Source organism: Acipenser ruthenus, chromosome 40 (genome assembly GCF_902713425.1).
Source record: "Acipenser ruthenus chromosome 40, fAciRut3.2 maternal haplotype, whole genome shotgun sequence".
NCBI lineage: Eukaryota > Metazoa > Chordata > Actinopteri > Acipenseriformes > Acipenseridae > Acipenser > Acipenser ruthenus.
In genome coordinates, this window is record NC_081228.1 from 7,776,479 (window position 1) to 8,056,398 (window position 279,920).

The following is a 279,920-nucleotide window of genomic DNA, read 5'->3' on the forward strand; positions in this document are numbered from 1 at the left end:
GTAGTGATAAGAAGATTAAAACCTGGAGCAGTATTCGATTTACTTAAATGGGAAAATGGTACAAGTTTATTCTTCTTTCTATTGAACAATAAGACTGCTAGACATTATGATATCCATTGAATTATAGAAGTTAAAAGGTGTTGTGTTATGTTTTTGTGTTAAGTTTGTAATAATATACTATAATGTACCTTGTTATTAATCCACTATGGTAGATGGATGGTAGATGGATTCCTTATAATGTGGTGATTTGAAACTGCTACAGTGAAACCAGGGCCTCTCTTCTTATCTAGAAAGAAGGAATGTCCTTGGGTTCCACTTCAGCAGAGCTGCAAGCCTCATAGAGATGGAGTGTTAAGGTTTATGGAGTTAGTGGTTTAGTACTGATAAGTAAATGTCTTGAAATAATATGCACAAATCATGGCTTAATGGACAGGTCATATATCTAATAAAGTGCTTTGCACAGACTCTGACCTTGGAAAAAAACAAGAGACTGTGGAAACTGCTAGCAGTAACATATTCCCAGAGAGGTACAGGTCAGAGCCTGGTCAGTGCATCTCTTAATGGATAAATAATTGTAATGAAAACTATTACCACTTAAACTTAGTGAAACTAAATGACTTGAATATTGTATGAGACAAACTTGTGTCAAATACTCTGTTAGACAATGGTATATGGAATCAAAACTGACTCATTAACAAAATGATGAAACAATATGAAGTTAAAAGAAACACATACCTTTAATTTAGCATAATATAATCACTTAGAAGATGATGTCACATATTAAGAACATCTCTCATATATAACACATATAAAATTAGTGTTTTGCATGCAGTAGTGTTTTTATATTATATTATAAACCAAGATCCTGGGAACCTTGGTTCACTTAACTTTTCAGATAAAGGAGGGGCTCGGAGGAAAGCAAAGAAATGAGATCATAAGAGTTGAAACAAATGTGAAGTTTTGAATTTATTGAAGTCCATGACACCTATTAATTCTGAAAAGTTAGTTCGGATCTTTTGAAAACTATTATTTGTAAAATGGATAAGAGCTGTCTCACCAGATTAATGATTGGATTTAATTGAGGCATCCCATGTATTCCAATGAGACGAAAAACCTATAAAACTCCAGAGTAATTTCAATGGAGTACCACACTCATCCCAGACAGGGCAAGGTGGTCCATCTTTTGCAAACCGACACAGTTGAGCTGATTGAATTCAGTTTCATTTGCCTGGTGAAGACAGCCATGTCCGTTTACGATTTATATTAAAGGGTAAGCATTAATCAATTATTATTATTATTTTATCTCACATGTATTGCATGTATTGCTATAAGGGACTCACGCTATGTTTTAGAAATGAGAGAGTTTTGTTGAATGTGCTGAAATAGACCATTGGGTACTTTAGGTGACGTGTTCTTGGCCTGCTTGTCGGCCTTGATTAACACATATATACATGTATTAAAGTGTTAACGTTGATATCTGTTAAGACACTGGACTGCCCAGTGTGTCTTTCAGCTGGGGATACGACGTAGCCTGTAGCTACTCTATCCAATATTTAACCGTTAATAAACCGAACGAGTACTGATCATACTCCGATTCGTAAAAAACTTTAAATACATGAGTCTGTCAATTTCTTGAGTTCTATATTAGTCATCTGGATATACTGCGGGTCCAGAGCACGAACTATATCCCACTAGGAGTAATAACATCTCTGTCCTCCTAACGTCTCCCGAGATAAGAGTGTGTGCTGAGCAGTTCTTAAGAGTACGTAAAGAAATCTGACCACACGGATTTCGTGGCAGCAGAACCCTGAGAATAGAGCCCTAAATGTTCCAAGACGTTCCACCCAGTCTCATAGTTAGGAACACACGTCTCTTTAGGAAAGTTGTTTAAACTGTTACATTCCTGTTGAGTTCAGCAGTACAATACGAAGAAAGCTCCATTCATGTACACTGTTACCTCCTGCCTCAAGGTATTATTTCAAAGGCTTGGAAATGTTTTATTGAATATTGAAATCTATTAGTGCTTTCCACAGGCTTAAGCAGCTCCCATGCTCAGCATCTTGTAAAGCGTGTTTAATAAATAATGATTATCTTTAGATACACATTTGTATGTTGTTGTTTTTGATGGGTTTCATCTTGTATTGCTGACTGTACAATAAAGACTGTGACAGCCATGTGGTGACGTCAGGCCAGACGCAGGAAGAAACACAAAGGAGAAATACTGCAGTGCACAAAGACGCTGCAGCGCCGTTTATTTAAATAACAAGAATAAACACACACAGTAAAAATAAATCAAACAAAACAACATCACCAACACTGAGGAAGACAAGTCAGGCTGGGCAGCAGCCTTCACTGATCCTTGGTTTCTTAGTTTCTTTTGTTTTCAGACACCTTCTCTCGCTCGCGTTCTCCCCACTACTCTCCACCCCCAACTGAGAGCGCTGCAGGTTTATATACCGTGCCGAGGGGTTTAACTAGCTAGTAATGATTCTATTACCCCTCGGCCACAATCTGCACCAGTTTATTAATTACGTGTGACTGCCGGCTAGTTTAACAACGCACTAGCGACAGCCACACATTACCACGAGGTCGTAAAATTGTGGATGGGGCTTCCCATCCACGCTGCCAAACAAAACCTACGACTCTTCATCGTCACATTTACAAATAAAAATAATAATAATAATAATAATAATAATAATAACTCACCACAATAATAATAATAATAATAATAATAATAATAACAACAACTCACCATAATAATAATAATAATAATAATAATAATAATAATAACACCACAAAATAAATACAAAATGATAAATTGCACAGGGGCGGAGGGGTACCCCATTCTAAAAATAAACAAATAATACATTTAAAGCAAAATACAAAACAAGTACATTTTACACAGGGCTCTGCCCTGCCCTCTTCATGTGCAGGGCTCCCAGCCTTCACAAACACATTTATGCTTCACATGATACTCTTGATCACATTTCAAGATGCTCCTCAAAAAGCTTCACTTGAGTTATTTAAAGAATGTTTTTTCAGAGAGTTTGACTCATTATTTTAGACTGAAAGAAGTTAAAGAAGTGACACTAATATATATATATATATATATATATATATATATATATATATATATATATATATATATATATATATATATATATATATATAGATTTACTATTTACAGAAATATTACAGGTACACTGAAAAGTGAACATCTTCTGTACATCTCAAAACTTCAGTAAAATAATAATACATGACATAAAATAATTCTACAAATGACTTCACATTCTTAATTTGACACAGACGGCTGCCACACAGCTTCCTTGTCTATTGGTTTGTGCGATCGCTCTGTGTGGTAACATCAGGCACAATGAAGTGTAAAAGATGAAGCCTCAGCTGAGTCGTTTATTCTGTCTGTTTCATCAGCTTCTCTGCAATGGGGTCACACCTGGAACAATACAGACATGGAACAAAGAGACTGTGGTTAGTAAAGCACATGGGTGAGAAAAGCACAATGGAGCCAGTCTGTGTTTGTGTTTGCACCCTCAAAACTAGCAAGAAACAACTCAAAATCCTAACTGCTGCTCCCTGCACCTCTGTTACAGTCACACCGTTTCATCCTTACAGAAGATGGAGGCTCATTTTACTCTGCTGTGAACAGAATGAAAATTATACCCAATAATGTATAAACTGTGATGGGATTAAAACAGATCAGATCAATCAGAAGAGTCCGATATAGATTTTAGTCTCAATAACACAGAAATGTGTGACACATCCTTGTCTCAAATTAGTAGGTCCTGCCTCTTCAAACATCATGACTGATGAGATGGGTAGAAAAGAGTCGGCGCTCTGAACTAGCCCTACAAGCATCAGGCTCTTTACTGACTGTCCTATCAAGACCATGCTGGAGTATCAGTGAGAAGCAGGAGCGCTCTCAGGCTCTCCTCTGAACTCTACCCTCCTTGTTGGTGTGCTGTGCTCTGTCCTATCAAGACAATGCTGGAGTATCAGTGAGAAGCAGGAGCGCTCTCAGGCTCTCCTCTGAACTCTACCCTCCTTGTTGGTGTGCTGTGCTCTGTCCTATCAAGACAATGCTGGAGTATCAGTGAGAAGCAGGAGTGCTCTCAGGCTCTCCTCTGAACTCTACCCTCCTTGTTGGTGTACTGTGCTCTGTCCTATCAAGACAATGCTGGAGTATCAGTGAGAAGCAGGAGCGCTCTCAGGCTCTCCTCTGAACTCTACCCTCCTTGTTGGTGTGCTGTGCTCTGTCCTATCAAGACAATGCTGGAGTATCAGTGAGACGCAGGAGCGCTCTCAGGCTCTCCTCTGAACTCTACCCTCCTTGTTGGTGTGCTGTGCTCTGTCCTATCAAGACAATGCTGGAGTATCAGTGAGAAGCAGGAGCGCTCTCAGGCTCTCCTCTGAACTCTACCCTCCTTGTTGGTGTGCTGTGCTGTGTCCTATCAAGACAATGCTGGAGTATCAGTGAGAAGCAGGAGCGCTCTCAGGCTCTCCTCTGAACTCTACCCTCCTTGTTGGTGTGCTGTGCTCTGTCCTATCAAGACAATGCTGGAGTATCAGTGAGAAGCAGGAGCGCTCTCAGGCTCTCCTCTGAACTCTACCCTCCTTGTTGGTGTGCTGTGCTCTGTCCTATCAAGACAATGCTGGAGTATCAGTGAGAAGCAGGAGCGCTCTCAGGCTCTCCTCTGAACTCTACCCTCCTTGTTGGTGTGCTGTGCTCTGTCCTATCAAGACAATGCTGGAGTATCAGTGAGAAGCAGGAGTGCTCTCAGGCTCTCCTCTGAACTCTACCCTCCTTGTTGGTGTGCTGTGCTCTGTCCTATCACGTCCATGCTGGAGTATCAGTGAGAAGCAGGAGCGCTCTCAGGCTCTCCTCTGAACTCTACCCTCCTTGTTGGTGTGCTGTGCTCTGTCCTATCAAGACAATGCTGGAGTATCAGTGAGAAGCAGGAGCGCTCTCAGGCTCTCCTCTGAACTCTACCCTCCTTGTTGGTGTGCTGTGCTCTGTCCTATCAAGACAATGCTGGAGTATCAGTGAGAAGCAGGAGCGCTCTCAGGCTCTCCTCTGATCTCTACCCTCCTTGTTGGTGTGCTGTGCTCTGTCCTATCAAGACAATGCTGGAGTATCAGTGAGAAGCAGGAGCGCTCTCAGGCTCTCCTCTGAACTCTACCCTCCTTGTTGGTGTGCTGTGCTCTGTCCTATCAAGACAATGCTGGAGTATCAGTGAGAAGCAGGAGTGCTCTCAGGCTCTCCTCTGAACTCTACCCTCCCTGTTGGTGTGCTGTGCTCTGTCCTATCAAGACAATGCTGGAGTATCAGTGAGAAGCAGGAGTGCTCTCAGGCTCTCCTCTGAACTCTACCCTCCTTGTTGGTGTGCTGTGCTCTGTCCTATCAAGACAATGCTGGAGTATCAGTGAGAAGCAGGAGCGCTCTCAGGCTCTCCTCTGAACTCTACCCTCCTTGTTGGTGTGCTGTGCTCTGTCCTATCAAGTCCATGCTGGAGTATCAGTGCACGTCACTGGCCAGGTTTACATGCAGTTCCAATTTTCACAAGCTGTTATCATCTTTCTCCAGTTTAGCAGGAAGATGACATATGAAACATGAGAATAGATTTGCAATCATCACATTTGATTAAGAAGGAGACACACAAGCGTACTTTTGACACTGGCGTCCGTTACTCATGTGAGACTCACAGGAAACACAAAATCTCATGTAGCTCAGAATAGTCAGGCAGCTGTCAACTTAAATAGCAAACCACAGGCCACAGTACCAATCTCAAACCATAGGCTACAGCTGGTTCTCAAGAGAATACTGTGAGTTCAAGTACAGAACTTAATTCAACTTAACAAAAACAGTACATATATTGAAATGTAAGCAGTGCTGTTTAATACATCTTTTGGGGTGATGATTGATTTAGAAAAAGAACAGAACAAATAGTAATTAAAAGTGCATGAAAATGTATCTTCACCTGTCATCGTTGGTGGAGTTGGATGAGTTGGATGAAGCATCACTTTGTTCCTTTGCTGAAATAATAATAATAATAATAAAATCAATAGAAGCAGACACCAGGAATGAGGAGATCTTTCATAGAAGAGCCTGTAAAGCCCTTCTCACTTGGGTTTATATTTGAATGTTACTGTAGTTTAGTATCTAGCAGGTGTGGCATTAGAAAACAATGAGCTCCTAAAAGCACAGCAAACCAGGTAGAGACAGCTCTGCAGAAACACATAGATTACAACTCTGAACCATCGAAAACAATGAGCTCCTAAAAGCAGAGCAAACCAGGTAGAGACAGCTCTGCAGAAACACATAGATTACAACTCTGAACCATAGAAAACAATGAGCTCCTAAAAGCAGAGCAAACCAGGTAGAGACAGCTCTGCAGAAACACATAGATTACAACTCTGAACCATAGAAAACAATGAGCTCCTAAAAGCAGAGCAAACCAGGTAGAGACAGCTCTGCAGAAACACATATATTACAACTCTGAACCATAGAAAACAATGAGCTCCTAAAAGCAGAGCAAACCAGGTAAAGACAGCGCTGCAGAAACACATAGATTACAACTCTGAACCATAGAAAAGATATTAAGAAGGTACAGGCAGTTTCTACAGATCGGTTTTCCGGTAGCGCAAGTTAAATTGTTCACAAGAACAGTATTTAAAGAACTGCATTCTAACCCCTATAACAAATTCAGAGTCGTCTTTTAAATTGTAATTATTGAATTCAATTCTGTTTGTTTTTCTCCAGCCTTGATCTGCAAAAAAGTGTTTTTGATTTTGAAAAATAAGTTTTATTTCTTCTTAAATCTATACAATTAAAACACATCTAACTCTGCGCTGGTGTGTAGTCAGGGCTGAGATTCATTGCTAAAAGCACTCCCTAAAATCACCCAGAAACTCTGACCTAGTGCACTAAAACCACCGCAGATACTTTTCTGAAGATTCTGCCAGTTACTCTCCTTCATGTGCAATTTTTATTTTTCACGCATTAAAAGAACAAAAATAGTAGCCCAAGTAAAGTAATGACTGGGAGCTCGAGTCATTTCTGCTTTAGTGACCAGGGTGACCCATCCAGCTTTGGACAGGACTGCCCTGAAATTGTGGGTCAGTGTCCCTGTCCAGGGCCGCCCAAAATATCCCGGTTTCCTTGAGTTCCACCGACTGCAATGAGATAAAGACTGAGAGAAGGTACAGCAGGTCTAGCTATATGCTGCATTCAGCCTCTGTGTCACTGATGTGTGGGTTCTTCTTGTAAAGCATTTCTAAAATGCTAGATTCATGTCCTTATTGGCACCTGGAAGAGTCCCGTTCAGCTTATAAGCACACATTATCATCATGTTTTCCAAGAGCATAGCATGTGTGTTAAACTCATGTTGGGTAACGTTTTCAGTACTCTGCAAATCTGGAGTGCCATCAGGGGTTCAAATCCTTGGTTAGCTGTTTCAGGAGTTAGGGCTCTATCCATCATCACTGACCCAGTGCTGGCAGCAGTTTATTCAGAACCTAAACTTTAAGGCCAGCTGAAAGCTGAGTCCAGAGAGGACTGTGGAAGACATCTCTTCAGATTCCTACATGGAGGAATCAGCAGCCCAGTGCAAAGACTAGTACAGGTACCTTTTACACATTTACTGCAGGAGAGACCAGGCCATTAAAAGACTGGGATAATCTAGAAATGGGAGTTTGTTCAGTTAATCTCATAAATATGTATATTTCATGTCTCCATCATGTCTGTTCTGTACATACAGAACACAATTCATAAAGGAATTAGAAATGCATCATTAATAAAGCAGCTCTTAACCCCGCCTCCCTCTCTCTCACCTGATGCTCTTTTCTTCCAGATGAGAGCTCCTATGATCACTGCGATGATCAGACCCAGAGCAGCCAGCACACCACCAGCAACAAACCCCATGTTGAGAGCAGCCTCTGGAACTGCAAACACACAGGAGACTGTTTAGCAAAAGCAATCAGTGAAGATAATGACCCACATCCCTGCAGCGGGAATCAGACTCTATTTAAAGCACAGTAATACCAGTGCTGTGAAAGTTTACCACAGTCATGTAGCATTTCCAGTAAAACCAGTCTAATCCGGCCCCTCTACAAACCGGCATTCTGGGTAATTCAGCATGATTTACGGGCCCCTCTACAATCCCTATTGAAATGAATGGTGTGCTCCCCTCTACAATCCCTATTGAAATGAATGGTGTGCTCCCCTCTACAATCCCTATTGAAATGAATGGTGTGCTCCCCTCTACAATCCCTATTGAAATGAATGGTGTGCTCCCCTCTACAATCCCTATTGAAATGAATGGTGTGCTCCCCTCTACAATCCCTATTGAAATGAATGGTGTGCTCCCCTCTACAATCCCTATTGAAATGAATGGTGTGCTCCCCTCTACAATCCCTATTGAAATGAATGGTGTGCTCCCCTCTACAATCCCTATTGAAATGAATGGTGTGCTCCCCTCTACAATCCCTATTGAAATGAATGGTGTGCTCCCCTCTACAATCCCTATTGAAATGAATGGTGTGCTCCCCTCTACAATCTGTCTATTCTGGAATCCGGCATGATTTTTAAGTCTCTTCTTTCATAAGGGTGCATCCATGAGATAAACTAATCTAGCACCAACTGTTCTTAAAGCAGACCCCTTTGTGAAGTGCTATCAGGAGGGAACTTCAGCTGGGAAATCCCTGTTGCAATAAAAAGCTTTTGAATTGAAGAGAGTGGCTGTAGTGTTTGTGATTTCTCATTGTATGCTTCAGGTACAGCCTCCCTCCCTCCCTTCCTGCTCACACAGTCTATTTCAGTACCAGGGTCTCAGGTACAGCATCCCTCCCTCCCTCCTGGCTCACAGTCTATTTCAGTACCAGGGTCTCAGGTACAGCCTCCCTCCCTCCCTCCCTGCTCACACAGTCTATTTCAGTACCAGGGTCTCAGGTACAGCCTCCCTCCCTCCCTCACTGCTCACACAGTCTATTTCAGTAGCAGGGTCTCTCTCTCTCTTACCCCATTTCACATCCATCTTCTCATCCAGACTGGCGTGGTCCACCTGGCAGGAGTAGCTGTGTTTCTTCTGGTCCTCAGGACTCACTGTCAGGATCTTTCTCAGCTGGTAGGTTCTGTCCTCATTGGGTAGCACCTCTCCACTCCACACCCCCTCCTCCAGCAGAGCCTCACCGTCTCTGATCCAGTTCACCTCAACCTCTCGGGGGTAGAACCCCGTCACGTGGCAAATGACGTCCGTTCCTGCAGATTCCTGCGCTTTCCTCTGTATCAGCGTCACTTCAGGGCGGACTGGGGAAGGAGAACATCAGTACTGTTACAGTTACACCCCAGGATTGTTTCATGCAGTATTCAATCACACTGCAGAAACATCCTGCACTCTGATTGGCTGAGAGGGTATATGTAAATGGAGCTAATGTATGGCTGATCTGAGTGTATCTCTAGCCCTGGCATGCTGGTCAGTTTGAATTGGAACTGATCTCATCAAAACAGATCAGCTCAGCAGTTTCTTAGTTAACAGCAGAACAAACAGGCATTGTGTTTTTACAGGTACCTTTGTGTTTATAGTAACTGAATAGCACAGTCTGTGCATTATCAGTGATCTTAGCATAGCAACACATTTTTTTACTGTTTCTATCGAGGGTTTGTTCTCATGTTTCAGAATGCTCTCTGACCAGGGTGGGCCAAATCACTTTGTATGCTGGTGCCCATTTGGCCACTAGCTTTAAAAACCTGGTGGCCAAATTAACTTATATTATTTGTTGTTTATTTAGCAGACACATTTATCCAAGGTGACTTACAGAGACTAGGGTGTGTGAACTATGCATCAGCTGCAGAGTCACTTACAATTACGTCTCACCCGAAAGACGGAGCACAAGGAGGTTAAGTGACTTGCTCAGGGTCACACAATGAGTCAGTGGCTGAGGTGGGATTTGAACCGGGGCCCTTCTGGTTACAAGCCCGTTTCTTTAACCACTGGACCACACAGCCTTCATTTTCAAACGAGGACAAGATGAGGAGACATGTATAATTTGCACACACATTGCTTTTGCATGCCTTGTTTTCTTGTAAACGGATGTATTTTTTTTTATTATCTCTAAATTGTGGGAGGGGAACTCTATACAATCGATGTGCCAGGGAACTATATACATAAAATGGCAGGGAACTATATGCACTAAACACCAGTGAAACATTTGCTTTTGTTTTAACTCCAAAAATGCATGCTAAGCAAAATCTGATTCCTAAAAAAAGCAATACAATTGATAGTGAATTTTACTTCAGTAGCTTGAAATTTAAATTGACCTTATTGTTAAACAGGTGTTCTGAAAATCTGTGCTCCATTGGAAATCTGAGCTCCACTGGAATTCTGAGCTACCTGGAAATCTGGAAATCTGAGCTCCACTGGAAATCTGAGCTCCACTGGAAATCTGAGCTACCTGGAAATCTGAGCTCCACTGGAAATCTGAGCTCCATTGGAAATCTGAGCTACCTGGAAATCTGAGCTCCACTGGAAATCTGAGCTCCATTGGAAATCTGAGCTACCTGGAAATCTGAGCTCCACTGGAAATCTGAGCTCCATTGGAAATCTGAGCTACCTGGAAATCTGAGCTCCATTGGAAATCTGAGCTCACCTGGAAATCTGAGCTACCTGGAAATCTGAGCTCCACTGGAAATCTGAGCTCCACTGGAAATCTGAGCTACCAAAAAATCTGAGCTCCACTGGAAATCTGAGCTACCTGGAAATCTGAGCTCCATTGGAAATCTGAGCTCCACTGGAAATCTGAGCTCCACTGGAAATCTGAGCTATCTGGAAATCTGAGCTCCACTGGAAATCTGAGCTCCATTGGAAATCTGAGCTACCTGGAAATCTGAGCTCCACTGGAAATCGGAGCTACCTGGAAATCTGAGCTCCACTGGAAATCTGAGCTCCATTGGAAATCTGAGCTACCTGGAAATCTGAGCTCCACTGGAAATCTGAGCTCCACTGGAAATCTGAGCTACCTGGAAATCTGAGCTCCATTGGAAATCTGAGCTCCACTGGAAATCTGAGCTCCACTGGAAATCTGAGCTATCTGGAAATCTGAGCTCCACTGGAAATCTGAGCTCCATTGGAAATCTGAGCTACCTGGAAATCTGAGCTCCACTGGAAATCGGAGCTACCTGGAAATCTGAGCTCCACTGGAAATCTGAGCTACCTGGAAAACTGAGCTACCTGGAAATTAACTGCTCATTTCAGGTCCTGCCACAACATCTCAATGGGGTTTAGGTCTGGACTTTGACTAGGCCATTCCAAAACTTAAAATTTCTTGTTCTTCAACCATTCTGATGTAGACTTGCTTGTGTGTTTTGGATCATTGTCTTGCTGCATGACCCAGCTACGCTTCAGCTTCAGCTCACGGACGGATGGCCTGACATTCTCCTGTAGAATTCTCTGATACAGAGCAGAATTCAGGGTTCCTTCAATGATGGCAAGGCGTCCAGGTCCTGATGCAGCAAAGCATCCCCAAACCATGACACTACCACCACCATGCATTCATGTTCTTCTTAGTGAGCAATGGTTTCCGCCTTGCTACTCTGCCATGAATCCCATTTTTGCCCAGTGTCTTTCTGATGGTGGAGTCATGAACACTGACCTTAGTCGAGGCGAGAGAGGCCTGCTGATCCCAGGATGTTGTTCTAGGGTTCTTTGTGACTTCCTGGACGATTTTACGCCTTGTTTTTGGAGAGATTTTGGCAGGACGGCTACTCCTGGGAAGATTCACTACTGTCCCAAACTGTCTCCATTTGGACAATATGGCTCTGACTGTGGTTCGGTGGAGCCCCAGAGCCCTAGAAATGGCTTTGTAACCCTTTCCAGACTGATAGGCATCAACAACTTTTTTTTCCAGAGGTCTTCAGCAATTTCTTTTGTTCGTGGCATGATGTGCCTCTAGAACCTGTGTCCTGACAACTTCACTCTGATGGTAAGGGCCAAAGTTAGTCACATTTATATTGGGCAGGGCTGGCCCAAATCAGGCCTAGTTGTTAACCAAAGTATTCAAACAGCTGACCCTAATTATCCCTTTAATTGGGTTGAGTTAACTGGGGGGGGGGGCAACAACTTTTTCACCCCTGAAGATTGCATGTTTGATTACCTTGCACATGTACATCATTCAGTTTAATAAACTACATCATGAATATGAAGGAACATTCAAAGCAAATCCGGCATAAGGTTCTTCAAAAGCACCAATCAGGGGTAGGATATAAGAACATTTCCAAGGCACTGAATATCCCCTGGAGCACAGTAAAGTCCATTATTAAAAAATGGAGAGAATATGGCACAACTGTGAATCTGTCTAGAACAGGCCGTCCTCAAAAACTGAGCATCCAGGCGAGAAGGGCACTAGTCAGGGGGCGGCCTCCAAGAGGCCTATGGCAACTCTAAAGGAGTTACAGTGTTCCACGGCTGAGCTGGGAGACACTGTGCATACGGCAACAACAGCCCGGGTGCTTCACAAAACTGGCCTTGGAGAGTGGCAAAAAGAAAGCCATTGTTAAAAAAAACTCAAATTGCGTCTAGAGTTTGCCAGAAGGCATGTGGGAGACTCTGAGACCAAGTGGAAGAAGATTCTATGGTCTGATGAGACCAAAATTTAGCTTTTTGGCCTCAACGCTAAGCACTATGTTTGGCGCAAGCCTAACACCGCACATCATCCTGAGAACACCATCCCTACCGTGAAGCATGGTGGTGGCAGCATCATGCTATGGGGATGCTTCTCTGTGTCAGGGTCTGGAAAGCTCGCGAAGATAGAGGGAAAAATGGATGCAGCAAAGTACAGAGAAATCCTGGAGGAAAACCTGCTGAAGTCTGCAAGAGACCTGGGACTTGGGAGAAGATTCATCTTCCAGCAGGACAATGACCCCAAACATACAGCCAAAGCCACACTGGAGTGGCTTAAAAACAAAAAGGTCAATGTCCTGGTGTGGCCCAGTCAAAGCCCGGACCTCAATCCAATTGAGAATATGTGGAAAGAGTTGAAAATTGCTGTTCACCAAAGGTCCCCATCCAACTTGATGGAGCTTGAGCAATTTAGAAATGAAGAATGGGCAAAAATTGCAGTGTCCAGATGTGCAAAGCTGGTAGAGACTTATCCAAATAGACTCATGGCTGTAATTGCTGCCAAAGATGCCTCTACTAAATATTGACTCAAGAGGGTGAATACTTATGCAATCAATTATTTTCTGTTTTGTATTTGTAATTAATTTAGAACAATTTGTACATTTTATTTTTCACTTTGACATTATGGACTTTTTTGTGTTGATCAGTGGCAAAAACTCAACTTAAATCAATTTGATTCCATGTTGTAACACAATAAAATGTGGGAAAGTCCAAGGGGGGTGAATACTTTTGAGAGCCACTGTATATAAATGTGTACGATTTTATTGTATTGTTTTTAACCCCGATACCTCCTTATGTCAGACAAACATCTCCGGTTTAGCGAGGGGCTACTGTGTGATTCTGACAAGCTTTCTGATAGAAACACATTTTATATTTGTGGGTGAAGGTGGGGGCCCCACTATAGAATCTGATGTGATTAAACTGCCTTTCATTATTTATTTGAAAAAATGTCACACAGCCTTTACAATGTTAGAGATCTTGCTAAGATGATACAACAAAATGTATTATTATTATTATTATTATTTATTTCTTAGCAGACGCCCTTATCCAGGGCGACTTACAATCGTAAGCAAAAACATTTCAAGCGTTACAATACAAGTAATACAATAAGAGCAAGAAATACAATAACTTTAGTTCAAGTAAAGTACAAGTTTGCCAAACCACAATTCAATAATACAGCAGGTACTAGTGATAGTTACATCATGATATGTTTAAATAGTGATAGTTACATCAGGATGTGATTAAATACAAAGTACTACAGGTTAAAAACTTGGCAGATTACAGTATTCTGAAGTACAGGATTAAATGCAGTAAAATAGGGGCTGATAAGAGCAAAATAAAGCACATTTACATGAAGGGTGATAGTGTCCCAGGATACAAACAGAGGAGTTCTACAGGTGCTCTTTGAAGAGGTGAGTCTTAAGGAGGCGCCGGAATGTGGTCAGGGACTGGGCAGTCCTGACATCTGTAGGAAGGTCATTCCACCACTGCGGAGCAAGGGTGGAGAAGGAGCGGGCTTTGGAGGCAGGGGAGCGTAGCGGAGGTAGAGCTAGTCTTCTAGTGCAGGCGGAGCGGAGAGGTCGAGTGGGGGTGTAGGGAGAGATGAGGGTCTGGAGGTAGCTGGGTGCAGACTGGTCAAGGCATCTGTAGGCTAGTACAAGAGTCTTGAACTGGATGCGAGCGGTGATCGGGAGCCAGTGGAGCGAGCGGAGTAGTGGAGTAGCGTGGGCGAAGCGAGGCAGAGAGAACACTAGGCGGGCAGCAGAGTTCTGGATGAGCTGGAGCGGACGGGTGGCGGACGCAGGGAGGCCAGCCAGGAGGGAGTTGCAGTAGTCTAGGCGGGAGAGTACCAGGGCCTGGACCAGGAGCTGGGTAGCATAGTTGGTGAGGAAGGGTCGGATTCTTCGGATGTTGCTCAGGAAGAATCTGCAAGTGCGTGCCAGAGTGGAGATGTGCTGGGAATAAGAGAGGCAGGGGTCCAGGGTGACTCCAAGGTTCTTAGCTGAGGAAGAGGGAGAGAGTGTGGTAGATTCCAGAGGAACAGAGATGGAGAGATCAGAGGAGGGGGAGGAGGAGGGAAAGAAAAGGAGGTCAGATTTAGAGAGGTTGAGTTTGAGGTGATGCGAGTGCATCCAGGAGGAAATAGCAGACAGACAGGTAGAGATACGGGAGGAGATGGTGGAGTCAGAGGTGGGGAAGAAGAGGAAAATCTGAGCATCATCAGCATAGAAATGGTATGAGAAACCATAGGATGCGATGAGGGGGCCCAGGGAGCGGGTGTAGAGAGAGAACAGGAGAGGACCCAAGACTGACCCTTGGGGGACTCCAGTTAAGAGAGGGTGAGGTGTGGATGTTGCTCCACGCCAGGTTACCTGGTAAGTGCGGTTGGAGAGGTAGGAGGAGAACCAGGCCAGAGCAGTGCCAGAGATCCCCAGGTCAGCAAGAGAAGATAGTAGAATAGAGTGATCAACAGTGTCAAAGGCAGCAGAGAGGTCGAGGAGAATTAGGACAGAGGAGAGAGAGGCAGCTCGGGCACATTTAAGTGAGTTGGTGACAGACAGGAGGGCGGTTTCAGTAGAGTGAGCAGAGCGGAAGCCAGATTGGAGAGGGTCAAGCAGAGAGTGGTTGGACAGGAAAGCAGAGAGCTGGCGGTGTACAGTCCGCTCGAGGGTTTTGGAGAGGAAGGGTAGGAGGGAGACAGGACGGTAGCTCTGGAGGGAGGTGGGGTCGAGGGTAGGTTTTTTGAGGAGGGGAGTGATAGAGGCTTTTTTGAAGGCAGAGGGGAAGATACCAGAAAGTAGAGAGGTGTTGAGGAGGGAGGAGATGAAGGGGAGTAGAGCAGGAGCAGCAGCTTGAAAGAGGTGAGTGGGGAGGGGGTCCAAGGCACACGTGGTGGGTTTGTGACCCTGGAGCAGGGAGGAGAGGTCAGAGTCTGAGAGGGGCAAGAAGGTGGAGAAGGAGGGTGAGTTAGTAGGGGTTGCAGTGGGTGTAGGAGTTGGAGCGGGAGGGGGTGCGGGGGAGGGAGAGGTGTTAAAGAGTTTGCGGATATCTGAAATTTTAGAAGAGAAGAAGGAGGCAAAGTCATCAGGGGAGATAGAGGAGGGAGGAGGAGGGGGAATTGTATACTTTGTGAATTGTTGCAATGAAAGTGCAAATGCGGTATGTTTGCACTGCAACTGGCCCATCTTAGTACATCTATCCCTAAGTAATTCAGTCATGTGTGAAGATCTGTACCTGCACATTATAAACATATAGTATCTGATGAGTTAAACACATGGAATACTGCATGAGATTGTTACTTTACCTTTAAACTATAAACACTCAGTTAGTATCTGATGAGTTAAACACAAGGAATACTGTATGAGATTGTTACTTTACCTTTAAACTATAAACACTCAGTTAGTCTCTGATGAGTTAAACACAAGGAATACTGTATGAGATTGTTACTTTACCTTTCCTCTGCAGTGTCTTCATCCCATACTGGAGGTACCACTCCAGCAAGTGGTAACAGCCCTGTGTATGATAGTCCAAATTGATCTGTTGCCAGGCTGTGTCAGCTTCCAGCTTGTTTTTATAGAAGACAGCCTGCGGCACAGCAGCGATCCAGTTCTTGGTCTCCACATCAAAACTAATAAAATCCTTCCCATCATACATGTGATACAAATATGACCGCCTGGTCCCGTCATCATCCAGCTCACAGCCACCCGCGTCCTGGTAAGTGTGAACTGAAATAAACACACAAAGACAAAAGACTAACTAGACATTAGTGTCTGTTCAAAGTAAAGCTTTCTGATTTTGTAATTAGAACACTTATAGAATATATTATTGATTATTAAAGACATGTATTAACAGACTCCTTATAGAATATGCTCTGCAATGTGGTCAGTCTCTGGTGTATGCATGCAGTTGCAATATATGATAATATTGTAACATTTTGTCAGGTTTTTATGAAGCAGGACTCAGGGAGACAGTGTTAAATTCTCAAATTCACGGTTTATTGAGGTACTGAGCAGAAAATTCCTGTTTGGGGCCAAGACTGGTCAAAGTGTGCATGTGACAACAATATCCCAAGCACTCCACAAATCTGGCCTATATGGTAGGGTGGCAAGAAGGAAGCCATTACTCAAGAAAGCCCACCTTGAATCCTGTTTGAAGTATGCAAAAAAAACACTCAGGAGATTCTGTAGCCATGTGGCAAAAAGTTTTGTGGTCTGATGAAACTAAAATGGAACTTTTTGGCCTAAATGCAAAGCGTTATGTTTGGTGCAAACCCAACACAGCGCATCACCCAAAGAACACCATCCCTACTGTGAAGCACGGTGGTGGCAGCATCATGTTATGGGGATGTTTCTCATCGGCTGGGACTGGGGCACTGTGACAGTCTGGCTCGCAGTGGTGTGGTGGATGACGTCACGGACCAGGAAGTAACTGACTCCAAAACAGTGGATGGGTGGGTGAAACCGAGTGCAAAAGCACTCAGCGTATTTAATAATAAACAAACAAAAGATTTAAACAAAATACAAACAAAAGGGCACGAGGGCCAAACGAATAAATAAACAAACAAGTAAGTGCCGTGCTGGATAATCCAGCACGTATTAGCAATTGTTTTTTAAATGTTATTCCTTCTCTCCGCTCCCCGTACTCTCTACTCCAACACCCCAACCCCCAACACCCCAAGTGCAGAGAGCTGCTGGTTTATATACTCTGGCCGAGGGATTTAACTAGTTGGTAATTATCTTATTATCCCCCGGCCAGAGTCTGCACGCGTTTGGTAAGGATGCATGACTGTCAGCTAGTTAAATAATCAGTAGCTGATCAGCCATGCATCCTCACGGGGTTTTTAAATATAATAATAAAAGACGCGGCGCTTTTACCCGCGCCGCAAACAAAAATACAAATAATAATAAATAGGGGCGGGACACTCCGCCACACATGCCCCCCCTTGTGCGCAGCACACATGGCCCCAACGGCCACCTCCCCCCTCAGTCTCAATGTCCTGGAAGAGGGGGAAGCAAGTTGCATCTGGGGGGTGGCCATGGTGGAATTTCTGGCACCCCCCAATTCTTCGTGGCCGGCAGCTCCCTCTTCCGGGGCTCCCTCCACACTCTATCCTGCCGCGAAAGTGCGGCTGGGGGAGCTGGTCTCCTGACCTTCCCCCTCCTCTTCACGGCCAGCAGTTCCCCTCCGTGGGGCTCTGACCACACAATCTCCTGCCGCGAAAGTGCGGCTGGGGGAGCTGGTCTCCTGACCTCCCCCCCCTTCTTCAAGGCCGGCAGTTCCCCTCCGTGGGGCTCCGACCACATGATCTCCGGCCGCGAAAGTGCGGCTGGGGGAGCTGGTCTCCTGACCTCCCCCCCGTTCTTCATTGCCGGCAGCTCCCCTCCGTGGGGCTCCAACCACATGATCTCCGGCCGCGAAAGTGCGGCTGGGGGAGCTGGTCTCCGGACCTCTCCCCCTTTCTTCATGGCCGGCAGCTCCCCTCCGTGGGGCTCCAACCACATGATCTCCGGCCGCGAAAGTGCGGCTGGGGGAGCTGGTCTCCGGACCTCTCCCCCTTTCTTCATGGCCGTCCGTTCCCCTCCGTAGGGCTCCGGCCATAGTGTAGTGACCCCAGGCGAAGCAGGATCCCTGGCGACCCCAGGCGAAGCAGGATCCCTGGCGACCCCAGGCGACGGCAGCGAACCCTCGGGAGGCGACGGCAGCGGCAGCGGACCCTCGGGAGGCGACGGCAGCGGCAGCGGACCCTCGGGAGGCGACGGCAGCGGCAGCGGACCCTCGGGAGGCGACGGCAGCGGACCCTCGGGAGGCGACGGCAGCGGCAGCGGACCCTCGGGAGGCGACGGCAGCGGACCCTCGGGAGGCGACGGCAGCGGCAGCGGACCCTCGGGAGGTGAACTCGGGAGGGGAGCCCCTGGCCATGGAGGCGGCAGCGGGAGCTCCACTTCTCCCTCGTTCCCTGTAGCTGGTGGCTCTCCAGGCGATGTGGAGCAACAGGCAGCCCCAGGCGATGCGAGGCAGGCATCCCTGGGTGGTGCGAGGCAGGGCAGGAGCAGTCCTTCCCATGACGGTGGATGTGGAACCAGCAGGTATTCACCCTCTGCTGGTGGAGGTGGGAGGGGAAAGCAGTCCTCCCACAGCGGCTGAGACGGAACCAGCAGGTATTCACCCTCTGCTGGTGGAGCTGGGAGTGGCAAGCAGTCCTCCCACGGCGGCTGAGGCGGAACCAGCAGGTATTCACCCTCTGCTGGTGGAGGTGGGAGGGGCAAGCAGTCCTCCCACGACGGTGGAGGCGGAACCAGCAGGCATTCACCCTCTGCTGGTGGAGGTGGGAGGGGCAAGCAGTCCTCCCACGACGGTGGATGTGGAACCAGCAGGCATTCACCCTCTGCTGGTGGAGGTGGGAGGGGCAAGCAGTCCTCCCACGACGGTGGAGGCGGAACCAGCAGGCATTCACCCTCTGCTGGTGGAGGTGGCGGAGGCAGAGGCAGCTCTTGCTGCTCTGCTCCTGGTGATGGTGGAGACAGAAGCGATGGGGCGGATGCTGGCCACTCAGAGGGAGGCTGTGGCGGTGCTGGCTCCCTCTGCTGTGGCGGCTGGGCTGGTGTGTGCCGTGCTCCCTTCAGCAGCATAAATAGAGGCTGCTGGGGAACACCAGCATCCTGCCCTTCTCCCCCCCAGAAAAATTCAGGGGGTTGAGCCTGTAACTCCTCCCCTTCTGGCTCTTGGGACTGCAGCTTGGGTCCTAAGGCTGTGGAAGCGCAGACTTCTACCTCTTGGGCTATGGACGCACCGACTCCCCCCTCTTTGGGCTGTGGACGCACCGACTCCTCCCTCTTGGGCTGTGGACGCACCGACTCCTCCCTCTTGGGCTGTGGACGCACCGACTCCCCCCTCTTGGGCGTAGGACGTTCGGGCTCCCCCCACTCGGGCGTAGGACGTTCGGGCTCCTCCCACTCGGGCGTAGGACGTTCGGGCTCCTCCCACTCGGGCGTAGGACGTTCGGGCTCCTCCCACTCGGGCGTAGGACGTTCGGGCTCCTCCCACTCGGGCGTAGGACGTTCGGGCTCCTCCTCCTCAGGCTGTGGAGGCGAAACCAGCAGGCATTCTCCCTCTGCTGGTGGAGACGGTAGCGATGGCTCCTCTCCCTCTGATGCTGGAGACGGTAGCGATGGCTCCTCTCCCTCTGATGCTGGAGACGGTAGCGATGGCTCCTCTCCCTCTGCTGGTGGAGACGGTAGCGATGGCTCCTCTCCCTCTGGCGCTGGAGACGGCAGCGATGGCTCCTCTCCCTCTGGCGCTGGAGACGGCAGCGATGGCTCCTCTCCCTCTGGCGCTGGAGACGGCAGCGATGGCTCCTCTCCCTCTGGCGCTGGAGACGGCAGCGATGGCTCCTCTCCCTCTGGCGCTGGAGACGGCAGCGATGGCTCCTCTCCCTCTGGCGCTGGAGACGGCAGCGATGGCTCCTCTCCCTCTGGCGCTGGAGACGGCAGCGATGGCTCCTCTCCCTCTGCTGGTGGAGACGGTAGCGATGGCTCCTCTCCCTTTGGTGCTGGAGATGGCAGCAGCAGGGTCTCTCCCATATCCGCAGCCAGGTAGTTGAGCACCATGGCTGCGATGTCTGGGAGGGATGCTGGGTGGTGTTGCTGTTCCCAGGCCTCCCAGCGCTCCCCATCTCTTGCCCACAGGAGGTTGATCACTGCAGGGAGGGCTTCCTCATAATCCCTCCCCGGCTCCACCAGCCAGTCCCAGACTCCCTCAGAGGAGAGTGCATTCGTCCTCTTTGGAGGATGCAGGTCCTCCCTCACTGGACGCTCTGGCTCCTCTTTCTCCTGCCATGGAGGGGGTTGGTCGGGTGCTATGTGACCCACCTCCCCAACAGCGAAGCACCACTCCTCACCTTTCAAGCAGGTGGGGCAGACGTCCAGCATGGTTGAGCTACAGTGGGACCTGCGACCGGCCCCACGCTGCTGTAGCTGCTGCTTCCTCCGTCCGCTTCTTCCCATATTTTTTTTTTTTTTTTTTTTTCCCCCAAAAAACACACAAAAAACACTTTGAAAAAAAAACGAACAAAAAAAACGAGCTTTTCTTTCCTGGTCCGGCTATTGGAGGCGTTTGTTTTGTCCCACGCAGGACACCATATGTGACAGTCTGGCTCGCAGTGGTGTGGTGGATGACGTCACGGACCAGGAAGTAACTGACTCCAAAACAGTGGATGGGCGGGTGAAACCGAGTGCAAAAGCACTCAGCGTATTTAATAATAAACAAACAAAAGATTTAAACAAAATACAAACAAAAGGGCACGAGGGCCAAACGAATAAATAAACAAACAAGTAAGTGCCGTGCTGGATAATCCAGCACGTATTAGCAATTGTTTTTTAAATGTTATTCCTTCTCTCCGCTCCCCGTACTCTCTACTCCAACACCCCAACCCCCAACACCCCAAGTGCAGAGAGCTGCTGGTTTATATACTCTGGCCGAGGGATTTAACTAGTTGGTAATTATCTTATTATCCCCCGGCCAGAGTCTGCACGCGTTTGGTAAGGATGCATGACTGTCAGCTAGTTAAATAATCAGTAGCTGATCAGCCATGCATCCTCACGGGGTTTTTAAATATAATAATAAAAGACGCGGCGCTTTTACCCGCGCCGCAAACAAAAATACAAATAATAATAAATAGGGGCGGGACACTCCGCCACAGGCACTTGTCAGGATAGAAGGGAAAATGAATGGAGCAAAGTACAGAGAAGTCCTTGAGGAAAACCTGCTGCCCTCTGCAAGAAAGCTGAAACTGGGACGGAAGTTCACCTTTCAGCATGACAACGACCCAAAGCACACAGCCAAAGCTTCACTGGAGTGGCTATGGAACAAAAAGGTAAATGTCCTTCAGTGGCCCAGTCAGAGCCCCGACCTAAATCCAATTGAAAATCTATGGCATGACTTGAAGATTGCTGTCCACCAACGCTACCCAAGGAACTTGAAAGAGCTTGAACAGTTTTGTAAATAAGAATGGTGAAATATTGCCAAATCTAGGTGTGTAAAGTTGGTAGAGACCTATCCCAACAGACTCACAGCTGTAATTGCTGCTTCCAACAAGTATTGATCTTTCAGTTTTGTATTTTTAACCCTTTGCAGTCCATTTATTAAGTGCGTGTCAGGCACGTCAGGTCCAATTTATTTTCACACACGCAGTTAATTTTAAACACGCTGTTTAAAAGTATTTTTTTTCCACAGTCAAACGGGTTTAAAAGGCCCTGCATAACAACAAAGCACTCACTAGGCATCTCCAGCCCCGCCCCACCCTTTCGTTCGCTGTCGCTTTCACATATGCTAAGAAATAAATAATAATAATAATAATAGTCGTACATACCGATCAATCATCTCCTGATCACTCGTTTTATCATCAAACTCCTCAATAATACAATCCAAGTCATTATTTTATTACTATAACATCTCAAAAAAGCTCTGCAAATGTCCGTGATATTTTCTGTGCGCTGATTCAGTACCATCCAGCTTGTTTCCTTATGACCGCCCCGTTATCTGATGCCAGGGGCAAGTATGACTATTCATGAGATACTTTTTTTTTTTTTTTTTATCGGCTTGTCTCGGCTCCTGTCGCTCCCACTCGGCCATTGAATGGTTTTCTCGGCTTTTTCCAGAGAAAAAACGACCAGAAACCAGTTTTTTGCATTTTTTGATGATGTCGGACAGGGTCCGTGTAACAGGGGAGATCTGGACTGACTGTCTGGCACATCAGTATTACTGCAGGTAGAGGGCAGCAGTCTCGTGGGATCCGCCTGTCGGTCATGGCGATGACACGGAGAGGTGGGGAAGAGGTGTGTGTGCTTTCCCTCTCTCTGAGTGGCTGAGGGGCAGGCCTTGGGAGTCCAATTAAGTAATTTAGGGCAAAGTTGGAACATAAGCCAGGAGGGACACCGGCCCTCCAGGACCGGAATTGCCCACCCCTGGTGTAGAGGTACGGGGAACCCTGGCCAACCCCAGTGTATAGGCACAGCTGAGTGTAGGACGGAGACCCGTGCTGACCGGCTTAGCGGCAGTGGGGGCACTGCATAAGCAGCACTTTTGTTTGTAGTTTTATTACTGTGTTTTATTTTCCTATTTTTTTTTTGCCTTCTGTTTTCATTATTATTTTTGAGCACTTGAAGGTGCACGGACTGGGATACCTGTGTTGGTAACCCCGTGGTCCTGGTTTACTGTCGGCAGTATCCAGACCACGGACAACAGTGCCCTCTGCGGGCTAAACTAAATAAAGAAATAAATAAGTAAAATAAATAAACCTGGGCACCTGTGTGGTGTTTGCAAATAAAATCTTCTGTCTCCCGTGTCAGTGAATACCCCCACCCTTCCACAGTCCGACATTGGACCGGATAGAATCCCTAATTATAAGGCTTATTCTTACTTGAAAACTTCAAATTGGTAAGGTCAAATGTTGTGCTCCTTTCAAAAAGTGCTTTACAAACACTAGAACATGTTATACCTGTTCAAAGCTCTTCTTCCTCTAAAGGGCCGAATATTGAGGTTAACCAAACAAAAAACAAAATGCAAAATCACAAAACTTATATACTCCCAATGTTGTGCCACAAAAGCTAGATACATGAACTGCAAATGTGGATTTCAATGTTCTGCAGGTTGTAAGGTTTGCAGGGATACCAAACGTGTTCACTTTTACCCGAGGTGCCCGACTGCAATAAGCCTCAAACATGTTTACTTTTACCCGAGGTGCCCGACTGCAATAAGCCTCAAACGTGTTCACTTTTACCCGAGGTGCCCGACTGCAATAAGCCTCAAACGTGTTCACTTTTACCCGAGGTGCCCGACTGCAATAAGCCTCAAACATGTTTACTTTTACCCGAGGTGCCAGACTGCAATAAGCCTCAAACGTGTTCACTTTTACCCGAGGTGCCCGACTGCAATACTCCTCAAACGTGTTCACTTTTACCCGAGGTGCCCGACTGCAATAAGCCTCAAACGTGTTCACTTTTACCCGAGGTGCCCGACTGCAATAAGCCTCAAACGTGTTCACTTTTACCCGAGGTGCCCGACTGCAATAAGCCTCAAACATGTTTACTTTTACCCGAGGTGCCAGACTGCAATAAGCCTCAAACGTGTTCACTTTTACCCGAGGTGCCCGACTGCAATAAGCCTCAAACGTGTTCACTTTTACCCGAGGTGCCCGACTGCAATAAGCCTCAAACATGTTTACTTTTACCCGAGGTGCCCGACTGCAATAAGCCTCAAACATGTTTACTTTTACCCGAGGTGCCAGACTGCAATAAGCCTCAAACGTGTTCACTTTTACCCGAGGTTCCTGGCTGCAATAAGCCTCAAACGTGTTCACTTTTACCCGAGGTTCCTGGCTGCAATAAGCCTCAAACGTGTTCACTTTTACCCGAGGTGCCAGACTGCAATAAGCCTCAAACGTGTTTACTTTTACCCGAGGTTCCTGGCTGCAATAAGCCTCAAACGTGTTCACTTTTACCCGAGGTGCCAGACTGCAATAAGCCTCAAACGTGTTTACTTTTACCCGAGGTTCCTGGCTGCAATAAGCCTCAAACGTGTTCACTTTTACCCGAGGTTCCTGGCTGCAATAAGCCTCAAACGTGTTCACTTTTACCCGAGGTTCCTGGCTGCAATAAGCCTCAAACGTGTTCACTTTTACCCGAGGTGCCAGACTGCAATAAGCCTCAAACGTGTTCACTTTTACCCGAGGTTCCTGGCTGCAATAAGCCTCAAACGTGTTCACTTTTACCCGAGGTGCCCGACTGCAATAAGCCTCAAACGTGTTCACTTTTACCCGAGGTGCCAGACTGCAATAAGCCTCAAACGTGTTCACTTTTACCCGAGGTTCCTGGCTGCAATAAGCCTCAAACGTGTTCACTTTTACCCGAGGTGCCTGACTGCAATACGCCTCAAACGTGTTCACTTTTACCCGAGGTGCCCGACTGCAATAAGCCTCAAACGTGTTCACTTTTACCCGAGGTGCCAGACTGCAATAAGCCTCAAACGTGTTCACTTTTACCCGAGGTGCCCGACTGCAATAAGCCTCAAACGTGTTCACTTTTACCCGAGGTGCCCGACTGCAATAAGCCTCAAACGTGTTCACTTTTACCCGAGGTGCCCGACTGCAATAAGCCTCAAACATGTTTACTTTTACCCGAGGTGCCCGACTGCAATAAGCCTCAAACATGTTTACTTTTACCCGAGGTGCCAGACTGCAATAAGCCTCAAACGTGTTCACTTTTACCCGAGGTTCCTGGCTGCAATAAGCCTCAAACGTGTTCACTTTTACCCGAGGTTCCTGGCTGCAATAAGCCTCAAACGTGTTCACTTTTACCCGAGGTGCCAGACTGCAATAAGCCTCAAACGTGTTCACTTTTACCCGAGGTTCCTGGCTGCAATAAGCCTCAAACGTGTTCACTTTTACCCGAGGTGCCCGACTGCAATAAGCCTCAAACGTGTTCACTTTTACCCGAGGTGCCAGACTGCAATAAGCCTCAAACGTGTTCACTTTTACCCGAGGTTCCTGGCTGCAATAAGCCTCAAACGTGTTCACTTTTACCCGAGGTGCCAGACTGCAATAAGCCTCAAACGTGTTCACTTTTACCCGAGGTTCCTGGCTGCAATAAGCCTCAAACGTGTTCACTTTTACCCGAGGTGCCCGACTGCAATAAGCCTCAAACGTGTTCACTTTTACCCGAGGTGCCAGACTGCAATAAGCCTCAAACGTGTTCACTTTTACCCGAGGTTCCTGGCTGCAATAAGCCTCAAACGTGTTCACTTTTACCCGAGGTGCCAGACTGCAATAAGCCTCAAACGTGTTCACTTTTACCCGAGGTTCCTGACTGCAATACGCCTCAAACGTGTTCACTTTTACCCGAGGTTCCTGGCTGCAATAAGCCTCAAACGTGTTCACTTTTACCCGAGGTGCCTGACTGCAATACGCCTCAAACGTGTTCACTTTTACCCGAGGTGCCAGACTGCAATAAGCCTCAAACGTGTTCACTTTTACCCGAGGTGCCCGACTGCAATAAGCCTCAAACGTGTTCACTTTTACCCGAGGTGCCCGACTGCAATAAGCCTCAAACGTGTTCACTTTTACCCGAGGTGCCAGACTGCAATAAGCCTCAAACGTGTTCACTTTTACCCGAGGTGCCTGACTGCAATAAGCCTCAAACGTGTTTACTTTTACCCGAGGTGCCAGACTGCAATAAGCCTCAAACGTGTTCACTTTTACCCGAGGTGCCCGACTGCAATACTCCTCAAACGTGTTTACTTTTACCCGAGGTGCCCGACTGCAATAAGCCTCAAACGTGTTCACTTTTACCCGAGGTGCCTGACTGCAATAAGCCTCAAACGTGTTTACTTTTACCCGAGGTGCCTGACTGCAATAAGCCTCAAACGTGTTTACTTTTACCCGAGGTGCCCGACTGCAATAAGCCTCAAACGTGTTTACTTTTACCCGAGGTTCCGGACTGCAATAAGCCTCAAACGTGTTTACTTTTGCCCGAGGTTCCTGACTGCAATAAGCCTCAAAACAAGACACACCCTGGCAGGCAGTTTCCATGATAATTCTGCCGATGTTGGCGTGTGGCACCTCCCCACATTTAGCATGGCAAAACTCCCAGTGGCAGCAAGGTAACCAGGGACAACCATGTATTTTCTTAATCCCCACAGATTATAGAATTCAGGGATGGGTAACACAACCCCCACCCCTAAAATCTGTTACCCAGAACCCCCTCCGATATTAGGCAAAACTATTTAAAAAGTGGTAAAAATGACACAGGTTTATATTTAGTTCCACAATTGTGCCCCAAAGGATGCATACATGAACTGCAAATGTGGATTTCCACGTTCTGCAGGTCCTAAGGTTTGCAGGGATACCAAACCTGTATATTTAGTATACTGGGTTCTTGCCTGTCACACACCCCCCAAAAACCCATTGACACCCCTGGAAGGACATTTCCATGCAGTACCAGATGTTATTCAAGCCTCTTGTGGTATAAGTGAGGGGGAGATTAACTGTGGGACAGGCCAGATAGAAATCCAGACAGTGAGTCTGAGGAACAGCGGCTTGAATAACATCGGTACAATATAGGGCACCCTGCAGCAATCAATAGCGATCGATTAGTTCTGAAAATAACATCAAGTTTGCCAAAAATAGCTCTTCAGGTCTGCTAAATGTTGAAGCCATCACGACTTAATCAGATCAAAGCACAATCCTTTATAAATACAGACTTGACTTCCTGGATTCCAGACTGGATTAACTCCTATAGGCTAGTTTAGACGTCAATCATCCACTGTTTAAATGACGTAACCGATACACCATTCACATACTTCTAGAGATTAAACCCTCCCACACACTCGGTGCAATTTTTGAAACAATCGTTTACTCACAGCCTGCGGGACAGTGTGATATATGGGAGGACGTCCCCGAGCACTGAAGGGGTTAAACCAGCAGAACCATAACAAAACACAGAATAATAGTGTGTTTACACAGAGCAAAAAAAGTAGAGGGGCATAATATATAGTTTGCCTCTCCTGTGCCCCATGGGATAGGTGCCTAAGGGCTCAAACACGTTACAGTTTAACCCCCGCACCCCCACCAGATTTCTTTAACATTTCTACACGAATCACGGGAATGGACCTGGGAGAGGCCCAGTGTTTTGTTATTTTTGTATGTATTGTAGAAATATATGTGACGGCGTAGCCGTGTGTTTTATTTTGGTTAGTAACGTGGATGGGAAGCCCCATCCACAGCAGTTTAAAAACCTCGTGCAGAAGGTGGCCGTCTCCCAAATTAATTAAGTGATTAATTTGTTGCTAATCGGGAGATGGTCACCTGCATAAAAGCCTGCAGCTCTCTCAGTTCGGGGTGGGTGTATGAGGAGCGAGAGTGGCGAGAGCGAGAGAGAAAACAAAACGAAACTTAAAAATTAAAAGTATACAGGAACAGTGACAGCGACTGCCCAGCCTGACCTGGATTTATTATTTTGTGTTCGAGACTTGTTTTGTTTGAACCTTTTATTTTGCTCTGAGAGCACTGTGTTTTCTGTTTAAATATTTTGTTTATTTTCTGTATTATTTAAATAAAACGGCGCACGCCGCGTCTCTTTTTGAATCTGCAGTACTGGTGTCAGTATTTAGTTTCTGCTTCTGGCCTGACGTCAGACGACTCAGCTACCCTGTCACACAGTATGGTTTTAATACATGTTATGATGCTCTCCGGATAGAATTGCCACCACAATTCACACCCACTTTACTTGTTCAATAAAATCAATTCATTTGCGGTTAGAGAGGCGAGTTAAAAAACCTGACCTGTCTTTAAAGTGTCTGTAAATTCTGGAGCCAGCTGGCACCCCAGGCCACAGGGAAGCTTTTGTGTATCTTGAAGAATTCAGTGAACTCATCAAGCTACAAGGCCAGACCCGCCCCTGTTAATCACTGATTGATTGATTGAGTTCACTGTTAAATAAAACCAAAATCCTACAAGTTAGATTCTGCTTTCTTGTGTGTGTTTTGAGCGACGGGGAGGGGGCAAGTAGATTTTTAAGAAGGATAAGTAGATTTTTCTAGCACTTTGTCCCTTGGATAGCAAGATTTTTTCAGAAATTGCACACCCCTGTAAAGTGTTATGGGGAAACTTTCTTGAAGAAACTAACTTTTTTCTGCCAGTTTTGTACCTTTTTACATGTTGCCATGGTCTGGATTTTTATGCATCCAGCCCTATGTTTCTGTACTCACCTCCAGTATGGTTGAAGTGCTGGACTGTATTTCTCAAACTCCACTGTATCATATCATGATCGTACAGAATATATGGGGTAAGTGTTTCCCAGAACTTACGACCCATAGTCTCATTGATCCAGTCTGATCGGGAGATAGGTTTCTTCATGGTGCTGTCAAAGTATGAGATTTGCACATCATCCAACATATCCACAGTTACATACTCTGGTGTCTCAGTCCCTTCTGAGGTCGCCACTCCAAAGAAATGCAGTGAATGAGTTCCTGGAAGAGGAATACAAATGAGGATTAGTGACACTGTAGCAGGGCGGTAGAAAGCCCTGCTGTTTAAATATATTATTTATTTATAGAACGGGGTCCCCCCCTCCACCCCTGTGCAGTTTATTATTTTGTATTTGTTTTGTTGTATTGGTGTAGTATTATTATTATTTTTATTATTATTATGATTATTGTTGTATTATTATCGTTGTGTATTTAGGTGTAAATATGATGGTGAAAGCCGTGTTATTGTTTATTTGTATTTATTTCTAAATGGTGGTGGAGTCGTGTTTTGTTTTTGTTTAAAATGTGTGCTGGCAGAGGCAAGGTTGGTAGCTTGTCCTCTGCCAGGAGCAATTAAAAACCTTGTGCAGAAGGTGGCCATCTCCCGAATTAATTAAGTGATTAATTTGTTGTTAAATCGGGAGATGATCACCTGCATATAAACCTGCAGCTCTCTCAGTTCTGGCTGGGTGTTCGGAGGAGGAACGGGAGAGCGAGAGGAGAGAAACTAAACGAAACTAAAAATATATAGGATCAGTGAAGGCGATAGCCCGGCCTGACCTATTCGGTGTTGTGTTTGTGATTTGTTTTATTTACACTTTTTCTTTTGTGCTCTCTGAGTGTTTTTTGGTTAAACCTTTTATTTTATTTTTGTATTATTGTTTTTGAATAAACAGCACACCACGCATCTTTTCACTGCCTTTGTTTTTCTGTTTCTGCATCTGGCCTGATGTCACCACTCGCCATCCCTGTCACAGACACATTTCAATAATCCCAGAGTAAAACACTGCAGAGCCAGTGAGCTGCTGACATGTACCAGTCTCTCCAGAAATCAATGCAGAATTCAGATGGCCACAGAAAACCTTTAATCAGTGCAGATATTTGCAGATTTGTTGTTAGTTATCACATAAAATGGTTTTGTCTGTGTATTTTCTTTAACTAGGACGGTAATAGGGTTAAAACGTTCGGTTATTTCATAACCCTGGTTCCCTGAAATAAAAATGTACCCATTACCGCATAGGTATTTACCTCCTAAAGACCCTGAAACCTGAATACAGCTTGATTGTAACTAGGGATGGGTATTTTAAATGTTTAAACGTATAAACTCTAGACGTGGTAAAACGTTTAATAATATGCTAGACGTATAACCGGTCACGTGACAAACGTCACCAAACGCAGATTGTTTTTATGCATTCATTTCAGTCATTTATCATCAGCAGTCCGTCGCGTATCAGACTGCTCTAGTGCCACAGGAAGGGTGGATATTATAAAAAGGAAGGGGTTTGGAAATTGCCTCCAAGTAGCTTTTCTAATTGGTGCAACAGAAAGATTGACAGTGGGGCGGGTTTTATTCTCGGTTGATCTGGCGCTTCATTGGTGCTCTGTGTGTGTGTTCATGCCTGCAGGAGGCGTGGTATGGTATCAATTCTATGTCGGGGTTAAATAATGTTAATGACAAGCGTTTTTTCAGAGTTTGTTCTATAATTAAAATGGTATCTCTAAACAAAGGAAGCCAAGTTTGGAAGTATTTTGAGGAACGGGCGAGAAGACCGTGGTATGTAAATTATTATGTCAAACAAAATTGCTGTACTACAAAAACACAAGTTCAATGCTTCACAGTTTGAAATGAAAACATTCAGAATTATTGTGGATGGAGTTACTGATGGCAATAAAAAGCAGACACCCATAACAACATTTGCTATAGATTTGTCCGAACAGGGCGTGATCACGTTATCCCCTATGAGGACAGTGTGTGTGAATCGTGAATGCAGCAGTTTTGAAATCGATGTAAGATTATCCCAATACTGTGCAGACCCATAAAACAATAACAGCGAGGCTGGAAAAACTTAAAGAAATAAGAAGAATTACAGTGACCCTGGCGAGCTGCCTTTCTTTACTTTATCTAGATACAGGCGGTTCAGTCACAATCTCAAAAAGGGTCCCGGTGTAAGTCAGGTGCTCACAATGTTTTTACTGGTTTTTGTGTTCAGGTACCCAGAATAACTTGTTTACCTATTTTGTTTAAGGGCCGAGCGTGTTTCAGGAACAGGGCTTTTTTTGGCTGTATTTGACAAATCACTACAAATCGATTTTGTACAGCAGCATCTTGAAATGGGTGTCCTTTTTCATAACACTCTGGAAGACATTATAAAGTACTACAGAAACCATAAAAACGTAACTATTTTTTGTCGACACTATATTTATTTTTGTATTATTATTATTATGTATTCTGCTTAGTGTTTTCGGAGACCTGAGGGACCTTACAATGCTTCCTGAAGGTTTTGTTGTAGAATAATATTTTTAGAGAGTAAATGTTCCTCTTCAGTATTTGCAGTACGTGTCTTATTGCTGACAGGGTAATTGGTTGCTTCTTGGTTGTGCAGTAATTGGTGTAAATGGGTGCAATACAAGTATAAGCAATGCTAGGCGTGTGGGTTTCTATCATTGTTAGCTTCAGTATGAAGGAATGCAGCATCCACTGTTTTAGTGGCACTGAAGCAGAACATACGTCAGTTTGTCAGACATTTCTACTCCAGATGTGCCTTGTTAGCAGCAGCTGGACAGTAATTCAGAACGGCCTCAGGTCCGTTTCACTAACCCTGTTACAGCAAATTCACTTTTATCAGCTGCAACAAAGTACCAGCCCCGCCGCCAGCCCCCCTAAAAACACACCGTTGTGTTCAGTATGCTGGTATATTAAAGCGCGTTACTATAATACATATGACTCCATGGATAAGCCTCTTACACTTGAATTAAATCAATGTACCGACAAGCAGCAACACGCAACACAAAAACTGATTTCAATACATGCACAGCAAACGAAACTACCGTGCTTAACAGAATAAACGGACGTGCTCACAGAAGCATTTCATTTAAAGCAGCTTCCACATAGATATTTGCACTCGGCTGTCAGCTACACCGCGTCTTGAATCCTGGTGCTGATTTCTCTAATGATGGGACCGGGTAGTAAGCTCGGTCTCCATCAAAATACTATCTAACTGGTCCATGGACGCAGCTTCCCTTTCGCTTGTTTTGCAGCTTCGCCCGGTTCACTGCTTATTCCAGTTTCACGCGAGTTCAGGACCTCAATTAACACTTGATTTTCTTTCAATACTTTTGCATTTAGCTGTTTAGTCCGTTTGGCATCGTTGTTGTTTTGTTATTTGGTCTACACGCACACACAGTAACTCAAATAACAGCCGCAACAGACTCGTCAGAAGGGACGCCTTGTTAACATTCACACAAAATACGATTTAGTTTCAGAGTGGCGACTGCCAGTTTCAAACTATTTGTTTTTACTTAAAGCAGGCACGTCCTGCGAGGAAGCCCCGTAGTATTTGAAATGTATATTTATTGAAGACAGTAAATATTTCTAGTGTAAAAACTGACCTGCAGCAGCTGCATGAACCCAGCAGAGAATCCCGAGTACAGTCACCCGGATCATCTCCGATAGTCTTCACAAAGCAATATATTTAAATACCATACTCGCTTATAAACAATGGATTTGTTTGTGATATGTATATTTAATATTGAATATGTTTAATAGAAATCTTCTACCTTTTGTCAAACAGAAAACTTTCAGTCTGGAATTTTGTGATTGGCTACACAAACGCGGTTCAGCCAATAGGAAGCGAGCGTCAGGAGTATCTGGGTGAAACAGTGTTTTTCAGGTGTGTGTCTCTGAAGTGAAACAGAATCGTGTTGTAAAGAAAGCAAACATGCCTGTGTGTATGACAGCAGAGCGGGGGGGGGGAGCTAGGAATGGACATTTGGGAGGGGCCTCTGTGACGTCACAGGAAACAGTTCACATTACAAACACGATTTAAATCAATTAAAACTCTGAACACATCAAATATCTCCCGGGGTTTGAGCTGAGCAAAGTAGCCAAGACTGAACATGTATGGTGCCGAGTGAAGCCAGGCGAACATGTTTTGCAGTTTATAACAGTGGTTGTACGTATACACTACAAATACAAAACACATAAGCATGCATACAACCTACAGAAACAAACACACTGCGCACAATAACTGCAAAAACCGTTTCATTGGAGAAAAAGTGCAAACAAACAAGAAAAATCCCCAAACAAAAAGCTCTATTGCTTTTTTTCTTAGCTGTATTGTAATCTCTTAGCTATATTGTAATAACGTGTTACCTCTGTGTAAGTCGTCCTGCATAACAGCGTCTGTCAAGCCAACATTTAAAATTATGCAAAGCTCCTGCTGCCTTCAAACCAAAACTAAAATCTTAGCTGTGCTGAGAATACCTCGTTTCCAGCTAAATACTAGGGCTGCTTTCGTTTTCACGGCATTCTCAGGTACAGCTAAACAAAGATATTGCGTTAGCTGCAGAAAACACAGAGCAGCCAAAAATAGATTTTTTTTTTAAACTACCTTGTGACAAATTCAGCAACATTTTTTCAGGTTTTGTGAATCTTTTTAAATTATGTTGACACGCTAATGAAAAGGAACGCGCAATTCCCATATTCTGCTGCCTTAAATCTTATATACGGGAGAAAAGCTAACGGCGAACCTTTAAGACAAAACCCAAGTGTTTTGTATTTCTTTACATTTCTAATATTACGTAGAAATAATTATTCACACAGCTGTCTTATCCTGTTCAGTCGATCCTTTCTTCTAAACTCTTAAAAGTGTGTGCAGATCTGTTTTGCCATGGTGACCGCGGCACTACCACTAACTTACTTTAAAAATGCAAATTAAAATAACCGTCTCGGACTTTCAACAGATCCCCGCCAACTGCCTCACAACTGTCAATCAAACCTGGCTTGCACATGATTCGTTGTGTGAGAGGAAGATCCCACCCAAATATTGCATCACAATTACTACTTTGATTTGATTGGCTAAAACCTGTGGCACTTAAAAACTTGCCTCTTTGAGGTAAACTTAAACATCTGCCTTTGGAGCGCACAGTTGACATTTATTTATTATTATGTAGCCCCTGCCCGCCGAGACAGAGTGGGGCAAGGGCCACAGAATGCACAAAAAGTAGAGCCTGACTACAACACCGAGGGAATTAAAACAAACTGTAGTTGAAAACATACTTAAACTTGGCATTCACATAGGCAGAGATTTGGATCATTCGGTACATAACAGATCGCATTCCCGAAAGGCTCCTTGCCCTGGTAGATTGTGAATCTCCAGCTGGGGAATACGTGTTTCAATTGCTAATGCGTGTTCTCAAGTCATAAGAACATAAGCAGAACATAAGAAAGTTTACAAACGAGAGGAGGCCATTCAGCCCATCTTGCTCGTTTGGTTGTTAGTAGCTTATTGATTCCAGAATCTCATCAAGCAGCTTCTTGAAGGATCCCAGGGTGTCAGCTTCAACAACATTACTGGGGAGTTGGTTCCAGACCCTCACAATTCTCTGTGTAAAAAAGTGCCTCCTATTTTCTGTTCTGAATGCCCCTTTATCTAATCTCCATTTATGACCCATGGTCCTTGTTTCTTTTTTCAGGTCAAAGAAGTCCCCCGGGTTGACATTGTCTATACCTTTTAGGATTGTGAATGTTTGAATCAGATCGCCGTGTAGTCTTCTTTGTTCAAGACTGAATAGATTCAATTCTTTTAGCCTGTCTGCATACGACATGCCTTTTAAACCCGGGATAATTCTGGTTGCTCTTCTTTGCACTCTTTCTAGAACAGCAATATCCTTTTTGTAACGAGGTGACCAGAACTGAACACAATATTCTAGGTGAGGTCTTACTAATGCATTGTAGAGTTTTAACATTACTTCCCTTGATTTAAATTCAACACTTCTCACAATATATCCGAGCATCTTGTTGGCCTTTTTTATAGCTTCCCCACATTGTCTAGATGAAGACATTTCTGAGTCAACATAAACTCCTAGGTCTTTTTCATAGTTCCCTTCTTCAATTTCACTATCTCCCATATGATATTTATAATGCACATTTTTATTGCCACTCCTCCTATTTTTGTGTCGTCTGCAAATTTAATGAGTTTGCTTGCTATACCAGAATCTAAATCATTAATGTAGATTAGGAATAGCAGAGTCCTGCAAAACTGACATACGAAAATGCAGTGGCAACTCAACTGATGGAGCAGCAAACATGCAAGGACAATATGAAGGCTTCTCTGCGCGGCTATCAGCTGCCGGTTGCATAAACATAGACTAAGTCTTTGTCAATATAATTATAAGCCATATTAACAATAGACACTCAGTTAAAACGGTTGCATTAAGCAGTCTTTCGTTAGACTGGTCTTACTTAGTAAATTACGCAACGCATTCTGGGAATTAAGACACTGGGGTGGGGGGGGGGGGGGAACATGGCTGACGCTTTTCTCAAACAGCGATGTTCACAGTTCACAGTAACTGGAAATCTGTGCTTGTTAGAGGAGTATAACGCAGAAAAAGAAATACTTTTGGGGAAAAATACAAAAACTGAAACACCTATTGAAATAAATAGTAAGTAATTTTTATTTTTTTTATTTTTACTCCACCTATCTCAGTTGAGCAAGTAAATTTTAAATTCTCTGGGGGATTTCATGTGACTTTGTAAATACTAAAACATTAATTGGAGAAACAATTCTCCACAATCATTTAGCGAATGTATCTTCCTGAGCCATCTTCAGGCACTTCCTCCTCTTCATATACAGCTGCAATATTTGGTCCCTCCGGGTCTGGCAGTGCAAGTTCCCTGTCATTATATAAACAATAATTTAATTGCATCAAGTAAATATTTTATTTTCCACAATGTATTTTAATTATATCTTTATATTTATTTTAGTATCTATAAAAGATTAACTTAAGATAAACATAAATATAAAAGTGTCACCTTTTGCGCAAGACTGTCAAGTTTTTAGGTCATGTCATTGACCACAGCGGTGTTGGGGTTGATCAAGACAAGATAAAGGGCATTTCGGACATAAGGAAAGAGGATCTTATGAATGATGACGGCTGTACACCATCTCAAAAGAAGGTCCGGTCGTTCCTCCGCATGGTCCTCTATTATCAGCACTTCATACCAGGCTGTTCTTCTATTGCCAAGCCCCTCTTCAGTCTCACTGCAGGTCAGAAGCGGAAATGCAAGACGGCCAAAGGCCTGGGAAAGCCTGGTGCTTTTCGAAAACTGTCCCCACAGGATTGGACCACCTCTTGTGACGTTGCCTTTGCGAAATTGAAGGATGCTCTTCTAAACAGTGCTATTTTAGTGCTATTTTTACACTTGATGGTCTTGGAGCTGTGCTGTGACAAATCCCAGTCGGAGAGGACAAAGCAAGACCAGTTGCTTTTGCAAGCAAATCATTGAGCCGCAGTCCCTTATACTTTCGATATTAAGCACATTCCAGGCAGGTCGAACATTGTGGCTTTGATTAGGGAGCCTTTCGTGAAGCCTCTCGATCAGAGATTGCTGTCTGTGCCTTATACTAAGTTGATGGATGAAGCTCAAGAAGTTGCAGCTATTGAAATACAGGATGTGTTTCAGTGGAGTTGCCAGCAACAGGAGGTACTAAACCCCAGTTTTCCCCATCTATCAGGTGGTGCTTCCACTCAGCCACTGCATTCAGTACAAGGGTCACTGTCGATGGAAGAAGTGTCTGCAGTTCTAGATATGTATGTGGAATGGGACGTTGCTTCCAAGCTCAGAGCTGTCGGCCTTGCACAACATGTTCAGCAGCTGGTGCCTTCAGGTCAAGATACACTACCCACCTTGTCCCTACATGACCTACAAATTCACCAAAGAAAGGACGCTACTATCTCTAGGATCATCACGTATGTGGAGAGGAGAAGACGGCCTTCCAGGAGAAAGCGGTTTGGAATACCAAACCATGCCTTGAAACTTGTTAAACAGTGGGAGAAACTTGTGCTGCAGAATGGCATCCTATATAGGGTTTCCAAGGACCCACTCACAAAGAAGAAAAGGTTCCAATACATCGTCCCTGAGGTCTTGCGAAATGAGGCTTTAACTGGAGTACATGACCTGGCAGATCATCAGGGGCAAGCTCGAACATTATATCTCGCTCATCAACGATTCTTTTGGCCTGACATGGAGAAAGACATTCAAGAACATGTGCGATGCTGTCAAAGATGTGTCTTTGCCAAGATGCCCGAACCTGCTGCAAGAGCCCCCTTAGAAAACATTAGGACCACTGCTGCACTTGAGCTCGTATGCATCGACTTCTGGTCAGCTGAAGACAATAAAAACAAGTCAGTAACAGACCACTTCACAAAGCTGGCTCATACCTTTCCTTGCAAAGACCAGACTGCCAAGCAAGTTGCAAAGAAACTATGGGACAATTTCTTTTGTGTGTACGGCTTTCCTGAGCGGATTCACTCCGATTTCGAAAGCAACTTAATAGCCGAACCACTTGAGTTAACTGGAGTTAACAAATCCCATACCACCGCATACCATCCAATGGGTAATGGCGGTACTGAAAGATTCAATAGAACGTTGGGGAACATGCTCAGATCGTTGCCAACTAAAGCAAAGCACCAATGGCCTCAACTGATCCAGTCAATGACATTTGTATATAATTGCACGGCCCATGAGACAACTGGATTTGTGCCTTTCTTTCTCATGTTTGGTAGGGTACCCAGGTTGTCAGTTGATTTGATGTTCAAAATTGTCTTGAATGACAGTGCAGTGTGTGATTACAATTCTTATGTCCTGTCTCTCATCAGTGGTCTCAAAGACACCAAGTCTCTAGCTCAGCAACACTCTGCTAAAGGACAGACCCATCAAGCCAAGGAGTATAACAAGAAATTAAAAGGTTCGCCTCTCTCCGTGGGAGACAGAGTCCTCTCAGCCAATAAAGGGGAACGAAAACTGGCAGATAAATGGGAACCAACAGTGTACACTGTGTTAGACACGAATCCTTCAATCCACATTTATAAGATCCAAGATCAGTCTGGGAACACCAGAGTAGTGCACAGAAATCTGCTGCTCCAAGCCAACTTCTTGCCTCTCCATATGCCTGACGATAACCCTTCCACAGATTTCCTTAGTGAGATGGAAGACAGTTCATTACAAGATTCGCTGCCTTCAGAGTCTGTTGCCCTTGTCGAGGAAGCAAGTGCTGGTGATCGCGTCCGCCCTGGGTTTTTGACAACTCGACTTGCAACAATACTGGCGGATCTCAAACATTACAAGACTTGGATTCTAATTCTGTTTCTGCCTTAACTACTGAGAACCTGGCACAATTAGATGAGAGCTCAAATGCATGTAGCAATCCAGGCACTGATGTCTCATCTGCTCCTCCCACTTTCCCTCACAGCACTAGCTCCCCCACTTGTCACACTAGTATTCAGGGCTCTGTCTCTGGCCTTGAACCTGTCCGAACTAGATTTGGTAGAATTGTTCGATCAGTGAATAGGTTAATTGAGCACATGACTTTGCAACACGATCAGAATCTGCTCTCTAGTGTGTAATCCTTCACTTCGTTTTAATGACTGACGGGAGATGTTGGTAATTTTCTTGTATCAGATGTATCTATATTATTATATATACATGTTTTGTTCTTTACCACCCTGATGTTAAGCTTAGATGCTATGGAATTCCTGTTTTATTTACTGCATGTCTATTGGCCAAGGTGTTTGTGGTGTACTAGGCATCACATTAGTCTAGGAGAGATTTGAGACTTGATCAACCTCAATTTTTTTCTCCAAGCCTTTTGTTAGGTAGCAAAATGCTGACTTAAGATGTATGTGTATTTTCATATGTGTCTGACTTGGGCCTGATGATTCTTGAGTGTTTGAATTCTAATGGGTGGCTACTTTTTTTTTTCCTTCCAATGTCGTATATTGATTTTGGTGTAATTTAAGGGGGGTGAGTGTAACAGGTTTAATACAGAGTTTAATTCTACCAGTTTAATTTCACCAAAAGTCAACTGTGATAATGAGGTTAACTGTTCTGACACCTTGTGGTGAGACAAAGGGAGTGCACAATGCCCTTTTAAATAGTTCCGGTTTCGGGTTACCTCTTCCCAGTCACTGCTTGAATGGAAAGAGGGTAAGCATCATGACGTTTCCTCCAATCATAATCTTTAGTTTTATCGAGATAAAAGTACTCCAATAGTTTTGTAATTTTAACAAACTGAAAATAACTTCTACCTGTAACATTTTATTCCCATATAAGCGCGCTATATGTTTTTAATACATCTGTTTTTGTTGCATTTGTGATTACTGTAGTTACACGTGGTTGCTTGTATACTGTACGCTGTCCCCCGGGGATCTGACCTAACCTGAATTGCATATCGGGTGAATCTATTTTATTTTGTTTTAGGGATTTAAGGAAACATACATTGCTGCCTGAAACTGAAATCTGTTTTTATTTTAACAGGTATGTTGTCCTCCCTTTTATCAGTTGTACATAATTGTTTTGAATGTTTTTATATTAGGGTTTAACGGTAGGATCTAGTAGACTACACAGCGATAGCATGTAAGCAGGGTTTTGTTCAATTTTGTTTTTCTGCAAATGCATGTTATAATTGTACTGTCTACTGTGCCCAGTCACTGCTTGAATGGAAAGAGGGGATTTAAGGAAACGTACATTGCTGCCTGAAACTGAAATCTGTTTCTTTTAACAGCAATAACCACAATAAACTGCCTGCCGTGCCTGAATTGTGTCGTCCGTGTATGATAAGGATAGGGGGACAGAGTAGCAGAAGCGAGAATAATAAATGAAACACAACGCAGACATTCACATTACCAGAGCAAAAGTGAACCAGTTACAGACGCGTCACAAGACTAGCAGAATGGAGGCGTCACAAGACTAGCAGAATGGACGTGTCACAAGACTAGCAGAATGGACGTGTCACAAGACTACCAGAATGGACATGTCACAAGACTACCAGAATGGACGTGTCACAAGACTACCAGAATGGACTTGTCACAAGACTACCAGAATGGACATGTCACAAGACTACCAGAATGGACATGTCACAAGACTACCAGAATGGACATGTCACAAGACTACCAGAATGGACGTGTCACAAGACTAGCAGAATGGACATGTCACAAGACTACCAGAATGGACGTGTCACAAGACTAGCAGAATGGACATGTCACAAGACTACCAGAATGGACGTGTCACAAGACTACCAGAATGGACGTGTCACAAGACTAGCAGAATGGACGTGTCACAAGACTAGCAGAATGGACGTGTCACAAGACTACCAGAATGGACGTGTCACAAGACTACCAGAATGGACGTGTCACAAGACTACCAGAATGGACGTGTCACAAGACTACCAGAATGGACATGTCACAAGACTACCAGAATGGACATGTCACAAGACTACCAGAATGGACATGTCACAAGACTAGCAGAATGGACGTGTCACAAGACTAGCAGAATGGACGTGTCACAAGACTACCAGAATGGACGTGTCACAAGACTAGCAGAATGGACATGTCACAAGACTACCAGAATGGACATGTCACAAGACTACCAGAATGGACGTGTCACAAGACTACCAGAATGGACATGTCACAAGACTAGCAGAATGGACATGTCACAAGCTCATCACGTGGTGTCTGGGACACAGGGGGAGCTCAAAAAGTTTGAAAGAGATTTCGACGTTAAGAAAACTGCAGATCATTTTGTAGAGTTGTCAAATCACAAGCTGCAAGAACTGGAAGACTGTGAACTTGAACCTGAAAAAAGGTTCCGGACAAAGAAAGCCATGGCAGGCGAGTCCGCTCCTGATGAAATCATATCAGATGCTATTACAGCCTATAGGATTCAAGTCCACAAACCATTGTTTTATTTCGTTCTATTGCAGATAGGCGTTCTTATTAATAAAACAAATAAAATATAAAAAATAGACAGGTGCGTTCCTCTGATGTGTATAGGCTACTTCATGTTTTAATTATATACATATTTTTTATTAAACATACTCCTACGCTTTTAAAACACAAAATCGTTTTGACGCAACAGACCTAGCACAGATAAATAATTTGGCATAGAGCCCTCCGCCTAGTCGTGCGCTAGTGTGGTTTAAATGCCAGCGTCGATGTTTAGTGCCAGTCTGTCCCAATGATCTCCAGCCACATAAAAACCGAGTATTCACTGCACAGGAGAATATGACCGGGGAGAATGGACAGGGCTGTGCTCAACACTTGTTTGCTTTTTTGAAACCTTTATTTATTCACTTTCCTTCATACCGCGTTCGGGTAGCCTACAATGTATAGAAATATTGTAAAATTGCATTTCAGCAAATTATATATATATATATATATATATATATATATATATATATATATATATATATATGTATATATATATATGTATATATATATATATATATATATATATATTAGAGGCATGGTACAAGGAAGCAGCACCCAAGAAAAAGGGAATATTGTGAGGAGGAGTTAGAAAATTAAACAGTGGTTCTCAAACCTGATTCTGGGGACCCCCTCTGTCAGTTTAAAATGAATGAATCCTGTGCACCTAGGCTGTGTATCACAGAATATATACTGTGTGTGTGTGTGTGCTTCAGTGACACACCCCACCACGCTGACATGTTCATTAATGGATGCATATGCTTATTAATGTTGTAATAAAACGTTTTAAAAACATTCTTATAACCTTGTTATATAATGTTGTGTGATAACATTTTAAAATGTTTCTGAACCTCTACATTTTCACATCATTACAACATTGTAAACAACATTTTTGTGATGTTTGGAAAAATGTTTTTATAAAATGATACTGTTTTAGAAATGTTTTAAAAACGTTATTATAATGTTTTAGAAATGTTTTAAAAACGTTATTATAATGTTTTAGAAATGTTTTAAAAACGTTATTATAATGTTTTAGAAATGTTTTAAAAACGTTATTATAATGATTTAGAAATGTTTTAAAAACGTTATTATAATGATTTAGAAATGTTTTAAAAACGTCATTATAATGATTTAGAAATGTTTTAAAAACGTCATTATAATGATTTAGAAATGTTTTAAAAACGTTATATTAATGTTGTGTGATCACATTTTAAAATGTTTCTGAACCTACATTTTCACATCATTAATACATTATGAAAAACATTTTCGTGATGTTTGGAAAAATGTTTATATAACGTTTTTATGATAGAATTGTGTTTGCTGGGTGGTTTGTAATGAATTCAGATGACTGAAAAAAGAAAGGCATTTTATCTTTAATTTGAAAACATTTGTATGCATTTTTTTAAAAATAAGGAATCCCAATAGATGTCTAAATTGCAGTAAACCTAATGACTAACTTCATTCTGCACATTAAGTGCTTTTCACATTACCAGCAGTTCACATTACAATGTGTTCACATTACCAGCAGTTCACATTACAATGTGTTCACATTACCAGCAGTTCACATTACAATGTGTTCACATTACCAGCAGTTCACATTACAATGTGTTCACATTACCAGCAGTCCACATTACAATGTGTTCACATTACCAGCAGTTCACATTACAATGTGTTCACATTACCAGCAGTTCACATTACAATGTGTTCACATTACCAACAGTTCACATTGCCAGCAGTTCACATTACAATGTGTTCACATTACCAGCAGTTCACATTACCAGCAGTTCACATTACAATGTGTTCACATTACCAGCAGTTCACATTACAATGTGTTCACATTACCAGCAGTTCACATTACCAGCAGTTCACATTACAATGTGTTCACATTACCAGCAGTTCACATTACAATGTGTTCACATTACCAGCAGTTCACATTGCCAGCAGTTCACATTACAATGTGTTCACATTACCAGCAGTTCACATTACCAGCAGTTCACATTACCAGCAGTTCACATTAGAATGTGTTCACATTACCTGCAGTTCACATTACCAGCAGTTCACATTGCCAGCAGTTCACATTGCCAGCAGTTCACATTACCAGCAGTTCACATTACTAGCAGTTCACATTACAATGTGTTCACATTACCAACAGTTCACATTACCAGCAGTTCACATTGCCAGCAGTTCACATTACCAGCAGTTCACATTACTAGCAGTTCACATTACAATGTGTTCACATAGCCAGCAGTTCATATTACAATGTGTTCACATTACCAGCAGTTCACATTACAATGTGTTCACATTACCAGCAGTTCACATTACAATGTGTTCACATTACCAGCAGTCCACATTACAATGTGTTCACATTGCCAGCAGTTCACATTACAATGTGTTCACATTACCAGCAGTTCACATTGCCAGCAGTTCACATTACCAGCAGTTCACATTACAATGTGTTCACATTACCAGCAGTTCACATTACCAGCAGTTCACATTACCAGCAGTTCACATTACAATGTGTTCACATTACCAGCAGTTCACATTGCCAGCAGTTCACATTGCCAGCAGTTCACATTACCAGCAGTTCACATTGCCAGCAGTTCACATTACAATGTGTTCACATTACCAGCAGTTCACATTAGAATGTGTTCACATTACCAGCAGTTCACATTGCCAGCAGTTCACATTGCCAGCAGTTCACATTACCAGCAGTTCACATTACCAGCAGTTTACATTAGAATGTGTTCACATTACCAGCAGTTCACATTAGAATGTGTTCACATTACCAGCAGTTCACATTACCAGCAGTTCACATTACCAGCAGTTCACATTGCCAGCAGTTCACATTACAATGTGTTCACATTACCAGCAGTTCACATTACCAGCAGTTCACATTACAATGTGTTCACATTACCGCAGTTCACATTACCAGCAGTTCACATTACCAGCAGTTCACATTACAATGTGTTCACATTACCAGAAGTTCACATTACCAGCAGTTCACATTAGAATGTGTTCACATTACCAGCAGTTCACATTACCAGCAGTTCACATTACCAGCAGTTCACATTACAATGTGTTCACATTACCAGCAGTTCACATTACCAGCAGTTCAAATTACCAGCAGTTCACATTACCAGAAGTTCACATTACCAGCAGTTCACATTACAATGTGTTCACATTACAATGTGTTCACATTACCAGCAGTTCACATTAGAATGTGTTCACATTACCAGCAGTTCACATTACCAGCAGTTCACATTAGAATGTGTTCACATTACCAGCAGTTCACATTACCAGCAGTTCACATTACAATGTGTTCACATTACCAGCAGTTCACATTACAATGTGTTCACATTACCAGCAGTTCACATTAGAATGTGTTCACATTACCAGCAGTTCACATTACCAGCAGTTCACATTAGAATGTGTTCACATTACCAGCAGTTCACATTACCAGCAGTTCACATTACCAGCAGTTCACATTACCAGCAGTTCACATTACCAGCAGTTCACATTACAATGTGTTCACATTACCAGCAGTTCACATTACCAGCAGTTCAAATTACCAGCAGTTCACATTACCAGAAGTTCACATTACCAGCAGTTCACATTACAATGTGTTCACATTACAATGTGTTCACATTACCAGCAGTTCACATTAGAATGTGTTCACATTACCAGCAGTTCACATTACCAGCAGTTCACATTAGAATGTGTTCACATTACCAGCAGTTCACATTACCAGCAGTTCACATTACAATGTGTTCACATTACCAGCAGTTCACATTACAATGTGTTCACATTACCAGCAGTTCACATTAGAATGTGTTCACATTACCAGCAGTTCACATTACCAGCAGTTCACATTAGAATGTGTTCACATTACCAGCAGTTCACATTACCAGCAGTTCACATTACCAGCAGTTCACATTACAATGTGTTCACATTGCCAGCAGTTCACATTACCAGCAGTTCACATTACAATGTGTTCACATTACCAGCAGTTCACATTACCATCAGTCCACATTGCCAGCAGTTCACATTACCAGCAGTTCACATTACAATGTGTTCACATTACCAGCAGTTCACATTACAATGTGTTCACATTACCAGCAGTTCACATTAGAATGTGTTCACATTACCAGCAGTTCACATTACCAGCAGTTCACATTAGAATGTGTTCACATTACCAGCAGTTCACATTACCAGCAGTTCACATTACCAGCAGTTCACATTACCATCAGTCCACATTGCCAGCAGTTCACATTACCAGCAGTTCACATTACAATGTGTTCACATTACCAGCAGTTCACATTACAATGTGTTCACATTACCAGCAGTTCACATTACAATGTGTTCACATTACCAGCAGTTCACATTACCAGCAGTTCACATTACCAGCAGTTCACATTAGAATGTGTTCACATTACCTGCAGTTCACATTACCAGCAGTTCACATTGCCATCAGTTCACATTACCAGCAGTTCACATTGCCAGCAGTTCACATTACAATGTGTTCACATTACCAGCAGTTCACATTACCAGCAGTTCACATTACCAGCAGTTCACATTACCAGCAGTTCACATTAGAATGTGTTCACATTACCAGCAGTTCACATTACCAGCAGTTCACATTACTAGCAGTTCACATTACAATGTGTTCACATTACCAACAGTTCACATTACCAGCAGTTCACATTGCCAGCAGTTCACATTACCAGCAGTTCACATTACTAGCAGTTCACATTACAATGTGTTCACATTGCCAGCAGTTCATATTACAATGTGTTCACATTACCAGCAGTTCACATTACAATGTGTTCACATTACCAGCAGTTCACATTACAATGTGTTCACATTACCAGCAGTTCACATTACAATGTGTTCACATTACCAGCAGTCATCATTACAATGTGTTCACATTACCAGCAGTTCACATTACCAGCAGTTCACATTAGAATGTGTTCACATTAACAGCAGTTCACATTACCAGCAGTTCACATTACCAGCAGTTCACATTACAATGTGTTCACATTACCAGCAGTTCACATTACAATGTGTTCACATTACCAGCAGTTCACATTAGAATGTGTTCACATTACCAGCAGTTCACATTACAATGTGTTCACATTACCAACAGTTCACATTACAATGTGTTCACATTACCAGCAGTTCACATTACAATGTGTTCACATTACCAGCAGTCCACATTACAATGTGTTCACATTACCAGCAGTTCACATTACCAGCAGTTCACATTAGAATGTGTTCACATTGCCAGCAGTTCACATTACCAGCAGTTCACATTAGAATGTGTTCACATTACCAGCAGTTCACATTACCAGCAGTTCACATTACCAGCAGTTCACATTACCAGCAGTTCACATTACAATGTGTTCACATTACCAGCAGTTCACATTACAATGTGTTCACATTACCAACAGTTCACATTACAATGTGTTCACATTACCAGCAGTTCACATTAGAATGTGTTCACATTACCAGCAGTTCACATTACCAGCAGTTCACATTACCAGCAGTTCACATTACCAGCAGTTCACATTACAATGTGTTCACATTGCCAGCAGTTCACATTACCAGCAGTTCACATTACAATGTGTTCACATTACCAGCAGTTCACATTACCATCAGTCCACATTGCCAGCAGTTCACATTACCAGCAGTTCACATTACAATGTGTTCACATTACCAGCAGATCACATTACCATCAGTCCACATTGCCAGCAGTTCACATTACCAGCAGTTCACATTACAATGTGTTCACATTACCAGCAGTTCACATTACAATGTGTTCACATTACCAGCAGTTCACATTACAATGTGTTCACATTACCAGCAGTTCACATTACCAGCAGTTCACATTACCAGCAGTTCACATTAGAATGTGTTCACATTACCTGCAGTTCACATTACCAGCAGTTCACATTGCCATCAGTTCACATTACCAGCAGTTCACATTGCCAGCAGTTCACATTACAATGTGTTCACATTACCAGCAGTTCACATTACCAGCAGTTCACATTACCAGCAGTTCACATTAGAATGTGTTCACATTACCTGCAGTTCACATTACCAGCAGTTCACATTGCCAGCAGTTCACATTGCCAGCAGTTCACATTACAATGTGTTCACATTACCAGAAGTTCACATTACCAGCAGTTCACATTACAATGTGTTCACATTACCAGAAGTTCACATTACCAGCAGTTCACATTAGAATGTGTTCACATTACCAGCAGTTCACATTACCAGCAGTTCACATTACCAGCAGTTCACATTACAATGTGTTCACATTACCAGCAGTTCACATTACCAGCAGTTCAAATTACCAGCAGTTCACATTACCAGAAGTTCACATTACCAGCAGTTCACATTACAATGTGTTCACATTACAATGTGTTCACATTACCAGCAGTTCACATTAGAATGTGTTCACATTACCAGCAGTTCACATTACCAGCAGTTCACATTAGAATGTGTTCACATTACCAGCAGTTCACATTACCAGCAGTTCACATTACAATGTGTTCACATTACCAGCAGTTCACATTACAATGTGTTCACATTACCAGCAGTTCACATTAGAATGTGTTCACATTACCAGCAGTTCACATTACCAGCAGTTCACATTAGAATGTGTTCACATTACCAGCAGTTCACATTACCAGCAGTTCACATTACCAGCAGTTCACATTACCAGCAGTTCACATTACCAGCAGTTCACATTACAATGTGTTCACATTACCAGCAGTTCACATTACCAGCAGTTCAAATTACCAGCAGTTCACATTACCAGAAGTTCACATTACCAGCAGTTCACATTACAATGTGTTCACATTACAATGTGTTCACATTACCAGCAGTTCACATTAGAATGTGTTCACATTACCAGCAGTTCACATTACCAGCAGTTCACATTAGAATGTGTTCACATTACCAGCAGTTCACATTACCAGCAGTTCACATTACAATGTGTTCACATTACCAGCAGTTCACATTACAATGTGTTCACATTACCAGCAGTTCACATTAGAATGTGTTCACATTACCAGCAGTTCACATTACCAGCAGTTCACATTAGAATGTGTTCACATTACCAGCAGTTCACATTACCAGCAGTTCACATTACCAGCAGTTCACATTACAATGTGTTCACATTGCCAGCAGTTCACATTACCAGCAGTTCACATTACAATGTGTTCACATTACCAGCAGTTCACATTACCATCAGTCCACATTGCCAGCAGTTCACATTACCAGCAGTTCACATTACAATGTGTTCACATTACCAGCAGTTCACATTACAATGTGTTCACATTACCAGCAGTTCACATTAGAATGTGTTCACATTACCAGCAGTTCACATTACCAGCAGTTCACATTAGAATGTGTTCACATTACCAGCAGTTCACATTACCAGCAGTTCACATTACCAGCAGTTCACATTACCATCAGTCCACATTGCCAGCAGTTCACATTACCAGCAGTTCACATTACAATGTGTTCACATTACCAGCAGTTCACATTACAATGTGTTCACATTACCAGCAGTTCACATTACAATGTGTTCACATTACCAGCAGTTCACATTACCAGCAGTTCACATTACCAGCAGTTCACATTAGAATGTGTTCACATTACCTGCAGTTCACATTACCAGCAGTTCACATTGCCATCAGTTCACATTACCAGCAGTTCACATTGCCAGCAGTTCACATTACAATGTGTTCACATTACCAGCAGTTCACATTACCAGCAGTTCACATTACCAGCAGTTCACATTACCAGCAGTTCACATTAGAATGTGTTCACATTACCAGCAGTTCACATTACCAGCAGTTCACATTACTAGCAGTTCACATTACAATGTGTTCACATTACCAACAGTTCACATTACCAGCAGTTCACATTGCCAGCAGTTCACATTACCAGCAGTTCACATTACTAGCAGTTCACATTACAATGTGTTCACATTGCCAGCAGTTCATATTACAATGTGTTCACATTACCAGCAGTTCACATTACAATGTGTTCACATTACCAGCAGTTCACATTACAATGTGTTCACATTACCAGCAGTTCACATTACAATGTGTTCACATTACCAGCAGTCATCATTACAATGTGTTCACATTACCAGCAGTTCACATTACCAGCAGTTCACATTAGAATGTGTTCACATTAACAGCAGTTCACATTACCAGCAGTTCACATTACCAGCAGTTCACATTACAATGTGTTCACATTACCAGCAGTTCACATTACAATGTGTTCACATTACCAGCAGTTCACATTAGAATGTGTTCACATTACCAGCAGTTCACATTACAATGTGTTCACATTACCAACAGTTCACATTACAATGTGTTCACATTACCAGCAGTTCACATTACAATGTGTTCACATTACCAGCAGTCCACATTACAATGTGTTCACATTACCAGCAGTTCACATTACCAGCAGTTCACATTAGAATGTGTTCACATTGCCAGCAGTTCACATTACCAGCAGTTCACATTAGAATGTGTTCACATTACCAGCAGTTCACATTACCAGCAGTTCACATTACCAGCAGTTCACATTACCAGCAGTTCACATTACAATGTGTTCACATTACCAGCAGTTCACATTACAATGTGTTCACATTACCAACAGTTCACATTACAATGTGTTCACATTACCAGCAGTTCACATTAGAATGTGTTCACATTACCAGCAGTTCACATTACCAGCAGTTCACATTACCAGCAGTTCACATTACCAGCAGTTCACATTACAATGTGTTCACATTGCCAGCAGTTCACATTACCAGCAGTTCACATTACAATGTGTTCACATTACCAGCAGTTCACATTACCATCAGTCCACATTGCCAGCAGTTCACATTACCAGCAGTTCACATTACAATGTGTTCACATTACCAGCAGATCACATTACCATCAGTCCACATTGCCAGCAGTTCACATTACCAGCAGTTCACATTACAATGTGTTCACATTACCAGCAGTTCACATTACAATGTGTTCACATTACCAGCAGTTCACATTACAATGTGTTCACATTACCAGCAGTTCACATTACCAGCAGTTCACATTACCAGCAGTTCACATTAGAATGTGTTCACATTACCTGCAGTTCACATTACCAGCAGTTCACATTGCCATCAGTTCACATTACCAGCAGTTCACATTGCCAGCAGTTCACATTACAATGTGTTCACATTACCAGCAGTTCACATTACCAGCAGTTCACATTACCAGCAGTTCACATTAGAATGTGTTCACATTACCTGCAGTTCACATTACCAGCAGTTCACATTGCCAGCAGTTCACATTGCCAGCAGTTCACATTACCAGCAGTTCACATTACTAGCAGTTCACATTACAATGTGTTCACATTACCAACAGTTCACATTACCAGCAGTTCACATTGCCAGCAGTTCACATTACCAGCAGTTCACATTACTAGCAGTTCACATTACAATGTGTTCACATTGCCAGCAGTTCATATTACAATGTGTTCACATTACCAGCAGTTCACATTACAATGTGTTCACATTACCAGCAGTTCACATTACAATGTGTTCACATTACCAGCAGTTCACATTACAATGTGTTCACATTACCAGCAGTTCACGTTAGAATGTGTTCACATTACCTGCAGTTCACATTACCAGCAGTTCACATTGCCAGCAGTTCACATTGCCAGCAGTTCACATTACCAGCAGTTCACATTACTAGCAGTTCACATTACAATGTGTTCACATTAACAGCAGTTCACATTACCAGCAGTTCACATTACCAGCAGTTCACATTACAATGTGTTCACATTACCAGCAGTTCACATTAGAATGTGTTCACATTACCAGCAGTTCACATTACAATGTGTTCACATTACCAACAGTTCACATTACAATGTGTTCACATTACCAGCAGTTCACATTACAATGTGTTCACATTACCAGCAGTCCACATTACAATGTGTTCACATTACCAGCAGTTCACATTACCAGCAGTTCACATTAGAATGTGTTCACATTGCCAGCAGTTCACATTACCAGCAGTTCACATTAGAATGTGTTCACATTACCAGCAGTTCACATTACCAGCAGTTCACATTACCAGCAGTTCACATTACCAGCAGTTCACATTACAATGTGTTCACATTACCAGCAGTTCACATTACAATGTGTTCACATTACCAACAGTTCACATTACAATGTGTTCACATTACCAGCAGTTCACATTACCATCAGTCCACATTGCCAGCAGTTCACATTACCAGCAGTTCACATTACAATGTGTTCACATTACCAGCAGTTCACATTACCATCAGTCCACATTGCCAGCAGTTCACATTACCAGCAGTTCACATTACAATGTGTTCACATTACCAGCAGTTCACATTACAATGTGTTCACATTACCAGCAGTTCACATTACAATGTGTTCACATTACCAGCAGTTCACATTACCAGCAGTTCACATTACCAGCAGTTCACATTACCAGCAGTTCACATTAGAATGTGTTCACATTACCTGCAGTTCACATTACCAGCAGTTCACATTAGAATGTGTTCACATTACCAGCAGTTCACATTACCAGCAGTTCACATTAGAATGTGTTCACATTACCAGCAGTTCACATTACCAGCAGTTCACATTACAATGTGTTCACATTACCAGCAGTTCACATTACAATGTGTTCACATTACCAGCAGTTCACATTAGAATGTGTTCACATTACCAGCAGTTCACATTACCAGCAGTTCACATTAGAATGTGTTCACATTACCAGCAGTTCACATTACCAGCAGTTCACATTACCAGCAGTTCACATTACCAGCAGTTCACATTACCAGCAGTTCACATTACAATGTGTTCACATTACCAGCAGTTCACATTACCAGCAGTTCAAATTACCAGCAGTTCACATTACCAGAAGTTCACATTACCAGCAGTTCACATTACAATGTGTTCACATTACAATGTGTTCACATTACCAGCAGTTCACATTAGAATGTGTTCACATTACCAGCAGTTCACATTACCAGCAGTTCACATTAGAATGTGTTCACATTACCAGCAGTTCACATTACCAGCAGTTCACATTACAATGTGTTCACATTACCAGCAGTTCACATTACAATGTGTTCACATTACCAGCAGTTCACATTAGAATGTGTTCACATTACCAGCAGTTCACATTACCAGCAGTTCACATTAGAATGTGTTCACATTACCAGCAGTTCACATTACCAGCAGTTCACATTACCAGCAGTTCACATTACAATGTGTTCACATTGCCAGCAGTTCACATTACCAGCAGTTCACATTACAATGTGTTCACATTACCAGCAGTTAACATTACCATCAGTCCACATTGCCAGCAGTTCACATTACCAGCAGTTCACATTACAATGTGTTCACATTACCAGCAGTTCACATTACAATGTGTTCACATTACCAGCAGTTCACATTAGAATGTGTTCACATTACCAGCAGTTCACATTACCAGCAGTTCACATTAGAATGTGTTCACATTACCAGCAGTTCACATTACCAGCAGTTCACATTACCAGCAGTTCACATTACCATCAGTCCACATTGCCAGCAGTTCACATTACCAGCAGTTCACATTACAATGTGTTCACATTACCAGCAGTTCACATTACAATGTGTTCACATTACCAGCAGTTCACATTACAATGTGTTCACATTACCAGCAGTTCACATTACCAGCAGTTCACATTACCAGCAGTTCACATTAGAATGTGTTCACATTACCTGCAGTTCACATTACCAGCAGTTCACATTGCCATCAGTTCACATTACCAGCAGTTCACATTGCCAGCAGTTCACATTACAATGTGTTCACATTACCAGCAGTTCACATTACCAGCAGTTCACATTACCAGCAGTTCACATTACCAGCAGTTCACATTAGAATGTGTTCACATTACCAGCAGTTCACATTACCAGCAGTTCACATTACTAGCAGTTCACATTACAATGTGTTCACATTACCAACAGTTCACATTACCAGCAGTTCACATTGCCAGCAGTTCACATTACCAGCAGTTCACATTACTAGCAGTTCACATTACAATGTGTTCACATTGCCAGCAGTTCATATTACAATGTGTTCACATTACCAGCAGTTCACATTACAATGTGTTCACATTACCAGCAGTTCACATTACAATGTGTTCACATTACCAGCAGTTCACATTACAATGTGTTCACATTACCAGCAGTCATCATTACAATGTGTTCACATTACCAGCAGTTCACATTACCAGCAGTTCACATTAGAATGTGTTCACATTAACAGCAGTTCACATTACCAGCAGTTCACATTACCAGCAGTTCACATTACAATGTGTTCACATTACCAGCAGTTCACATTACAATGTGTTCACATTACCAGCAGTTCACATTAGAATGTGTTCACATTACCAGCAGTTCACATTACAATGTGTTCACATTACCAACAGTTCACATTACAATGTGTTCACATTACCAGCAGTTCACATTACAATGTGTTCACATTACCAGCAGTCCACATTACAATGTGTTCACATTACCAGCAGTTCACATTACCAGCAGTTCACATTAGAATGTGTTCACATTGCCAGCAGTTCACATTACCAGCAGTTCACATTAGAATGTGTTCACATTACCAGCAGTTCACATTACCAGCAGTTCACATTACCAGCAGTTCACATTACCAGCAGTTCACATTACAATGTGTTCACATTACCAGCAGTTCACATTACAATGTGTTCACATTACCAACAGTTCACATTACAATGTGTTCACATTACCAGCAGTTCACATTAGAATGTGTTCACATTACCAGCAGTTCACATTACCAGCAGTTCACATTACCAGCAGTTCACATTACCAGCAGTTCACATTACAATGTGTTCACATTGCCAGCAGTTCACATTACCAGCAGTTCACATTACAATGTGTTCACATTACCAGCAGTTCACATTACCATCAGTCCACATTGCCAGCAGTTCACATTACCAGCAGTTCACATTACAATGTGTTCACATTACCAGCAGATCACATTACCATCAGTCCACATTGCCAGCAGTTCACATTACCAGCAGTTCACATTACAATGTGTTCACATTACCAGCAGTTCACATTACAATGTGTTCACATTACCAGCAGTTCACATTACAATGTGTTCACATTACCAGCAGTTCACATTACCAGCAGTTCACATTACCAGCAGTTCACATTAGAATGTGTTCACATTACCTGCAGTTCACATTACCAGCAGTTCACATTGCCATCAGTTCACATTACCAGCAGTTCACATTGCCAGCAGTTCACATTACAATGTGTTCACATTACCAGCAGTTCACATTACCAGCAGTTCACATTACCAGCAGTTCACATTAGAATGTGTTCACATTACCTGCAGTTCACATTACCAGCAGTTCACATTGCCAGCAGTTCACATTGCCAGCAGTTCACATTACCAGCAGTTCACATTACTAGCAGTTCACATTACAATGTGTTCACATTACCAACAGTTCACATTACCAGCAGTTCACATTGCCAGCAGTTCACATTACCAGCAGTTCACATTACTAGCAGTTCACATTACAATGTGTTCACATTGCCAGCAGTTCATATTACAATGTGTTCACATTACCAGCAGTTCACATTACAATGTGTTCACATTACCAGCAGTTCACATTACAATGTGTTCACATTACCAGCAGTTCACATTACAATGTGTTCACATTACCAGCAGTTCACATTAGAATGTGTTCACATTACCTGCAGTTCACATTACCAGCAGTTCACATTGCCAGCAGTTCACATTGCCAGCAGTTCACATTACCAGCAGTTCACATTACTAGCAGTTCACATTACAATGTGTTCACATTAACAGCAGTTCACATTACCAGCAGTTCACATTACCAGCAGTTCACATTACAATGTGTTCACATTACCAGCAGTTCACATTAGAATGTGTTCACATTACCAGCAGTTCACATTACAATGTGTTCACATTACCAACAGTTCACATTACAATGTGTTCACATTACCAGCAGTTCACATTACAATGTGTTCACATTACCAGCAGTCCACATTACAATGTGTTCACATTACCAGCAGTTCACATTACCAGCAGTTCACATTAGAATGTGTTCACATTGCCAGCAGTTCACATTACCAGCAGTTCACATTAGAATGTGTTCACATTACCAGCAGTTCACATTACCAGCAGTTCACATTACCAGCAGTTCACATTACCAGCAGTTCACATTACAATGTGTTCACATTACCAGCAGTTCACATTACAATGTGTTCACATTACCAACAGTTCACATTACAATGTGTTCACATTACCAGCAGTTCACATTACCATCAGTCCACATTGCCAGCAGTTCACATTACCAGCAGTTCACATTACAATGTGTTCACATTACCAGCAGTTCACATTACCATCAGTCCACATTGCCAGCAGTTCACATTACCAGCAGTTCACATTACAATGTGTTCACATTACCAGCAGTTCACATTACAATGTGTTCACATTACCAGCAGTTCACATTACAATGTGTTCACATTACCAGCAGTTCACATTACCAGCAGTTCACATTACCAGCAGTTCACATTACCAGCAGTTCACATTAGAATGTGTTCACATTACCTGCAGTTCACATTACCAGCAGTTCACATTAGAATGTGTTCACATTACCAGCAGTTCACATTACCAGCAGTTCACATTAGAATGTGTTCACATTACCAGCAGTTCACATTACCAGCAGTTCACATTACAATGTGTTCACATTACCAGCAGTTCACATTACAATGTGTTCACATTACCAGCAGTTCACATTAGAATGTGTTCACATTACCAGCAGTTCACATTACCAGCAGTTCACATTAGAATGTGTTCACATTACCAGCAGTTCACAATACCAGCAGTTCACATTACCAGCAGTTCACATTACCAGCAGTTCACATTACCAGCAGTTCACATTACAATGTGTTCACATTACCAGCAGTTCACATTACCAGCAGTTCAAATTACCAGCAGTTCACATTACCAGAAGTTCACATTACCAGCAGTTCACATTACAATGTGTTCACATTACAATGTGTTCACATTACCAGCAGTTCACATTAGAATGTGTTCACATTACCAGCAGTTCACATTACCAGCAGTTCACATTAGAATGTGTTCACATTACCAGCAGTTCACATTACCAGCAGTTCACATTACAATGTGTTCACATTACCAGCAGTTCACATTACAATGTGTTCACATTACCAGCAGTTCACATTAGAATGTGTTCACATTACCAGCAGTTCACATTACCAGCAGTTCACATTAGAATGTGTTCACATTACCAGCAGTTCACATTACCAGCAGTTCACATTACCAGCAGTTCACATTACAATGTGTTCACATTGCCAGCAGTTCACATTACCAGCAGTTCACATTACAATGTGTTCACATTACCAGCAGTTCACATTACCATCAGTCCACATTGCCAGCAGTTCACATTACCAGCAGTTCACATTACAATGTGTTCACATTACCAGCAGTTCACATTACAATGTGTTCACATTACCAGCAGTTCACATTAGAATGTGTTCACATTACCAGCAGTTCACATTACCAGCAGTTCACATTAGAATGTGTTCACATTACCAGCAGTTCACATTACCAGCAGTTCACATTACCAGCAGTTCACATTACCATCAGTCCACATTGCCAGCAGTTCACATTACCAGCAGTTCACATTACAATGTGTTCACATTACCAGCAGTTCACATTACAATGTGTTCACATTACCAGCAGTTCACATTACAATGTGTTCACATTACCAGCAGTTCACATTACCAGCAGTTCACATTACCAGCAGTTCACATTAGAATGTGTTCACATTACCTGCAGTTCACATTACCAGCAGTTCACATTGCCATCAGTTCACATTACCAGCAGTTCACATTGCCAGCAGTTCACATTACAATGTGTTCACATTACCAGCAGTTCACATTACCAGCAGTTCACATTACCAGCAGTTCACATTACCAGCAGTTCACATTAGAATGTGTTCACATTACCTGCAGATCACATTACCAGCAGTTCACATTGCCAGCAGTTCACATTGCCAGCAGTTCACATTACCAGCAGTTCACATTACTAGCAGTTCACATTACAATGTGTTCACATTACCAACAGTTCACATTACCAGCAGTTCACATTGCCAGCAGTTCACATTACCAGCAGTTCACATTACTAGCAGTTCACATTACAATGTGTTCACATTGCCAGCAGTTCATATTACAATGTGTTCACATTACCAGCAGTTCACATTACAATGTGTTCACATTACCAGCAGTTCACATTACAATGTGTTCACATTACCAGCAGTTCACATTACAATGTGTTCACATTACCAGCAGTCATCATTACAATGTGTTCACATTACCAGCAGTTCACATTACCAGCAGTTCACATTAGAATGTGTTCACATTAACAGCAGTTCACATTACCAGCAGTTCACATTACCAGCAGTTCACATTACAATGTGTTCACATTACCAGCAGTTCACATTACAATGTGTTCACATTACCAGCAGTTCACATTAGAATGTGTTCACATTACCAGCAGTTCACATTACAATGTGTTCACATTACCAACAGTTCACATTACAATGTGTTCACATTACCAGCAGTTCACATTACAATGTGTTCACATTACCAGCAGTCCACATTACAATGTGTTCACATTACCAGCAGTTCACATTACCAGCAGTTCACATTAGAATGTGTTCACATTGCCAGCAGTTCACATTACCAGCAGTTCACATTAGAATGTGTTCACATTACCTGCAGTTCACATTACCAGCAGTTCACATTACCAGCAGTTCACATTACCAGCAGTTCACATTACAATGTGTTCACATTGCCAGCAGTTCACATTACCAGCAGTTCACATTACAATGTGTTCACATTACCAGCAGTTCACATTACCATCAGTCCACATTGCCAGCAGTTCACATTACCAGCAGTTCACATTACAATGTGTTCACATTACCAGCAGATCACATTACCATCAGTCCACATTGCCAGCAGTTCACATTACCAGCAGTTCACATTACAATGTGTTCACATTACCAGCAGTTCACATTACAATGTGTTCACATTACCAGCAGTTCACATTACAATGTGTTCACATTACCAGCAGTTCACATTACCAGCAGTTCACATTACCAGCAGTTCACATTAGAATGTGTTCACATTACCTGCAGTTCACATTACCAGCAGTTCACATTGCCATCAGTTCACATTACCAGCAGTTCACATTGCCAGCAGTTCACATTACAATGTGTTCACATTACCAGCAGTTCACATTACCAGCAGTTCACATTACCAGCAGTTCACATTAGAATGTGTTCACATTACCTGCAGTTCACATTACCAGCAGTTCACATTGCCAGCAGTTCACATTGCCAGCAGTTCACATTACCAGCAGTTCACATTACTAGCAGTTCACATTACAATGTGTTCACATTACCAACAGTTCACATTACCAGCAGTTCACATTGCCAGCAGTTCACATTACCAGCAGTTCACATTACTAGCAGTTCACATTACAATGTGTTCACATTGCCAGCAGTTCATATTACAATGTGTTCACATTACCAGCAGTTCACATTACAATGTGTTCACATTACCAGCAGTTCACATTACAATGTGTTCACATTACCAGCAGTTCACATTACAATGTGTTCACATTACCAGCAGTTCACATTAGAATGTGTTCACATTACCTGCAGTTCACATTACCAGCAGTTCACATTGCCAGCAGTTCACATTGCCAGCAGTTCACATTACCAGCAGTTCACATTACTAGCAGTTCACATTACAATGTGTTCACATTAACAGCAGTTCACATTACCAGCAGTTCACATTACCAGCAGTTCACATTACAATGTGTTCACATTACCAGCAGTTCACATTAGAATGTGTTCACATTACCAGCAGTTCACATTACAATGTGTTCACATTACCAACAGTTCACATTACAATGTGTTCACATTACCAGCAGTTCACATTACAATGTGTTCACATTACCAGCAGTCCACATTACAATGTGTTCACATTACCAGCAGTTCACATTACCAGCAGTTCACATTAGAATGTGTTCACATTGCCAGCAGTTCACATTACCAGCAGTTCACATTAGAATGTGTTCACATTACCAGCAGTTCACATTACCAGCAGTTCACATTACCAGCAGTTCACATTACCAGCAGTTCACATTACAATGTGTTCACATTACCAGCAGTTCACATTACAATGTGTTCACATTACCAACAGTTCACATTACAATGTGTTCACATTACCAGCAGTTCACATTACCATCAGTCCACATTGCCAGCAGTTCACATTACCAGCAGTTCACATTACAATGTGTTCACATTACCAGCAGTTCACATTACCATCAGTCCACATTGCCAGCAGTTCACATTACCAGCAGTTCACATTACAATGTGTTCACATTACCAGCAGTTCACATTACAATGTGTTCACATTACCAGCAGTTCACATTACAATGTGTTCACATTACCAGCAGTTCACATTACCAGCAGTTCACATTACCAGCAGTTCACATTACCAGCAGTTCACATTAGAATGTGTTCACATTACCTGCAGTTCACATTACCAGCAGTTCACATTGCCATCAGTTCACATTACCAGCAGTTCACATTGCCAGCAGTTCACATTACAAGTGTTCACATTACCAGCAGTTCACATTACCAGCAGTTCACATTACCAGCAGTTCACATTAGAATGTGTTCACATTACCTGCAGTTCACATTACCAGCAGTTCACATTGCCAGCAGTTCACATTGCCAGCAGTTCACATTACCAGCAGTTCACATTACTAGCAGTTCACATTACAATGTGTTCACATTACCAACAGTTCACATTACCAGCAGTTCACATTGCCAGCAGTTCACATTACCAGCAGTTCACATTACTAGCAGTTCACATTACAATGTGTTCACATTACCAGCAGTTCACATTACAATGTGTTCACATTACCAGCAGTTCACATTACAATGTGTTCACATTACCAGCAGTTCACATTACAATGTGTTCACATTACCAGCAGTCCACATTACAATGTGTTCACATTACCAGCAGTTCACATTACCAGCAGTTCACATTACAATGTGTTCACATTACCAGCAGTTCACATTACAATGTGTTCACATTACCAGCAGTTCACATTGCCAGCAGTTCACATTACAATGTGTTCACATTACCAGCAGTTCACATTACCAGCAGTTCACATTACCAGCAGTTCACATTAGAATGTGTTCACATTACCTGCAGTTCACATTACCAGCAGTTCACATTGCCAGCAGTTCACATTGCCAGCAGTTCACATTACCAGCAGTTCACATTACTAGCAGTTCACATTACAATGTGTTCACATTACCAACAGTTCACATTACCAGCAGTTCACATTGCCAGCAGTTCACATTACCAGCAGTTCACATTACTAGCAGTTCACATTACAATGTGTTCACATTGCCAGCAGTTCATATTACAATGTGTTCACATTACCAGCAGTTCACATTACAATGTGTTCACATTACCAGCAGTTCACATTACAATGTGTTCACATTACCAGCAGTCCACATTACAATGTGTTCACATTGCCAGCAGTTCACATTACAATGTGTTCACATTACCAGCAGTTCACATTGCCAGCAGTTCACATTACCAGCAGTTCACATTACAATGTGTTCACATTACCAGCAGTTCACATTACCAGCAGTTCACATTACCAGCAGTTCACATTACAATGTGTTCACATTACCAGCAGTTCACATTGCCAGCAGTTCACATTGCCAGCAGTTCACATTACCAGCAGTTCACATTGCCAGCAGTTCACATTACAATGTGTTCACATTACCAGCAGTTCACATTAGAATGTGTTCACATTACCAGCAGTTCACATTGCCAGCAGTTCACATTACCAGCAGTTCACATTACCAGCAGTTTACATTAGAATGTGTTCACATTACCAGCAGTTCACATTAGAATGTGTTCACATTACCAGCAGTTCACATTACCAGCAGTTCACATTACCAGCAGTTCACATTGCCAGCAGTTCACATTACAATGTGTTCACATTACCAGCAGTTCACATTACCAGCAGTTCACATTACAATGTGTTCACATTACCAGCAGTTCACATTACCAGCAGTTCACATTACCAGCAGTTCACATTACAATGTGTTCACATTACCAGCAGTTCACATTACCAGCAGTTCACATTAGAATGTGTTCACATTACCAGCAGTTCACATTACCAGCAGTTCACATTACCAGCAGTTCACATTACAATGTGTTCACATTACCAGCAGTTCACATTACCAGCAGTTCAAATTACCAGCAGTTCACATTACCAGAAGTTCACATTACCAGCAGTTCACATTACAATGTGTTCACATTACAATGTGTTCACATTACCAGCAGTTCACATTAGAATGTGTTCACATTACCAGCAGTTCACATTACCAGCAGTTCACATTAGAATGTGTTCACATTACCAGCAGTTCACATTACCAGCAGTTCACATTACAATGTGTTCACATTACCAGCAGTTCACATTACAATGTGTTCACATTACCAGCAGTTCACATTAGAATGTGTTCACATTACCAGCAGTTCACATTACCAGCAGTTCACATTAGAATGTGTTCACATTACCAGCAGTTCACATTACCAGCAGTTCACATTACCAGCAGTTCACATTACAATGTGTTCACATTGCCAGCAGTTCACATTACCAGCAGTTCACATTACAATGTGTTCACATTACCAGCAGTTCACATTACCATCAGTCCACATTGCCAGCAGTTCACATTACCAGCAGTTCACATTACAATGTGTTCACATTACCAGCAGTTCACATTACAATGTGTTCACATTACCAGCAGTTCACATTAGAATGTGTTCACATTACCAGCAGTTCACATTACCAGCAGTTCACATTAGAATGTGTTCACATTACCAGCAGTTCACATTACCAGCAGTTCACATTACCAGCAGTTCACATTACCATCAGTCCACATTGCCAGCAGTTCACATTACCAGCAGTTCACATTACAATGTGTTCACATTACCAGCAGTTCACATTACAATGTGTTCACATTACCAGCAGTTCACATTACAATGTGTTCACATTACCAGCAGTTCACATTACCAGCAGTTCACATTACCAGCAGTTCACATTAGAATGTGTTCACATTACCTGCAGTTCACATTACCAGCAGTTCACATTGCCATCAGTTCACATTACCAGCAGTTCACATTGCCAGCAGTTCACATTACAATGTGTTCACATTACCAGCAGTTCACATTACCAGCAGTTCACATTACCAGCAGTTCACATTACCAGCAGTTCACATTAGAATGTGTTCACATTACCTGCAGATCACATTACCAGCAGTTCACATTGCCAGCAGTTCACATTGCCAGCAGTTCACATTACCAGCAGTTCACATTACTAGCAGTTCACATTACAATGTGTTCACATTACCAACAGTTCACATTACCAGCAGTTCACATTGCCAGCAGTTCACATTACCAGCAGTTCACATTACTAGCAGTTCACATTACAATGTGTTCACATTGCCAGCAGTTCATATTACAATGTGTTCACATTACCAGCAGTTCACATTACAATGTGTTCACATTACCAGCAGTTCACATTACAATGTGTTCACATTACCAGCAGTTCACATTACAATGTGTTCACATTACCAGCAGTCATCATTACAATGTGTTCACATTACCAGCAGTTCACATTACCAGCAGTTCACATTAGAATGTGTTCACATTAACAGCAGTTCACATTACCAGCAGTTCACATTACCAGCAGTTCACATTACAATGTGTTCACATTACCAGCAGTTCACATTACAATGTGTTCACATTACCAGCAGTTCACATTAGAATGTGTTCACATTACCAGCAGTTCACATTACAATGTGTTCACATTACCAACAGTTCACATTACAATGTGTTCACATTACCAGCAGTTCACATTACAATGTGTTCACATTACCAGCAGTCCACATTACAATGTGTTCACATTACCAGCAGTTCACATTACCAGCAGTTCACATTAGAATGTGTTCACATTGCCAGCAGTTCACATTACCAGCAGTTCACATTAGAATGTGTTCACATTACCAGCAGTTCACATTACCAGCAGTTCACATTACCAGCAGTTCACATTACCAGCAGTTCACATTACAATGTGTTCACATTACCAGCAGTTCACATTACAATGTGTTCACATTACCAACAGTTCACATTACAATGTGTTCACATTACCAGCAGTTCACATTAGAATGTGTTCACATTACCAGCAGTTCACATTACCAGCAGTTCACATTACCAGCAGTTCACATTACCAGCAGTTCACATTACAATGTGTTCACATTGCCAGCAGTTCACATTACCAGCAGTTCACATTACAATGTGTTCACATTACCAGCAGTTCACATTACCATCAGTCCACATTGCCAGCAGTTCACATTACCAGCAGTTCACATTACAATGTGTTCACATTACCAGCAGTTCACATTACAATGTGTTCACATTACCAACAGTTCACATTACAATGTGTTCACATTACCAGCAGTTCACATTACCATCAGTCCACATTGCCAGCAGTTCACATTACCAGCAGTTCACATTACAATGTGTTCACATTACCAGCAGTTCACATTACCATCAGTCCACATTGCCAGCAGTTCACATTACCAGCAGTTCACATTACAATGTGTTCACATTACCAGCAGTTCACATTACAATGTGTTCACATTACCAGCAGTTCACATTACAATGTGTTCACATTACCAGCAGTTCACATTACCAGCAGTTCACATTACCAGCAGTTCACATTACCAGCAGTTCACATTAGAATGTGTTCACATTACCTGCAGTTCACATTACCAGCAGTTCACATTGCCATCAGTTCACATTACCAGCAGTTCACATTGCCAGCAGTTCACATTACAAGTGTTCACATTACCAGCAGTTCACATTACCAGCAGTTCACATTACCAGCAGTTCACATTAGAATGTGTTCACATTACCTGCAGTTCACATTACCAGCAGTTCACATTGCCAGCAGTTCACATTGCCAGCAGTTCACATTACCAGCAGTTCACATTACTAGCAGTTCACATTACAATGTGTTCACATTACCAACAGTTCACATTACCAGCAGTTCACATTGCCAGCAGTTCACATTACCAGCAGTTCACATTACTAGCAGTTCACATTACAATGTGTTCACATTACCAGCAGTTCACATTACAATGTGTTCACATTACCAGCAGTTCACATTACAATGTGTTCACATTACCAGCAGTTCACATTACAATGTGTTCACATTACCAGCAGTCCACATTACAATGTGTTCACATTACCAGCAGTTCACATTACCAGCAGTTCACATTACAATGTGTTCACATTACCAGCAGTTCACATTACAATGTGTTCACATTACCAGCAGTTCACATTGCCAGCAGTTCACATTACAATGTGTTCACATTACCAGCAGTTCACATTACCAGCAGTTCACATTACCAGCAGTTCACATTAGAATGTGTTCACATTACCTGCAGTTCACATTACCAGCAGTTCACATTGCCAGCAGTTCACATTGCCAGCAGTTCACATTACCAGCAGTTCACATTACTAGCAGTTCACATTACAATGTGTTCACATTACCAACAGTTCACATTACCAGCAGTTCACATTGCCAGCAGTTCACATTACCAGCAGTTCACATTACTAGCAGTTCACATTACAATGTGTTCACATTGCCAGCAGTTCATATTACAATGTGTTCACATTACCAGCAGTTCACATTACAATGTGTTCACATTACCAGCAGTTCACATTACAATGTGTTCACATTACCAGCAGTCCACATTACAATGTGTTCACATTGCCAGCAGTTCACATTACAATGTGTTCACATTACCAGCAGTTCACATTGCCAGCAGTTCACATTACCAGCAGTTCACATTACAATGTGTTCACATTACCAGCAGTTCACATTACCAGCAGTTCACATTACCAGCAGTTCACATTACAATGTGTTCACATTACCAGCAGTTCACATTGCCAGCAGTTCACATTGCCAGCAGTTCACATTACCAGCAGTTCACATTGCCAGCAGTTCACATTACAATGTGTTCACATTACCAGCAGTTCACATTAGAATGTGTTCACATTACCAGCAGTTCACATTGCCAGCAGTTCACATTACCAGCAGTTCACATTACCAGCAGTTTACATTAGAATGTGTTCACATTACCAGCAGTTCACATTAGAATGTGTTCACATTACCAGCAGTTCACATTACCAGCAGTTCACATTACCAGCAGTTCACATTGCCAGCAGTTCACATTACAATGTGTTCACATTACCAGCAGTTCACATTACCAGCAGTTCACATTACAATGTGTTCACATTACCAGCAGTTCACATTACCAGCAGTTCACATTACCAGCAGTTCACATTACAATGTGTTCACATTACCAGCAGTTCACATTACCAGCAGTTCACATTAGAATGTGTTCACATTACCAGCAGTTCACATTACCAGCAGTTCACATTACCAGCAGTTCACATTACAATGTGTTCACATTACCAGCAGTTCACATTACCAGCAGTTCAAATTACCAGCAGTTCACATTACCAGAAGTTCACATTACCAGCAGTTCACATTACAATGTGTTCACATTACAATGTGTTCACATTACCAGCAGTTCACATTAGAATGTGTTCACATTACCAGCAGTTCACATTACCAGCAGTTCACATTAGAATGTGTTCACATTACCAGCAGTTCACATTACCAGCAGTTCACATTACAATGTGTTCACATTACCAGCAGTTCACATTACAATGTGTTCACATTACCAGCAGTTCACATTAGAATGTGTTCACATTACCAGCAGTTCACATTACCAGCAGTTCACATTAGAATGTGTTCACATTACCAGCAGTTCACATTACCAGCAGTTCACATTACCAGCAGTTCACATTACAATGTGTTCACATTGCCAGCAGTTCACATTACCAGCAGTTCACATTACAATGTGTTCACATTACCAGCAGTTCACATTACCATCAGTCCACATTGCCAGCAGTTCACATTACCAGCAGTTCACATTACAATGTGTTCACATTACCAGCAGTTCACATTACAATGTGTTCACATTACCAGCAGTTCACATTAGAATGTGTTCACATTACCAGCAGTTCACATTACCAGCAGTTCACATTAGAATGTGTTCACATTACCAGCAGTTCACATTACCAGCAGTTCACATTACCAGCAGTTCACATTACCATCAGTCCACATTGCCAGCAGTTCACATTACCAGCAGTTCACATTACAATGTGTTCACATTACCAGCAGTTCACATTACAATGTGTTCACATTACCAGCAGTTCACATTACAATGTGTTCACATTACCAGCAGTTCACATTACCAGCAGTTCACATTACCAGCAGTTCACATTAGAATGTGTTCACATTACCTGCAGTTCACATTACCAGCAGTTCACATTGCCATCAGTTCACATTACCAGCAGTTCACATTGCCAGCAGTTCACATTACAATGTGTTCACATTACCAGCAGTTCACATTACCAGCAGTTCACATTACCAGCAGTTCACATTACCAGCAGTTCACATTAGAATGTGTTCACATTACCTGCAGATCACATTACCAGCAGTTCACATTGCCAGCAGTTCACATTGCCAGCAGTTCACATTACCAGCAGTTCACATTACTAGCAGTTCACATTACAATGTGTTCACATTACCAACAGTTCACATTACCAGCAGTTCACATTGCCAGCAGTTCACATTACCAGCAGTTCACATTACTAGCAGTTCACATTACAATGTGTTCACATTGCCAGCAGTTCATATTACAATGTGTTCACATTACCAGCAGTTCACATTACAATGTGTTCACATTACCAGCAGTTCACATTACAATGTGTTCACATTACCAGCAGTTCACATTACAATGTGTTCACATTACCAGCAGTCATCATTACAATGTGTTCACATTACCAGCAGTTCACATTACCAGCAGTTCACATTAGAATGTGTTCACATTAACAGCAGTTCACATTACCAGCAGTTCACATTACCAGCAGTTCACATTACAATGTGTTCACATTACCAGCAGTTCACATTACAATGTGTTCACATTACCAGCAGTTCACATTAGAATGTGTTCACATTACCAGCAGTTCACATTACAATGTGTTCACATTACCAACAGTTCACATTACAATGTGTTCACATTACCAGCAGTTCACATTACAATGTGTTCACATTACCAGCAGTCCACATTACAATGTGTTCACATTACCAGCAGTTCACATTACCAGCAGTTCACATTAGAATGTGTTCACATTGCCAGCAGTTCACATTACCAGCAGTTCACATTAGAATGTGTTCACATTACCAGCAGTTCACATTACCAGCAGTTCACATTACCAGCAGTTCACATTACCAGCAGTTCACATTACAATGTGTTCACATTACCAGCAGTTCACATTACAATGTGTTCACATTACCAACAGTTCACATTACAATGTGTTCACATTACCAGCAGTTCACATTAGAATGTGTTCACATTACCAGCAGTTCACATTACCAGCAGTTCACATTACCAGCAGTTCACATTACCAGCAGTTCACATTACAATGTGTTCACATTGCCAGCAGTTCACATTACCAGCAGTTCACATTACAATGTGTTCACATTACCAGCAGTTCACATTACCATCAGTCCACATTGCCAGCAGTTCACATTACCAGCAGTTCACATTACAATGTGTTCACATTACCAGCAGATCACATTACCATCAGTCCACATTGCCAGCAGTTCACATTACCAGCAGTTCACATTACAATGTGTTCACATTACCAGCAGTTCACATTACAATGTGTTCACATTACCAGCAGTTCACATTACAATGTGTTCACATTACCAGCAGTTCACATTACCAGCAGTTCACATTACCAGCAGTTCACATTAGAATGTGTTCACATTACCTGCAGTTCACATTACCAGCAGTTCACATTGCCATCAGTTCACATTACCAGCAGTTCACATTGCCAGCAGTTCACATTACAATGTGTTCACATTACCAGCAGTTCACATTACCAGCAGTTCACATTACCAGCAGTTCACATTAGAATGTGTTCACATTACCTGCAGTTCACATTACCAGCAGTTCACATTGCCAGCAGTTCACATTGCCAGCAGTTCACATTACCAGCAGTTCACATTACTAGCAGTTCACATTACAATGTGTTCACATTACCAACAGTTCACATTACCAGCAGTTCACATTGCCAGCAGTTCACATTACCAGCAGTTCACATTACTAGCAGTTCACATTACAATGTGTTCACATTGCCAGCAGTTCATATTACAATGTGTTCACATTACCAGCAGTTCACATTACAATGTGTTCACATTACCAGCAGTTCACATTACAATGTGTTCACATTACCAGCAGTTCACATTACAATGTGTTCACATTACCAGCAGTTCACATTAGAATGTGTTCACATTACCTGCAGTTCACATTACCAGCAGTTCACATTGCCAGCAGTTCACATTGCCAGCAGTTCACATTACCAGCAGTTCACATTACTAGCAGTTCACATTACAATGTGTTCACATTAACAGCAGTTCACATTACCAGCAGTTCACATTACCAGCAGTTCACATTACAATGTGTTCACATTACCAGCAGTTCACATTAGAATGTGTTCACATTACCAGCAGTTCACATTACAATGTGTTCACATTACCAACAGTTCACATTACAATGTGTTCACATTACCAGCAGTTCACATTACAATGTGTTCACATTACCAGCAGTCCACATTACAATGTGTTCACATTACCAGCAGTTCACATTACCAGCAGTTCACATTAGAATGTGTTCACATTGCCAGCAGTTCACATTACCAGCAGTTCACATTAGAATGTGTTCACATTACCAGCAGTTCACATTACCAGCAGTTCACATTACCAGCAGTTCACATTACCAGCAGTTCACATTACAATGTGTTCACATTACCAGCAGTTCACATTACAATGTGTTCACATTACCAACAGTTCACATTACAATGTGTTCACATTACCAGCAGTTCACATTACCATCAGTCCACATTGCCAGCAGTTCACATTACCAGCAGTTCACATTACAATGTGTTCACATTACCAGCAGTTCACATTACCATCAGTCCACATTGCCAGCAGTTCACATTACCAGCAGTTCACATTACAATGTGTTCACATTACCAGCAGTTCACATTACAATGTGTTCACATTACCAGCAGTTCACATTACAATGTGTTCACATTACCAGCAGTTCACATTACCAGCAGTTCACATTACCAGCAGTTCACATTACCAGCAGTTCACATTAGAATGTGTTCACATTACCTGCAGTTCACATTACCAGCAGTTCACATTGCCATCAGTTCACATTACCAGCAGTTCACATTGCCAGCAGTTCACATTACAAGTGTTCACATTACCAGCAGTTCACATTACCAGCAGTTCACATTACCAGCAGTTCACATTAGAATGTGTTCACATTACCTGCAGTTCACATTACCAGCAGTTCACATTGCCAGCAGTTCACATTGCCAGCAGTTCACATTACCAGCAGTTCACATTACTAGCAGTTCACATTACAATGTGTTCACATTACCAACAGTTCACATTACCAGCAGTTCACATTGCCAGCAGTTCACATTACCAGCAGTTCACATTACTAGCAGTTCACATTACAATGTGTTCACATAGCCAGCAGTTCATATTACAATGTGTTCACATTACCAGCAGTTCACATTACAATGTGTTCACATTACCAGCAGTTCACATTACAATGTGTTCACATTACCAGCAGTCCACATTACAATGTGTTCACATTGCCAGCAGTTCACATTACAATGTGTTCACATTACCAGCAGTTCACATTGCCAGCAGTTCACATTACCAGCAGTTCACATTACAATGTGTTCACATTACCAGCAGTTCACATTACCAGCAGTTCACATTACCAGCAGTTCACATTACAATGTGTTCACATTACCAGCAGTTCACATTGCCAGCAGTTCACATTGCCAGCAGTTCACATTACCAGCAGTTCACATTGCCAGCAGTTCACATTACAATGTGTTCACATTACCAGCAGTTCACATTAGAATGTGTTCACATTACCAGCAGTTCACATTGCCAGCAGTTCACATTGCCAGCAGTTCACATTACCAGCAGTTCACATTACCAGCAGTTTACATTAGAATGTGTTCACATTACCAGCAGTTCACATTAGAATGTGTTCACATTACCAGCAGTTCACATTACCAGCAGTTCACATTACCAGCAGTTCACATTGCCAGCAGTTCACATTACAATGTGTTCACATTACCAGCAGTTCACATTACCAGCAGTTCACATTACAATGTGTTCACATTACCAGCAGTTCACATTACCAGCAGTTCACATTACCAGCAGTTCACATTACAATGTGTTCACATTACCAGAAGTTCACATTACCAGCAGTTCACATTAGAATGTGTTCACATTACCAGCAGTTCACATTACCAGCAGTTCACATTACCAGCAGTTCACATTACAATGTGTTCACATTACCAGCAGTTCACATTACCAGCAGTTCAAATTACCAGCAGTTCACATTACCAGAAGTTCACATTACCAGCAGTTCACATTACAATGTGTTCACATTACAATGTGTTCACATTACCAGCAGTTCACATTAGAATGTGTTCACATTACCAGCAGTTCACATTACCAGCAGTTCACATTAGAATGTGTTCACATTACCAGCAGTTCACATTACCAGCAGTTCACATTACAATGTGTTCACATTACCAGCAGTTCACATTACAATGTGTTCACATTACCAGCAGTTCACATTAGAATGTGTTCACATTACCAGCAGTTCACATTACCAGCAGTTCACATTAGAATGTGTTCACATTACCAGCAGTTCACATTACCAGCAGTTCACATTACCAGCAGTTCACATTACCAGCAGTTCACATTACCAGCAGTTCACATTACAATGTGTTCACATTACCAGCAGTTCACATTACCAGCAGTTCAAATTACCAGCAGTTCACATTACCAGAAGTTCACATTACCAGCAGTTCACATTACAATGTGTTCACATTACAATGTGTTCACATTACCAGCAGTTCACATTAGAATGTGTTCACATTACCAGCAGTTCACATTACCAGCAGTTCACATTAGAATGTGTTCACATTACCAGCAGTTCACATTACCAGCAGTTCACATTACAATGTGTTCACATTACCAGCAGTTCACATTACAATGTGTTCACATTACCAGCAGTTCACATTAGAATGTGTTCACATTACCAGCAGTTCACATTACCAGCAGTTCACATTAGAATGTGTTCACATTACCAGCAGTTCACATTACCAGCAGTTCACATTACCAGCAGTTCACATTACAATGTGTTCACATTGCCAGCAGTTCACATTACCAGCAGTTCACATTACAATGTGTTCACATTACCAGCAGTTCACATTACCATCAGTCCACATTGCCAGCAGTTCACATTACCAGCAGTTCACATTACAATGTGTTCACATTACCAGCAGTTCACATTACAATGTGTTCACATTACCAGCAGTTCACATTAGAATGTGTTCACATTACCAGCAGTTCACATTACCAGCAGTTCACATTAGAATGTGTTCACATTACCAGCAGTTCACATTACCAGCAGTTCACATTACCAGCAGTTCACATTACCATCAGTCCACATTGCCAGCAGTTCACATTACCAGCAGTTCACATTACAATGTGTTCACATTACCAGCAGTTCACATTACAATGTGTTCACATTACCAGCAGTTCACATTACAATGTGTTCACATTACCAGCAGTTCACATTACCAGCAGTTCACATTACCAGCAGTTCACATTAGAATGTGTTCACATTACCTGCAGTTCACATTACCAGCAGTTCACATTGCCATCAGTTCACATTACCAGCAGTTCACATTGCCAGCAGTTCACATTACAATGTGTTCACATTACCAGCAGTTCACATTACCAGCAGTTCACATTACCAGCAGTTCACATTACCAGCAGTTCACATTAGAATGTGTTCACATTACCAGCAGTTCACATTACCAGCAGTTCACATTACTAGCAGTTCACATTACAATGTGTTCACATTACCAACAGTTCACATTACCAGCAGTTCACATTGCCAGCAGTTCACATTACCAGCAGTTCACATTACTAGCAGTTCACATTACAATGTGTTCACATTGCCAGCAGTTCATATTACAATGTGTTCACATTACCAGCAGTTCACATTACAATGTGTTCACATTACCAGCAGTTCACATTACAATGTGTTCACATTACCAGCAGTTCACATTACAATGTGTTCACATTACCAGCAGTCATCATTACAATGTGTTCACATTACCAGCAGTTCACATTACCAGCAGTTCACATTAGAATGTGTTCACATTAACAGCAGTTCACATTACCAGCAGTTCACATTACCAGCAGTTCACATTACAATGTGTTCACATTACCAGCAGTTCACATTACAATGTGTTCACATTACCAGCAGTTCACATTAGAATGTGTTCACATTACCAGCAGTTCACATTACAATGTGTTCACATTACCAACAGTTCACATTACAATGTGTTCACATTACCAGCAGTTCACATTACAATGTGTTCACATTACCAGCAGTCCACATTACAATGTGTTCACATTACCAGCAGTTCACATTACCAGCAGTTCACATTAGAATGTGTTCACATTGCCAGCAGTTCACATTACCAGCAGTTCACATTAGAATGTGTTCACATTACCAGCAGTTCACATTACCAGCAGTTCACATTACCAGCAGTTCACATTACCAGCAGTTCACATTACAATGTGTTCACATTACCAGCAGTTCACATTACAATGTGTTCACATTACCAACAGTTCACATTACAATGTGTTCACATTACCAGCAGTTCACATTAGAATGTGTTCACATTACCAGCAGTTCACATTACCAGCAGTTCACATTACCAGCAGTTCACATTACCAGCAGTTCACATTACAATGTGTTCACATTGCCAGCAGTTCACATTACCAGCAGTTCACATTACAATGTGTTCACATTACCAGCAGTTCACATTACCATCAGTCCACATTGCCAGCAGTTCACATTACCAGCAGTTCACATTACAATGTGTTCACATTACCAGCAGATCACATTACCATCAGTCCACATTGCCAGCAGTTCACATTACCAGCAGTTCACATTACAATGTGTTCACATTACCAGCAGTTCACATTACAATGTGTTCACATTACCAGCAGTTCACATTACAATGTGTTCACATTACCAGCAGTTCACATTACCAGCAGTTCACATTACCAGCAGTTCACATTAGAATGTGTTCACATTACCTGCAGTTCACATTACCAGCAGTTCACATTGCCATCAGTTCACATTACCAGCAGTTCACATTGCCAGCAGTTCACATTACAATGTGTTCACATTACCAGCAGTTCACATTACCAGCAGTTCACATTACCAGCAGTTCACATTAGAATGTGTTCACATTACCTGCAGTTCACATTACCAGCAGTTCACATTGCCAGCAGTTCACATTGCCAGCAGTTCACATTACCAGCAGTTCACATTACTAGCAGTTCACATTACAATGTGTTCACATTACCAACAGTTCACATTACCAGCAGTTCACATTGCCAGCAGTTCACATTACCAGCAGTTCACATTACTAGCAGTTCACATTACAATGTGTTCACATTGCCAGCAGTTCATATTACAATGTGTTCACATTACCAGCAGTTCACATTACAATGTGTTCACATTACCAGCAGTTCACATTACAATGTGTTCACATTACCAGCAGTTCACATTACAATGTGTTCACATTACCAGCAGTTCACATTAGAATGTGTTCACATTACCTGCAGTTCACATTACCAGCAGTTCACATTGCCAGCAGTTCACATTGCCAGCAGTTCACATTACCAGCAGTTCACATTACTAGCAGTTCACATTACAATGTGTTCACATTAACAGCAGTTCACATTACCAGCAGTTCACATTACCAGCAGTTCACATTACAATGTGTTCACATTACCAGCAGTTCACATTAGAATGTGTTCACATTACCAGCAGTTCACATTACAATGTGTTCACATTACCAACAGTTCACATTACAATGTGTTCACATTACCAGCAGTTCACATTACAATGTGTTCACATTACCAGCAGTCCACATTACAAAGTGTTCACATTACCAGCAGTTCACATTACCAGCAGTTCACATTAGAATGTGTTCACATTGCCAGCAGTTCACATTACCAGCAGTTCACATTAGAATGTGTTCACATTACCAGCAGTTCACATTACCAGCAGTTCACATTACCAGCAGTTCACATTACCAGCAGTTCACATTACAATGTGTTCACATTACCAGCAGTTCACATTACAATGTGTTCACATTACCAACAGTTCACATTACAATGTGTTCACATTACCAGCAGTTCACATTACCATCAGTCCACATTGCCAGCAGTTCACATTACCAGCAGTTCACATTACAATGTGTTCACATTACCAGCAGTTCACATTACCATCAGTCCACATTGCCAGCAGTTCACATTACCAGCAGTTCACATTACAATGTGTTCACATTACCAGCAGTTCACATTACAATGTGTTCACATTACCAGCAGTTCACATTACAATGTGTTCACATTACCAGCAGTTCACATTACCAGCAGTTCACATTACCAGCAGTTCACATTACCAGCAGTTCACATTAGAATGTGTTCACATTACCTGCAGTTCACATTACCAGCAGTTCACATTAGAATGTGTTCACATTACCAGCAGTTCACATTACCAGCAGTTCACATTAGAATGTGTTCACATTACCAGCAGTTCACATTACCAGCAGTTCACATTACAATGTGTTCACATTACCAGCAGTTCACATTACAATGTGTTCACATTACCAGCAGTTCACATTAGAATGTGTTCACATTACCAGCAGTTCACATTACCAGCAGTTCACATTAGAATGTGTTCACATTACCAGCAGTTCACATTACCAGCAGTTCACATTACCAGCAGTTCACATTACCAGCAGTTCACATTACCAGCAGTTCACATTACAATGTGTTCACATTACCAGCAGTTCACATTACCAGCAGTTCAAATTACCAGCAGTTCACATTACCAGAAGTTCACATTACCAGCAGTTCACATTACAATGTGTTCACATTACAATGTGTTCACATTACCAGCAGTTCACATTAGAATGTGTTCACATTACCAGCAGTTCACATTACCAGCAGTTCACATTAGAATGTGTTCACATTACCAGCAGTTCACATTACCAGCAGTTCACATTACAATGTGTTCACATTACCAGCAGTTCACATTACAATGTGTTCACATTACCAGCAGTTCACATTAGAATGTGTTCACATTACCAGCAGTTCACATTACCAGCAGTTCACATTAGAATGTGTTCACATTACCAGCAGTTCACATTACCAGCAGTTCACATTACCAGCAGTTCACATTACAATGTGTTCACATTGCCAGCAGTTCACATTACCAGCAGTTCACATTACAATGTGTTCACATTACCAGCAGTTCACATTACCATCAGTCCACATTGCCAGCAGTTCACATTACCAGCAGTTCACATTACAATGTGTTCACATTACCAGCAGTTCACATTACAATGTGTTCACATTACCAGCAGTTCACATTAGAATGTGTTCACATTACCAGCAGTTCACATTACCAGCAGTTCACATTAGAATGTGTTCACATTACCAGCAGTTCACATTACCAGCAGTTCACATTACCAGCAGTTCACATTACCATCAGTCCACATTGCCAGCAGTTCACATTACCAGCAGTTCACATTACAATGTGTTCACATTACCAGCAGTTCACATTACAATGTGTTCACATTACCAGCAGTTCACATTACAATGTGTTCACATTACCAGCAGTTCACATTACCAGCAGTTCACATTACCAGCAGTTCACATTAGAATGTGTTCACATTACCTGCAGTTCACATTACCAGCAGTTCACATTGCCATCAGTTCACATTACCAGCAGTTCACATTGCCAGCAGTTCACATTACAATGTGTTCACATTACCAGCAGTTCACATTACCAGCAGTTCACATTACCAGCAGTTCACATTACCAGCAGTTCACATTAGAATGTGTTCACATTACCTGCAGATCACATTACCAGCAGTTCACATTGCCAGCAGTTCACATTGCCAGCAGTTCACATTACCAGCAGTTCACATTACTAGCAGTTCACATTACAATGTGTTCACATTACCAACAGTTCACATTACCAGCAGTTCACATTGCCAGCAGTTCACATTACCAGCAGTTCACATTACTAGCAGTTCACATTACAATGTGTTCACATTGCCAGCAGTTCATATTACAATGTGTTCACATTACCAGCAGTTCACATTACAATGTGTTCACATTACCAGCAGTTCACATTACAATGTGTTCACATTACCAGCAGTTCACATTACAATGTGTTCACATTACCAGCAGTCATCATTACAATGTGTTCACATTACCAGCAGTTCACATTACCAGCAGTTCACATTAGAATGTGTTCACATTAACAGCAGTTCACATTACCAGCAGTTCACATTACCAGCAGTTCACATTACAATGTGTTCACATTACCAGCAGTTCACATTACAATGTGTTCACATTACCAGCAGTTCACATTAGAATGTGTTCACATTACCAGCAGTTCACATTACAATGTGTTCACATTACCAACAGTTCACATTACAATGTGTTCACATTACCAGCAGTTCACATTACAATGTGTTCACATTACCAGCAGTCCACATTACAATGTGTTCACATTACCAGCAGTTCACATTACCAGCAGTTCACATTAGAATGTGTTCACATTGCCAGCAGTTCACATTACCAGCAGTTCACATTAGAATGTGTTCACATTACCTGCAGTTCACATTACCAGCAGTTCACATTACCAGCAGTTCACATTACCAGCAGTTCACATTACAATGTGTTCACATTGCCAGCAGTTCACATTACCAGCAGTTCACATTACAATGTGTTCACATTACCAGCAGTTCACATTACCATCAGTCCACATTGCCAGCAGTTCACATTACCAGCAGTTCACATTACAATGTGTTCACATTACCAGCAGATCACATTACCATCAGTCCACATTGCCAGCAGTTCACATTACCAGCAGTTCACATTACAATGTGTTCACATTACCAGCAGTTCACATTACAATGTGTTCACATTACCAGCAGTTCACATTACAATGTGTTCACATTACCAGCAGTTCACATTACCAGCAGTTCACATTACCAGCAGTTCACATTAGAATGTGTTCACATTACCTGCAGTTCACATTACCAGCAGTTCACATTGCCATCAGTTCACATTACCAGCAGTTCACATTGCCAGCAGTTCACATTACAATGTGTTCACATTACCAGCAGTTCACATTACCAGCAGTTCACATTACCAGCAGTTCACATTAGAATGTGTTCACATTACCTGCAGTTCACATTACCAGCAGTTCACATTGCCAGCAGTTCACATTGCCAGCAGTTCACATTACCAGCAGTTCACATTACTAGCAGTTCACATTACAATGTGTTCACATTACCAACAGTTCACATTACCAGCAGTTCACATTGCCAGCAGTTCACATTACCAGCAGTTCACATTACTAGCAGTTCACATTACAATGTGTTCACATTGCCAGCAGTTCATATTACAATGTGTTCACATTACCAGCAGTTCACATTACAATGTGTTCACATTACCAGCAGTTCACATTACAATGTGTTCACATTACCAGCAGTTCACATTACAATGTGTTCACATTACCAGCAGTTCACATTAGAATGTGTTCACATTACCTGCAGTTCACATTACCAGCAGTTCACATTGCCAGCAGTTCACATTGCCAGCAGTTCACATTACCAGCAGTTCACATTACTAGCAGTTCACATTACAATGTGTTCACATTAACAGCAGTTCACATTACCAGCAGTTCACATTACCAGCAGTTCACATTACAATGTGTTCACATTACCAGCAGTTCACATTAGAATGTGTTCACATTACCAGCAGTTCACATTACAATGTGTTCACATTACCAACAGTTCACATTACAATGTGTTCACATTACCAGCAGTTCACATTACAATGTGTTCACATTACCAGCAGTCCACATTACAATGTGTTCACATTACCAGCAGTTCACATTACCAGCAGTTCACATTAGAATGTGTTCACATTGCCAGCAGTTCACATTACCAGCAGTTCACATTAGAATGTGTTCACATTACCAGCAGTTCACATTACCAGCAGTTCACATTACCAGCAGTTCACATTACCAGCAGTTCACATTACAATGTGTTCACATTACCAGCAGTTCACATTACAATGTGTTCACATTACCAACAGTTCACATTACAATGTGTTCACATTACCAGCAGTTCACATTACCATCAGTCCACATTGCCAGCAGTTCACATTACCAGCAGTTCACATTACAATGTGTTCACATTACCAGCAGTTCACATTACCATCAGTCCACATTGCCAGCAGTTCACATTACCAGCAGTTCACATTACAATGTGTTCACATTACCAGCAGTTCACATTACAATGTGTTCACATTACCAGCAGTTCACATTACAATGTGTTCACATTACCAGCAGTTCACATTACCAGCAGTTCACATTACCAGCAGTTCACATTACCAGCAGTTCACATTAGAATGTGTTCACATTACCTGCAGTTCACATTACCAGCAGTTCACATTGCCATCAGTTCACATTACCAGCAGTTCACATTGCCAGCAGTTCACATTACAAGTGTTCACATTACCAGCAGTTCACATTACCAGCAGTTCACATTACCAGCAGTTCACATTAGAATGTGTTCACATTACCTGCAGTTCACATTACCAGCAGTTCACATTGCCAGCAGTTCACATTGCCAGCAGTTCACATTACCAGCAGTTCACATTACTAGCAGTTCACATTACAATGTGTTCACATTACCAACAGTTCACATTACCAGCAGTTCACATTGCCAGCAGTTCACATTACCAGCAGTTCACATTACTAGCAGTTCACATTACAATGTGTTCACATTACCAGCAGTTCACATTACAATGTGTTCACATTACCAGCAGTTCACATTACAATGTGTTCACATTACCAGCAGTTCACATTACAATGTGTTCACATTACCAGCAGTCCACATTACAATGTGTTCACATTACCAGCAGTTCACATTACCAGCAGTTCACATTACAATGTGTTCACATTACCAGCAGTTCACATTACAATGTGTTCACATTACCAGCAGTTCACATTGCCAGCAGTTCACATTACAATGTGTTCACATTACCAGCAGTTCACATTACCAGCAGTTCACATTACCAGCAGTTCACATTAGAATGTGTTCACATTACCTGCAGTTCACATTACCAGCAGTTCACATTGCCAGCAGTTCACATTGCCAGCAGTTCACATTACCAGCAGTTCACATTACTAGCAGTTCACATTACAATGTGTTCACATTACCAACAGTTCACATTACCAGCAGTTCACATTGCCAGCAGTTCACATTACCAGCAGTTCACATTACTAGCAGTTCACATTACAATGTGTTCACATTGCCAGCAGTTCATATTACAATGTGTTCACATTACCAGCAGTTCACATTACAATGTGTTCACATTACCAGCAGTTCACATTACAATGTGTTCACATTACCAGCAGTCCACATTACAATGTGTTCACATTGCCAGCAGTTCACATTACAATGTGTTCACATTACCAGCAGTTCACATTGCCAGCAGTTCACATTACCAGCAGTTCACATTACAATGTGTTCACATTACCAGCAGTTCACATTACCAGCAGTTCACATTACCAGCAGTTCACATTACAATGTGTTCACATTACCAGCAGTTCACATTGCCAGCAGTTCACATTGCCAGCAGTTCACATTACCAGCAGTTCACATTGCCAGCAGTTCACATTACAATGTGTTCACATTACCAGCAGTTCACATTAGAATGTGTTCACATTACCAGCAGTTCACATTGCCAGCAGTTCACATTACCAGCAGTTCACATTACCAGCAGTTTACATTAGAATGTGTTCACATTACCAGCAGTTCACATTAGAATGTGTTCACATTACCAGCAGTTCACATTACCAGCAGTTCACATTACCAGCAGTTCACATTGCCAGCAGTTCACATTACAATGTGTTCACATTACCAGCAGTTCACATTACCAGCAGTTCACATTACAATGTGTTCACATTACCAGCAGTTCACATTACCAGCAGTTCACATTACCAGCAGTTCACATTACAATGTGTTCACATTACCAGCAGTTCACATTACCAGCAGTTCACATTAGAATGTGTTCACATTACCAGCAGTTCACATTACCAGCAGTTCACATTACCAGCAGTTCACATTACAATGTGTTCACATTACCAGCAGTTCACATTACCAGCAGTTCAAATTACCAGCAGTTCACATTACCAGAAGTTCACATTACCAGCAGTTCACATTACAATGTGTTCACATTACAATGTGTTCACATTACCAGCAGTTCACATTAGAATGTGTTCACATTACCAGCAGTTCACATTACCAGCAGTTCACATTAGAATGTGTTCACATTACCAGCAGTTCACATTACCAGCAGTTCACATTACAATGTGTTCACATTACCAGCAGTTCACATTACAATGTGTTCACATTACCAGCAGTTCACATTAGAATGTGTTCACATTACCAGCAGTTCACATTACCAGCAGTTCACATTAGAATGTGTTCACATTACCAGCAGTTCACATTACCAGCAGTTCACATTACCAGCAGTTCACATTACAATGTGTTCACATTGCCAGCAGTTCACATTACCAGCAGTTCACATTACAATGTGTTCACATTACCAGCAGTTCACATTACCATCAGTCCACATTGCCAGCAGTTCACATTACCAGCAGTTCACATTACAATGTGTTCACATTACCAGCAGTTCACATTACAATGTGTTCACATTACCAGCAGTTCACATTAGAATGTGTTCACATTACCAGCAGTTCACATTACCAGCAGTTCACATTAGAATGTGTTCACATTACCAGCAGTTCACATTACCAGCAGTTCACATTACCAGCAGTTCACATTACCATCAGTCCACATTGCCAGCAGTTCACATTACCAGCAGTTCACATTACAATGTGTTCACATTACCAGCAGTTCACATTACAATGTGTTCACATTACCAGCAGTTCACATTACAATGTGTTCACATTACCAGCAGTTCACATTACCAGCAGTTCACATTACCAGCAGTTCACATTAGAATGTGTTCACATTACCTGCAGTTCACATTACCAGCAGTTCACATTGCCATCAGTTCACATTACCAGCAGTTCACATTGCCAGCAGTTCACATTACAATGTGTTCACATTACCAGCAGTTCACATTACCAGCAGTTCACATTACCAGCAGTTCACATTACCAGCAGTTCACATTAGAATGTGTTCACATTACCTGCAGATCACATTACCAGCAGTTCACATTGCCAGCAGTTCACATTGCCAGCAGTTCACATTACCAGCAGTTCACATTACTAGCAGTTCACATTACAATGTGTTCACATTACCAACAGTTCACATTACCAGCAGTTCACATTGCCAGCAGTTCACATTACCAGCAGTTCACATTACTAGCAGTTCACATTACAATGTGTTCACATTGCCAGCAGTTCATATTACAATGTGTTCACATTACCAGCAGTTCACATTACAATGTGTTCACATTACCAGCAGTTCACATTACAATGTGTTCACATTACCAGCAGTTCACATTACAATGTGTTCACATTACCAGCAGTCATCATTACAATGTGTTCACATTACCAGCAGTTCACATTACCAGCAGTTCACATTAGAATGTGTTCACATTAACAGCAGTTCACATTACCAGCAGTTCACATTACCAGCAGTTCACATTACAATGTGTTCACATTACCAGCAGTTCACATTACAATGTGTTCACATTACCAGCAGTTCACATTAGAATGTGTTCACATTACCAGCAGTTCACATTACAATGTGTTCACATTACCAACAGTTCACATTACAATGTGTTCACATTACCAGCAGTTCACATTACAATGTGTTCACATTACCAGCAGTCCACATTACAATGTGTTCACATTACCAGCAGTTCACATTACCAGCAGTTCACATTAGAATGTGTTCACATTGCCAGCAGTTCACATTACCAGCAGTTCACATTAGAATGTGTTCACATTACCAGCAGTTCACATTACCAGCAGTTCACATTACCAGCAGTTCACATTACCAGCAGTTCACATTACAATGTGTTCACATTACCAGCAGTTCACATTACAATGTGTTCACATTACCAACAGTTCACATTACAATGTGTTCACATTACCAGCAGTTCACATTAGAATGTGTTCACATTACCAGCAGTTCACATTACCAGCAGTTCACATTACCAGCAGTTCACATTACCAGCAGTTCACATTACAATGTGTTCACATTGCCAGCAGTTCACATTACCAGCAGTTCACATTACAATGTGTTCACATTACCAGCAGTTCACATTACCATCAGTCCACATTGCCAGCAGTTCACATTACCAGCAGTTCACATTACAATGTGTTCACATTACCAGCAGTTCACATTACAATGTGTTCACATTACCAACAGTTCACATTACAATGTGTTCACATTACCAGCAGTTCACATTACCATCAGTCCACATTGCCAGCAGTTCACATTACCAGCAGTTCACATTACAATGTGTTCACATTACCAGCAGTTCACATTACCATCAGTCCACATTGCCAGCAGTTCACATTACCAGCAGTTCACATTACAATGTGTTCACATTACCAGCAGTTCACATTACAATGTGTTCACATTACCAGCAGTTCACATTACAATGTGTTCACATTACCAGCAGTTCACATTACCAGCAGTTCACATTACCAGCAGTTCACATTACCAGCAGTTCACATTAGAATGTGTTCACATTACCTGCAGTTCACATTACCAGCAGTTCACATTGCCATCAGTTCACATTACCAGCAGTTCACATTGCCAGCAGTTCACATTACAAGTGTTCACATTACCAGCAGTTCACATTACCAGCAGTTCACATTACCAGCAGTTCACATTAGAATGTGTTCACATTACCTGCAGTTCACATTACCAGCAGTTCACATTGCCAGCAGTTCACATTGCCAGCAGTTCACATTACCAGCAGTTCACATTACTAGCAGTTCACATTACAATGTGTTCACATTACCAACAGTTCACATTACCAGCAGTTCACATTGCCAGCAGTTCACATTACCAGCAGTTCACATTACTAGCAGTTCACATTACAATGTGTTCACATTACCAGCAGTTCACATTACAATGTGTTCACATTACCAGCAGTTCACATTACAATGTGTTCACATTACCAGCAGTTCACATTACAATGTGTTCACATTACCAGCAGTCCACATTACAATGTGTTCACATTACCAGCAGTTCACATTACCAGCAGTTCACATTACAATGTGTTCACATTACCAGCAGTTCACATTACAATGTGTTCACATTACCAGCAGTTCACATTGCCAGCAGTTCACATTACAATGTGTTCACATTACCAGCAGTTCACATTACCAGCAGTTCACATTACCAGCAGTTCACATTAGAATGTGTTCACATTACCTGCAGTTCACATTACCAGCAGTTCACATTGCCAGCAGTTCACATTGCCAGCAGTTCACATTACCAGCAGTTCACATTACTAGCAGTTCACATTACAATGTGTTCACATTACCAACAGTTCACATTACCAGCAGTTCACATTGCCAGCAGTTCACATTACCAGCAGTTCACATTACTAGCAGTTCACATTACAATGTGTTCACATTGCCAGCAGTTCATATTACAATGTGTTCACATTACCAGCAGTTCACATTACAATGTGTTCACATTACCAGCAGTTCACATTACAATGTGTTCACATTACCAGCAGTCCACATTACAATGTGTTCACATTGCCAGCAGTTCACATTACAATGTGTTCACATTACCAGCAGTTCACATTGCCAGCAGTTCACATTACCAGCAGTTCACATTACAATGTGTTCACATTACCAGCAGTTCACATTACCAGCAGTTCACATTACCAGCAGTTCACATTACAATGTGTTCACATTACCAGCAGTTCACATTGCCAGCAGTTCACATTGCCAGCAGTTCACATTACCAGCAGTTCACATTGCAAGCAGTTCACATTACAATGTGTTCACATTACCAGCAGTTCACATTAGAATGTGTTCACATTACCAGCAGTTCACATTGCCAGCAGTTCACATTACCAGCAGTTCACATTACCAGCAGTTTACATTAGAATGTGTTCACATTACCAGCAGTTCACATTAGAATGTGTTCACATTACCAGCAGTTCACATTACCAGCAGTTCACATTACCAGCAGTTCACATTGCCAGCAGTTCACATTACAATGTGTTCACATTACCAGCAGTTCACATTACCAGCAGTTCACATTACAATGTGTTCACATTACCAGCAGTTCACATTACCAGCAGTTCACATTACCAGCAGTTCACATTACAATGTGTTCACATTACCAGCAGTTCACATTACCAGCAGTTCACATTAGAATGTGTTCACATTACCAGCAGTTCACATTACCAGCAGTTCACATTACCAGCAGTTCACATTACAATGTGTTCACATTACCAGCAGTTCACATTACCAGCAGTTCAAATTACCAGCAGTTCACATTACCAGAAGTTCACATTACCAGCAGTTCACATTACAATGTGTTCACATTACAATGTGTTCACATTACCAGCAGTTCACATTAGAATGTGTTCACATTACCAGCAGTTCACATTACCAGCAGTTCACATTAGAATGTGTTCACATTACCAGCAGTTCACATTACCAGCAGTTCACATTACAATGTGTTCACATTACCAGCAGTTCACATTACAATGTGTTCACATTACCAGCAGTTCACATTAGAATGTGTTCACATTACCAGCAGTTCACATTACCAGCAGTTCACATTAGAATGTGTTCACATTACCAGCAGTTCACATTACCAGCAGTTCACATTACCAGCAGTTCACATTACAATGTGTTCACATTGCCAGCAGTTCACATTACCAGCAGTTCACATTACAATGTGTTCACATTACCAGCAGTTCACATTACCATCAGTCCACATTGCCAGCAGTTCACATTACCAGCAGTTCACATTACAATGTGTTCACATTACCAGCAGTTCACATTACAATGTGTTCACATTACCAGCAGTTCACATTAGAATGTGTTCACATTACCAGCAGTTCACATTACCAGCAGTTCACATTAGAATGTGTTCACATTACCAGCAGTTCACATTACCAGCAGTTCACATTACCAGCAGTTCACATTACCATCAGTCCACATTGCCAGCAGTTCACATTACCAGCAGTTCACATTACAATGTGTTCACATTACCAGCAGTTCACATTACAATGTGTTCACATTACCAGCAGTTCACATTACAATGTGTTCACATTACCAGCAGTTCACATTACCAGCAGTTCACATTACCAGCAGTTCACATTAGAATGTGTTCACATTACCTGCAGTTCACATTACCAGCAGTTCACATTGCCATCAGTTCACATTACCAGCAGTTCACATTGCCAGCAGTTCACATTACAATGTGTTCACATTACCAGCAGTTCACATTACCAGCAGTTCACATTACCAGCAGTTCACATTACCAGCAGTTCACATTAGAATGTGTTCACATTACCTGCAGATCACATTACCAGCAGTTCACATTGCCAGCAGTTCACATTGCCAGCAGTTCACATTACCAGCAGTTCACATTACTAGCAGTTCACATTACAATGTGTTCACATTACCAACAGTTCACATTACCAGCAGTTCACATTGCCAGCAGTTCACATTACCAGCAGTTCACATTACTAGCAGTTCACATTACAATGTGTTCACATTGCCAGCAGTTCATATTACAATGTGTTCACATTACCAGCAGTTCACATTACAATGTGTTCACATTACCAGCAGTTCACATTACAATGTGTTCACATTACCAGCAGTTCACATTACAATGTGTTCACATTACCAGCAGTCATCATTACAATGTGTTCACATTACCAGCAGTTCACATTACCAGCAGTTCACATTAGAATGTGTTCACATTAACAGCAGTTCACATTACCAGCAGTTCACATTACCAGCAGTTCACATTACAATGTGTTCACATTACCAGCAGTTCACATTACAATGTGTTCACATTACCAGCAGTTCACATTAGAATGTGTTCACATTACCAGCAGTTCACATTACAATGTGTTCACATTACCAACAGTTCACATTACAATGTGTTCACATTACCAGCAGTTCACATTACAATGTGTTCACATTACCAGCAGTCCACATTACAATGTGTTCACATTACCAGCAGTTCACATTACCAGCAGTTCACATTAGAATGTGTTCACATTGCCAGCAGTTCACATTACCAGCAGTTCACATTAGAATGTGTTCACATTACCAGCAGTTCACATTACCAGCAGTTCACATTACCAGCAGTTCACATTACCAGCAGTTCACATTACAATGTGTTCACATTACCAGCAGTTCACATTACAATGTGTTCACATTACCAACAGTTCACATTACAATGTGTTCACATTACCAGCAGTTCACATTAGAATGTGTTCACATTACCAGCAGTTCACATTACCAGCAGTTCACATTACCAGCAGTTCACATTACCAGCAGTTCACATTACAATGTGTTCACATTGCCAGCAGTTCACATTACCAGCAGTTCACATTACAATGTGTTCACATTACCAGCAGTTCACATTACCATCAGTCCACATTGCCAGCAGTTCACATTACCAGCAGTTCACATTACAATGTGTTCACATTACCAGCAGATCACATTACCATCAGTCCACATTGCCAGCAGTTCACATTACCAGCAGTTCACATTACAATGTGTTCACATTACCAGCAGTTCACATTACAATGTGTTCACATTACCAGCAGTTCACATTACAATGTGTTCACATTACCAGCAGTTCACATTACCAGCAGTTCACATTACCAGCAGTTCACATTAGAATGTGTTCACATTACCTGCAGTTCACATTACCAGCAGTTCACATTGCCATCAGTTCACATTACCAGCAGTTCACATTGCCAGCAGTTCACATTACAATGTGTTCACATTACCAGCAGTTCACATTACCAGCAGTTCACATTACCAGCAGTTCACATTAGAATGTGTTCACATTACCTGCAGTTCACATTACCAGCAGTTCACATTGCCAGCAGTTCACATTGCCAGCAGTTCACATTACCAGCAGTTCACATTACTAGCAGTTCACATTACAATGTGTTCACATTACCAACAGTTCACATTACCAGCAGTTCACATTGCCAGCAGTTCACATTACCAGCAGTTCACATTACTAGCAGTTCACATTACAATGTGTTCACATTGCCAGCAGTTCATATTACAATGTGTTCACATTACCAGCAGTTCACATTACAATGTGTTCACATTACCAGCAGTTCACATTACAATGTGTTCACATTACCAGCAGTTCACATTAGAATGTGTTCACATTACCTGCAGTTCACATTACCAGCAGTTCACATTGCCAGCAGTTCACATTGCCAGCAGTTCACATTACCAGCAGTTCACATTACTAGCAGTTCACATTACAATGTGTTCACATTAACAGCAGTTCACATTACCAGCAGTTCACATTACCAGCAGTTCACATTACAATGTGTTCACATTACCAGCAGTTCACATTAGAATGTGTTCACATTACCAGCAGTTCACATTACAATGTGTTCACATTACCAACAGTTCACATTACAATGTGTTCACATTACCAGCAGTTCACATTACAATGTGTTCACATTACCAGCAGTCCACATTACAATGTGTTCACATTACCAGCAGTTCACATTACCAGCAGTTCACATTAGAATGTGTTCACATTGCCAGCAGTTCACATTACCAGCAGTTCACATTAGAATGTGTTCACATTACCAGCAGTTCACATTACCAGCAGTTCACATTACCAGCAGTTCACATTACCAGCAGTTCACATTACAATGTGTTCACATTACCAGCAGTTCACATTACAATGTGTTCACATTACCAACAGTTCACATTACAATGTGTTCACATTACCAGCAGTTCACATTACCATCAGTCCACATTGCCAGCAGTTCACATTACCAGCAGTTCACATTACAATGTGTTCACATTACCAGCAGTTCACATTACCATCAGTCCACATTGCCAGCAGTTCACATTACCAGCAGTTCACATTACAATGTGTTCACATTACCAGCAGTTCACATTACAATGTGTTCACATTACCAGCAGTTCACATTACAATGTGTTCACATTACCAGCAGTTCACATTACCAGCAGTTCACATTACCAGCAGTTCACATTACCAGCAGTTCACATTAGAATGTGTTCACATTACCTGCAGTTCACATTACCAGCAGTTCACATTGCCATCAGTTCACATTACCAGCAGTTCACATTGCCAGCAGTTCACATTACAAGTGTTCACATTACCAGCAGTTCACATTACCAGCAGTTCACATTACCAGCAGTTCACATTAGAATGTGTTCACATTACCTGCAGTTCACATTACCAGCAGTTCACATTGCCAGCAGTTCACATTGCCAGCAGTTCACATTACCAGCAGTTCACATTACTAGCAGTTCACATTACAATGTGTTCACATTACCAACAGTTCACATTACCAGCAGTTCACATTGCCAGCAGTTCACATTACCAGCAGTTCACATTACTAGCAGTTCACATTACAATGTGTTCACATTACCAGCAGTTCACATTGCCATCAGTTCACATTACCAGCAGTTCACATTGCCAGCAGTTCACATTACAAGTGTTCACATTACCAGCAGTTCACATTACCAGCAGTTCACATTACCAGCAGTTCACATTAGAATGTGTTCACATTACCTGCAGTTCACATTACCAGCAGTTCACATTGCCAGCAGTTCACATTGCCAGCAGTTCACATTACCAGCAGTTCACATTACCAGCAGTTCACATTACAATGTGTTCACATTACCAGCAGTTCACATTACAATGTGTTCACATTACCAGCAGTCCACATTACAATGTGTTCACATTACCAGCAGTTCACATTACCAGCAGTTCACATTACAATGTGTTCACATTACCAGCAGTTCACATTACAATGTGTTCACATTACCAGCAGTTCACATTACAATGTGTTCACATTACCAGCAGTTCACATTACCAGCAGTTCACATTGCCAGCAGTTCACATTACCAGCAGTTCACATTACCAGCAGTTCACATTACCAGCAGTTCACATTACTAGCAGTTCACATTACAATGTGTTCACATTACCAGCAGTTCACATCACCAGCAGTTCACATTACAATGTGTTCACATTACCAGCAGTTCACATTACAATGTGTTCACATTACCAGCAGTTCACATTACCAGCAGTTCACATTGCCAGCAGTCCACATTACAATGTGTTCACATTACCAGCAGTTCACATTGCCAGCAGTTCACATTACCAGCAGTTCACATTACCAGCAGTTCACATTACTAGCAGTTCACATTACAATGTGTTCACATTTACAGCAGTTCACATTACCAGCAGTTCACATTACAATGTGTTCACATTACCAGCAGTTCACATTACAATGTGTTCACATTACCAGCGGTTCACATTAGAATGTGTTCACATTACCAGCAGTTCACATTACCAGCAGTTCACATTACAATGTGTTCACATTACCAGCAGTTCACATTACAATGTGTTCACATTACCAGCAGTTCACATTAGAATGTGTTCACATTACCAGCAGTTCACATTAGAATGTGTTCACATTACCAGCAGTTCACATTACCAGCAGTTCACATTACCAGCAGTTCACATTACAATGTGTTCACATTGCCAGCAGTTCACATTACCAGCAGTTCACATTACAATGTGTTCACATTACCAGCAGTTCACATTACCATCAGTCCACATTGCCAGCAGTTCACATTACCAGCAGTTCACATTACAATGTGTTCACATTACCAGCAGTTCACATTACAATGTGTTCACATTACCAGCAGTTCACATTAGAATGTGTTCACATTACCAGCAGTTCACATTACCAGCAGTTCACATTAGAATGTGTTCACATTACCAGCAGTTCACATTACCAGCAGTTCACATTACCAGCAGTTCACATTACCATCAGTCCACATTGCCAGCAGTTCACATTACCAGCAGTTCACATTACAATGTGTTCACATTACCAGCAGTTCACATTACAATGTGTTCACATTACCAGCAGTTCACATTACAATGTGTTCACATTACCAGCAGTTCACATTACCAGCAGTTCACATTACCAGCAGTTCACATTAGAATGTGTTCACATTACCTGCAGTTCACATTACCAGCAGTTCACATTGCCATCAGTTCACATTACCAGCAGTTCACATTGCCAGCAGTTCACATTACAATGTGTTCACATTACCAGCAGTTCACATTACCAGCAGTTCACATTACCAGCAGTTCACATTACCAGCAGTTCACATTAGAATGTGTTCACATTACCTGCAGATCACATTACCAGCAGTTCACATTGCCAGCAGTTCACATTGCCAGCAGTTCACATTACCAGCAGTTCACATTACTAGCAGTTCACATTACAATGTGTTCACATTACCAACAGTTCACATTACCAGCAGTTCACATTGCCAGCAGTTCACATTACCAGCAGTTCACATTACTAGCAGTTCACATTACAATGTGTTCACATTGCCAGCAGTTCATATTACAATGTGTTCACATTACCAGCAGTTCACATTACAATGTGTTCACATTACCAGCAGTTCACATTACAATGTGTTCACATTACCAGCAGTTCACATTACAATGTGTTCACATTACCAGCAGTCATCATTACAATGTGTTCACATTACCAGCAGTTCACATTACCAGCAGTTCACATTAGAATGTGTTCACATTAACAGCAGTTCACATTACCAGCAGTTCACATTACCAGCAGTTCACATTACAATGTGTTCACATTACCAGCAGTTCACATTACAATGTGTTCACATTACCAGCAGTTCACATTAGAATGTGTTCACATTACCAGCAGTTCACATTACAATGTGTTCACATTACCAACAGTTCACATTACAATGTGTTCACATTACCAGCAGTTCACATTACAATGTGTTCACATTACCAGCAGTCCACATTACAATGTGTTCACATTACCAGCAGTTCACATTACCAGCAGTTCACATTAGAATGTGTTCACATTGCCAGCAGTTCACATTACCAGCAGTTCACATTAGAATGTGTTCACATTACCAGCAGTTCACATTACCAGCAGTTCACATTACCAGCAGTTCACATTACCAGCAGTTCACATTACAATGTGTTCACATTACCAGCAGTTCACATTACAATGTGTTCACATTACCAACAGTTCACATTACAATGTGTTCACATTACCAGCAGTTCACATTAGAATGTGTTCACATTACCAGCAGTTCACATTACCAGCAGTTCACATTACCAGCAGTTCACATTACCAGCAGTTCACATTACAATGTGTTCACATTGCCAGCAGTTCACATTACCAGCAGTTCACATTACAATGTGTTCACATTACCAGCAGTTCACATTACCATCAGTCCACATTGCCAGCAGTTCACATTACCAGCAGTTCACATTACAATGTGTTCACATTACCAGCAGATCACATTACCATCAGTCCACATTGCCAGCAGTTCACATTACCAGCAGTTCACATTACAATGTGTTCACATTACCAGCAGTTCACATTACAATGTGTTCACATTACCAGCAGTTCACATTACAATGTGTTCACATTACCAGCAGTTCACATTACCAGCAGTTCACATTACCAGCAGTTCACATTAGAATGTGTTCACATTACCTGCAGTTCACATTACCAGCAGTTCACATTGCCATCAGTTCACATTACCAGCAGTTCACATTGCCAGCAGTTCACATTACAATGTGTTCACATTACCAGCAGTTCACATTACCAGCAGTTCACATTACCAGCAGTTCACATTAGAATGTGTTCACATTACCTGCAGTTCACATTACCAGCAGTTCACATTGCCAGCAGTTCACATTGCCAGCAGTTCACATTACCAGCAGTTCACATTACTAGCAGTTCACATTACAATGTGTTCACATTACCAACAGTTCACATTACCAGCAGTTCACATTGCCAGCAGTTCACATTACCAGCAGTTCACATTACTAGCAGTTCACATTACAATGTGTTCACATTGCCAGCAGTTCATATTACAATGTGTTCACATTACCAGCAGTTCACATTACAATGTGTTCACATTACCAGCAGTTCACATTACAATGTGTTCACATTACCAGCAGTTCAAATTACAATGTGTTCACATTACCAGCAGTTCACATTAGAATGTGTTCACATTACCTGCAGTTCACATTACCAGCAGTTCACATTGCCAGCAGTTCACATTGCCAGCAGTTCACATTACCAGCAGTTCACATTACTAGCAGTTCACATTACAATGTGTTCACATTAACAGCAGTTCACATTACCAGCAGTTCACATTACCAGCAGTTCACATTACAATGTGTTCACATTACCAGCAGTTCACATTAGAATGTGTTCACATTACCAGCAGTTCACATTACAATGTGTTCACATTACCAACAGTTCACATTACAATGTGTTCACATTACCAGCAGTTCACATTACAATGTGTTCACATTACCAGCAGTCCACATTACAATGTGTTCACATTACCAGCAGTTCACATTACCAGCAGTTCACATTAGAATGTGTTCACATTGCCAGCAGTTCACATTACCAGCAGTTCACATTAGAATGTGTTCACATTACCAGCAGTTCACATTACCAGCAGTTCACATTACCAGCAGTTCACATTACCAGCAGTTCACATTACAATGTGTTCACATTACCAGCAGTTCACATTACAATGTGTTCACATTACCAACAGTTCACATTACAATGTGTTCACATTACCAGCAGTTCACATTACCATCAGTCCACATTGCCAGCAGTTCACATTACCAGCAGTTCACATTACAATGTGTTCACATTACCAGCAGTTCACATTACCATCAGTCCACATTGCCAGCAGTTCACATTACCAGCAGTTCACATTACAATGTGTTCACATTACCAGCAGTTCACATTACAATGTGTTCACATTACCAGCAGTTCACATTACAATGTGTTCACATTACCAGCAGTTCACATTACCAGCAGTTCACATTACCAGCAGTTCACATTACCAGCAGTTCACATTAGAATGTGTTCACATTACCTGCAGTTCACATTACCAGCAGTTCACATTGCCATCAGTTCACATTACCAGCAGTTCACATTGCCAGCAGTTCACATTACAAGTGTTCACATTACCAGCAGTTCACATTACCAGCAGTTCACATTACCAGCAGTTCACATTACCAGCAGTTCACATTAGAATGTGTTCACATTACCTGCAGTTCACATTACCAGCAGTTCACATTGCCAGCAGTTCACATTGCCAGCAGTTCACATTACCAGCAGTTCACATTACTAGCAGTTCACATTACAATGTGTTCACATTACCAACAGTTCACATTACCAGCAGTTCACATTGCCAGCAGTTCACATTACCAGCAGTTCACATTACTAGCAGTTCACATTACAATGTGTTCACATTACCAGCAGTTCACATTACAATGTGTTCACATTACCAGCAGTTCACATTACAATGTGTTCACATTACCAGCAGTTCACATTACAATGTGTTCACATTACCAGCAGTCCACATTACAATGTGTTCACATTACCAGCAGTTCACATTACCAGCAGTTCACATTACAATGTGTTCACATTACCAGCAGTTCACATTACAATGTGTTCACATTACCAGCAGTTCACATTGCCAGCAGTTCACATTACAATGTGTTCACATTACCAGCAGTTCACATTACCAGCAGTTCACATTACCAGCAGTTCACATTAGAATGTGTTCACATTACCTGCAGTTCACATTACCAGCAGTTCACATTGCCAGCAGTTCACATTGCCAGCAGTTCACATTACCAGCAGTTCACATTACTAGCAGTTCACATTACAATGTGTTCACATTACCAACAGTTCACATTACCAGCAGTTCACATTGCCAGCAGTTCACATTACCAGCAGTTCACATTACTAGCAGTTCACATTACAATGTGTTCACATTGCCAGCAGTTCATATTACAATGTGTTCACATTACCAGCAGTTCACATTACAATGTGTTCACATTACCAGCAGTTCACATTACAATGTGTTCACATTACCAGCAGTCCACATTACAATGTGTTCACATTGCCAGCAGTTCACATTACAATGTGTTCACATTACCAGCAGTTCACATTGCCAGCAGTTCACATTACCAGCAGTTCACATTACAATGTGTTCACATTACCAGCAGTTCACATTACCAGCAGTTCACATTACCAGCAGTTCACATTACAATGTGTTCACATTACCAGCAGTTCACATTGCCAGCAGTTCACATTGCCAGCAGTTCACATTACCAGCAGTTCACATTGCCAGCAGTTCACATTACAATGTGTTCACATTACCAGCAGTTCACATTAGAATGTGTTCACATTACCAGCAGTTCACATTGCCAGCAGTTCACATTACCAGCAGTTCACATTACCAGCAGTTTACATTAGAATGTGTTCACATTACCAGCAGTTCACATTAGAATGTGTTCACATTACCAGCAGTTCACATTACCAGCAGTTCACATTACCAGCAGTTCACATTGCCAGCAGTTCACATTACAATGTGTTCACATTACCAGCAGTTCACATTACCAGCAGTTCACATTACAATGTGTTCACATTACCAGCAGTTCACATTACCAGCAGTTCACATTACCAGCAGTTCACATTACAATGTGTTCACATTACCAGCAGTTCACATTACCAGCAGTTCACATTAGAATGTGTTCACATTACCAGCAGTTCACATTACCAGCAGTTCACATTACCAGCAGTTCACATTACAATGTGTTCACATTACCAGCAGTTCACATTACCAGCAGTTCAAATTACCAGCAGTTCACATTACCAGAAGTTCACATTACCAGCAGTTCACATTACAATGTGTTCACATTACAATGTGTTCACATTACCAGCAGTTCACATTAGAATGTGTTCACATTACCAGCAGTTCACATTACCAGCAGTTCACATTAGAATGTGTTCACATTACCAGCAGTTCACATTACCAGCAGTTCACATTACAATGTGTTCACATTACCAGCAGTTCACATTACAATGTGTTCACATTACCAGCAGTTCACATTAGAATGTGTTCACATTACCAGCAGTTCACATTACCAGCAGTTCACATTAGAATGTGTTCACATTACCAGCAGTTCACATTACCAGCAGTTCACATTACCAGCAGTTCACATTACAATGTGTTCACATTGCCAGCAGTTCACATTACCAGCAGTTCACATTACAATGTGTTCACATTACCAGCAGTTCACATTACCATCAGTCCACATTGCCAGCAGTTCACATTACCAGCAGTTCACATTACAATGTGTTCACATTACCAGCAGTTCACATTACAATGTGTTCACATTACCAGCAGTTCACATTAGAATGTGTTCACATTACCAGCAGTTCACATTACCAGCAGTTCACATTAGAATGTGTTCACATTACCAGCAGTTCACATTACCAGCAGTTCACATTACCAGCAGTTCACATTACCATCAGTCCACATTGCCAGCAGTTCACATTACCAGCAGTTCACATTACAATGTGTTCACATTACCAGCAGTTCACATTACAATGTGTTCACATTACCAGCAGTTCACATTACAATGTGTTCACATTACCAGCAGTTCACATTACCAGCAGTTCACATTACCAGCAGTTCACATTAGAATGTGTTCACATTACCTGCAGTTCACATTACCAGCAGTTCACATTGCCATCAGTTCACATTACCAGCAGTTCACATTGCCAGCAGTTCACATTACAATGTGTTCACATTACCAGCAGTTCACATTACCAGCAGTTCACATTACCAGCAGTTCACATTACCAGCAGTTCACATTAGAATGTGTTCACATTACCTGCAGATCACATTACCAGCAGTTCACATTGCCAGCAGTTCACATTGCCAGCAGTTCACATTACCAGCAGTTCACATTACTAGCAGTTCACATTACAATGTGTTCACATTACCAACAGTTCACATTACCAGCAGTTCACATTGCCAGCAGTTCACATTACCAGCAGTTCACATTACTAGCAGTTCACATTACAATGTGTTCACATTGCCAGCAGTTCATATTACAATGTGTTCACATTACCAGCAGTTCACATTACAATGTGTTCACATTACCAGCAGTTCACATTACAATGTGTTCACATTACCAGCAGTTCACATTACAATGTGTTCACATTACCAGCAGTCATCATTACAATGTGTTCACATTACCAGCAGTTCACATTACCAGCAGTTCACATTAGAATGTGTTCACATTAACAGCAGTTCACATTACCAGCAGTTCACATTACCAGCAGTTCACATTACAATGTGTTCACATTACCAGCAGTTCACATTACAATGTGTTCACATTACCAGCAGTTCACATTAGAATGTGTTCACATTACCAGCAGTTCACATTACAATGTGTTCACATTACCAACAGTTCACATTACAATGTGTTCACATTACCAGCAGTTCACATTACAATGTGTTCACATTACCAGCAGTCCACATTACAATGTGTTCACATTACCAGCAGTTCACATTACCAGCAGTTCACATTAGAATGTGTTCACATTGCCAGCAGTTCACATTACCAGCAGTTCACATTAGAATGTGTTCACATTACCAGCAGTTCACATTACCAGCAGTTCACATTACCAGCAGTTCACATTACCAGCAGTTCACATTACAATGTGTTCACATTACCAGCAGTTCACATTACAATGTGTTCACATTACCAACAGTTCACATTACAATGTGTTCACATTACCAGCAGTTCACATTAGAATGTGTTCACATTACCAGCAGTTCACATTACCAGCAGTTCACATTACCAGCAGTTCACATTACCAGCAGTTCACATTACAATGTGTTCACATTGCCAGCAGTTCACATTACCAGCAGTTCACATTACAATGTGTTCACATTACCAGCAGTTCACATTACCATCAGTCCACATTGCCAGCAGTTCACATTACCAGCAGTTCACATTACAATGTGTTCACATTACCAGCAGATCACATTACCATCAGTCCACATTGCCAGCAGTTCACATTACCAGCAGTTCACATTACAATGTGTTCACATTACCAGCAGTTCACATTACAATGTGTTCACATTACCAGCAGTTCACATTACAATGTGTTCACATTACCAGCAGTTCACATTACCAGCAGTTCACATTACCAGCAGTTCACATTAGAATGTGTTCACATTACCTGCAGTTCACATTACCAGCAGTTCACATTGCCATCAGTTCACATTACCAGCAGTTCACATTGCCAGCAGTTCACATTACAATGTGTTCACATTACCAGCAGTTCACATTACCAGCAGTTCACATTACCAGCAGTTCACATTAGAATGTGTTCACATTACCTGCAGTTCACATTACCAGCAGTTCACATTGCCAGCAGTTCACATTGCCAGCAGTTCACATTACCAGCAGTTCACATTACTAGCAGTTCACATTACAATGTGTTCACATTACCAACAGTTCACATTACCAGCAGTTCACATTGCCAGCAGTTCACATTACCAGCAGTTCACATTACTAGCAGTTCACATTACAATGTGTTCACATTGCCAGCAGTTCATATTACAATGTGTTCACATTACCAGCAGTTCACATTACAATGTGTTCACATTACCAGCAGTTCACATTACAATGTGTTCACATTACCAGCAGTTCACATTACAATGTGTTCACATTACCAGCAGTTCACATTAGAATGTGTTCACATTACCTGCAGTTCACATTACCAGCAGTTCACATTGCCAGCAGTTCACATTGCCAGCAGTTCACATTACCAGCAGTTCACATTACTAGCAGTTCACATTACAATGTGTTCACATTAACAGCAGTTCACATTACCAGCAGTTCACATTACCAGCAGTTCACATTACAATGTGTTCACATTACCAGCAGTTCACATTAGAATGTGTTCACATTACCAGCAGTTCACATTACAATGTGTTCACATTACCAACAGTTCACATTACAATGTGTTCACATTACCAGCAGTTCACATTACAATGTGTTCACATTACCAGCAGTCCACATTACAATGTGTTCACATTACCAGCAGTTCACATTACCAGCAGTTCACATTAGAATGTGTTCACATTGCCAGCAGTTCACATTACCAGCAGTTCACATTAGAATGTGTTCACATTACCAGCAGTTCACATTACCAGCAGTTCACATTACCAGCAGTTCACATTACCAGCAGTTCACATTACAATGTGTTCACATTACCAGCAGTTCACATTACAATGTGTTCACATTACCAACAGTTCACATTACAATGTGTTCACATTACCAGCAGTTCACATTACCATCAGTCCACATTGCCAGCAGTTCACATTACCAGCAGTTCACATTACAATGTGTTCACATTACCAGCAGTTCACATTACCATCAGTCCACATTGCCAGCAGTTCACATTACCAGCAGTTCACATTACAATGTGTTCACATTACCAGCAGTTCACATTACAATGTGTTCACATTACCAGCAGTTCACATTACAATGTGTTCACATTACCAGCAGTTCACATTACCAGCAGTTCACATTACCAGCAGTTCACATTACCAGCAGTTCACATTAGAATGTGTTCACATTACCTGCAGTTCACATTACCAGCAGTTCACATTGCCATCAGTTCACATTACCAGCAGTTCACATTGCCAGCAGTTCACATTACAAGTGTTCACATTACCAGCAGTTCACATTACCAGCAGTTCACATTACCAGCAGTTCACATTAGAATGTGTTCACATTACCTGCAGTTCACATTACCAGCAGTTCACATTAGAATGTGTTCACATTACCTGCAGTTCACATTACCAGCAGTTCACATTGCCAGCAGTTCACATTGCCAGCAGTTCACATTACCAGCAGTTCACATTACTAGCAGTTCACATTACAATGTGTTCACATTACCAACAGTTCACATTACCAGCAGTTCACATTGCCAGCAGTTCACATTACCAGCAGTTCACATTACTAGCAGTTCACATTACAATGTGTTCACATTACCAGCAGTTCACATTACAATGTGTTCACATTACCAGCAGTTCACATTACAATGTGTTCACATTACCAGCAGTTCACATTACAATGTGTTCACATTACCAGCAGTCCACATTACAATGTGTTCACATTACCAGCAGTTCACATTACCAGCAGTTCACATTACAATGTGTTCACATTACCAGCAGTTCACATTACAATGTGTTCACATTACCAGCAGTTCACATTACAATGTGTTCACATTACCAGCAGTTCACATTACCAGCAGTTCACATTGCCAGCAGTTCACATTACCAGCAGTTCACATTACCAGCAGTTCACATTACCAGCAGTTCACATTACTAGCAGTTCACATTACAATGTGTTCACATTACCAGCAGTTCACATCACCAGCAGTTCACATTACAATGTGTTCACATTACCAGCAGTTCACATTACAATGTGTTCACATTACCAGCAGTTCACATTACCAGCAGTTCACATTGCCAGCAGTCCACATTACAATGTGTTCACATTACCAGCAGTTCACATTGCCAGCAGTTCACATTACCAGCAGTTCACATTACCAGCAGTTCACATTACTAGCAGTTCACATTACAATGTGTTCACATTTACAGCAGTTCACATTACCAGCAGTTCACATTACAATGTGTTCACATTACCAGCAGTTCACATTACAATGTGTTCACATTACCAGCGGTTCACATTACAATGTGTTCACATTACCAGCAGTTCACATTACCAGCAGTTCACATTACAATGTGTTCACATTACCAGCAGTTCACATTACAATGTGTTCACATTACCAGCAGTTCACATTACCAGCAGTTCACATTACAATGTGTTCACATTACCAGCAGTTCACATTACCAGCAGTTCACATTAGAATGTGTTCACATTACCAGCAGTTCACATTACAATGTGTTCACATTACCAGCAGTTCACATTACCAGCAGTTCACATTACAATGTGTTCACATTACCAGCAGTTCACATTACCAGCAGTTCACATTAGAATGTGTTCACATTACCAGCAGTTCACATTACAATGTGTTCACATTACCAGCAGTTCACATTACCAGCAGTTCACATTACAATGTGTTCACATTACCAGCAGTTCACATTACCAGCAGTTCACATTAGAATGTGTTCACATTACCAGCAGTTCACATTACCAGCAGTTCACATTGCCATCAGTTCACATTACCAGCAGTTCACATTACCAGCAGTTCACATTACCAGCAGTTCACATTAGAATGTGTTCACATTACCAGCAGTTCACATTACCAGCAGTTCACATTACAATGTGTTCACATTACCAGCAGTTCACATTACAATGTGTTCACATTGCCATCAGTTCACATTACCAGCAGTTCACATTACCAGCAGTTCACATTACCAGCAGTTCACATTAGAATGTGTTCACATTACCAGCAGTTCACATTACCAGCAGTTCACATTACAATGTGTTCACATTACCAGCAGTCCACATTACAATGTGTTCACATTACCAGCAGTTCACATTGCCAGCAGTTCACATTACCAGCAGTTCACATTACCAGCAGTTCACATTACAATGTGTTCACATTGCCAGCAGTTCACATTACCAGCAGTTCACATTACAATGTGTTCACATTACCAGCAGTTCACATTACAATGTGTTCACATTACCAGCAGTTCACATTACAATGTGTTCACATTACCAGCAGTTCACATTATCAGCAGTCCACGTTGCCAGCAGTTCACATTACCAGCAGTTCACATTACAATGTGTTCACTTTACAGTTTGTTCACATTACCAGCAGTTCACATTACAATGTGTTCACTTTACCAGCAGTTCACATTACAATGTGTTCACATTACCAGCAGTTCACATTACCAGCAGTTCACATTACCAGCAGTTCAAATTACAATGTGTTCACTTTACCAGCAGTTCACATTACCAGCAGTTCACATTACCAGCAGTTCAAATTACAATGTGTTCACTTTACCAGCAGTTCACATTACCAGCAGTTCACATTACAATGTGTTCACATTACCAGCAGTTCACATTACAATGTGTTCACATCACCAGCAGTTCACATTACCAGCAGTTCACATTACCAGCAGTTCAAATTACAATGTGTTCACTTTACCAGCAGTTCACATTACCAGCAGTTCACAATACAATGTGTTCACATTACCAGCAGTTCACATTACAATGTGTTCACATTACCAGCAGTTCACATTACCAGCAGTTCACATTACAATGTGTTCACTTTACCAGCAGTTCACATTACCAGCAGTTCACATTACCAGGTTATTGTTAGGACTGAACATTATTATATTAATAAAAACCACGACTTGTTTTAGGATAGTATTGGGAATTGTTAAGCCTGATCTTGGCAAAGTTTGTAAGCATTTGTTTTCCATTTAAACACATTAAGCCACAGTAAGCATTTTAGGATGTCCCCATAAACAAACACATAATGGCTGGTTTCACAGACCCTGATACTAGTCCTGGACTACCTAGTGTTAATATAGGTAAAGTAAATCAAGATGAGTCCTAATCTGGGTCTGTGAAACCAGCCAATAAAGTAGAAATACAAACATGATCAAATCAAACCTAAATAAAAAAAAAATGAAAAATCATATTTCAAAAACCAAAAAAGAAGGCAGCTGAAAAGATGTCCGTCTTAGGTATAGGTATATTGTGTTTATTGCACATATTGGTTATTAATTATAGGTGCATTTTATTAAGCGGCCACCACCCAATGTCCCACATGTTAAGCGGTCCTCCTTGAACAAACCTTTGGGAACCCCTGGGCTAAACAATAATAAACATGTCAATGGAAAACACCAGAGAACAGTTACAGACAGAGGAGCATGCCTTCCTTAGAAGAAATGAAATCGGGAAGAATCCAAATCGTCTCTGTGCAGCGAAACATGGGAGATGTATCTGTGCATTAGAAAAACATGAGGGGCAGGAAGCATCTTTTGCAATTCAATTCAATTCGAATGCAATTCAAGCCCACTAAATCAAGGAGCATCTCTATAATTAAAGGCAAAGTAGTAGATAAAACATTCTTCATTAATTGTGAGGCAATACCAACAGTGTCTGAGAAGCCAGTGAAGAGTCTTGGGAGATGGTACGACGGGGATCTAAAGGACACAGTTCGTGTGGGAGAAGTTAGACAACAAGCAGTGGAAGGGTTGAAGAGCATAGACAGCTGCGCTCTACCAGGTAAACTAAAACTCTGGTGCTTTCAGTTTGGTCTACTGCCGAGGTTGCTGTGGCCACTGACTGTGTACGAGGTTTCTTTGACAACAGTAGAGAAGCTGGAAGCTTTAATCAGTTCATACATCAGGAAATGGTTGGGAGTTCCACGCTGCCTCAGCAGAGTGGGACTTTATGGTAAAGGAATACTGCAGCTACCAGTCTCTGCTCTAACCGAGGAGTTTAAGTGCGCCAAGGTCAGACTGGAAATGACATTAGTAGAGTCACGCGATAAATGCGTAAGGGAGGCAGCACCTGTGTTGAAAACTGGAAGAAAGTGGGCGGCAAAGAAAGCTGTGGAAGATGCAAAGGCTGCCCTTCGAATTGGTGATATCATGGGGCAAGTTCAGCATGGAAGAGGGGGTCTTGGTTTCAGTTCAACTCCTCCTACATGGCACAAGGCGGCCCCAGCTCAAAGAAGGAAGCTGGTAGTCAACGAGGTGCAAAAGCAGGAGGAGAGGATGAGGTGTATAAAGGCCATTTCCCAGGCCAAACAGGGAGAATGGATGAGATGGGAGAGTGTGGAACAACGCAAGATTGGCTGGCAAGACCTATGGTCAATGGAACAGAGCAGGATTAGTTTCCTCATCAGGTCAACATATGATGTTCTCCCATCACCACAGAACCTAAACCTCTGGGTAGGAGAGGATCCCTCATGTCCTTTGTGTTCATCACCTGCAACATTAAGGCACATTTTGACAGGATGTAAGGTGGCTCTTAGCCAAGGACGGTTTACTTGGCGCCATGACCAGGTGCTGCGATGTTTGGCCTTAGCATTGGAAGACAAGCGTAACATGACCAATAAGTTGCCACCTGTTCCATCAAAACATTACACACAAAAGACAACATTCCTCCGCCCAGGAGAGCAACCACCAAGAAAAGGTGTTAAAACCAATCCTCGCCCAGGACAACTGGAAGCTGCTAGAGACTGGAATATGCTGGCAGATGTTGGTCAACGGCTTATTTTTCCACCTGAGATTGCCACCACTAACCTTCGACCAGATATTGTCTTGTGGTCTGGATCAGCACGCCTTGTTCACCTGGTAGAGTTAACAGTGCCATGGGAGGACGCTGTAGATGAGGCGTATGAGAGGAAGAAACTGCGGTATGCTCAACTAGCCACTGAAGCGGAACAGCGAGGATGGAGAGTTCGGGTTTACCCAGTGGAAGTGGGTTGTCGAGGATTTGTGGCACACTCTACAACCCGGTTTCTCAGAGACGTCGGATTCAGTGGCCAAGAGTTGCGTCGCACAGTGAAGAACTTATCTGAAGCAGCAGAGAGGAGCAGCAACTGGCTGTGGTTGAGACGGAAAGATTCTGGCTGGGGACAGGTAAGTAAGCTGGGCTGAGTTGAGTGGGGGACGGAGGGGGGTGATGCTGGGACGCCAGAATCACCGTCGAGCCCTCTTGAGGTGTCGTGGGCTAGTCGACGAAACACTGAGGATGGAAGGTGCCCACTTGAAAACCCCAGAGATGTACCCTACTTAGCTCAATCCAGACGGTTGTCATGCTGATGCGCTGGGGAGGCCGCACTTTGGTTGATCCCCGGAGCCAGCATCGCAGCCGTTGTGTGTGCTGATGCGCCAGGGAGGCAAAATAAGCTGATCCCTGGAGCCAGCATTACACTTCAGCCATTAACACCAGACAGAAGGATATCTACATCATCATATGGAAGGAAACGTAAATGGATGGAGACGCATATGGATCACATTAGTTTACTGTAAAGCTACGTCTTAGTTGGTGCTTATCTTGGCGAGAGCCGAGTTCAAATCAGCATGAAGTTTTAACATCTACTCTCGTGTAATGGAAATCATTTTAGAGCCGGGACTCGCAATCCACGGCCTGTTTATCCTCTGACTGCGGCCCAGTGAATTCATTCCATTTCACTGAAGGAATATTTTTTTAAACTTTGTTGACTTGCTTTTTCAAATTTTTCACATAAAAGCAGCACACCATTTTAATTCGTACTGCGGAGCGTAACCGTTTCTCATCAGCTTGTCTCCAACTCATTTCACGAGTCTTCCTCTCCTTTCTGAAATGCACAAACCCGCTGCATTGAAAGAACCCATTCCAACATAGGAGGCTTGTTGCTAGGGAGCTGACATCACTGCCTTGTGGCTTTTGCTAGTGCATTGCTGCTACAACTGAACAACTCGTTGGCTAAAATAAAAACCGCTTCAGCAAGTAGATATTTAATTTGCTCTGTGTTATTGTGCAATGCGTGTGTATATGGTAACGATATTAATGCTTTGTTTTTAATTGTTTTGTATGTTTTTGTTTGTGATGTGTATTGTGCAGTATGAAATCAAATGAACAGTAATTCTAAAGGAAATTGCCTCTATGTGTATGCCTATGTATATTGCAGCTAAGGGTTAAACTCGGATTATTCTTTGGTAATGTGCGGCCCGCTACACACATTAGGTTAAACTAGTTTTCTGGATATGCGGCCCGTGATAAAAGTTTGGTTGATGACAGAGGCAGCCGTCAGAATAGAAAATCAAGCATCCACAGATGATTCACAGATGTCATGCTGTACAATGCAGAGGAATAATCGATATATCCCTGGTCTGTGGGATGGACTCCACCAGCGCACCTGTGAACACAGGCTACAGTGAAACTCAAATAACAGAATTCCTGAAGTGAGTGACAGGTTTGGGGAGTGCAGTTAAACAGGAGAATTTCATTTTCAGCTTCAGGAACAGTCCGGTGGCAGTAAACTAAACTGTGTATTGAATTTTCAAACTAGGAGTGGTCCTTTCATAGACACGTGGATTCCTGGGTAGCAAACGAACTACCTCAAAGAAAACCAGACCACATTCATGAACAGCCCTTAGTCAAAATCGAAGAGTTATGAAGCTGCTTGAAAGCTGTAGTAAAAGAAACAGTGATGTCTGATGTTCAGCTAAACCAAGAATTTGAAAATATGCGGCAACAGACGCAATCTGAACTGCAGCTGAAAGGATTAGAGAAACGGGATGTTGCGTTAGACATATCTAATGAACTGAGACAGAACTAAAGCAGCCAAGGCAGTTCGTTTAATCAGATTTTACAAACTGTCCCGGATTTGACTCACTATGGTAAAAAGTATTTTATCTTAGTGACAAACACATCTCAAGTGGTACCAGGGAATCAGACTGTCTTTGAAAGCTGATTACAAGAAGCAGAAAATCAGTTGGCAACACATATAATAGCATGCTGTTGTGAGTTTGACACTGAGAAAAAAGCAAATGGAGCAGATCACCATGAAACCTATTCAAGAAAGCTGCTACACACTGTAGATGAGTGGGTGTAAGAACATTAGGGTCTAAAGACCAAGTCCATGTTCAATCTTGAGCTAAAGTGGTTGTGTCTGGAGAAGTTCAAATCTCAGTACTTGTCTACTTTTACAGACCTTTATCAAGAGATAGATCAGTGCCAAAAGAAAGCTAAGAAATTAACAGATATCGCCCTGACGCATGCTGTCAAGCAATATGTAAACCGGGGCCATGGAATAGAAATCGTAGATGACATTTTGACAGAAGCAAAAGCTTTGGAGTTTACCTCTTGGACATTTTTCCAGTTATCAGTTCTGTAGCACTATAAAGACATTGCGATTTCAGAGTTTGAGATCTTCTGCAGCACTTTGGATAAAGACATTGCAATTTCTGAGTTTGAGATCTTCTGCAGCACTATAAAGACATTGCGATTTCTGAGTTTGAGATCTTCTGCAGCACTTTAAAGACATTGCGATTTCTGAGTTTGAGATCTTCTGCAGCACTTTAAAGACATTGCGATTTCTGAGTTTGAGATCTTCTGCAGCACTTTAAAGACATTGCGATTTCTGAGTTTGAGATCTTCTGCAGCACTTTAAAGACATTGCGATTTCTGAGTTTGAGATCTTCTGCAGCACTTTAAAGACATTGCGATTTCTGAGTTTGAGATCTTCTGCAGAACTATAAAGACATTGCGATTCCCAGGGTCACTTTGGGAGCCATTCTGTTTTAAATCAATGCCAACAACGAGGAGTTTGTGCAACATAGATTTTATTGAGGATTTGAAGCAGACGGCGAGTGCTGAATTTTCTGAAGAGTGTGACATCAAACACACACTCTCTGATCTGCCCTTTAAACCACAGAATGAATTGGTCGAGAGAGTGTTTAGTTGTAGAGGGATGGCTGGAGGAGCGGGTCACAAAGACCACGTTGCTTCAGTGCATCAAGCGAATGGACTGCCAGGTATGCATTCGAGGACTCAAGGAAACCACTAGAATCCAGGTGCTGATCCAATGCAAATAGTAGGTGTACATTCCAGAACAAAGATACACATTGGAATTTCTATCCATAGAAACAATATCAAACATTGAAGCCTCTGACTGTAAAATTCAAACATTGAAGCCTCTGACTGTAAAATTCAAACATTGAAGCCTCTGACTGTAAAATTCAAACATTGAAGCCTCTGACTGTAAAATTCAAACATTGAAGCCTCTGACTACTGGAAGCATGTCCTGGTCACATTTAATGAACAGTTTGCTGAGGACTACAATGCAAATCAAGCTGATATCCCGAGAGAATGGAAACGAATCACAAAAGAGAAAGCATTGAAAAGCTTACAGGATTGCACTTTTAAAGATGTTTCTGTTAAAACATGCTGCTTGTTAGATCAGTTTGAAATATACTGTTAATTATCATTATAAACAATGCTGTTTGGATGAGATGGGTATGAATGCATTTCATCAACTCAGAATGTATCTGTACCAGCTGAGCACGTGCTTCACATATTGGAATGGTTTATACTGTACCAGCTGAGCACGTGCTTCACATATTGGAATGGTTTATACTGTACCAGCTGAGCACGTGCTTCACATATTGGAATGGTTTATACTGTACCAGCTGAGCACGTGCTTCACATATTGGAATGGTTTATACTGTACCAGCTGAGCACGTGCTTCACATATTGGAATGGTTTATACTGTACCAGCTGAGCACGTGCTTCACATATTGGAATGGTTTACACTGTACCAGCTGAGCACGTGCTTCACATATTGGAATGGTTTATACTGTACCAGCTGAGCACGTGCTTCACATATTGGAATGGTTTATACTGTACCAGCTGAGCATGTGCTTTACATATTGGAATGGTTTTATTTTACAGTTTTATGGATTCTGTATTTTAATGTGCTGTCATCTTGGATTTTTCCTGATCAGTCTATGGGAGGAAGTCCAAGGAGGATGGGGTTTAGAATGTAGTTACCACAATGCTAATGTCTGTCAGACAACCACATAATATATGAAATACTGCAAAACAAAACAAGAAACCCAATGCCTGTTCTGATCTGTTTGTTCTTTACCATTACATGAATGCAAAGTGTTGATTTTAGAGGTGCCCCCATATATCTACTGCTGTATTGCTGACTGTACAATAAAGACTGTGACAGGGTAGCCGTGTGGTGACGTCAGGCCAGACGCAGGAAGAAACACAAAAGAGAAATACTGCAGTGCACAAAGACGCTGCAGCGCCGTTTATTTAAATAACAAGAATAAACACACACAGAGTAAAAATAAATCAAACAAAACAACATCACCAACACTGAGGAAGACAAGTCGGGCTGGGCAGCAGCCTTCACTGATCCTTGGTTTCTTAGTTTCTTTTGATTTCAGACGTCTTCTCTCGCTCGTGTTCTCCCCACTACTCTCCACCCCCAACTGAGAGCGCTGCAGGTTTATATACCGTGCCGAGGGGTTTAACTAGCTAGTAATGATTCTATTACCCCTCGGCCACTATCTGCACCAGTTTATTAATTACGTGCGACTGCCGGCTAGTTTAACAACGCACTAGCGACAGCCACACATTACCACGAGGTTGTAAAATTGTGGATGGGGCTTCCCATCCACGCTGCCAAACAAAACCTACGACTCTTCACTGTCACATTAACAAATAATAATAATAATAATAATAATAATAATAATAATAACTCACCACAATAATAATAATAATAATAATAATAATAACTCACCACAGTAATAATAATAATAATAATAATAATAATAATAATAATAATAATAATAATAACACCACAAAATAAATACAAAATGATAAATTGCACAGGGGCGGAGGGGTGACCCGGTTCTAAAGTAAACAAATAATACATTTAAATCAAAACAAATACATTTTACACAGGGCTGTGCCCTGCCCTCTTTTCATGTGCGGGGCTCCCAGCCCTCACAAACACATTTATGCTTCACATGATACTCTTGATCACATTTCAAGATGCTTCTCAAAAAGCTTCACTTGAGTTATTTAATGAATGTTTTTTCAGAGAGTTTGACTCATTACATTATTTAAGACTGAAAGAAGTTAAAGAAGTGACACTAATATATATATATATTTACTATTTACAGAAATATTACAGGTACACTGAAAAGTGAACATCTTCTGTACATCTCAAAGCTTCCGTAAAATAATAATACATGACATATAATAATTCTACAAATGACTTCACATTCTTAATTTGACACAGACGGCTGCCACACAGCTTCCTTGTCTATTGGTTTGTGCGATCGCTCTGTGTGGTAACATCAGGCACAATGAAGTGGAAAAGATGAAGCCTCAGCTGAGTCGTTTATTCTGTCTGTGTCATCAGCTTCTCTGCAATGGGGTCACACCTGGAACAATACAGACATGGAACAAAGAGACTGTGGTTAGTAAAGCACATGGGTGAGAAAAGCACAATGGAGTCAGTCTGTGTTTGTGTTTGCACCCTCAAAACTAGCAAGAAAAAACTCAAAATCCTAACTGCTGCTCCCTGCACCTCTGTTACAGTCACACCATTTCATCCTTACAGAAGATGGAGGCTCATTTTACTCTGCTGTGAACAGAATGAAAATTATACCCAATAATGTATAAGCTGTGATGGGATTAAAATAGATGAGATCAGTCAGAAGAGTCCGATATAGATTTCAGTCTCAATAACACAGAAATGTATAACACATCCCTGTATAAAGCTGTACTATAGCAGTGACCAAAACAGACGAGATGAAAGACAGTGAAAGGAATGATCCCAGATCTGTGAAGCAGCTCAGCTCTGAGTGTCCCCAGGACTGAGTGCAGCAGGAATGCGAGAAGCAGGAGCGCTCTCAGGCTCTCCTCTGAACTCTACCCTCCTTGTTGGTGTGCTGTGCTCTGTCCTATCAAGACAATGCTGGAGTATCAGTGAGAAGCAGGAGCGCTCTCAGGCTCTCCTCTGAACTCTACCCTCCTTGTTGGTGTGCTGTGCTCTGTCCTATCAAGACAATGCTGGAGTATCAGTGAGAAGCAGGAGCGCTCTCAGGCTCTCCTCTGAACTCTACCCTCCTTGTTGGTGTGCTGTGCTCTGTCCTATCAAGTCCATGCTGGAGTATCAGTGAGAAGCAGGAGCGCTCTCAGGCTCTCCTCTGAACTCTACCCTCCTTGTTGGTGTGCTGTGCTCTGTCCTATCAAGACAATGCGGGAGTATCAGTGAGAAGCAGGAGCGCTCTCAGGCTCTCCTCTGAACTCTACTCTCCTTGTTGGTGTGCTGTGCTCTGTCCTATCAAGACAATGCTGGAGTATCAGTGAGAAGCAGGAGCGCTCTCAGGCTCTCCTCTGAACTCTACCCTCCTTGTTGGTGTGCTGTGCTCTGTCCTATCAAGTCCATGCTGGAGTATCAGTGAGAAGCAGGAGCGCTCTCAGGCTCTCCTCTGAACTCTACCCTCCTTGTTGGTGTGCTGTGCTCTGTCCTATCAAGACAATGCTGGAGTATCAGTGCACGTCACTGGCCAGGTTTACATGCAGTTCCAATTTTCACAAGCTGTTATCATCTTTATCAAGTTTAGCAGGAAGATGTCACATGAAACATGAAACATGAGAAGAGATTTACAATCATCACATTTGATTAAGAAGGGGACCCACAAGCGTACTTTTGACACTGGCGTCCGTTATGCATGTGAGACTCACAGGAAACACAAAATCTTATGTAGCTCAGAAGAGTCAGGCAACTGTCAACTTAAATAACATACCATAGGCCACAGTACCAATCTCAAACCATAGGCTACAGCTGATTCTCAAGAGAACACTGAGTTCAAGTACAGAACTTTCTAAACCCCTCCATTCAATTGAACAAAAACAGTACATATTTTGAAATGCAAGCAGTGCTGTTTAATACATGTTTCTGGGTTAATGATTGATTGATTAAGAAAAAGAACAGAACAAATAGTAATTAAAAGTGCATGAAAATATATCTTTACCTGTCATTGTTGGTGGAGTTGGATAAGTTGGATGAAGCATCACTTTGTTCATTTGCTGAAATAATAATAATAATAATAATAATAATAATAAATAAAATCAATACGAGCAGAAACCAGGAATGAGGAGATCTTTCATAGAAGAGTTTTTAAAGCCCTTCTCACTTGGGTTTACAGACGTGATCAAATTTGTTGGTACCCTTACAGCTCATTGAAATAATGCTTCATTCCTCCTGAAATGTGATGAAATTAAAAGCTATTTTATCATGTATACTTGCATGCCTTTGTATGTCATAGAATAAAGCAAAGAAGCTGTGAAAAGAGATGAATTATTGCTTATTCTACAAAGATATTCTAAAATGGCCTGGACACATTTGTTGGTACCCCTTAGAAAAGATAATAAATAATTGGATTATAGTGATATTTCAAACTAATAAGTTTCTTTAATTAGTATCACACATGTCTCCAATCTTGTAATCAGTCATTCAGCCTATTTAAATTGAGAAAAGTAGTCACTGTGCTGTTTGGTATCATTGTGTGCACCACACTGAACATGGACCAGAGAAAGCAAAGGAGAGAGTTGTCTGAGGAGATCAGAAAGAAAATAATAGACAAGCATGGTAAAGGTAAAGGCTACAAGGCCATCTCCAAGCAGCTTGATGTTCCTGTGACAACAGTTGCAAATATTATTAAGAAGTTTAAGGTCCATGGAACTGTAGCCAACCTCCCTGGGCGCGGCCGCAAGAGGAAAATCGACCCCAGATTGAACAGAAGGATAGTGCGAATGGTAGAAAAAGAACCAAGGATAACTGCCAAAGAGATACAAGCTGAACTCCGAGGTGAAGGTACGTCAGTTTCTGATCGCACCATCCGTCGCTTTTTGAGCGAAAGTGGGCTCCATGGAAGAAGACCCAGGAGGACTCCACTTTTGAAAGAAAAACATAAAAAAGCCAGACTGGAATTTGCTAAAATGCATATTGACAAGCCACAATCCTTCTTGGAGAATGTCCTTTGGACAGATGAGTCAAAACTGGAGCTTTTTGGCAAGTCACATCAGCTCTATGTTTACAGATGAAAAAATGAAGCTTTCAAAGAAAAGAACACCATACCTACAGTGAAACATGGACGAGGCTCGGTTATGTTTTGGGGCTGCTTTGCTTAGCCTGGCACAGGGTGCCTTGAATCTGTGCAGGGCACAATGAAATCTCAAGACTATCAAGGCATTCTGGAGCGAAACGTACTGCCCAGTGTCAGAAAGCTCTGTCTCAGTTGCAGGTCATGGGTCCTCCAACAGGATAATGACCCAAAACACACAGCTAAAAGCACCCAAGAATGGATAAGAACAAAACATCGGACTATTCTGAACTGGCCTCCTATGAGTCCTGATCTGAATCCTATCGAACATCTATGGAAAGAGCTGAAACTTGCAGTCTGGAGAAGGCACCCATCAAACCTGAGACAGCTGGAGCAGTTGCTCAGGAAGAGTGGGCCAAACTACCTGTTAACAGGTGCAGAAGTCTCATTGAGAGCTACAGAAAACGTTTGATTGCAGTGATTACCTCTAAGGTTGTGCAAAATATTAGGTTAGTGGTCCCATCATTTTTGTCCATGCCATTTTCATTTTTCTTATTTACAATATTATGTTGAATAAAAAATCAAAAGCAAAGTCTGATTTCTATTAAATATGGAATAAACAATGGTGGATGCCAATTACTTTTGTCAGTTTCAAGTTATTTCAGAGAAAATTGTGCATTCTTCGTTTTTTGTGGAGGGGTACCAACAAATTTGAGCACGTCTGTATATTTGAATGTTACTGTAGTTTAGAATCTAGCAGGTGTGGCATTAGAAAACAATGAGCTCCTAAAAGCAGAGCAAACCAGGTAGAGACAGCTCTGCAGAAACACATAGATTACAACTCTGAACCATAGAAAACAATGAGCTCCTAAAAGCAGAGCAAACCAGGTAGAGACAGCTCTGCAGAAACACATAGATTACAACTCTGAACCATAGAAAAGATATTAAGAAGGTACAGGCAGTTTCTACAGATCGGTTTTCCTGTAGCGCAAGTTAAATTGTTCACAAGAACAGTATTGAAAGAACTGCATTCTAACCCCCTATAACAAATTAAGATTTGTCTTTTAAATTGTAATTATTGAATTGAATTCTCTTTGTTTTTCTCCAGTCTTGATCTGCAAAAAAAGTGTTTTTTATTTTGAAAAATAAGTTATTTCTTCTTAAATGTATACAATTAAAACACATCTAACTCTGCGCTGGTGTGTAGTCAGGGCTCCTGGCACCTAGGAGTGAATTACAAAACTCAGGGTTACTGTATTTACAAGTGAATCTATCAGCAGCTTCATATCATTGAGAAATGTATTGTCATTATTCCAGACACTGGAGAAGGTTGTGATTGCACTCATGTTATTAGAGCACACATGCCAGGGCTGGATTCACTTTCCCTGCACCCAGCCCTGCTTTATACAACTATAGGACCCTGTTGAGATTCATTGCTAAAAGCACTCCCTAAAATCACCAAGAAACTCTGACCTCGTGCACTAAAACCACAGAAGATATTTTTCTGAAGATTCTGCCAGTTACTCTCCTTCATGTGCAATTTTTATTTTTCACGCATTAAAAGAACACAAATAGTAGCCCAAGTAAAGTCATGACTGGGGGCTCGAGTCATTTCTGCTTTAGTGACCAGGGTGACCCGTCCAGCTTTGGACAGGACTGCCCTGAAATTGTGGGTCAGTGTCCCTGTCCAGGGCCTCCCAAAATATCCCGGTTTCCTTGAGTTCCACCGACTGCAATGAGATAAAGACTGAGAGAAGGTACAGCAGGTCTAGCTATATGCTGCATTCAGCCTCTGTGTCACTGATGTGTGGGTTCTTGTTGTAAAGCACTTCTAAAATACAAGACTCATGTCCTTATCGGCACCTGGAAGAGTCCCGTTGAGCTTATAAGCACACATTATCATCATGTTGTTTTCCAAGAGCATAGCATGTGTGTTAAACTCATGCTGGGTAACGTTTCCAGTACTCTGCAAATCTGGAGTGCCATCAGGGGTTCAAATCCTTGGGTAGCTGTTTCAGGAGTTAGGGCTCTATCCATCCTCACTGCCCCAGTGCTGGCAGCAGTTTATTCAGAACCTAAACTTTAAGGCCAGCTGAAAGCTGAGCCCAGAGAGGACTGTGGAAGACATCTCTTCAGATTCCTACATGGAGGAATCAGCAGCCCAGTGCAAAGACTAGTACAGGCACCTTTTACACATTTACTGCAGGAGAGACCAGGGCATTAAAAGACTGTGATAATCTAGAAATGGGAGTTTGTTCATGTTAATCTCATAAATATGTATATTTCATGTCTCCATCATGTCTATTCTGTACATACAGAACACAATTCATAAAGGAATTAGAAATGCAGCATTAATAAAGCAGCTCTTAACCCCGCCTCCCTCTCTCTCACCTGATGCTCTTTTCTTCCAGATGAGAGCTCCTATGATCACTGCGATGATCAGACCCAGAGCAGCCAGCACACCAGCAGCAACAAACCCCATGTTGAGAGCAGCCTCTGGAACTGCAAACACACAGGAGTGTTCAGCAAAAGCAATCAGTGAAGATAATGACCCACATCCCTGCAGCGGGAATCAGGCTCTATTTAAAGCACAGTAATACCAGTGATGTGAAAGTTTACCACAGTCATTTAGCATTTCCAGTAAAACCAGTCTAGTCCGGCCCCTCTACAAACCGGCATTCTGGGTAATTCAGCATGATTTACGGGCCCCTCTACAATCCCTATTGAAATGAATGGTGTGCTCCCCTCTACAATCCCTATTGAAATGAATGGTGTGCTCCCCTCTACAATCCCTATTGAAATGAATGGTGTGCTCCCCTCTACAATCCCTATTGAAATGAATGGTGTGCTCCCCTCTACAATCCCTATTGAAATGAATGGTGTGCTCTCCTCTACAATCCCTATTGAAATGAATGGTGTGCTCCCCTCTACAGTCAATGTGAATCTGACTGTGCAATCCAGCACAGGGTCATGGCATCTTTCATGTCAAAGTGTAAAATAGAAAACAAAAACAACACGGCAAGACATCCTCACAAACTCTTGAACATCCTCACACAATGTTCTCTCTCTTGAACATCCTCACACAGTGACCTATCTCTTGAACATCCTCACACAGTGAGCTCTCTCTTGAACATCCTCACACAGTGAGCTCTCTCTTGAACATCCGCACACAGTGAGCTCTCTCTTGAACATCCGCACACAGTGAGCTCTCTCTTGAACATCCTCACAGTGAGCTATCTCTTGAACATCCTCACACAGTGAGCTCTCTCTTGAACATCCTCACACAGTGAGCTCTCTCTTGAACATCCTCACACAGTGAGCTCTCTCTTGAACATCCGCACACAGTGAGCTCTCTCTTGAACATCCTCACAGTGAGCTATCTCTTGAACATCCTCACACAGTGAGCTCTCTCTTGAACATCCGCACACAGTGAGCTCTCTCTTGAACATCCTCACAGTGAGCTATCTCTTGAACATCCTCACACAGTGAGCTCTCTCTTAAACATCCTCACACAGTGAGCTCTCTCTTAAACATCCTCACACAGTGAGCTCTCTCTTAAACATCCTCACACAGTGAGCTCTCTCTTAAACATCCTCACACAGTGAGCTCTCTCTTAAACATCCTCACACAGTGAGCTATCTCTTGAACATCCTCACAGTGAGCTATGTCTTGAACATCCTCACAGTGAGCTCTCTCTTGAACATCCTCACAGTGAGCTATCTCTTGAACATCCTCACAGTGAGCTATGTCTTGAACATCCTCACAGTGAGCTATGTCTTGAACATCCTCACAGTGAGCTATGTCTTGAACATCCTCACAGTGAGCTCTCTCTTGAACATCCTCACAGTGAGCTCTCTCTTGAACATCCTCACAGTGAGCTCTCTCTTGAACATCCTCACAATGAGATATCTCTTGAACATCCTCACAGTGAGCTCTCTCTTGAACATCCTCACAGTGAGCTCTCTCTTGAACATCCTCACAGTGAGCTCTCTCTTGAACATCCTCACAGTGAGCTCTCTCTTGAACATCCTCACAGTGAGCTATCTCTTGAACATCCTCACACAGTGAGCTATCTCTTGAACATCCTCACAATGAGCTATCTCTTGAACATCCTCACAATGACATATCTCTTGAACATCCTCACAATGAGCTATCTCTTGAACATCCTCACAATGAGATATCTCTTGAACATCCTCACAGTGAGCTCTCTCTTGAACATCCTCACAATGAGCTATCTCTTGAACATCCTCACAGTGAGCTCTCTCTTGAACATCCTCACAGTGAGCTCTCTCTTGAACATCCTCACAGTGAGCTATCTCTTGAACATCCTCACACAGTGAGCTATCTCTTGAACATCTGCACAATGATCTCTTGAAAGAAAATGTGCACTGAATGTTTACCAAAACAAACTAAGAACTAAATGAAAAATTAAAAACGCAAGGCAAAGTGTTTGAAATACTATGAAGAGAAAGGATGCCGACTAAAAAGAAACAGAGCGAACGTCTTTCTATAGGAGGGGGTTAAACAGGCTCCTGAATCCCACATGCAGGTACAGAGCGAACGAGAGAACATCTTTCTACAGGAGGGGGTTAAACAGGCTCCTGAATCCCACATGCAGGTACAGAGTGAACGAGAGAACATCTTTCTATAGGAGAGGGTTAAACAGGCTCCTGAATCCCACATGCAGGTACAGAGTGAACGAGAGAACATCTTTCTATAGGAGAGGGTTAAACAGGCTCCTGAATCCCACATGCAGGTACAGAGTGAACGAGAGAACATCTTTCTATAGGAGAGGGTTAAACAGGCTCCTGAATCTCACATGCAGGTACAGAGCGAACGAGAGAACATCTTTCTATAGGAGAGGGTTAAACAGGCTCCTGAATCCCACATGCAGGTACAGAGTGAACGAGAGAACATCTTTCTATAGGAGAGGGTTAAACAGGCTCCTGAATCTCACATGCAGGTACAGAGCGAACGAGAGAACATCTTTCTATAGGAGAGGGTTAAACAGGCTCCTGAATCCCACATGCAGGTACAGAGTGAACGAGAGAACATCTTTCTATAGGAGAGGGTTAAACAGACTTGTGCTAATAACAGGTTAAGATGTTGCTGAGGCGTTTTTGTGTTTACTGTTTGCTGAGGAACTACTGAGTTTATGGTATTGTTTATGTACAGTAATAAAGGTTTTTTTTCAGTATTCAAATAGTTGTTTTGTCATTTTACCTTTTTTAAGTACAGTATAAGATTTTTTACAGTAACTCTAGAATCCGGCACCCTGTCTAATCCGGCACAATGTTCCAGTCCCATGCGACCCTGGATTGTACAGGTTTCACTGTACCTTGTTTTAGCAGTTTACCCTAATGCTCTGGGCTTTGCCATGCTGTGCTTGACCTTACTTTTACCATAGTTGCACATGTTGGAGTAGCATGCACTTTATAAGGAACTATATTTATGAAATGTATTGGGTTTTAAAGTTAGTTAGACAGAAGACAATTTGGGTTTAATCCTGATTGCTGGAGCAGGAAGACAGGTGGTAAGGAGGAAGCTTTGAAGTGCACCACATGGCAATTTAAAAGGGGCCCCTGTGCTTTATAACAGAGATAACATTCTGGGGCTAAGACTTTCAAAGACTGGCAATCTGCTTCCTTTACTTCAAAGAGGCGTTGATGTTACAATCACAGCAATAAAATGAAAGTGGACCCACGTGGTCACTGATATTATTGGTTGATAGGAGGATTGTAAAACTTGCATCAGTATTAACTGATAGGTTAAGAAGAAAGGGGTAATGTCACAAGGGAGGCTATATTATTACAAGCATGTCTATCCATCTTTGATTCCATGACTTGTGCTTCAGGAAAATGCAATACCCAGATGCTGTACTGTACTGAATAAAATATCTTTGTTGAAATCTACAATGGAGTTCGGAATCACAGTAATGTTATACTCACGGATGCACAGAGGAAAAAAGAACATTAACTAACATTGTTATTAATATGTTAAAATCAACAGCACAGTGCTCTGCTACACTTAGCTAATACCAAGATATACCAGTCAACTTTCATAAGGGTGCATCCATGAGATAAACTAATCTAGCACCAACTGTTCTTAAAGCAGACCCCTTTGTGAAGTGCTATCAGGAGGGAACTTCAGCTGGGAAATCCCTGTTGCAATAAAAAGCTTTTGAATTGAAGAGAGTGGCTGTAGTGTTTGTGATTTCTCATTGTATACTTCAGGTACAGCCTCCCTCCCTCCCTGCTCACACAGTCTATTTCAGTACCAGGGTCTCAGGTACAGCCTCCCTCCCTCCCTCCCTCCCTGCTCACACAGTCTATTTCAGTAGCAGGGTCTCTCTCTCTCTCTTACCCCATTTCACATCCATCTTCTCATCCAGACTGGCGTGGTCCACCTGGCAGGAGTAGCGGTGTTTCTTCTGGTCCTCAGGACTCACTGTCAGGATCTTTCTCAGCTGGTAGGTTCTGTCCTCATTGGGTAGCACCTCTCCACTCCACACCCCCTCCTCCAGCAGAGCCTCACCGTCTCTGATCCAGTTCACCTCAACCTCTCGGGGGTAGAACCCCGTCACGTGGCAAATGACGTCTGTTCCTGCAGATTCCCGCGCTTTCCTCTGTATCAGCGTCACTGCAGGGCGGACTGGTGAAGGAGAACATCAGTACTGTTACAGTTACACCCCAGGATTGTTTCATGCAGTATTCAATCACACTGGAGAAACACCCTGCACTCTGATTGGCTTAGAGGGTATATGTAAATGGCGCTAATGTATGGCTGATCTGAGTGTAGCTCTAGCCCTGGCATGCTGGTCAGTTTGAATTGGAACTGATCTCATCAAAACAGATCAGCTCAGCAGTGTCTTAGTTAACAGCACAACAAACAGGCATTGTGTTTTTACAGGTACCTTTGTGTTTATAGCAATTGAATAGCACAGTGTGTGCATTATCAGTGACTGTGGAAGGGTGGGGTTATTCGCTGACACGCGACACAGAAGACAGAACTTGAAATCACCAAACAGGTGCCCGATTTTATTTACTTTCTTTTTTTTATTATTATTATTTTAGCCCGCAGAGGGCGCTGTTGTCTGTGGCCTGTATACAGGCAACGGTATACATATCACTACACACGTCCCCTCGGCCAACACACCTTCCGCCCAACCTCTCCGTGTCATTGCCATGATTGACAGGCAGATCTTACGAGGCTGCTGCCCCCTTCCTGCAGAACCACACATGCGTCAGACAGTCAGCATAGATTTCGTTCATTTTCGTTACTTGTCATAGTAATACAAACATCAGGCAGCATTTACAAACTGGTTAACCCAGGATACAATTGCATTTGAACAACAGACAATAACAAATACAACTGTAATTTAAAATATAGATTATAGTTACAAACTGTAAGGGGAATGTTTAGCTTCTTTTTATCTTCTCAGAAGCTGCAAACAGCACAGGCAGGCCACCATATCAACTCTATTAGGAATATCACTGTATCTCTGCCATATCAACTCTATTAGGAATATCACTGTATATCTGTCATATCAACTCTATTAGGAATATCACTGTATCTCTGCCATATCAACTCTATTAGGAATATCACTGTATCTCTGCCATATCAACTCTATTAGGAATATCACTGTATCTCTGTCATATCAACTCTATTAGGAATATCACTGTATCTCTGTCATATCAACTCTATTAGGAATATCACTGTATCTCTGTCATACCAACTCTATTAGGAATATCGCTGTATCTCTGCCATGCTGAAACTTTATCTAGCTGCTTGGGAGATCTCTTCTGACATAAGCAGGCAGCAGGGTCTTCATGTAGTCTTCAAAGCGTGTGTAAATCCCATACCGTGTAAATCCAGGTGTGTCATTGTGGTTTAAACAAACAAGGTCTGATTTCACCCCCTGCAGGTTCATTTATTAATGCAGTGTTTGCATCTTGAGATTGAGCAGCAACACATAGATGGTCAGTTAAGCTTCAATGTGATTTTATATATGGACTAGGGCTGCACGATTAATCGAATTCTGATCGGAATTGCGATATTGACATGTGCAATATCCATATCGCAAGAGGCTGAGATTTTCTCATTTCTTTGACACTCTGTTAAAACAACAAAAACTAGGCTACGGTACCTCCTCCAATGAAATGCGCTAGACTCTGTTCATTCAGTGTCTACATGCACAGAGGGTGATGACCAATCACAAGCGGGCTCTCTCACTCTCTGCGTGGCATGCACATGCTAACCAATCACAAGCGTCCCCACAGAGCGCTCTTTTAGACGCTCATGATGAGGAGCAAAGAGAAAGGGCTTGTCGGAAAAATGAGTGCTGCTGAGGAGAGCGTTGATTTGGTGGCCAAGAAGGGCGCATCCTTTGTCGTATGGCAGTATTTCAGCTTCAAACCAACTGATGTTACCCAAACGCAAGTCTTGTGCAAAAAGTGCCTCCGAGTTGTTGCGACAACTAGAGGCAACACAACTAATTTATTCAATGAGAGAGGCTTTAGCCACCTGGGGCCTGAAAGAGGAGAAGCAAGTTTGCATCACTACTGATAACGGGGCACACGTGGTCAAGGCTATCGCGTTGAATGACTGGACCAGGCTCCAATGTTTTGACCACAGACTGCAGCTTGCAATCGGTAAGTGTTAGGCTACATGTTTTTAAGGCACTTTTATCATTTCAATTATAATAATAATTGAGCCTACTCATACATAATTACACAATCATAAGCGTCCTATTCCATCTGCAGCCTATGGCTGCCTCAATAATATTATCTTAGGTTATTTAAGAACTCAACTCATAATAGTAATAGAAAAAAGGAACTCAAAATGTAATTAATTAATTAATTAATTAATTAATTAATTAATTAATGTTTAAACCCTTTGCGGTCCATTTATTCAGCGCGTCTCAGGCGCGTCAGGTTAAATTTACTTTCACCGCAGTTTATTTTAGACGCGCTGTTTAAAAGTATTTTTTTTTCCCCCCCAGAGTAAAACAGGTTTAAAAGGCCCTGCATATCAACAGTACACTCAGCCCCGCCCCACCTTTTGTTCGCGATATTTTTCACATATGCCAATAAATAAATAACAATAATAATAGTCGTGCATACTGATAAATCATCTCCTGATCACTCGTTTTATCACCAAACTCCTCAATAGTGCGATCCAAGTCATTATTTTATTACTATAACATCTCAAAAAGCTCTGCAAATGTCCGTGATGTTCTCTGAAGTTCAGGGGCAGTCAAAACAAACGTTTGACTAACCAGGAGCTGGTGGACATTATTTTGATGTTAAGAAATTCAATAAAACAATGTTGGAAAAGATTTGGTTTTGTATTCAGTTAGCACAGTATGTATTTATTCCTAGGATCTCATTTTAGAAGCGATGTTCTCTACCCTGACACTTGTTTTAACCATGTCTGATTGCATTTTTGAAGTTTTCACACAAGTGTTTGAAAATCGCAATTCATAATCGCAATTGCAATATCTGGCCAAAAAAATCGCAATTAGATATTTTATCCAAATCGTGCAGCCCTAATATGGACTTATTTTTATTATTTAAATTTAATGGAAATAAATCAAACAATCTGTAAACATGAAAATCTTATGTATGTGAGAAACATGACCAGTTACCACCAGTTGCACCAGCAACAGACTGGCATAGGCTTTTACCTAAACGAAAATAAATTTACGATCAGAGTGTGCATGTTTGGCCATGGAGTTTGCACACAAGTTTAAAACCTTATGCCCCAATTCAGCACTATGAACACGGTGGATATTTTCTGCACTCTAGACAGTTGGTACACTACAGGATGGTCCGTCAGCCCCGTTGAGACTCACTCATATGTGTTCGTGGGGTTGCTTTGAGCTCCTTATGAGATATTCACATACAAACAAGCCCAGTATAAAGCTAATTTGATACGAATCATATGCAAAGTCTGAAATATGCGAGTACACTGCACGAGGCATCGTAGGAACCTGTTCATTGCAAGATGATATTTCATGACTTACTTTATTTTCAATTTAAGTATTTTGTCAGTACGAATCAATAACAATGAGAAAGCCTCTTCGAATTTAATTAGATAACGTCTCTGAGCATTTTATTTAGGCTTTTTTCTTTGCTGATCATTCATAGCTGGGATTTTTTGTATTTTTTTTTACTTGGGTCAAGCTATGCGATGATAATAAAGGATGATTAAAATAGTATGCTTTTCTGAATGTACATTACATCTTTTCATCTGCAATTGGCAACACGATGGGGGAAAAAATTGCTTTTCTTCAATCCCATGTGAGTGTGCCTATCTTTTCTTCAATCCCATGTGAGCGTGCCTATCTTTTCTTCAGTCCCATGTGAGCGTGCCTATCTTTTCATTAATCCCATGTGAGTGTGCCTATCTTTTCATTAATCCCATGTGAGCGTGCCTATCTTTTCATTAATCCCATGTGAGTGTGCCTATCTTTTCTTCAATCCCATGTGAGTGTGCCTATCTTTTCTTCAGTCCCATTTGAGCGTGCCTATCTTTTCTTCAGTCCCATGTGAGCGTGCCTATCTTTTCATTAATCCCATGTGAGCGTGCCTATCTTTTCATTAATCCCATGTGAGTGTGCCTATCTTTTCATTAATCCCATGTGAGCGTGCCTATCTTTTCATTAATCCCATGTGAGCGTGCCTATCTTTTCATTAATCCCATGTGAGTGTGCCTATCTTTTCATTAATCCCATGTGAGCGTGCCTATCTTTTCTTCAGTCCCATGTGAGCGTGCCTATCTTTTCTTCAGTCCCATGTGAGCGTGCCTATCTTTTCATTAATCCCATGTGAGCGTGCCTATCTTTTCATTAATCCCATGTGAGCGTGCCTATCTTGTCTGGTGTGAATCGCAAGCATGCTCACATTCTCTCTTTACGGTAGAAAAGCACATCCTACATCACGCTACACAACGAAAACCCCTCAATCCATATGCGAGTAAGAGGAACGAAACTTCACATGTAGATTATGTTTAACGAGTCTGACAATGCGAACTTTAGAAAGACGCTGACAAAATGAAAGCACATAATACATCACGGGCTGTGCTGCGGAGGTTGAAAATGAAATGAATGAGAATACAATGTGTAACATAGCGGGGTATGAGAAACAGCAGGGAGGGGGTTAAAACCTCCCTGCTAGAGAGAAATGCACTGTTTTGATTTGTGTTCTGTTTTGATTTGTGTTGGTTTAATTGTTTTATTATTAATTATCATCCGCACCTGGGCGTTATTGGAAATTAGGCCCAGGTGCGGAGTTTAAAAAGAGAGCAAGCAGTCTGCTCGAGGCTGCTAAAGAGAAGGAGGCAGAAAGGAGTGCTCTGCTTCCTAGCAGTCCCGGAGAAAGGTACGGTGCAAACCTGTGTGCTTAAGTTTTGTGGTACAGGGAAACGGCTTAGCCGTCCTGTGATAGTGAGGTTCCTGCGTGTGTAGTTAGTGCTCAGGAAGAGCTAGGTGTTTATTTTGTGTATTTTGTTTTACTTTGGTGTTTATTAAAAATATAGCGCAACCGCGCTGATAAAATCCAATTTCTCGTCTCTGGGTCAAGTTCTTAAAGGGGCAACGAACCCGAGTGAGGGTGAGTCTTTTACGTATGGTGGCAGAGAGTGTGGGCGCCCCTACGACCCAGAGAAATATGGATTTATGGGAACTGATCGAGAAGATCAATAGAAATACAGCCGCTCAAAGAGAGCGAAATGAGAGATGGGAGAGAGAGATGGGGTTGGCTCCAGTGAAAAGGAGGGAGCCAACAGAATTGGAGCGGTTAATCCTGGAATGGGAGCAGGCTAGCGGAGCTCCGCAGCCTCCCGAGCCAGAGGGGGAGGAGCTGCCGCTGCCAGAACCCAGAGAGAAGGAGTGGGTGCGAGTCGTTTACAAATGATACATAGAACCCCTTGTGTCTATGTTGTGTGTCTGTTTATTTAGACACTGAGTGTCATTCAACAGCAGGGCCGGCGTCCGGCAGCCCCCAGTACATTTCGTTTTTTTTCAGAGCCCACTTTAATGACTAGACGCAAAAAATATACAGCTGCCGACTGTCTACTCTACTGGGATTGGAAAAATAAACCGTAGCAAGGTAGTACTGTCAGACTGTCAATCAAAACACAAATGACAGATTGTCTCTCTGGAGGCGGGACGGAGAGCGAGCGCTCTGGCAATAGGTCAGTGTTAAGGTCATGTGATTGCTCTGCCGGGTACTAAAGGCGTAATTTCGAGAGACCGAACAGAACTGGACAGTCTGATTTGCAAAAGCGTTCCACCTTCCTGTCATGTTTTATTTAACATCATGTAATCAAAAACTACAGAGCAATATCACAAAAGTCTGACTATATGGAAAACTACAAAGCGGTGTGTAATTCAGTATGTTAACATAACATTATTCAGCAGGCTTCATTGGACTCTATGAAGCAAAATGATTTAACACTATGTAACACAATTTTTGGTCCTGGGTAGTAAGTGTTATTTCCTAATTGCTTATGCCTCAAAAGTATAGAAAATGGCTACTATTGCCCACAAACTTTGCTTTTGTGACCAAGACAGTGATATTTTGAAATGTACCTATTTCCAATGAGAAAACGGGCGAATTTGTGTCTTTTCGTTCACATAAAGTCAGAAAAAAACATATGAATCCAAATTAACATGTATTTATACTAAAGTAATACAAAAATGACTACAAAAGATTTAGAAGTGAGTAGTTTTTCGAAATCTACGATTATCCTGTAAATCACTTTCACGAATCAGCACCCAAATGTAGCCTCCCATCATGTTCTCGTTATACTGTCCTTGGTAGCGGCGTTCAAAGTCCAGTATATCCTGGTGGAAGCACTCGCCTTGCTCCTCCGAGTACGCTCCCATGTTCTCCTTGAATTTATCAAGATGAGCATCAAGGATATGGACTTTGAGGGACATTCTACAGCCCATTGTGCCGTAGTTTTTCACCAAAGTCTCAACCAGCTCCACATAGTTTTCGGCCTTGTGATTGCCCAGGAAGCCCCGAACCACTGCGACAAAGCTGTTCCAAGCCGCTTTCTCCTTACTAGTGAGCTTCTTGGGGAATTCATTGCACTCCAGGATCTTCTTTATCTGTGGTCCGACGAAGACACCGGCTTTGACCTTTGCCTCAGACAGCTTAGGGAAGAAGTCTTGAAGGTACTTGAAGGCTGCCGACTCCTTATCTAGAGCTCTGACAAACTGTTTCATAAGGCCCAATTTGATGTGCAGTGGTGACATCAGCACCTTCCGGGGGTCCACCAGTGGCTCCCACTTGACGTTGTTCCTCCCCACAGAGAACTCGGTCCGCTGTGGCCAGTCCCGCCTGTGGTAGTGTGCCTTGGTGTCCCTGCTGTCTCAAAGGCAAAGATAGCAGGGAAACTTGGTAAAACCGCCTAAGAGACCCATCAGGAATGCCACCATTTTGAAGTCTCCTATGACCTCCCAGCCGTACTCATCATACTTCAAGGCGTCCAGCAAGGTCTTGATGCTGTTGTAATCCTCTTTGAGGTGCACCGAGTGAGCCAGGGGAAGAGACGGGTACTTGTTACCATTATGGAGCAGCACGGCTTTGAGGCTCCTGGATGAGCTGTCAATGAAGAGGCGCCACTCATTCTGGTTACAGGCGATTCCGATTGCCTCGAACAGACTGGTCACATTGTGGCAGAAGCAGAGCCCATCTTGACGGGTGAAGAAGCTGGAAAAAGGATGGTGACGCTTCCTCTGATCTGCGACTTGCACACTGTCATCCAACAAGTTCCACTGCTTGAGCCTAGACGTCAAAAGCTCGGCATTGGACTGTGAGACCAAGATCTCTAATCAAGTTGTTGAGGTCTTTTTGGTTGGGGTAGTATGGGTTCCTCTCCTCAGCTCCACCTCTGAAATTGTCATCTGGATCTGCAACGTCTTCCTCGCTCTCTGACTTGCTGCTCTCTTCTAAAGACAGCTGCTCTCCCCACGGAGGAGTGGGTATGGGGAGCTCATGGCAGTGTGGCACCGGGGCGATGGATGAAGGAAGGTCCGAATACGTGATAGCAGGTGCATTCTTGCCAGTCCGACGTTTGGAAGGGTCCACCATGCAGAAGTAGCAGTTGCTTGAGTGGTCAGTGGGTTCCCGCCAAATTCTTGGGATAGCGAACTTCATGGCTCTCTTTTCCCCTCTGTACCATCCTACAAAAATACATTTATTTCACCCATGACTAACGTGTAAGAGATTCTCGCAACATTTTTCATATATGATATATTTTTTCAATAACATTGAAAATTGTAAAACATTTTAAAATTAAAAACTTTTACAATTTAAAAAATTTTAACAAATTTTATAACAAAATTCCGACCAACAATTGTCCATCTTACCTTCCAGAGTTTTTTTGCAGTGCTCGCAGGTGAAATGAGGTGCCCAGGGTTTGTCTTGATCCCCGACAGGCATGCCGAAATATGCCTTGTAGGCCTCACACATCTTAGCAGATGCTTCCACGGAGTACTTTTTCGCTCTTGTCTTGATAAATTGGCCGCAGACATAGCAAAATGCGTCTGCCGGATGCTTGCAGCCTCTTGATGCCATCTCAGAAAAATGCAGATATGTATCCACTTAGGCAGCTGGAACTGGTAGGCTTAAGGCCCCTGTATTTATACTACTATTTATATTACTGGAAAGTTCTAGAAGTTACTCCAAGTTTACTCAGCACTGAATCTATCTGGAATGTTCTGGAAAATAGGTAAATTTCAAAATATCACTGTCCTGGTCACAAAAGCAAAGTTTATGGGGAATAATAGCCATTTTCTATACTTTTGAGGCATAAGCAATTAGGAAATATTTTTTTGTACCCAGGAACCAAAAAAAAATTAAAAATTGTTACACGGTGTTATATAGGGAGATGCAAAAACTTTTGACCATAGCTGTACTGCTAATTCACTGTATTCTAATAGATCAATTACAACTGTACATGCGACACTGGCAAAACACAATAAACACAGCCTCGATTTACAATGTCTGTACTGTATAGTGAGATTTTCTAGATATTTGACCCATAATATTAATGTTATAGTTTATTACATGTGATGTAACGACTGCTTGGAACTTTGAAAAGAAATCATTGCAATGCACAAACAGCATCCCCAAATCGCTCTCGGCCATTAATTAAAAAATCTGAGTCATGTCTATAATGAATACGTTTTGTGACTAATTTGAAGCTCTCAATAGGTTACAATATTAAGTAAATCGAGTTATGAATCAAATTGATTAATCTTGTTACATAATCGATTTATTAAAATGTTTGGCTAGTACAGTGTCTTGTTTACAGTCATCTTAACATAACATCAGAATACAGCCGTTCAGATGTATTTGTTTTCAAAAGGTTTTGTTCAGGATGTGCTGCGCCGGCGCTGTTCATCAGGAATACTGTATGAGATTGTTCTTTACCTTTCCTCTGCAGGGTTCCCATCCCGTACTGGACACAGCACTCCAGCAACTGGAAACACACCTGTTGATAATAGTAAGAAGTCTTAAGTTGCCATGCTGTGTTAGCTTCCCGCTGTTGTTTATATAAGCCAGCCTGCGACACAGCAGCGATCCAGGTCATGGTCTCCACATCAATACTAATAAAATCCTTCCCATCATACGAGTGAGATGAATGTGCCCGCCTGGTCCCGTCATCATCCAGCTCACAGCCACCCGTGTTATGGTAAGTGTGAACTGGAATAAACACACAAAGACAAAAAACAAGAAGTCAGTGCTGGCATTCCAGAGAACACTGAAGAGCCTGCTACTCAATAAGCAGCCCCAAGGACCACATGTGGCATGAGAATACCTTGTGAGTGACCACACACTGACCCACGATCATTACACTCATGCAGTATTGATTATTAAAGATGTGTATTAACACACTCCTTATAGAATATATTATTGATTATTAAAGACATGTATTAACAGACTCCTTATAGAATATATTATTGATTATTAAAGACATGTATTAACAGACTCCTTATAGAATATATTATTGATTATTAAAGACATGTATTAACAGACTCCTTATAGAATATATTATTGATTATTAAAGACATGTATTAACAGACTCCTTATAGAATATATTATTGATTATTAAAGACATGTATTAACAGACTCCTTATAGAATATATTATTGATTATTAAAGACATGTATTAACAGACTCCTCATAGAATATATTATTGATTATTAAAGACATGTATTAACAGACTCCTTATAGAATATATTATTGATTATTAAAGACATTAATTACCAGACTCCTTATAGAATATATTAATGATTATTAAAGACATATATTAACAGACTCCTTATAGAATATATTATTGATTATTAAAGACATGTATTACCAGACTCCTTATAGAATATATTATTGATTATTAAAGACATGTATTAACAGACTCCTTATAGAATATATTATTGATTATTAAAGACATGTATTAACAGACTCCTTATAGAATATATTATTAATTAATTCATTCAGAATGGAGCTGTCAACACTGCACAGTCCAGAGTGATTTAAAACAACACTTCAAAATAGTTAAACTTCATATTGAATATTGATTTACACAGCTATGCATATTATGTCATGTAGAATGAATTTCCTCTAAACTGTTTTATGCAGAATTCCATGACAATACTGTGTTTCTAACAGTGCTGATAGAAGGAGCTGTGTGTCTGTACTCACCCCCAGTGTGGTTGAAGTGCTGGACTAAATTTCTCAAACCCCATTTTCTGACTTCACGACCATAGAAAATATAGTCAGTATGTATTTTCAAGAACTCCTCACGCTTAGTCTTATTTGACCAGTGTGTTCGGAGGACAGGTTTTTCCATGGTGCTGTCATAGTACGAGATTTGCACATCATCCAGCATCCCCACATACATATACTCTGGGAATCCTGTCCCTTCTGAGGTCGCTATGTGAACAAAATGCAGTGAATGAGTTCCTGGAAGAGGAATACAAATGATGATTAGTGACACATTTCAATAATCCCAGAGTAAAACACACAGTGCCAGTGATCTGCTGACATGTACCAGTCTCTCTAGGATTCCACGATTCTGTGATGTCACAAAGCAATGCAGAATTCACACAAGGGTGCAGAATGCAGTGATGACCTCAGAACACCATTCATCACTGGAGGAATGTGCAGAAAACCATTCTCCCCTCAGAAATACAGGGATGTTAATTTGCTTTTGGTACCCAGCAGCACCTACAACAGCTGCCCCTAAACACTACAGGATGAATCATGCACAAAATATAACTGCAAGAGGCACTGCTCAACAGTCCCCCAAAACCCTCTTGTTTTGATCTCATACAGTTGAGGGCTGGTTTTCACCCGAGGTGTTCTGGCAAAAGTAGTTCATTGTGTGTTTGGTGGAGTTTGTGTTCCATATTATCATATTAACTAAACTATTGTATACAATTACAGTGAATTCACATTAGTATAACTGTTTTCATCTACTAAGCCATGATTTAAAATATTTGACATTATTGCATGAAGTAACATTGAAAATAGTGTCCATGAGTGACCTCAGGCGGTTTCTTAGAGCTGGTGGAGCTACTCCTAGATGGGGGGGGGTCTCACTCATATAAGAAACTGTATACAAACACAAAGATTATGTCACAGAATCTTAAGGTGCACAGCAAAATTAAGGGTTTTGCTGCTGATCCAATTGTCATGAAACTTGATATTAACATTGCAGCAGAGTAAAGACGGTGGAAAAACTGGCCTCCCGACAGACGTGACCTCAACAAGATGGCGCACGCAGTAGGTATAGAGTGCAGTTCTGGCAGCCATCTTGGGGAGTTCGGCTATACAGGTGTACCGAGTTTCCTGCTAGTTAAGACTGAGGTTTCAGCAGCAGTTATAGCGAGTAGTGATTGGTGCATATATTGCTTGGTGAAGCAGGTCTCCTTGGTGTGTCTATTGCTTGGTGAAGCAGGTCTCCTTGGTGTGTCTATTGCTTGGTGAAGCAGGTCTCCTTGGTGTGTCTATTGCTTGGTGTGTATATTGGTGTGCACTGATAATCTACAATATCAGTGCCCAACCATGATGTGTATCACAAGGCAGACCTTGCACCAAGTGTTCATCTGCAGTGTGACATACCCCAAGATTCAAACCAACCATTCTGCCAAGGAACAGTAACCACAACTGTGAATGATAGTGCCTGTATAATGGAGCAAGAGCAGAAACGGACTTTGACATTTCAATCACAGCCCCTTGTGACAGGTAAACGTTGCATTAACACTGCTGAAAGAGTAATGTCAATACTCAATATCAGGCTCGAAAACATCGCACTGGAAAAGGACAGATCCTCAGAAGAAGTTGAGTTCTTATTGTCACGTACTAACTGTATGGATGACATCTGCAAGCTGATCTCCAGGCCTCCGGTATTGATCATCCGTCCTTAAATTTCCTGGGGTTCGATAACATATTGGTGAACTGATGCATCAAATTAGAGTGCATTAAAACATAGATTCTGTCGTTCTGCTCTTCTGTTAGTGCTAGTACGGTATAGAGGTATGCTGATTCATCGAGTCGCACTGTGAACCCTGGTATTTCTCTTGATGATATCGATAGTGATCCCTGTACCGCTACACTGCGATACCTTTTTTAAAGTTAAATGTGAGACTGCATGCAGTGATCTGCAAACAATGTTTTTTGTCAAGTCCACTAGAAGTGAACCGGAGAGCGAAGTGCAGGCGGGTATTTGTTGATCAACGCTATTAGTTTAATGATGGAAGGTAACAAGGCAAAATCTGAGCTTTGTGCCGGCATGTTTAAAATCAACAGTGTGGCCTTAATGGATTTTCTTCTTTTTAGCATTCATAACACAAGAAGAGGTCATGCAGAGGACAGCATTCATAACACAAGAAGAGGTCATGCAGAGGACAGCATTCATAACACAAGAGGTCATGCAGAGGACAGCATTCATAACACAAGAGGTCATGCAGAGGACAGCATTCATGACACAAGAAGAGGTCATGCAGAGGACAGCATTCATAACACAAGAAGAGGTCATGCAGAGGACAGCATTCATAACACAAGAGATCATGCAGAGGATAGCATTCATAACACAAGAAGAGATCATGCAGAGGACAGCATTCATAACACAAGAGATCATGCAGAGGATAGCATTCATAACACAAGAAGAGGTCATGCAGAGGATAGCATTCATAACACAAGAAGAGGTCATGCAGAGGACAGCATTCATAACACAAGAAGAGGTCATGCAGAGGACAGCATTCATAACACAAGAGGTCATGCAGAGGACAGCATTCATAACACAAGAAGAGATCATGCAGAGGATAGCATTCATAACACAAGAAGAGGTCATGCAGAGGACAGCATTCATAACACAAGAGATCATGCAGAGGATAGCATTCATAACACAAGAAGAGATCATGCAGAGGACAGCATTCATAACACAAGAGATCATGCAGAGGATAGCATTCATAACACAAGAAGAGGTCATGCAGAGGATAGCATTCATAACACAAGAAGAGGTCATGCAGAGGACAGCATTCATAACACAAGAAGAGGTCATGCAGAGGACAGCATTCATAACACAAGAAGAGATCATGCAGAGGATAGCATTCATAACACAAGAAGAGGTCATGCAGAGGACAGCATTCATAACACAAGAGATCATGCAGAGGATAGCATTCATAACACAAGAAGAGATCATGCAGAGGACAGCATTCATGACACAAGAGATCATGCAGAGGACAGCATTCATAACACAAAGAGGTCATGCAGAGGACAGCATTCATGACACAAGAGATCATGCAGAGGACAGCATTCATAACACAAAGAGGTCATGCAGAGGACAGCATTCATGACACAAGAAGAGGTCATGCAGAGGACAGCATTCATAACACAAGAGATCATGCAGAGGACAGCATTCATAACACAAAGAGGTCATGCAGAGGACAGCATTCATAACACAAGAGATCATGCAGAGGACAGCATTCATAACACAAAGAGGTCATGCAGAGGACAGCATTCATGACACAAGAAGAGGTCATGCAGAGGATAGCATTCATAACACAAGAAGAGGTCATGCAGAGGATAGCATTCATAACACAAGAAGAGGTCATGCAGAGGATAGCATTCATAACACAAGAAGAGGTCATGCAGAGGACAGCATTCATAACACAAGAAGAGGTCATGCAGAGGATAGCATTCATGACACAAGAAGAGATCATGCAGAGGATAGCATTCATAACACAAGAAGAGGTCATGCAGAGGATAGCATTCATAACACAAGAAGAGGTCATGCAGAGGATAGCATTCATAACACAAGAAGAGGTCATGCAGAGGACAGCATTCATAACACAAGAGATCATGCAGAGGATAGCATTCATGACACAAGAAGAGGTCATGCAGAGGACAGCATTCATAACACAAGAAGAGGTCATGCAGAGGATAGCATTTATAACACAAGAGATCATGCAGAGGATAGCATTCATAACACAAGAGATCATGCAGAGGATAGCATTCATAACACAAGAAGAGGTCATGAAGAGGACAGCATTCATAACACAAGAGGTCATGCAGAGGACAGCATTCATAACACAAGAGATCATGCAGAGGATAGCATTCATAACACAAGAAGAGATCATGCAGAGGACAGCATTCATAACACAAGAAGTGGTCATGCAGAGGACAGCATTCATAACACAAGAAGAGGTCATGCAGAGGACAGCATTCATAACACAATAGGTCATGCAGAGGATAGCATTCATAACACAAGAAGAGATCATGCAGAGGACAGCATTCATAACAAGAGATCATGCAGAGGATAGCATTCATAACACAAGAGGTCATGCAGAGGACAGCATTCATAACACAAGAGGTCATGCAGAGGATAGCATTCATAACAAGAAGAGGTCATGCAGAGGATAGCATTCATAACACAAGAGATCATGCAGAGGACAGCATTCATAACACAAGAAGAGGTCATGCAGAGGACAGCATTCATGACACAAGAAGAGGTCATGCAGAGGATAGCATTCATAACACAAGAAGAGATCATGCAGAGGACAGCATTCATAACACAAGAAGAGGTCATGCAGAGGATAGCATTCATAACACAAGAGATCATGCAGAGGATAGCATTCATAACACAAGAGATCATGCAGAGGACAGCATTCATAACACAAGAAGAGGTCATGCAGAGGATAGCATTCATAACACAAGAGATCATGCAGAGGACAGCATTCATAACACAAGAAGAGGTCATGCAGAGGACAGCATTCATAACACAAGAAGAGGTCATGCAGAGGACAGCATTCACCTACAGTATGTGGTTTAAAATTAATCTTCATTTACAGACCTGCTTTTTAAACTGATTCAGAATTTTTTTGTAAAACTGATAAAAAAAATACTTTTCAAAAAAATTGGTTTCCAAAAACTGCAATTGTACACATTTTTTTTGTATTATTATTATTTACAGTATTTGTAATTTTATTTTAAATCATTTTATTGAAAATGAATCAGAAAACAAATGCACAGCAGGTTGTGACTCTTACTGGACCAAAACCTTTCTTATTCTAAACATGCACTATTTATTTATTTATTTATTTTAGTGGCCGCCAATTATTTTTATTGTTTTCTTCTCAATTTAGTAATGTCCAATTATTGTTTTAATCTCAGCCCACCGCTACCAGCCCTGCGCTGCCTTTGGAGTTGCGAAGACGAACACTCGCTGTCCCCGAAGCGTGTGCCGTCAGCCAACCGCTTTTTTACACACTGCAGACTCACCATGCAGCTACCTCAGAGCTACAGCGTCTGAGGACAACGCACCTCTGGGCAGCTTACAGGCAAGCCTGCATGCGCCCGGCCAGACCACAGGGGTCACTGGTGTGCGGTGAGCTGAGGACACCCTGGCCGACCTAACCCTCCCTCCCCCCGGGTGGCGCTCGGCCAATTGAGCACCGCCCGGCAAAGGAATAGCCTGGACTCGAACTTGCGAACTCCAGACTAGAGGGCACATCCTGCACTCCATGCAAAGAGTCTTTACTGGATTAAACACGCACTATTAAATGGGTCAACAGCTGTGTAATTTTGATGTTTCAAACTCAGTTTACTGTATCATGACCCTTGTATCGTGATACAAATCATATCGTGAAGACGCTGCCGATGCACAGCCCTCGTAGGGTAGGCAGCATCATCATCATGTTGCTAGGATACAAACCTGTCCACCTGGACAAGGCACATCAGTTAAAATATTTTATTTTTCTGATACATAAATTAAAGCTACACAATTATTTTATTTAAAAAACAGAAGAGTCTGACGAAGTAATTGGGGGGTAAAGGAAAGGGAGGATGGAAGAGCGATGTTTGGCAGTGTATTGGATTTTGTGTAGATGGTAAATGCTTTTCAAATTAAATGTTATGAGCAATGCTAATTAAGAGATATTTCAGATCGATTAAAAAATAGTATCGATTTTTTTTTTATTATTATTATTATGTCTTAAAGGACAGATTGATTTTTTTTTTCAATTGTCAAGTCCTTGGAATGTTTCCATCCCCCCCCCCCCCCTTCAAAAGTGTTCTCACGGAGGCTGTGTGGTCCAGTGGTTAAAGAAAAGGGCTTGTAACCAGGAGGTCCCCGGTTCAAATCCCACCTTAGCCACTGACTCATTGTGTGACCCTGAGCAAGTCACTTAACCTCCTTGTGCTCCATCTTTCGGGTGAGACGTTGTTGTAAGTGACTCTGCAGCTGATGCATTGTTCACACACCCTAGTCTCTGTAAGTTGCCTTGGAGAAAGGCGTCTGCTAAATAAACAAATAATGATATTTATTTGAATATAATTGTCTCATCATTTAACTATTCTGCACAGCAGTGTTTTTAGTTATTGAATCTTCTGATACAAATCCTAATGTTTGTTCTTGATTTTGAAAAATAAAATGTTGTTGATGCATCGACTACTGTTGACCAATGCGTCTGTGATAATCGATTAAGAAATGAGGTTGCTGATTGCACCACTATGGGAACCTGCAGCACCAATTCAAACATACCTAGCAGGGTTAAGAAACACTGTCTTCAAAGACAATACAGACCCTCGTATATAAAACACTGTCGTCAAGGACAATACAGACCCCCGTATATAAAACACTGTCGTCAAGGACAATACAGACCCCCGTATATAAAACACTGTCGTGAAGGACAATACAGACCCTCGTATATAAAACACTGTCGTCAAGGACAATACAGACCCCCGTATATAAAACACTGTTGTCAAAGACAATACAGACCCCCGTATATAAAACACTGTCGTCAAGGACAATACAGACCCCCATATATAAAACACTGTCGTCAAGGACAATACAGACACTTGTCTATAAAAGGGTTACACTGCTTTATTCATGTAAATACCTTCAGATATTGAATTGTATTCAGTGTTTTAAAGTTGTACTTTAAATATGAATGCTGCTGCTGCTGCTGCTGCAGTGTTTTTACAAGAATTCTCTAAGGCATGGCACAAAGTTAAAAACGTATCTAATTCTGTGATGTGCCAGCTGGGTTTGACTCGTAACATTTTTTGTTTGATATCTTCTAGATCTGGAAGTGTTCTGATGACAGTTGCTGCACCCACCACACCTGCAAGTGAAAAGCTGCAGTGGCTGTCTGATCCACAGCTGAATGAGACTGACATCTAACATACCCAGAACAATGTGCAGACTACATCAGAGATAAGGAGTGACATCTATAATACCAAGAACAACGTGCAGACTGCACCAGAGATAAGGGCTGACATCTAACATACCCAGAACAACGTGCAGACTACATCAGAGATAAGGAGTGACATTAACCCCATCCCTGCCAACCACCACCAAACACAAATAAATACACATGGGCAGAGCGCTCGTACATAACCTAATTCAGACCAGAACACAGCCTTTCTGCTGGAGGACAAGGCTGGAGAGAGAGGAGGCCAAAGCAAATAAAAAACACTATTTACTTATACTGAGAATATCAGATTCTGGAGATACACAGGGGTGTCTGTCTGTCTGTACATTTTTTGTATCGTACTGATAGTTCTAATTTTGAATTTACAGCTGCAAATTTGCAGGAGATGTATGTTATTGACATACTTGTTATTGTTATTACTATTATTATTTAGTGCTGGGACAAATCTGAATATTCAAACTAATATTTTTTTATACGTATTCAGATACAAAAATCAGACGTACGGATTCTCTAAAATGACAGAAATTCCTTGCCCTTATTTACCGCCTCACCAGAAATTGTGCAAGTTTAAAAAATGGCAAATGAAAAACAGCTCAGTGTGATATGTAAGATTAAATATATAAAAAAAGCCATCTGGGTCAAAAAGGTGTTGTGCTGCTTTAGAGCGAGTCAGAATCTCACAGGACAGAAAAAAGACAAGCACGTCATTCTGAAATGCCTCGCTTAAACAGTGCCCAGCTTCCTGAACATGTTGTGTAGTGATACTTGTATAGATTATATATATTATATATTTCTGTTGCAAGTGTTTAAAGTTACATTTCAGTTTTCATTTTCTTGTTCAGCTACAAAAAGGCACAAGTAAACTTCTTGTTATTACTGTATGAAAACGTGTCGATCACTGTTTACTTTGAAGAAACAGCAATGGCAAAGAATGAAAAAAAAATGGTGTCAACGTTATATACTATTTATTTCAGGAATAAACAAAACATTTAACTTGAAGTGCTATTTGGCGTCCTTTGTTTTGTAATTCACTCACTTGGGTAAAATAAGCCCTTCACTCCTGGAATACTTTATTTTAATGTGTTCCGTGTTGGAAGGTCTTGCTGTAAAATAAAGACACACACACAGGAGCCACGCCCCCTGACCCTGCTGCTACGCTGTCTCTGCCTTCGTTCTGAGCAATAAAATGGATTTTTACAGTTCTATGTTAATACTGCATCTCACAGCATGCCCTAGAAAATGTGTTTAGTTTTCTTTTTAACATGCCTGTTAAAATACTTAAACAAAAAATTATAATTATCCAACAGATAATAAATATACCAAAATAGTAATAAGAAAATAAGTATAAATCAAGCTATTGTGAATGACCATATAACTGGAAAATGTGCTTGTACCTATTATCATTATTGATTGTTTTCTCTCGGTTTCTTTATTGTCTGCGTTGTAAAACGCAGACCTTGTTTTCTCTCGGTTTCTTTATTGTCTGCGTTGTAAAACCCAGACCTTGTTTTCTCTCGGTTTCTTTATCAGACCTTGTTTTCTCTCGGTTTCTTTATTGTCTGCGTTGTAAAACGCAGACCTTGTTTTCTCCGGTTTCTTTATTGTCTGCGTTGTAAAACCCAGACCTTGTTTTCTCTCGGTTTCTTTATTGTCTGCGTTGTAAAACGCAGACCTTGTTTTCTCTCGGTTTCTTTATTGTCTGCGTTGTAAAACGCAGACCTTGTTTTCTCTCGGTTTCTTTATTGTCTGCGTTGTAAAACCCAGACCTTGTTTTCTCTCGGTTTCTTTATTGTCTGCGTTGTAAAACCCAGACCTTGTTTTCTCTCGGTTTCTTTATTATTGTCTGCGTTGTAAAACCCAGACCTTGTTTTCTCTCGGTTTCTTTATTATTATTCCATGTTTCTGTCAAAACTTCAGCACGCATCTCCTCCTAGAGCTTTGAAGTGATCAATTCAAAACTTTGCACAAGTACTGCACTCAATCCCATTTGAGTTGCTATTACTTTTGGTGACGATCGGACTGGTGGATTTGGGGGTAAAAGGTCATGAACCCCCCAAAATTAAACAGTTTATAACTCCTTTTAGGAGCAAGATAGGGTCGTAGTTACAATTGAACATGTATAGAAACCCATTGGTTCTCTAAAAGTCAGAGCGGGTTTCGTTGACCTATGACCTTCCCACAGCCAGATATGGACATTTTACTGCTTAAATAATGACCGCTAAAAACTGGACAGCTCTTGTAACTGCAGATTTGACAGTAAATTGCTCCTTAAACACTGCACAGTCATGTTTACTATAGAACCTGAATAGAAAACCAAGTATGCCATATCCAAAAATGACCATGACCTGTCGTGTTTTACAACGCAGACGAAGTTTCTGTAAAAATAAAGCTGGTCGATCCTGATTGAAAAGAGGATGGGAAACTAAAAGAAACCGTTACTGCACTTTGACTTCATGCTTTCTCGTGACGTTCCTTCTTCATTCAGATTTTGCTTCTCTCTGCCTGTGTATATTTAAGTACATATAAATATTGTGACAAATGTGTTGGTAGTGGGGCGATTTTGTCACTGTTTTGGGATCTTAACGCTGTCTTCTTGTGGAAAAGAACACTGGACCACAGATATTTAGTAAAACAGGGCAGTGCCTGTATATTTATTCATTTGCTCAGTTTTTACCTATAACCGGTAACAAAACACATACTTGTATTCAATACCTTTCTATACGGTTCCCTACAGGTCTCCTCTCAGGCCTTCGTCTGAACACAGACAGCCCGTACACAGTGTTCGTGCTCATTATACACCCAGCAGGTGTATTATCCCTACCGCTCCAACACCTAGAGCAGTGCCTGCGCAGAAATGTAGTCCCGACTTCCCTATCTGTCAGTTAGGACTGCCTTTTCCCATGTGATCTCCGGTACACTGGATAGACGCTGCACTGTATTCTATATCGGTTAGGACAAAGCAATGACAGATCCAGGGATGGGAATCACAGCAGAGGAGGATAAAGCAATGACAGATCCAGGGATGGGAATCACAGCAGAGGAGGATAAAGCAATGACAGATCCAGGGCTGGGAATCAGAGCAGAGGAGGATAAAGCAATGACAGATCCAGGTATTGGAATCACAGCAGAGGAGGATAAAGCAATGTCAGATCCAGGGATGGGAATCACAGCAGAGGAGGATAAAGCAATGACAGATCCAGGGCTGGGAATCAGAGCAGAGGAGGATAAAGCAATGACAGATCCAGGGATGGGAATCAGAGCAGAGGAGGATAAAGCAATGACAGATCCAGGGATGGGAATCACAGCAGAGGAGGATAAAGCAATGTCAGATCCAGGGATGGGAATCAGAGCAGGAGGATAAAGCAATGACAGATCCAGGGCTGGGAATCACAGCAGAGGAGGATAAAGCAATGACAGATCCAGGGCTGGGAATCTCAGCAGAGGAGGATAAAGCAATGTCAGATCCAGGGATGGGAATCAGAGCAGAGGAGGATAAAGCAATGACAGATCCAGGGCTGGGAATCACAGCAGAGGAGGATAAAGCAATGACAGATCCAGGGATGGGGATCACAGCAGAGGAGGATAAAGCAATGACAGATCCAGGGATGGGAATCAGAGCAGAGGAGGATAAAGCAATGACAGATCCAGGGAAGGGAATCACAGCAGAGGAGGATAAAGCAAGGACAGATCCAGGGATGGGAATCAGAGCAGAGGAGGATAAAGCAATGACAGATCCAGGGATGGGAATCACAGCAGAGGAGGATAAAGCAATGTCAGATCCAGGGATGGGAATCAGAGCAGGAGGATAAAGCAATGACAGATCCAGGGCTGGGAATCACAGCAGAGGAGGATAAAGCAATGACAGATCCAGGGCTGGGAATCTCAGCAGAGGAGGATAAAGCAATGTCAGATCCAGGGATGGGAATCAGAGCAGAGGAGGATAAAGCAATGACAGATCCAGGGCTGGGAATCACAGCAGAGGAGGATAAAGCAATGACAGATCCAGGGATGGGGATCACAGCAGAGGAGGATAAAGCAATGACAGATCCAGGGATGGGAATCAGAGCAGAGGAGGATAAAGCAATGACAGATCCAGGGATGGGAATCAGAGCAGAGGAGGATAAAGCAATGACAGATCCAGGGAAGGGAATCACAGCAGAGGAGGATAAAGCAATGACAGATCCAGGGATGGGAATCAGAGCAGAGGAGGATAAAGCAATGACAGATCCAGGGATGGGAATCAGAGCAGAGGAGGATAAAGCAATGACAGATCCAGGGATGGGAATCAGAGCAGAGGAGGATAAAGCAATGACAGATCCAGGGATGGGAATCACAGCAGAGGAGGATAAAGCAAGGACAGATCCAGGGATGGGAATCACAGCAGAGGAGGATAAAGCAAGGACAGATCCAGGGATGGGAATCACAGCAGAGGAGGATAAAGCAATGACAGATCCAGGGATGGGAATCACAGCAGAGGAGGATAAAGCAATGACAGATCCAGGGATGGGAATCACAGGAGAGGAGGATAAAGCAATGACAGATCCAGGGATGGGAATCAGAGCAGAGGAGGATAAAGCAATGTCAGATCCAGGGATGGGGATCACAGCAGAGGAGGATAAAGCAATGACAGATCCTGGGATGGGGATCACAGCAGGAGGATAAAGCAATGACAGATCCAGGGATGGGAATCAGAGCAGAGGAGGATAAAGCAATGACAGATCCAGGGATGGGAATCACAGCAGAGGAGGATAAAGCAATGACAGATCCAGGGATGGGAATCACAGCAGAGGAGGATAAAGCAATGACAGATCCAGGGATGAGGATCACAGCAGAGAAGGATAAAGCAATGGCAGATCCAGGGATTGGAATCACAGCAGAGGAGGATAAAGCAATGACAGATCCAGGGATGGGAATCACAGCAGAGGAGGATAAAGCAATGACAGATCCAGGGATGAGGATCACAGCAGAGAAGGATAAAGCAATGACAGATCCAGGGATGGGAATCAGAGCAGAGGAGGATAAAGCAATGACAGATCCAGGGATGAGGATCACAGCAGAGAAGGATAAAGCAATGTCAGATCCAGGGATGGGAATCAGAGCAGAGGAGGATAAAGCAATGGCAGATCCAGGGATTGGAATCACAGCAGAGGAGGATAAAGCAATGGCAGATCCAGGGATGGGAATCACAGCAGAGGAGGATAAAGCAATGACAGATCCAGGGATGGGAATCACAGCAGAGGAGGATAAAGCAATGACAGATCCAGGGATGGGGATCACAGCAGAGGAGGATAAAGCAATGACAGATCCAGGGATGGGAATCACAGCAGAGGAGGATAAAGCAATGACAGATCCAGGGATGGGAATCACAGCAGAGGAGGATAAAGCAATGACAGATCCAGGGATGGGAATCACAGCAGAGGAGGATAAAGCAATGACAGATCCAGGGATGGGGATCACAGCAGAGGAGGATAAAGCAATGACAGATCCAGGGATTGGAATCAGAGCAGAGGAGGATAAAGCAATGGCAGATCCTGGGATGGGGATCACAGCAGGAGGATAAAGCAATGTCAGATCCAGGGATGGGAATCAGAGCAGAGGAGGATAAAGCAATGACAGATCCAGGGCTGGGAATCACAGCAGAGGAGGATAAAGCAATGACAGATCCAGGGATGGGAATCAGAGCAGGAGGATAAAGCAATGACAGATCCAGGGATGGGAATCACAGCAGAGGAGGACAAAGCAATGACAGATCCAGGGATGGGGATCACAGCAGAGGAGGATAAAGCAATGACAGATCCTGGGATGGGGATCACAGCAGGAGGATAAAGCAATGACAGATCCAGGGATGGGAATCAGAGCAGAGGAGGATAAAGCAATGACAGATCCAGGGATGGGAATCACAGCAGAGGAGGTACCTAATGTTACATTGGGTGAGGTAGTCCAGGATTAGTGCTAATGAGGGTCTGTGAAACCAGCTGTAGAATAGAGGTATAGAGATGCAATTTGAAATGGACATTCTTTAACCTCAGGATGTTATTGGACTGTGGATAATCATACTAATAAAACATCTTCTCATTTCACTTTCTGTTGTCATTATCCACATTCTTCTACAAGCGAAGAAAGCATGTCTGCTAAAGAGCATCCAACAATCATGAAACTGACTAGGGGTTAAACAGCAGTCAAACCTGTTTCACCTCCGAAATTAAGGTGTTTCACAAATGTACGCCCCAAAGAGATTTTAAATGTCACATTAAATTTGTTTTTACCTCATGTCATTTTTAGTGAGTAAATGTTCCTCTTCAGTATTTGCAGTACGTGTGTTATTGCTGATAGGGTAATTGGTTGCTTCTTGGTTGTGCAGTAATTGGTGTAAATGGGTGCAATACAAGTATAAGCAATGCTAGGCGTGTGGGTTTCTATCATTGTTAACTTCAGTATGAAGGAATGCAGCATCCACTGTTTTAGTGGCACTGAAGCAGAACATACGTCAGTTTGTCAGACATTTCTACTCCAGATGTGCCTTGTTAGCAGCAGCTGGACAGTAATTCAGAACGGCCTCAGGTCCGTTTCACTAACCCTGTTACAGCAAATTAACTTTTATCAGCTGCAACAAAGTACCAGGCCCGCCGCAAGCCCCCCTAAAAACACACCGTTGTGTTCAGTATGCTGGTATATTAAAGCGCGTTACTATAATACATATGACTCCATGGATAAGCCTCTTACACTTGAATTAAATCAATGTACCGACAAGCAGCAACAAGCAATACAAAAACGAAACTGATTTCAATCAGTGGCGTGCCGTCAGAACCTTCAAGGTATTCTCTGCTGATCAGACAGTGCCAAGTAAACCGTCAGTCAAATGACATTAAGTTGCCTCACTCACTTGCGTACAGTGTGCTTGCTTATACTATGAAACATACTACTCTGATTATTATTTGTTCATTTGTCTGATGCCTTTATCCAAGATGACTCACAGGGTTTACTAGAGGTTTTTTAAGAGTCTAGGGGTTTCCTGAAGGGGATGTGATCAGCCAATAAGAGATCTGCATTTCCCCTGCATAAGTCTAAAACAACGACCAGACGTTAGAAAAAAAAAACAGTTGAGGGTATTCTCCGTTTCAGTTGAAGGGCTTGAGTGAGTTGAATGTCCTTTTTTTTCTTTAAGACAGGCGACCAATCAGGAGTGAGCAGAGGCAGGCCATAAATCTCCCAGTGTATTCTCAGCCTCACTTGAAGGCCCTGCTTTAGCAACCAATGGGAAAGTCAAAGCTCTGACAGCTGACCAATCATTAGCGAGCAACCCCAAAACATGAATATTCCTTGATTAGCACTGCAGTTAGGAGGATAGCTGGATTTCGCACGATATTGCTTAGAAATACACACTGATAAATACAAATACCTTTACAACATCTAATTATTCCAAGATTTGTTTACGAATCATTTTTCAACATATATACCACAGATCCCCGAGAAGCATTTCATTTAAAGCAGCTTCCAGATAGATATTTGCACTCGGCTGTCAGCTACACCGCGTCTTGAATCCTGGTGCTGATTTCTCTAATGATGGGATCGGGTAGTAAGCTCGGTCTCCATCAAAATACTATCTAACTGGTCCATGGACGCAGCTTCCCTTTCGCTTGTTTTGCAGCTTCGCCCGGTTCACTGCTTATTCCAGTTTCACGCGAGTTCAGGACCTCAATTAACACTTGATTTTCTTTCAATACTTTTGCATTTAGCTGTTTAGTCCGTTTGGCATCGTTGTTGTTTTGTTATTTGGTCTACACGCACACACAGTAACTCAAATAACAGCCGCAACAGACTCGTCAGAAGGGACGCCTTGTTAACATTCACACAAAATACGATTTAGTTTCAGAGTGACGACTGCCAGTTTCAAACTATTTGTTTTTCTTAAAGCAGGCACATCCTGCGAGGAAGCCTCGTAGTATTTGTAATGTGTATTTATTGAAGACAGTAAATATTTCTAGTGTAAAAACTGACCTGCAGCAGCTGCATGAACCCAGCAGAGAATCCCGAGTACAGTCATCCGGATCATCTCCGATAGTCTTCACAAAGCAATATATTTAAATACCATACTCGCTTATAAACAATGGATTTGTTTGTGATATGTATAGTGAATATTTAATATTTTTTTAATAGAAATCTTCTGCCTTTTGCCAACCAGCAACTGATCAAACTGCTTATCACAAACTCTCTCAGTCTGGAATTTTGTGATTGGCTACACAAACGCGGTTCAGCCAATAGGAAGCGAGCGTCAGGAGTATCTGGGTGAAATAGAGTTTTTCAGGTTTGTGTCTCGAAAGTGAAACAGAATCGTGTTGTAAAGAAAGTAAACTCACCTGTGTGTATGACAGCAGAGTTCTCCCTAATAAAAGCTGAATCTCAAAACAATAATTGTGTGAATATAGTAATTGTTCCAGCTGTGTATAATGGTATTTAGCTGAATGGGTTTTTTTTCAGAGTTTGATTCTTTCAATTCTTTTAGATTTTTATTAAAGAAGTAAGAGTCGTTAAAATGAAATAAAGCTTTGATGAATCAAAACCAGTCAGAACGCTGTTGTGAAACAATCCTTGAAACGAAAACTTTATTTATAATACAAACACAATCAAACTACATTTACAAAGTTACCTGTGCAGGGCTTCAGCCTCATTTGTCAGTTCTAAAGAGATTTGGAATGTCTTTTCATGAAAGGCGATATATAATGTTGTTGTTGAAAGGAAGTCATCTTTAATTGGGTGCGTGTGAATGTAGCGCTCATGAAAGGTGAGTGAAGGTGGTAAAGTGAGGATACAGCCAGGCACAGCTTCTCTCATGACTTTGCTTTTGAAATCTATGTATTTATTATTTAAAAAAATATTACAGGTACAATAAAAAGTTCACACCTTCTGTAAAGTCCTCCAGAAAAATGTGATTCTGCGATCGTGGAGAAAGAAACACCGAATCTGGACCGTTTGGGACCCGAAACGAAACGGCCCAAAACGCCTGGTAATGCCCGATGTGGAGGGTCCGTTTGCTTTTATAGTTCAGTGTTACAGCACAGTTAATGATCGTTGTTATTCATTTTAGCTATTTCTTTGCTTCGTTTGTTTCAATGTGTCCTTCCACACAAGCACTCTTAAATGAAATGAACGTTCTACAAAATATATAACAGCGTTGTCTATGAGCTTCTCTATAAAATACAAAACAGCGCTTTTAAAACTGTATACTTTTATTTGAATAAACTGAGAACTAAGATCATGATTTTTTTTTTTTAATAAAGTGTTAATTATTATTATTATTCTTAGTGTTTTCCTTGGTAATTGGTTTGAATATTTCTAGATATTGAGCAGTTATTAAAGTGCTTCTGGGAAGCTGTCTTGTAATTGGACAGTAGATGGAAGTGGTGCTGCTTGCTGAAGATGCTGATGGACCGTCTCCTGCAGCACACAGAGTGTGTGATATGGTATGTGGTATTTCTCCAGTGAATTTAGATCATCGGGGCTCTCACACATTCTCCCTGTGATTTGGTGTGGATCATCTGGGCTCTCACACATTCTCCCTGTGATTTGCAGTGTGGATCATCGGGCTCTCACACATTCTCCCTGTGATTTGCAGTGTGGATCATCGGGCTCTCACACATTCTCCCTGTGATTTGCAGTGTGGATCATCGGGCTCTCACACATTCTCCCTGTGATTTGCAGCGTGGATCATCGGGGCTCTCACACATTCTCCCTGTGATTTGCAGCGTGGATCATCGGGGCTCTCACACATTCTCCCTGTGATTTGCAGTGTGGATCATCGGGGCTCTCACACATTCTCCCTGTGATTTGCAGTGTGGATCATCGGGCTCTCACACATTCTCCCTGTGATTTGCAGCGTGGATCATCGGGGCTCTCACACATTCTCCCTGTGATTTGCAGCGTGGATCATCGGGGCTCTCACACATTCTCCCTGTGATTTGCAGCGTGGATCATCGGGGCTCTCACACATTCTCCCTGTGATTTGCAGCGTGGATCATCGGGGCTCTCACACATTCTCCCTGTGATTTGCAGTGTGGATCATCGGGGCTCTCACACATTCTCCCTGTGATTTGCAGTGTGGATCATCGGGGCTCTCACACATTCTCCCTGTGATTTGCAGTGTGGATCATCGGGCTCTCACACATTCTCCCTGTGATTTGCAGTGTGGATCATCGGGCTCTCACACATTCTCCCAGTGATTTGCAGTGTGGATCATCGGGCTCTCACACATTCTCCCTGTGATTTGCAGTGTAGATCATCGGGGCTCTCACACATTCTCCCTGTGATTTGCAGTGTGGATCATCGAGGCTCTCACACATTCTCCCTGTGATTTGCAGTGTGGATCATCGGGGCTCTCACACATTCTCACTGTGATTTCCAGTGTGGATCATCAGAGCTCTCACACATTCTCCCTGTGATTTGCAGTGTGGATCATCGGGGCTTTCACACATTCTCCCTGTGATTTACAGTGTGGATCATCAGGCTTTCACACATTCTTCCTGTGATTTGCAGTGTGGATCATCGGGGCTCTCACACATTCTCCCTGTGATTTGCAGTGTGGATCATCGGGGCTCTCACACATTCTCCCTGTGATTTGCAGTGTGGATCATCGGGCTCTCACACATTCTCCCTGTGATTTGCAGTGTGGATCATCGGAGCTCTCACACATTCTCCCTGTGATTTGCAGTGTGGATCATCGGGGCTCTCACACATTCTCCCTGTGATTTGCAGTGTGGATCATCGGGCTGTAACACATTCTCCCTCAGTAGTTGGATCTCAGGTTTCTGTGGGGTTGTTATGATTTTTTGTAGCTTCATTCAAATTATTTTTTGTAGCTTCATTGAAATTCATTGAAGGAGGCTGTGTGGTCCAGTGGTTAAAGAAAGGGGCTTGTAACCAGGAGGTCCCCGGTTCAAATCCCAGCTCGGCCACTGACTCAGTGTGACCCTGAGCAAGTCAATTAACCTACTTGTGCTCCGTCTTTCGGAGACGTAGTTGTAAGTGACTCTGCAGCTGACGCATAGTGTGGCAGCAGTGTGGAGTAGTGGTTAGGGCTCTGGACTTTTGACCAGAGGGATGTGGGTTCAATCCCCAGTGGGGACACTGCTGCTGTACCCTTGAGCAAGGTACTTTACCTAGATTGCTTCAGTAAAAACCCAACTGTATAAATGGGTAATTGTATGTAAAAATAATGTGATATCTTGTAACAATTGTAAGTCGCCCTGGATAAGGGCGTCAGCTAAGAAATAAATAATAATAATGCATAGTTCATACACCCTAGTCTCTGTAAGTCGCCTTGGATAAAGGCGTCTGCTAAATAAACAAATAATAATAATAATAAAATGCAGACTTGCAAACTTCAAAGCATTTTCATGGGTTTCGATCAGGAAGGCATTAGGAGGTTACTCTCTTGAGCTTCTCTAAATGTATTTGAATGTCAAACCACACTTTACAGCGAGTGAGTGTTCATATTTCAAATATTAGGAGACCGGTGGAGGGATATTGTTTGAGTTGTTTTTGTGATGCGGTTACAAACATTCTAAGGGCATTGTGACAGGCCAGGAACACAAACAAACACAGACAGTACTGCAGTTCAAAAAGACGCTGCAGCGCCGTTTATTTAAAACAACAAAACGACTTGCTCACAGAGCACAAAAGAAAGGTGTAAAATTAAACAAGCCTCGAAACACAAAATAATCCTAAAGGTCCGGCTGGGCAGGATCTAAAGCAGTTAAACTAGTGTCGAGAAGAGACGCAGGCAGTGCGTTTGGAGGAATAAACAATGAAGCTGCACAGCGTGATTATTGTACCAGGGAAACAGTGACTTCAAACGTCTACTTTACTTACCAAAGTGTATAAAACGTTTTTCAAACTGCACTTTAAAAAAATAACCTTGAATATCTAAAAAAACATTTTAAAAAAAGAAGAAAAACGCACTCAGCAGTTATAAGTTTTTCCAGCAAATCTGTAGCTTCTAAAGACAAAGTATAGGAACTGTTCTGCACTGGCTGATGGATACATTACATCACACTTCAGTTTGAAATGTGATTGTGTGGCAATGTGCCCCGCCCGTGTGCATATTATGTATTGTATGGTGCGTGCGTGTGTTAATGTTGGTGTATAGAGATTGGTACACGGGATATAAATGGGTCTGTGTTTCACGTGTATTTAAAAATGTAGATTTATATTTAGGCACGAGGAGGGCACAAATCACTTCACGTGCTGGTTAAATGTAATATGTGAGCACGGGGTTGCACAGAATTAATTCACGTGCTGGGATTCAAGTGAATAATTAATTAGTAATTGAATCCCAGCACAACAGTATATATAGATGCACATTTCATTCAGTCGGGGTTGGGTGTTCGGTGAGTGGAGAATGAGTGTGGAGAAGGAGAAACTAAAATAGTAAAAGAACGTAAATATAAGTTTTCACTCACTGTGTTTGTTCGTCTGTCTGTTTAAGTGTAGTACGTTTTGTTTGTCTTTTTTATTTTGGCGTAAAGTGCCGTGTCCTGTGTTTTTGTGTTTCAAACCTTTTATTTTCTGTTCTGTTTATTAAATGCTGAGCGAAAGCATTCGCTCAGCTCCACCAAACCACAAGTCTCTGTCTGTTTATTTCCTGCTTCTGGTCTGACGCCACCCACTCCGGCCGTCTTTGTGACAGATTGAAATGTTATTGTTTTTTTGTATTCTTTTTATAAACATAGAGCCATTTTATAAGTGCAGTAACACACTCCAGGGAGTGTGGTAAGACATATCTTACTGCACTGCTCACAACACGCCCATGCATGTGGAAGACAGGCCTATGACTTACACACTCCCTGTCGTGGGTTACTGCTTAATTAACTCAAGCTTACTTTTGCTTATTTATTCATATTTCATTAAAAAGTCATTGCTGCAGAATTAGACAAGTTGTTTGCAGAAAATACATTTTTCTCTTTGCAAAATGGCCTAAAGACAAAGTATAGGAACTATCAGGGTACAATGAAGTGTAAAAGAGGAGTCGTTTATTCTGTCTGTGTCATCAGCTTCTCTGCAATATAGTCACACCTGGAACAATACAGACATGGAACAAAGAGACTGTGGTTAGTAAAGGACATGGGTGAGAAAAGCACAGTGGAGCCACAATATAAGCTGTGATGGGATTAAAACAGATGAGATCAGTCAGAAGAGTCCAACACAGATTTTAGTCTCAATAACACAGAAATGTGTGACACATCCTTGTCTCAAATTAGTAGGTCCTGCCTCTTCAAACATCATGACTGATGAGATGGGTAGAAAAGAGCCGGCGCTCTGAACTATCCCTACAAGCATCAGGCTCTTTACTGACTGTCCTATCAAGACAATGCTGGAGTATCAGTGAGAAGCAGGAGCGCTCCCAGGCTCTCCTCTGAACTCTACCCTCCTTGTTGGTGTGCTGTGCTCTGTCCTATCAAGTCCATGCTGGAGTATCAGTGAGAAGCAGGAGCGCTCTCAGGCTCTCCTCTGAACTCTACCCTCCTTGTTGGTGTGCTGTGCTCTGTCCTATCAAGACAATGCTGGAGTATCAGTGAGAAGCAGGAGCGCTCTCAGGCTCTCCTCTGAACTCTACCCTCCTTGTTGGTGTGCTGTGCTCTGTCCTATCAAGACAATGCTGGAGTATTAGTGAGAAGCAGGAGCGCTCTCAGGCTCTCCTCTGAACTCTACCCTCCTTGTTGGTGTGCTGTGCTCTGTCCTATCAAGACAATGGTGGAGTATCAGTGAGAAGCAGGAGTGCTCCCAGGCTCTCCTCTGAACTCTACCCTCCTTGTTGGTGTGCTGTGCTCTGTCCTATAATAGTAATTAAAAGTGCATTTGTTCCTTTGCTGAAATAATAATAATAATAATAATAATAATAATAATAATAATAATAATAATAATAATAATAATAATAAAATCAATACAAGCAGACACCAGGAATGAGGAGATCTTTCATAGAAGAGCCTGTAAAGCCCTTCTTACTTGGGTTTATATTTGAATGTTACTGTAGTTTAGTATCTAGCAGGTGTGGCATTAGAAAACAATGAGCTGCTAAAAGCAGAGCAAACCAGGTAGAGACAGCTCTGCAGAAACACATAGATTACAACTCTGAACCATAGAAAACAATGAGCTCCTAAAAGCAGAGCAAACCAGGTAGAGACAGCTCTGCAGAAACACATAGATTACAACTCTGAACCATAGAAAACAATGAGCTCCTAAAAGCAGAGCAAACCAGGTAGAGACAGCTCTGCAGAAACACATAGATTACAACTCTGAACCATAGAAAAGATATTAAGAAGGTACAGGCAGTTTCTACAGATCGGTTTTCCTGTAGCGCAAGTTAAATTCTTCAAAAGAACAGTATTTAAAGAACTGCATTCTAACCCCTATAACAAATTGAAAAGACTAGTACAGGCACCTTTTACACATTTACTGCAGGAGAGACCAGGCCATTAAAAGACTGTGATAATCTAGAAATGGGAGTTTGTTCATGTTAATCTCATAAATATGTATATTTCATGTCTCCATCATGTCTATTCTGCACATACAGAACACAATTCATAAAGGAATTAGAAATGCAGCATTAATAAAGCAGCTCTTAACCCCGCCTCCCTCTCTCTCACCTGATGCTCCTTTCTTCCAGATGAGAGCTCCTATGATCACTGCGATGATCAGACCCAGAGCAGCTAGCACACCACCAGCAACAAACCACATGTTGAGAGCAGCCTCTGGAACTGCAAACACACAGGAGACTGTTTAGCAAAAGCAATCAGTGAAGAGGGGGGTGAAATTCTCAACAATAAAGTGCGGGTACTCATGTGCCAGCCCGGTGTAAACATTAAACAAACAGACAATTTGAGTGCTGATTAATAAATACTTCTAAAATGTATACATATCGGTTCATTCCACGCCAACCAGAAAAGGGGCAGATTTTGCTAGAAAAATTCACCTGGGGGTTTCGGGCCCGCTGAGTTCAGAAATGCTAATAATTTTTTTTTTTTATTTCCCCTTCGAGCTGTGACCTCGCAAAGGTTAACCTAAAGTGAAACAGTGACCCTGACTAGAAAGATCACCCTGGGCTCAACTTAGACACTCCCATCATGTGCAGCACCTCGTTCGACTTGTAATGAACAGGGCTTGAGAGACACAAATACCAGGAACACCGTACTCACTCCTGGCAAGTTATTCAAACTTCAGCCCAACCCTTTACCCTGTAGGGGATGCGGGTCCTAAGATGTTAGTATTGCTGTAAGAAGCTCAGGGATCACTCTAACAAATTCTGTGAAACACTTTTGATTTCAAGTCCCCCCGCCCCCCCCCCTCCCCCCTCCCCTGGTCATTAACCCCCTCCTGAAATTAGAATTGGTATTTCTACCAAGTTTAATAAGTCCACGTGGGTGGCTTCAAAAAATCAAGCAAAGATAATTTTGGTATGGCGAATGAAGAGATTTGCTTCTGGATAACACGCGCTGGAGGGGGAGGGACGGACGGTGCTCAGTTTTTTTTTAATTAAGATTATTAGTGTTCGCGTATATTTTGTATGTTTCAAACATATTCTACCATAGCACTTCACGAGGTATTCAGTACATATTTTACTGAAGCAATACAGCCACTAGAGGTACCCCCCAGTGCTTTGGATACTATACCTGCTCCATACACAGGAGCTGCGCCATGTAGAGTTGATATGTATAATGATTTGGTAGCAGATTCTAATTCAACATCTTTTGTTTACGTAATATGCATTATACAAATCAAAAGATCCAATTTTGCATGTGAGTGACATTCAATGTGTGATTCATAGTATTCACACATTGTCAACGGTTTCTGTTAACAGAGGATAAAAAACGCAGTGCCTGAATGCCACCTGACGAACCTTCGAAGGTTTAAAACTACCTTCGAATTCCTGGCTAGGGAACGAACCTTCGAACACAGCCCTACTTAGTTTATTGGAGTTTTTTGGTAATCAAAATGTCTTTTTCACTAGTCTGCCTTTTTTGCTGACTTGTTTCTTTCCCTGCCAAAACTATAGAATTGTATAACTACTGTATGGCTCTGTGTTAGCAGCCCAAACACTGTGTTTCACCATTGCAAAAACAGAGCATACTGTAGCAAACAAACGTGAAGCACAAGAAAAAATGACTGCTTTCTCTTCTAAATGAATTGAAATAAAAATATGAAGCCCTAGAACCAGTGCTTGTGCTGGGGTCCCCCCTGCCCCTGTGTTTATTTATATTAGTATGAATTAAATGTACTGTTTTGTGTTTATTTATATTAGTATGATTTAAATGAACTGTTTTGTGTTTATTTATATTAGTATGATTTAAATGAACTGTTTTGTGTTTATTTATATTAGTATGAATTAAATGTACTGTTTTGTGTTTATTTGCTTATCTTTGATTTATAATTAAAGCCCGTGCAGCAGCGTATTCAACCCCAGTACTGTGTCCAGTCTTCTTCCTGGTCTGACGTCACCCACAAGCTATCCTGTTACACGTGGTATCAGAACGTGGGATAACACGCCTCCAGACACTCACGCCGGGTATTTTATTTTTCTGGATTTTTTTGTGAGAAAATTAAGAAAAAGGGGAAGAGTGTCCGATCACAGAGGCAAGCGAGGGAGGTGCTGTCTGCCCGAGGGGAGGAAATGGACCAAGGGCTGGACAGCTGCCTCACCTGTCTGAAAGGGGAAGAGTGGTGCTTCACCTGTGCCGAGCCCAGGCACCACTGTGAGTGGCCTCGTTCACGCCCCCCTTCAGTCATATGCGCTGGAGAGAATGGAAGAGGCTCTGTGGTGCCAGCACTGCAAGGTGATGGAACACTACCATGGCGAATGATACCGATTCAGGAGCACCGTAGGTACATTAGTGCGCAATGGGGGTTACACCTCCCCTACGTCCCCTACCATTCTAGACCATGCCCCAGCCGCTGAAACGATGGGTCTCTCTGCAGCTTGTTCAAATCAGGCTTAAAAGAAAATGGCACCATATCATCATCGAGCTTCGGGGCGGAGACTGGTGTGAGGACATTGCCAGTCATTGAGTGACAGCTTTGGTAAGTCTCAGAATTTTCAGGTAAACAAAGTTAGCTCATTATGTAATGGATACATTTCATACTTGAAAGGGAACTTCAATATAAAGCCATACAGTTAAATAAAATAAGGAAATGCATTAATAAGTTATAAAACGGTTTGTTTAATATTATAGGCATCTTTTTTAATGGTTGCCTCTGACGATGGTTTTGTAGCTGGACTGGGGTGTTTACACTTCAGCCTGTGTAGCTTCAAATGTTTCTTATTGTTACTGTGATTGGATAATGTTTGTTGGGTTGTTTTTTCTTGTGTAGTTTCCTAGTAACTGAAGACATTGCATTCTGGGAGATGTAGTTGTTAGTGGAAGTTTTAGGGGAGGCAGACAAGCTTTGCAGCAAAATTGCTATGTGTATTTTTACGCATTAAATTTAAATTGATTGCATATTTTGGATTTTTTAATGCATAAAAATGGCAGGAACGCAGCTAATCTGGACGACTGCTTAGAAATAATTAAATATATAGCAATTTTACATTCAGTAATTTTTTTTTTTCTTTTTTTTATTTAGTCCCAATTTGGAATGGCATAATTCACGTTAAGACAAAAGCAGAGCCTCTACAGTAGTTTTCTCGGAAATACTGCCGGTGTCACGTGCAGGGCCAAGAAATCAGGAGAAGATTAGAAGTTTAAACACATGGTGAAAAACCTAAAAATGACGGCGCGTGGGCTGTACAGGAGGGACGGGCTGCACCTCAACCGGAGGGGATCCAGTGCACTGGGGAACCTTCTCACTGGGGCGTGGGCTGTACAGGAGGGGATCCAGTGCACTGGGGAACCTTCTCGACGGGGCGTGGGCTGTACAGGAGGGGATCGGGGGCTCTGGGGAACCTTCTCGACGGGGCGTGAGCTGTACAGGAGGGGATCGGGGGCTCTGGGGAACCTTCGACGGGGCGTGAGCTGTACAGGAGGGGATCCGGGGCTCTGGGGAACCTTCGACGGGGCGTGAGCTGTACAGGAGGGGATCGGGGGCTCTGGGGAACCTTCGACGGGGCGTGAGCTGTACAGGAGGGGATCCGGGGCTCTGGGGAACCTTCTCGACGGGGCGTGAGCTGTACAGGAGGGGATCGGGGGCTCTGGGGAACCTTTGACGGGGCGTGAGCTGTACAGGAGGGGATCGGGGGCTCTAGGGAACCTTCTCGATGGGGCGTGGGCTGTACAGGAGGGGATCCGGGGCTCTGGGGAACCTTCTCGACGGGGCGTGGGCTGTACAGGAGGGGATCCAGGGCTCTGGGGAACCTTCTCGACAGGGCGTGGGCTGTACAGGAGGGGATCCGGGGCTCTGGGGAACCTTCTCACCGGGGCGTGGGCTGTACAGGAGGGGATCCGGGGCTCTGGGGAACCTTCGACGGGGCGTAGGCTGTACAGGAGGGGATCCGGGGCTCTGGGGAACCTTCTCGACGGGGCGTGGGCTGTACAGGAGGGGATCCGGGGCTCTGGGGAACCTTCTCACCGGGGCGTGGGCTGTACAGGAGGGGATCGGGGGCTCTGGAGAACCTTCGACGGGGCGTAGGCTGTACAGGAGGGGATCCGGGGCTCTGGGGAACCTTCTCGACGGGGCGTGAGCTGTACAGGAGGGGATCGGGGGCTCTGGGGAACCTTCGACGGGGCGTGAGCTGTACAGGAGGGGATCGGGGGCTCTGGGGAACCTTCGACGGGGCGTGAGCTGTACAGGAGGGGATCGGGGGCTCTGGGGAACCTTCGACGGGGCGTGAGCTGTACAGGAGGGGATCCGGGGCTCTGGGGAACCTTCTCACCGGGGCGTGGGCTGTACAGGAGGGGATCGGGGGCTCTGGGGAACCTTCGACGGGGCGTAGGCTGTACAGGAGGGGATCCGGGGCTCTGGGGAACCTTCTCGACGGGGCGTGAGCTGTACAGGAGGGGATCGGGGGTTCTGGGGAACCTTCTCGACGGGGCGTGAGCTGTACAGGAGGGGATCGGGGGTTCTGGGGAACCTTCTCGACGGGGCGTGAGCTGTACAGGAGGGGATCGGGGGCTCTGGGGAACCTTCGACGGGGCGTGAGCTGTACAGGAGGGGATCCGGGGCTCTGGGGAACCTTCTCGACGGGGCGTGGGCTGTACAGGAGGGGATCCGGGGCTCTGGGGAACCTTCTCGACGGGGCGTGGGCTGTACAGGAGGGGATCCGGGGCTCTGGGGAACCTTCTCGACAGGGCGTGGGCTGTACAGGAGGGGATCCGGGGCTCTGGGAAACCTTCTCACCGGGGCGTGGGCTGTACAGGAGGGGATCCGGGGCTCTGGGGAACCTTCGACGGGGCGTAGGCTGTACAGGAGGGGATCCGGGGCTCTGGGGAACCTTCGACGGGGCGTAGGCTGTACAGGAGGGGATCCGGGGCTCTGGGGAACCTTCTCACCAGGGCATGGGCTGTACAGGAGGGGATCCGGGGCTCTGGGGAACCTTCTCGACGGGGTGTGGGCTGTACAGGAGGGGATCCAGGACTCTGGGGAACCTTCTCGACGGGGTGTGGGCTGTACAGGAGGGGATCCAGGGCTCTGGGGAACCTTCTCGACGGGGCGGGGGCTGTACAGGAGGGGATCCGGGGCTCTGGGGAACCTTCTCGACTGGGCATTGGCTGTACAGGAGGGGATCCGGGGCTCTGGGGAACCTTCTCGACTGGGCATTGGCTGTACAGGAGGGGATCCGGGGCTCTGGGGAACCTTCTCGATGGGGCGGGGGCTGTACAGGAGGGGATCCGGGGCTCTGGGGAACCTTCTCGACTGGGCACTGGCTGTACAGGAGGGGATCCGGGGCTCTGGGGAACCTTCTCGATGGGGCGGGGGCTGTACAGGAGGGGATCCGGGGCTCTGGGGAATCTTCTCGACGGGGCGTGGGCTGTACAGGAGGGGATCCGGGGCTCTGGGGAACCTTCTCGACAGGGCGTGGGCTGTACAGGAGGGGATCCGGGGCTCTGGGGAACCTTCTCACCGGGGCGGGGGCTGTACAGGAGGGGATCCGGGGCTCTGGGGAACCTTCTTGACGGGGCGTTGGCTGTACAGGAGGGGATCCAGTGCATTGGGGAACCTTCTCGACGGGGCGTGGGCTGTACAGGAGGGGAGCCGGGGCTCTGGGGAACCTTCTCGACGGGGCGTTGGCTGTATAAGGAGGGGATCCAGGGCTCTGGGGAACCTTCAACGGGCGTGGGCTGTACAGGAGGGACGGGCTGCACCTGAACTGGAGGGGATCCAGTGCACTGGGTGAGCGAGTCGAGTTAAAACTTGGGGCATGGGGGGGCAGGGAGGCTAGAGTCAAGAATAGAGCCAAGGGGAGCTACAAAACAAATATCAAATCAAGTAATTAAAAATAAAATTTAAAAAATACACAAAAGAACAAGAAATCAAACAAGCGCAACCAAACTGTCATAGATGTTCATGAACTTAAATGTTTATATTTAAAACGTGAGAAGCATTAAAAATACATTTCTATAATTAGAAGCCACAGTTAATGTAGAAAACTACGACATTACAGGAATAACTGAAGCATGGTTAACACCAAACGCTGGAGACGAGTGTAACATGGAAGGATATAGGATAGTTAGGAGAGACAGACCGGATAAAAGAAGGGGAGGGGTTGCAATATACATCAAGAATGACATGGAAATGGAAATACTGGATAGTAATCAAAACAGTGAATCAATATGGATTCAATTAAACAACAATTAATCCAATGTCAGCATCATGACTGCTTGTATGGTCCCGTTCAGGGGAGAAGAAGACGGCACCACTCGGATCAGCAGGGTGGAGGGTAGGATTGGAACTAGAATACGGCAGCAATGCACAGGTAAGTTTACTGTGATTCATATCTAATGAGACAATTATTCAATTGTACAGAATGGGAGAACAATCATTCAATAATCCCTCCCCCGAATTTCAGTCTCAGCTTCCAATTCAATGTGGGATCATGACTGCTAGTTTGGGTGAGAGGTGATTATGTACTTTTTGCCGCTGGTCCCGTCTGTTCAGGGGAGAAGAAGACGCCACCGCCCTCTGAAAGAGGAACTGATCTGACGATGCCAGGTCAGCAGGTCCTTCCCCCCAAAAAGTCAAAAACGAGCTAAAGTGCTGGAATGAACTAGATAAATGAAATAAAATATACCTGACCCCCCAAACTCTAATGGCTCATTGCTAGTTGAGCAACAGTCTTCTGGAGCAGTCCTAAAATACCGTTCCACAGCACGGGAGGCACATCTGCCATGATGTTTGAACATGTGAGGGGAAAGTCCAGTTTTGGCTGTTGAAGTGGCTGCTCCAATCCTGAAAGAATGGCCTGAAAAATCTGTGGAAGAGAAACCTGCATGAAGTAATAGCCTGGATACGTGGCTTGAAAACCATGATCGAGTTACAGGCTTATTTGTTTCTGTTATGAACAAAGGATCTTGGGGAGTATTATTGAAAGTCCTGACTAAGATGTACTTGTAGATGGAGGTGTAGAGGCAAAGGTTCAAAGGAATCTTATGGTAATAGATATGGACTCCTTGTTGAAGGCAGTCCTCTTTGGAACAAAGGAGATGGAGAAGATAGTAAGTCTCTGTCATGTAGAATCTTATGGTGGTGGATATGGACTCCTTGTTGAAGGTGTTCCTCTTTGGAACAAAGGAGATGGAGAAGATAGTAAGTCTCTGTCATGTAGAATCTTATGGTAGTGGATATGGACTCCTTGTTGAAGGCGGTCCTCTTTGGAACGAAGGAGATGGAGAAGATAGTAAGTCTCTGTCATGTAGAATCTTATGGTATTGGATATGGACTCCTTGTTGAAGGTGTTCCTCTTTGGAACGAAGGAGATGGAGAAGATAGTAAGTCTCTGTCATGTAGAATCTTATGGTATTGGATATGGACTCCTTGTTGAAGGTGTTCCTCTTTGGAATGAAGGAGATGGAGAAGATAGTAAGCCTCTGTCATGTAGAATCTTATGGTATTGGATATGGACTCCTTGTTGAAGGTGTTCCTCTTTGGAATGAAGGAGATGGAGAAGATAGTCTCTGTCATGTAGAATCTTATGGTGGTGGAGATGGACTCCTTGTTGAAGGCGGTCCTCTTTGGAATGAAGGAGATGGAGAAGATAGTAAGCCTCTGTCATGTAGAATCTTATGGTGGTGGATATGGACTCCTTGTTGAAGGCGGTCCTCTTTGGAACGAAGGAGATGGAGAAGATAGTAAGTCTCTGTCATGTAGAATCTTATGGTGGTGGATATGGACTCCTTGTTGAAGGCGTTCCTCTTTGGAACGAAGGAGATGGAGAAGATAGTAAGTCTCTGTCATGTAGAGATCATTGATGCAAAGATTTGTTGCTGGATTGAAAAAAGAATAGCAGTGAATTCTCCAGTTTGTAAAAACCCCCAAAAAGCAATCATGCATAGTTTCCATGAGGAGGTCAATGTATGGGGGGAAAACAACCAGGAATTAGTGTAAATAACATGTTGAAAGTGATTGGTAGAATTGAGTGATTTTTGAATTCTACGTAATAATAAAGATGGTTGGGGCCATTGGCATCAGCTAGATCATTATTTTTTCCAGGTATGTGTGAAGCACAGATTGTGAAGTTATTGAGAATGCAATTCCAAGTTATTCGCCTCATGAATTTCATAATTTCAAGAGACTCTGAGCGGCCTTTATTTATGATTGAAACAATGTCTTCATTATCACGGTGAAACAAAACTGATTTATATTTCCATGACAAACCCAATAGAGCTGTCATTACACTGATGGGGTATATTTCGTACAGGGCTGAAGAGCGTTCTGGCAAGGGTAGGTGGTCAAATTCAGAAGGCCATGCTCCGTAGAACCACTGGCCAGCCAAGTATCCTCTGAAACCAAAGGATGGGGAAGCGTCAGTAAAAAGCTGGATAGCGTTGGGATCAGTAAGATGCTCTTCGTAGAAGATGTGCCATTCCAACTGTCTAGGAGGTGGGACCAGAAGGCAAGGTCGGATCGACAACTGGCTGTTATGGTGACATGGTGAAGTAGATCTTTAACAGATCTTTAACAGTTTTAGAAACTGCTTGATGTATTCACTTACCCTAGTTACTTTCTCTTCTGGAAGCCGTACTTCCAAGGATAAGGTGTCCGAGATGATGCCCAAAAATTCTATGGAAGTCCTAGAGTTTTCTCTTGTGATACGGGAATCCTGAGTTTGAAAAAAAAAAACACACTTCAGAGTCCAATAGATGTATGTCACAAAGACGGCCGGAGTGGGTGGTGTCAGACCAGAGCCAGGAAATAAATAAACAGAGAGATGTGGTTTGGTGAAGCTGGGCGCGTGATTGAGCTCAGCATTTAATAATTAAACAGAACAGAACAGAAAATAAAAGGTTTTAAACACAAAAACACGGGACACGGCACTCGAGCCAAAACAAAAAGACAAACAAAACGTACTACACTTAAACAGACAGACGAACAAACACGGTGAGTGAAAACACTTCTAATTTACGTTCTTACTTTGTTTTATTTTCTCCTTCTCTCTCTCCCGTTCTCCACTCACCGAACACCCAACCCCGAGTGAAAGAAACGTGCATCTATATATACTGTTGTGCTGGGATTCAATTACTAATTAATTATTCACTTGAATCCCAGCACATGAATTAATTCTGTGCAACCCCGTGCTCACATATTACATTTAACCAGCACGTGAAGTGATTTGTGCTCTCCTCGTGCCTAAATACAAATCTACACTTTTTAAATACACGTGAAACACAGACCCGTTTATATCCCGTGTACCAATGACTATACACCAACATTTACACACGCACGCAACACACAAATGCACACAGGGACGGGGCACATTGCCACATATACCCCCCCTTGTGCGCAGCACACATGGCCTCAACGGCCACCTCCCCCCTTAAAAATCCAGCAGTCCAGGACAAAGTCTCAGGCTGGGAAGGGAGGCTTCAGTGGGCCCATGGCTGGCCATGCTGTCAGCACCCCTGCCGGTAGTGGCACGGCTGACAGCCTGCTGGTCCATGCTTGCAGCGAAATTGCTGCGGGGGATGCTGGTCTCCTGACCTCTCCCCTTTCCTTCGTAGCCGGTAGCTCCCCTTGGCGGGGCTCCGACCACAGTACTGCCGGCAGCGAAGAAGCTGCAGTGGGAGCAGGTCTCCGGACCTCCCCCACGATCTCCGGCAGCGAAACTGCTGCAGTGGGAGCAGGTCTCTGGACCTCCCCCACGATCTCCGGCAGCGAAACTGCTGCTGGGGTTGGTGGTCTCCAGACCTCCTCCCCCTTCTTCGTGGCTGACAGCTCCCCTTTCTGGGGCTCCGGCCACCGTACTCCCTGTGGTGGAAGTACGGGAAGCAGAGACAGCTCCTGCTGTTCTGCTTCTGGCAGTGGCGGAGGCAGAGGCAGCTCCTGCTCCTCTGCTCCTGGTGGTGGTGGAGGCAGAGGCAGCTCCTGCTCCTCTGCTCCTGCCGGTGGTGGTGGCGGAGGCAGAGGCAGCTCCTGCTGCTCTGCTCCTGCCGGTGAAGATGGTGGAGGCAGAGGCAGCTCCAGCTGCTCTGCTCCTGGCGGTGGTGGAGGCAGAGGCAGCTCCTGCTCCTCTGCTCCTAGTGGAGGAAGCAGTGGAGGTGGCGGAGGCAGAGGCAGCTCCTGCTGCTCTGCTCCTTGCGGTGGAGGCAGAGGCCATGGGGCTGATGCTGGCCACTCAGAGGGAGGCTGTGGCGGTGCTGGCTCCCTCTGCTGTGGCGGCTGGGCTGGTGTGCGCCGTGCTCCCTTCAGCAGCATAAATAGAGGCTGCTGGGGAACACCAGCATCCTGCCCTTCTCCCCCCCAGAAAATTTCAGGGGGTTGAGCCTGTAATTCCTCCCCTTCTGGCTCTTGGGACGGCAGCAGCAGGTGAACCAACAGGCATGCTTCCTCTGCTGGTGGACACTGGGACAGCAGGCCTTGTTCCTCTGCTGGTGGAGGTGGAACCAGCAGGTATTCTCCCTCTGCTGGCAGCTTGGGTCCTAGGGCTGTGGAAGCCCCGACTTCCCTCTCTTCGGGCTGTGGACGCACCGACTCCTCCCTTTTGGGCTGTGGACGCACCGACTCCTCCCTTTTGGGCTGTGGACGCACCGACTCCTCCCTTTTGGGCTGTGGACGCACCGACTCCTCCCTTTTGGGCTGTGGACGCACCGACTCCTCCCTTTTGGGCTGTGGACGCATCGACTCCTCCCTTTTGGGCTGTGGACGCACCGACTCCCCCCCCTTGGGCTGTGGACGTTCGGGCTCCCCCCACTCAGGCGTAGGACGTTCGGGCTCCTCCCACTCAGGCGTAGGACGTTCGGGCTCCTCCCACTCAGGCGTAGGACGTTCGGGCTCCTCCCACTCAGGCGTAGGACGCTCAGGCTCCTCCCACTTGGGCTGTGGACGCTCAGGCTCCTCCCACTTGGGCTGTGGACGCTCAGGCTCCTCCCACTTGGGCTGTGGACGCTCAGGCTCCTCCCACTTGGGCTGTGGAGGCAAAACCAGCAGGCATTCTTCCTCTGCTGGTGGCGACGGGGACAGCAGGCATTCTTCCTCTGCTGGTGGACCTGCTACCTGGGCTGCTGTTCCACTTATAACTACCTCCAGGTAGCTGAGGACCAACTCCACACCTTCCTCCCAGGTGCTTAGGGTCTGTTCCCTCGCATATGCCTCCCATCGCTCACTGTCCATCAACCGCAGGAACCGGACGGCTACTGGTATCGACTGGGCCTCCAGCCCAGCATTTTCCCGGATCCAGTCCCGCAGTTTGATGGCGTCTTCTGCCATATTTCCTCTTTTTTTTTTTTTTTTTTAAATCCAAAAATGCGGTTCCTGCTCTGGCCTGAGTCCTGGAGGCGCTGTAGATCCCACGCAGGACACCACGTGTCACAAAGACGGCCGGAGTGGGTGGTGTCAGACCAGAGCCAGGAAATAAATAAACAGAGAGATGTGGTTTGGTGAAGCTGGGCGCGTGATTGAGCTCAGCATTTAATAATTAAACAGAACAGAACAGAAAATAAAAGGTTTTAAACACAAAAACACGGGACACGGCACTCGAGCCAAAACAAAAAGACAAACAAAACGTACTACACTTAAACAGACAGACGAACAAACACGGTGAGTGAAAACACTTCTAATTTACGTTCTTACTTTGTTTTATTTTCTCCTTCTCTCTCTCCCGTTCTCCACTCACCGAACACCCCACCCTGACTGAATGAAACGTGCATCTATATATACTGTTGTGCTGGGATTCAATTACTAATTAATTATTCACTTGAATCCCAGCACGTGAATTAATTATGTGCAACCCCGTGCTCACATATTACATTTAACCAGCACGTGAAGTGATTTGTGCTCTCCTCGTGCCTAAATACAAATCTACACTTTTTAAATACACGTGAAACACAGACCCGTTTATATCCCGTGTACCAATGACTATACACCAACATTTACACACGCACGCAACACACAAATGCACACAGGGACGGGGCACATTGCCACAATGTACTAAAAAAGGGATCATGTAATTGTTTAACAGAATCCAGCAAAGGGCTTCTGAAAGTGTGTTGAACAGGAAGGGACTACTTTTACACCCGATAAGTAAGCCGAACAGAAAAATATAAATTTGATTTCCTTGAAACTCTGTACAAGTGCCATTGTTCAGGGTGGAGTGGCATCACTTTGAAGGCCTCCTTTATGTCAGCTGTGAAAGCCAGGCCCCCCTTGCCACTTCTTTAATGAGCCTGATTGCATGGTCAATAGTTGCGCACTGTAAAGAGTATTGTTCAGAAGGGATAAGGCTGTTTACACTTGCCTGAGCAGAGTGTCTGTGAGGAGCAGAGAGATTGATGATTAGCCTCTGTAACGGGGCGAGGTGCCCTGTACATTGTTTTGTTTATTTATTTTTAGATCGGGGTCTCCCCCTCCGCCCCTGTGCAGTGTGTTTTTGTATATGTTATTGTTTTGTTTATGTATAGGTTTTGTTTTTGTATTTATTATTATGTATAGATGACGGCGTAGCCGTTTGTTTATTATTTAGTAGCGTGGATGGGAAGCCCCATCCACATAGTATTTAATAAACTGGTGCAGATTGTGGCCGAGGGGTAATAGAATAATTGTCAGCTAGTTAAACCCCTCGGCCACGGTATATAAGCCTGCAGCTCTCAGCACTCTGGGTGGTGTGGGTGTTAGAGAGGAGAGAGCGAGCAGAGAGACGGCAATTGAAAACGAAAACAAAACTAAAAAGAAAACCTAAGGATCAGTGAAGGCGATAGCCCAGCCTGATCGCGTGGTTTGTGTTCGTGATTAGTTTTGTTTAAACCTTTTATTTTCGCTCTGTGAGCAAAGTGTTTTTGTTTGAACATTTGATTTATTTTTGTTAATAAAAACGGCGCGAAAGCCTTTAACTGCAGTCCCTGGTGTCAGTTATCCTTCCTGCTTCTGGACTGACGTCAGACCACTCGTCTAGCCTGTCACAGCCTCTTTTTCACCAAGAGTATTTGTGTGTGGCCATGCCGATGGGGCTTATACGGTATACTGGAAAAGGAGGATCTTTAAAAGGACCAATCATAAAGCCCTTGGAAATTTCTTTCATCGGCAGTATGTCAACTGTTTCTGGTTCCTGAAGAGCTGACTGCAAGTTTAGGCAGATGTAGGAAACTGAAGGAAGGACAACTGGGCCTGTGTTGAAGCCTTCAGTCAAGCCATTAAGAAGGAAGGAGATAAAAGCTTGATTTTGGTGTTTGACCAGTTATTTTCCCAGTGCGGGTACGTTGACGGGAGTGGACAGATGTTTTTATAGTCATTTTGGGAGGGCTGAAGTAGCCGGTTCGTTTTTTGCTGGCAAACGATGTGAGCAACACGCTGGTTACCAGCGCAATGGATTATTAACATGCAGCAGTGCAGGTGAAAGCAGAAAGCTGAACATGAAATCAAATCTTCACAGTTTATACAGATGGGCAACATACAGGCCACATTCATCACATAACATCAGGGTTACTAGACTACTTTACCAAACTTCCCAAAGCTGAACAGCACAAATATAAAGAATACATTGTGTAGGAAGAGATGTGAGGAAACTGAATGAATGGGCTCTACACAGACATTTCCAAATAAAGCTCACTGAATAAAGACTTGTCATAGTAATACAAACACCAGGCAGTGTTTACAAACTGGTTAACACAGGATACAACTGCATTTGAACAACGGACAATAAAAAATTGATAGATTACAGTTACAACAACACAAGGGAAATCATGGACACAGATAAAGTCAGTGTGCAAGTGCTTTTTCAGTTTGATATTTGGGGGACCTTTTAAAGAAATCACTTCCTTTTATCATTCTTCTCAGAAGCTCATACATCACAGGTAGGTCATCATATCAACTCTATTAGGAATATCACTGTATCTCTGTCATATCAACTCTATTAGCAATATCACTGTATCTCTGTCATATCAACTCTATTAGGAATATCACTGTATCTCTGTCATATCAACTCTATTAGGAATATCACTGTATCTCTGTCCTATCAACTCTATTAGGAATATCACTGTATCTCTGTCATATCAACTCTATTAGGAATATCACTGTATCTCTGTCATATCAACTCTATTAGGAATATCACTGTATCTCTGTCATATCAACTCTATTAGGAATATCACTGTATCTCTGCCATATCAACTCTATTAGGAATATCACTGTATCTCTGCCATATCAACTCTATTAGGAATATCACTGTATCTCTGCCATATCAACTCTATTAGGAATAGACATTATAGGTAAGTAATACAAATCCATAAATCCATATGCAAATAAGATTAACAAAACTTCACAATCTGTACGTGCACATTTGAAACTACAAACACAAGGAATACTGTATGAGATTGTTACTTTACCTTTAAACTATAAACACTCAGTTAGTATCTGATGAGTTAAACACAAGGAATACTGTATGAGATTGTTACTTTACCTTTAAACTATAAACACTCAGTTAGTATCTGATGAGTTAAACACAAGGAATACTGTATGAGATTGTTACTTTACCTTTAAACCATAAACACTCAGTTAGTATCTGATGAGTTAAACACAAGGAATACTGTATGAGATTGTTACTTTACCTTTAAACTATAAACACTCAGTTAGTATCTGATGAGTTAAACACAAGGAATACTGCATGAGATTGTTACTTTACCTTTAAACCATAAACACTCAGTAGTATCTGATGAGTTAAACACAAGGAATACTGTATGAGATTGTTACTTTACCTTTAAACTATAAACACTCAGTTAGTATCTGATGAGTTAAACACAAGGAATACTGTATGAGATTGTTACTTTACCTTTAAACTATAAACACTCAGTTAGTATCTGATGAGTTAAACACAAGGAATACTGTATGAGATTGTTACTTTACCTTTAAACTATAAACACTCAGTTAGTATCTGATGAGTTAATCACAAGGAATACTGTATGAGATTGTTACTTTACCTTTAAACTATAAACACTCAGTTAGTATCTGATGAGTTATTCACAAGGAATACTGTATGAGATTGTTACTTTACCTTTAAACTATAAACACTCAGTTAGTATCTGATGAGTTAATCACAAGGAATACTGCATGAGATTGTTACTTTACCTTTCCTCTGCAGGGTCTCCATCCCACACTGGAGGTACCACTCCAGAAACTGGAAACACTCCTGTCGATAAAAGTTGAAACTGATCTGTTGAAATGCTGTGTGAGCTTCCCGCTTGTGTTTATAGAAGACAGCATGCTGCTCAGCAGCGACCCAGGTCAGGGTCTCCATATCAAGACTAATAAAATCCTTCCCATCATACGTGTAAGACGAATATGACCGCCTGGTCCCGTCATCATGCAGCTCACAGCCACCCGTGCGCTGGTAAATGTGGACTGGAATAAAAACACAAAGACAAAAGACAAATTAATAAATTCGTGTCCAATAAAAGTAAATATTTTTGAATTTCTAATATATAAGTTAGAGAACACTAAAGAGCCTGTGAAGGCTCCTGTAACAGTGTGAGCAGGGTGTATCAGTGAAGTGTAACAGTGTGAGCAGGGTGTGTCAGTGAAGGCTCCTGTAACAGTGTGAGCAGGGTGTGTCAGTGAAGTGTAACAGTGTGAGCAGGGTGTGTCAGTGAAGGCTCCTGTAACAGTGTCAGCATGGTGTGTCAGTTAAGTGTAATAGTGTGAGCGTGTGAGCAGGGTGTGTCAGTGAAGTGTAACAGTGTGAGCAGGGTGTGTCAGTGAAGGCTCCTGTAACAGTGTGAGCAGGGTGTGTCAGGGAAGTGTAACAGTGTGAGCAGGGTGTGTCAGTGAAGGCTCCTGTAACAGTGTGAGCAGGGTGTGTCACTGAAGTATAACAGTGTGAGCAGGGTGTGTCTGTGAAGGCTCCTGTAACAGTGTGAGCAGGGTGTGTCAGTGAAGGCTCCTGTAACAGTGTGAGCAGGGTGTGTCAGTGAAGTGTAACAGTGTGAGCAGGGTGTGTCAGTGAAGGCTCCTGTAACAGTGTGAGCAGGGTGTGTCAGTGAAGTGTAACACTGTGAGCAGGGTGTGTCAGTGAAGTGTAACAGTGTGAGCAGGGTGTGTCAGTGAAGGCTCCTGTAACAGTGTGAGCAGGGTGTGTCAGTGAAGTGTAACAGTGTGAGCAGGGTGTGACAGTGAAGTGTAACAGTGTGAGCAGGGTGTGTCAGTGAAGGCTCCTGTAACAGTGTGAGCACGGTGTGTCAGTGAAGTGTAACAGTGTGAGCAGGGTGTGACAGTGAAGTGTAACAGTGTGAGCAGGGTGTGTCAGTGAAGTGTAACAGTGTGAGCAGGGTGTGTCAGTGAAGTGTAACAGTGTGAGCAGGGTGTGTCAGTGAAGGCTCCTGTAACAGTGTGAGCAGGGTGTGTCAGTGAAGTGTAACAGTGTGAGCAGGGTGTGTCAGTGAAGTGTAACAGTGTGAGCAGGGTGTGTCAGTGAAGGCTCCTGTAACAGTGTGAGCAGGGTGTGTCAGTGAAGTGTAACAGTGTGAGCAGGGTGTGACAGTGAAGTGTAACAGTGTGAGCAGGGTGTGTCAGTGAAGGCTCCTGTAACAGTGTGAGCAGGGTGTGTCAGGGAAGTGTAACAGTGTGAGCAGGGTGTGTCAGTGAAGGCTCCTGTAACAGTGTGAGCAGGGTGTGTCACTGAAGTATAACAGTGTGAGCAGGGTGTGTCTGTGAAGGCTCCTGTAACAGTGTGAGCCGGGTGTGTCAGTGAAGTGTAACAGTGTGAGCAGGGTGTGTCAGTGAAGTGTAACACTGTGAGCAGGGTGTGTCAGTGAAGTGTAACACTGTGAGCAGGGTGTGTCAGTGAAGGCTCTGGTAACAGTGTGAGCAGGGTGTGTCAGTGAAGTGTAACACTGTGAGCAGGGTGTGTCAGTGAAGGCTCTCTGATCTGGTCTTCTCCTCACACCGTGGGACCAACGCTAGTGGCATACAACAAGCCCTTGGGCCACTTGTGGGGTTGCCAGCTCCCCAGGCTCCTCCTGTCCATGGATGCATTGGTCATAATGACCTCCCTCCTTGTGGGGAACCTCAGAGGGGCGCCTAGGCGCAGGTGAGCTGGGTCAAGTCACCAGCGAGGGCTTGCGTGAAGCTGTCTGAGACCGTCAACAGCTTGTCTTGGTCCCTCACTGGGTGGGCGGCCTTAACCCTTAGCGGTCCATTTATTCAGCGCGTCTCAGGCACATCAGGTCCAATTCATTTTCACACGCACTGTTTATTTTAGACACGCTATTTAAAAGTTGTTTTTTTCCACAGTAAAACAGGTTTAAAAGGCACTGCATATCAACAGGACTGCATCTCCAGCCCCACCCCACCCCTTGTTCGCTGTATTTTCCACATACCTCTTCATAGTCATGCATACTGAAAAATCGCCTCCTGATCACTCGTTTTATCACCAAACTCCTCAATAATGCGATCCAAGTAATTATTCTCAAAAAGCTCTACAAATGTCTGTGATATTCTTTGAGCGCTGGATGCAGAAGCAGCTATCTTGTTTGTTTATGTCCGTGTTATCTCTGTGGTGCCGGGGCTATGTGTATTGCTCAGAGCCGCCCCTTTTTTTTCGGCTTCTCTCGGCTCCTATCACTCTCACTTGGCCATTGAATGGTTTTCTCGACTTTTTCCGGAGAAAAAACGTCTTTTTGATGGAAAGGAAAAATTGTAATGTCGCAAAGGGTTAAATGAACGTGTACACTGTTGTCCGTCAGGGTGGTGATCACGGCGTGTCATGGTGTGTGTCTAGGAAGGTTACCAAGCTGCTTTTTGCAATTTGCTTTGTTGGACATTGACTGCGAACCCCAGGTTTCTCAGAGCACCAGTGACATGTTCGTGTGCTGCACAGCTTGTTGTGACGACTGAGCGCATATGAGCCATTCAGATAGTTTAGAACCCGTCATTGACAGTTTAGAACCCGTCACTGAGATAGTTTAGAACCCGTCATTGAGATAGTTTAGAACCTGTCATTGAGATAGTTTAGAACCTGTCATTGAGATAGTTTAGAACCCGTCATTGAGATAGTTTAGAACCCGTCATTGAGACAGTTTAAAACCCGTCATTGAGACAGTTTAAAACCTGTCATTCAGACAGTTTAGAACCTGTCATTGAGACAGTTTAGAACCCGTCATTGAAATAGTTTAGAACCCGTCATTGAAATAGTTTAGAACCCGTCATTGAGATAGTTTAGAACCTGTCATTGAGACAGTTTAAAACCTGTCATTCAGTTTAGAACCCGTCATTGAGACAGTTAGAACCAGTCATTGAGATAGTTTAGAACCCGTCATTGAGATCGTTTAGATCCTGGATGCCTCTTGCTCTCAGGGGGGTTAGAGCAGCTTCACTGCACTTCGAGAAAGTGTGTGGAGCCAGAGACAGCCTGAAGGGGAGCACGTGAAATTCACAACAGCTGCCCTGGAAAGCAAACCACAGGTACTTTCTGTGGCTGGGTTTTATCGAGACGTGAAAATAGGCATCTGTCAGACTCAGGTCTACCATGGTGAACCATTTGCCGGGTCTGACCGACTGCAGCAGCTGCCTTCTGAACTTCTGCTCTGAAACCAGTTGAGGTATATGAGGTTCAGGATGGGTCTCAGCCCCCCGTCCCTCTTTTGCTCCAGAAAGTACCTCGAGTAAAAGCCCTTCCCCTCTTTAAGGGGATCTACAGTGGGGATAGCCTGCTTCTCCAGCAGGGATGCCACTCCTTGGGCAACGGCAAGGGCGTCCCGTGGTACTCCTAGAAAAGGAGGGTCTCTTTTGAACTGGATCACATAGCATGAAGCCGGGTCTTACTTAGACTCCTGGGTGTCCGACACATTCCAGCAAACGACACAGAGGTCATGCTTGTCCTCCAGTAGGACAGTTATTTTACAGCACCTGCAAGGGCGAAAAACTGGCACAGCTGACAGGGGGCAGTGAACAGGGTGAAGGCATGAAAGCATCGTTAAAAGTTATTCTGCATGGTGCAAGGACGGTACTGAATGGTACTAAAATTACAGTACAGTACAGGACCCAACCGGTACGGTGCAGGAGGCTCAGCTGAAAGCAATAAGCCTACATGTTGACCCTATGCAGAACGGTACTGTTAGCCGTGTAAGCGGGGCAGGCGCTAGCACAAGGAACTTGGGTTACAGGGTCAGCATGAACAGTGCAAGGCAGTGCAAGGCAGTGCACTGCTGAGCGCAGCGAGTCCTACTCAGTGCGTGAGACAGGAGAGTTCAACCTCGAGGGGTACCCTGAGGTCTGCTGTGCCTGAGCGACACAGAACCACCAGGCTTGAACACACAGCTTCCTCTGATACACTCAGTGCGTGAGACAGGAGAGTTCAACCATGCGGGGTACCCTGAGGTCTGCTGTGCCTGAGCGACAAAGAACCACCAGGCTTGAACACACAGCTTCCTCTGATATAAGTTTCACAGCAGAGGCCAAGGTTCCCCCACTGCCAGCCCCAATAATGTACCATAGGTTCACATGTGTACTAATAATATGTTTTGCCATACCTCTCTATTCTTTACAGTGCTTACCTATGCTTTACCATGCTTTCACTGTGCTTTATTACACTTTGCTGTGCTTTTATTATGGGAAATGTTTAGAATGGTGTGACAGAAAGCGAGTGAATCCAAGTCATAAATCTCCTTCCCAGTCTGTGAGGGCACTGTATAACAGGAACAATGTGCCCCAGACTGGATGGGTTGGCAATTCATTCCTGGGAAAGTTGGAAGTTGGCCATCCAGAAAGGGGGCGGAGTCACAATACCAGTCATCGCCTTAATGCGGTAGGCAATGTGGCAATCGCGGATTGGCATAAAAGCGATTGCACTCGCTATCGAAGGGGGCGTGACAGGGGGTATATCAGGGGATGTTGCGAAGCGATCTGTCCTTTTTGTTATGGTTACGAACAGACCTGTAAAGGAGTAAATACGAGAGAATAACAGCAAGTGTTTTGTGTTTGTTTCTGTCTATTATTTGTCACGTTTGTCATTTATATACGGCTAATAAATCCGGGAGCTGTCGATACAAAGCCAGCCACAAACCCCAGACTACACTGCACTGCTGTTGTCACCGTTCTTGTATAAATTCACCACTTGCAGTAGGAGCACTCACTATTGGATTGGTGTGTGTGTATAAAGTGTGTGTTATTAGTTTAAGTATTAATTCAGGACTGAACCCTGTGGGTTTTGACTGGGCTTTACACATTGCTGTGTATAGCCAGTCTTATTATTTAAGCAACAGAAAAGCTTCTTTGTACCGTGGAACTGTGCTGGGTCGTAATTCTACTGCACTGCATCATCACTACAGCTGCACACTGCAAATGGTCAATGTGTTGTGTGCACAGAAGTGCAGAATCTTTTACACATTACATTTGTTTTTCAGTTTGGAAAGTAAAAAAAAGGGTGGGGGGTGTGAATGGAGCTGTCAACACTGCACAGTCCAGAGTGATTCATTCAGAATGGAGCCGTCAACACTGCACAGCCCAGAGGGATTCATTCAGAATGGAGCTGTCAACACTGCACAGTCCAGAGTGATTCATTCAGAATGGAGCTGTCAACACTGCACAGTCCAGAGTGATTCATTCAGAATGGAGCCGTCAACACTGCACAGTCCAGAGTGATTCATTCAGAATGGAGCTGTCAACACTGCACAGTCCAGAGTGATTCATTCAGAATGGAGCCGTCAACACTGCACAGCACAGAGTGATTCATTCAGAATGGAGCTGTCAACACTGCACAGTCCAGAGTGATTCATTCAGAATGGAGCTGTCAACACTGCACAGTCCAGAGTGATTCATTCAGAATGGAGCTGTCAACACTGCACAGCACAGAGTGATTCATTCAGAATGGAGCTGTCAACACTGCACAGTCCAGAGTGATTCATTCAGAATGGAGCCGTCAACACTGCACAGCACAGAGTGATTCATTCAGAATGGAGCTGTCAACACTGCACAGTCCAGAGAGATTCATTCAGAATGGAGCTGTCAACACTGCACAGTCCAGAGTGATTCATTCAGAATGGAGCCGTCAACACTGCACAGCACAGAGTGATTCATTCAGAATGGAGCTGTCAACACTGCACAGTCCAGAGAGATTCATTCAGAATGGAGCTGTCAACACTGCACAGTCCAGAGTGATTCATTCAGAATGGAGCTGTCAACACTGCACAGTCCAGAGAGATTCATTCAGAATGGAGCCGTCAACACTGCACAGTCCAGAGAGATTCATTCAGAATGGAGCCGTCAACACTGCACAGCACAGAGTGATTCATTCAGAATGGAGCCGTCAACACTGCACAGCACAGAGTGATTAATTCAGAATGGAGCTGTCAACACTGCACAGTCCAGAGAGATTCATTCAGAATGGAGCTGTCAACACTGCACAGTCCAGAGTGATTCATTCAGAATGGAGCTGTCAACACTGCACAGTCCAGAGAGATTCATTCAGAATGGAGCCGTCAACACTGCACAGTCCAGAGAGATTCATTCAGAATGGAGCCGTCAACACTGCACAGCACAGAGTGATTCATTCAGAATGGAGCTGTCAACACTGCACAGTCCAGAGAGATTCATTCAGAATGGAGCTATCAACACTGTACAGTCCAGAGAGATTCATTCAGAATGGAACTGTCAACACTGCACAGTCCAGAGGGATTCATTCAGAATGGAGCTGTCAACACTGCACAGTCCAGAGTGATTCATTCAGAATGGAGCTGTCAACACTGCACAGTCCAGAGTGATTCATTCAGAATGGAGCTGTCAACACTGCACAGTCCAGAGGGATTCATTCAGAATGGAGCTGTCAACACTGCACAGTCCAGAGTGATTCATTCAGAATGGAGCTGTCAACACTGCACAGTCCAGAGAGATTCATTCAGAATGGAGCTGTCAACACTGCACAGTCCAGAGAGATTCATTCAGAATGGAGCTGTCAACACTGCACAGTCCAGAGGGATTCATTCAGAATGGAGCTGTCAACACTGCACAGTCCAGAGTGATTCATTCAGAATGGAGCTGTCAACACTGCCCAGTCCAGAGTGATTCATTCAGAATGGAGCTGTCAACACTGCACAGTCCAGAGGGATTCATTCAGAATGGAGCCGTCAACACTGCACAGTCCAGAGAGATTCATTCAGAATGGAGCTGTCAACGCTGCACAGTCCAGAGTGATTCATTCAGAATGGAGCTGTCAACACTGCACAGTCCAGAGGGATTCATTCAGAATGGAGCTGTCAACACTGCACAGTCCAGAGTGATTCATTCAGAATGGAGCTGTCAACACTGCCCAGTCCAGAGTGATTCATTCAGAATGGAGCTGTCAACACTGCACAGTCCAGAGTGATTCATTCAGAATGGAGCCGTCAACACTGCACAGTCCATAGTGATTCATTCACAATGGAGCAGTCAACACTGCACAGTCCAGAGTGATTCATTCAGAATGGAGCTGTCAACACTGCACAGCCCAGAGTGATTCATTCAGAATGGAGCTGTCAACACTGCACAGTCCAGAGTGATTCATTCAGAATGGAACTGTCAACACTGCACAGTCCAGAGTGATTCATTCAGAATGGAGCTGTCAACACTGCACAGTCCAGAGTGATTCATTCAGAATGGAGCTGTCACACTGCACAGTCCAGAGTGATTCATTCAGAATGGAACTGTCAACACTGCACAGTCCAGAGAGATTCATTCAGAATGGAGCTGTCAACACTGCACAGTCCAGAGTGATTCATTCAGAATGGAGCTGTCAACACTGCACAGTCCAGAGTGATTCATTCAGAATGGAACTGTCAACACTGCACAGTCCAGAGTGATTCATTCAGAATGGAGCTGTCAACACTGCACAGTCCAGAGTGATTCATTCAGAATGGAACTGTCAACACTGCACAGTCCAGAGAGATTCATTCAGAATGGAACTGTCAACACTGCACAGTTCAGAGTGATTCATTCAGAATGGAGCTGTCAACACTGCACAGTCCAGAGTGATTCATTCAGAATGGAGCTGTCAACACTGCACAGTCCAGAGTGATTCATTCAGAATGGAACTGTCAACACTGCACAGTCCAGAGAGATTCATTCAGAATGGAACTGTCAACACTGCACAGTTCAGAGTGATTCGTTCAGAATGGAACTGTCAACACTGCACAGCCCAGAGAGATCAAACACTTAAAAATACTGAAACAATGTCATATTGAATACTAATTTACATAACTATGCATTTTATGTCATACAGACTGAATTTCCTCTAAGCTGTTTTATGCAGCATTCCATGACAATAATAAGATTGTGTCCCTGTGTCTCTAACAGTGCTAATAGAAGGCGCTGTGTGTGTCTGTACTCAGTCCTATAGTCCCTGTGTAACAGTGATAGAAGGGGCTGTGTGTGTCTGTACTCAGTCCTATAGTCCCTGTGTAACAGTGATAGAAGGGGCTGTGTGTGTCTGTACTCAGTCCTATAGTCCCTGTGTAACAGTGATAGAAGGGGCTGTGTGTGTCTGTACTCAGTCCTATAGTCCCTGTGTAACAGTAATAGAAGGGGCTGTGTGTGTCTGTACTCAGTCCTATAGTCCCTGTGTAACAGTGATAGAAGGGGCTGTGTGTGTCTGTACTCAGTCCTATAGTCCCTGTGTAACAGTGATAGAAGGGGCTGTGTGTGTCTGTACTCAGTCCTATAGTCCCTGTGTAACAGTGATAGAAGGGGCTGTGTGTGTCTGTACTCAGTCCTATAGTCCCTGTGTAACAGTGATAGAAGGGGCTGTGTGTGTCTGTACTCAGTCCTATAGTCCCTGTGTAACAGTGATAGAAGGGGCTGTGTGTGTCTGTACTCAGTCCTATAGTCCCTGTGTAACAGTGATAGAAGGGGCTGTGTGTGTCTGTACTCAGTCCTATAGACCCTGTGTAACAGTGATAGAAGGGGCTGTGTGTGTCTGTACTCAGTCCTATAGACCCTGTGTAACAGTGATAGAAGGGGCTGTGTGTGTCTGTACTCAGTCCTATAGTCCCTGTGTAACAGTGATAGAAGGGGCTGTGTATCTGTACTCAGTCCTATAGACCCTGTGTAACAGTGATAGAAGGGGCTGTGTGTGTCTGTACTCAGTCCTATAGACCCTGTGTAACAGTGATAGAAGGGGCTGTGTGTGTCTGTACTCAGTCCTATAGTCCCTGTGTAACAGTGATAGAAGGGGCTGTGTGTGTCTGTACTCAGTCCTATAGTCCCTGTGTAACAGTGATAGAAGGGGCTGTGTGTGTCTGTACTCAGTCCTATAGTCCCTGTGTAACAGTGATAGAAGGGGCTGTGTGTGTCTGTACTCAGTCCTATAGTCCCTGTGTAACAGTGATAGAAGGGGCTGTGTGTGTCTGTACTCAGTCCTATAGACCCTGTGTAACAGTGATAGAAGGGGCTGTGTGTGTCTGTACTCACCTCCAGTATGGTTGAAGTGCTCGACTGTATTTCTCAAACTCCATTTTAAGGTTTCTTGACTGTAGAGAATATACCAAGTTAGTTTTTCCCTGAACTCACGACCCTTAGTCTTATTCATCCAGTCTGTTCGGAGGCTAGGTTTTTCCATGGTGCTGTCATAGTACGAGATTTGCACATCATCCACCATATCCACAGTTACATACTCTGGGAATCCTGTCCCTTCTGAGGTCGCCACTCCAAAGAAATGCAGTGAATGAGTTCCTGGAAGAGGAATATAAACATGATTAGTGACACATTTCAATAATCCCAGAGTAAAACACACAGTGCCAGTGATCTGCTGACATGTACCAGTCTCTCCAGGATTCCACGATTCCGTGATGTCACAAAGTAATGCAGAATTCACACAAGGGTGCAGAATGCAGTGATGACCACAGAAAACCATTAACCCTTTGCTGCCGACACACTGTAATTTTGTAACTTTTGTTACGATGACAAAACAGGTCTATCGCATGTGATGCCAAAAGTTAGGTGTTTGTTTCTTTGTTATCTGTGTGTCAGCTAATTTTTTTTTACTGTTTCTAGTCGATTCATTATTTATCTGTAGTCGTTATTATTATTTAGCGATGCATTTATTATTATTTTTTTAACTTAATATTTTTTATTCGATGTGTAAAAGAATGAGGAATAATTCTCGTTGTTTTTTTTATTTTTGGTTTAGTTTTTATTTTTACTTTGTGTATGTAGCCTATGTAAAGAACAAAGACATTTAGCTGTAGTTATTATTTAGCCATGTATTTTATTATTAGTTTAATGTGTGTGTGTAAAGAACAGACACATTATTTAGCTGTAGTCACTATTATTTAGCCATGTATGTTATTATTAGTTTAATAATAATAATAATAATAATAATAATAATAATAATACAACAATAATAAGGGTATTTATTTTAATGTTTTATGTAATTGGCTGCAAGATGCAAGATTGGCTGGCAAGACCTATGGTCAATGGAACAGAGCAGGATCAGTTTCCTCATCAGGCCAACATATGATGTTCTCCCATCACCACAGAACCTAAACCTCTGGGTAGGAGAGGATCCCGCATGTCCTTTGTGTTCATCATCTGCAACATTAAAGCACATTCTGACAGGATGTAAGGTGGGTCTTAGCCAAGGACGGTTTACTTGGCGCCATGACCAGGTGCTGCGATGTTTGGCCTTAGCATTGGAAGACATGCACAGCTGCTAGAGACTGGAAAATGCTGGCAGATGTTGGTCAACGGCTTATTTTTCCACCGGAGATTGCCACCACTAACCTTCAACCAGATATTGTCTTGTGGTCTGGATCAGCATGCCTTGTTCACCTGGTAGAGTTAACAGTGCCATGGGAGGATGCTATAGATGAGGCGTATGAGAGGAAGAAACTGTGGTATGCTCAACTAGCCACTGAAGCGGAACAGCGAGGATGGAGAGTCCGGATTTACCCAGTGGAGGTGGGTTGTCGTGGCACACTCTACAACCCGGTTTCTCAGAGACGTCGGCTTCAGTGGCCAAGAGTTGCGTCACACAGTGAAGAACTTATCTGAAGCAGCAGAGAGGAGCAGCAACTGGCTGTGGTTGAGACGGAAAGAGTCTGATTGGGGATCTCAAGCACAACAAAAAGAAAGAAACGCTGATGTACGGGTAAGTAAGCTGGGCTGAGTTGAGTGGGGGACGGAGGAGGGTGATGCTCGGATGCCAGAATCACCGTCGAGCCCTCTTGAGGTGTTGTGGGCTAGTCGACGAAACACCGAGGATGGAAGGTGCCCACTTGAAGACCCCAAAGATGTACCCTACTTAGCTCAATCCAGACGGTTGTCATGTTGAGGCATTGGGGAGACCGCACTGTGGTTGATCCCCGGAGCCAGCATCGCAGCCGTTGTGTGTGCTGATGCGCCAGGGAGGCAAAATAAGCTGATCCCTGGAGCCAGCATTACACTTCAGCCATCTACACCTGGCAGAAGGATATCTACATCATCATATGGAAGGAAGCGCAAATGGATGGAGACACAGATGGATCACATTAGTTTACTGTAAAGCTACGTCTTAGTTGGTGCTTATCTTGGCGAGAGCCAAGTTCAAATCAGCATGAAGTTTTAACATCTTCTCTCGTGTAATGGAAATTATGTGCGTGTGTGTAAGCCAGAAAATGGATGGAGACAATCGGCTCTAGCATCTGGTTCAGTCACTGAAGAGGAGGAGGGCCCTGACTGAGGAGGAGATCGAGGGCATGTACACCATGGAGGCTGACCTCCTTGTGAAGAGCTGCTGCAGGAGGATGAGGAGGAGGAGAGTGATCTGGAGGAGCCCCAGCCCAGCACTTCAACTGCAGGGTAGTTTTGAAGATAAATAATAAATACAGCACAATATGGAAGGGTTTTTTTTTTGTCTCCCTCCCTCTCAAATAAAATTCTTAATATCACCTTTTTTCAAATAAAAAAGTTACTTGATAACTTGTGTGTTGTTTCTTTATTTTTATACTGACATATAATTGTATCTCAAACAGGGCAATAATGTTTCCAGTCTCACTTTTTGGCAAGTTTTAACCCTGGTCTGCCTTTGCCATTCGGAGGTTGATTTTTGTAAAATACTATGCATTGCAAAACCTTATCTAGCTCTGCAACTGTACAAGATATAAAAATTCTGATTTCGGATTTGAAATCCTTGGAAAATTGTGCAGCTACACTTGGAAAGAGGTTGAAATTGGCAATTTTTTAAAATATTTATTATTTTTCATATTTCTGATAATTTTTTGGGAGGTGTGGCTCATATGAAAAAAATAAACAAATCATCCCACAACAAAATAAATGACATCACTGGAAAGATCGACTTCATGCCTTTCTGTAGGTGTATTGGGTTTTAATTTCTGATTTAAGGTTCCAAAACTACAAGCGCTTAAACAGAATGTGTTCATATTTATGACCAAATATGGTCACTCCCCATAGGCAACATAGGGTTAATAAGTGCAGAAATGTGCAGATATCTGTAATGTTCCACATAGAAAACCATTTTCTCCTCAGAAATACAGGCATGCTAATTTGGTTTACTTAAATTTTGGTTTCGAATGTTGAAAGAAAGGAAGGGTTTTCATAATATGTTTCTATTGTGTGTTGCACTGCTTTGTCTGTGGCACTAGGACAGGGTTCAAACATGAGTTTCTATGACCTTCCCAGGGTAGCAGAATGTCCAGATTCTTCGGGGCACAGACTAGAAACCTTCCGGGACACGAGGTCCCGGGGAGGGGGGTCCCTCCTGGGTTCCTCGGATGTGTGGAGCAGCACAGTGGCAGTGGTGATGTACTTAATAATCACATGAATACACAAGATGTTTTTTGTAATAACAATTATAAAATATTAGGGCTGCTCCGATTACAGATTAATCAGAAAGATTATTAAATTTTATTATTAATTTCTTTTTACAATTTAATCATGCAGAATTTTTTTTTTTTTAATATAAAATAAAACCAACCAATAGAAGATCTGCATTTTCTCCACGGCAGTCCAATCATAATTGAGCGGAGGCGGGACAAACAGTTGAAGGTATTCTCTGCCTCGGCTGAAGGTCTTGAGTAAGTTTAACCAATGGGAGAGTCAAAGATCTGCCCCTTGTTATACAGGTGGTCCAATCATTAGTGAGCAGAGGCGGGGCATAAACCTGAAGGTACTGTCCATCTCAGTTGAAGGTCTTGGTAGTTTAACCAATGGGAATGTCAAAGATCTGCCCTGGTTTTGCAGCTGTCCAATCAGTGAGCAGAGGCGGGGCATAAATATGCTAGGCTAAACGATGTAAGAATAGCTGAATTTCACGTGATATTGCTTATTATAGAGCGTTATTGAGAATTATATTGATAACGTTGAAGTAATATTTCAAATTACTTTTTACAAATAAAAAAATTCAGACATCGTAGTCGATTTGGTTATTAATCAATTTTCAAGAACTTTCTCAGGATAAATTGGAGATTGTTAAAAAAGGGAGGTATACACCACAAATACCCGAACCGACACAGGAAGGGAAGGGATATATTCACCACTTACAAAATTTAAATTATTAAAGATATGCGTGGCTTACCTGTAGCTGTCAATTAAAAAAAGAATCCTGCTGGAACTGTATTTTGTTAAGTACAGAAAAGGTGATATGGAACAGCACTGGCTACAGCAATCTAGGATGTCTAACGAAGTCAGCACAAAAACATGAGCGTTCCCAAAGTCACCTGCGAGCCGTTGTAACACGCCAAACTTTAGGACAAAACCGGATTGATGTTCAACTGGATGAGCAGAAGCGTAGAGATACAATACATCACAATGAGCAAGTAAGAAAACTTGTGAGGTTCTTAAACGCTTGATTGAGTGTGTTGTTTACCTTGGCAAGCAAGATATAGCTTTCAGAGGGCACAATGAAGCATCAATTCCAAATAGAGGTAATTATGTGGAATTACGTTCTCTGATCTCGGACTACGACAGCATGTTAACCAATCACTTGTTAATAGCCACAGTGTTCTCAGGTACCTCTAACAAGATTCAGAAGGACTTCATCTCTTCAGTGTCTCAGGTTTTGCTAGATGCAATATAAAGGAGAAGTAGAGGAAGCCAGCTGCGTAGCTGTAATGGGAAACGCAGCTCCGCTGTCTTGTGTTTTCAGGTGTGTGACTGACAGCGAAAGAACGGTTGTTCTGTGAAAGTGTGTTAAATTTACTAAAAAAAAGGGAATAAAAAACCAAACAATAAATCATAGAAGGGAGTTGAATAAACATGATGATTATTATTATTATTTTTACAAACAGGGAACTATTTGTAATATCGGAAGTAAAAAAAATAAAGTTTGTTTGTTTTATTGATTAATGGCACTGGTAAGCTTGTAACTTGCTTAGAATTTGAAAGTGTAAATATTTTTATTGTATTTATTTATTTAGCAGATGCATTTATCCAAAGTGACTTACACATGTTACACTGTAATACAAGGTTACAGTTCAAGAATAATTAGTTACAAAGCTGCATCTCCAGCCCCGCCCCCCCCTTGTTCTGTATTTTTCACATACCTCTTCATAGTCGTGCATACCGATAAATCATCTCCTGATCACTCGTTTTATCACCAAACTCCTCAATAATGCGATCCAAGTCATTATTTTATTACTGTAACATCTCAAAAATCTCTGCAAATGTCTGTGATATTCTTTGAGTGCTGGATGCAGAAGCAGCTATCTTGTTTATTTATGTCCGTGTTATCTCTGTGGTGCCGGGGCTATGTGTATTGCTCGGTCTCACTCGACCATGGAATGGTTTTCTCAGCCTTTTCCGGAGAAAACGACTAGAGACCTGTGTTTTACGTCTTTTTGATGATGTTGGACAGGGTCCGACATCGGACCAGAAAGGGAAAATTGTAATGTCGGACTTGGTCCGACATAGGACCGCAAAGGGTTAAACTCCCATGCTTTTATTCTTCAGTCCAGTAGAATGACCTCACACCCTCCCTGGTTACAGTTAGTTTCACAGTAAAGCCCGGACAACATCATCAGGCTTGTTACCTTGTATCCCTGTTACACCTGACCATTACTTCTGGAAGAATAAGTAATCAGCTTCGACAGTGACTGTTGAAATGTAGGCTATTATATTTGTGCTTAAAAATACTGTGAAATTCATCCGCTGTAAACTTATCTATTTGCTAGACAAAATATCTGTCTGATGTTTGGAGATATGGAGTGACCTAGCAAGTGAATGGGAGAAATGTGTACTTCTGCATACTCAGTACAGTTTATAGACAAAGTGCAGTAGATTTGTGAAACGAAAACCACATCACTGATTAAAAAAAAAAAGTAGTAGCCTACAGTAACTTTATAAAATATGTGAATTGTGTTTTTTCTATGACAAAAAATGCTAATATTCAGGGCCAAAATAATTCCGTATGTGTTAAGCACCAACTGTCAGTAGGCCTATAACGGCATGATAAAAATAATAATAATAATTATATATATATATACATATATCATATATCAGTGTATGTGATTTTATACAGCACTGTATTAATACATCTTGCATTGAGAAAAAAACACCTCTGGAATCGGAATAATTCCAGCAGCAGTGTGGAGTAGTGGTTAGGGCTCTGGACTCTTGACCGGAGGGTTGTGGGTTCAATCCCCAGTGGGGGACACTGCTGTTGTACCCTTGAGCAAGGTACTTTACCTAGATTGCTCCAGTAAAACCCCAACTGTATAAATGTGTAATTGTATATAAAAAATAATGTAATTGTATGTAAAAATAATGTGACATCTTGTAACAATTGTAAGTCGCCCTGGATAAGGGCGTCTGCTAAGAAATAAATAATAATAATAAAGGATATTATTATGTCATACAGTTCACGTGCAGTCACGGTTTTGGTAAGTAGCATTTTCAAAACCATATCATGTGTAGTATTAAAATATAGCAAATCCACAAAACCAACGAAATACATATTGTGTATTTGACATTTTATTTTTAGTGTTCTGTGTAACACGGGCCATCGTTTAACCTTGAAAAAAATTCAATACAGTACCTGAAGCAGATATACGCGTTTATCATATCAACAACATCAACGTGTGTTGTAAAAAGAAAGCAAAAATTGCTTTGAAAACTGTTCAAAATATTTCCTTGGGGGGCTAAGAATGAAACATGTCAGTAACAAAAATGCCATTTTTGATCTGGAAATTGTCAAAATAAAGGGGAAGGTAAGACTTTACCAGTCAGGACAATGGCATTCAAATACTACTACAGTACTATTAAACTGGATCTGTTGGTAATGTGGTTTCTTCTATGCAGTTGTTTTCAAACTGGGGTACTCGAGAAATTCTGAAATGGCAGACAACGCATTTTATTTAGTACCACTTACCAATCTACTATAAACTTTTGTCATGTAATCAACGTTTAATCGCTAACACCAGACTGATGTGCTGTGACAGAGCGTTCAGTGCACACATGACTAATTTACATATGACATATGGACGTTTTAAATAGGCCCTGTTGTTTAAATGTCATATAAACAGTTGGGCTATTACTGCAGTCTGTTTTTAGGATAAAAAATTACATATTTTAAAAAACTAAAAGCCTAGTCTTCAACTCATTTTATTTCCTGTGTGCATTCAGGGCTGGATATGCAGTGCCTTTTAAACCTGTTTTACTGTGAAAAAAATACTTTTAAACAGCATGTCTAAAATAAACTGCGCGTGTGAAAATAAATTAGATCTGACGCGCCTGACACGCGCTGAATAAATGGACCGCTAAGGGTTAATTATGAAAACGCAAGTGTAAACAAACAAGTAAAAAAGATTAGCCTGTCGCCAGACATGTCATGGTAATACGAAATGCATTAATATACTGCGTATTGGTATTGCGTCTGGTCTGGGAAGGGGGACACACGGGCGGGTTAAGAGAATTTCAGCGGGACATTTTTTATTTCAGGAGGACATTGGCACGGCCTAGCGCGAACACTGTTGACTGTTGGCGACTGTGAGATTATACAAATAGATAAAAAGAAAACAGCTTTCTTTGCAATGCATGTAACGATGGCAACAAACAAATCCATCCTGATTGTGTGCTTTTTCTAACCTGTAAAGCCTATACAACTGAAAAAACAACTTGACCCCCCAAAAAACCCCACTCTGGATAAATAAGAAGAATTACAGTGACCATGGCGAGCTGCCTTTCTTTACTTTACCTAGATACAGGCAGTTCAGTCACAATCTCAAAAAGGGACCCGGAGTAAGTCAGGTGCACAAAAAAAAAAAAATCACTAAAAAATCGATTTTGTAGCATCTTGAAATGGGTGTCCTTTTTCATACCACTCTGGAGGACATTATAAAGTACTACAGAAACCATAAAAACTTTTTTTGTCGACACTATATTTATTTTTGTATTATTATTATTATTATGTACTCTGCTTAGTGTTTTCAGAGACCTGAGGGACCTTACAACACTTCCTGAAGGTTTTGTTGTAGAATAATATTTTTAGTGAGTAAATGTTCCTCTTCAGTATTTGCAGTACGTGTGTTATTGCTGATAGGGTAATTGGTTGCTTCTTGGTTGTGCAGTAATTGGTGTAAATGGGTGCAATACAAGTATAAGCAATGCTAGGCGTGTGGGTTTCTATCATTGTTAACTTCAGTATGAAGGAATGCAGCATCCACTGTTTTAGTGGCACTGAAGCAGAACATACGTCAGTTTGTCAGACGTTTCTACTCCAGATGTGCCTTGTTAGCAGCAGCTGGACAGTAATTCAGAACCGCCTCAGGTCCGTTTCACTAACACTGTTACAGCAAATTAACTTTTATCAGCTGCAACAAAGTACCAGCCCCGCCGCCAGCCCCCCTAAAAACACACCGTTGTGTTCAGTATGCTGGTATATTAAAGCGCGTTACTATAATACATATGACTCCATGGATAAGCCTCTTACACTTGAATTAAATCAATGTACCGACAAGCAGCAACACGCAATACAAAAACGAAACTGATTTCAATACATGCACAGCAAACGAAACTACCGTGCTTAACAGAATAAACGGACGTGCTCACAGAAGCATTTCATTTAAAGCAGCTTCCAGATAGATATTTGCACTCGGCTGTCAGCTACACCGCGTCTTGAATCCTGGTGCTGATTTCTCTAATGATGGGATCGGGTAGTAAGCTCGGTCTCCATCAAAATACTATCTAACTGGTCCATGGACGCAGCTTCCCTTTCGCTTGTTTTGCAGCTTCGCCCGGTTCACTGCTTATTCCAGTTTCACGCGAGTTCAGGACCTCAATTAACACTTGATTTTCTTTCAATACTTTTGCATTTAGCTGTTTAGTCCGTTTGGCATCGTTGTTGTTTTGTTATTTGGTCTACACGCACACACAGTAACTCAAATAACAGCCGCAACAGACTCGTCAGAAGGAACGCCTTGTTAACATTCACACAAAATACGATTTACTTTCAGAGTGACGACTGCCAGTTTCAAACTGTTTGTTTTTACTTAAAGCAGGCAAATCCTGCGAGGAAGCCCCGTAGTATTTGTAATGTATATTTATTGAAGACAGTAAATATTTCTAGTGTAAAAACTGACCTGCAGCAGCTGCATGAACCCAGCAGAGAATCCCGAGTACAGTCATCCGGATCATCTCCGATAGTCTTCACAAAGCAATATATTTAAATCACATACTCGCTTATAAACAATGGATTTGTTTGTGACATGGATATTTAATATTGAATATGCTTAATAGAACTCTGCCTTTTGCCAACCAGCAACTAATCAAACTGCTTATCACAAACTCTCTGAGAAGGGTATACCCCAAGCCTGGTACCCTCTAACTCCACCTCTAGGGACGCAAAAAGAAAGACGTCACATTTGAGAAGGAGAAACATGCACGGTTGTTGCAAGCACAGTTGCATTTAAATTTTGACAGGACACACAAGGTATGTTTAACTTGTTAAATTTGTCTTTAATTATCCGTATATATATATATATATATATATATATATATATATATATATATATATATATATATATATATATATATACAGCTCTTGAAAAAATTAAGAGACCACTGCAAAATTATCAGTTTCTCTGGTTTTACTATTTATAGGTATGTGTTTGGGTAAAATGAACATTTTTGTTTTATTCTATAAACTCCTGACAACATTTCTCCCAAATTCCAAATAAAAATATTGTCATTTAGAGCATTTATTTGCAGAAAATGACAACTGGTCAAAATAACAAAAAAGATGCAGTGTTGTCAGACCTCGAATAATGCAAAGAAAATAAGTTCATATTCATTTTTAAACAACACAATACTAATGTTTTAACTTAGGAAGAGTTCAGAAATCAATATTTGGTGGAATAACCCTGATTTTCAAGCACAGCTTTCATGCGTCTTGGCATGCTCTCCACCAGTCTTTCACATTGATGTTGGGTGACTTTATGCCACTCCTAGCGCAAAAATTCAAGCAGCTCGGCTTTGTTTGATGGCTTGTGACCATCCATCTTCCTCTTGATCACATTCCAGAGGTTTTCAATGGGGTTCAGGTCTGGAGATTGGGCTGGCCATGACAGGGTCTTGATCTGGTGGTCCTCCATCCACACCTTGATTGACCTGGCTGTGTGGGATGGAGCATTGTCCTGCTGGAAAAACCAATCCTCAGAGTTGGGGAACATTGTCAGAGCAGAAGGAAGCAAGTTTTCTTCCAGGACAACCTTGTACTTGGCTTGATTCATGCCAAAGCTGCCCGATTCCAGCCTTGCTGAAGCACCCCCAGATCATCACCGATCCTCCACCACATTTCACAGTGGGTGCGAGACACTGTGGCTTGTAGGCCTCTCCAGGTCTCCGTCTAACCATTCGACGACCAGGTGTTGGGCAAAGCTGAAAATTTGACACATCTGGGGATGCTTCAGCAAGGCTGGAATCGGGCAGATTTGTCTTTGTGAAGGACGCATGAATCAAGCCAAGTACAAGGTTGTCCTGGAAGAAAACTTGCTTCCTTCTGCTCTGACAATGTTCCCCAACTCTGAGGACTGGTTTTTCCAGCAGGACAATGCTCCATGCCACATAGCCAGGTCAATCAAGGTGTGGATGGAGGACCACCAGATCAAGACCCTGTCATGGCCAGCCCAATCTCCAGACCTGAACCCCATTGAAAACCTCTGGAATGTGATCAAGAGGAAGATGGATGGTCACAAGCCATCAAACAAAGCCGAGCTGCTTGAATTTTTGCGCCAAGAGTGGCATAAAGTCACCCAACATCAATGTGAAAGACTGGTGGAGAGCGTGCCAAGACGCATGAAAGCTGTGCTTGAAAATCAGGGTTATTCCACCAAATATTGATTTCTGAACTCTTCCTAAGTTAAAACATTAGTATTGTGTTGTTTAAAAATGAATATGAACTTATTTTCTTTGCATTATTCGAGGTCTGACAACACTGCATCTTTTTTGTTATTTTGACCAGTTGTCATTTTCTGCAAATAAATGCTCTAAATGACAATATTTTTATTTGGAATTTGGGAGAAATGTTGTCAGTAGTTTATAGAATAAAACAAAAATGTTCATTTTACCCAAACACATACCTATAAATAGTAAAACCAGAGAAACTGATAATTTTGCAGTGGTCTCTTAATTTTTTCCAGAGCTGTATATATATATACAGTAGATTAATAATTATTAATACTGAGATAGTTTGGAGTCCCCACTTGGATAGTGTGAAACGATGCGATCACACACGGCTGTGTGTGTTTGTGCAATACAAGTACACTATGCCAGTACATTGTAGGTAACTGGTATAAAATAGTTATAGTAATTAGGCTGCTAACTGTGCTTTCAATTTCAATCAATATAAAACGTCACCAGGTTCATAACAATATCCCACACATTATAGCCCCCACTTAGATAGTATTGAGCGACACAAGTCCCCACTTGCATAGTACAGAACGATGCTCACACACTGATCTGTGTGTTTCTGCAAAATAAATATATAACAGAAGCACAATAGTGCTACTGTAGGTAAGAAAAGAAGATATTATAGTTAATAGTAATGGACACTTAGACCAATTGCATGTTTTATTGGTGTTCTTGTTTTGCTATTTTTATTAATTGATAACAATAATAATAATAATTTAGTATAATAATAGATTAAATAATGCAGCATGAATGTAAAAAGCAGTCCTCTTTAAATGAATATGACTAAGTGAAAGATGCAGCATTAATTAGTCTTACTTATTTTATTGCTGGCATGATTGTTACTGAAACAACGTGATTGATGCTGCATTGATTAATGTGAGGATTTAAAAAAAAGAAGTTAAACAAATACTTCCATCATAGAATTTTACATTCTTAATATTATAATTAAACTACATTTGCTAGGAAAAGAGCCTTCCATAGTTTGTTCAACACTAAGGCACTCAGACCCAAATTTATAAAGGGGAAAAACTGACCGTAAAAAGCCCTGTAATGTGCGTGTTCAGTACGGCCGCACTCAGCGTCAAAATAACCACCTATATTTTAAGACTAATTAGGTGAAGCAGGTGATTCCGCAATCAAACAATTTAAATACCTCAGTGAGCTGGTTTCCCAGCTGGCTTACAATTGTTACAAGATATCACATTATTTTTACATACAATTATTATTATTTTTTTTACACATTATTTTCATCCAATCTCAATGTAGACACACTGATGTATATTAATTGTAGGTTATTAATCATGTTGTAATTTGCTCTTTGTATTTCAGTTACATATAACAGCAGTGAAAGGAGGAGTGTTGCCTGAGTTGAAACGGTTTACCCAATGCTGCACTTTGTACCAGCCAAGCAAATATAAACCCAATAAACACCACCATTTAAAAAAGCACTTGGATGTCCATCTAAAGGGTGCAGTGCAGTGTGATGGTTTGTTATTTAATGGTTTTTACATGTAACATTGTTGAAGGTTGTTTAATATATTTAGTGAACGATATGCATTTCAAGTAAAATATTGTGCATAAATGTAACACAATTTTTGTTCCTGGTTAGCAAGTGTTATTTCCTAATTGCTTATGCCTCAAAAGTATAGAAAATGGCTATTATTCCCCACAAACTTTGCTTTTGTGACCAGGAGTGATATTTTGAAATTTACCTATTTCCAATGAGAAAACGGGCGAATTTGTGTCTTTTCGTTCACATAAAGTCAGAAAAAAACAACATATGAATCCAAATTAACATGTATTTATACTAAAGTAATACAAAAATGACTACAAAAGATTTAGAAGTGAGTAGTTTTTCGAGATTTACGATTATACTGTAAATCACTTTCACGAATCAGCCCCCAAATGTAGTCTCCCATCATGTTCTCATTATACTGTCCTTCATTGACAGCTCATCCAGGAGCTTCAAAGCCGTGCTGCTCCATAATGGTAACAAGTACCCGTCTCTTCCCCTGGCTCACTCGGTGCACCACAAAGAGGATTACAACAGCATCAGGACCTTGCTGGAAGCCTTGAAGTATGATGAGTATGGCTGGGACCCCGGAAGGTGCTGATGCCACCACTGCACATCAAATTGGGCCTTATGAAACAATTTGTCAGAGCTCTAGATAAGGAGTCGGCAGCCTTCAAGTACCTTCAAGACTTCTTCCCTAAGCTGTCTGAGGCAAAGGTCAAAGCCGGTGTCTTCGTCGGACCACAGATAAAGAAGATCCTGGAGTGCAATGAATTCCCCAAGAAGCTCACTAGTAAGGAGAAAGCGGCTTGGAACAGCTTTGTCGCAGTGGTTCGGGGCTTCCTGGGCAATCACAAGGCCGAAAACTATGTGGAGCTGGTTGAGACTCTGGTGAAGAACTACGGCACAATGGGCTGTAGGATGTCCCTCAAAGTCCATATCCTTGATGCTCATCTTGATAAATTCAAGGAGAACATGGGAGCGTACTCGGAGGAGCAAGGCGAGCGCTTCCACCAGGATATACTGGACTTTGAACGCCGCTACCAAGGACAGTATAACGAGAACATGATGGGAGACTACATTTGGGGGCTGATTCGTGAAAGTGATTTACAGTATAATCGTAAATCTTGAAAAACTACTCACTTCTAAATCTTTTGTAGTCATTTTTGTATTACTTTAGTATAAATACATGTTAATTTGGATTCATATGTTGTTTTTTTCTGACTTTATGTGAACGAAAAGACACAGATTTGCCCGTTTTCTCACTGGAAATAGGCACATTTCAAAATATCACTGTCCTGGTCACAAAAGCAAAGTTTGTGGGGAGTAATAGCCATTTTCTATACTTTTGAGGCATAAGCAATTAGGAAATAACACTTACTACCCAGGAACCAAAAAAAAAAAAAAATTTGTTACACGGTGAATACATACAAATAGTGTTGCTATCTTTAAATAAAAAAGAGGTACATTCCTTCCATTTGAGAGTCAAAAACTGTGGTCCAGATATTAAAATGTGTTGATAACAACTGTGGAATCAACTGTTTGATTACAGCTAGGGCTGTCAAGCGATTAAAAAAATTAATCACGATTAATCTCACGATTAAAAAAATTAATCTTAGTTAATCTCGGTTTTAATCGCATATTAAATTGTTACAGTTACTACATCCATTGAATGTAAATTTGTTTTATTACTGATGCTATTGTTTTTATTATCCTTAACTGTAAATAAAATTGTTTAAAATGTATTTATTTATGTATTTATTTAACCAGGAAATTTACCCATTGAGACCACCACCAAAATGTACTAGGGGCAATAATTTAGAAATTACAAATATAACTAACACAATAAAATGTGCGGTTCAAGCTTGATCAGCAGCATACAGAGATCAGAAAACATAATACATAGGATATCTATGATTGTGAACTGAAATAAATTAGTTTTTTTTAAATGGCAGGGAAGTCTATCCACTGGCATGATCTGAACTAGTCACCTATATAACGGAGCTGAAATCTTGTTGTGAAGGTACCACTACCACCATATTCAGACTTGCAGATCTAGTAAAACTACACAAGCAGCGACTGGAACAACTGGGGGGTAGAGTCACCAGATGTCAACTCAACCAGGCTAAAAGACCAGGTATTGTTGCATATGCCAGAGATAGAATCGCACCAGAAAGAGTGGGATGTACTCCTGGCTTTCAAGAAAGATGTTGGCTTAGCTCTCTCCCAAGCTTCTGAATACAGTGAAGCTGCTAAAATAATGAGAAGACACATGCTGGATCACAAGTCTAAGTTTGATGGAAGTTTCCATGAAGGATATGTTGAAGAAGCTATCCCACCAGCGCTTCTTCAGTTTGTGGGCATGATTGAACATGGTGCAGATATAAAATCGCAGTTAAGGTTTGGTGCATCTAAAACACATATGGCTATGACACAGCTTCTTTATTATTATTATTATTATTATTATTATTATTATTATTATTATTTATTTCTTAGCAGACGCCCTAATCCAGGGCGACTTACAGTCGTAAACAAAAATACATTTCAAGAATCACAGTAATAATACAATTAAGAGCAAGATAAATACAATGACTTAGGGTCTACATTACTACAGATTAATACTACAGATTAAATAACACTTGACAGATTACAGTACTCTAAAGTACAGGATTAAATGCAGTAAAATAGGGGGCAGATAAGAGCAAGTAAAGTGCATTTAAGGAAGAGTGATAAGTGTCCAGAGGGAAAAGAGGAGTTCTACAGGTGCTGTCTGAAGAGGTGAGTCTTGAGGAGGCACCGGAATGTGGTCAGGGACTGGGCAGTCCTGACATCTGTAGGAAGGTCATTCCACCACTGCGGGGCGAGGGTGGAGAAGGAGCGGGCTCTGGAGGCAGTGGAGCGTAGCGGAGGTACAGCCAGTCTTCTAGTGCAGGCGGAGCGGAGAGGTCGAGTGGGGGTGTAGGGAGAGATGAGACTCTGGAGGTAGCTGGGTGCAGTCTGGTCAAGGCATCTGTAGGCTAGTACAAGAGTCTTGAACTGGATGCGTGCGGTGATTGGGAGCCAGTGGAGTGAGCGGAGCAGTGGAGTTGCGTGGGAGAAGCGAGGCAGAGAGAACACCAGGCGAGCAGCGGAGTTCTGGATGAGCTGGAGCGGACGTGTGGCGGACGAAGGGAGGCCAGCCAGGAGGGAGTTGCAGTAGTCTAGGCGGGAGAGTACCAGGGCCTGCTATGCAGGGTACAAAGAAGGAGCAGAAACACACAGGCACGAGAAGATCATGAGGCTCCATTCCCTGTTTACATAGGAATGTCTGTATTTGCAAAGACAAGGAATAGACAGCTTGTAGAAATGCTCCATGACAATGGAATCAGCATTTCCTATGACTGAGTACTTGATATTTCAGCACAACTTGGAGATGCATCTAAAACAGACATGGCTATGATTAAGATTCCTGTTAGAGATTTCGAGATATAGACTGTCATTCCTATTTGTGCTATGTTTTTAGTGTGTGTTCAGTATTCCAGGCCTGTCATTCCATAGAAAGCAGCCGTCATTCCCTGTCATTCCACTTTTATTTTGTGTACTAGTTCATTTTAAAGAAAGTGTATTCAGGATTTTAGGATTCCTGTCTGGGATTTGGAGATATTGACTGTCCTTCTGTTTTCCTCATTGTAGTCAATGGGCATTCCACTCCCCATTGTAATCAATGAGCATTCCACTTCACCATTGTAGTCAATGGTCATTCCACTCCTCATTGTAGTCAATGGGCATTCCACTCCCCATTGTAGTCAATGGGCATTCCGTTTTGTAATTCGTTTTAGTCTGTCTCCTCTCCTCTCCTCTCCTCTCCTCTCTCGCTCCTCTCTCGCTCCTAACACCCACACCCCGAACATGGAGAGCTGCAGGCTTTTTATATCGTGGCCGAGGGGTTTAACTAGCTGGCAATTATTCTATTACCCCTCGGCCACAATCTGCACCAGATTTTTTTTAATTACTGTGGATGGGGCTTAATACTTGTACTGTGATTCTTGAAATGTATTTTTGTTTACGACTGTAAGTCGCCCTGGGTAAGGGCGTCTGCTAAGAAATAAATAAATAAATAAATAAATAAATAAATAAATAATAATAACATGCAAGATGTTTTTAATTTCATTGTATATCAGTTTAATACTTGTACATCTTGGTGTAAACCTTAAGTTTATGTTTTGAAGTGAGAATACAGCACTTTACTGTTAATAAACAGATGTTTTTATTACAGTGATATAAGTTGTGTATTTTACTGGTTTCATAATGTAAATATCCTATGTATCTACACTACAACATAGCAGTTTTGCAGTTTATATTAAGTACAAATATAACCTGCTTTAAGTGCACAGAATGCAAACCAGACTCTTCTTTTTCATTCCAGTCTATTTGTATAATTGTCTTTAAACTGTAGTGATTTCTAAAATAGCATGAAGAGTGTTTATCTATTATGGCATTGTGAAGGGGTGTAAATATGTATAAAGGTGTGCTGTGCTGTTATTTATATTATTGTTAAATATGGTGGCCAGATAGTAACCAGATTACTGTATCATCGTTATTGATAATGTAACATTATTATAACCAAACACGGCAATGGATAGATACAAAAAGGTGGTATATTGGAATGTGTACATTATATTAGAATAAACAAATAACACTGCTACATGATAGCAGCATTTACGTTGTTCTATTCTTATTGTAGCCTACTTCATATAGTGAATAACAACTTACCACAACAAAAAAGTGGGTGGTTCCTGTATGTAGAAAATGATACAGATTATTAAAACCATAATTTAATATATTTTCATTAAACTAAAATCGTTTACAAATATTGTGAGGAAAATAACTTACGGAGTTTAAAAAGCTACCGCAAATGTCTATCCTACACGAGAAAAGAGCTACATTATTAAAACTTGCAACTTAAATATGTTTTAGAAAATGTTAACCTTTAGAAATATTTTTCAGGAGTAAAACCATTTACCTCAATGCCAGTCTTGATAGCACCGTGTAACAAATTTTTTTTTTTTTTGGTTCCTGGGTAGTAAGTGTTATTTCCTAATTGCTTATGCCTCAAAAGTATAGAAAATGGCTATTATTCCCCACAAACTTTGCTTTTGTGACCAGGACAGTGATATTTTGAAATTTACCTATTTTCCAGAACATTCCAGATAGGTTCAGTGCTGAGTAAACTTGGAGTAACTTCTAGAACTTTCTAGAACTTTCCAGTAATATAAATAGTAGTATAAATACAGGGGCCTTAAGCCCACCAGTTCAGTTTAGTTCCAGCTGCCTAAGTGGATACATATCTGCATTTTTCTGAGATGGCATCAAGAGGCTGCAATGGTGGCATTCCTGATGGGTCTCCAAGGCGGTTTTACCAAGTTTCCCTGCTATCTTTGCCTTTGGGACAGCAGGGACACCAAGGCGCACCACCACAGGCGGGACTGGCCACAGCGGACCGAGTTCTCTGTGGGGAGAAACAACATCAAGTGGGAGCCACTGGTGGACCCCCGGAAGGTGCTGATGCCACCACTGCACATCAAATTGGGCCTTATGAAACAATTTATCAGAGCTCTAGATAAGGAGTCGGCAGCCTTCAAGTACCTTCAAGACTTCTTCCCTAAGCTGTCTGAGGCAAAGGTCAAAGCCGGTGTCTTCGTCGGACCACAGATAAAGAAGATCCTGGAGTGCAATGAATTCCCCAAGAAGCTCACTAGTAAGGAGAAAGCGGCTTGGAACAGCTTTGTCGCAGTGGTTCGGGGCTTCCTGGGCAATCACAAGGCCGAAAACTATGTGGAGCTGGTTGAGACTCTGGTGAAGAACTACGGCACAATGGGCTGTAGGATGTCCCTCAAAGTCCATATCCTTGATGCTCATCTTGATAAATTCAAGGAGAACATGGGAGCGTACTCGGAGGAGCAAGGCGAGCGCTTCCACCAGGATATACTGGACTTTGAACGCCGCTACCAAGGACAGTATAACGAGAACATGATGGGAGACTACATTTGGGGGCTGATTCGTGAAAGTGATTTACAGTATAATCGTAAATCTCGAAAAACTACTCACTTCTAAATCTTTTGTAGTCATTTTTGTATTACTTTTGTATAAATACATGTTAATTTGGATTCATATGTTGTTTTTTCCTGACTTTATGTGAACGAAAAGACACAAATTCGCCCATTTTCTCATTGGAAATAGGTACATTTCAAAATATCACTGTCCTGGTCACAAAAGCAAAGTTTGTGGGGAATAATAGCCATTTTCTATACTTTTGAGGCATAAGCAATTAGGAAATAACACTTACTACCCAGGAACAAAAATTGTGTTACATAGTGTAGTCTCTGAGAAAGACGTTCATCTTGAGAGTCTCGTGAGGGAGGGCTCGTGAGGTGTTTGAATGTCGGTTTAAGGTTGGTCTGTGGTTTCTCCAACACAAACAGCATTTTTAAATAGCCTCATTATACATGCTTTATGATTTTATTTTATTGTATCACCAATATGTCTTTTCTTTGTACACATGTACACATACATTCAATTGTGAAGGTTGAAAAACCAAATGTATCATCTCAATTGAAGACGTGCAGCTAAAATAGATTGGTTGGCTCAGCGTTGGTCAAACACCTTTTGCCGACCGTGATGATTAGCCAACCAAGCCAACCTTATGTCAATGTTGGCCCAACGTCGTGTGCTGTCTGGGTAAATTCTGACTCTGGTGATTTATCTAAATTCTGACTCTGGTGATTTATCTAAATTCTGACTCTGGTCATGTAGCTCAATGGTGACTCTGGTCATGTAGCTAAATTCTGAATCATTTTCGACACCACCCGGGACCCTGGCCGCACACTCCACCCTTCTGTTGCACAAACCCTGACCCTGACCCTAAACCCTAATCCCTAATCCTAACACTAATCCTAACCCTAACCCCTAACCCTAATCCTGACCCTAACCCTAACCCTAACCCTAACACTTAACCCTAACCCTTAACCCTAACCCTAAACCCTAAGTTATTTTAAGATTTTCACACTAATTTAAGCTAAGAGGTGCAGAATTGTGGAATAGAAATCTTTACTTCCAAGCAGTTAGGACTGAGCCTGCCTGCTATCCAGAACACATTCCACTCGACTCTCCACCAGCCCAGAAAGATGTCCGATTCGGTCCTCTACTCCTCTGTGAGGTTTCCTCAGAAGCAGACAGGACAGAGACCCAGTGGAAATGCCTGCCGTGGGGCTTTGTGCATTTCAATTCTGCCTTTAGACTTCGGAACAAGGACTACTTGGTTAATGCTTTATTTCTGAGTGGCGTATTGGATTAAGCATTTCCTGAAAGTTTGTTACATGTTAGTCTAGTCTAGATCCAAACAGAATAAACTGTACTGTGTGGTCACTCTGCTGCTTTGCTTTCATTCAATGCAATGGTTCTGTATTACTGTATACGTAGGGCTTGAAGTTTTATTTTTAGTTTATTTTTCATCTCTTCACCTCCCATTAAACCTTAATTAATAGTTGTTAAGCCTTAACTGCTGCATACTAGATACTATTGTTTAAATTAGCGGGCAGAGGAAACAAACTAGTAGCACTACTAGAACTAAAGCCGTGGAAGTTCATAAATGGAATGGTTAGACTGAGCCGCAACAAAATGCAAGCTCGGAATCAGGTGAGAACAATTCACGTTGTTTGTGAACTCAATCAAGATATATATGAGGGTGAAAAGAAACAGCCTTCTTTTGTAATTGACAAATCAAATCCCACCTTAGCCACTGACTCATTGTGTGACCCTGAGCAAATCACTTAACCTCCTTGTGCTCTGTCTTTCGGGTGAGACGTAATTGTAAGTGACTCTGCAGCTGATGCATAGTTCACACACCCTAGTCTCTGTAAGTCGCCTTGGATAAAGGCGTCTGTTAAATAAACAAATAATAATGATAATATTAACTAATTAAATACATAAATACATACAATTAAATTAACTGTTCAGTATCATGGACATATACTATATTTAGATTATGACCATACATAAAAAAAAACATAACAAATACATATATAGAGAAATAAAAGAACAATGTACAAAGAATCAAAATAAATAAATATCTGTACATTTATCTTGCATTGGTAATACTCTACAGCAGTGTTCTCCAGCCCTGGTCCTGGAGAGCCCCTCTCTAGCAGGTTTTATAGGTAACCATTCAAATATCCATTTTTAATCACCCAGAACAATTTCATGGTGATCAGTCAAGCAGGTGATTTGTTAAATTAAGTCATTTGGAGATTGTTTGGAACAAAAAAGAAAACCCTCTTCAGCCCTCAATGAACTTGAATTGATTGAGTTATTTGCTTAATTGATTGATAATTTCCATGTATTCCCAGTCTTTAGAAATTGATGGTTTAGGGTGACCTACAAAACATACTGGATAGAAAGGGGCTCTCCAGGACCAGGGCTGGGGACCCCTGCTACACACACACACTCTGTACAAACAGCTTGTATCTAGTTGTGATGTTATACTTTAAAGCGTCAGTAGATGTCGCTATGACTTGGCTTGTGCTGTACTGATATAGGCAAAGAGGAAGTAGCATAAAAGAAGTCCTACACAGTACTGAGTAAGAGCAGTAACTACGTGTTGAATAAACCTTGTGACACTTTTACAACGTTTCTTTATTGTCTACAACACAACAATAGTACAAAAAATAAAATAAATTGTATATCAATATATTCATATTCAATAATAATAACAATAATAATGGAAAAACATACTATATACATAAGAACATAAGAAAGTTTACAAACGAAAGGAGGCCCCATTCAGCCCATCTTGCTCGTTTGGTTGTTAGTAGCTTATTGATCCCAGAATCTCATCAAGCAGCTTCTTGAAGGATCCCAGGGTGTCAGCTTCAACAACATTACTGGGGAGTTGGTTCCAGACCCTCACAATTCTCTGTGTAAAAAAGTGCCTCCTATTTTCTGTTCTGAATGCCCCTTTATCTAATCTCCATTTGTGACCCCTGGTCCTTGTTTCTTTTTTCAGGTCGAAAAAGTCCCCTGGGTCGACATTGTCAATGCCTTTTAGAATTTTAAATGCTTGATCACAGCGTAGTCTTCTTTGTTCAAGACTGAATAGATTCAATTCTTTTAGCCTGTCTGCATACGACATGCCTTTTAAACCCGGGATAATTCTAGTTGCTCTTCTTTGCACTCTTTCTAGAGCAGCAATATCCTTTTTGTAACGAGGTTACCAGAACTGAACACAATATTCTAGATGAGGTCTTAAAAAGTTTTGCATTGTAAAGTTTTAACATTACTTCCCTTGCTTTAAATTCAACACTTTTCTCAATATAGCTGAGCATCTTGTTGGCCCTTTTTATAGCTTCCCCACATTGTCTAGATGAAGACATTTCTCAGTCAACATATACTCTTAGGTGTTTTTCATAGATTCCTTCTTCAATTTCAGTATCTCCCATATGATATTTATAATGCACATTTGTATTGCCTGTGTGCAATACTTTACACTTTTCTCTATTAAATTTCATTTGCCATGTGTCTGCCCAATTTTGAATGCTGTCTAGATCATTTTGAATGACCTTTGCTGCTTCAACAGTGTTTGCCACTCCTCCTATTTTTGTGTCGTCTGCATATTTAACAAGTTTGCTTACTATACCAGAATCTAAATCATTAATGTAGATTAGGAATAGCAGAGGACCTAATACTGATCCCTGTGGTACTCCACTGGTTACCTCGCTCCATTTTTAGGTTTCTCCTCTAATCAGTACTTTCTGTTTTCTACATGTTAACCACTCCCTAATCCATGTGCATGCATTTCCTTGAATCCCTATTGCGTTCAGTTTGAGAATTAATCTTTTATGCTGGACTTTGTCAAAAGCTTTCTGGAAATCTAAATAGACCATGTCGTATGCTTTGCAGTTATCCATTTTCAATGTTGCATCCTCAAAAAAGTCAAGCAGGTTAGTTAGACACGATCTCCCTTTCCTAAAACCATGCTGACTGTCTCCCAGGATATTGTTACCATATAGGTAATTTTCCATTTTGGATCTTATTATCTTATTAAGATGGCAGCCATCTTGAATACATAGTTGATCAAGGCCTTTCTGCAAGTTTTCATTTTGAATATCTAAGTTAAGTTTTTTTTAGTTCTTATTAGAATTATTTGAACATTCTCCCCTAAAATAGTAAATTTCGGGTGGCTTTGGGACTGTTTTGACTCTGTTCACGCGTAGCGTACTGCTCCGCCACTTTCATAGGTAGCATAAGTTATATTATAACAAAAAACTCGATTCAATGTCTAGTTGTTTTAAAAAGCCATTGATGCGCTGCACGAACAGCACCTACATTTCATATCAATCAAATATAAAATTCAATTCAAATATAAAATTCAATTCAATCTGTTTCACGACAGTTTGTACTGGAATCAGTGTAAAAATAAAAACAAACTACATTGAAGTAATCAGTAAACAAAAGCTTTTAATCTGTTTTTATTGTTTGCAGTACACAAAAAAAAAACAAAAAAAAAACAAGGCGTAGACATATAAACTAGAACAAGGCAACTTAAGATTTGAATGACTTGATTAGTAGGGATCAGCAGGTATTTTATTTATTGATAATTTAGAGATGCAGAAGGACCTGCGATACTAGAGGACTCTCCAGGACCAGCGTTGTCCATCAGAGGGCAGCCCTGGTTTAAAACAGCAGCTTGAAAGTTAGAAGTGGAAGCAGCAGCAGCAGGATATTCTGCCCGACCATGGGGGCTCCGTTACACAGATTGCCCTCACAGCACTTATATTCATGTACAGCATCACAGACATTCTTGGAAACACATCCCTTAAGTATTTTCTGCCCTCCATTTTCAGTACCTAAAAGAAAGAAACGAAAACTTCTAAAAAGACAGATAAAGGATCAAGACTGTGCTGATGCAGCACCTCGCTCATTTAGATTTCATTTGTTCTGGTAAAAAGTAACTATTCACAAGCCACTGTTTGCAACACCCTAAGAACATTATCTGCCCCTACCTCGAAAATGATTCCATAATTTGAAAAAAGAAATTCGATTTAAATAAAAAACAATCTGTTTTAAATTAAATAAATCACATTTTTTAATTTTAGTAATTTTTTATTTACATTAAAAAAGGCAACCCTGTAACAGTAACAGTATTGAAATTTCACTCACCTGCTACAATCATCGTACAACGGTTTTCATTGCCAAGGCACTTTGTAGTGATGTAATTGGAGCAGTCCATTGTTTCACAGCCATAGCACTCCAAACCAGACGGGGTAGCGTCCTCATACGCTTGAATGGAAAAGAGAAAGATAAGTTCCTGTACCAGTGATGTAATGGGAATATGATTTGTCTCTTAATCCCACTTTCCTCTTTTCAGTTACTGTTTGAGAAAAGTCATTTTCTGTTTTGATTTTGTAAAATGTCTCTCCAGTTTTACATACCCACACGGTTTTGTTTATATATTACAAATAAATAAAAGTACCTGGCATCGTTTCAGTGTTGCACAAATCTGTGTTACAACATTTAGCATTGATAGTTGACCTTGTGAAGCCATAGTTTATGGACACTGGTGTAAGGCAGTTTGTAGGTGATGTGCAGGACTTTCTGTGGACCATTGTGGAGAAATCCCCTGGAAAACAAGAAGACAGGTTTAATTTGCCAAGGTTGGTAACACTGAGCCCGAGTGTAGAGGGAGTTCCCTGGATTAGCATTTAAGTGGAAGAATTTGAGAAACAGAGACGAGAGAGAAGTGAATCTGTGCCGGTAAAAACAGAGACTTCCCTCCAAATACAATACTTAAGTTTTCTTTCTTTCTTTCTTTCTTTCTAAAGAAGTATCATTCATGTACACAAACATACTTTTTGTCATTAATTCACTTTCCGTCCTAAAAAAAAACTTTCTATTTTTCTCAAATTTTCTTGACCCCTAATGGCAAATCTTCCAGGTTAAAATGTTTATATTAACTTCACTTCCATCTGTGCACCTGTAGCGTGGTTGCATATATCATTTTTTAAAAAGGATCCTGGTGATCCGTTACCTGAGATCTCTTTTGTGGTGGAGGTCAGGCACTGCTGCTCTCCGCTGGTGCAGGTATTGGGTGTTTCTGTGCAAGGTCCAGTGGTTGTACATGAGTGACACCTCAGAGTGGAAACTAAAGGATTGTAGGAATAATACAGTGCAATTAGAAACAAAATCTTTTGTTGAACTGAGACATTACATTGTGTACTTTCTGTACTTGAAATTGCTTCTCTCTTGTCTGAAACAGCATTGAACGATTTCTCAAAGCAATTTTTGGGTTAATTTTGCATCCAAGGTACTCCTTTTACGTACCTGCAGGGAGCAGCGCACAGACCGTGCACAATGCCAGGAGCAGTCGTCTCATTTTCAGCATTGTGAAACTCCACAGCACTTGTACACCAAAGCCTGATGTCACAGCTGGTCTCTCTGGAACTGGAGTTCTCTGCTCGAACAATTCTGCGTTCTGAGACGGAACAGCAGTCGCTTCCAATCTGAAATCTTTTAAGTAATGGTACTGTTGGGTGTCCTGCTCCTATTTGACTTGGTTTATATACAGTAGTCTGGTACGGGGAGTGGGTTAGTGCACCTGCCATATCACGTAGGTAATAATTACCAAGTTACTTGATAGTCATTTCCAGATATGGTTTGGTTTCATCTACGATTTTATATGCCTGATGCATTTTGTGATTTGAACATAACCAAATTGTGAAATTACTGGAATTAAATTAAATTGCAAAATGTAAAATACCGACCAAGAAAAGAGCGAAGCAGAAGAAAAAAAACATCTGCATCAGCCTGTGTGTAAAGTGATTTAAACAAATTGTAAAATGGAAAACATCTGCATCAGCCTGTGTGTAAAGTGATTTAAACAAATTGTAAAATGGAAAATGACAAACCAGCAAAGGAGGAATCAGAGAAAAACAGAAAACCCCATTTATCTATTTCTAAAGCAGGTTCTTTGAGGGTTCCTACGGTGGCCCTGAAGTGCAAAACACAAACAAAAATCACAGCACACGCAAACTCAAAGCCACAACACAAACAATTCACAGCACACACAAACTCAAAGCCAAAGTACAAACAATTCACAGCACACACAAACTCAGAGCCACAGTACAAACAATTCACAGCACACACAAACTCAAAGCCACAGTACAAACAATTCACAGCACACACAAACTCAGAGCCAAAGTACAAACAATTCACAGCACACACAAACTCAAAGCCAAAGTACAAACAATTCACAGCACACACAAACTCAAAACCACAACACAAACAATTCACAGCACACACAAACTCAGAGCCACAGTACAAACAATTCACAGCACACACAAACTCAGAGCCACAGTACAAACAATTCACAGCACACACAAACTCAAAGCCACAGTACAAACAATTCACAGCACACACAAACTCAAAGCCACAGTACAAACAATTCACAGCACACACAAACTCAGAGCCACAACACAAACAATTCACAGCACACACAAACTCAAAGCCAAAGTACAAACAATTCACAGCACACACAAACTCAAAACCACAACACAAACAATTCACAGCACACACAAACTCAGAGCCCAACACAAACAATTCACAGCACACACAAACTCAGAGCCACAGTACAAACAATTCACAGCACACACAAACTCAGAGCCACAGTACAAACAATTCACAGCACACACAAACTCAAAACCACAACACAAACAATTCACAGCACACACAAACTCAAAGCCACAGTACAAACAATTCACAGCACACACAAACTCAAAGCCACAACACAAACAATTCACAGCACACACAAACTCAAAACCACAACACAAACAATTCACAGCACACACAAACTCAGACCCACAGCACAAACAAAATTATAGCACACACAAACTCAGACCCACAACACAAACAAAATTCACAGCACACACAAACTCAGACCCACAACACAAACAAAATTCACAGCACACACAAACTCAGACCCACAACACAAACAATTCACAGCACACACAAACTCAGAGCCACAACACAAACAAAATGAAATGATTTGAGTTTGTGTGTGCTGTGATTTTTGTTTGTCTTTTGCACCGTAGGGTTCGTCCTGTAATGGTGAAAATGAACTATATATATATATTGTGACAAGGAATGACAGAGGTTGAGACTCAGAGGCAGTTTAAAAGTTCAAAATAAAGTTTTTAATATACAAAAAATACAAAATAAATCAGCACAAGGGCCAAACAAAAAGGTTTTAAACAGAAATAATAGACAATAAGCACAAAACAAAACTTACAAAATAAGGCTTCCAGGCTGGGCGTTGCCTTCACTGGTTTCAAGAACGAAAAAACACAGCACACACAAAAACACTATTGCTGCTTCTCCTCTAGAACTCTCTCCCTAGCCAGGGCCTCTCAGCACACACAAACTCAAAGCCACAACACAAACAAAATTCACAGCACACACAAACTCAAAGCCACAACACAAACAAAATTCACAGCACACACAAACTCAAAGCCACAACACAAACAATTCACAGCACACACAAACTCAGAGCCACAACACAAACAAAATTCACAGCACACACAAACTCAAAACCACAGCACAAACAAAATTATAGCACACACAAACTCAGACCCACAACACAAACAAAATTCACAGCACACACAAACTCAGAGCCACAACACAAACAAAATTCACAGCACACACAAACTCAGACCCACAACACAAACAAAATTCACAGCACACACAAACTCAGACCCACAACACAAACAAAATTCACAGCACACACAAACTCAGAGCCTCAACACAAACAAAATTCACAGCACACACAAACTCAGACCCACAACACAAACAAAATTCACAGCACACACAAACTCAAAACCACAACACAAACAATTCACAACACACACAAACTCAAAACCACAGCACAAACAAAATGAAATGATTTGAGTTTGTGTGTGCTGTGATTTTTGTTTGTCTTTTGCACCGTAGGGTTCGTCCTGTAATGGTGAAAATGAACTATATATATATATTGTGACAAGGAATGACAGAGGTTGAGACTCAGAGGCAGTTTAAAAGTTCAAAATAAAGTTTTTAATATACAAAAAATACAAAATAAATCAGCACAAGGGCCAAACAAAAAGGTTTTAAACAGAAATAATAGACAATAAGCACAAAACAAAACTTACAAAATAAGGCTTCCAGGCTGGGCGTTGCCTTCACTGGTTTCAAGAACGAAAAAACACAGCACACACAAAAACACTATTGCTGCTTCTCCTCTAGAACTCTCTCCCTAGCCAGGGCCTCTCCCCTGGCTTTTATCCCCTGTGGCTGGAGCCCAATTAATCAATAATTGCTGATTATTCAATTAGGGCTCCAGCCACATTCTCACATGTTTTCCTGGTAGGGCGGAATTTAACCCCCTCCCTGCCAGTCCCAACCACGTTCATAAAGACGGGGCAGTCCCCCGTCACATATCCCCCCCCTTGTGCCAAGCACAACATGGCCTAAATGGCCACCTCCCCCCTCAGTCTCAGTCCCGGAAGAGGGGGAAGCACAGTGTCCATGGGGGTGGCCATGGTGGGAGGTCCGGCACCCCCCAATTCTTCGTGGCCGGCAGCTCCCTCTTCCGGGGCTCCGGCCACACACTATCCTGCCGCGAAAGTGCAGCTGGGCGAGCTGGTCTCCTGACCTCCCCCACCCCTCTTCATGGCCAGCAACTCCCCTCCGTGGGGCTCTGGCCACAGTGTAGCGAACCCAGGCGAAGCAGGATCCCCGAAGACCCCAGGCGACGGCAGCGGCAGCGGACCCTCGGGAGGCGACGGCAGCGGCAGCGGACCCTCGGGAGGCGACGGCAGCGGACCGTCGGGAGGCGACGGCAGCGGACCGTCGGGAGGCGACGGCAGCGGACCGTCGGGAGGCGACGGCAGCGGCAGCGGACCCTCGGGAGGCGACGGCAGCGGCAGCGGACCCTCGGGAGGCGACGGCAGCGGACCGTCGGGAGGCGACGGCAGCGGACCGTCGGGAGGCGACGGCAGCGGACCGTCGGGAGGCGACGGCAGCGGCAGCGGACCCTCGGGAGGCGACGGCAGCGGCAGCGGACCCTCGGGAGGCGACGGCAGCGGCCTCCCTTCTGGCTCTCGGGACGGCGGCTCCTCTCTTTCTGGCTCTCGGGACGGCGGCTCCTCCCCTTCTGGCTCTCGGGACGGCGGCTCCTCCCCTTCTGGCTCTCGGGACGGCGGCTCCTCCCCTTCTGGCTCTCGGGACGACGGCTCCTCCCCTTCTGGCTCTCGGGACGGCGGCTCCTCCCTCTCTGGCTCTCGGGACGGCGGCTCCTCCCTCTCTGGCTCTCGGGACGGCGGCTCCTCCTTCTTTGTTTGAATGACTGGGGCCTCTCCCATATCTACCGCCAGGTAGTTAACGACCATCAGGGCAAGCTCTGAAGGATGCCGGGTGATGCTGTTCCTCCCACTTTTCCCACCTCCCCCCATCTCGACGCCACAGCGTGTTGATAACTATGGGGAGGTCGTGGAAGAGGTCCGCCTCAGGGTGCATCAACCAGTCCCATATTTCCTGGGATGGTGGTGAAGGTGGTGGCACTGGAGGTAGTAGGGTGGCCCCTGATGCCCGGGGTGAAAACTGCACCTCTTCCTGGGCCTGATTGTAGGGGCATCCTGCCCAGTTGTGGCCGTCCTCCTCACAACGGCCACACCAGTCTGCCGGTGGCACTTCTGGGCAGGACCTCCAGCGGTGGTCCACCTTCCCGCACCAGGAACACCAGGGGAAGAGGCTGGCCGGGTCCTCCAGCTGGGGTGGCAGCAGCTTTTGATGCTGCTGTCACTGCTGCCGCTGCCTGTTTCTTCTGCCCATTTTTTTTTTTTTTTTTTTTTTTTAAAAACCTCACAAAACTCAAAGAAAAAAAAAAATACTGCCCTGAGCCTCCAGGTGGCGTTATCCCGTTTCTGACACCAAAATGTGACAAGGAATGACAGAGGCTGAGACTCAGAGGCAGTTTAAAAGTTCAAAATAAAGTTTTTAATATACAAAAAATACAAAATAAATCGGCACAAGGGCCAAACAAAAAGGTTTTAAACAGAAATAATAGACAATAAGCACAAAACAAAACTTACAAAATAAGGCTTCCAGGCTGGGCGTTGCCTTCACTGGTTTCGAAAACGAAAAAACACAGCACACACAAAAACACTATTGCTTCTTCTCCTCTAGAACTCTCTCCCTAGCCAGGGCCTCTCAGCACACACAAACTCAAAGCCACAACACAAACAAAATTCACAGCACACACAAACTCAAAGCCACAACACAAACAAAATTCACAGCACACACAAACTCAAAGCCACAACACAAACAATTCACAGCACACACAAACTCAGAGCCACAACACAAACAAAATTCACAGCACACACAAACTCAAAACCACAGCACAAACAAAATTATAGCACACACAAACTCAGACCCACAACACAAACAAAATTCACAGCACACACAAACTCAGAGCCACAACACAAACAAAATTCACAGCACACACAAACTCAGACCCACAACACAAACAAAATTCACAGCACACACAAACTCAGACCCACAACACAAACAAAATTCACAGCACACACAAACTCAGAGCCTCAACACAAACAAAATTCACAGCACACACAAACTCAGACCCACAACACAAACAAAATTCACAGCACACACAAACTCAAAACCACAACACAAACAAAATGAAATGATTTGAGTTTGTGTGTGCTGTGATTTTTGTTTGTCTTTTGCACCGTAGGGTTCGTCCTGTAATGGTGAAAATGAACTATATATATATATTGTGACAAGGAATGACAGAGGTTGAGACTCAGAGGCAGTTTAAAAGTTCAAAATAAAGTTTTTAATATACAAAAAATACAAAATAAATCAGCACAAGGGCCAAACAAAAAGGTTTTAAACAGAAATAATAGACAATAAGCACAAAACAAAACTTACAAAATAAGGCTTCCAGGCTGGGCGTTGCCTTCACTGGTTTCAAGAACGAAAAAACACAGCACACACAAAAACACTATTGCTGCTTCTCCTCTAGAACTCTCTCCCTAGCCAGGGCCTCTCCCCTGGCTTTTATCCCCTGTGGCTGGAGCCCAATTAATCAATAATTGCTGATTATTCAATTAGGGCTCCAGCCACATTCTCACATGTTTTCCTGGTAGGGCGGAATTTAACCCCCTCCCTGCCAGTCCCAACCACGTTCATAAAGACGGGGCAGTCCCCCGTCACATATCCCCCCCCTTGTGCCAAGCACAACATGGCCTAAATGGCCACCTCCCCCCTCAGTCTCAGTCCCGGAAGAGGGGGAAGCACAGTGTCCATGGGGGTGGCCATGGTGGGAGGTCCGGCACCCCCCAATTCTTCGTGGCCGGCAGCTCCCTCTTCCGGGGCTCCGGCCACACACTATCCTGCCGCGAAAGTGCAGCTGGGGGAGCTGGTCTCCTGACCTCCCCCACCCCTTTTCATGGCCAGCAACTCCCCTCCGTGGGGCTCTGGCCACAGTGTAGCGAACCCAGGCGAAGCAGGATCCCCGAAGACCCCAGGCGACGGCAGCGGCAGCGGACCCTCGGGAGGCGACGGCAGCGGCAGCGGACCCTCGGGAGGCGACGGCAGCGGACCGTCGGGAGGCGACTGCAGCGGACCCTCGGGAGGCGACGGCAGCGGACCCTCGGGAGGCGACGGCAGCGGACCGTCGGGAGGCGACGGCAGCGGACCCTCGGGAGGCGACGGCAGCGGACCCTCGGGAGGCGACGGCAGCGGCAGCGGACCCTCGGGAGGCGACGGCAGCGGCCTCCCTTCTGGCTCTCGGGACGGCGGCTCCTCTCTTTCTGGCTCTCGGGACGGCGGCTCCTCCCCTTCTGGCTCTCGGGACGGCGGCTCCTCCCCTTCTGGCTCTCGGGATGGCGGCTCCTCCCCTTCTGGCTCTCGGGACGACGGCTCCTCCCCTTCTGGCTCTCGGGACGGCGGCTCCTCCCTCTCTGGCTCTCGGGACGGCGGCTCCTCCCTCTCTGGCTCTCGGGACGGCGGCTCCTCCCTCTCTGGCTCTCGGGACGGCGGCTCCTCCTTCTTTGTTTGAATGACTGGGGCCTCTCCCATATCTACCGCCAGGTAGTTAACGACCATCAGGGCAAGCTCTGAAGGATGCCGGGTGATGCTGTTCCTCCCACTTTTCCCACCTCCCCCCATCTCGACGCCACAGCGTGTTGATAACTATGGGGAGGTCGTGGAAGAGGTCCGCCTCAGGGTGCATCAACCAGTCCCATATTTCCTGGGATGGTGGTGAAGGTGGTGGCACTGGAGGTAGTAGGGTGGCCCCTGATGCCCGGGGTGAAAACTGCACCTCTTCCTGGGCCTGATTGTAGGGGCATCCTGCCCAGTTGTGGCCGTCCTCCTCACAACGGCCACACCAGTCTGCCGGTGGCACTTCTGGGCAGGACCTCCAGCGGTGGTCCACCTTCCCGCACCAGGAACACCAGGGGAAGAGGCTGGCCGGGTCCTCCAGCTGGGGTGGCAGCAGCTTTTGATGCTGCTGTCACTGCTGCCGCTGCCTGTTTCTTCTGCCCATTTTTTTTTTTTTTTTTTTTTTTAAAAAACCTCACAAAACTCAAAGAAAAAAAAAAATACTGCCCTGAGCCTCCAGGTGGCGTTATCCCGTTTCTGACACCAAAATGTGACAAGGAATGACAGAGGTTGAGACTCAGAGGCAGTTTAAAAGTTCAAAATAAAGTTTTTAATATACAAAAAATACAAAATAAATCAGCACAAGGGCCAAACAAAAAGGTTTTAAACAGAAATAATAGACAATAAGCACAAAACAAAACTTACAAAATAAGGCTTCCAGGCTGGGCGTTGCCTTCACTGGTTTCGAAAACGAAAAAACACAGCACACACAAAAACACTATTGCTGCTTCTCCTCTAGAACTCTCTCCCTAGCCAGGGCCTCTCCCCTGGCTTTTATCCCCTATGGCTGGAGCCCAATTAATCAATAATTGCTGATTATTCAATTAGGGCTCCAGTCACATTCTCACATGTTTTCCTGGTAGGGAGGAATTTAACCCCCTCCCTGCCAGTCCCAACCACGTTCATAAAGACGGGGCAGTCCCCCGTCACTATATATATATATATATATATATATATATATATATATATATATATATATATATATATATATATATTGTGAGCAGTAGAGGGTTAAATTCCTCCCTGCTGAAGAAAACCATGTTTTGTTTAATGGTTTATTTAGAATTGTTAATTGTTTTATTACGAATTATCCCCTGCACCTGGTGATCATTGTAAATTAGAGCCAGGTGCAGGGTATATAAAGGAAGCAGCCAGTCGCTTCAGGGCTGGTGTGTATAGAAAGCCCGCTTGTTAGTGTGCTCAAGTGTACAAAGGCAAAGTTACTGTGTAAAACCTTTTTGGTGTTAGTGGTTTAAAAACTGTATGTTTTGTTTATTTTGTTTTGGTGTGTTACCGGTAAACAGCTTAGTTGTCCTGTTTTATAGTGAGGTTCCTGGGTTGTGTTTAGTTAGTGCTCATTAGAGCTAGGTGTTTATTTTGTTTTTTGTGTTCTGTTTTGTTTATTTTGCTTTATTAAATATCCTAGCGTGCAAGCGATTTCAAAACCCTCCATTTCTGTGTCTGGGTCAGTATTTTAAAGGGCGAAACGAACCCGAGTCGCAAGGCTCCTTTACAATATATGTATACAGTGTGTGTGTGTATATATATATATATATATATATATATATATATATTATACCTTTGATATTTTTGTAAAGAATTAAATATAAGAATATTAGTTTTTCTCAATTGCTTAAACACATTTCCAGAAACGCTATTCACATTTTCAAAACAGTTAACACAAACCCCACAACAGTATCGCATTTTGCAAAACGACACACTGCAAAATGCACTAAGACTATCAAAATGTAGTACACCTGTTTCAAAATCAAATAAGTACATCAAACAGTACAACAATGTCATAAAATGAAAAGTATTTATCAGTATTTAAACAAAGGCAAAAAAATAAATACTAAGTATAAGCTTCAATATGACATGAAATCCTAAATACAAGCTCCCTCATACTGTAGTCAACTTTGTTACTGTAAATACCATAAGCATGTTACCACACACACAATGTTATATCAACAAAAAAGTTTTATTTTGGAACCAGGCTTCATATATTTTACATCCAGCAATGTCAATTTACATATTGCTCTTATCTGCCCCCTATTTTACTGCATTTAATCCTGTACTTCAGAATACTGTAATCTGCCAAGTGTTTAACCTGTAGTATTTTGTATTTAATCATATCCTGATGTAACTATCACTATTTAATCATATCCTGATGTAACTATCACTATTATCTGCTGTATTATTGAATTGTGGTTTGTCACACTTGAACAAAAGTTATTGTATTTCTTGCTCTTATTGTATTACTTGTATTGTAACACTTGAAATGTATTTGCTTACAATTGTAAGTCGCCCTGGATAAGGGCGTCTGCTAAGAAATAAATAAATAAAATAAATAAATAAACATATTGTGCAGTATGTAAATGAAAAAAACAAAACAATATTGCATTCTGTAAATTCTGTTCAAATCCAATAAGGCGAAAAAGTATACTGAAGAATAGAAAAACAAAAGAACAATAGAGATTTCTATTTGAATTCAAATGGGACTTCAGGGAACAGCCATTCTCTCCTCTGTTTGGCCACAAGTTTTCGTTGACATCGCATCTAATGTCCTCCTTTGCAATGCAGCGAGGATAAAATCGCCTGGCATGACATCCCCTGCAATCTTCTGCTGTGATGGCTTCACAGCCTGCGTTCATTGCATCCAGCAGTGACATTTGGTCGTGAGGATGGTTATCTTACACCTACCATCTCCATGCTGAAAAGAACTCTTCAATAGGGTTCAGGAAGGGGGAGTAGGGTGGGGAGGAATTCCATCATCATGCGACGGTGTGCTGCAAACCACTGCCTCCCCAGAGCAGAGTGCTGGAAACACCACCGCATACGCTGGCAAGGCAGCCCACATGCGCTCCCTCTCCTCAACAGGTAAAAGGCTGTTATAGGGCAGCAGTGTGGAGTAGTGGTTAGGGCTCTGGACTCTTGACCGGAGGGTCGTGGGTTCAATCCCAGGTGGGGGACACTGCTGCTGTACCTTTGAGCAAGGTACTTTACCTAGATTGCTCCAGTAAAAACCCAACTGTATAAATGGGTAATTGTATGTAAAAATAATGTGATATCTTGTAACAATTGTAAGTCGCCCTGGATAAGGGTGTCTGCTAAGAAATAAATAATAATAATAATAATATAGAGAGCATCCAAAAGGCGAACAGTGTTGTATGGTCCAAGGGTGGGGATCCCCTTCCTCCAGCTCTCCCACCTCGCACACAGACCCCTCTTCCTCTGGCACCTCCAGCTCTCCCACCTCGCACACAGACCCCTCTTCTTCTGGCACCTCCAGCTCTCCCACCTCGCACACAGACCCCTCTTCCTCTGACACCTCCAGCTCTCCCATCTCGTACACAGACCCCTCTTCCTCTGACACCTCCAGGTTGTGGCTCCTGTCGAATTTGCTGATCCATTTTTCATCATCATCTCCCTGGTAGCCTCATCTATAAGTGTTCTTCAGCAGTGATAATTGATTGAACAATTTAGAAATTAAGTTTTCTACCAATGAGATAAACAGATTTGGGAGTGGTTGCTTTCAACTGTGAACAAATTAATTCATTTTGTTTAACAAGACATACTTGACAGACTTTTGTGTCAAGTGCTGAGATTTGCAAAAATGTGCCTGACATCTGAATTATGTGTCAAAGCAATCATAAATGATATAGTGTTTTGCTAAATATGTTACTGTTGTGGGGTTTGTGTTAACTGTTTTGAAAATGTGAATAGTGTTTCAGGAAATGTGTTTAAGCAATTGAGAAAAACTGTAATAAATATAGTTAGACAATGATTAGAAGAGGGTAGCAACATTTTATTGCTTGATAAAAAAGACAAAAAAAGAAAGTCTGCAAAGAGAATATAGAACCCCTGTAAAAAGGTTCTTCGAAGCCCCTTAAAGGGTTCCTCTGCAGTATCAACCACAGGAACCCTAAAAGGGTCTTACTAGTGCCTTTACTTTTCAGTGTATTATACAATTAGACACAGTGTTGAAAAAATAATGTTTAGGAACTGTGGAAGGGTGGTGGGTAATTCACTGACGCAGAGACAGACAGGTGTATTTGGAGTCACCACACAGGTGCCCAGTTTTATTTTCGTTTGGAGGAGGTATTTGGTTTCTTTAGCCCGCAGATGGCGCTGTGGGTCCGTGGTCTGCTTACCACCGATGGTAAACAAAACCACGGAGAATACCAGGAGTCTGGTAAACCAGTGATCGGGCAGTAGCACTCGCAGGTGCTTCAAACAAAACAATGAAAACAAAAGGCCAAAGAAAAAGAGAAAATAAAACACAGTAATAAACCTACAAAGAAAAAGGTGCTGCCCTTGGCAACGATATCCCGGTCGCCGCTACCCGCACGACCTGGATCTTCGTCCTACTCTCCCGGCTCGCTATGCTTGCCTATTCAATACTTGGGGTTCTGCCCAAAGTTACCCTGCTCTCCCTATTTCTCTCTATCCGGGGGCTCCTTTCTCTCCGCTGATCCTCGCTCCCGGCCAGCACTTTCCGCACATCCAGCACGTCTAAAAAGGCAGACCTGAGGAAACAGCAGAGCATTATCTTATAGGGCCAACAATCTCCCCAAGACCCGCCTCCCAGCCATTCAGGAGAGGGAGAGTCCACACACACTCTCTCCCACCTCCCCGTGTCACGGCCATGACTGACAGGTGGTTGTTGGATGACTGCCGCCCCCCTCCTGCAGCACTGTGAACACGCCAGCAGAGTCAGCACAGATCTCTCCCCTATCACAGGAACATTAAAGCTTCTATGCCAAAAGTTCAAGGCAGGTTGGGTCCCGTTCACCCTGTGCAGCTCAAATTGCTTTAATCAGGTTCACTGAGTCTTGCTGTTTCTGATAGTTTTTGTAAATAAAATATTGAGTTTATTTCACTTGATGCCACGAATTTCCAATATTTACTAAATGCATGTGTACTCCACAACTGGGGATGCCTGGATACGAGGTAGGCCTTTCCAAAATAAACTGGGTAATAATGTCATACAGACAAATGCAGGCTGAATATATAATATTCATTATTTATGTTCTATATTATTTTTTAATACTTCCCATGTTTCTTTGAAAATAAAAGTGTGCAACTGACCTTTAAAATTTTTTATTAAGTGTTATCTCTTAACACATTCCAGTAAGTGACAATAAACTAGTTTTTTTAGCCAATTGCTTTGCAGTCTTTTCCAAATAGGGGTGGGTTCTGTAAACCTTTATTGCATTTCTTGTCATAGGTGGGACTTACTTTACAGCTGCTGTGGTGCAAATATTATTGACATTCATTAATTATTGATTTTCTATGTCAGGTTTACTGGCACAACACTGCTACTAAATGTGGGAAAAAATTTGAGTTCTTATCTGAAAATGACCTGCGTTACACAGATTGCCCTCACAGCACGTACAGACATTCTTGGAAACACATCCCTTAAGTATTTGCTGGCCTCCATGTTCAGTACCTAAAAGAAAGACGAGGTCATACCAAGTGAAATATGCAAAGAGCTAGTGTGTGAATGTGTACATGTGTGCATCATTGAAAACTTGAAATGAAAACTAAAAAGACGGATAAAGGATCAAGACTGTGCTGATGCAGCACCTCGCTCATTTAGATTTAATTTGTTCTGGTATACAGTAACTATTCACTAAACACCGTTTGCAACACCCTAAGAACATTATCTGCCCCTACCTCGAAAATGATTCCATAATTTGAAAAATAATTTTAAAAAAATTTATTAATTAATTATTAATTAATTGAAATAAAAAAAGGCGTGGTATTGAAATTTCACTCACCCGCTACAATCATCGTACAACGGTTTTCATTGCCAAGGCACTTTGTAGTGATGTAATTGGAGCAGTCCATTGTTTCACAGCCATAGCACTCCAAACCAGACGGGGTAGCGCCCTCATACGCTTGAATGGAAAAGAGAAAGATAAGTTCCTGTACCAGTGATGTAATGGGAATATGATTTGTCTCTTAATCCCACTTTCCTCTTTTCAGAAAAGTCATTTTCTTTTTTGATTTTGTAAAACGGTTTGGTTTATATATTACAAATAAATAATATTACCTGGTATCGTTTCAGTGTTGCACAAATCTGTGTTACAACATTTAGCATTGATAGTTGACCTTGTGACTCCAAAGTTTGGTGTAAGGCAGTTTGTAGGTGATGTGCAGGACTTGCTGTGGACCATTGTGGAGAAACCCGCTGGAAAACAAGGGGACAGCTTTAATTTGCCAAGGTTGGTAACACTGAGCCTGAGTGTAGAGGGAGTTCCCTGGATTAGCATTTAAGTGGAAAAATTTGAGAAACAGAGACGAGAGAGAAGTGAATCTGTACCGGTAAAAACAGAGAGACTTCCCTCCAAATACAATACTTAAGTTTTCTTTCTTTCTTTCTTTCTTTCTAAAGAAGTATCATTCATGTACACAAACATACTTTTTGTCATTAATTCACTTTCCGTCCTAAAAAAACATTCTATTTTTCTCAAATTTTCTTGACCCCTAATGGCAAATCTTCCAGGTTAAAATGTTTATATTAACTTCACGTCCATCTGTGCACCTGTAGCGTGGTTGTATATATAGATTTTTAAAAGGGACGCAGTGGAAGGGTTGAAGAGCATAGACAGCAGCACTACCAGGCAAACTAAAACTGTGGTGCTTTCAGTTTGGTCTACTGCCTGGCCACTGACTGTGTATGAGGTTTCTTTGACAACAGTAGAGAAGCTGGAAGCTTTAATCAGTTCATACATCAGGAAATGGTTGGGAGTTCCACGCTGCCTCAGCAGAGTGGGACTTTATGGTAAAGGAATACTGCAGCTACCTGTCTCCGCTCTAACCGAGGAGTTTAAGTGTGCCAAGGTCAGACTGGAAATGACATTAGTAGAGTCACGCGACAAATGCGTAAGGGAGGCAGCACCTGTATTGAAAACTGGAAGAAAGTGGGCGGCAAAGAAAGCTGTGGAGGATGCAAAGGCTGTCCTTCAAATTGGTGATATCATGGGGCAAGTTCAGCTTGGAAGAGGGGGTCTTGGTCTCAGTTCAGCTCATCCTACATGGCACAAGGCAGCCCCAGCTCAACGGAGGAAGTTGGTAGTCAACAAGGTGCAAAAGCAGGAGGAGAGGATGAGGTGTGTAAAGGCCATTTCCCAGGCCAATGAGATGGGAGAGTGTGGAACAACGCAAGATTGGTTGGCAAGACCTATGGTCAATGGAACAGAGCAGGATCAGTTTCCTCATCAGATCAACATATGATGTTCTCCCATCACCACAGAACCTAAACCTCTGGGTAGGAGAGGATCCCTCATGTCCTTTGTGTTCATCACCTGCAACATTAAGGCACATTTTGACAGGATGTACGGTGGCTCTTAGCCAAGGACGGTTTACTTGGCGCCATGACCAGGTGCTGCGATGTTTGGCCTTAGCATTGGAAGTGTCACGAAATCCGCGTGGTCAGATTTCTTTACGTACTCTTATGAACTGCTCAGCATACACTCTTATCTCAGGGGAGACGTTAGGAGGACAGAGATGTTATTACTCCTAGTGGGATATAGTTCGTGCTCTGGACCCGCAGTATATCCAGATGACTAATATAGAACTCAAGAAATTGACAGACTCATGTATTTAAAGTTTTTTACGAATCGGAGTATGATCAGTACTCGTTCTGTTTATTAACGGTTAAATATTGGATAGAGTAGCTACAGGCTACGTTGTATCCTGACAGACACACTGGGCAGTCCAGTGTCTTAACAGATATCAGCGTTAACACTTTAATACATGTATATATGTGTTAATCAAGGCCGACAAGCAGGCCAAGAACACGTCACCTAAAGTACCCAATGGTCTATTTCAGCACATTCAACAAAACTCTCTCTTATTTCTAAAACATAACGTGAGTCCCTTATGGCAATACATGCAATACATGTGAGATAAAATAATAATAATAATTGCTTAATGCTTACCCTTTAATATAAATCGTAAAAGGATATGGCTGTCTTCACCAGGCAAATGAAACTGAATTCAATCAGCTCAATTGTGTCGATTTGCAAAAGATGGACCACCTTGCCCTGTCTGGGATGAGAGTGGTACTCCATTGAAATTACTCTGGAGTTAAATAGGTTTTTCGTCTCATTGGAATACATGGGACGCCTCAATTAAATCCAATCATTAATCAGGTGGGACAGTTCTTATCCATTTTACAAATAATAGTTTTCAAAAGATCCGGACTAACTTTTCAGAATTAATAGGTGTCATTGTGACAGAAATACAATGAGTTCTGGTGATAAATCTTCCTGTGAGGGCGCTAAAGAACGGGAGGAGAAGTATCTGGAAGGGCTGGCCTAACAGTTCGTTTCCGGGACCAGGAAGTGGGTCAGCCTGGAAAGAAGCGAGACTCTGTTGTAAGACCGTATTGATTTGACAGGTAAACGAGGGGCAGCTGCAAGTAATAAGGCAGCTGCAACAGTTTACCTAGATATCATGCGGGATTACATATAGGGGCCAGGGTAACGCTGTTCTTTTCCTTCGTTTTGGGTAAAGCGCGAGAGAGAGAAGGACTGAGAGAGGAGCTCTCAATAAATAAAAAAAAGAGACGTGATACGTGTTTTTTGTGTTGTGTTTGTCTGTGTGGTAATTGTTTGTGTTTTACTTCACCAGACAGTTAGAGCACATCTCCGGAGCTGTCGCCGAGGGTCAGCACAATCCGGAGCACCACTGCACTAACCGTCACGAAATACTTGTGTTTGCACTAAGCACCAGCACGACTGCACTCACCCAGGACTGGTGACCGTGTGTTCATTTTTGTTCGGGACTGTGCCCTGTTTTGTTATCCCCGTGCTTTACACATTGGTGTGTATAGCCGGGGGTTTATTAGTTGACGGTCACCAGACCTGGATTATAAATAAAGCACTATTTTTCCACTGTATACCGTTGTCTGCCTGTTCACTCCTGCATCGCATCACCGCTACACCTGTTCCCCTTCACTAGCCACTTTGCCACAGTCATGTACTCAATAAATTCAATACTTCATATTTGTCTAACTCCAAACCTATGATCTCATTTCTTTGCTTTCCTCCGAGCCCCTCCTTTATCTGAAAGTTAAGTGAACCAGTCAGTTTTGATTCCATATACCATTGTCTAACAGAGTATTTGACACAAGTTTGTCTCATACAATATTCAAGTCATTTAGTTTCACTAAGTTTAAGTGGTAATAATTTTCATTACAATTATTTATCCATTAAGAGATGCACTGACCAGGCTCTGACCTGTACCTCTCTGGGAATATGTTACTGCTAGCAGTTTCCACAGTCTCTTGTTTTTTCCAAGGTCAGAGTCTGTGCAAACACTTTTTAGATTTATGACCTATAAAGGTCTGTTAAGCCATAATTTTTGCATATTATCTCAAGATATATTCTTATCTGTGCTAAACCACTAATTCCATAAACCTTACCACCCCATCTCTATGAGGCTTGCAGCTCTGCTGAAGTGGAACCCAAGGACTTTCCCTCTTTCTAGATAAGAAGAGAGGCCCTGTTTTCACTGCAGCAGTTTCAAATCACCACATTATAAGGAATCCATCTAACATCATTAGACAATAGTATAGTGGATTAATAACAAGGTACATTATAGTATATTATTACAAACTTAACACAAAAACATAACACAACACCTTTTAACTTCTATAATTCAATGGATATCATAATGTCTAGAAGTCTTATTGTTCAAATAGAAAGAAGAATAAACTTGTACCATTTTCCCATTTAAGTAAATCGAATACTGCTCCAGGTTTTAATCTTCTTATCACTACAGCAAAGTCGTGAACAAGCAATAAAACTTGTCAGTTTTAAATAATATGTTTTCTCATTATAGCAAATACTTAAAACATATTATTAATCTTATGAAATAACTGTTATGAACTATAAACAGTTTCAATTAGCACTGAACCTGTTTCATTATAAGATAATCTTTCAATTAATTTACCTCTGTTTATCAATTGCTATAATATTATTTTGGTGAATCCCTTTTAGGATTTAAATCCAAATATAGGCCAGTATGACCCTTCTCTTTGTTCATACAAAATCCAGCTGAGACAGGATTTTTTCTCAAGACCTCTGGATTGTTAGTTAATCTTTTGGTCATAAAGAGTCTCTTCTTATCTTGTGTTTTTCTTGACATAAATTTGTAGATTAACGTTCACTTTTAGCCGGAATGGTGCTTTTTATCAAGCGTTATGCTTTCTGAAGATAAGATATACTAGTGGTAAATCGTTCATTATATATATTTTCTTAGGGATTCTCAGACCACTAAGTATTTAATTGAATACATGTGTAATTCCAAACAAGAGAGGACTGACCTATTTCATGGAGCAAGAGAGCCACCTACTAGTGGTACAAGGATACTCTTTCTTTATCCTTCCTAATATCTTTGACACTTCATTTTATAATACATTCCATATTTGAAATTGCCTAGTCCATGTCCTGCGTATCCCAGCGTTCCCAGCAGGATTCAACTTCTGTGCCGGGTTCAGCTCTGGTTGGTTCCGCGAAAACGACAACAGGCCCCTTTATCCAAAGTTTAGCATCACAGGTGTGAGACGCCATCTTCCTCACTTCGTACCTACAAGATACTTGGACACGTTTAGCTGGGACACCTTCTACACATTCCAATTTACCTAGATGTGCCCATTTCACTAAATGACCTCCTTCACAATTCATGCATTCAATCCTCTTAATATCCTTTGGATCTACATTTAGATGAGAGAAAGAAATTCCTTCAGAATCATTACATTCAAACAAGATTCTACAGTGTTTAGCTAAATGACTACAGGCTGGACAAAGTTTGGGCCCAGTCACTGATGACTTGCTTTGGCACATATTACATGCACACATAACAAGAGGATTATGTTTCAATTTGTGTGTCAGGGTTAATTCTGCACCATGTACAATAGTTCTGGATCTGTATACATTGTTACTATACATTCCCTTCTGTTCGCACAGAGTCACTTTGCGAGGTACGCCTTCCATCCAGAACACTGAAGGAGGCCAAAACTCACTGTTATTCATATTTTCTGGTATCCAATTACTGTTCTGCCTCACAACATCAGTTGGTAGACACAATACAACTGAATCTGATTCAATTGATGAAGCATTTACTGTAGCTTACTGAGATCCTCCATGCAATGGAGTCTAATGTTTTACTATATGGAATAACTAGTTCAGCATCACCTGCGACAGAAGACAAGCGTAACATGACCAATAAGATGCAACCAGTTCCATCAAAACATTACACACAAAAGACAACATTACTCCTACTTAGCTCAATCCAGATGGTTGTCATGCTGATGCGCCGGGGAGACTGCACTGTGGTTGATCCCCGGAGCCAGCATCGCAGCCGTTGTGTGTGCTGATGCTCCAGGGAGGCAAAATAAGCTGATCCCTGGAGCCAGCATTACACTTCAGCCATCAACACCAGGCAGAAGGATATCTACATCATCATATGGAAGGAAGCGCAAATGGATGGGAGACAGAGATGGATCACATTAGTTTACTGTAAAGCTACGTCTTAGTTGGTGCTTATCTTCAAATCAGCATGAAGTTTTAACATCTACTCTCATGTAATGGAAATCACACATTAGCTCTTTGCATATTTCACTTTGTATGACCTCGTCTTTCTTTTAGGTGCTGAAAATGGAGGGCAGCAAATACTTAAGGGATGTGTTTCCAAGAATGTCTGTGATTCTGCACAAGAAAATGAGTGCTGTGAGGGCAATCTCTGTAACGCAGGTCATTTTCAGATAAGAACTCGAATATGTTACCCACATTTAGTAGCAGTGTTGTGCCAGTAAACCTGACATAGAAAATCAATAATTAATGAATGTCAATAATATTTGCACCACAGCAGCTGTAAAGTAAGTCCCACCTATGACAAGAAATGCAATAAAGGTTTACAGAACCCACCCCTATTTGGAAAAGACTGCAAAGCAATTGGCTAAAAAAACTAGTTTATTGTCACTTACTGGAATGTGTTAAGAGATAACACTTAATAAAAATGTTTAAAGGTCAGTTGCACACTTTTATTTTCAAAGAAACATGGGAAGTATTAAAAAATAATATAGAACATAAATAATGAATATTATATATTCAGCCTGCATTTGTCTGTATGACATTATTACCCAGTTTATTTTGGAAAGGTCTACCTCGTATCCAGGCATCCCCAGTTGTGGAGTACACATGCATTTAGTAAATATTGGAAATTCGTGGCATCAAGTGAAATAAACTCAATATTTTATTTACAAAAACTATCAGAAACAGCAAGACTCAGTCAACCTGATTAAAGCAATTTAAGCTGTACAGGGTGAACGGGACCCAACCTGCCCCGAACTTCTGGAACTGAAGCTTTAATGTCTCTAAACATTATTTTTTCAACACTGTGTCTAATTGTATAATACACTGAAAAGTAAAGGCACTAGTAAGACCCTTTTAGGGTTCCTGTGGTTGATACTGCAGAGGAACCCTTTAAGGGGCTTCGAAGAACCTTTTTACAGGGGTTCTATATTCTCTTTGCAGACTTTCTTTTTTTGTCATTTATCAAACAATAAAATGTCGCTACCCTCTTCTAATCATTGTCTAACTATATTAATTGATATTGTTATATTTAATTATTTACAAAAATATCAAAGGATTAAAATAAGGTTTGAACGAAGGTTCTGTTTAAAGTCAATTTTACAACCAGCTCAAAAGGGGAGTAAATCTCCATCGATATGCATGAACATTGGTGTGTGTGTGTGTGGGTGTGTGTGTGTGGGTGTGTGTGTGTGTGTGTGTGTGGGTGTGTGTGGGTGTGTGTGGGTGTGTGTGTGTGTGGGTGGGGGTGTGTGTGTGGGGGGGGGGGGGGTCGGATTGACAGGCTCAACAAACCCTGTGAACGGGGTAGCATCTGGTGAAATACTTTTTGAGATACAGCGTGGCGAAGAAAACACCTTTTTAAAAAAAAAAAAAAAAAAGATAGAAAAATTAAGACGCTTTTGTATACACCTGTATCTCAAAAAGTACTGCTAATTAAGGAACCACACTTGGCATACACATAGTCCCGGGAGTGTAGATGTGCAACGGGGTAGTTATATTTTCAGGGGGGTCCTGGTTTTACCGAAATTGGACCATAAAGATAACGGTCTGACATCACTTCTGTCTGACGTCAGTGCTTGGCAGCGTTGCTTTCGACCGTTCCATTTCACTGAATAGGGAGACATTGAATAGCCTATAGTTCAACACACATGTGTTTCTGTCCGGATAAAACTAGTAATCAGTGATAATAATTAGTGTTTGTGCCTTCAGTACTGGGGAAACTAATACTAATTTGTTCATTTAGGAAATACGTCCCCCCCCCCCCCTCACTTTATGATACGGTTGTGAGTTCATCGAAACAGTCTGTGTTCCATTCCACACACACACACAGCGTCAGCAGTCAGAGAAACGAACATGTGAAACAGAGGAAGCAGTGGCACTTTACAGTATTACCCAGTTAGCTGGGTTGTATTGAGGCTCACCAGTCCTTCATTTGTAATGACAGGGATGGTGGGGCTCCAGCGATAATTGAGAAAGCAAAGGAGAGAGACAAGCATGGTAAAGGTAAAGGCTACAAGACCATCTCCAAGCAGCTTGATGTTCCTGTGACAACAGTTGCAAATATTATTAAGAAGTTTAAGGTCCATGGAACTGTAGCCAACCTCCCTGGGCGCGGCCGCAAGAGGAAAATCGACCCCAGATTGAACAGAAGGATAGTGCGAATGGTAGAAAAAGAACCAAGGATAACTGCCAAAGAGATACAAGCTGAACTCCAAGGTGAAGGTACGTCAGTTTCTGATTGCACCATCCGTCGCTTTTTGAGCAAAAGTGGGCTCCATGGAAGAAGACCCAGGAGGACTCCACTTTTGAAAGAAAAACATAAAAAAGCCAGACTGGAATTTGCTAAAATGCATATTGACAAGCCGCAATCCTTCTGGGAGAATGTCCTTTGGACAGATGAGTCAAAACTGGAGCTTTTTGGCAAGTCACATCAGCTCTATGTTCACAGACGAAAAAATGAAGCTTTCAAAGAAAAGAACACCATACCTACAGTGAAACATGGAGGAGGCTCGGTTATGTTTTGGGGCTGCTTTGCTGCGCCTGGCACAGGGTGCCTTGAATCTGTGCAGGGCACAATGAAATCTCAAGACTATCAAGGCATTCTGGAGCGAAACGTACTGCCCAGTGTCAGAAAGCTCTGTATCAGTCGCAGGTCATGGGTCCTCCAACAGGATAATGACCCAAAACACACAGCTAAAAGCACCCAAGAATGGATAAGAACAAAACATTGGACTATTCTGAAGTGGCCTTCTATGAGTCCTGATCTGAATCCTATCGAACATCTATGGAAAGAGCTGGAACTTGCAGTCTGGAGAAGGCACCCATCAAACCTGAGACAGCTGGAGCAGTTTGCTCAGGAAGAGTGGGCCAAACTACCTGTTAACAGGTGCAGAAAAGTTGAAATTGAAGAATGTCAGTTGATATAAATAGACAAAGGATGAGGCAGGAGGGGAATTCCCGAGAATCCCTCACAGTGATAACTGCGAGAATAGATAGCAAAGCTGTAGTGTCCGAGCTTCTCAGCGATACCAAACTGGTTTAATGTATAGAGAGAGAACTTATGGTATTATACTGCCATCCAGAGGTTATGATTGGAATTAAACCATTGACTTGAGTGAAGCAGGGTAGAATCTATTAAGTTATTACGATTAAATTCTTGTCTATGTAGAACAGTCGCTTATTGCTTTAGACTTGAATAATAAATATTCTAGACATGTTTTAGGACAGTTAGTCATGAATATAAATAAGTTAACGCAGTATTTAGATGTCATGGTTCGGCGCGTTGAATTCGTCTCCGCCAGTTGTGAAAGAGCAGCAACAGGAAGCCGGAAGATTGCAGTACTGAGGCACAGAGCACGCAGAGCTGATGAAGCCGCCTGGTCACCATGACAACTTACCACTCCCCGCAGTCACTCAATGAGGGCGTTGCCGTGGTAACCATGGTCTGTGAGGCGCCGGTGGAAAAGTTACAGTACAATAGTGTCGTTGGAGCATGTTGTGACCAGTCAAGTCACGAGCCGCCACTGGTTGAAATGGAGTTTGTAATGGGCTGGATACGTCTTTAAAAGGTTGAACGTAGCTGATGGAGGTCCAGGGCAGGATCTTCTGATGAAACGGTAATTGTGCTGGCTCAGTGGGAGCGGGAGAGGGGCGTCTGATTGCGGGCGAGGAGTAAAGAAAGATTCCGCAGACAAGGCCTCGTGGTGGAAATTAAATAGAGCTAAAGGAAGGCAATCGCAGACAACAGAAATGTCGATGTCTTGTCGAAGGAGCTTGAAAGTTTAGCGGAGGACCAGACTTCCTGATAAAGTTGCAGACAAGTTGAGTAATGAAGCTGCGCCCCGGACGGCTCTGATGCTGAGGTGGAGACTGGATGGAACAGGAAAGAGTAACGTTGGAGCTCTTGGAGCCGAAAAGAGAAGCTGAATGAAAAGAAAGATCACCTGAGCAGGTAGGAAAATTATTGATAATATCTTGGCAGCGATGTGCAGAGAAATGACCAGCAGTGAGCCAGACAACGAAGTTTAGATATTAGCGGTGAAGCACGAAACAACGGCGTCTGAGCGTTTGCTACTAAAAACGAAACACTAGACAGAAAAGGTGCAGGTGATCAGGTCTTAAATAGTAAACAGATGCTAATTAACGGGAGATTAGAAAATTAAAAGATTAGAAGATTAGAGGACCCCAGCTCCACGCCCCCTGAACCTCGCAAGCTAACATATAGCAGGTCGTTGCATTGCATTTGTGTAACATCTGTTTTGCAGCGTAGATATTAATGCGTTGTCTTGTTGCTTTTAAAAAGGACATTTTTTTACTCAAAAACTTCATTTTTTTTTTTTTACTATTTCTTGCCACTGTGTTATTCCTTATAAAACTCGCATGGTTTGGTCTGTGCATATGATTATGACATGCACAAAAAAAAAAATGACTATTTTCTATACATTTAAAAATCATTAAAAAAAATATATACCCCCCACCCCCTCTTTTCTGCACCCCCAGTTTGAAATTCGTTCCCGCGCCTCTGTTTTCAACCTTGACTTAAAAACAGTAAGAGTCCCAGGCAAAACATTCCATAATTTAGGAGCGTCACAAGAAAAGGCCCTTGTCATGTTACTATTTTTCACGCTGGAATAACCAGCAGCCCGCATCCTGTGATCTCAGAGTGTGGTTAGGAGTGTAGAGGGTTAATAATAACCAGCAGCCCGCATCCTGTGATCTCAGAGTGCGGTTAGGAGTGTAGAGGGTTAATAATAACCAGCAGCCCGCATCCTGTGATCTCAGAGTGCGGTTAGGAGTATACAGGGTTAATAATAACCAGCAGCCCTGCATCCTGTGATCTCAGAGTGCGGTGAGGAGTATACAGGGTTAATAATAACCAGCAGCCCGCATCCTGTGATCTCAGAGTGCGGTTAGGAGTATACAGGGTTAATAATAACCAGCAGCCCTGCATCCTGTGATCTCAGAGTGCGGTGAGGAGTGTAGAGGGTTAATAATAACCAGCAGCCCGCATCCTGTGATCTCAGAGTGCGGTTAGGAGTATACAGGGTTAATAATAACCAGCAGCCCGCATCCTGTGATCTCAGAGTGTGGTTAGGAGTATACAGGGTTAATAATAACCAGCAGCCCGCATCCTGTGATCTCAGAGTGCGGTTAGGAGTATACAGGGTTAATAATAACCAGCAGCCCGCATCCTGTGATCTCAGAGTGTGGTTAGGAGTATACAGGGTTAATAATAACCAGCAGCCCTGCATCCTGTGATCTCAGAGTGCGGTGAGGAGTATACAGGGTTAATAATAACCAGCAGCCCGCATCCTGTGATCTCAGAGTGCGGTTAGGGGTGTAGAGGGCTAATAATAACCAGCAGCCCGCATCCTGTGATCTCAGAGTGCGGTGAGGAGTATACAGGGTTAATAATAACCAGCAGCCTGCATCCTGTGATCTCAGAGTGTGGTTAGGAGTATACAGGGTTAATAATAACCAGCAGCCCTGCATCCTGTGATCTCAGAATGCGGTTAGGAGTATACAGGGTTAATAATAACCAGCAGCCCGCATCCTGTGATCTCAGAGTGCGGTTAGGAGTATACAGGGTTAATAATAACCAGCAGCCCTGCATCCTGTGATCTCAGAGTGTGGTTAGGAGTGTACAGGGTTAATAATAACCAGCAGCCCGCATCCTGTGATCTCAGAGTGTGGTTAGGAGTATACAGGGTTAATAATAACCAGCAGCCCGCATCCTGTGATCTCAGAGTGCGGTGAGGAGTGTAGAGGGTTAATAATAACCAGCAGCCCGCATCCTGTGATCTCAGAGTGCGGTTAGGAGTATACAGGGTTAATAATAACCAGCAGCCCGCATCCTGTGATCTCAGAGTGCGGTTAGGAGTGTAGAGGGTTAATAATAACCAGCAGCCCGCATCCTGTGATCTCAGAGTGCGGTTAGGACTATACAGGGTTAATAATAACCAGCAGCCCTGCATCCTGTGATCTCAGAGTGCGGTGAGGAGTGTAGAGGGTTAATAATAACCAGCAGCCCTGCATCCTGTGATCTCAGAGTGCGGTTAGGAGTATACAGGGTTAATAATAACCAGCAGCCCGCATCCTGTGATCTCAGAGTGTGGTTAGGAGTATACAGGGTTAATAATAACCAGCAGCCCGCATCCTGTGATCTCAGAGTGCGGTTAGGAGTATACAGGGTTAATAATAACCAGCAGCCCGCGTCCTGTGATCTCAGAGTGCGGTTAGGAGTATACAGGGTTAATAATAACCAGCAGCCCTGCATCCTGTGATCTCAGAGTGCGGTGAGGAGTATACAGGGTTAATAATAACCAGCAGCCCGCATCCTGTGATCTCAGAGTGCGGTTAGGAGTGTAGAGGGCTAATAATAACCAGCAGCCCGCATCCTGTGATCTCAGAGTGCGGTGAGGAGTATACAGGGTTAATAATAACCAGCAGCCCGCATCCTGTGATCTCAGAGTGCGGTTAGGAGTATACAAGGTTAATAATAACCAGCAGCCCGCATCCTGTGATCTCAGAGTGCAGTTAGGAGTGTAGAGTGTTAATAATAACCAGCAGCCCGCATCCTGTGATCTCAGAGTGCGGTTAGGACTATACAGGGTTAATAATAACCAGCAGCCCGCATCCTGTGATCTCAGAGTGCGGTTAGGAGTATACAGGGTTAATAATAACCAGCAGCCCGCATCCTGTGATCTCAGAGTGCGGTTAGGACTATACATGGTTAATAATAACCAGCAGCCCGCATCCTGTGATCTCAGAGTGCGGTTAGGAGTGTAGAGGGTTAATAATAACCAGCAGCCCGCATCCTGTGATCTCAGAGTGCGGTGAGGAGTATACAGGGTTAATAATAACCAGCAGCCTGCATCCTGTGATCTCAGAGTGTGGTTAGGAGTATACAGGGTTAATAATAACCAGCAGCCCTGCATCCTGTGATCTCAGAGTGTGGTTAGGAGTATACAGGGTTAATAATAACCAGCAGCCCGCATCCTGTGATCTCAGAGTGCGGTTAGGAGTATACAGGGTTAATAATAACCAGCAGCCCGCATCCTGTGATCTCAGAGTGTGGTTAGGAGTGTACAGGGTTAATAATAACCAGCAGCCCGCATCCTGTGATCTCAGAGTGTGGTTAGGAGTATACAGGGTTAATAATAACCAGCAGCCCGCATCCTGTGATCTCAGAGTGCGGTTAGGAGTGTAGAGGGTTAATAATAACCAGCAGCCCGCATCCTGTGATCTCAGAGTGCGGTTAGGAGTATACAGGGTTAATAATAACCAGCAGCCCGCATCCTGTGATCTCAGAGTGTGGTTAGGAGTGTAGAGGGTTAATAATAACCAGCAGCCCGCATCCTGTGATCTCAGAGTGCGGTTAGGAGTATACAGGGTTAATAATAACCAGCAGCCCGCATCCTGTGATCTCAGAGTGCGGTTAGGAGTGTAGAGGGTTAATAATAACCAGCAGCCCGCATCCTGTGATCTCAGAGTGCGGTTAGGACTATACAGGGTTAATAATAACCAGCAGCCCGCATCCTGTGATCTCAGAGTGCGGTTAGGAGTATACAGGGTTAATAATAACCAGCAGCCCTGCATCCTGTGATCTCAGAGTGCGGTGAGGAGTATACAGGGTCAATAATAACCAGCAGCCTGCATCCTGTGATCTCAGAGTGTGGTTAGGAGTATACAGGGTTAATAATAACCAGCAGCCCTGCATCCTGTGATCTCAGAGTGTGGTTAGGAGTATACAGGGTTAATAATAACCAGCAGCCCGCATCCTGTGATCTCAGAGTGCGGTTAGGAGTATACAGGGTTAATAATAACCAGCAGCCTGCATCCTGTGATCTCAGAGTGTGGTTAGGAGTGTACAGGGTTAATAATAACCAGCAGCCCGCATCCTGTGATCTCAGAGTGTGGTTAGGAGTATACAGGGTTAATAATAACCAGCAGCCCGCATCCTGTGATCTCAGAGTGCGGTTAGGAGTGTAGAGGGTTAATAATAACCAGCAGCCCGCATCCTGTGATCTCAGAGTGCGGTTAGGAGTATACAGGGTTAATAATAACCAGCAGCCCGCATCCTGTGATCTCAGAGTGTGGTTAGGAGTGTAGAGGCTTAATAATAACCAGCAGCCCGCATCCTGTGATCTCAGAGTGCGGTTAGGAGTGTAGAGGGCTAATAATAACCAGCAGCCCGCATCCTGTGATCTCAGAGTGTGGTTAGGAGTGTAGAGGCTTAATAATAACCAGCAGCCCGCATCCTGTGATCTCAGAGTGCGGTTAGGAGTATACAGGGTTAATAATAACCAGCAGCCCGCATCCTGTGATCTCAGAGTGTGGTTAGGAGTGTAGAGGCTTAATAATAACCAGCAGCCCGCATCCTGTGATCTCAGAGTGCGGTTAGGAGTGTAGAGGGTTAATAATAACCAGCAGCCCGCATCCTGTGATCTCAGAGTGCGGTTAGGAGTGTAGAGGCTTAATAATAACCAGCAGCCCGCATCCTGTGATCTCAGAGTGCGGTTAGGAGTGTAGAGGGTTAATAATAACCAGCAGCCCGCATCCTGTGATCTCAGAGTGCGGTTAGGAGTATACAGGGTTAATAATAACCAGCAGCCCGCATCCTGTGATCTCAGAGTGCGGTTAGGAGTGTAGAGGGTTAATAATAACCAGCAGCCCGCATCCTGTGATCTCAGAGTGCGGTGAGGAGTATACAGGGTTAATAATAACCAGCAGCCCGCATCCTGTGATCTCAGAGTGCGGTTAGGAGTGTAGAGGGTTAATAATAACCAGCAGCCCGCACCCTGTGATCTCAGAGTGCGGTGAGGAGTATACAGGGTTAATAATAACCAGCAGCCCGCATCCTGTGATCTCAGAGTGCGGTTAGGAGTATACAGGGTTAATAATAACCAGCAGCCTGCATCCTGTGATCTCAGAGTGTGGTTAGGAGTATACAGGGTTAATAATAACCAGCAGCCCGCATCCTGTGATCTCAGAGTGCGGTTAGGAGTGTAGAGGGTTAATAATAACCAGCAGCCCGCATCCTGTGATCTCAGAGTGCGGTTAGGATTATACAGGGTTAATAATAACCAGCAGCCCGCATCCTGTGATCTCAGAGTGCGGTGAGGAGTATACAGGGTTAATAATAACCAGCAGCCCTGCATCCTGTGATCTCAGTGTGCGGTGAGGATTATACAGGGTTAATAATAACCAGCAGCCCGCATCCTGTGATCTCAGAGTGCGGTTAGGAGTGTAGAGGGTTAATAATAACCAGCAGCCTGCATCCTGTGATCTCAGAGTGCGGTTAGGAGTGTAGAGGGCTAATAATAACCAGCAGCCCGCATCCTGTGATCTCAGAGTGTGGTTAGGAGTATACAGGGTTAATAATAACCAGCAGCCTGCATCCTGTGATCTCAGAGTGCGGTTAGGACTATACAGGGTTAATAATAACCAGCAGCCCGCATCCTGTGATCTCAGAGTGCGGTGAGGAGTATCCAGGGTTAATAATAACCAGCAGCCCTGCATCCTGTGATCTCAGAGTGCGGTGAGGAGTATACAGGGTTAATAATAACCAGCAGCCCGCATCCTGTGATCTCAGAGTGTGGTTAGGAGTATACAGGGTTAATAATAACCAGCAGCCCTGCATCCTGTGATCTCAAGAGTGCGGTTAGGAGTATACAGGGTTAATAATAACCAGCAGCCCGCATCCTGTGATCTCAGAGTGTGGTTAGGAGTGTAGAGGGTTAATAATAACCAGCAGCCCGCATCCTGTGATCTCAGAGTGCGGTTAGGAGTTTACAGGGTTAATAATAACCAGCAGCCCGCATCCTGTGATCTCAGAGTGCGGTTAGGAGTGTACAGGGTTAATAATAACCAGCAGCCCGCATCCTGTGATCTCAGAGTGTTTTTAGGAGTATACAGGGTTAATAATAACCAGCAGCCCGCATCCTGTGATCTCAGAGTGCGGTTAGGAGTGTAGAGGGTTAATAATAACCAGCAGCCCGCATCCTGTGATCTCAGAGTGCGGTTAGGAGTATACAGGGTTAATAATAACCAGCAGCCCGCATCCTGTGATCTCAGAGTGCGGTTAGGAGTGTAGAGGGTTAGTAATAACCAGCAGCCCGCATCCTGTGATCTCAGAGTGCGGTTAGGAGTGTAGAGGGTTAATAATAACCAGCAGCCCGCATCCTGTGATCTCAGAGTGCGGTGAGGAGTATACAGGGTTAATAATAACCAGCAGCCCGCATCCTGTGATCTCAGAGTGTGGTTAGGAGTGTAGAGGGTTAATAATAACCAGCAGCCCGCATCCTGTGATCTCAGAGTGCGGTTAGGAGTGTAGAGGGCTAATAATAACCAGCAGCCCTGCATCCTGTGATCTCAGAATGTGGTTAGGAGTGTAGAGGGTTAATAATAACCAGCAGCCCGCATCCTGTAATCTCAGAGTGCGGTTAGGAGTGTAGAGGGTTAATAATAACCAGCAGCCCGCATCCTGTGATCTCAGAGTGCGGTTAGGAGTATACAGGGTTAATAATAACCAGCAGCCCGCATCCTGTGATCTCAGAGTGTGGTTAGGAGTATACAGGGTTAATAATAACCAGCAGCCCGCATCCTGTGATCTCAGAGTGCGGTTAGGAGTGTAGAGGGTTAATAATAACCAGCAGCCCGCATCCTGTGATCTCAGAGTGCGGTTAGGAGTGTAGAGGGTTAATAATAACCAGCAGCCCGCATCCTGTGATCTCAGAGTGCGGTTAGGAGTATACAGGGTTAATAATAACCAGCAGCCCTGCATCCTGTGATCTCAGAGTGTGGTTAGGAGTATACAGGGTTAATAATAACCAGCAGCCCTGCATCCTGTGATCTCAGAGTGCGGTTAGGAGTGTATATTGTTAATAATAACCAGCAGCCCTGCATCCTGTGATATCAGAGTGCGGTTAGGAGTATACAGGGTTAATAATAACCAGCAGCCCTGCATCCTGTGATCTCAGAGTGTGGTTAGGAGTATACAGGGTTAATAATAACCAGCAGCCCGCATCCTGTGATCTCAGAGTGCGGTTAGGAGTGTAGAGGGTTAATAATAACCAGCAGCCCGCATCCTGTGATCTCAGAGTGCGGTGAGGAGTATACAGGGTTAATAATAACCAGCAGCCCGCATCCTGTGATCTCAGAGTGCGGTTAGGAGTATACAGGGTTAATAATAACCAGCAGCCCGCATCCTGTGATCTCAGAGTGCGGTTAGGAGTGTAGAGGGTTAATAATAACCAGCAGCCCTGCATCCTGTGATCTCAGAGTGCGGTTAGGAGTATACAGGGTTAATAATAACCAGCAGCCCTGCATCCTGTGATCTCAGAGTGTGGTTAGGAGTATACAGGGTTAATAATAACCAGCGGGCTGCTGGTTATTATTATTATTAACTATAGAGAATTGGTGAAATTAATGGCAGTCCTGACTTCACATGTAAACGTGGCAGAGAAAGACGAAAGGGAAATGATTGGTAATGTGTTTCCCTTTCAAACTGAAATGTTTTCTCCCCTGTTCCGCCTGAGAAAAACGAATAAAGAGAGAAGGATGTGGAAATGGGAGGGAGCATTAATGAGACAAGGCTGGGGGCTGGTGGGAGCCTGCTACAATGGTAACAAACGCCAGTCAAAGGGGGTCGGAACGCAGTGTGACTGAGAGGGCGAGGTTACTGGGCCATCAAGGGCAGATGTTACTCCCGCCCCTCTCAATATACCGGACATGTGGTACTCAAGCGCGGACATAGTGTGGGGCCAAAATAACAACCCCCTCACTAGTGCATGCTTGGGGGCAGGTCTGGTCTATTGAAGGTAAGGATGTTGAAGGCGCTGGGGCGCTAGTATTTCCACATTTCATTATCAAGGGGCAATTACTGTACAGGGTAAACCTCGCCACGGGCACAGGACAGCCTGTAACACAATTATTGGTTCCCCTGTCTTGTCGGACCGAGGTCATGAGGCTTGCGCATGATATCCCTTTTGTGGGGCACCTCGGAGCTGACAAGATAAGGGAGCAGATATTGGCTCGATTCTATTGGGTAGGACTTCATAAAGATGTGTCGAAATATGTAGCCACATGCCCAGACTGCCAGCGAGTAGCGCCGGGTCGAGTGCCCTCCGCCTCTTTGGTTCCACTGTTGATTATTTCCAACCTCTTTGAACGCATCGCAATGGACATAGTGGGCCCTTTGCTACCATCTGACTCTGGGTATATGCATATATGCAGCCCGCAATAATAACCAGCAGCCCGCATCCTGTGATCTCAGAGTGCGGTTAGGACTATACAGGGTTAATAATAACCAGCAGCCCGCATCCTGTGATCTCAGAGTGTGGTTAGGAGTATACAGGGTTAATAATTCTTGTAGGTAACTGGTGGCAATCCATTCAGGGTCTTATAAGTTCAAAGTTCTGTTCTGGGCATGCCCTGGTTTGTATGTTTGAGCTAATGCTGCTATTGTTGTATGTGCTTCCTTCCAGTCAAGATGGAGGCCTACTTTTCCAAAGGCGCTGGTAGCCTGCACACTGAGGACACTGATGCAAACTATATGAATGTGGAGTTTGGTACAGATGACAGCGGTGACATGGACTATGAAGATATGAGTGAACCAGACTGTGAAAACTATGACTTCAGAAGCGTGCAGGGTAGCAGGGGGATGGCTGAGGACGATGATATCTATCAGAATTTTAGCAAACAGTAAACATTATTTTTTGCCAGTATAAAAATAACCACTAGGGGTGCTCTGAAGAATTTCCTCTTGAAAGTTTGTTGAAAATAGACTCACTGTTTCAGGAAGGGTGTAATCACCTCTCCAGTTTGCTCACACCAACATATGCTGGTGACAGTCAGTGATCTAGAAATGACATTCCAAACAGTATTGGCTCATTTTAAATAATATTTCCAGACTTGATTAATTAAATGCTATGTTTTACCACAGGGACTGCTTCTGCAGACTGCTAAAAGCTGCTGTTCTGAAGTGAGGAAGTGGTTTTAGAAATGACTACTAAAGGGCGCCTCTGTCCCCTCTACAAATTACTATATGAGAACATACCTGTAAAGAAACCAGTTCCAGAGGCAAAAAATACTGCTGCCCTCCCCCTAGTGGTGATATCAAAAACCTCACTTATGCTTTTCTTTAAAGGTTGAAAAGGACGTTTGGTAAGTCTGATAAATAATGAAATGAAAAAATAAATAAATAGTAAATGGGAGAAAATAAATAACTAGATTTTAAAGAAGTAAGAAAACAAATATTTACAAAGTATAGCTGATACAGGAATGCCTTTTAAACACAATTATGAGTGTTTAGAGAGTGCTGGGTTTGGCTGCTATTTAAAAAGCAGTATTCCCTGATGTTTGCAATAGTATCTGTAGGTTTCGTTGCTCCAGTAGTGAGTCTTTGTCATTTTTCTCTAAATATGTTTCCATTGAAATGTAGAAGAAAATTAACGTTTATGTGCAAATAACATTTGACAAAAGCTGTGTGCATTAAATGGGTTACCATTAAAACCATGTCTAGCGTAGAAACTGGTGTGATGACGTCATGGGCGGGGCTAAGGTTATTCGCAAGAAAGAAAGAAATACGCTAAGAAAATTGTTTGCTAGGCCATTTCCATTGCATTTCTCTTCTTTAAACAACAACAAAAAAGATTCACATTTTAGTGAATATCTAAACGGATTGACTAGTTTAATAAAGCTTTGCATTAGCATGTTTATAGAATGCATTAGCATGCGCAGTTTATAGAATGCATTAGCATGTTTATAGAATGCATTAGCATGCACAGTTTATAGAATGCATTAGCATGCGCAGTTTATAGAATGCATTAGCATGCGCAGTTTAAAGAATGCATTAGCATGCGCAGTTTATAGAATGCATTAGCATGCGCAGTTTAAAGAATGCATTAGCATGCACAGTTTAAAGAATGCATTAGCATGCGCAGTTTATAGAATGCATTAACATGCGCAGTTTAAAGAATGCATTAGCATGTGCAGTTTAAAGAATGCATTAACATGCACAGTTTATAGAATGCATTAGCATGCGCAGTTTAAAGAATGCATTAGCATGTGCAGTTTAAAGAATGCATTAGCATGCGCAGTTTATAGAATGCATTAGCATGCGCAGTTTATAGAATGCATTAGCATGCACAGTTTAAAGAATGCATTAGCATGCGCAGTTTATAGAATGCATTAGCATGCACAGTTTAAAGAATGCATTAGCATGCGCAGTTTATAGAATGCATTAGCATGCGCAGTTTATAGAATGCATTAGCATGCGCAGTTTATAGAATGCATTAGCATGCGCAGTTTATAGAATGCATTAGCATGCGCAGTTTAAAGAATGCATTAGCATGCGCAGTTTATAGAATGCATTAGCATGCGCAGTTTATAGAATGCATTAGCATGCGCAGTTTAAAGAATGCATTAGCATGCGCAGTTTATAGAATGCATTAGCATGCGCAGTTTAAAGAATGCATTAGCATGCACAGTTTATAGAATGCATTAGCATGCACAGTTTATAGAATGCATTAGCATGCGCAGTTTAAAGAATGCATTAGCATGCACAGTTTATAGAATGCATTAGCATGTGCAGTTTAAAGAATGCATTAGCATGCGCAGTTTATAGAATGCATTAGCATGCGCAGTTTATAGAATGCATTAGCATGCACAGTTTAAAGAATGCATTAGCATGCGCAGTTTATAGAATGCATTAGCATGCACAGTTTAAAGAATGCATTAGCATGCGCAGTTTATAGAATGCATTAGCATGCGCAGTTTATAGAATGCATTAGCATGCGCAGTTTATAGAATGCATTAGCATGCGCAGTTTAAAGAATGCATTAGCATGCGCAGTTTATAGAATGCATTAGCATGCGCAGTTTATAGAATGCATTAGCATGCGCAGTTTAAAGAATGCATTAGCATGCGCAGTTTATAGAATGCATTAGCATGCGCAGTTTAAAGAATGCATTAGCATGCACAGTTTATAGAATGCATTAGCATGCACAGTTTATAGAATGCATTAGCATGCGCAGTTTAAAGAATGCATTAGCATGCGCAGTTTAAAGAATGCATTAGCATGCGCAGTTTATAGAATGCATTAGCATGCGCAGTTTAAAGAATGCATTAGCATGCGCAGTTTATAGAATGCATTAGCATGCACAGTTTAAAGAATGCATTAGCATGCGCAGTTTATAGAATGCATTAGCATGCACAGTTTAAAGAATGCATTAGCATGCGCAGTTTATAGAATGCATTAGCATGCGCAGTTTATAGAATGCATTAGCATGCGCAGTTTATAGAATGCATTAGCATGCGCAGTTTATAGAATGCATTAGCATGCGCAGTTTAAAGAATGCATTAGCATGCGCAGTTTATAGAATGCATTAGCATGCGCAGTTTATAGAATGCATTAGCATGCGCAGTTTAAAGAATGCATTAGCATGCGCAGTTTATAGAATGCATTAGCATGCGCAGTTTAAAGAATGCATTAGCATGCACAGTTTATAGAATGCATTAGCATGCGCAGTTTAAAGAATGCATTAGCATGTGCAGTTTAAAGAATGCATTAGCATGCGCAGTTTATAGAATGCATTAGCATGCGCAGTTTAAAGAATGCATTAGCATGCGCAGTTTATAGAATGCATTAGCATGCACAGTTTAAAGAATGCATTAGCATGCACAGTTTAAAGAATGCATTAGCATGCGCAGTTTATAGAATGCATTAGCATGCGCAGTTTAAAGAATGCATTAGCATGTGCAGTTTAAAGAATGCATTAGCATGCGCAGTTTATAGAATGCATTAGCATGCGCAGTTTAAAGAATGCATTAGCATGCGCAGTTTATAGAATGCATTAGCATGCACAGTTTAAAGAATGCATTAGCATGCGCAGTTTAAAGAATGCATTAGCATGCGCAGTTTATAGAATGCATTAGCATGCGCAGTTTAAAGAATGCATTAGCATGTGCAGTTTAAAGAATGCATTAGCATGCGCAGTTTATAGAATGCATTAGCATGCGCAGTTTAAAGAATGCATTAGCATGCGCAGTTTATAGAATGCATTAGCATGCACAGTTAAAGAATGCATTAGCATGCACAGTTTAAAGAATGCATTAGCATGCACAGTTTAAAGAATGCATTAGCATGCACAGTTTAAAGAATGCATTAGCATGCGCAGTTTATAGAATGCATTAGCATGCGCAGTTTATAGAATTGTGACAGAGAGCGAATGAATCCGAAGCAACAATCTCCCTCTCGACCGGTGAGGGCTCTGTACAACAGGAACTGCGGGCTTCGTACTGAATGGTTGGGCAGTTCATTCCGGGGACAGTCGGAAGCCGGCCATTCAGGAAGAGGGCGGCGTTACGGTACCTGGAGTCATCGCCCTAGTACGGTGAGCGAAGTTTCAGTCATGAATTGGAGGAGACGTGATTGAACTAGCTATCGGAGGGGGCGGGGCTTAGGGTACTTTAGGGGGACGTGATGCTGTAATCGCTTCCTTTGTTGTGGTTAATGGGAGGAGACAAGGACGGAATTTTGAATGAAGTGTGGTTCCATTGATAACTGTTGTGTTTGTTTTGCCAGACGGCTGATTCGAAGCCGGAGCTGTAGGGAGAAGCCAGCCCGGACCTGAACGCACACGAGCACCAGCACTAGCACTCAGAGCACCGCACCTGCACCAGAGCACACTGTCTGGAGACGTGTGGTTGTGACTGTATTTCTTGTTTTGTGTGTTGGAATTATTATTTCGGGACTGCAACCCCCCTTTTGTTTTGTCGCTGGCAATACCCATTGCTGGGTAGAGTCAGCTTTATTATTTGAGTCCAGTTTTCGCTGGCAATACCCATTGCTGGGTAGAGCCAGCTTTATTATTTGAATCCTCGTCAAGGAACATTAAAGAAACCTGACCTGTGAACTTTGTGTTTGTCCTTTGTTGGAGCACCTGCAATCACCTGTACACCGGAGCACTACAAACCACATTGTCACAAGTGGTGTCAGAATCGGGATCATGGACATAGCTGCACTAACCACGCTGCTACAGGCACTGGAGCACAGACGGGAGACGGAGGATAGACAGAGGGAGGAGAGATACACGGCGCTGATCGAGAGGGTCGGTCTCGGAAACGCACCCCAAACACCAGCAATACCCGTGATGGCGCCTCCTAAAGCGCGGGCGCAAAAGATGACTGCGGAGGATGACCCGGAGGCGTACTTGGTTGCCTTCGAGCGGTTGGCCACCACTGCGTTATGGCCAAAGGAGTACTGGGCCAGCCAACTGGGTCCCTGTCTGATAGGGGAAGCCCAGGCAGCGTATCAGGCTATGACCAACGAGGAGGCTAGCCAGTACGACCTTGTCAAACAGGCCGTCCTCCGACGCCTGAATATCACGGGGGAGACACACCGGGTGCGGTTCCGGGAGTATCGGAGGCCACGGGAGACCCGCCCCAGGGTGGTCGCGCAAAAACTTTGTGACCACATGGTGCACTGGCTCAACCCGGCAGAAAAGACGGGTCAGCAAATGGGAGAAGCCATCGTCCTGGAGCAGTTCTGCCATGTGGTCGGCGCCGAGACCCAGGGATGGATACGGCGCCACAATCCGACCACCTTGGAGGCCGCTGTCAGACTTGCGGAGGATTATGAGGACTCCCTGGTCTCCGTAAAGACAGGACTACTGACCCCTCTCGTCGCGCCAATCACCCGCGGATCAGTGCCCTCGTCTCTCCAGTTGGGAACCAGACCTCCCAGATCACCAACCTCAATGGGCCGGCCCACCTCCTTACCATGGAGACAGCGGTTGGCCCCCAGCTGGGGTAGATTTACTGCCCCCGACCCGCTGCAGTATCAGCAGCGGGACAGACCGCTAACCCCAGTGCCTTCTGCCCCGATTGTCTGTTTTAGGTGCCATGAGCCTGGGCACATCGCCCGCTTGTGCCCCGCGGCAATGGAGTGCAACGTGGCGACATGTTATCTGGCATCTGAAGCAGGTAAGGAACGGGGAAATGGTCGGGAGGGGCCTTGTATTATTGATGTAGTGGTTGGTAATGTGAGTACCCATGCTTTAGTGGACTCAGGGTGTGCACAGACCTTAATTCAAACGTCTCTCTTAGGCGGTATGTCGTGGCAGCCACAAGGCAAGGTGGCGATCTCCTGTATCCATGGAGACACGGCGACATATCCCACCCTAAAAGCATACGTGTCGATAGGTCCGACACAACGCCACCTCACAGTGGGGGTGGTGGAAAGGCTGCCGCACCCCGTAATTCTGGGCCGGGACTGGCCACAGTATCGGCAATTGCTCCAAAAGGCAGTCCCGACCACACACGTAAACGTGACAGACAGAGCAGGGGAAACGATTGGTGAGATTTTTCCCCTGCAAGCCGACCTGTTTAATTCTCTTTTTCGTCCTAGGAAAACAAAGAAAGAGAGACGGATCGAAAAATGGGAAGGTGCATCTCTGAAACGAGGCTGGGGACTGGTGGGAGAGAGCGCAGATGGTATCAACCGCCACTCAAGGGGAGTCGGTACGCAGTGTGACCGAGAGGGCGAGGTTACTGGGCCATCCAGAGCAGATGCTACTCCAGCCCCTCTCAATGTACCGGACATGTGGGGCTCAAGCGCGGACCTAGCGTGGGACCAGAAAAACGACCCCACGCTGGTGCACGCTTGGGGACAGGTCCGGTCTATTGAAGGTAAGGATGTTGAAGGCGCTGGGGCGCTGGTATATCCGCACTTCATTATCAAGGGGCAATTACTGTATAGGGTAAACCCTGCCACGGGCACAGGACAGCCTGTAACGCAATTGATGGTTCCCCCGTCGTGTCGGCCCGAGGTCATGAGGCTGGCGCATGACATCCCCTTTGCAGGACACTTGGGAGCCGACAAGACGAGGGAACGCATATTGGCTCGATTTTATTGGGTAGGGCTTCATAATGAAGTGTCGAAATATGTAGCCACATGCCCAGACTGCCAGCGAGTAGCGCCGGGTCGAGTGCGCCCCGCTCCTTTGGTCCCACTGCCAATTATTTCCACTCCCTTTGAGCGCATTGCAATGGACATAGTCGGCCCTTTGCTACCTTCTGACTCCGGGTATACGCACATATTAGTAGTGGTGGATTATGCAACGCGATACCCGGAGGCAGTTCCATTGAGGTCCACTAGTGCCGCTGCAATAGCCAAAGAACTAGTGCAGATTATGTCGAGAGTAGGGATCCCCAAAGAGATACTGACTGATCATGGAACTAACTTTCTGTCTCGAACGCTACAGCAGGTGTATAAAATGTTAAAAATACGTCCCATCCGGACATCTGTTTATCATCCACAGTCGGACGGTTTGGTGGAACGTTTTAATCAAACATTAAAGCAGATGCTGAGACGATTTGTGAATCAAGAGCAAAAACATTGGGCATCGCTTCTCCCCTACCTCCTTTTTGCAGTGAGAGAGGTGCCGCAGAGTTCAACAGGGTTCTCCCCCTTTGAGCTCTTGTACGGCCGACAACCTCGCGGTATCCTCGATCTGTTGAGAGAGGGGTGGGAAGAGCATAAAGGCTCGTCCAAAAACGTAGTGCAGCATGTGCTCCTACTCCGTGATCGCCTGGATTTGGTCGGTCGGTTGGCCCAGGACAATCTAAAATCAGCTCAGCACCGGCAACAGCAGCATTACAACAAAAATGCACGGATTCGGACCTTTCGGCCAGGAGACAAGGTAATGCTGCTTCTTCCCACGTCGGAATCCAAGCTATATGCTAAATGGCAGGGGCCATATGAGGTGATTCGGGCTATAGGGAAAGTTAATTATGAAATTCGGCAGCCCGATCGCCGTAATGAACGTGAAATTTATCATATCAATTTATTAAAGCCCTGGCAGGCAAGGGAGGCCTTATTTATAGCCCCAGGCGAGGTAGAGGATGATTTTGGACCCTGTATAGAGGCTCCTAGCATACAGAACATTCCGATGGGGGAACAGTTACTCCCAGATCAGCAGAGAGATCTGCGCAGGTTAATTGAGGAGTTCAGGGATGTTTTTTCTGATGTGCCCGGCAGAACTAATCTCGTTGAATATGACATTATCTCTCCCCCAGGTGTCACAGTTCGGGAGAGACCTTACCGGATCCCAGAAAGTCGACGAAGTGGCGTTCGCAAAGAGGTGCGGGCGATGCTCGAGCTTGGGGTGATTGAGCCTTCCAGGAGCGAGTGGTGCAGTCCGATTGTGATAGTCGCCAAAAAGGACGGCACCAACCGCTTCTGCGTTGATTTCCGCAAGGTCAACGCTATTGCCAAGTTCGATGCATATCCCATGCCTCGGGTCGACGAGCTTCTAGACAGACTGGGAACGGCGAGGTTCATTTCGACTTTGGACCTGACGAAGGGATACTGGCAGATCCCATTAACCCACAGATCACGTGAGAAAACTGCATTTTCTACCCCTGATGGTCTGTTTCATTTCACAACCATGCCGTTTGGGTTACATGGTGCGCCCGCTGCCTTTCAGAGACTAATGGACCAGGTTTTACGCCCACATCATGAATATGCAGCAGCGTATATTGATGATGTGGTGATTTACAGCTCCACCTGGCGGGAGCATTTGGCTAGGGTCACAGCCGTCTTGCAGTCTCTGAGGGTAGCCCGGCTGACAGCTAACTTGGGTAAATGTGCATTTGCCAAAGAAGAAACACAATATTTGGGATTTATTATGGGACATGGGCAGGTGAAACCCGTCGCCACCAAAGTCCAGGCTTTGATGGACGCGGCAATCCCGAAAACCAAGTCCCAGGTGAGGTCTCTCTTGGGGTTGGCCGGTTATTACCGTCGATTCATCCCCGAGTACGCCACAGTGGTAAACCCTCTCGTGAACCTCACTAAAAAGAGTGCACCAAATTTAATTAAATGGACAGGGGAATGTCAGGGGGCCTTTGATACCATTAAGCAACGACTCTGCCGAGCCCCCGCCCTGATCACACCAGATTTTGATAAGGAATTCCTCCTCCACACCGACGCTTCGGATGTTGGTCTGGGGGCGGTCTTGTCCCAGCAGGTCGACGGAGTAGAACACCCCATCCTCTACATAAGCAAGAAAATGCTCCCTCGGGAGCGCAACTACTCCGTCATAGAAAAGGAATGTCTGGCCATTAAATGGGCCACTCAGACCTTACGCTATTACCTCTTGGGGCATTCATTCAATCTCGTCACTGACCACGCCCCACTCAGATGGTTAAGCACGATGAAGGATAGCAACGCCCGGATAACTCGGTGGTATCTGGCGCTGCAACCCTTCATGTATTTCATGACACACCGTGCAGGGAAAGATCATCAAAATGCGGATTACTTTTCCCGGGAGGGGGGTGTAATGGGTAAGGTAGATTCAGCCGAGTGTTCCTTCGGCTCCACTCTGAGCGGTGGGATATGTGACAGAGAGCGAATGAATCCGAAGCAACAATCTCCCTCTCGACCGGTGAGGGCTCTGTACAACAGGAACTGCGGGCTTCGTACTGAATGGTTGGGCAGTTCATTCCGGGGACAGTCGGAAGCCGGCCATTCAGGAAGAGGGCGGCGTTACGGTACCTGGAGTCATCGCCCTAGTACGGTGAGCGAAGTTTCAGTCATGAATTGGAGGAGACGTGATTGAACTAGCTATCGGAGGGGGCGGGGCTTAGGGTACTTTAGGGGGACGTGATGCTGTAATCGCTTCCTTTGTTGTGGTTAATGGGAGGAGACAAGGACGGAATTTTGAATGAAGTGTGGTTCCATTGATAACTGTTGTGTTTGTTTTGCCAGACGGCTGATTCGAAGCCGGAGCTGTAGGGAGAAGCCAGCCCGGACCTGAACGCACACGAGCACCAGCACTAGCACTCAGAGCACCGCACCTGCACCAGAGCACACTGTCTGGAGACGTGTGGTTGTGACTGTATTTCTTGTTTTGTGTGTTGGAATTATTATTTCGGGACTGCAACCCCCCTTTTGTTTTGTCGCTGGCAATACCCATTGCTGGGTAGAGTCAGCTTTATTATTTGAGTCCAGTTTTCGCTGGCAATACCCATTGCTGGGTAGAGCCAGCTTTATTATTTGAATCCTCGTCAAGGAACATTAAAGAAACCTGACCTGTGAACTTTGTGTTTGTCCTTTGTTGGAGCACCTGCAATCACCTGTACACCGGAGCACTACAAACCACATTGTCACAAGAATGCATTAGCATGCGCAGTTTATAGAATGCATTAGCATGCGCAGTTTAAAGAATGCATTAGCATGCGCAGTTTAAAGAATGCATTAGCATGCACAGTTTAAAGAATGCATTAGCATGCACAGTTTATAGAATGCATTAGCATGCACAGTTTAAAGAATGCATTAGCATGCACAGTTTATAGAATGCATTAGCATGCGCAGTTTATAGAATGCATTAGCATGCGCAGTTTAAAGAATGCATTAGCATGCGCAGTTTAAAGAATGCATTAGCATGCGCAGTTTATAGAATGCATTAGCATGTGCAGTTTATAGAATGCATTAGCATGCGCAGTTTAAAGAATGCATTAGCATGCGCAGTTTATAGAATGCATTAGCATGCGCAGTTTATAGAATGCATTAGCATGCACAGTTTAAAGAATGCATTAGCATGCACAGTTTAAAGAATGCATTAGCATGCGCAGTTTATAGAATGCATTAGCATGCGCAGTTTATAGAATGCATTAGCATGCACAGTTTATAGAATGCATTAGCATGCCCAGTTTATAGAATGCATTAGCATGCGCAGTTTAAAGAATGCATTAACATGCGCAGTTTAAAGAATGCATTAGCATGCGCAGTTTATAGAATGCATTAGCATGCGCAGTTTAAAGAATGCATTAGCATGCACAGTTTATAGAATGCATTAGCATGCACAGTTTATAGAATGCATTAGCATGCGCAGTTTAAAGAATGCATTAATATGCGCAGTTTATAGAATGCATTAACATGCACAGTTTATAGAATGCATTAGCATGCGCAGTTTAAAGAATGCATTAGCATGCACAGTTTATAGAATGCATTAGCATGCACAGTTTATAGAATGCATTAGCATGCACAGTTAAAGCTAGGATCAGAACAGGAAGAAGAGGTACACACATCGTCTGTAACGTTTGGTTTTAGTATTGTACACAGGGTAACCTTATCTTTCTGTTTGTTTTAAGTATGCACCTGTAACTTGTATGTTAATTCGTTTTTAACCAATTTTAACACAGCCTTTTAGTTTTATATATACTATTTTAACAAGGCTTGTTAACAGTGGAAGCAGGGTGGATTCAGGAATGTATTATTTTCCTTTTTTGATATTAATATGCACTTGGTTTGGTTTCCTTCACTGAATATGTAATCCCTGTGGGTGCTTTATTAGTGCATATTTTTAAGAATGCTGTGAGCTTCACGTTGATTGATAAGCCTGTTCATTTTCTATTTTTTTTTTAATATAAAGTTTGCTTTGCAGTAGGCACATCAAATTCTTCAATGAACTGTAAAAAACACGGTTTCTTCTGCTTCCCAATTAAACCCAATTCCTTTAGAACTCGCCATGTTTTCATCATAAAAAATAAAAAAGACGTCACATGTTTTTTTTCTGCAAACATACTCGTTTCTATGAAATGTATCCGTCTTCATTCGCATGAAATAGATAATAAACTCTTCCAAAATCCCATAGTGTCTGGAGCAGTGGCTGGCAGCCGTGGGGTGCAATCAAGGCCCTCGCCACTTTGTATGATGCAGGCCCGGGTTTGGGATGGAACTGCATAACAGTCTGGCGTTTTGATTGGTTCTTGTCTGTCGGAGGAATATGACATCAGCACGAGTGGGAAAGCTTGGAGGCATTTTTAACATTGTGATCGGAGAGAGAGATCTGCTTTCCAGAACCTTTCAATTCAAATATAACGTGGTATTTTGCTGTACTAATATAACAAACTATTGGTGACTAGTACTTTATAGAATTGGCTTTCTGTGGTGATCTACTATTTTCTTTCAAATACTTGCAATGTTAGGCCTATGCTAGCACAATTTATCTTCTAATTAATCTATTCCTATAAAAATCTCTATAACAGTGAATGCCAAACACAAACAAACAAACAGAAAAGAACAGGCCTGTAACTTTACTTACTTGAAGTAGCAGCATCTTCTTCATCAGGTTGACTCGGACGTCTTTCCAGCTGCTTGTCTGGTTTTTTATTCTTGTTTGACGGGACAACAAAACCTGTAGGCATATTTTTTTCTGTGGCTGTTTTGGTTGAAGCTCGGTTTCCTCTGTGATGCAGTTCAGAAACACACTGTCCCTTCTTCTTAACAGCGCCACCAACTGTTGTACTACTAGTAGTCAGGAGGATTCTTACTTTGAATCGTGATGAACACGTGATTTAAAAAAATGAAAGCTGCTGGCACCCTGGCTTGACACAGTTTTATTATTTCGTTAGACAGACGCGTTGGACCGAGACGCACACTTTGGGTTAAAACGTTCGGTCTCTGATGTAGTTTATTCCTTATTGTTAATAAATACAATTGAGTTATATACAGTGACCTACCTTTTGATGATTTCGTCGTGCTAAACGATGATGCCGGCCTTTGCTGTGTGACGTTTACTTCTTGTTGTTGCAAATATTGTGGGCATCGCACCTGGTTTTAGCCTCGTCTTCCATTCATACCCCTCTGCCTGCATGTTCGTAGCATTCCAGATCAAAGTGGTCCTGCCACACGAAAGGTTTTCAGTGTATGCCCCGTTCTCAAATTATGCAGCCATTTCTTGCTATGATCACCCATCCTGAATTAATAGGCTTTGGCACACAAAATAACTTTTTCATCTTGTTTTTACTCTTTTTATTGAAGCACCCGAAAGCTTTGCACTTCGCCACGTCGCACGCTTTGGGTTTTCACCGCTGTATCCCATAAACCCATGCAAGCACGTTGCTGCTGAAAGGCTCCAATATGTCAGCTCCCTCAAGTGTTACTTGACCCAGAAAGTTTACCAAATCGGTGCAGGAAGAGGCATTTATTGGCTAGGCGGAGCACAAAGAGAGCTTTGTTATTTTTGGGTACAGGTACCCTTTAAGTGTAGGTCCAGGCCTACCCTGTTCCCTCTGGTACAGAGTCTGTTCAATGAACGAGGTTACCACTCCCATTCACTACACAGTTGCTGGGCTAGCTCTGCGTCGGGTCTGACTGCTTGCAATCTTTCCCGCAGCGTTTCGTGCTGCCTTGGTCTCTGCTTGCAGTATCATTGGCTGTGACAGAGGGCTTTCCCCAGTCTTAGGGCTGTGTTGGTTTGCCTGAAGCTATGTAGGTGGGCACCCCTATATATTGCTTCTGTAGTCACTGTGGGTCACAGACCTGCTCCGTTCCCAACCCGGTACAGGTACTGAACAGCGAATGAGCTTACTGCACCGGAGGACCCGAATCGTACTGTACCGAGTGTACCACCAGCGCCGCCGGTGTACCACCACCGAGTGTAACCACCCACTGAACCGTGCCTTGCAAGGTACTGTACTGCACAGCACTAGTGCTCAGGCACCGTGCGGCTGGGAACTGATCAGTTCACCACGGTGGACTTAAAGGATGCTTATTTTCACATCCCCATAAGACCACGGCACAGGAAGTACCTCAGGTTTGCTTTCCAAGGGACAGCGTACGAGTTCCAGGTACTGCCATTCGGCCTCTCTCTAACCCCCCCATGCCTTTTCGAAGTGCATGAAAGCTATCCTGGCCCCATTGAGACTCAGAGGCATCCGAGTGCTCAATTACCTGGACGACTGGTTCATTGTGTTCAGTCTCCAGTGCAGGCAGAGTGCAGAGTGAATCATGCAAAGAGCCAGCTCTTACCCTCACAGACAGCCTCCTATTTAGGAGACCGTCTGGACTCCAGGACCATGCAGTGCACACTGTCGGAGGACAGAGTGCAGAGAATAGCCGCTTGTCTGAAATGTTTTCAGCTCAACAAGAAGCTCACAGTAGTCACAGTAGTGACATTCCAGAGGCTTCTGAGCTTGATGGCAGCAGCTTCTCAGACCCAGATCGGCACTGTCTGGAGGCTGTTTACTTGTGGACACAGCCTGCTCACCTGCGCTTAGGTGTAGCACTGGGCAGCATCACCAGAAGGGAGGTCATCACCTCGGACGTGTCCAGTCTAGGCTGGGGTGCGGTGTGGAATGGCAGTGGAGAACAAGGGGTATGGAGCCCCCCGTGGCAAGGGCTCCATGTCAATATTTTGGAGTTGCAGGCAGTGTTTCTAGCCTTGCAAAACTTTTTACAGGAGGTTCAAGGGATGGACAACACCACCAGGGCAGCCTCAGGTCTCCCAGTCTCCATCGAGTAGCCTGCAAGCTGTTGCTGTGGAAGCATGATCGATCACCTCCTCTCCCTGCAGAGTGATAAACTGGGCAGCGGACTTAAGAACATAAGAACATAAGAAAGTTTACAAACGAGAGGAGGCCATTCAGCCCATCTTGCTCGTTTGGTTGTTAGTAGCTTATTGATCCCAGAATCTCATCAAGCAGCTTCTTGAAGGATCCCAGGGTGTCAGCTTCAACAACATTACTGGGGAGTTGGTTCCAGACCCTCACAATTCTCTGTGTAAAAAAGTGCCTCCTATTTTCTGTTCTGAATGCCCCTTTATCTAATCTCCATTTATGACCCCTGGTCCTTTTTTCTTTTTTCAAGTCAAAGAAGTCCCCCGGGTTGACATTGTCTATACCTTTTAGGATTTTGAATGTTTGAATCAGATCGCCGCGTAGTCTTCTTTGTTCAAGACTGAATAGATTCAATTCTTTTAGCCTGTCTGCATACGACATGCCTTTTAAACCCGGGATAATTCTGGTTGCTCTTCTTTGCACTCTTTCTAGAGCAGCAATATCCTTTTTGTAACGAGGTGACCAGAACTGAACACAATATTCTAGGTGAGGTCTTACTAATGCATTGTAGAGTTTTAACATTACTTCCCTTGATTTAAATTCAACACTTCTCACAATATATCCAAGCATCTTGTTAGCCTTTTTTATAGCTTCCCCACATTGTCTAGATGAAGACATTTCTGAGTCAACATAAACTCCTAGGTCTTTTTCATAGTTCCCTTCTTCAATTTCACTATCTCCCATATGATATTTATAATGCACATTTTTATTGCCCGCATGCAATACTTTACACTTTTCTCTATTAAATTTCATTTGCCATGTGTCTGCCCAATTTTGAATGCGGTCTAGATCATTTTGAATGACCTTTGCTGCTTCAACAGTGTCTGCCACTCCTCCTATTTTTGTGTCGTCTGCAAATTTAACGAGTTTGCTTACTATATCAGAGTCTAAATCATTAATGTAGATTAGGAATAGCAGAGGACCTAATACTGATCCCTGTGGTACACCACTGGTTACCTCACTCCATTTCGAGGTTTCTCCTCTAATCAGTACTTTCTGTTTTCTACATGTTAACCACTCCCTAATCCATGTGCATGCATTTCCTTGAATCCCTACTGCGTTCAGTTTGAGAATTAATGTTTTATGCGGGACTTTGTCAAAAGCTTTCTGGAAATCTAAATAGACCATGTCGTATGCTTTGCAGTTGTCCATTTTCAAAGTTGCATCCTCAAAAAAGTCAAGTAGGTTAGTTAGACATGATCTCCCTTTCCTAAAACCATGCTGGCTGTCACCCAGGATATTGTTACCATATAGGTAATTTTCCATTTTGGATCTTATTATAGTTTCCATAAGTTTACATATAATAGAAGTCAGGCTTATTGGTCTGTAGTTACCTGGTTCAGTTTTGTCTCCCTTTTTGTGGATCGGTATTACGTTTGCTATTTTCCAGTCTGTCGGTACAACCCCTGTGTCAAGAGACTGTTGCATGATCTTGGTTAGCGGCTTGTAAATAACTTCTTTTTCCTCTTAAGGGGAGTCCCCAGTGCCTCAGAATGGAGGCTTCACCCAAAGGTGGTGAGTCACATTTGGCAACGATTTGGGAGAGCACAGATACACCTCTTTGCCTCCCAGGAATCGACCCATTGTCCCCTCTGGTTCTCCATAACAGGAGCCAGGGACCCACTAGCGATAGACGCCTTGGCACACCAGTGGCCGAGGCAGCTGCTGTGTGCCTTCCCACCGCTCCCATGCTCCCGCTGTGTCTGGAGAAAATCAGACAGGACCGGGCCAGGGTGCTATTAGTAGCTCCTTACTGGCCCAGGAGACTGTGGCTTTCAGCTCTGATGCAGCTCCGGAGCAGCCAGCGATGGAGCCTGCCTGAACGTCGTGACCTGCTCAGCCAGGCGCGGGGGACAGGCATCCCAACCCATCGAGCCTGCAGCTCTGGTCTGGCCCCTGAACGGCAACATTGAGCCGTCTGGGGTTTTCCAACATAGTTACTGACACCCTGCAGAATGCCAGAGCAGCGTCCATGCGTTCCCAGTGTGGGTACCAGTGGGGCGTTTTTCAGACGTGGTGCTTGCTTAAGGGCTTGAACCCACGACCCGTCCCATAGCTGTTATACTACAATTGTTACAGGACCTATTTGGCTATATTCAGTCTCCCCAGGAGCTCATTTCCTGGCGGGGCAGTTTTTAAATCCCAAGCCTGCCGAACGCTGAGCGGCGGCAGGTTATTGATATTGATCCTCTCTCAGGTGGGTTATTGATATCGATCCTCTCTCAGGTGGGTTATTGATATTGATCCTCTCTCAGGTGGGTTATTGATATTGATCCTCTCTCAGGTGGGTTATTGATATCGAGCCTCTCAGGTGGGTTATTGATATCGATCATCTCTCAGGTGGGTTATTGATATCGATCCTCTCTCAGGCGGGTTATTGATATTGATCATCTCTCAGGCGGGTTATTGATATCGATCCTCTCTCAGGTGGGTTATTGATTTCGATCCTCTCTCAGGTAGGTTATTGATATTGATCCTCTCTCAGGTGGGTTATTGATTTCGATCCTCTCTCAGGTGGGTTATTGATATCGATCCTCTTTCAGGCGGGTTATTGATATCGATCCTCTCTCAGGTGGGTTATTGATATCGATCCTCTCTCAGCTGGGTTATTGATATCGATCCTCTCAGGTGGGTTATTGATATTGATCCTCTCAGGTAGGTTATGGATATCGATCCTCTCAGGTGGGTTATTGATATTGATCCTCTCAGGTAGGTTATGGATATCGATCCTCTCTCAGGTGGGTTATTGGTATTGATCATCTGTCAGGTGGGTTATTGATATCGATCCTCTGTCAGGTGGGTTATTGATATCGATCCTCTCTCAGGTGGGTTATTGATATTGATCCTCTCTCAGGTGGGTTATTGATATCGATCCTCTGTCAGGTGGGTTATTGATATCGATCCTCTTAGGTGGGTTATTGATATTGATCATCTCACAGGTGGGTTATTGATATTGATCCTCTCAGGTGGGTTATTGATATTGATCCTCTCTCAGGTAGGTTATTGAGCATTATTGAGCATCTCATTATTTTAGCAGCTTTTGCAAGGAGGATAGCTTCACTGTATTCAGAAGCTTGGGAGAGAGCTAAGCCAACATCTTTCTTGAAAGCCAGGAGTACATCCCACTCTTTCTGGTGCGATTCTATCTCTGGCATATGCAACAATAACTGGTCTTTTAGCCTGGTTGAGTTGACATCTGGTGACTCTACCCCCGGTTGTTCCAGTCGCTGCTTGTGTAGTTTTACTAGATCTGCAAGTCTGAATATGGTGGGAGTGGTACCTTCACAACAAGATTTCAGCTCCGTTATATTGGTGACTAGTTCAGATCATGCCAGTGGATAGACTTCCCTGCCATTTAAAAAAAACTAATTTATTTCAGTTCACAATCATAGATATCCTATGTATTATGTTTTCTGATCTCTGTATGCTGCTGATCAAGCTTGAACCGCACATTTTATTGTGTTAGTTATATTTGTAATTTCTAAATTATTGCCCCTAGTACATTTTGGTGGTGGGCTCCATGGGTAAATTTCCTGGTTAAATAAATACATAAATAAATACATTTTAATTTTTTTTATTTACAGTTAAGGATAATAAAAACAATAGCATCAGTAATAAAACAAATTTACATTCAATAGATGTAGGAACTGTAACAATTTAATTTTCGATTAAAACCGAGATTAACTAAGATTAATTTTTTTAATCGTGAGATTAATCGCGATTAATTTTTTTAATCGCTTGACAGCCCTAGCTGTAATCAAACAGTTGATTCCACAGTTGTTATCAACACGTTTTAATATTTGGACCACAGTTTTTGACTCTCAATTGGAAGGAATGTACCTCTTTTTTTATTTAAAGATAGCAACACTATTTGTATGTATTCACCGTGTAACAAATTTTTTTTTTTTTTTTGTTCCTGGGTAGTAAGTGTTATTTCCTAATTGCTTATGCCTCAAAAGTATAGAAAATGGCTATTATTCCCCACAAACTTTGCTTTTGTGACCAGGACAGTGATATTTTGAAATTTACCTATTTCCAATGAGAAAACGGGCAAATCTGTGTCTTTTCGTTCACATAAAGTCAGAAAAAAACAACCTATGAATCCAAATTAACATGTATTTATACTAAAGTAATACAAAAATGACTACAAAAGATTTAGAAGTGAGTAGTTTTTCAAGATTTACGATTATACTGTAAATCACTTTCACGAATCAGCCCCCAAATGTAGTCTCCCATCATGTTCTCATTATACTGTCCTTGGTAGCGGCGTTCAAAGTCCAGTATATCCTGGTGGAAGCGCTCGCCTTGCTCCTCCGAGTACGCTCCCATGTTCTCCTTGAATTTATCAAGATGAGCATCAAGGATATGGACTTTGAGGGACATCCTACAGCCCATTGTGCCATAGTTCTTCACCAGAGTCTCAACCAGCTCCACATAGTTTTCGGCCTTGTGATTGCCCAGGAAGCCCCAAACCACTGCGACAAAGCTGTTCCAAGCCGCTTTCTCCTTACTAGTGAGCTTCTTGGGGAATTCATTGCACTCCAGGATCTTCTTTATCTGTGGTCTGACGAAGACACTGGCTTTGATCTTTGCCTCAGACACCTTAGGGAAGAAGTCTTGAAGGTACTTGAAGGCTGCCGACTCCTTATCTAGAGCTCTGACAAATTGTTTCATAAGGCCCAATTTGATGTGCAGTGGTGGCATCAGCACCTTCCGGGGGTCCCAGCCGTACTCATCATACTTCAAGGCGTCCAGCAAGGTCTTGATGCTGTTGTAATCCTCTTTGAGGTGCACCGAGTGAGCCAGGGGAAGAGACAGGTACTTGTTACCATTATGGAGCAGCACGGCTTTGAGGCTCCTGGATGAGCTGTCAATGAAGGACAGTATAACGAGAACATGATGGGAGACTACATTTGGGGGCTGATTCGTGAAAGTGATTTACAGTATAATCATAAATCTCGAAAAAACTACTCACTTCTAAATCTTTTGTAGTCATTTTTGTATTACTTTAGTATAAATACATGTTAATTTGGATTCATATGTTGTTTTTTTCTGACTTTATGTGAACGAAAAGACACAAATTCGCCTGTTTTCTCATTGGAAATAGGTAAATTTCAAAATATCACTCCTGGTCACAAAAGCAAAGTTTGTGGGGAATAATAGCCATTTTCTATACTTTTGAGGCATAAGCAATTAGGAAATAACACTTACTACCCAGGAACAAAAATTGTGTTACATAGCATTCTACAGAAATCTATTAAGAAATAATATAAACTAAAAAGAAAACTCACCAAAATCGATTTCTTTACTAAGAACGCACCTTCTTTAACATGCAATAAGTTGAAATCCTGTCATCCTGTAGATGTAAGTTCTAGAATATATCCTTAAACAAAACCAACAATAATAAAAAAAAAAAAAAAACATTTTCAATGTTAGAGAAAAATTCAGTTTCTCTGCTGGACTAACTAGGTTGATTTCTGCAGCAAGAATAGAGATCATTGGCGGCCATCTTGAAAAATGTCTGCCAACTTGGATTTTCAAGTGGCTAACGTTTTTTTTCTGAAAAGGTACACCTATGTGAATATCTCTTGCAAGTTTCATACTTGTATCACAATTTGAACGATTCCTGTGAAAAAATGCTGTTATCTGCTCCACTATAGAGTGAGATTTGTTAAAACCAGGTCCATGTTGGATTAGCCAAAAAATCTGCAGAGATCTTTTTGTCTGAAAACTGTCATTGGCATAGAAATTGGCACAATTAGCACAAAGGTCATGTTTTCTTTTTTTAAATGTCGAGAAATAAATTATTTTTTAATCATTTAATTACTTTAACAACGTACTTTTTTATTTTTATTCTGTCATCTACATTTATGTACACTGCAGTTCAACCTTACCAGATTGGAGAGGGTCGAGCAGAGAGTGGTTGGACAGGAAAGCAGAGAGCTGGCGGTGTACAGTCCACTCGAGGGTTTTGGAGAGGAAGGGTAGGAGGGAGACAGGACGGTAGCTCTGGAGGGTGGTGGGGTCGAGGGTAGGTTTTTTGAGGAGGGGAGTGATAGAGGCTTGTTTGAAGGCAGAGGGAAAGAGACCAGAAAGGAGAGAGGTGTTGAGAAGGGAGGGGATGAAGGAAAGTAGAGCAGGAGCAGCAGCTTGAAAGAGGTGAGTGGGGAGGGGGTCCAGGACACAAGTGGTAGGTTTGTTACCCTGGAGCAGGGAGGAGAGGTCAGAGTCTGAGACGGGAGAGAAGGTGGAGAAGGAGGGTGAGTTAGTAGGGGACGCAGTGGGTGTAGGGGTTGGAGCGGGAGGGGGTGGGGGGAAGGGAGAGGTGTTAAAGAGTTTGCGGATATCTGAGATTTTAGAAGAGAAGAAGGCGGCAAAGTCATCAGGGGAGGGAGGAGGAGGGAGGAGAAGGTAGAGAATAGTTTACATGGGTTGTTAGTGGAGGCTTGGATTACAGATTGGAAATAAGTACATTTAGCAGAGGAGAGAGCAGAGGAGAAGGAGGAGAGGATGGAGCGGTAGAGGTCTAGTGCAGCAGGGAGTTTGGTTCTCTTCCATTTCTTTTCAGCAGATCGCAGTGTGATTCTTGCTGAGCGGAGCGCAGAGGAGAGCCAGGGTTGGGGAGGGGAGGGGCGAGCAGGTCGGGAGGTGAGGGGACAGAGGGAGTCGAGGGAGGAGAAGAGGGTGGAGGTAGCAGAGTCTACAGAGAGTTGTGAGAAGGAGTCGATAACAGGGAGGTGAGAGAGAGCAGTGGAGGCAAGGACAGGGGGAGAGAGAGCGGAGGTTACGGCGAGAGGTGACAGTGGGGGTAGGAAGAACAGGGAGAGAGGGGAGAGACAGAGAAAAAGAGATGAAATAGTGATCAGAGAGGTCCAGGGGGGTGACAGAGAGGGTGGAGGGGCAGCAGGCCCTGGAGAAGGTGAGGTCCAGTTGACGGCCAGCTTTGTGGGTAGGAGGTGTTGGAGAGAGACAGAAGTCGAAGGAGTGAAGGAGAGGGAGGAATCCAGCAGAGTGGCTGGGGTTGGAGAGATGGATATTGAACTCATCTAATAGGACAGTTGGGGTAGACAGAGAGGGGAGGGAGGAGAGTAGATAGTCGAGTTCATCTAGAAAGTGAGCGAGAGGTCCAAGGGTGCAGTACAGTACAATTAGCAGGAGTTGACAGGGAGAGGTTAGGCATGAAATTCAAAGGTATTAACAGAGAGTGAGGAGAGGTCGGAGGGGACAGAAAAGAGTAAGGAGAGAGAGAGAAGACCAGTCCCACCTCCCCGTCCAGTGAGACATGGAGTATGGGACAGGACGTAGAGAGAGGACAGGGCGGCAGGAGTTACAGTGTTATCAGGGGACAGCCAGGTTTCAGTGAGAGCAAGGAAATCAAGAGAGAGGTGGGAGGCAAAGTCAGAGATGAAATCAGCTTTGTTAGCAGAAGAGTGACAATTCCAGAGAGCACCAGAGAGAGTGTGAGGGGGGAGAGGGCGAGAGGGGGGGAGGCAGAGGGATGAGGTTAGAGGGGTTGGAGGAGGGCAGAGGACGACGATGAGAGAACAGAACAGGGATGTGAGAGACAGTCATAGCAGGGCAGGCAAGACAAATAGGCACAGTGGGAGCGGTGGGGTGGAGGGTACAGACCTGACTAGTAGATGGCATCTTCCAGAGCGCTGTTAGGTTCGGATCTATTCGAACAGCGTCTCGACGCAGGCCTCCCCTCGCTGGACTCCCACAGCTAGACTCTTTTGGCTCTTTTGTTGAGGCTCTTCAATTTGCTGGCGCTTTGTGCTGTCGTGGAAATAGGCTGCCTGATTAATATAACAGCTGGGTGGGAAAAGAACAGCTAAACTGTGTGGAAACCAATCAAATAGCAAATCAACTTCTAATCAATTTAACCACACTCACCTGGTACTAATCACACACTAACTCACCTAATTCAAACATCACCTTACAATGTTACTGAATTATTATTATTATTATTTATTTCTTAGCAGACGCCCTTATCCAGGGCGACTTACAATTGTTACAAGGTATCACATTATACATTATTTAACATTACATACAATTACCCATTTATACAGTTGGGTGTTTACTGGAGCAATGTAGGTAAAGTACCTTGCTCAAGGGTACAACAGCAGTGTCCCCCACTGGGGATTGAACCCACAACCTTCCGGTCAAGAGTCCAGAGCCCTAACCACTACTCCACACTGCTGTAGTTAATTTAAAATTACTTGAAGCAGGAATTTACCTATCTGCCTCAGACCCTGGTTACCTGTAGACTGACCACTAGTAGATTCCCTCCCTTAAATAGGTTCCACCTCACTTTGCAAGGGGACTGGCACAGCTGCTAACTGCTCTAGAGACAATACTTTCACACACTTCAATGGGATCACACCACTACAAGATGCTGTGTGGACACCAAACCCAATGCAAACAACCTCTATTCAAGTTAATTAACACTCCCTGGTACTATCACAAATTGCAAATCAACCTCTACTCATATAACCACACTACCTGGTATAATCACACACACACACACACACTACCTCCCTTGCACCATGCAGTATAACTTTTAAGGATGCTTTCATGCCTTCACCCTGTTCACTGCCCCCTGTCAGCTGTGCCAGTTTTTCGCCCTTGCAGGTGCTGTAAAATAACTGTCCTACTGGAGGACAAGTATGACCTCTGTGTCGTTTGCTTGAATGTGTTGCAAACCCAGGGGTCTAAGTAAGACCTGGCTTTGTGCTATGTGATCCAGTTCAAAAGAGACCCACCTTTTCTAGGAGTGACTCACACAAAGGCCACGGGACGCCCTTGCCGTTGCCCAAGGAGTGGCATCCCTGCTGGAGAAGCAGGCTATCCCCACTGTAGACCCCCTCAAACAAGGGAAGGGCTTCTTCTCGAGGTACTTTCTGGAGCAAAAGAGGGACTGGGGGGCTAAGACCCATCCTGAACCTCATATACCTCAATTGGTTTCTGAGCAGAAGTTCAGAATGACGACCACAAGGCAGCTGCTGCAGTCGGTCAGACCCGGCAAATGGTTCACCATGGTAGACCTGAGTCTGACAGATGCCTATTTTCACGTCTCGATAAAACCCAGCCACAGAAAGTACCTGTGGTTTGCTTTCCAGGGCAGCTGTTGTGAATTTCACATGCTCCCCTTCAGGCTGTCTCTGGCTCCACACACTTTCTTGAAATGCAGTGAAGCTGCTCTAACCCCCCTGAGAGCAAGAGGCATCCGGGTTCTAAACTATCTCAATTACGGGTTCTAATCTATCTCAATGATGGGTTCTAAAATATCTCAATGATGGGTTCTAAACTATCTCAGTGACGGGTTCTAAACTATCTCAATGGTGGGTTCTAAACTGTCACAATGACGGGATTTAAACTGTCTGAATGACGGGTTCTAAACTATCTCAATGACGGGTTCTAAACTGTCTCAATGACGGGTTCTAAACTGTCTCAATGACGGGTTCTAAACTATCTCAATGACAGGTTCTAAACTGTCTCAATGACGGGTTCTAAACTGTCTCAATGACGGGTTCTAAACTATCTCAATGGTGGGTTCTAAACTGTCAGAATGATGGGTTTTAAACTGTCTCAATGACAGGTTCTAAACTGTCTCAATGACGGGTTCTAAACTATCTCAATGGTGGGCTCTAAACTGTCAGAATGACGGGTTTTAAACTGAATGACGGGTTCTAAACTATCTCAATGACGGGTTCTAAACTGTGTCAATGACGGGTTCTAAACTATCTGAATGGCTCATATGTGCTCGGTCGTCACAACAAGCTGTGCAGCACACGAACATGTCACTGGTGCTCTGAGAAACCTGGAGTTCACAGTCAATGTCCAAAAAAACAAATTGCAAAAAGCAACTTGGTACCTGCCCAGTCTGTAACCTTCCTAGACACACACCATGACACGCCGTGATCACCACCCTGACGGACAACAGTGTACACGTTCATTTAACCCTTTGCGACATTACGATTTTTCCTTTCCATCAAAAAGACGTTTTTTCTCCGGAAAAAGCCGAGAAAACCATTCAATGGCCAAGTGAGACTGATAGGAGCCGAGAGAAACCGAAAAAAAAGGGGCGGCTCTGAGCAATACACATAGCCACGGCACCAGAGATAACACAGACATAAACAAATAAGATAGCTGCTTCTGCATCCAGTGTTCAAAGAATATCACAGACATTTGCAGAGCTTTTTGAGATGTTATAGTAATAAAATAATTACTTGGATCGCATTATTGAGGAGTTTGGTGATAAAACGAGTGATCAGGAGGCGATTTTTCAGTATGCATGACTATGAAGAGGTATGTCAAAAATACAGCGAACAAGGGGTGGGGTGGGGCTGGAGATGCAGTATTGAGTGTCCTGTTGATATGCAGTGCCTTTTAAACCTGTTTTACTGTGAAAAAAACAAAACTTTTAAATAGCGCGTCTAAAATAAACAGCGCGTGTGAAAATGAATTGGACCTGACGTGCCTGAGACGCGCTGAATAAATGGCCGCAAAGGGTGAAGGCCCCCCACCCAGTGAGGGACCAATACAAGCTGTTGACGGTCTCAGACAGCTTTATGCAAGCCCTCGCTTGGTGACTCGACCCAGCTCACCTGCGCCTAGGCGCCCCTCTGAGGTTCCCCACAAGGAGGGAGGTCATTACGATCAATGCCTCCATGGACAGGAGGAGCCTGGGGGAGCTGGCAACCCCACAAGTGGCCCAAGGGCTTGTTGTATGCCTTCCTGCCACTAGCGTTGGTCCCACGGTGTGAGGAGAAGACCAGATCAGAGAGCCTTCACTGACACACCCTGCTCACACTGTTACACTTCACTGACACACCCTGCTCACACTGTTACACTTCACTGACACACCCTGCTCACACTGTTACACTTCACTGACACACCCTGCTCACACTGTTACACTTCACTAACACACCCTGCTCACACTGTTACACTTCACTGACACACCCTGCTCACACTGTTACACTTCACTGACACACCCTGCTCATACTGTTACACTTCACTGACACACCCTGTTCATACTGTTACACTTCACTGACACACCCTGCTCACACTGTTACACTTCACTGACACACCCTGCTCACATTGTTACAGGAGCCTTCACAGGCTCTTTAGTGTTCTCTAACTTGTATATTAGAAATTAAAAAATATTTACTTTTAACGGACATTAATGTCTAGTTTGTTTTTTGTCTTTGTGTGTTTATTCCAGTTCACATTTACCAGCGCACGGGTGGTTGTGAGCTGCATGATGACGGGAGCAGGCGTGCATATTCGTCTCACGCGTATGATGGGAAGAATTTTATTAGTCTTGATGTGGAGACCCTGACCTGGACTGCTGCTGTGCCGCAGGCTGTCTTCTATAAACACAAGCTGGAAGCTGACATAGTCCGGCAACAGATCAGTTTGAAGTATCATAAACAGGAGTGTTACCAGTTGCTGGAGTGGTCTCCATCCCATACCTCCAGTATGGGATGGAGACCCTGCAGAGGAAAGGTAAAGTAACAATCTCATGCAGTATTCCTTGTGTTTAACTCATCAGATACTAACTGAGTGTTTATAGTTTAAAGGTAAAGTAACAATCTCATGCAGTATTCCTTGTGTTTAACTCATCAGATACTAACTGAGTGTTTATAGTTTAAAGGTAAAGTAACAATCTCATGCAGTATTCCTTGTGTTTAACTCATCAGATACTAACTGAGTGTTTATAGTTTAAAGGTAAAGTAACAATCTCATGCAGTATTCCTTGTGTTTAACTCATCAGATACTAACTGAGTGTTTGTAGTTTCAAGTGTGCACATACAAATCCATAAATCTTATTTGCATATGGATTTGTATTACTTACCTATAATTTATTATGTGTTTTTCTATAGTAAATCTATTTTCGTTTAGGTGAAAACCTATTCCAGTCTATTGCTGGTGCTGCTGCTGGTAACTGGTCATGTTTCTCATTAAGTCGGAAATGTTTTTTTTCTAACACATACATATATGATTTCCGTGTTTACAGTTTGTATGATTTATTTCCATTGAATTCAAGCAATAAAAAAATAAGTCCATATATCAAGTCACATTGAAGCTTAACTGACCCTCAATATATGTGCTGCTCAAATTCTAGATGCAAGCACTGCATTAACCCTTAGCGGTCCATTTATTCAGTGCATCTCAGGCGTGTCAGGTCCAATTTATTTTCACACGAGCAGTTTACTTTAGACGCGCTATTTAAAAGTATTTTTTTTCACAGTGAAACAGGTTTAAAAGGCACTGCATATCAACAGGACACTCAGTACTGCATCTCCAGCCCCGCCCCCCCCTTGTTCTGTATTTTTCACATACCTCTTCATAGTCGTGCATACTGATAAATCATCTCCTGATCACTCGTTTTACAACCAAACTCCTCAATAATGCGATCCAAGTAATTATTTTATTACTGTAACATCTCAAAAAATCTCTGCAAATGTCTGTGATATTCTTTGAGTGCTGGATGAGGAAGCAGCTATCTTGTTTGTTTATGTCCGTGTCATCTAAGTGGTGCCGGGGCTATCTGCTTCTCTCGGCTCCTATCGGTCTCACTCAGTTTTCTCTGCTTTTTCCTGAGAAAAAACGACTAGAGACCTATGCTTTACGTCTTTTTGATGATGTCGGACAGGGTCCGACATCGGACCAGAAAGGGAAAATTGTAATGTCGACAAAGAGTTAATAAATGAACCTGCAGATGATCATGCTGAAAACAGACACAGATTACATACCTGGATTTACACGGTAAGGGATTTACACACGCTTTCAACTACATGAAGACCCTGCTGCCTGCTTATGTCAGAAGAGATCTCACAAGCAGCTATATAACGTTTCAACATGGCAGAGATACAGTGATATTCCTAATAGAGTTGATATGGCAGAGATACAGTGATATTCCTAATAGAGTTGATATGACATAGATACAGTGATATTCCTAATAGAGTTGATATGACAGAGATACAGTGATATTCCTAATAGAGTTGATATGACAGAGATACAGTGATATTCCTAATAGAGTTGATATGACAGAGATACAGTGATATTCCTAATAGAGTTGATATGGCAGAGATACAGTGATATTCCTAATAGAGTTGATATGGCAGAGATAAAGTGATATTCCTAATAGAGTTGATATGACAGAGATACAGTGATATTCCTAATAGAGTTGATATGACAGAGATACAGTGATATTCCTAATAGAGTTGATATGGCAGAGATACAGTGATATTCCTAATAGAGCTGATATGACAGAGATACAGTGATATTCCCTATAGAGTTGATATGGCAGAGATACAGTGATATTCCTAATAGAGTTGATATGGCAGAGATATAGTGATATTCCTAATAGAGTTGATATGGCAGAGATACAGTGATATTCCTAATAGAGTTGATCTGGTGACCTGCCTGTGCTGTATGCGCTTCTGAGAAGAAAGATAAAAGAAAGCGATTTCTTTAAAAGGTCCCTGTACAGGGTTTGTTTATTTCAGAAAGGCGCCTCCCCCTCTGCCCCTGTGTTATTTTGTATTGTTTATTTGTTTTATTGTATTTAAATGTATGACGGCGAAAGTCGTGCTTGTTTGTTTATGTATTTAGTATTTATGACGGCGAAGTGCTGCGTATTTTGTTTTGTTAGTGACGGCGTATCCAAATGTTTTGTTTTTGTTTAGTAGCGTGGATGGGAAGCCCCATTTAAAAACTCGTGCAGAAGGTGGCCATCTCCCGAATTAATTAGGTGATTTAATTTGTTGCTAATCGGAAGATGGTCACCTGTTATAAAAGCCTGCATCTCTTGGCACTCGGGGTGGTGTTGGAAGGAGAGAGTGAGCGAGAGTGGAGAGAACTGAGAGAGAGAAACGTAAACAGTAAAACGGATAGGAACAGTGAAGGCGATAGCCCAGCCTGACTTATTCAATGTGTATTTCTGTGTTCATGATTTTATTCTGTTTGACTATTTGTTTTGCTCTGTGAGCACAGTTTCTTTTTGTTTAAACTTTTGATTTATTTTTGCTGGAATAAAAACGGCACAGCCTTTACCTGCAGTACTTGCCTGGTGTCAGTATTTTGCCCGTCCCTGCTTCTGTCTGACGTCACCGCCCAGTCACTCTGTCACAGTCCCTCTAATATCAAACTGAAAAAGCACTTACACACTGACTTTATCTATGTCCTTGATTTGTAACTATAATTTATATTTTAGATTACAATTGCATTTTTTATTGTCCGTTGTTCAAATGCAGTTGTGTCCTGTGTTAACCAGTTTGTAAACACTGCCTGGTATTTGTATTACTATGACAAGTCTGTATTCAGTGAGCTTTATTTGGAAATGTCTGTGTAGAGCCCATTCATTCAGTTTCCTCACATCTCTTCCTACACAATGTATTCTTTATATTTGTGCTGTTCAGCTTTGGGAAGTTTCAAGGAGGAACTTGGAATTGCATTCTCAATAACTTCACAATCCGTGCTTCACACATACCTGGAAAAAAGTAATGATCTAGCTGATTCCAACGCTTCAAGAAACTGGCCCCAACCATCTTTATTATTACGTGGAATTCAAAAATCCTCACTCAGTCCTACCACAGCTTGTCTACCAATCACTTTCAACATGTTATCTACACTAATTTCTGGTTGTTTTTCCCCCATACATTGACCTCCTCATGGAAACTATGCATGATTGTTTTTTGGGGGGTTTTACAAACTGGAGAATTCACTGCTATTCTTTTTTCAATCCAGCAACAAATCTTTGCGTCAATGATCTCTACATGACAGAGGCTTACTATCTTCTCCATCTCCTTCGTTCCAAAGAGGACCGCCTTCAACAAGGAGTCCATATCCACTACCATAAGATTCTACATGACAGAGACTTACTATCTTCTCCATCTCCTTTGTTCCAAAGAGGAACGCCTTCAACAAGGAGTCCATATCCACCACCATAAGATTCTACATGACAGAGACTATCTTCTCCATCTCCTTCATTCCAAAGAGGAACACCTTCAACAAGGAGTCCATATCCAATACCATAGGATTCTACATGACAGAGGCTTACTATCTTCTCCATCTCCTTCGTTCCAAAGAGGACCGCCTTCAACAAGGAGTCCATATCCACTACCATAAGATTCTACATGACAGAGACTTACTATCTTCTCCATCTCCTTCGTTCCAAAGAGGACCGCCTTCAACAAGGAGTCCATATCTATTACCATAAGATTCCTTTGAACCTTTGCTTCTACACCTCCATCTACAAGTACATCTTAGTCAGGACTTTCAATAATACTCCCCAAGATCCTTTGTTCGTAACAGAAACAAATAAGCCTGTAACTCGATCATGGTTTTCAAGCCACGTATCCAGGCTATTACTTCATGCAGGTTTCTCTTCCACAGATTTTTCAGACCATTCTTTCAGGATCGGAGCAGCCACTTCAGCAGCCAAAGCTGGACTTTCCCCTCACATGATCAAACATCATGGCAGATGGGCCTCCCGTGCTGTAGAACGGTATATTAGGACTGCTCCAGAAGACTGTTGCTCAACTAGCAATGAGCCATTAGAGTTTGGGGGGGGGGGGGGTCAAGTATATTTTATATCTAGTTCATTCCAGCACTTTAGCTCGTTTTTGACTTTTTGGGGGGAAGGACCTGCTGACCTGGCATCGTCAGATCAGTTCCTCTTTCAGAGGGCGGTGGCGTCTTCTTCTCCCCTGAACAGACGGGACCAGCGGCAAAAAGTACATAATCACCTCTCACCCAAACTAGCAGTCATGATCCCACATTGAATTGGAAGCTTAGACTGAAATTCGGGGGAGGGATTATTGAATGATTGTTCTCCCATTCAGTACAATTGAATAATTGTCTCATTAGATCACTCCACGTGTGATATAAATCACAGCAAACTTACCTGGGCATTGCTGCCGTGTTCTAGTTGCAATCCTACCCTCCACCTTCCCAACTTCCACCTTAATGCAGGCAGTCCCCTGCTGATCCGGGCGGTGCTGTCATCTTCTCCCCTGAACAGGACCATACAAGCAGTCGTGATCCGGACATTGGATTAATTGTCGTTTAACCCTTCGCAGTCCATTTATTCAGCGCGTCAGGTCCAATTTATTTTCATACGCGCAGTTTATTTTAGACTGTTTTAAAATATTTTTTCACAGTAAAACAGGTTTAAAAGGCACTGCATATCAACAGGACACTCAGTACTGCATCTCCAGCCCCGCCCCACCCCTTGTTCACTGTATTTTTCACATACCTCTTCATACTCGTGCATACGAATTGTGAGGGTCTGGAACCAACTCCCCAGTAATGTTGTTGAAGCTGACACCCTGGGATCCTTCAAGAAGCTGCTTGATGAGATTCTGGGATCAATAAGCTACTAACAACCAAACGAGCAAGATGGACTGAATGGCCTCCTCTCGTTTGTAAACTTTCTTATGTTCTTATGTTCTTATGTTCATACCGATAAATCATCTCCTGATCACTCGTTGTATCACCAAACTCCTCAATAATGCGATCCAAGTCATTATTTTATTACTATAACATCTCAAAAAGCTCTGCAAATGTCCATGATATTCTTTGAGCGCTGGATGCGGAAGCAAGGAGAAAAAACGACTAGAGACCAAGGACCGCAAAGGGTTAATTGAATCCATATTGATTCACTGTTATGATTACTATCCAGTATTTCCATTTCCATGTCATTCTTGATGTATATTGCAACCCCTCCCCCTATTTTATCCGATCTGTCTCTCCTAACTATCCTATATCCTTCCATGTTACACTCGTCTCCATCATTTGGTGTTTTCTACATTAACTGTGGCTTCAAATTCTAGAAATGTGTTTTTAATGCTTCTCGCGTTTAAATATAAACATTTAAGTTTATGAACATCTATGACAGTTTGGTTGCGCTTGTTTGTTTTCTTGTTCTTTTGTGTATTTCTTAAATTTTATTTTTAATTACTTGATTTGATATTTGTTTTGTAGCTCCCCATGGCTCTATTCTTGACTCTAGCCTCCCTGCCCCCCCATGCCCCAAGTTTTAACTCAACCATCGGGAAGGTTCCCCAGAGCCCCGGATCCCCTCCTGTACAGCCCACGCCCCGTCGAGAAGGTTCCCCAGAGCCCCGGATCCCCTCCTGTACAGCCCCCGTCCCGTCGAGAAGGTTCCCCAGAGCCCCGGATCCCCTCCTGTACAGCCCCCGTCCCGTCGAGAAGGTTCCCCAGAGCCCCGGATCCCCTCCTGTACAGCCCCCGTCCCGTCGAGAAGGTTCCCCAGAGCCCCGGATCCCCTCCTGTACAGCCCCCGTCCCGTCGAGAAGGTTCCCCAGAGCCCCGGATCCCCTCCTGTACAGCCCCCGTCCCGTCGAGAAGGTTCCCCAGAGCCCCGGATCCCCTCCTGTACAGCCCCCGTCCCGTCGAGAAGGTTCCCCAGAGCCCCGGATCCCCTCCTGTACAGCCCCCGCCCCGTCGAGAAGGTTCCCCAGAGCCCCGGATCCCCTCCTGTACAGCCCCCGTCCCGTCGAGAAGGTTCCCCAGAGCCCCGGATCCCTTCCTGTACAGCCCCCGTCCCGTCGAGAAGGTTCCCCAGAGCCCCGGATCCCCTCCTGTACAGCCCCCGTCCCGTCGAGAAGGTTCCCCAGAGCCCCGGATCCCCTCCTGTACAGCCCCCGCCCCGTCGAGAAGGTTCCCCAGAGCCCCGGATCCCCTCCTGTACAGCCCCCGTCCCGTCGAGAAGGTTCCCCAGAGCCCCGGATCCCCTCCTGTACAGCCCCCGTCCCGTCGAGAAGGTTCCCCAGAGCCCCGGATCCCCTCCTGTACAGCCCCCGCCCCGTCGAGAAGGTTCCCGAGAGCCCCGGATCCCCTCCTGTACAGCCCCCGTCCCGTCGAGAAGGTTCCCCAGAGCCCCGGATCCCTTCCTGTACAGCCCCCGTCCCGTCGAGAAGGTTCCCCAGAGCCCCGGATCCCCTCCTGTACAGCCCCCGTCCCGTCGAGAAGGTTCCCCAGAGCCCCGGATCCCCTCCTGTACAGCCCCCGTCCCGTCGAGAAGGTTCCCCAGAGCCCCGGATCCCCTCCTGTACAGCCCCCGTCCCGTCGAGAAGGTTCCCCAGAGCCCCGGATCCCCTCCTGTACAGCCCCCGCCCCGTCGAGAAGGTTCCCCAGAGCCCCGGATCCCCTCCTGTACAGCCCCCGTCCCGTCGAGAAGGTTCCCCAGAGCCCCGGATCCCTTCCTGTACAGCCCCCGTCCCGTCGAGAAGGTTCCCCAGAGCCCCGGATCCCTTCCTGTACAGCCCCCGTCCCGTCGAGAAGGTTCCCCAGAGCCCCGGATCCCCTCCTGTACAGCCCCCGTCCCGTCGAGAAGGTTCCCCAGAGCCCCGGATCCCCTCCTGTACAGCCCCCGTCCCGTCGAGAAGGTTCCCCAGAGCCCCGGATCCCTTCCTGTACAGCCCCCGCCCCGTCGAGAAGGTTCCCCAGAGCCCCGGATCCCCTCCTGTACAGCCCACTCCCTGTCATTTTTAGGTTTTTCACCATGTGTTTAAACTTCTGATCTTCTCCTGATTTCTTGGCCCTGCGCGTGGCACCAGCAGTATTTCCGAGAAAACTACCGTAGAGGCTCTGCTTTTGCCTTAACATGAATTATGCCAACTGGATCCATCCCGGCCCAGGCCATCCAATCTCTGGCTATCCTGTTGTCTTTGCAGCCAATCACAGTAACAATAAGAAACATTTCAAGCTACACAGGCTGAAGTGTAAACACCCCAGTCCAGCTACAAATCCAACTGGAACCATCATCAAAGGCAACCGCTAAAAAAGATGCCTATAATATTAAACAAACTGTTTTATAACTTATTAATGCATTTCCTTATTTTATTTAACTGTATGGCTTTATATTGAAGTTCCCTTTCAAGTATGAAATGTATCCATTACATAATGGGCTAACTTTGTTTACCTGAAAATTCTGAGACTTACCAAAGCTGTCACTCAATGACTGGCAATGTCCTCACACCAGTCTCCGCCCCTAAGCTCGATGATGATATGGTGCCATTTTCTTTTAAGCCTGATTTGAACAAGCTGCAGAGAGACCCATCGTTTCAGCGGCTGGGGCATGGTCTAGAATGGTAGGGGACGTAGGGGAGGTGTAACCCCCATTGCGCACTAGTGTACCTACGGTGCTGCTGAATCGGTATCATTCGCCAGTGTAGTGTTCCATCACCTTGCAGTGCTGGCACCACCGAGCCTCTTCCATTCTCTCCAGCGCATATGACTGAAGGGGGGCGTGAACGAGGCCACCCACAGTGGTGCCTGGGCTCGGCACAGGTGAAGCACCACTCTTCCCCTTTCAGACAGGTGAGGCAGCCATCCAGCCCTTGGTCCATTTCCTCCCCTCGGGCAGGCAGCGCCTCCCTCGCTTGCCTCTGTGATCGGACACTCTTCCCCTTTTTCTTAATTTTCTCACAAAAAAATCCAGAAAAATAAAATACCCGGCGTGAGTGTCTGGAGGCGTGTTATCCCACGTTCTGATACCACGTGTAACAGGATAGCTTGTGGGTGACGTCAGACCAGGAAGAAGTCTGGACACAGTACTGGGGTTGAATGCGCTGCTGCACGGGCTTTAATTATAAATCAAAGATAAGCAAATAAACACAAAACAATACATTTAAATCATACTAATATAAACACAAAACAGTACATTTAAATCATACTAATATAAACACAAAACAGTACATTTAAATCATACTAATATAAATAAACACAAAACAGTACATTTAAATCATACTAATATAAATAAACACAGGGGCAGGGGGGACCCCAGCACAAGCACTGGTTCTAGGGCTTCATATTTTTATTTTGATTCATTTAGAAGAGAAAGCAGTCATTTTTTCTTGTGCTTCACGTTTGTTTGCTACAGTATGCTCTGTTTTTGCAATGGTGAAACACAGTGTTTTGGGCTGCTAACACAGAGCCATACAGTAGTTATACAATTCTATAGTTTTGGCAGGGAAAGAAACAAGTCAGCAAAAAAGACAGACTAGTGAAAAAAACATTTTGATTACCAAAAAACTCCAATAAACCAAGTAGGGCTGTGTTCGAAGGTTCGTTCCCTAGCCAGGAATTCGAAGGTAGTTTTAAACCTTCGAAGGTTTGTCAGGTGGCATTCAGGCACTGCGTTTTTTATCCTCTGTTAACAGAAACCGTTGACAATGTGTGAATAATAATGAATCACAAATTGAATGTCACTCACATGCAAAATTGGATCTTTGATTTGTATATACTGCCCAGTCCCTGACCACATTCCGGCGCCTCCTTAAGACTCACCTCTTCAAAGAGCACCTGTAGAACTCCTCTGTTTGTATCCTGGGACACTATCACCCTTCATGTAAATGTGCTTTATTTTGCTCTTATCTGCCCCCTATTTTACTGCATTTAATCCTGTACTTCAGAATACTGTAATCTGCCAAGTGTTTAACCTGTAGTACTTTGTATTTAATCACATCCTGATGTAACTATCACTATTTAATCATATCCTGATGTAACTATCACTATTATCTGCTGTATTATTGAATTGTGGTTTGTCACACTTGTACTTTGCTTGAACAAAAGTTATTGTATTTCTTGCTCTTATTGTATTACTTGTATTGTAACACTTGAAATGTATTTGCTTACGATTGTAAGTCGCCCTGGATAAGGGCGTCTGCTAAGAAATAAATAATAATAATAATACTATGTAAACAAAAGATGTTGAATTAGAATCTGCTACCAAATCATTATACATAGCAACTCTACATGGCGCAGCTCCTGTGTATGGAGCAGGTATAGTATCCAAAGCACTGGGGGGTACCTCTAGTGGCTGTATTGCTTCAGTAAAATATGTACTGAATACCTCGTGTACAAGACAGTGTAAGAGAAGTGCTGTGGTAGAATACGTTTGAAAATATACGCAAACACTAATAATCTTAATTTCGAAAAAACTGAGCACCGTTCGTCCCTCCCCCTCCAGCTCGTGTTATCTAGAAGCAAATCTCTTCATTCTCCATCTCGACAGCAAAGCGTTGTGTAGTGTAAGCTGTATTGAAAGAAATGTCTCGAAATCCCTCTGCTAGTTGGGATTTTTTTCTTAAATGCCCAGGCGACCAAAAAAAAAAAGTTGAATGCAAATTGTGGAAGCGTTTGTTGATGTATCATGGAGGCACAATCAGTCTCCGGAGTCACTTGACAAGCGGAAGTTCACATTAGTATTAGTATTAATGTTGTTAGTAGCAGTTAAATGATGGCTGATAAGCTGCTTGGAATGGTGACTGTTAAATAAAGCTTGTTTTGCCTCAGTCCTCTGCTGCAATGCAGTCTTACTGTATATATCAATTATGTGTAAATAAACAATGTATAAAGAAATGTTTTGCTATGCTAAGATCACTGATAATGCACAGGCTGTGCTATTCAATTACTATAAACACAAAGGTACCTGTAAAAACACAATGCCTGTTTGTTCTGCTGTTAACTAAGACACTGCTGAGCTGATCTGTTTTGATGTGATCAGTTCCAATTGAAACTGACCAGCATGCCAGGGCTAGAGCTACACTCAGGTCAGCCATACATTAGCTCCATTTACATATACCCTCTCAGCCAATCAGAGTGCAGGATGTTTCTCCAGTGTGATTGAATACTACATGAAACAATCCTGGGGTGTAACTGTAACAGTACTGATGTTCTCCTTCACCAGTCCGTCCTGCAGTGACGCTGATACAGAGGAAAGCGCGGGAATCTGCAGGAACGGACGTCATTTGCCACGTGACGGGGTTCTACCCCCGAGAGGTTGAGGTGAACTGGATCAGAGACGGTGAGGCTCTGCTGGAGGAGGGGGTGTGGAGTGGAGAGGTGCTACCCAACGGGGACACAACCTACCAGCTGAGAAAGATCCTGACAGTGAGTCCTGAGGACCAGAAGAAACACAACTACTCCTGCCAGGTGGACCACGCCAGTCTGGATGAGAAGATGGATGTGAAATGGGGTAAGAGAGAGAGAGAGACCCTGCTACTGAAATAGACTGTGTGAGCAGGGAGGGAGGGAGGGAGGGAGTGAGGGTGTACTTGAGACCCTGGTACTGAAATAGACTGTGTGAGCAGGGAGGGAGGGAGGGAGGGTGTACTTGAGACCCTGGTACTGAAATAGACTGTGTGAGCAGGGAGGGAGGGAGGGAGGGAGGCTGTACCTGAAGTATACAATGAGAAAACACAAACACTACAGCCACTCTCTTCAATTCAAAAGCTTTTTATTGCAACAGGGATTTCCCAGCTGAAGTTCCCTCCTAATAGCACTTCACAAAGGGGTCTGCTTTAAGAACAGTTGGTGCTAGATTAGTTTATCTCATGGATGCACCCTTATGAAAGAATAGACAGATTGTAGAGGGGAGAACACCATTCATTTCAATAGGGATTGTAGAGGGGAGCACACCATTCATTTCAATAGGGATTGTAGAGGGGAGCACACCATTCATTTCAATAGGGATTGTAGAGGGGAGCACACCATTCATTTCAATAGGGATTGTAGAGGGGAGCACACCATTCATTTCAATAGGGATTGTAGAGGGGAGCACACCATTCTTTTCAATAGGGATTGTAGAGGGGAGAACACCATTCATTTCAATAGGGATTGTAGAGGGGAGCACATCATTCATTTCAATAGGGATTGTAGAGGGGAGCACACCATTCATTTCAATAGGGATTGTAGAGGGGAGCACACCATTCATTTCAATAGGGATTGTAGAGGGGAGCACACCATTCATTTCAATAGGGATTGTAGAGGGGAGCACACCATTCATTTCAATAGGGATTGTAGAGGGGAGCACACCATTCATTTCAATAGGGATTGTAGAGGGGAGCACACCATTCATTTCAATAGGGATTGTAGAGGGGAGCACACCATTCATTTCAATAGGGATTGTAGAGGGGAGCACACCATTCATTACAATAGGGATTGTAGAGGGGAGCACATCATTCATTTCAATAGGGATTGTAGAGGGGAGCACACCATTCATTTCAATAGGGATTGTAGAGGGGAGCACACCATTCATTTCAATAGGGATTGTAGAGGGGAGCACACCATTCATTTCAATAGGGATTGTAGAGGGGAGCACACCATTCATTTCAATAGGGATTGTAGAGGGGAGCACACCATTCATTTCAATAGGGGTTGTAGAGGGGAGCACACCATTCATTTCAATAGGGATTGTAGAGGAGAGCACACCATTCATTTCAATAGGGATTGTAGAGGGGAGCACACCATTCATTTCAATAGGGATTGTAGAGGGGAGCACACCATTCATTTCAATAGGGATTGTAGAGGGGAGCACACCATTCATTTCAATAGGGATTGTAGAGGGGAGCACACCATTCATTTCAATAGGGATTGTAGAGGGGAGCACACCATTCATTACAATAGGGATTGTAGAGGGGAGCACACCATTCATTTCAATAGGGATTGTAGAGGGGAGCACACCATTCATTTCAATAGGGATTGTAGAGGGGAGCACACCATTCATTTCAGTAGGGATTGTAGAGGGGAGCACACCATTCATTTCAATAAGGATTGTAGAGGAGAGCACACCATTCATTTCAATAGGGATTGTAGTGGGGAGCACACCATTCATTTGAATAGGGATTTGGTCGGGACCCATAAATCATGCTGAATTACCCAGAATGCCGGTTTGTAGAGGGGCCGGATTAGGCTGGTTTTACTGGAAATGCTGAGAAGAACATACGAGACCCTAATAACCAAGTTTTATGACGATGAAAATACCCTTTTTTTGTTGTCTTCATGTTGCTGAGAGGGAGAACATGTACTTATATCCAGATGTTAAAGGATAATTAGTCAGACCTTTCAATTGAGTAAATGAAACACTGTACCTTCTCTTAATTTGAAATACAAGCTATACATTAATGGTCAAATATGGTAGTTTCAAATGTGCCACTGTAAGAAAGGTCTAACCCCAGACAATGCAATATTGAAGAATAACGCCAGTTCGGTTAGGACTATGTGGTACTTTAGCCTCACCAAAGTGGCCATAAGCAATACCAATTCTAATTTCAGGAGGGGGTTAATGACCAGTGGGGGGGGGGGGTGGACTTGAAACCAAAAGTGTTTCACAGAATTTGTTAGAGTGACTCCTGAGCTTCTTACAGCAATACTAACATCTTAGGACCCGCAGCCCCTACAGGGTAAAGGGTTGGGCTGAAATTTGAATAACTTGCCAGGAGTGAGTACGGTGCTCCTGGTGTTTGTGTCTCTCAAGCCCTGTTCATTACGAGTAGAACGAGGTGCTGCACATGATGGGAGCGTCTAAGTTGAGCCCAGGGTGATTTTTTGGGTCAGGGTCACTGTTTCACTTTAGGTTGACCTTTGCCAGGTCACAGCTCGAAGGGGAAATCAAAAATAAAAAAATTATTAGCATTTCTGATCTCAGCGGGCCCGAAACCCCCAGGTGAATTTTTCTAGCAAAGCCTGCCCCTTTTCTGGTTGTTGGCGTGGAATGAACCGATATGTATACATTTTAGAAGTATTTATTAATCACCACTCAAATTGTCTGTTTGTTTAATGTTTACACCGGGCTGGCAAATGAGTTCCCGCACTTTATTGTTGAGAATTTCACCCCCCTCTTCACTGATTGCTTTTGCTAAACAGTCTCCTGTGTGTTTGCAGTTCCAGAGGCTGCTCTCAACATGGGGTTTGTTGCTGCTGGTGTGCTGGCTGCTCTGGGTCTGATCATCGCAGTGATCATAGGAGCTCTCATCTGGAAGAAAAGAGCATCAGGTGAGAGAGAGGGAGACGGAGTTAAGAGCTGCTTTATTAATGCTGCATTTCTAATTCCTTTATGAATTGTGTTCTGTATGTACAGAATAGACATGATGGAGACATGAAATATACATATTTATGAGATTAACTGAACAAACTCCCATTTCTAGATTATCCCAGTCTTTTAATGCCGCTGGTCTCTCCTGCAGTAAATGTGTTAAAGGTGCCTGTACTAGTCTTTGCACTGGGCTGCTGATTCCTCCATGTAGGAATCTGAAGAGATGTCTTCCACAGTTGTCTCTGGACTCAGCTTTCAGCTGGCCTTAAAGTTTAGGTTCTGAATAAACTGCTGCCAGCACTGGGGCAGTGAGGATGGATAGAGCCCTAACTCCTGAAACAGCTACCCAAGGATTTGAACCCCTGATGGCACTCCAGATTTGCAGAGTACTGGAAACGTTACCCAACATGAGTTTAACACACAGGCTATGCTCTTGGAAAACAACATGATGATGATAATGTGTGCTTATAAGCTCAATGGGACTCTTCCAGGTGCCGATAAGGACATGAGTCTTGTATTTTAGAAGTGCTTTACAACAGGAACTCACACATCAGTGACACAGAGGCTGAATGCAGCATATAGCTAGACCTGCTGTACATTCTCTCAGTCTTTATCTCATTGCAGTCGGTGGAACTCAAGGAAACCAGGATATTTTGGGAGGCCCTGGACAGGGACACTGACCCACAATTTCAGGGCAGTCCTGTCCAAAGCTGGACGGGTCACCCTGGTCACTAAAGCAGAAATGACTCGAGCCCCCAGTCATGACTTTACTTGGGCTGCTATTTTTGTTCTTTTAATGCGTTTAAAATAAAAATTGCACATGAAGGAGAGTAACTGGCAGAATCTTCAGAAAAATATCTGCTGTGGTTTTAGTGCATGAGGTCAGAGTTTCTGTGTGATTTTAGGGAGTGCTTTTAGCAATGAATCTCAACAGGGTCCTATAGTTGTATAAAGCAGGGCTGGGTGCAGGGAAAGTGAATCCAGCCCTGGCATGTGTGCTCTAATAACATGAGTGCAATCACAACCTTCTCCAGTGCCTGGAATAATGACAAGACATTTCTCAGTGATATGAAGCTGCTGATAGATTCACTTGTAAATACAGTAACCCTGAGTTTTGTAATTCACTCCTAGGTGCCAGGAGCCCTGACTACACACCAGCGCAGAGTGAGTATTTTAGATGTGTTTTAATTGTATAGATTTAAGAAGAAGAAATAAAACACTTCTAATGTGTTGAAGATCAAGGCTGGAGAAAAACAAACATAATTGAATTCAAGAATTACAATTTAAAAGACGACTCTGAATTTAACTTGCGCTACATGAAAACCGATCTGTAGAAACTGCCTGTACCTTCTTAATATCATTTCGATGGTTCAGAGTTGTAATCTATGTGTTTCTGCAGAGCTGTCTCTACCTGGTTTGCTCTGCTTTTAGGAGCTCATTGTTTTCTATGGTTCAGAGTTGTAATCTATGTGTTTCTGCAGAGCTGTCTCTACCTGGTTTGCTCTGCTTTTAGGAGCTCATTGTTTTCTATGGTTCAGAGTTGTAATCTATGTGTTTCTGCAGAGCTGTCTCTACCTGGTTTGCTCTGCTTTTAGGAGCTCATTGTTTTCTATGGTTCAGAGTTGTAATCTATGTGTTTCTGCAGAGCTGTCTCTACCTGGTTTGCTCTGCTTTTAGGAGCTCATTGTTTTCTATGGTTCAGAGTTGTAATCTATGTGTTTCTGCAGAGCTGTCTCTACCTGGTTTGCTCTGCTTTTAGGAGCTCATTGTTTTCTAATGCCACACCTGCTAGATACTAAACTACAGTAACATTCAAATATAAACCCAAGCGAGAAGGGCTTTACAGGGTCTTCTATGAAAGATCTCCTCATTCCTGGTGTCTGCTTCTATTGATTTTATTATTATTATTATTATTATTTCAGCAAAGGAACAAAGTGATGCTTCATCCACCTCATCCAACTTCACAGACGACGACAGGTAAAGATACATTTTCATGCACTTCTAATTACTATTTGTGTTTTGTTTTGTTTTGTATTAAAGACAGCACTGCTTACATTTCAAAATATGTACTGTTTTTGTTGAATGGAAAGATTTTTGATCTTCTATACTTAAACTTCCACTATTCTCTTGAGAGCCAGCTGTAGTCTATGGTTTGCCGTTTTTTTTGAGATTGGTACTGTAGCCTATGGTTTGCTATTTAAGTTGACAGTTGCCTGACTCTTCTGAGCTACATGAGATTTTGTGTTTCCTGTGAGTCTCACATGAATAATGGACGCCAGTGTCAAAAGTATGCTTGTGTGCCCCCTTCTTAATCAGATGTGATGATTGTAAATCTATTGTGATGCTTCATATGTCATCTTCCTGCTAAACTTGAGAAAGATGATAACAGCTTGTGAAAATTGATACTGCATGTAAACCTGGCCAGTGACGTGCACTGATACTCCAGCATGGACTTGATAGGACAGAGCACAGCACACCAACAAGCAGGGTAGAGTTCAGAGGAGAGCCTGAGAGCGCTCCTGCTTCTCACTGACTCCAGCATTGTTTTGATAGGACAGTCAGTAAAGAGCCTGATGCTTGTAGGGATAGTTCAGAGCGCCCGCTCTTTTCTACCCATCTCACCAGTCATGATGTTTGGAGAGGCAGGACCTACTAATTTGAGACAAAGATGTGTCACACATTTATGTGTTATTGAGACTAAAATCTGTGTTGGACTCTTCTGACTGATCTCATCTGTTTTAATCCCATCACAGCTTATACATTATTGGGTATAATTTTCATTCTGTTCACAGCAGAGTAAAATGAGTCCCCATCTTCTGTAAGGATGAAACGGTGTGACTGTAACAGAGGTGCAGGGAGCAGCAGTTAGGATTTTGAGTTGTTTCTTGCTAGTTTTGAGGGTGCAAACACAAACACAGACTGGCTCCATTGTGCTTTTCTCACCCATGTGCTTTACTAACCACAGTCTCTTTGTTCCATGTCTGTATTGTTCCAGGTGTGACTCCATTGCAGAGAAGCTGATGACACAGACAGAATAAACGACTCAGCTGAGGCTTCATCTTTTCCACTTCATTGTGCCTGATATTACCACACAGAACGATCGCACAAACCAATAGACAAGGAAGCTGTGTGGCAGCCGTCTGTGTCTGAATGTGAAGTCATTTGTAGAATTATTTTATGTCATGTATTATTATTTTACTGAAGCTTTGAGATGTACAGAAGATGTTAACGTTTCAGTGTACCTGTAATATTTCTGTAAATAGTAAATGGATATAAGTGTCACTTCTTTAACTTCTTTCAGTCTAAAATAATGTAATGAGTCAAACTCTCTGAAAAAACATTCTTTAAATAACTGTAAGTGAAGCTTTTTGAGGAGCATCTTGAAATGTGATCAAGAGTATCATGTGAAGCATAAATGTGTTTGTGAAGGCTGGGAGCCCTGCACATGAAAAGAGGGCAGGGCATAGCCCTGTTTGGCAGCGTGGATGGGAAGCCCCATCCACAATTTTACAACCTTGTGGTAATGTGTGGCTGTCGCTAGTGCGTTGTTAAACTAGCCGGCAGTCACACATAATTAATAAACTGGTGCAGATTGTGGCCGAGGGGTAATAGAATCATTACTAGCTAGACCCCTCGGCACGGTATATAAACCTGCAGCGCTCTCAGTTGGGGGTGGAGAGTAGTGGGGAGAACGCGAGTGAGAGAAGGCGTCTGAAAACAAAAGAAACTAAGAAACCAAGGATCAGTGAAGGCTGCTGCCCAGCCTGACTTGTCTTCCTCAGTGTTGGTGATGTTGTTTTGTTTGATTTATTTTTACTCTGTGTGTTTATTCTTGTTATTTAAATAAACGGCGCTGCAGCGTCTTTGTGCACTGCAGTATTTCTCCTTTGTGTTTCTTCCTGCGTCTGGCCTGACGTCACCACACGGCTACCCTGTCACAGTCTTTATTGTACAGTCAGCAATACAAGATGAATTCAAACTTGAAACCCATCAAAACAACAACATACAAATGTGTATCTAAAGATAATCATTATTTATTAAACACGCTTTACAATATTCAATAAAACATTTCCAAGCCTCTGAAATAATACCTTGAGGCAGGAGGTAACAGTGTACATGAATGGAGCTTTCTTCATATTGTACCACTGAACTCAACAGGAATGTAACAGTTTAAACAACTTTCCTAAAGAGACGTTAGTTCCGGACTATGAGACTGTGTGGAACGTCTTGGAACATTTAGGGCTTTATTCTCAGGGTTCTGCACCAGTCTAACATGAACTCCAATATTATAATGAAGCTGAAAAACACCTGAACATTTCTACAAAACTATACTAGTGTATGAGTAGTTTATGAGGGCTTTTTAATTAGACTGCAGTAACATGCTGTGAATACAGATTAAGTAATCTAGGATCAGAACGGGGTTAGTTAAGTAGATCTGCGGGGGCACCTCTAAAATCAACACTTTACATTCATGCAATGGTTAAAGAACAAATAGATCAGAACAGACATCTTGCTTGACTGTTATTCTCTTGTTTTGCAGTATTTCATACGTTATGTGGTTGTCTGACAGACATTAGCATCGTGGTAACTACATTCTAGAGTAGAGAGAGACTCAGAGACAGGGAGCTGGGGTGTAATAATAATAGCTGGAATTTATTACAGCGCCCTTCACACCTAGCTGGGGTGTAAGCACTCATGCACACATTTAATAACAAATAGAAACAGAACAAACAAATATGGTTCAGTGACCAAACAAAAGGTTCAAACGAAACACTAAGAGAAAGCATCAATGACAATACCTGTTGTAGCCAGGCTGGGCGGAGCCTTCACGGACTTCGCTTCCTCAAACTCCCTTCTCCCCAGAGGATTTCCTCCCTCTTAAATACATGTGGCCATCCCCAAACTGGCAATCGATTATCCAGTTTGGGAATGGCCACATTCCTACAGCGTTGGGAATGAGCCCCATCCCTCCTAAACCCCAACACACATTATTTACACAGGCAGGGCTTCTGTCCTGCCACACGGCCCGTCAGAATACTGAATCCATAAATCCACAAAATAGTGCACCTGTCTTCAATGGGTTTCATGGTAATCTGCTCCCTTTGCTTTATTATATGTGTTGACGAGATTTATGTAGATGTTGATCTTCTGGGAAACCGAAGTGAACACGAGATACCGAATGAGTCTGAATCAGACACCAATGATTAATTAAAGAAGTGAATCAAGGCAAAAGTAAGAATTCAAATCAATTCAAAACTCTGTTCTGATCGCTTCGCTGCTTCTCCCTGAACTACAGCGTTTCCCTCTCCCATTCTGAAAATAAATAGCATCTTAAAATATCTTAAACTTTCAGCTTTTTTAATAAGATGTGGTTGTTAAATGGATGCTTTGTTGCCGCTGCCTCGTCTCTGTGTGTTCTTCTCTGGTCGATTGCATCTCCTGCCCTGTCTGCTGCCGTGAGTCTCACCCCCTGTGCAGCTGTGTGGTCTGATGCAGAGTATTTATAAATGCATCTCCACAATTCCTGCAGTACCTTTCTCTCCACATCAGTGTGTCCAGGTACGATGGGATCATCTCTTCTGCTGTGCCCAGCATTGTATTAAATTGTTTCTTAACACGGGCCCAGTAGTTCTCCACGTTGTCCAGCAGTAAACTGTAAAGTCAGTTTGATAAGTAACAGGGTATTCCATAATGCAAATAACGTCTGTCTCGCCACTGTGAAGCGGTAGCACAAATCTGGTCTGGATGACTCCTTACCCTGCATCACAAAGGATGATTACAAAAACAGCAGCACTGTCACCTGATACTGTCGCAGGTCTTGTGAGGAAGGGTCTGCGTGATTTCAAGGCAGACTCATTTGTGCTGAGTCATGATGGAAATAGCCAGTAATATAAAACCAAGAATTACAGGAAGTGTCACGAATCAAATAAAGAAAAACTGCAATTTCAATGGCAATGTTCAATTCAACATCTATAAATCGCTTTTTTTAAATTAGTGCATTTCTGGTTGTTTTTTTTTTTTTTTTTTTTAAGTTATATGGAACTATTTTTTCTTATCTCAGTTTCAGGCGGAAGGATATTTAATAAAAATTACTTTTTTGTTAATTAAAAAACGCTTTTACTTTATTTTTTCAAATTTTGTAAGCACAATAATGCACTTAAGGGTGTGTGATATACTCTAACATCAGCACGCCCCAGGCGGGTCAAGCCACTCGGCTTCACCTCGTGATATGCACCGCGCCCGGGGAGTGGTGATATTAGAGTGTAACACACACCCTGTCGTGCCTTATAGCATATTAGATCTGTCTATCCCATTTCCCTAATCCTTTGAACTGCAGTTCACATTCCATCTGCTGCACATCTTTGCAAATTCTTGGTTTAGCTGAACATCAGACATCACTGTTTGTTTCTTTTGCTACAGCTTTCAAGCAGCTTTGTAACTCTCCAGCTAAGTGCTGTTCATGAGGTCTAGTTTTCTTTATGGATTTGAATGGCTTTTTTATATTTGATCTTGAGCGCTTTCAATTTCTCTTCTAAGACTTTGCACACTTGCATGAAGTCTTCCTTGTATATTTCCTTCGGAGGTTCATGCTGTAACACACTGTAATATTTTGTGAATTGGGTAAAAAAAGACAATTTTGAATATATCAATATCAGCGCTTAGTCATGCTGATAATACCACCAGCAGTAACAGGCTTGTAGAAATGAAAGATGCCTTCGCTGTTGTTTTTGTTTTTCCAGTGCTTCGAGATGCTAGGGCATGATAAGGAGCTATATTAATTGTTGCCTTCAGATGACGCTTGTTCACGTGGTACTGTGAGCCTGGGATCCCAGCCACTGGGAGGCTGAAGCTAGAGGATCGCTTGAGCAAAGGAAGCCACAGGCTGCTTGCCTTCAACCAGCCACAAGTGCAATAAGATGTCTTATTATAAGAGCCTGAGAGCGCTCCTGCGTCTCACTGATACTCCAGCATTGTCTTGATAGGACAGAGCACAGCACACCAACAAGGAGGATATTATTATGAGTGGTGAGAGGGATGAAAGAAAGAGAGAAGCAGAGCGGAGGATATTATTATGAGTGGTGAGCGGAAATAAAGAAAGAGAGAAGCAGAGCGGAGGATATTATTATGAGTGGTGAGCAGGATGAAAGAAAGAGAGAAGCAGAGCGGAGGATATTATTATGAGTAGTGAGCAGGATGAAAGAGAGAAGCAGAGCGGAGGATATTATTATGAGTGGTGAGCAGGATGAAAGAAAGAGAGAAGCAGAGCGGAGGATATTATTATGAGTAGTGAGCAGGATGAAAGAGAGAAGCAGAGCGGAGGATATTATTATGAGTGGTGAGCGGAAATAAAGAAAGAGAGAAGCAGAGCAGAGGATATTATTATGAGTGGTGAGCAGGATGAAAGAAAGAGAGAAGCAGAGCGGAGGATATTATTATGAGTGGTGAGCGGAATGAAAGAAAGAGAGAAGCAGAGCGGAGGATATTATTATGAGTGGAGAGCGGAATGAAAGAAAGAGAGAAGCAGAGCGGAGGATATTATTATGAGTGGAGAGCGGAATGAAAGAAAGAGAGAAGCAGAGCGGAGGATATTATTATGAGTAGTGAGCAGGATGAAAGAGAGAAGCAGAGCGGAAGATATTATTATGAGTGGTGAGCAGAATGAAAGAAAGAGAGAAGCAGAGCGGAGGATATTATTATGAGTGGTGAGCAGGATGAAAGAAAGAGAGAAGCAGAGCGGAAGATATTATTATGAGTGGTGAGCAGAATGAAAGAAAGAGAGAAGCAGAGCGGAGGATATTATTATGAGTGGTGAGCGGAAATAAAGAAAGAGAGAAGCAGAGCGGAGGATATTATTATGAGTGGTGAGCAGAATGAAAGAAAGAGAGAAGCAGAGCGGAGGATATTATTATGAGTGGAGAGCGGAATGAAAGAAAGAGAGAAGCAGAGCGGAGGATATTATTATGAGTGGTGAGCAGGATGAAAGAAAGAGAGAAGCAGAGCGGAGGATATTATTATGAGTGGAGAGCAGGATGAAAGAAAGAGAGAAGCAGAGCGGAGGATATTATTATGAGTGGTGAGCGGAAATAAAGAAAGAGAGAAGCAGAGCAGAGGATATTATTATGAGTGGTGAGCGGAATGAAAGAAAGAGAGAAGCAGAGCGGAGGATATTATTATGAGTGGTGAGCAGGATGAAAGAGAGAAGCAGAGCGGAGGATATTATTATGAGTGGTGAGCAGGATGAAAGAAAGAGAGAAGCAGAGCGGAGGATATTATTATGAGTGGTGAGCGGAATGAAAGAAAGAGAGAAGCAGAGCGGAGGATATTATTATGAGTGGTGAGCAGGATGAAAGAAAGAGAGAAGCAGAGCAGAGGATATTATTATGAGTGGTGAGCAGGATGAAAGAAAGAGAGAAGCAGAGCGGAGGATATTATTATGAGTGGTGAGCAGGATGAAAGAAAGAGAGAAGCAGAGCGGAGGATATTATTATGAGTGGTGAGCAGGATGAAAGAAAGAGAGAAGCAGAGCGGAGGATATTATTATGAGTGGTGAGCGGAAATAAAGAAAGAGAGAAGCAGAGCGGAAGATATTATTATGAGTGGTGAGCAGGATGAAAGAAAGAGAGAAGCAGAGCGGAGGATATTATTATGAGTGGTGAGCAGGATGAAAGAAAGAGAGAAGCAGAGCGGAGGATATTATTATGAGTGGTGAGCAGGATGAAAGAAAGAGAGAAGCAGAGCGGAGGATATTATTATGAGTGGTGAGCAGGATGAAAGAAAGAGAGAAGCAGAGCGGAGGATATTATTATGAGTAGTGAGCAGGATGAAAGAGAGAAGCAGAGCGGAGGATATTATTATGAGTGGTGAGCGGAATGAAAGAAAGAGAGAAGCAGAGCGGAGGATATTATTATGAGTGGTGAGCAGGATGAAAGAAAGAGAGAAGCAGAGCGGAGGATATTATTATGAGTGGTGAGCAGGATGAAAGAAAGAGAGAAGCAGAGCGGAGGATATTATTATGAGTGGTGAGCAGGATGAAAGAAAGAGAGAAGCAGAGCGGAGGATATTATTATGAGTGGTGAGCGGAATGAAAGAAAGAGAAGCAGAGCGGAGGATATTATTATGAGTGGAGAGCAGAATTGTCACTGCTTCGCTCTGCTCACATTCTCTGAACACAACACAGATGCTTGCCGTTAAAACATATTGTCTTTAACACAGGATTTGCGCATCACAGGAGAGTAGAAGTGAGTAAACTCTGTATCCCTTATATAAGAAGTGGGTAAACGCTGTTTACCTGTGTATACCCTCGACTACACCACTGAGTCAAACTCCAAAGAAAGGTTTGAAGTACCTGGTATTGCCAGGCAGTCTCCCATCCAAGTACCAACCAGGCCTGAAAAATATTATTTTATTTTTTAGCAGACACCCTTATCCAGGCCAACTTACAATAGTGACGTTATTTTTTACATACAATTACCCATTTATATAGTTTTTTTTTTTTTCCCAGACCAATGTAGGTAAAGCAGCAGTGTGTCTTCTACCTGGGATTGAACTCGCAACCTTCTACTCAGGAGCACAGAGCTCTAACCACCACTCCACAGATGCCGCAAGTGAAGAAAGATTAGTGTCTTGTTGTATAACTTTTTTTTTTTTTTTTAACATACTTTTTTTATATAGGTATACAAATCTCAATTGCTCTGGATAAAAGCATCAGCCAAATCAATTAATATGACATTTTAAAATGGTAATATAAACGTATTCATTTCTACATTTATTTATTTAAAAATATGTATTTCTAAATGTATTTATTCATCTATGCATTTATTTAAATTATTTATTTATTTCTACCTAATAAATTCTATGGTATCTATCAAACAGACAGGAAACTGGATATTTTCAAACAGGAAATGGAACATTTCTAGAAGCGAGCAGAACCTTCAGGTTTTCAGCGAAAGCTGGTCAGGCTTGGATGTAAGATTAAAAAATGAACGCATTTCATCAAGGCCGTGTGCTCTTCAAGGATGCCATGTTGCAAGTTCAAGCACAGGTCATTTTTTTTTTGTGCGATAGGTGCTGTTTTAAAACATAAATAATTTAATAAATAAGTTCATTGTTCCCTGGTTTATTTTGATGTGGCCCAACATGTGAAATCACATGATTGGTAGATGTCCAGTTATTTAGCTTTTCTGTTTGAAAAGTCGCTACACACACTTAAAAATAAGAAATGGAAGAGGAGGAAGAAGAAGAAGAAGAAGAAGAATAACAACTTTACCTTAGTTTGACAACTTACATCTCATTGTGTATAACAAGTATTTTTTTTAACATTTGATGTAAGAAAGTTTCAAACTTTTGGTACTGGTACAGATGGTAATTCTAAGTGATTTAATTTTGCCGCTGCAACATGGTGAAAACAGCAAAACTCTTGGAGCTGTATAGAGAGTCTCGGTAGTTTCCAACATGTTTTTCTAACTTGTACGGGGAACTACCGTTCCTCTCAATCAACAGCCTCAGCTCATAATAATTTGTTAACAGGCACCATATCGGTAAGATTTCCAGGAGCAAGACTAAAAGAAAATATAAAATTATCAGGGATCCTAGTTTTACGCAATAAAAAAATGAAATGCTCCTATAAAAAAAAAATCTGTGTTATTCCGCAAGGATGTGAAATGAGTTTTCCCTGCTACATTATAAGACACTCAGACAGTGCTGCTGGGTACCAGTAACACAGGAAGTATGTATTGTTGTTCTTGTTACACTTGCTGTGTCTCTTTATGTTGTAT

The 279,920-nt window shown here is 42.8% G+C and overlaps 2 protein-coding genes, 1 long non-coding RNA gene and 1 pseudogene across 6 annotated transcripts; 1 reads left to right on the forward strand and 3 right to left on the reverse strand.

Moving 5' to 3' along the window:
* Positions 1–3,160: 3,160 nt before the first annotated feature.
* LOC117397449 (major histocompatibility complex class I-related gene protein-like) lies at positions 3,161–143,829 on the reverse strand. Of its 4 annotated transcripts, XM_059010215.1 has the most exons (8): positions 143,598–143,829; positions 128,584–128,844; positions 127,316–127,588; positions 118,233–118,520; positions 114,261–114,371; positions 113,060–113,092; positions 5,994–6,048; positions 3,161–3,451 (listed from the first exon to the last, which is right to left on the reverse strand). In XM_059010215.1, exons 1-8 carry the CDS (start codon positions 143,650–143,652, stop codon positions 3,409–3,411), a joined length of 1,119 nt encoding a protein of 372 aa, XP_058866198.1. In that variant the 5' UTR covers positions 143,653–143,829; the 3' UTR covers positions 3,161–3,408. The 4 variants fall into 4 exon arrangements, with proteins under 4 accessions (XP_058866198.1, XP_058866200.1, XP_058866199.1 ...); XM_059010217.1 differs by lacking the exons at positions 113,060–113,092; positions 114,261–114,371; positions 118,233–118,520; ... (1 more) ...; positions 128,584–128,844; positions 143,598–143,829 and adding exons at positions 7,846–7,956; positions 9,032–9,319; positions 16,139–16,411; positions 28,446–28,706; positions 32,094–32,296; XM_059010216.1 differs by lacking the exons at positions 3,161–3,451; positions 5,994–6,048; positions 113,060–113,092 and adding exons at positions 108,028–109,199; positions 110,799–110,853.
* Positions 143,830–197,586: 53,757 nt separating this feature from the next.
* On the reverse strand, positions 197,587–199,743 carry LOC117967137 (urokinase plasminogen activator surface receptor-like). Its single transcript, XM_059010219.1, has 5 exons — positions 199,390–199,743; positions 199,097–199,210; positions 198,542–198,688; positions 198,229–198,348; positions 197,587–197,915 (listed from the first exon to the last, which is right to left on the reverse strand). Exons 1-5 carry the CDS (start codon positions 199,448–199,450, stop codon positions 197,743–197,745), a joined length of 615 nt encoding a protein of 204 aa, XP_058866202.1. The 5' UTR covers positions 199,451–199,743; the 3' UTR covers positions 197,587–197,742.
* Positions 199,744–210,682: 10,939 nt separating this feature from the next.
* On the reverse strand, positions 210,683–212,471 carry LOC131708101 (uncharacterized). The gene is made up of 3 exons (XR_009311259.1): positions 212,336–212,471; positions 212,061–212,180; positions 210,683–210,806 (listed from the first exon to the last, which is right to left on the reverse strand). It is a non-coding gene; the product is annotated as an uncharacterized LOC131708101 (long non-coding RNA).
* A 22,427-nt stretch (positions 212,472–234,898) lies between these two features.
* On the forward strand, positions 234,899–272,612 carry LOC117969672 (uncharacterized; annotated as a pseudogene).
* The last annotated feature ends 7,308 nt before the right edge of the window (positions 272,613–279,920 follow it).

Coding starts and splice junctions, on each gene's coding strand:
- LOC117967137 (XM_059010219.1), bottom strand. CDS start 199,450: ATGCTGAAAATGAGACGACTGCTCCTGGCATTGTGCACGGTCTGTGCG. Junction 198,689..199,096: donor CACCACAAAAGAGATCTCAG/GTAACGGATCAC, acceptor CTTGTTTTCCAG/GGGATTTCTCCACAATGGTC. Junction 197,916..198,228: donor TTGTACGATGATTGTAGCAG/GTGAGTGAAATT, acceptor TCTTTCTTTTAG/GTACTGAAAATGGAGGGCAG.
- LOC117397449 (XM_059010215.1), bottom strand. CDS start 143,652: ATGATCCGGATGACTGTACTCGGGATTCTCTGCTGGGTTCATGCAGCT. Junction 128,845..143,597: donor GGTTCATGCAGCTGCTGCAG/GTCAGTTTTTAC, acceptor TTCCTCTTCCAG/GAACTCATTCACTGCATTTT. Junction 3,452..5,993: donor AACTCCACCAACGATGACAG/GTGAAGATACAT, acceptor GTATTGTTCCAG/GTGTGACCCCATTGCAGAGA.